Raw genomic sequence first — 271,064 nt, forward strand, 5'->3', positions numbered from 1 at the left:
AAAGGGATTACTCTTGACACAATACAGAATAATTTGCCCATTTTGAATAAAATTTCTGTACAACTCCATTTACAACAGACATATATTTTTCACAGATATAGTACCTCCTGAGATCTTTTTTAAAAGCTACAAAGGATGGACGTTTGTCACTCATTTTCATTTTGTAAATGTGGAATCGACAAATTAAAAATATAAGATTGAGACATTTGAATCTACTATCAGTAATACCAAACAAAAGAAGCTCATTGTCTACCACGAAACCAGTATTAGTCTTGTCCTCGATCCAATCTATAATTGAATTCCAGAAGGAAGTGACATGACGGCAATTACAAAAGAGGTGAATAAGGGTTTCTTCTTCGTCCTTACAGAAAGTACAAACATTGGAACCTAACTTGTTAACTTTAAATAAAAACGAATTAGTGCCCAATATTCTGTGGATTAAACGGTACTGAAACCATTTAAGCTTCGAATCAACCGTACAATTGAAAGGTACATTAAATACCCGAGACCATTTACCAAAATCGTAATTGATTTGTAGTTTCCCTTCCCATTTGTCCACAAACTTTCTCACGACTTTTTTAGATGAGATAAAGATATCATACAATCTGCGAGAACCCTTTTTATCACTTAAAAGAACGTGAAAATTGAAGGGAACAAATGGAAACGGAACGTTTATATTATTCACCAACAAATTATTAAAAACGACCTTAATTGCTCGGACTACAGCTCCATATTTAATAAAATTTGACCGAACATTGAACTTGGCCCTGAAGTCGGCCAATGATAGAAAACAACCATTGTCGTCTAAAAGATCACATATAAAGTGAATTCCAGCTGACGACCAGTGCTCATAATGGATGCACTTATTACCGACCTTAATCAGGTTATTGTACCACAGCGTGGTTTTTAAAACGTCACTATGAGTGGAGGGTTTGTGAATCAGAGTAAATTTCTGCCAAGAGTTCAGTACATCAACCCAAAATTGATTACTATGAAACAAAGCATTACGAGCAAAGAGTAAATCGATTGATCCTCCTTCTATATGCAATAAACGATCAATACCAAGTATTTTACGACACAGGTATGCCCAACCAGAATTATCTGAAACAATCAATCGACGCAGCCAAGTGATTTTAAGAGAGTCCATGTATGCTCTAACGTCAACCATTCGTAAACCACCCAGCTTATAATCTTGAGTCATCTGGTTTCTGGATACTCGATCATTACCTTTCCAAATAAAATTAAAGAACATAACATTAAGATCATTAACAATATTGCAAGGGGGGTTAGGTAAAGTAAGAATAAAATATGTAAGTTTTGACATTAGGAGTGATTTCACCACAGTCACTCTTCCCAAAACCGTGAGGTTCCTTTTAGACCACTGCGCAATAAGTTTTCTAAGTGATAAAATAACATTACTATAGTTAATCAAAGTCATGGACTCCAAATCAGTCGAAAAAGTAATACCTAACACTTTGAAGGTATCGCGAGGCGATATCCAATTAACATTGATATCATCACACAGTTTATCGGTGCAATCCTTCTTTGAACCTATCCAGACTGCGGTGGTCTTGTCAACATTAACTCGCAGCCCGGACATGTTGGCAAATCGGTTAAGAATAGCAAAAGCATTATACATGGACCTCTCTGTGCCATTTAAAAATAACACTGTGTCGTCAGCAAATTGGGATAATCGGAATTCAATATCGCCTACATGAATACCCTGAACATTCTGGTCATTACATAACATCATAGACAAAACCTCAACACATAAAAGAAACAAATACGGACTTAGGCCATCACCTTGCCTACAGCCTCGCTCAATGACAAAGGATTCTGAAGGAAATCCATTTACCATGACTGAGGAGGAGGCCTGGTTATAAAACAATTGAATCTATCTTGTGATTGAGTTATCACTTATCAGAACTCAATAATAAAGACCAAAAACGTAGGCTCATGAATATTCAAAAATATAATTCGCTGGCTTGACAGACTTCGAGGCCAGATCGGGCGCAGAGCCCTGCAAATCTGAAAGCCACCGCAAGCAGCGGTCTTTGTTGACAAGTATTCATGGTATTTGCCACCAGTACGGGCCGTTATCACGCGTCTAACCAGGAGTTGGGCCGAGTCGTTCATCCTTGAACTAGGATCCTTGGTTAGATGTGGCAGGCACACTTACATACACATATCTACACACGCCATTTCCTCAAAATCCAGTGCACATAACTAAAAGGCCCCGACTAATTGTTTAAATTCCAGTCTCATTGCATGTGTACTTACCCTCTGGAGTGATCTGAGATGCATGGTTCAAATTCTAGAGCCCTTCAGGCGTTACTTCAAATGCAAATCAATGACATCACAGCATAAAATGAATATTCAACACTTGCAAATCCAGCAAAACAAATCAAGTGCAACAAACGTTTGTGACAGCAAACAAAACTGGGGAAATAACTACACAATTTATTATAAATACAACTCTCGTTTAAGAGAAATTTCATGAAGAAAACTCCCTCCACCAATGTAACGATCAGAATTTTTACATACTACGATCGGGACATGGATTTTCCGGGGGTCGACATCAAACATCAGAAAATAAAGAACACTATAAACTTTATTCTCTAGCTTTTTATGATCACATATTATCAGATGTATGTTTATTAACATAAATCCACAAAAAAATACATATTGTAAAATTACGCATTTTCCGTCTAATCGGCGTCAAAGTATCGGGACACGAAAGTAGACGCTTAACAAAGAATGACCCTGACGCAACCACCAACAGTGATGTAGATAATATCGTTTACTTTACCGATATCACTGTACAGTCCAGTAGATCGAGAGCAATAATGATGTTATGCACAGTCCTCGTCACAGGATCAACGGTTTTTTTCAGATCAGACTCAACAAACGGTTTGATTAGAAGTATTGAAAAGTCTTGATCATACTAGGGGGGTGTTGCAATTTTGGCCCCCAAATGGCACTGCTTTCTAGACTGTTGAGTTGGCTGGTGCCGATCTTAGTGGTCCTGTATGCTGTATTTTACTGGCAGGTGATTACCAATCGGAAGTACTTCACCAACGACGTTAAGCTCAATGGAAAGACGACCATTGTAACCGGTAAGCAGAACCTGAAGTCCCTGTTAAACTTCAGCTTTAAACCTCGTAGTATAGTGATACTTTCGTAGTAGTTATACAGTTAATCAGTCAGTCGGTCGGCTGGGATGGGCTGGGGCGGGCCCTGCCCGGCCCGGGCCGGGCCGGGCCGGGCCGGCCGGGGGCCGGGGGCCGGGGGCTGGGCTGGGGGCCGGGCTGGGCTGGGCTGGCCTGGCGGGCTTGGCTGGGGGGCTTGGCTGGGCTGGGCTGGGCTATTCCTACAGTTCCAGCAAAATACATGCATTAACAGGGTCCCAATGGAAACAGTTTTAAACTGAAGTTGATTTGGGTGTACCCTGGGTAAAGAAAATTAAATAAACTTGTTACTTGATGAACCTTTAACGATACTTTCGGTTTGGTCCCAGTGGGGCAGATTGTCCTCTCTGTACATCTATCTCACTGACTAGAACGAGTGACTGACCGACTGACTGACTGATGGCATGACTTGTGAATTACACCGGCTATTGGCTGATGATGAGAGCCGCAGGCAGCGCTAATGTGTAAACCCCATGCCTTAAATAGGCTAAATCAAGCTGACTGTGTAAACCAGATGCACGAAAAGACTTCCAATGCTCTGGAATCAGATTGTAATACTTAGCTTGCCTTTTCCTGTTGTTGAAAACAAGGAGGGAACTCTGGCATTGGCTGGTGGACAGCTCTCGACTTTGCCCAGCGAGGCGCCCGGGTCGTCCTCGCCTGTCGCAATCTCAAGAAGGCCGAAGATGCTGCCAAAGAGATCAAGATGCGTACGGGCAACTCGGAGGTTGTGGTGCGCCACCTGGATCTAGCCAGCCTTCAGTCTGTCAGGGAGTTTTCAAACAAGATCATAGAAAGCGAGGAGAGACTTGACATACTTGTAAACAATGCAGGTATGGACTCTGTACACTGGTTCCCGTTCGATTTTGAGAATAAATAGATGTAGAGAGACAGACAGTATCCATTTAGCCTCACCCAGGCCAAGATCTTTTGACCAATCACAACTGTGAGGTTTTTTGTCTTGATTTGGTCTTTATCATTCAAGCATACTTGTTTTAATACATGTGTTGCTAACAAAAGAGTTGCTCTATTATGTCGGAGCGTTATGTGTTACATTCACCTAATAGACCATTATCACGTTGCGGCCATCTTGATTTTTCCCATTCAAATCAACGTAACCAAAGCGAGGCTGGAAGGAAAAATAATCTGGTTCCTTTTTGCACAAAAACTTTATCATTCAGTACTGTTATTGGATACATGGAACATGATTGAAATGGTGGCAGCATATTAGGTAAAAATGCACCTGTTTGCAGGTCTTGCCCGTTTGCAGCATCGAGCCAAGGCCACGGAGGACAACTTTGACCTTGTCTTCGGCGTCAACCACTTCGGCCACTTCCTGCTGACCAACCTCCTCCTGGACCTGCTGAAAAAGAGCTCCCCCAGCCGTGTAGTCACCGTCTCCTCCTCGGGCCATCGTTATGCCAAGGAGCCCATGAATCTGACTCGCGAGGATCCGGCCGTGGCCAGTTTGCTGTATCCTCACTTGGAGGGTTACAAGATCAGCAAGCTGGCCAACATTCAGTTCGGCCGGGAGCTGGCCAGGCGGGAAGCATCTAGCGGTGTAGTTTCTGTTTCCCTGCATCCAGGGACCATCTATACTCCAATATGGAAAAACGCCATGACCGATGACACCGTTTGGTGGAAAGTTCTTTACTACATACTCTCACCGTTAATGTGGTAGGTATAAACATTCGTTAATAATTGTTACCATCCAAATGAAGCTTTCACTCTCCTCCTTAATGAAACTGTATGCACCTAACTTATATTTTTGAGCAATTCTGTTGTTTCAAATGAAAAAAAGTACACAAACAGCTAATGATCCTAAACTGCATTCTGTAGTAACATGTTTTGCAAGGAAAGTTTTCATTCATTTTACTCAATTCAATTCAATGCAATTTCAATTCATAGAAAAATATCCTGGAATTTAAAGGTATCGTGGAAAGTCATTGAATTGTGTTATTTTACACAAAAAATTGACATTCCAAGAACAAAATCGTGGAAAAATAATGGAATCTTGCACAAGCCACACGTGATGATACGTAATATGTGGCCATGGCAGTCGTCCGGTGTACATTACATTGACTATACTCTTTATGCATACATGTACATGCGCAATACGTGTTGCTCCTTCAATGCACCATTGTAATGCTTCTGTGGTGAGCAGTGGAATGTCAAACTTTAAGGCTGAGAGGGAGTGGTGTCGAGTCCCGTGCCTCCAGAGCAACTGTCTCCTAAAACAGCGGGGGAAGTTAGTCAAGAAAAGCCCTTAGTTTGTCCTGGGGAAAGTCATGAAAGTTCATCAGAAGATTCCATGGGATCCCTGATGATGTTATTGTTTGTCACCAGGCTGTCTATGATAGACGAGGAAGCAGGTACCCAGACGACCCTCCACTGCGCCCTGGATGACTCGATACCTCAGCTCTCTGGCAGCTACTTTGACAACTGCCAGGTGATGGCGCCCTCAGCGCTCGCTGAGGATGACGAGATGGCCCGGAGATTGTGGCAAGTCAGCTGCGAAGCCACCGGCTTGAAATGCACCTCAACAAATTGATGTAATTTCTGCCTTTTAGAAGACCCATTACAGAAATAAACATTCTATAGGACCAGGCAATCAAAGAGTGCGCGCGCACTGACCAATAATGTCGCAACTTTTGTTCCGGGGGACCACCATATACCTCGTTGCACACTCTCCGTCAATTTTCACCGTATTTTTTTTCCCTTAAAATACCAATTACGTATTCACTTTAGAATTAGACATTGAGCAAAAATGTGCCCTTATGCAGTTTATGGAATAATTACATTACAAATTGGTAATTATTTGCAGCTATTAGGTTCATGGAGGGTAGACTGGTTTCCAGCCTATTATTGGATTGTTTCGTAAAATACAACTCACTGTGGATCCGGGGGGGGGGGGAGGCAAAGGCAAAAAAAAAGATACACCAATTTTCGACGTCGCAAAAAAGGCAGCAACTGCGTACACCACCCACAAAACTCAACAAAAGCAGTGCATTTGCTCCCCCCCCCCCGCCCCTTAATTGAAACCGAAATTGAACCTATTCTGGGCGAAGCCGGAGCCACAAGATCGATCTGCGGCAAATTGAACACGACGTCACATCTTTGGGGTCATCGCCTCTTTTACATTCAAAATGAGTGCCAGCCTGCCATCATCAGACGGACGGTTTACCTTACGTTCACTTGTGGTCTACAATATGTGTGTATGGTGTAATAGACCATAATGAATGCGGTAACTGCGGCCCAACCTGTTCAGTTGTAGCCTTATTATATAAGTCATGTACATGATGTAAAAGTCTGATTTAATTACTGCAAAGTGAAATAAAGGATTCGTACTTTGTTGAATATCACTTGGTGCATGGAGCGTTTTATAGCTGTATTATTAATTATAGCAAATCTGTGTGCAGTACAGTGACAGTGCCATGCAGTGTTTTAGTATAACCATTTGGTATGACTCCAGTGATCCATTTTCCATAACTGCAATAAATTAATAGCTGGTCAGTGGAGACCAATCATTTGTCACAATATATGGTCATGAACCAGAGGCACGTATATTTTGTAAAGACTGTCCTTTTGCATTCAAATGCCCTTTTTCAACAGCGCTTACCCTCCCCCAACAATTTGTAAAGACTGTTTTATTTTTAAGAAGTGCCCTTTTTGCTGAACAAGTGTCCTTTCATAAAAAGAAGTGGTTCACTCTGTTTGTGCTATCGGGCGTTGTCGGAGCTTTTTTTTTTATTGCAAGCATGTATCGCCCTGAAAAGCACCATTTATTGTCCGTTAGTGTGCATAATCGTCGGTTTTGAACAGCGCTCCCATCGACAGTCATCGGCAAACATTCATGACGATGATAATGTACATGCCGCTAGACTTGTTACCCGTTCACCATCACGACGACACATAACCCCAAAACTGCGAAATCTCCACTGGTTGTACCTGTCAGTAAGCGCATCAGCTTCAAAACTCTACTCTTTACTTATAAATGCATCGACGGTTCGTCACCATCATACCTTCGCGACCTCATTGAACCCTATCAACCACCGCGCACCCTGCGCGTATGGACATCGGTCCTTCACACACTCATCCGCTACTCTCTGGAACTCTCTCCCACAAAACATCACGACTGCAAGAACTGAAACTGAGTTCAAAATTACACTTAAGACATGCCTATTTAACATTTAATCATTTTGTGTTGTAAAGCGCATTGAGACATTGTATAATGCGCTATATAAGAACCGTTTTATTGTGTAATGCGCTATATAAGAACCGTTTTATTTTTATTATTATTATTATGCATGCATGCCCAATATTATTGTGACATTCCAGATCACTGTACAGTCCAGAGGATAACAATACGATAATGCCCAGTCATCCTTGCAGTTAACGTATAGTTGAGGGTGGCAACGCAGTTTTCAAATCACGTATACACAGACTGTAAGTGTTGAGCTCATAAATGTACGCTGTGTGTTCTGCAAAAAGAAATGGCACTGCTGTCTAGAGTATGCAAGTGGCTGGTGCCGATCCTAGTGGTACTGTATGCTGTGTTTTACTGGCAGGTGATTACCAATCGGAAGTACTTCACCAACGACGTTAAGCTCAATGGAAAGACGACCATTGTAACAGGTGGGCAGAACGTTAAAGTTTGGGCATCATTAATGTCAGTTTGCAGTGCCATGACTACCTCAAGTCATGTACTCTCTCAGTTTACAATGTTGCTATTGCAATGATGTTCTTGTGTCACTTTTAATCATGTTTAATTGCCTTTCTGGTAACGTAATGCATTTCCAAAGGATCCTAAGAAATACAACATAAGGCCTGCCGAGATTATAACTAGTAAATCAGTCAATTAGTCAGTCCATGGAGGAAGGAATAGACGGTCAGTCTGTCAGTGACTCGGCAATCAAGAGGCTATAGCCCACCAACCCTGCTGAACCGAACAGTGTGGAGCATGTGGGATTGGGCATGCAGTAAACCCCTTGTGAACATTCCTGATGCATTAATGTTGGATTCAGCAGGCAACTGCATGTTATGCATAAACATAACGCTTAGGATCATCCTCGAGCTAGCAACTGCAGGAATCGCAATATAACGCCAAGTTGGACTATTATACAAATAACGAATGTTTGTGAGTGCGATGGTAAGAATAATTTCATGAGGTGACAGATTGAATGTTCTATTCCACGAGGCGAAGCCGAGTGGAATAGAACATTCAATCTGTCACCGAATGAAATTATTCTTTCCATTGCACGAACGTAAAACATTCGTTATTTGTTTTATACAACACCAGAATAAATTCTCGTCATTTGATTGGTAAATTATAAACTACAATTTATTTTGATTTTAAAGATGTTGAACTACCCCTTCACGAAAATGTTTGAACCCAACGCTGTAGCGCTGGCTCTTTGGAACAATACGCGCTACGCTGAACGCGCACACCATCATGCATTTTGCACGCAAATACCGCGTCATGGAACAAGCGCAAAGTGAAACGGTATAACGCATGGGTATAATGCATTGTCGCACCGTGCATTATACCGAATAATAATATGTCATGTGATCTACAATTCACCAATCAGATAACGGGGATTTATGCAGGTGTTGTATAAAGTCAGCTGACAACTGAAATAATTGGACAGTGGACTGAGCAGGAAACTCCGGTTGGACTCTGTTGGATCAAAGCAGGGTAGTCCTGAGGAACTAGGTTAGGGTTAGATTCCGTATTAGCCGATACCAGAGCCGTATATTAGAGAAGTTGCGACATGAGGGTCGCACTGTTTGGAACCAAAATGGTGGATTATGCATTAGTGCACATATATAATGGTACACAATAGTCGCACACTGCACTTTATGTATACACAATAATGAACGACCATTTGAACAGTCTGAAGTTGTCGCAACTCTCTCTATACGGCTCAGGCTGGTACCAGCTATAGGGCCAGCCTAGCGTCCTTGTGAATTAGACTGGTTGTTGGCTGATGATGAGAGCCGGGCAGTGCTATTGTATATGATAACCCTGTAACCTCAGTAAACGGGCTAAATCCGGCTTACTAAGTAAACCAGATGCATGAACAAAATAACGCATTAAGTTGGCTTGCCTTGTCCTGTTTTGTTTTAAACAGGAGGAAACTCTGGCATTGGCTGGTGGACAGCTCTTGACTTTGCCCAGCGAGGCGCCCGGGTCATCCTCGCCTGTCGCAATCTCCAGAAGGCCGAAGACGCCGCCAAAGAGATCAAGACGCGTACGGGCAACTCGGAGGTTGTGGTGCGCAAGCTGGAGCTATCGAGCCTGAAGTCGGTCAGGGACTTTGCTCAACAAATTAATGAAGAAGAGAAAAGACTTGACATTCTAGTTAACAATGCAGGTATGAACTCCATGCATAGTTTTTCCCTTCAACTTCCATAAATAGAGGTAGAGAGACAGATAGTACGATCCATTTCGTCACCGACACCACCAAGTAATACTCCATGTGTTAAACCATATTTTTTTTTCGATTTTAAGTCTTTTTTTTTTACATTTTTAAACATTATTCATCAAGGCCTACATTGCACGAGTTTTTAAAGCTTCAAGAGCTTTACTTTAATAATAACGCTAATTATCCATGACAACTTTTGCGCAAAAGTGACAATTATCGTTTTCACGAAGTACCACTCAAGTTCCATTTACCATTGTAATGCATGGCGCACTCTTCTGAAATGTGAGCAAAAACGTTTTCACAAAGAAACACTCTCTTCAAATCTTATAACACTCTCCTTGTTTAAGCGCGCACACTGACCCGAAGTAACACTCAACTATGCTGTAATACATTGAAACGAACTACTTCGTGAAAACAAAGATTTACAGTTTCGCAGCTTTTTCGGTTTCACGAACGGACACTCACCTTTTTTTCTCTTATTTCTTGTTGATTTAATACACAAACGGGTAAAACAGCAGATTTAATAAATTTAATACATCAAGTGCCCACAACGACAAACCCAACTGAAAATACCCTGCAGTTTCGGCGCAAAGTGTTGTTTTAGAAGCTAAGGCGTTCACCTTTAGATGCCGTTTTCTCCGATTGCTAGTTTTTACTGGTATGTACATGAGTGTAACTTGGTGGCGTCGCTGACGATTTATCCACACCCCTTGACCAATCACTGACAGCAGTTATTGTCTTTTTGTCTTGATTTAGTCTTTATCATTCAATCTAATACAATAATGTTAAATTTGAAACACCAAGTAAAATCGTGTTGCTTCCAGAATTCTCCTTTCTATCAAAGCATTGTAATGGCATTTAGGTTTTAATTTCATGCAATATGCACCCGTTTGCAGGTCTTTCCCGTTTGAAGCAGCGATCCTCGGCAACGGAGGACAACTTTGATCTGGTCTTCGGCGTCAACCACTTCGGCCACTTCCTGCTGACCAATCTCCTCCTGGACCTGCTGAAGAAGAGCGCCCCCAGCCGGGTGGTCACCGTCTCCTCTGCCACCCATTATTTCGCCCCTGAGCCCATGAATCTGACTCGCGAGGACCCAGCCGTGGCCAGTTTGCTGTATCCTCACTTGGAGGGCTACAACATCAGCAAGGTGGCCAACATTCAGTTTGGCCGGGAGCTGGCCAGGAGGGAAGCATCCAGCGGTGTAGTCTCCGTCTCCCTGCATCCAGGGACCATCTATACTCCAATATGGAAAAGCCTCATGACCGCTGAAACAGACTCAGTGTGGATGAAAACCCTTTACTACACACTGTCTCCGTTAATGTGGTAAGTTAAACATGCATGGTTGAGACATCATCCAAATATTAATTGCTTCCATTCTCCTCAGAAATGTTGAAACAGTTTTGGAATAATGTATACAGCTTTTAATGCCATGTAGTATCGTTTGAAATTCTCCGGGAAACCTACCTACACTGCAAAAACTGTAGTGTTAATTTAACACCATTCGGTATTTATATAGGACAACATCAGTAAAATTTAACACCAGATGGTCCTATATAGATACAAATTGTGTACATTTAACACCGCAGTTTATGCAGTGTAACAGGTCTAGAAACCCTGCTCAAAGTGCATATACCTATCTTTGGTGCGTCCGCACCTGGAGTATGCTGTGACAGCGTGGGACCAACACTTCGTGTGTAACGCCAAAACACTGGACAGAGTCCAAAGACAGCTAGGCAGCAAGATTCTGCACAAAAAATACAGTAGGGAAGAGGGAACAGTCACTGGAATCCTGGAGCACCTCAAGGGAGACCTGAAAGAGCGTAGGAAGATACAAAGACTATCAATGCTCTACAAAACCAAACACGAACTGGTTGCCATCTCACGAGCAGAGCACCTCACCTTAAACACAAGAAATACCAGGGGGCACCAACACAAATATTACAAACGACATGCAACCAAGGAAGCCTACAAGAACTCTTTCTTCCCGAGAACCATTACATAATATGGAGCAAGTTGCCAGCCAACGTCGTCAACTGTAAGACACTATTGCATGCAAGGATAGTACATCCAAGCACTTCATGGACAACTAAGGCAATGTACTAAGTCATCTCCACATCCACTCCATGCGAGTCATAAGGACAAAAGTTGGTGTGATATTCTTGAGTGAATTTTATCGACTCAACAAGAACCAGAACCAGAGGTGAAGATAGGACTGGTACCAAATACCATGTGAAGTTATTCGGTCTGAAATGTTATCGTTTGCAAGAAAATTAACATTGAATTTAGGCAGGCACACTTTTTTTGAGTGCGTCGGCAACAAAATCCAGTTGCTAGATCCAAAAATGTTGTGCATACATTTTCTATGTTTTCATAAAATGTATTGTATCGCTGAGCTTAAACTGCAGCATATAGTTATATGCACCCTACTTCAGTTTTAGGACAAGTTTAATGTTTCAAATAAACAACAAAATTGTACAGAAACCTCATTCTAGAGTAACAGGTTTTCCAAGAAAAGTGCGCATCCCGCCATTTACTACAGTAGTGTAAACCTCAATTTTCTCCCACTGCAATCTTTTCCATGATTATTCCAAACACAGTCCGCCTCTATCTCTCCCGGAGAATTGTTTTTCCTTCCTTAAATTTTGATCAATATTAGATTTAATTTCATCTTACATGTCAACGTTTTTTCAGTAATGCAGGGTTCCCTAAGTCAGAGACAAAATCATGGAATTTAAAGATATCATGGAAAATCATGGAATCTTGCACAACCCGTACGTGATTATGTATAATGTGGCTATGGCAGCCTTCTGGTTTGCATTCTGTTTACTACACTTCCTCTTTATGGTCTACATTTGTTGGTCCTTCAATGCACCATTGTGATGATTCTGTGGTGCGCAGTGGTCTTATTGTCAAACTTTAAGGCTGAAAGGGAGTGGTGTCCCTTGCCTTTAGAGCAACTGTCTCCCCGAAACAGCGGGGAGATTAGTTACGGAAACCCTTATTTTGTCCTTGAAAAGTCATGGTATTTCATCACAAGATTCCATGGGATCCCTGATCATTTGTCACCAATCACGTAAATACCAAGTATTAGATACTAAGTCCGGTAAATCTGGTTCCGAGACCCAAAGATTCTGACTTTCCCAATGAATCTCAGGCCAGATAGGTACCAGCTTCGAGTTACCGAAACTGGCAGTATTTCTATTGGTTCCAGAAATGTAAGCATTTTTTGGAACCTGCTGTCCTTGACTTTGATATGCTCGTGAAAGCTTTGATGTTAGGTGTAAAATGGTCTTACTAACAAAATTGCTTGCCATGCTTGTTTTCAGTTCTGAAAATTCAGTTCTGAAATTTCAAACCCAGGAATCGTCAGAGAGGTTATGACCTTTGATTTATATGACCGTCCGTCCGGTGAAGTTCTTTATGCCTAATTGTGAGAATATAGTCAGTTCCCCTATATGTAATTTGTTTTATTTTTTGTTATACTTTCAAAACAGGCTGTTCTTCCTTGATGAAGAAGCAGGTACCCAGACGACCCTTCACTGCGCCCTGGATGACTCGATACCTCAGCTCTCTGGAAGTTACTTTGACAACAGCCAGGTGATGGCGCCCTCAGCGCTCGCTGAGGATGACGAGCTGGCCCGGAGATTGTGGCAAGTCAGCTGCGAAGCCACCGGCTTGGAATGCACCTCAACAAATTAATGTTATTTCTGCTTTGTAGAAGACACATTCTAGGAAAAACTATCGGACCGGGCAATGAAGAGTGCGCGCGCACTGACCAATAATGTCGTGACATTTGGTCGGGTGGGGATTGTGGAATATACTGATGGAAGTAATCATTCTTCCTATTTGACATACGTACGTATCTTAATTCATCAAAAAAAATCAATTCACATTGATTTCATACAAATGTTAGTCTAAAATTTAATATGAGTTACAAGAAGCTTGCCCGAAAATAATAAATAAATGCATGCGAAATTATTTCAATTCGACGACATATAGCCATATGAATTCAACCATTGAGCACCGTTGACTTTAGGATTGGTGCCATTAAGCACAAATTTGTTTCAATACACCACCATACGAGTACCATTTGATGTTGCAACCATTGAGCATCATTGATTTTACCATTTAACATCAATAGTTTCCATACAAAACCATACAAGTACTACTTGGTATTGTTTTTTTTTATACCATTGATCACCATTGTTTTACCATTGATATCAAGCACCAATGGTTTCCACACAAAACCATACGAGTACCATTTGATATTGATTGTAACCATTGAGCACCATTGATTTTTACCATTAGTACCACTTAGCACATTGTTGCCATACACAAACCAAATGAGTACCATATAATACTGATATATTATAAACCACTGATGAGCACCATTGATTCACCATTGGTACCATTCAGCACCTATTGGTTTCTATACAATACCATACGAGTACCATTTGATATTGTTTTAACCATTGAGCATCATGGATTTTACCATTGGTGACCATTGGTTACGTTTGGTTACCATATAGCACCAAGGCAATAGGTTACCATTGAAACCATACAGGTACCATTTGTTAGCCATTAGTACCATAGGTTACCATTGGTTACCATTTACCATTGTAATTTTTTGTAAGGTAAAACTTGACCGAGAGTGCATATTTTAAAGGATGCACTCTCGGTCAAGTTTTACCCCCAAAAAATGTTTTCTTGTAATACAAATGTATTCACTTTTGAATTAATCATCGAGCAAAAGTGGTATGGAATAACTACTTTAAACTTCAAAAAAATGGATATAAGATAACCTAATCAGCCCTAGGGCAAAAGTTGAGACATGATAGAATACAACCGTATGTATACTAGTGGTATGCAAAAATTGGGGTTTTGTTTTCGGACAAATTCCTCAGTACGCACATGTGGTTGCGAAAGCCGATTTATAAAGGCTACGTAATACTTTATTTCGAATGAAACAACGTGCACACAAATTGATGTTCGTGGGCGAAGTTTGAAAATCAATTTCTCCCGTTTTGAAGACCGCATCTTCATGCAACTTTCAGGGATTGTTTCCCTTGTTATGATGCAACTGTGTGATAAAAATCGTTTTGATGTATTCAGTGTTTCAGCTGTAACACTGGTGTTTGCAATATCTGTCAATCTTTTCAAGCCTCACGAATATATATAAGGTTCATATCCATTATGGTATGTAGTAGAAATTTGCACTATCGCCTCCTCCACGAGTTATTAATTAATAAATATCACCCATAAATATCACCGCTCTGTTTTAGCTTCACTGTACGTAATCGGATTAAGTTTGCCTAACAACGCTAGACGCAAAGCCTTCGCAACCACAAGGCTGAGTAGATTGGAAAACCACACGTGTGGCCGAACGTACAGCGCAGCACGTCCACGCAAGTGGAGCTATGTTTAAACATGATCATGATGATGATGTACATGCCCAAATAGATAACATCATATTGTTGACTTTCCAGGTATCACTGTGTACAGTCCAGAAGAGAACAATGATAATGTGCACAGTCATGCATTTGCAGTTAATATAGTTTTAGGGTCAACGGTTTTCAAATCACACACACCACCCTGTACATACATGTACACTGCTTGGTGTTGATGTACGTTGTGTTCTGCAAAAAGAAATGGCACTGCTGTCTAGAGTATGCAAGTGGCTGGTGCCGATCCTAGTGGTACTGTATGCTGTGTTTTACTGGCATGTGTTTGTCAATCGGAAGTATTTCACCGACGACGTTAAGCTCAATGGAAAGACGGCCATTGTAACAGGTGGGCAGAACGATACAGTTTGGGCTTAAATGTCATTTGGCAGCATTAACTGCATTTGGCCGTTAATGATTCTGTTTTAGCTGTTACTAAAGGGCCAGCCTATATGTAATTAGACTAGTTGTTAGCTGATGATGAGAGCCGGGCAGTGTTATTGTATATGATTACCCTGTAACTCCAGTAAACGGGCTAAATCCGGCTGACTAGACCAGTTGCATGAAAAGAACTAGACTAACTCGGCTTGCCTTGTCCTGTTTTGTTTTAAATAGGAGCAAACTCCGGCATTGGCTGGTGGACAGCTCTCGACTTTGCCCAGCGAGGCGCCCGGGTCATCCTCGCCTGTCGCAATCTCCAGAAGGCTGAAGACGCCGCCAAGGAGATAAAAATGCGTACGGGCAACTCGGAGGTTGTGGTGCGCAAGCTGGAGCTATCGAGCCTGAAGTCGGTCAGGGACTTTGCTCAACAAATCAACGAAGAAGAGAAAAGGCTTGACATTCTAGTTAACAATGCAGGTATGAACTCCATACACAGGTTTTCCCTTCAACTTCGATCGAGGTAGAGAGATTGATCGATTCCCAACCCCAAATTTAAGTCTTGGCATTCTTAAAGTATGTTTGTTTAAAGTCTTTTTGTTTTGATTTGTCTTTAACAAGCGTACTTGTTGGAATAACAAGTGAAACTGTGTTGCTTAATCGAGAATTTCTTCTTTCTATCGAAGCATTATAATACATGTATTATAAGAAATTTATGTTTTTAATTCACATAATATGCACCCGTTTGCAGGTCTTACCCGCTTGCAGCAGCGAGCCGCGGCGACGGAGGATAATTTCGATCTTGTCTTCGGCGTCAACCACTTCGGCCACTTCCTGCTGACCAACCTCCTCCTGGACCTGCTGAAGAAGAGCGCCCCAAGCCGGGTGGTCACCGTCTCCTCCGCCGCCCATTATTTCGCCCCTGAGCCCATGAATCTGACCCGCGAGGACCCAGCCGTGGCCAGTTTGCTGTATCCTCACTTGGAGGGCTACCACATCAGCAAGGTGGCCAACATTCAGTTTGGCCGGGAGCTGGCCAGGCGGGAAGCATCCAGCGGTGTAGTTTCCGTCTCTCTGCATCCCGGGACCATCTATACTCCGATATGGAAAAACTTCATGACTGTTGACAAAGACTCAGTGTTGATGAAAACTCTTTACTACACACTGTCTCCTTTAATGTGGTAAGTTAAACATGCATGGTTGAGACATCCAACTAATGTTTTTATTCTCCTCAGAAACGTGTAACAGTTTTGGAATATACAGCTTTTAAAGCCATGTAGGATCGTTTGAAATTATCCGGAAAAGTACCTACATATTTAACAACAGATCTAGACCTTAGTCAACGGTGGAGATAGGACTGGTACCAAATATTCTGTAAAGCTCTTCGGTCTGAAATGGTATCGTCCGGAAGAAAACTAACATTGTAAAAGGTGGGCACACTTTTTTGAGTGCGTTAGGAGCCAAATCCAGTTGTTAGGTCCAAAAATGTTGTGCATATACAACTTCTCTGCAGTTCATAAAAAGTTGATATTCCGAGAACAAAATCATGGAATCTTGCACAACCCATACGTGATGATGCAAAATACATGTATGTGGCTATGGCAGTCTTCCGATTTGCATTTCATTTGCTGTACTTCCTCTTTATGGTCTACATTTGTTGCTCCTTCAATGCACCATTGCGATGCTTCTGTGGTGCGCAGTGGTATATGTCCGAACTTTAAGGCTGAAAGGGAGTGGTGTCCCGTGCCTCCAGGACAACTGTCTACAAACAGCGGGGAAATAAGTCACGGAAAGCCCTTATTTTGTCCTAGGGAAAGTCATGGTATTTCATTTCTGTGGGAAATCTGATGATGTTATTGTTCGTCACCAGGCTCTTTATGATAGACGAGGAAGCAGGCGCCCAGACGACCCTTCACTGCGCCCTGGATGACTCGATACCTCAGCTCTCTGGCAGCTACTTTGACAACAGCCAGGTGATGGCGCCCTCAGCGCTCGCTGAGGATGACGAGCTGGCCCGGCGATTGTGGCAAGTCAGCTGCGAAGCCACCGGCTTGAAATGCACCTCAACAAATTGATGTTTATTTCTGCCATGCACAATGTAAAAGACCCATTCCAAGACTAACCGTTTAACACTAACCGGACCGGGCAACCAAAGGTTGCACCCTGACCAATTTATACAAGTACCAGTCAGGTGACCACCATATACCTCGTTAAAAGATGTACTCTCTGTCAGGTTTTATTTTGAACAAAATTAAAGATTTTGTTCTCGATTGTTTATTTTTTTGGCAATACAAATGCATTCACTTTCGAATTAGATATAGAGCGAAAGTTGGCTGAATTCAAACTGACGTCATTAGAAATGGCCGCCATTTTTTATACAAACCCTCCAACTCCCAATTATTGTTTGAGGGACCATTCCTTTTCCCCTGCGGTTCCTTATCTTTGGAACAAACTCACAGTCAACATTCACAATGTTATTATCAAAATTACACGAAATTCAAAGAAGAAAAAAAGTGTTAAAGATTTTACTCAATTTATTCATAATTTTTAGTACACTATATCAAATAAGAGATTAAAATGAAGTTTATAAAAATGTCGCAATTAAACTCAAAATATTATCAAAGAAATTCTTGCTCTTTGTCTTAATTGTACGATATTTCTCCCAATTTTTAGGTCGGTTAATGGTGTGGTCTTAAGCAGTAGGCCTTTGTTGCCAGTGTAGGTCACTAAGGGACACCGAATGTGCACGAATCGGGAAACACCTAATTTAGTTGACCAGGCGCGGTTCTACGGGGGGGGGGGGGGGGGGGGCTATGGGGGGGCTGTAGCCCCCCAAAATTTTTGTCTAGCCCCCCCCAAAAAAAAAAAAATGCCGTAAATAAGTTCCGATTGTGATGTACATGCGAACGGTCTCCCCCTAAAGAAGAAATAGCCGTGACAAGGGTGCATTACCATTAGTTAATATAGTGTGAATGATTTTAGGATTTTATTGGCGCTCCCCATTGAAAATATGGCAAGAGCCCCCCCCCCCCCCCCCCCCTATTGATTTTCGGAGGCCTAAGTGTCTGGACAAAATAACCGGTCAACATTTCAGCACGCCTCCCTGAAAAAATTCTGGATCCACCGTGCTAGCCCCCCCCCCCCCCCCCCCAAATATTGGTTCTAGAACCGCGCCTGAGACTTATTGCTTTGGTGTTGCTTAAGCTTGTCTCGGAAAAATGCGACTTACAGGTGCCCCTGTTAATGAATCAACGAGCAATGGTTTAAGCGGCAGCACCGAACAGAATTCTTTTGGTTTTGAATAGTGGCCAACCAGTAAAATCGACGTTTCGAAGAGTGTGCTCTGTTCGTCTTCAGGAGAATGGCAGGCTAGGGGAGATGCATCTTAAAGGTAGGTAGACTTGGTTCACGACTGGACTTGTCTTTTGTTCCCGAAGAGGAATCGAATCAAGTCTTGGGAATTATGACACTTGTACCCGGAAACAACTCTGAGCATATAACGTCCCGAGTTATAGCCCTAAATGCGCTTGCCAGGGATTGGGACCGGTTTCAGACCAAGACTTGAACAAGTAATCTCTTGTCTAGGCAGGGGCGTATCTTGGGGGGGGGGGGCGGGACAGGGGGCACCTTGCCCCCTTGGCGTATTTTTTTGACAAGAATTTTTTGTTGGCAATTATTTCAATAAATGGTAAGAGTGTTCTGTCATCAATCCCCCCCCCCCCTCCAAAAAAAACCAACTCAAAAACCATTACAATGCGCCGTCTAAGGCAAAGTAAAGGGTGGTCTGGGCACCCGCCTCCTCATCAATAAAGAACAGCCTGTGTTTTGAAATGATATAAAAATCAAACAAATTACATAGGGGAACTGACTATGTTTTCTTTTAATCAGTACATGGCATAAAGAACTTGATTGGACTGATGATCATACATTGTATGTAATCAAAGGTCATAACTTCTCTGATGATTTCCGAGTTTGAAATTCAACATTTTTAGTACTGAATTTTCAGAACTGAAAAACAAGCATGGCAAGTATTTTGTTAGTAAAACTATTTTACACCTACATGTAATAACAAAGCTTTTGCGAGCATATCCGAGTCAAGGAAAACATATTTTAAAAAACTCCTTTTCTGGAACCAAGAGAAATACTGCCCCTTTTTGTAACTCGAAGCTGGCACCTACCTGATCTTAGATTCATTGGGAAAGTCAGAATCTTTGGGTCTAGGAACCAGATTTACTAGACCTAGTACCTAATATCTAGCACCTAGTACCTGGTACCCGGTACATAGTACCTAGATCCTGGTACATGTACCTTGCACAAGTGTACAATGTACCATGGTGCCATCTACACCTGTTTTCACAGGGCCACACTTACCAAAAGAATGGAAGACTAAAGAAGTGATAGACACTAGTGATCCAGTCCCTGGACATGTGACTCCAGATAGGGGTGTAAATCATGCCGGGGTGGAGCGACACAGAGGTGACATCGGTGGATTCCAGACGCCTGGCCAGCTCCCGGCTGAAGAGGACATTGGCCAGCTTGCTCAGAAAGTAATCCTTCAGGTACGGGTACAGAACGGGACTCTGTCCACTGGGGTCCTCGCGGGTGAAGTCCAAGGGAACGGACACCCATCTGTGCCCTATGGAGGAGACGGTGACCACCCGACTTGGGGCGCTCTTCTTCAACAGGTCCAGGAGGAGATTGGTCAGCAGGAAGTGGGCGAAGTGGTTGGTGCCGAAGATGGCGTGGAAGCTGTCCTTGGTGACGTCACCCTCTTTGGCAAATGCAATACCTTGCAATTAAAGGGTAGGTTTATGTAAATCAGACGGGACACAAAGGGGCTTAGAAATATATTAGGGGCAGAAGGCCCATGGTGTGGGCCTCTGAATGATGACGCCTAGCAGCGATGTCCAGTCAACTTTCCGAGAGAACTTTCTGAGATTCTGAGAAGGAAAGTGTGGACTGAATGTCTGTGATCCCAAGTGCAGCCAAATATAAACAGGATCAGGTCATGAACTGTACTCAGACTTTGCCCAACAAAATTCTTTAACAGGCTAAAGGAATAATCCACAATATTTCGCTGCACAGAAATGAGAGCTCCAAATTATTGGATTGCCATTTGTTCAGTAGCAGTACTAGACAGGGAAAGGTGGGGGGGGGGGGCAAGAAAGGAATTTGACCCAGGATACCTTTATTTTAAACTTCTTTTGTTCATGACAAAATGGTCTTTATAATGTCATCAAGTGACGACTGTAGTTTAACACAGGTAGCACCTGTGCTCAACGTTTGGAAACAAGACTTTCGATTGCACCCCAAAACCAATAGCCCGAATTTTGTAGAGTCTGATGCCACCACTACTTTACATGGTGCAACAAGGCTACACAGTCCACACAGAATCCATAAAATTTAGACTCACCCGCATTGTTGATCAGAATATCCAATCTGTCTTCACTTTCAACGATCTTGCTCGCAAACTCTCTGACAGACTGCAGGCTGGCTAGATCCAGGTGGCGCACCACGACCTCCGAGTTGCCCGTACGCGTTTTGATCTCCTTGGTGGCGTCTTCGGCCTTCTGGAGATTGCGACAGGCGAGGATGACTCTAGCGCCTCGCCGGGCCAAGTCCAGGGCCGTCACTTTGCCGATACCTGAATTGGCCCTTAATGTACAAGAAAACTTGTACATTTTTCCCAATTTTGCACAACAGGAATAGTATCTGCGCCTGAATTGCATCAAAAACAATATATAAATTGCCTTCAGTTCCCCTTCCCTGGAAAATTGGTGCACCCTCAGCTCAGGTGCCCCCCAGAACTTAAATGTTACCAGTCTGATATCCATACTAACAAAAGTTAGGGTATGTGCACAGGGCGTCATGCATCCTGACTATGGCACGCCAAAGCGGAATTTATTCAACCCTGCACGGCAACTGCCAACATTATAAAATACATCACAACTTTTTTGAAAAGTATGTCAACATTGTAAAATATATGTCAACATTTTAAAAAAGTATGTCAACATTTTAAAAAAGTATGTCAACATTTTAAAAAATATGTCAACATTAAAAAAAAAACATGTCAACATTGTAAACAATATTTCAAACGTATGTCAACATTTAAAAAATATATGTCAACGTTTCAAAAACGTATGTCAACATTTACAAAATATATGTCAACTTTTTAAAAAATATATTTCAACATTTCAAAAACTTATTTCAACATTAAAAAATATATGTCAACATTTAAAAAAAATATGTCAACATTGTAAACAATATGTCAATATTTCAAAAACGTATGTCAACATTTCAAAAATATATGTCAACATTTTAAAAAAATATGTCAACATTTAAAAACAAATTATGTCAATATTTAAAAAATATATGTCAACATTTAAAAAAAAATATATGTCAACATTTAAAAAAAAATGTCAACATTAAAAAAAAATATTTGTTCTGATTAATCAACTAGAAATTACATGTCAACATTGCCAAAACTACCTACTACTTGTTGACAAGTATATGTGTCAACCCATCCTGCGACAAAGTTCACCTAAAATACGTGTCAACATTTCGTCCAAAAATATGTGTCAACACAACCCGATGAAAAATATATGCCAACATTCACGTGACCGCCACGACGGAGTACATGCGCGAAGTATGCTGCGCTAGCACCCGGTGTAACGGTCTCACTTCTCCGGCGTGCTGGATTCTCCGGGTGAATGCGGCGGATAATTGAGCACGTTACAGTGCACGTTACATGAGCACGATACATGCTCATGTGTCCGCTGTGCTTACTTTTCCTCGGGCAGTGCTATGGAGTCTACCAAGTCCACCCAACAGGGTGCAGTGAACTAATTCAAGTGAGAATTTCTACGCGAGCTGATTAGCATAAAAAAGTGACCCCACAGTTTCTTTCGGGAGACAGTTTGGCTAAAAAAAACCCGGTGGAACTGTGTAAATATAGCCAAGGATCAACTCCCTGGTTTTGGGGCTTCCATCTGAGGGCAGGCTTGATAAAATTACGGTTGAAAAACGGGTCCTATTTGCCTGAGAAAGTGGAAGGATGCCACTTGTAAAACGGCTACATGCAGGCTTGGGAACTATCACTTTTCGGGAGGTGATTTTGTTTTGGTGTGAATATTTAAAAATGTAATCGGCTAATCTACCCAAAATTGAAAAGAAATGAAAAGATGAAGTACAAGATAATAATTGAATTTTTGTTTGAGAAACCCCAGTGATGTCGGCGTGCATGTTATTTGGCCCTGAACTTTGTTGATTTTACACTGTTTTCAATGGGGCTTGAATTGGTTCAGTGCACCCTAAGGGAATTTTTGGAACCAGACTAAAGCTGCTGCAAACTCATTCCGCCGAGAGCTAGAGGTAATCGAACTCGTTGGTCCGTGAATCTTGATATAGCTTGTATTCATAGATTTTTTAAAATGTTGACATATTTTTTTTATAAAAGTTGACATATTTTTTTAAAATGTTGACATATATTTTTTTGATGTTGACATAAGTTTTTGAAATGTTGACATATTGTTTACAATGTTGACATATTTTGTTTTTAAAAGTTGACACATTTTTTTTAAATGTTGAAATATATTTTTTAAATGTTGACATATATTTTTTAAATGTTGACATACGTTTTTGAAATGTTGACATATTGTTTACAATGTTGACATATTTTTTTTAAATGTTGACATAAGTTTTTGAAATGTTGACATATATATTTTAAAATGTTGACATTTATTTTTTAAATGTTGACATACGTTTTTGAAATGTTGACATATTGTTTACAATGTTGACATATTTTTTAAAATGTTGACATACTTTTTTAAAATGTTGACATATATTTTACAATGTTGACATACTTTTCAAAAAAGTTGTGATGTATTTCATAATGTTGGTAGTTGCCGTGCAGGATTGAATAAATTCCGCTTTGGCGTGCCATACCTGACCATGGCGGACGAAGGACCTATCATCATGACGGACAAGGTAAGAACAAATGTTGGATCTTTGCCACAAGAACAAATGAGAAAGCTACCGAGGACATGAGAAAGGAAGGAAAACGTGTGTGGTAGCATGGTGGTAGTATCAGCAAAATTGCACAGGCAGTCCTCATCAATAGGGTCAAATATTCAGACACTGTAAAAATGTCAACTGCTTTCGAAATTTGAGTTTCGTTTCTCATATGCAGTACAGTCACATTCAGGGTGACCGTAAGGTCACAGCCAAATTCTGCTAAATGCACCTCAAAAATCTGTCAGATTTATCAAAAATCTGCCAAATTCTCCAGAATTACTCAAATACACTTAAAATCACATGCAGATTGGTAGTATTGCCTTAATTAAGGTTCAAATTAAGAAACAATCTAGTCACATACAGATATTTTGGTAAATTTTGGGCAAAATGCGGATCCGGCCACGTGAAGACGAAGTCCGTTTCCCAGTGAACCTCGGCACCTAGACAAGCCAACCTGTCCCATTATGCAAGGGTTTGTTTGAAATGATTGAAGCTTTTTTAAACAAAATGTACACTTTTTTTGTTCAAATTTGCTGTTTTTCTGTCAAATAACCATTTTGCAGAATTCTGCCAGAAATCTGCCAAAAAAATTCCATTCTGTCAAATTTTCTGTCAAACTCGTTTTTTTAACAAAAATTCTGTCAAAGTTAGCCGAAAATCAGCTAAAACGGTCACCCTGGCCACATTATGACATGACATAAATGGGCGGGTTGGTGGGACACTGCGTCCAGCTAGGTAAAAAAGGGGCGTTGGTGAAAATAATTGTATTTGTATCAAATAACTAATATGCCTACATGCAGATGCAACATTGTACTAGTATTTAGACACCGACCACGTCAGTTTGTGAGTTTGTTGGGAAACCCCGGCCGCCCATTTTGTTGGATCTGGGAATTCCCGTTTTTGTTATCATGATTTGATTATTTATTTAGCCTATCTAAGTTGGGTTTTTACATGTTTGCTATTTAAGCTAATTGTATTCAAAGTCTATGTGAGGCAAAAATATTTTAATAATCATCAGCCCTAAATTTAATATTTGTTTTGGGTCGTCTTATCAAATTTTGTGTAGTATCGGACACCTCTATTTTTTACTTGTTCTGTTCAAAAGCGAAGGAGTGTCAATTCCAAAATTACTTTTGCAGCCTCCAGAAGTCTTTGTTATTTAGATAATTAAACTCTTTAAGGTTCTATAAATTTGATGAATACTTTGGATGAAAATGTGACTTTTTACCTGTTTTTGTAGTAGTGACGTGCGAGTCACTGAAGTTCAGAGACCATTTCCTGTCTGCGGAAGTTTTACCCCCATAATTTCCCACATATAACAGAACCCTGCATTCTTTCTACAAAATTAAGCCTGCTTATATTGAACATGGTATCTTAGCAAACTGTTCAGGTGAGTCCAAACAAATAAGCGACTTTTCATGCTTTTATCATCGCCAAAATATTAAGTGAAGTCCCGAAACACAGGACTGTTTTTTTTTGTTCTCTTATATGGAACAGGGTCCTAAACTGCATGATTACCCCAAATTTAATTATTCTCCTAATTCCCCAATTTAATTTTGGGACTTCAAGTTCTTACAGACCCCTGGAGATGTGGATCCAGAACTGAGTCTTACAAATAGCGAACTTCCATCCCCAGCTTACGATGAAATTGCACAAGGTATGTGTGTTAAAAGTCATGTCTCATGTACTGTATTCCCATGTTTGAGCATAACTTTAAAGCTAGCTTAACCAAGAATAGAAGTGCTTGGTTCTAGATTGACAAGTCAGGGTTTCCTTTGGAGAGTATTATGAGTTCATTGCAACTGAATGTCAGAAAAAAGAGATCCAGGGAGGGGTAATTTTCATGTGAATTTGTAACTGAGATCAAATTTGGTCATCTCGGTTTCAAAGGGAAACTCAACGGTGCGGACAGTATACTCTGCCCGCTGTCAGGGAAGGGGTTCCACCAGAGAAGGAGTGTTATGTAGTGTGACTAGAAGCAGTGAAGGGCGTGATGAAGGACCCAGTATCTCCTGCTCTGGTTCCACAGCTGCATCATTCACACGCTTCACCGCTGGAATCCCTTCAGTCTCCTGACGACAAGCAGAGCGTACTGTCCCAAACGTTGAGTTTCCCCAAGTTTCTTTCAAGAACCTCACAAACTCACAAAAGAGATTTGTCACATGATACTACTCTAACCTTCACCTTATTAGTAAGGTAAGACTAATATAAATCACTTGAACACATTCTTGGCCTATACCTACACATTCAAAAAGCTGCCAAAAGTGTTTGGTAGTGCTAACTACCTTCACTACGTATCTGACAAAACTCTTCCAGATATTTAACACAGTATTAGGCTGTGTTCCTGATGAATGTTGTTTTGTAATGATGTCTTAATTGTGTTCTTGACAGATGCCCCACCTTCTTACCAGGCCATTTTTGGCAAGATGCAAGATGCCAAGAATACATCCTCCACTCCGGTGCACTTTCTAGTCAAAGTCATCAGCATCTTACTCAACACAAGTATGCATTAGCAGTTTTAGATTTTTAGATACAATACCATCCCAGAAACGAAGGAGATGTGAAAAAACCCGTAAATGTATCAAATGAATGTATCAATGTCTCATATTGCTGTGTCCTTTTGTTGTGTTTCTTGAACTTCGATTTGACCTACAAAGTTGAACAGATTGTAATGTATGGTAGTAGGAAAATGTCTTGTAATTATTGTTTCTTAATTCCTGTTCTGTTTTACAGTTGTTGTCACAGTTGTTCTGTGTGTAATGCTGGCTGTTCCTATCGCTATGATTGTAGTTGGTAAGAGTTTACAACACATGTCTTTTTTTGGTTTTCAAAATTGGTTGGTATTCCAATTAATTCAGATCTTTAACCCTGGTTTTTTGTAAAGTAACATTTTAGACAAAATTCCAAACATTTTTGGATGAATTGAATGATGAACTGATAAATCCAATTAACAAATAAAGTGAATGTATCGGAGCCCAAAAGTGCAACATATGAAAGATAAACAAATACATTCCACTTGTGTAATTTCGAACAATTTCAGCAAACCTCAACTACGGATATTTTTGAAGACGATGGCACTTAGCGTTAATAATCAAATTAGATGTGCGTATGCCACTTTATAAGTTTTGAAATATTTTGTTTGACCCGCAGGTGCCATATACATAGATGATTGTCCCGTTGAGCCTAAGATCCCCATCTATTTGGTAGTGACTGGATCCTTCTACATCCTGAAATCAGCCATTGATCTGATCGTCAGGTGCAAGAGGAGACAAGACCAAGACGCTGAAGGCTATAATGAGGAAGAACCGGAGAACAGAAAAGAAAACATTTTCAGTCGTCTCATAGGATGCTTCCTCTTTGCATTCTTTATTGCTGGTAGGTTTTCCTGTTTTCCTTTGAAACCTTTGCCAAACTTCACTGTTTGGGTAAGTGAAGAGATTAAATGAAACAGGATTTACATATGTACTACCTATGATACTGCCATAACAAGTAAGTTTTGAAGAGAAACAAAGGCATTCATTATTGGGTTTTGAAAATTGCATGTGACTATCCTGGCAAATTAAAGAAGACCTTACTTAAAGAGGACAAATTGGGTGGGATTATATTTGGTTTGTTTGATTTTATAATTGTTATTTTCCATTTGATTGCTAGGTAACGTGTGGGTGTACAGGAACTATCCACCGAGTGACGACATCGGCGACGCTAATTACTGCTTTGGTCCGTTGTACTACTTTGCCTTTTGGATTATAACAAGTTGCTACATCCTGGTTGCATTAGTATGCTGCTGTATCTGCTGTGCTGCAGGTGCAACTGCTTACTTTAGTGAGTGAAAAACTGAAGCAAGTTTAGAGAAATCACTCTTCAAACTGTAGCCTTGGTCAAGGCGCTAGTTGGTTTTTATCCGGCCGTAGCGCGGTATAATGCATGCAGTCATAATGTCTATGCGCTATGCATGCAGTACAGTGCATTAAAAATACAGCGCGAACAGCGACCACACGCGGCCACTATTTTTATGCAAATCAGTTGGACCCAATATATTGGGTCTAACTAATTTGCATAGAAATGGTGGCCGCATGAGGTCGCTGTTCGCACTGTATTTTAATGCACTGCATAATGCATGGCCTTAGCGAGGATATCGTTTACGCGCCACGGCCGGGATGAATAACATTTAGCGCCTTGACCGAGGCTATTCAAACTATTGTTTCCAATCTGATAAAGCTACTAAGCAGACAAAGATGCTTACTGGTTACCAACTGATTATCTATCAAGTATCAACATGTCATGGGATATCATAGAGTTATATTTAAAACCTAGAGAGTGCACACCCTGTGCGCGCATGTGCCGACATGGACGCGCAACCGCCATATTGTAGATGGAACAATGGAAGACATTTGAATTGTTTTCTAAATAAAGCGCTTGTGTGCGTACGTATGACGTACGTACACCTTGCATTCAGAGACTGAGTGCACTTGCGCAGTTTGTTTACTTTGACTGAGCTGATGACGTTTTCCAAGCCGTTGCTAAGCCTGGCAGGGCTTATGACCAATCCTGATTGGTCCATCTAAGGTATGGTGGCTGCGGGTCCATGTCGGCATGTCCGCTTGTGCACGTAGTATACGGAGTATGCTCTCTAGTTTTTAAAATACTAGTGCAGGGCCAGTCTAAAATGTGCGTGTTCGGAAGAGGCAGTTGAGAACTGCAGCTCGTGCAAACAACGCACATTATTCAATGGTGTGAACGCACACTCGCAAGTTAAACGCACAAAATGTCGTCACCCCATTGGCACTGATATTTACCCCTACTGGACAATATGGTATCGCCCTACAACTGTAGGGCGTAGTTGTGACAGGCACCCTGCTCATTTTTATGTAGCAGAATAAGCTACTATGTATGATTTTTCTGTTAAGTAGCTCCAATATCTAGGTTGACGTCTGACTTTCAAATTAAATTTTCTTCAATTGTTTTTTTGTTTTTATATGAATGGTATGAATCAGGAGATTGGTTTTCACTCAAATACATGACATTTATTGTCATCAATGGTAGACTACTTGTGGAAAGTAGATTGGCTATCACCGTTACCTATTTTAAGGCTAAATAACACTAATGGTTTGTTCTTTTTCACAGTATGCAGAGTACCCAATAATGTACAGGTTAACAGATAGGAAGAAAGTTCAGTTAAATTTTCATTAGTGCAATGTCGCCTTGAATTATGTGATTCAGCTTTCATATTATTGTTAAGTGGTCTTTAGTCTTTAAGAAAAAAAAAAGGTTTTGGAGCAAATTATGTTTAAAGCTTGCCTGCTAATTTCTCATCAACACCCTTATTCACTTCACCAGATTTGCTCTTTGTATACTGCAAAAGTACATGTGTAAATATTTTTGTTTACAACTCTCTGCATGATTGAAGTCATGCATTCACAGTACTTGATCCCCTGTAAAATTGCTAGAAAAATGTGATTTTAGTAAACCCTGCTAAAGACTGCATGGCTAAAAAAGGTTGCAAAAGAGTGTACCTATTTACTCTGTCATATCTCGTGCACTGTAAATTTGGTACTATATAGCCTTTAGTCAAGTCCCACGCGCTTATCTGGACACGCGACACACCCCGGATGCTGGCACGTAAAAAGACTAGCACGAGCAGCGAAGCCGCGAGGGCCTTTACCATCTCGTGGAGAGCGCTTATGTTTTTCTTTACATTTGTCTACCGATTTGGTAGACAAATTTTCATGCATAATGCATGACATGTTGTGAATGCGTGTGCGTCTTGTTTTTTTTAGAACGCGTGTGTCATCGCCTCAAAAATGGCTTGTTGGTGGTGATTGGTTCATATATATCGGCATGCATGCATAATTCATTGTACTTGAAAACATGAGTAATGATTATTCCACAAGATGGTTAAGGCGCTCCTGGCTTCGCCACTCAACTGGTCTTTTTTTCGTACCAGAATCTGGGGCACCACGCGTTCAGGTAGACACGTGGGCCTTGACTAAAGGCTAAGTACTATAGGGATTCTTTTACCAAAAAATAAGTTCTTCTATGAAGAAAAAAATATTAAATCTTCTGTGAAAAATCCAGTGAATACAGCATCCCAATTTCAAAAATGAAAATTACGTTTTAGTTGTGGTGACCATAGTGTTAAAGACTGAATATTAAGTTTTAAGCCTACAAATTCAATTGTTTTGAACTTTTCACAGAATATTCACAAATAATTTATGTAATTCAATAAAATTTGACATCCTCTCTTTTAGGAAATCTAACTTGTAGCAGAGAGACACAATGTTTTCTGCAGTTTCAGTTAAAATCAGTCATGTGTCATGAATATTTCAGTACTACAATGTATGTATGTTTGGTGTAATTACGGAATTCTAGATAGAATTATTTCAACTGATAGTTCTCTTGCTGTTTTTCCGCATTATCATTACAATTTCTAGATGACTTTCTAATGAAATATGTAAAACAGGTACACGTACCAGTTTAACCCGTAGCTTAAACGGCTTAAAAGAATAATTTCATTTTATCTCATTTGCTCAATCTTTATGTATGTGACCTTATTTTTGTTTTGCTCACATGGGTAATACACAATCTCTAAGTTGCTTCCTTTACGCCATTAACCCTAAAGGGGCCGGGTTATTTTGACCATCTCTCAGCCGGGGGGGGGGGGCGGATTCCGCCCCCCCTAAGATCTCGGCCATCGAGTGACGAAAATTTTTGAAACTCACTACATACATAGAACAACTCTTCCTCAACATGCCCAAGAAATTTCATGACTATAGGTCAAAGGGTTTTGGAATTATGGCTAATTAATTATTCATATGTATGAATGCCAATTCTGCTCGGTGTACACGACCTATATGCGAAAATTCAGTTTTCACGGCGGGTAGCGCCGGAAATTTTTTCGCTACGTGCAAACCCGTGGTCCGATTTTTATGTTTTTGGTATCAAAAGATGCGCAAAGCTCGAGGCTAAAAAGTCATAATAGCTCGGGTCGCGAAAAAATTTTTTTTAGAAGCTATCGCGGAAAATGTTGAGGGGGGCGGATTCCGCCCCCCCCCGGCCCTTTTAGGGTTAATTTGCAGCCGCATTACTGTTTGCTTTCTATGTTTTGTGCTTGAAAAATTGGAATTGTTGTAATTTGGTGAAGGAATGAATGCAAGAAAACGGTAAAGGTGAGTCCCTGTTTAAGTCATAATTGAATGTACATGGTTATAAATCACACTAGTGGGTGATAGTAATTACTTTCCTGTTGTTGCTTGTATATTAAGTACATGTGTAATATGTAGATATTTGGATAGAAGAAGTGTCTCAGATCTTCGAAGAAAGGGAGTTGGTTTGAGGTTGAGGAAAGTTATAGAAGAAGAAAAACCCAGGAAATATAGTACTTTAGTATGTTTAGTTTGCATTGAACATCACCGGTCAAATTTAAACTCGGTTTCTGAACTTGCCGAATCAAAACAATTGTCAAGTGTACAGTTTATAATTGGAAATCTTACTTTCTTAGTTGTTAGGCTGGTCTGTCTTCTTCTAAGTAAAAGCGACAAATTAATATCAACAAAGGCCCTACCTGTAATTATAACTGTCTTTCCTTTGAGCACAGCATCGCTACTGTAGTAATGGCAACTACTGATTAACTGCCAATAATACACACTGTAAAATGCCACTAAAATAGGCAAAAAACACCTCCAAACTGTGGACAATCCTACCATGGTCGTTAACATATGTTGCAGCGAAACTCACGTGCACATTTTGGATTAAGTTCACAGCGCCCTCACGAGTTTACGCCTTTTCTGGGGGCCGTTATAGCTGGGTGCGTTCGAGTAGTTCACCTCGATCGAATCGGGTAAAGCTGAAAGTCAGACTAGCTTACGGAAGTGTATTTAGGACATGACCAAAAAAAAAATCCGGCCCTCTATTTCGCCCGGGCGGATTACTTTTTCGCCCGGGCGGATTACTAATTCGCCCGGGCGAATTATTATTTCGCCCGGGCGGATTACTAATTCGCCCGGGCGAATTACTATTTCGCCCGGTCCGTGACAAGCGAGGTCACTATAAGATTAATCGAATCCAGTCTTTGCAATATTGGCAGCGCTACCCAGGAAATTCCGAGCATACCTCACGCCCGCTTTATTCACGCGCGTGAGGTAGGCCTATGCTCGGAATTTCTGGGTAGCGCTGCCAATAGACTGGAAACGGCCAGCGATCGCCAGACACCGAAAAGCTTGGCGATACAGTGGTAAAATGTATGAACCATTCACGGAAAGAATGCAGTGTCCGAAGCCAACTCTTTGGTTGTGTACAATGTCTATATAGAGTCCAGTGAATTTTCTAACAAAATTGGAAATGTTTCCAAGTCCCAGATTCATGTCTTTTCAACATTTCTGCAATAAGCAACCTTCATTGAGATAATGTATGATAAAAGAAAGGGCGACAGGATGCAGCATTCTTTCCCCATTGACTATTGGAGACACTTAAATTGTGTTTAACTTCATTTCATTTTTGATTGTGCCAGTTGGAAAAAAACTTTATTGGGAGTGAAATACTGACACATTTAAATGCTATAATGAAAACACACAATTGCACATATTGATAATTCTGTAAAAAATGCGCTTTTTATTTTTTAATTCATTTAATCAGCTGCTAAAATATCATGTACATGTAAAAGTATTTTTGGAAACATTTTCATCAAAAACGGGACAATTGAAACAAATGTGACAATTGTTTTTTTTTTTTAATAAGTATGTAATACTGACAATCATTCACTTTAGATATTAATATAGAGTTTACAATTTTAATGAAATACCTAAATAACATTGCATAAAAAGGTGCAAATTTAAGAAATAAAATCTACTATTAGATGTTTGTGTTCATATAATATATTTTACATTTAACTTGCCAAACATTCAATACGTGGGTGTAAGATGGCTTCATATAGAAGCCACAATGGTGACAGGGAGGTGTGTGCTTTTATTCAATAGGGATGCGCATGAGTAGACCTCTTGTGCATTCATTGTTAATGAATTAACATAACAAAACACACCTCCAAGACGTCTGCCGAATGCAATCGATCTATACTGTAAAGGGTAAGTAAAAAAAAAAAAAAAGGAAACCAAATGGGCCCCTATTTTTTTAAAGAATTTCTGCATGTAGCGCTTTCTAAATGTAGGCTATGAAAGACCAAGTAATAAGCTTTCTTTTTTTTAATGAAAGAATCATTCAAAGCACTTATGTTCTTTTAAACACATGCACACACCGTTTTTTAACCTTGTCCACGGATCACATTTAAGGTACGTGATATTTAGTAATAATGAAACCATGTCATATCCTGAAAGTGATATCAGAATAATCCCATAAGTGTCCCGGGTAGCCAAGTAGAAGGCAGGGCAAGACTATAAACTCTTGACATTGTAAAGCATGTTATTTTAACCTTGGAAGCAGCAGGCTTTCAAATAAATGCTATGATAAGTGCCAGATATCATGGTTCATATGAGAGTTTTCTGATGTGTTTTTGGTGAATAGTTTTTGTTTCACTGAAATATCACTTACCTTTATTGTGATCCGTGGACGAGGTTTAAAAAAAATGGTGTTTGTGTTCAAAATCCCATAACTGGAAAAGTACATGAGCAATTTGGATGATTCTTTCACTAAAAGAAACTTTATTAATTGGGCTTTCATATCCTATATATCTGGAAAACGCTACCTGCAGAACTTATCTAAAAAAAATATATTGTTTACACACACTGTATTGTCAAGTTATTGATGTAATTACCAAATAAGGCAATTAGCCGCGTAGTTAAATAAAACAGCATGAATATCAAGTTCCCTTACAAATGAAGCCTCTGACTTTTTAAATATGTTCATGATAATAATCTTAACATAAAATGCACATTTTATCCTCTTTAAATGTACACTTTACCAAGTAGAAGATTGATGTTCTTTCAAAGGTGCACTGAATAGTACATCCTTTGTAACGTGTTTGAATACCAATTGCTTTTTCCTTCATAGATAAAACATTTGCAAACATCAAAAACGAAATGACCACATTATCACGAAATCCCTACTGGATTGTTAGGAGTGATAGTCTAAAGCATCCTGTAGAATCGTGGCTACTGATGTGCTAACATTTTTAAGAAAACTTCGATTTTTCCAACGCTGGTCGGCCAACCAGCGTTGGAGAAAACTGGCTGTTTTCAAAAACTGCTTCTAAATGTTCATATTTAGTTATTTCTCATTTTCTTTGCAATTGATTACACACCTGTAAAGGAGAACAAGCCTGCTAAACCGATTCTCTGACCTTACATTTCCCCAAAGTCTAAAATTGCTCCGTTTCATCTAAAGTGGAGTCAGGGAACAAGACTACAAGAACATGATTGGTTTTCTTGGTTTTTCCAGCATCTTCAAGTCCAAAACGTGAAACAAGTCAGTTTAACAATATTTTCTATAACATACCTGTACTTATCCTTCCAATCCATTTATGTCGGAAAATTGCAGCACAAGCAAATGTTGTACCTTCCCTTTAATCATATCATGTTTGTCAAAATCTTGGGGGAAAAACGTTGTCAGTGGGGCACTAACTCCAAGAATCACTTCACCCTTTACAAAACAATACTGCTGAAAAGATGCAGCCGGAGATGAGTAATTGTTTCATGGTGGCTTGCTCAAGGACACTAGGCACCATTGCTTAAAGCCAGCCAACACACGGGCTCAGAAATCGTACCCAGAGATGATAAGATGATGAGAAGGCAGGGCATGAGTGAGAAGGAGATGATGAGTAATTGTTGTCAAGTGGCTTGCTCAAGGACACTAGCCACCATTGCTTAAAGCCAGCCAACACACGGGCTCAGAAATCGTACCAGAGATGATAAGATGATGAGAAGGCAGGACATGAGTGAGCAGGAGATGATGAGTAATTGTTGTCAAGTGGCTTGCTCGTTAGACGAGGCTTTGCCTGCTATCAGATGCCATTTGGTGGTATACACCTTATGCATAGCGGTCATCTTAGAGAATGTTTTGGTCATTTAAATTCAGTAACAATGAACACACAAAATGTCTAGTTGTACATGTATCCCAGTGAAACAAAGGACTTGTCCTCTAAGATGGCCGCTACGCATAAGGTCTAAAGACATGAATCCTAGGCTAGGATCCTAAGTAACTCCAATTTGAAAATTACCTTTTTAACGTCATCTATTTTTTGGCGTTCTATAAGTACTGTTTGTGCGCAGAAATTGGTGCCATTTTGTCGCCCTCTATCACCAAAAAAATATGGCCTATTACAAAAGTTGGAAGGATTTCTCTAACATTCCAAGCCAGTTGCTTCGCAGCTGACTTCCCACAATCTCCGGGCCAGCTCGTCATCCTGAGCGGCTGCTGATGGCGGTGCTACCTGGCAGTTGTCGAAATAGCTCCCGGAAAATTTAGCGACCGACTCGTCTAAGGCACAGTAAAGGGTGGTCTGGGCACCCGCCTCCTCATCAATAAAGAACAGCCTGTTTTGAAATAATAAAAAAAAATCCAAACAAATTAAATTCATATTTTCTTTTAATCAATCAAAGGCATAAAGAACTTGATTGGACTGATGATCATATGTTATCAAAGGTCATAACTTCTCTGATGATTTCTCTGAGTTTGAAATTCAACATTTTTAGTACTGAATTTTCAGAACTGAAAAACAAGCATGGCAAGCATTTTGTTGGTAAAACCATTTTACACCTACATGTAATGAAGCTTTTGCGAGCACATCCAAGTCAAGAAAAACATGTTCCAAAAAACCTCCTTTTCTGGAACCAAGAGAAATACTGCCCGTTTTGGTAACATGAAGTTGGCACCTAACTGACCTTAGATTCATTGGGAAAGTCAGAATCTTTGGGTCTAGGAACCAGTTTTACTGGACCTACATGTAGTACCTAAGACCTAGCACTTAGTACCTGGTAGCTAGTATCTGGTACCCGGGACGTAGTACCTGGTACCTTGCATGAGTGTGATGCCATGCACAGTTTTTTTTTCACAGGTCTACACTTACCAAAATACTGGAAGACTAAAGAAGTGATAGACGCTAGTGATCCAATCCCTGGACATGTGACTCCAGATAGGGGTGTAAATCACGCCGGGGTGGAGCGACACAGAGGTGACATCGATGGATTCCAGACGCCTGGCCAGCTCCCGGCTGAAGAGGACATTGGCAAGCTTGCTCTGAAAGTAATCCTTCAGGTACGGGTACAGAACGGGACTCTGTCCACTGGGGTCCTCGCGGGTGAAGTCCAAGGGAACGGACACCCATCTGTGCCCTATGGAGGAGACGGTGACCACCCGGCTGGGGGCGCTCTTCTTCAGCAGGTCCAGGAGGAGATTGGTCAGCAGGAAGTGGGCGAAGTGGTTAGTGCCGAAGATGGCGTGGAAGTTGTCCTCGGTGACATCACCCTCTTTGGCAAATGCAATACCTTGCAATTAAAGGGTAGGTTTATGTAAATCAGACGGGACACAAAGGGGCTTAGAAATAAATCAGGGCAGTAGGCCCATGGTGTGGGCCTCTGAATGATGATGCCTAGCAGCGATGTCCAGTCAACTTTCCGAGAGAACTTTCTGAGATTCTGAGAAGGAAAGTGTGGACTGAATGTCTGTGATCCCAAGTGCAGCCAAATATAAACAGGATCAGGTCATGAACTGTACTCAGACTTTGCCCAACAAAATTCTCCTACAGGCAAAAGGAATAATCCACAATATTTTGTTGCACAGAAATGAGAGCTCCAAATGATTGGATTTCCATTTCTTCAGTAGCAGTACTAGACAGGGAAAGGTAGGGGGGGGGGGGGGGGGGGGGGGGGGGACAAGGAAGGAATTTGACCCAGGATACCTTTATTTTAAACTTTCTTTATTCGCTGAGATTTTGAGTTTCTCAAAAAATTATCATTGATCTACAAGACCCCCCCCCTCCATGAAATGTTCCAGCCCCCCCCCACTGAAAAATACCTGGCTACGCCACTGCTACACAGTCCACACAGAATCCCAGTACAAAGTTTAGACTCACCCGCATTGTTGATCAGAATATCCAATCTGTCTTCACTTTCAACGATCTTGCTCGCAAACTCTCTGACAGACTGCAGGCTGGCTAGATCCAGGTGGCGCACCACGACCTCCGAGTTGCCCGTACGCGTTTTGATCTCCTTGGTGGCGTCTTCGGCCTTCTGGAGATTGCGACAGGCGAGGATGACTCTAGCGCCTCGCCGGCCAAGTCCAGGGCCGCCACTTTGCCGATACCTGAATTGGCCCTTAATGTACAAGAAAACTTTGCACAACAGGAATAGTATCTGCGCCTGAATTGCATCAAAAACAATATATAAATTGCCTTCAGTTCCCCTTCCCTGGAAAATTGGTGCACCCTCAGGTAGGTACCCCCCCCCCCCCCCCCCCCCACAGAACTTAAAGCTTCAGGTGAGAAAAGGAAAAAAAATCGAAAACTGAGATATGAACCGCAACCTCGCGGTGCAAAATCCTACCCTCTATCGACTGAGCTGTCGCACTGCTCGCTAAAACGAGGGGAAACAAATAATTATATAACTGCGTGCGTATCAAAAAAGTATCGTAGAGGGCGCTAAACAACGGCTGCCGTAACGATAGCCACTTCGTAATATCAACATAGGCCCTACCTGTAATTATAACTGTCTTTCCTTTGAGCACAGCATCGCTACTGTAGTACTGGCGACTACTGATAAACTGCCAATAATACACACTGTAAAATGCCACTAAAATAGGCAAAAACCACCTCAAAGCTGTGGACAATCCTACCATGGTCGTTAACATATGTTGCAGCGAAACTCACGTGCACATTTTGGATTAAGTTCACAGCGCCCTCACGAGTTTACGCCTTTTCTGGGGGCGTTATAGCTGGGTGCGTTCGAGTAGTTCACCTCGATCGAATCGGGTAAAGGCTGAAAGACGGTCAGACTAGTTAGCCACAAACGTTGCCGGGCTGTAAATCGAACGCTCAACCGCGGGCCATTACGATCGTGAAGTGATATCCGTAGCCACTGCCGTAGCCACTGACAAAACGCCCATTTCGTACTTGGTCTTCGTAGGATTTACCCGGTGGCCGTATTGAGGATAGGGGCAACCCCATTTAACTAGCACTCGAACAATTGCGCCGATTTGTGGACGTGTTTTTTTTGTTCCGTGGCCTCCATAAAAATCAAAAATCAAATAGGGGCCTTCTTCAAAACTGACCTTTATTATTAATGTATACTGGCTAATATGTCGATTTTCAAGGCGCATTGTCATGCATTTTAATTGGAGCTTGGTTTTCTTTGTTTTTTTTTTCCAAGTCAGAAGTTTATGACCATTTGTGGAAATAGTTACTGAAAAAAATCTTTCAACAAGGTGCCCCCCCCCCGCCCCGGCCCCCTAAGGCATGATTTACCGCCTTTCAGTTCAGTGCATAACTACAAAAAAAAAAGTTGGGCTGAAATGATCACCAAAAGTCGCAATGAACTCAATAATAATAATTACCTTTAATATTCAAAAACAGTTTTATTTTGATGTCCAATGAAATATTGGCTCACTGGTATTGCGCACGCTTAAGACCAGCCAGCCGGATTTAATCAAATATTTCTGTTGGTTGTGACAAGTTTAATCGAAGAGAAAAAACACAACGAGGCCCAAAGTGTCTTCCATCCACAGAGCGTGATAAATACTCATGCAAGGGTGCGTGATGTGTAAATTTAATACAATGTATGCTGCAGAAAAATCATACGCGAGCCGGAGCATGCAGCATGCAGGGTGAGCTGGCAGTACAAAGAGATCAATGATGCATGACGAAATCATACAAGTTCTTTTCAGGGGTAGGCTGTAATAAAAACCGATGTTGCGTACTGAAAGTGTGCAATTGCCTATTTCATACTCGACGTTTAAAATAAACCACAAATTTGCAGAAATAATGGAGGCAACAACAGCATTTATTATCATCATAGCTACATTGGCTGTACTGTACTTTCGTCACTACAAGAAGCACATTGCTTGTCGGCGGTACTGCAGGAGTAACGCTAGCTTGGAAGGAAAAACGGTCGTTGTTACAGGTATTTATCAACCTGCAAAAATGCAGTGATTCACACGAGTGGAATGAATTGGTTGTATACTTGACATACAGTAAACTTTGCGTAGACCTGCTGCTAAATCACATGTTTGTATACTGTTTGTACCTTTTGTATGGTCCATAAGACTCCATATAGTGACTATTTGTTTGCCGGCTTTGCCTTATCTTGTTTAAAAAACAAAAAAAATCATGAATTTATTAGTACTGTACAGCAAACGGTGTGCTTGCTGCGAGCCACAGTATTATAATAATTATGCACATCATTCTAGCCTCATGGCGGATTTGGCTTTCAAAAGACGGGGGACGGGACCACGGGGGGTTGTGAAGCGTGCAGGCCTGGCTACGTGCATTTTAAAAAGTTGCAACTCTGGTGTTTGCAATCTGTCAATCTTTTCAAGCCTCACGAATATTAATATGGTCCCTATCCATTATGGTGTTCAGTAACAATTTGCACAATAGCCTCTTTCGAGTTATTAATTACTAATAATATGATTGTTTATTTTTTTAAACGTGTAAAGCGCCTCGAGCGTCTTTTGTAGGCGGATTTTGGCGCTTTATAAATTTTCATTATTATTATTACTACACATCACCCTTTTACAGGCTTCCATTGGTCAATACCGAGACCCACGCGTAGTCACGCCGGGTGACGCTAATAAATATGCTAATATGTGCTTCGCCATTGTTGCCAAGCCGAAATCGGTGAAGCATAATAGTGTCTTACGGCGCTATAGGATTTGTGCTGAAAACCATGCACGTGGCTTTGGTCGGAAAAAAAATCCTCGTTGAGATTTTCCTTGGATATAGTTCAAGGTGTAACACAAGCGTTTGCAACAACAGATTAAGCTGAAATTCGGATGATATAAGTGTCCAACTACTCGTGGAATAACAACTTTCTGAGATTCCTAGAAATTGAGATAGATACATGGATTTGGGGACGTTTTCGAACGATTTCTTTCCGACTTAAAGGTCAGCTTTACAATAAACCAGCATTGACGTCTTGGCATCGATGACGGCGATTTTTTTCACTGACATAAAGTTAAGAACTTCTTCTTCCGTTATAATTTAATGTTTCAATCATACTGAGCATTCTTTCTGACCATTCTTTGAACACAACTTTCAAAAGGCCATGTCTTTGGGGCGCATGAATTTTACTGCTCTAGAGTACACAATCGGATTAACTTTACTCAACAACGGCCACGCTTTGCCTTCGCAATTACCACATCACGGCTGAGCTGGCTCGCTGAGGCAGCAACCGACGGTTCCGCAATCGCTGCCTTTGTTCACGTAATGTCCAACGGGTGAGATGTTTATCCAGAGCTCGTTATTCCTCCAGGGGGCAATTCGGGTATCGGCAAAGTGACGGCCTTGGACTTGGCCCGGCGAGGCGCCCGCGTCATCCTCGCCTGTCGCAATCTGCAGAAGGCCGAGGACGCCGCCAAGGAGATCAAGACGCGGACGGGCAACTCGGAGGTTGTGGTGCGCCACCTGGATCTAGCTAGCCTGCAGTCTGTCAGGGAGTTTGCAAACAAAATCATCGAAAGCGAGGACAGACTGGATATTTTGATCAACAATGCAGGTCTGCATTTAATCTCATCCTTTACATGTAATGTGAAATCAAAAGTTCGACTAAATGAATCGTGTTAATAGTTAAACACTGCTGGCTGGGCTTTATGGGAGACTCAAGTTTCGATATCGGATTTCGAGATATAAAATTAGGAGTCCCATGAAATCTGGTCTCTGACCTTAACCCTCACACGTGACTGTCCTCATGCGCTATACAATCAATGAGTCCGTATTTCATGGCGTGATATCCATTATGCACAATAGGTACGCGGAGACTTCTGAGAATAGCTATTTGCAGAGGCAAATAGCTTAAAAATACCAACCTGAAGCAGGTTACATTGTGTACTGCGAATTATATCTGTTTAATATTATTTATGGTCATCACCAAGTTTTTGCAATAAACATGTACATGTACATGTACATGTACATGTACTTGACACCCACGTTTGTTTATGGTGTAAATCGAGAATGTTCTTTTGTTCCTCTTTCCTTTGTTTGTACTCTAATTAACTTTTTCACAACAGCCCTCATTGTTTTGTACACGTTTTCCCACCGAGGAGTCCTCGATTCGGTTTCTGTCCTCGATTCACCGATAGATGATGTTGCACGTGTGTGTCCTCGGTAAACAAACTTTAAATGCACCATAAACAAACGCACAACTTTCTGTGCAACACATCCGCTGGCGAACATCTATTGGGGCCAGACCAGTGAAGGCTTGTTTAATTAAGCGTGCTGGCTGATTTTTTTTTAAGAGTATACCTTTACTCTTCTGTCTTATACATGTACCTATAACTTGCTCACACAGGTGTTCCAGATGTCGGACACGCGGATCTTGTTACCAAGGACAACTTTCACTCCGTCTTCGGCATCAACCACTTCGGCCACTTTCTCTTGACCAATCTTCTCCTGGACTTGCTGAAGAAGAGCGCCCCCAGCCGAGTGATTAACATCGCGTCGATAGCGCACAAATATGTGAATTCTCCTATCGACTTGACAAAAGAACATCCCAGCGGGAAAAGTCCAGTTTTGTACCCGCACCTCAAGAACTACTTTCAGAGCAAACTGGCCAACATCCTGTTCGGTCGTGAGCTGGCGAGGCGTCTGGAGTCCACGGGCGTCACCTCCGTCTCCATCCACCCTGGTGTTGTCTTCAGTTCGTGGTGGTTAAACATGAAGGTCAACTGGGTCAGGGCTCTGACCTATTACATTCAGTGGCCATTTATGTGGTGGGTATAAAATAACGAGTTTAATCAAAGACAACTTTGTCCCCCTTCACTTATGTACATTCTCAACTACAATATTGATGCGCGGTTGGGGGAGGTAGAGACCACGGCGGGACACGTTAGCCTTTTAGATGATACGATTCAACTCGTTTTGAGCAGGAGGCTACTTCTCCAGGGGCGGATCTAGCTTTCATGAAACGGGGGTAGGGGTGGCGGTGGCAGTTATATGAAGTGGGAGGGGTGGGGTAAAGCATCCCGAAGGTTCGTCCTGCTAGGGGGGTCCTGGGGCATGGCCCCAGTAAAAATTTGAAATAGACGATGCTTTTATCCTGCATTCTAAAGGCAAGTGGGCACATGTGGTCTAACGATTCTCCATTTTGTTTTGTTTTCTGGACTTACGAGCAGGTTGCTGTTCATAGACGAGGAGGCAGGAGCCCAGACCACACTCCATTGCGCACTGGACGAGTCGGTGTCCCAGCTTCCGGGGCGATACTTTGCCAACTGCGCCGCCGTGCAACCGTCTGAGCTGGCCCGGGATGATGAGATGGCGCGAAGACTGTGGGATGTCAGCTGTCAGGCCACGGGACTTCACTAGAAAATTAACATGAATGGAATAAATTGCTTTGAAATATAACACAATGACTCATATACATGTGATTATTATAGTCAAGGCGATACTTAAAAATAATTGTTACAAGAAGAGGCATTTTGAGTAGAAGTTGGTAACCTAGCTATTCTACCTACTTTTGGGGTGCTGAATATCCAAAAATGATGGATACCAAGCTGGATTTTAGTGGAAATATGCCTTATTTGCACAGATCTTTACTACCTGTCGTGTAATATATTTGTGTCCATATTTAGGAAATTTTTTATTATTTTTTTTGGAAAAAAAATATTTTGGTCATTTTACTTACACTTACTCCAATTACACTTTCTAAAGTATGTAAATGATTGAATAATTATTAAGACGTAGTAACAATACAAAATTACTACTATACCCTAAGGTTGCGAGCATTTACCTTGTCTCCAGGTATCATCAAGTAGTCTCGCCAAGCGTCAGTATTGATGAGCCTCAAATTCACAAAGTTACTTCCTGGCACTGTTACCCTAACAAAAATAAATAGAAAATCATGAGGAAAAAATGATAATATCTTGATGTTAAGGTCAAAAAAGAAAACACTGAGAAAAACCGAGGTGTCCGTAAATTGGGCTGAAAATTAGGCGAAGTGCTGCCTATAGTGGGGGATTTGAACAACTTCAAGGAAATCCCCCAAAATAAACAATTTGTGTTGCTTACAATAATTAATGTCAACGTCAAGACGTTTTCTTACCAATAATTTTTGGAATTGGTTGCCCTGAATGAGCACTTTTTGTTTTAAATATCGCCTAGACTATAATACAGAGATTTGTAGCGGTGTGATATTTCAAATCGATGAAAGAATGATACATGGAAGTCCAAAATCCCTAATGTTGCATAAGGAAACAAGCGCAAAATAACATATTAATCTGTTTCTTAACTCACATCATTTAAAAAACGAACAAACCCAACACATCTTCCAGGAATGTTTGAAAATCAACTCAAAAACTGATGCCAATCCGAACAATTCAAGGATGCATGGAGGAATATCAATACACATGCATCCCAGATTGAAATCAAATCTTTCAGATTTTACAGACAAAATTAATGGGAACGAGGTTTTAGACAAACTTAAGCCCTTTTATATTGCGACAAATTTGTAGTCATCTGCAGTAATTCATTTATTGCACCGATTCATGTAGGATGATATCACATTTTTCATTGTGAATTATATTTCTGTATGTAAATTCATCAAGTTTGGTTTCAATGTTACTTTTCAAATAGTTGTTATTATTTTAGTCAGGCCTATTTGTTTTGCTATAACAATAATGAGACTGATCAGGGTGATAAACTATGCTACCCACAATACCTTGCGAAGTGTAAGTTTCCTTCAAAAAAATATTAAGGTGAATATCGTCCTGACAATATGTAACGTTTAAGACTTGTTTACTCATCTATTGTAAAGGTCTGGTTGAAAGGAAACTAATGTAATGTCTCACTAGCTGCTAAGAAAAGATGACAAAACCCCCGGTTGCATACTTCTGACGCGGCGGACATTTTGTGGCATACGTATATCCGTATTTCCAGTCGTGAATTAGCCAATATATTTACTACATGTACATGTATTATACGGATAAACACACACGTGTTTTAATACGAATTTTCAAAGAAACATGTGCGAATGGTCGACTAGCACTCAAACAACTCGATTTTTGAGAGTCCTAATGTTGACCATCGTAATGTTTTTCTCGCACTAACACACTGTGCGGCCACTATATATGCCTTTCGTCTATGTTCATTCAGATTCGTTCACAAGACTTCGTTTTCGCTTTTAGTAGAGGGCTAGGCCTATTTCAAACATTCACCATTCTATTTCCCTTTTCATCGGCACCAGATACAATTAGGGGTTTCTTTTTTCATTAACCGTCAATCAAATTATAGCTGTACCTAAAATCAATTTAGAAAATGTTTTTAGGTAGCTTGCGTAAATGAAATGACGCGTCTGTTTCTCAAAACCGAATGCACGGACAGTGAAAACAATTGAACTTTTGTTAAGTTGAAATGGGATTAATTAAAATACCTGCGAATTCAGACGAAAACGAATGACCGATTTTTAGAAGTGAATGAACATTTCAGGAAATTGGCCGGGAAAACCTATATTATAACACGGGGTGGGGGTGGTCGCATTAGCTCGTTTGATATTTTTTATCGTCCTTTGGTGAACGGGGAGGAGATTTCCCCGCACGCCAGCAGGGTACTTCGAGTTAGCTGTTCACCATAACAGTGCCTGAATGTGTGAACCTTGAACTTTGTACACCAGGGTCTGGTATAAAGGTAGAGATCAGAAGTAGGTCACGGGTGAAAATCGCTGACGCAAACTGTATTCCGTCTTCAGCAGTACAATGGAGGCAACAACAGCGTTTATAATCATAATAGCTACCTTGGCTGTACTGTACTTTCGTCATTACAAGAAGCACATTGCTTGTCGGCGGTACTGCAGGAGTAACGCTAGCTTGGAAGGAAAAACGGTCGTTATTACAGGTATTTATCAACCTAAAAATGATACATGTACATGTACATTGATTCTAGAACTGCATGGAACGAATTGCTTGCACTTGAAATGCGATGCTAAATCACTATACATGCACCTACAGATGGTCTTAGAAAATTTTCGTCATCATGACATCATCAGGCGTCAAGTTACGTCACACTAAAGGTGCATTATTTTCTCCATATAGGGGTTTTACACATTTTTGTTCCTCCAGTTCATTTTGGCACTTTTGTAAATCTGATCCACTTCGGACTAGCATGTACACACATAGACCACTACCCGCGGATGGTCCACGAGGATTTTCGTCATCATGACGTCCTCTGGTGTCAAGTTACGTCACATTAAAGGTGCTTTTACCTAATATATCTTCTGAAGTACAAGTCCGATTGGGTTGACTCTTTGAAGGTACTAGGCAAAATCTGATCATGTCTTGGGAGTATGGCATTATAACTCGCATAACATCCTGAGGAAAAAGACTGCCGCACTCAATTCGAACCGCCGATGTTTGTAATATCAAATTTCTTTTTTAGATGCTGGGTAGTCTCTCATTCCAATAATTAGTCTTTGGACGTCCGTGGTGTTAGTATAGTACCGTGGCATGTTTGCAAAGTAAATTTGCACATTCTAAAAGTCCCGGGTCACAATTGAAAAGGGACACCTTTGCCAAAGATTCTGGATCAAAATGACCCGAAAACGATCCAGAAAGTGTCATTTTAGAAAGAAAGGTGTCATTCGATCTTGAAACTTGGCAAATAGTACCAGGTTCCAGGATAAAATACGACTCGAACTTTGTAAAGTGTGATATCCGGTTTTGCCGATTATTGTAAGAGTGCTGCGCTTTAGGTTATGCAGAAGGGTCAAGTATTTTCTAATCGTCCTTGATTCAGGTGGCAATTCAGGCATCGGAAAAGTGACGGCGCTGGACTTGGCCCGGCGAGGCGCCCGGGTCATCCTCGCCTGTGTCGTGATGAATGCCGAAGACGCCGCCAAAGAGATCAAGACGCGTACGGGCAACTCGGAGGTTGTGGTGCACCACCTGGATCTAGCCAGCCTGCAGTCCGTCAGGGACTTCGCGAGGAAGATCATTGAAAGCGAGGACAGACTGGATATTCTAATCAACAATGCAGGTCTGAATAAATGCGTTCTTATCGCGTGGTGCGGAATCTATGCTAAAATGTCGTACATGACTTGCCGTTAAACTCCTGTCATACATCAATTCAACGCACAAAGAGAAAAGCACAAAAGACCGCTTTAAGCACTGTTTCAAACAGAAGCATGATTCGTTCTCGATCTTCAGCTCCCCGTCTCCAGTCAATTTCTTCTTTCAACTATGAAAAAATTACTATAATGCACGAAGCAAGTCAGTTGCCCTTTGTGGTTATTTATGCTTGCTAAAAATCAGTATATAGACCTTTGTTGATCTTTCTTTCATATTTCTCACCCACAGGTGTTCCAGACGTCGGACACGCGGATCTTGTTACCAAAGACAACTTTCATGCCGTCTTCGGCATCAACTACTTCGGCCACTTCCTCTTGACCAATCTTCTCCTGGACTTGCTGAAGAAGAGCGCCCCAGCCGGGTGGTCACCATCGCCTCGATAGCGCATAAATATGTGTCCTCCCCTCTGAACTTGACCCGACAGGATCCCAGCGGGAAAAGTCCAGTTTTGTACCCGTACCTCAAGAACTACCTTCAGGGCAAACTGGCCAGCATCCTGTTCGGTCGTGAGCTGGCGAGGCGTCTGGAGTCCACGGGCGTCACCTCCGTCTCCCTTCACCCTGGTGTTGTCTTCAGCTCGTGGTGGTTAAACATGAAGGTCGACTCGGTCAGGACTCTGGCCTATTACATAATGCGGCCATTTATGTGGTGGGTATAGAACGAGTGAATTGTGGTTGTTGTCTCCCTCAATTTTGACTTAGATCAATTCTCAACTGAAATTCACGGTGCGCGGTTCAGTTAGTGGCGTAACTACGGCCGGGGTGGGGGAGGTGGGGGCCACGGGGGGGGGGGGGGCACGTACCCGATAAAATGATACGTCTTCTAAGCGGGAGGCTACTCCTCCAAGTCAGGGGCCTGAAATCTCATTTCAATTTGAAGACAAGACCGGAACGAAGTAGAAGGTTCGAAAACCCCGTGAAAATAATTATCCATGGTTTTGTGTTTGTCTAACGCACAGGTTGCTGTTAATAGACGAGGAGGCTGGAGCTCAGACCACGCTCCATTGCGCATTGGACGAGTCGGTGTCCCAGCTTCCTGGGCGATACTTTGCCAACTGCGCCGCCGTGCAACCGTCTGAGCTGGCCCGGGATGATGAGATGGCGCGAAGACTGTGGGATGTCAGCTGTCAGGCCACGGGGATTGAAAACAACTACTAACAGCATGAATTGAAATAATTTGAAAATGTAGTCTTGAACCAAATCGTATATGCATTCGCGGCATTCTGCTATAAACAGAGTCAAATTCAAACAGAAAATCATCATATGAAGAGAATGTTTCACAATTAGGCTTATACAAATTATATTAACGACAGTGACATTTAAGACTTGAAGAAATACAATTATTTAAGTCAACAAGTGTTTGAAAATTACTTCAGGAAACACGAATGAATAATTGATTTAGGCCTACTTCTATTGTTTTCATTGATTATTGTTTCGTTTAGTACCTGTTCATGTCTGTTTTTATTTAATAATATTATGTTCGGTTATGATCTCACTTTTAAACCCATTTTATATCTTTAAATCTCCTATTTGTTTGAATTATTTGTACATTCTCTTAATCCTTTTAAATAGCTTGTTTTTGTTTTATTTGTTTTCTTCTTTGTAATGTTATGCTCAGGGCCCCGTGGAAGACCACATTATAATGTGAACGGGTCACCATCATTAAAGAACAGAAATTAATAAATAAATAAAACAAATAATATGATATGATTGCACTTTGTAAAACATTTAATTTTGACTTTGATTTAAAATATACCAACTGCACTGGACATCACATCATAGGCCCGACCTCCTGGGACACCCCCCCCCCCCCCCACCCCCGGAATGTCCGTAGTTTTGTCATCAAATTAATTGTTCTGTATATTGTTCAGTCGTAACAAGCGCCGAGAGCAGAGTATGAAAGGAGCAATTTGATGTTTTTAAATACATTTTTTAAAGGGTTGGGGGCGCAGCGCACGTCACGGTGTTCACCGTAGCAAGTTCACAAAATTGAACTTTCAACAGCACGACGATTCATGTACAGGTCACGGGTCAAAGTCGCTGTTGCAAAATTATATCGTTTAGCAGTTGCTTATTTCAACGGGACACGTACTTTACAAGAATACAATTAAAATGGAGTTAATAACAGCAATAATAATCATCATAGCTACATTGGCTGTACTGTACTTTCGTCACTACAAGAAGCACATTGCTAGTCGGCGGTACTGCAGGAGTAATGCTAGCTTGGAAGGAAAAACGGTCGTTATTACAGGTATTTTATTATCAACCTGCAACAATACAAACTCTAGAAGTGGAATGAAATGAGCTTGATTTGTACACTGCTATATCAGTTATTTATCAGTTTTCTTTAACGCTTGAGTCATTCGGATTCCCCGAAACGACCCTTGAATTTCGTCCCACAACATCGTTAGATCAATTAATATTGTTGATTTCATCTTCAAATTTGCACCACTAGATTTTATTGTGAGTCAAATTGTGTGCAGGGTGTTTAATGAAGGTGCTCTTAAATACTCGTGCTAGTTTCGACAAAATTCGTCTCATATGGAGATTGGTGTTGTGTTGAAAAAGCAAATAGTTTTTACTCAGTCAGTTTAATGTTTTTGTCATTCTATTTTATTTCGACACGCCGAAACGTTACGATAAGTAATGTTTCCAATTTTTTGGCTTCCTTTGGATATTCAAACTTACATTTTGCACAGAATCCTTCAAGCACCATCAATGTACTAAATGTATTTTCTGAGCATGAAAAAAAAAACGATTCTGCTTTTTCAATACAGCGCAAATCTCCACACGAGATGAATTTGCCGAAAACTGGGGCAAATCACAATGCCACATTCATGACTTAAACTGCACTTAACCCTAAAAGGGCCGGGTTATTTTGGACATCTCTCAGCTGGGGGGGGGGGGATTCCCCCCCCCCCCAAGATTTCGGCCATCGAGAGACGAAACATTTTGAAACAACTTATCATGAACATACCCAAGAAATTTCATGACTATAGGTCAAAGGGTTTAGGAATTATGGCTAATTGATTATTCACATGCACGAATGGTAATTCTGCTCTGTGTATACGACGTATGTGGAAATTCAGTTTTCACGGCGCGTAGGGCCGGAACATTTTATGTTTTTGGTATCAATGCGCAAGGCTCGAGGCTAAAAAGTCATAACAGCTCGGGTCGCGAAAAAAAAAATCAAGGCTATCGCGGAAAAAGCCACGGCCCTTTTAGGGTTAAGATGAAATCCGTTGGTGCCAATATGAAATTGAAATTTACATTGGAATATACAAACGATGCTGATGAACGAAATTTAGTTAATGATCGTTCCAGTAAATGTGTGTATGATTAAAGTGCAGCGGCGTAGCCAGGGTTCTCATCCTAGGGGGCGTGTGAATAACACGTACATCCGGTTACAATGGAGGGGCGCCCAAACATTTCATCTGTGCTGAAAGGTAGCCAGGTTTTTTTTCACTGGACCCCCGACCTCCGTAATATAGGGGTGGGGGAGGGGGTGGGGCTGGACATCATTTTCACATGGGTGCGCTGTTCGAAACATATATCATGGTAAATGTTCAACAAAAACTACTGCTATTCGCTTTCCACGGACGTTAAAATAAACAGCGACTCGCGGAAAAAAAGGAGTTTTGGTGAAAAATACGCACAAAATCGCGGGAAAAGGACTCATGTTCTTCCAGCTAATCATGGTAACTCAAACGGTTGTGTCTTTCTCCGGATGTCAAATATCCAGTTTGGGGAAGGGGCGACAGGGGAGGGGGGGGGGCGCCAACTTTTTACCGGGGGGGGGGCGTGTGCTACGCCGCTGTTCGGTTGGATCGCAAAGTACACCGAATCCGTCATTTCGTTCATAACTTTTGCCCGTGAACGTAATCATAGTGATCAAGTGTTTATTTGTGGAATTTAATTTGCATAATTTCGGGTGATGACTCAAAATTCAGCGTTTATTACTCGACAACCGAGCTTGCATTTGGGTCGGTTTACTGATTCCAATCTAACACATTAAATCTATAACTACGGAATCATTTTTCTCCTAGGGGCCAACTCTGGCATCGGCAAAGTGACGGCCCTGGACTTGGCCCGGCGAGGCGCCCGGGTCATCCTCGCCTGTCGCAATCTCCAGAAGGCTGAAGACGCTGCCAAGGAGATCAAGACGCGAACGGGCAACTCGGAGGTCGTGGTGCGCCACCTGGATCTAGCCAGGCTGCAGTCCGTCAGGGAGTTCGCGAGGAAGATCAACGAAGAGGAGAAAAAGCTCGACATTCTGATTAACAATGCAGGTCGGTGTATGTAAAAGTAGCAGGTCTTAACAATCAAGCTTCCCTTCTGTTTTCGTATGTATAATTCCGCCTCGGGTCATTGTTTTATTTTTGTTTTATTTGCAAATTTTCTGAAAGAAGCTGAAGAAGTCTACAAAATTCAGGCGTACACCTCCAATCTTTCTCTCGTTTGAATTACCGCACAAAATGGTACACAGGTATTCCAGAGTTCGGACACGAGGGTGACGTCACCAAAGACAACTTCCACGCCGTCTTCGGCACCAACCACTTCGGCCACTTCCTGCTGACCAATCTCCTTCTAGACCTGCTGAAGAAGAGCGCCCCCAGCCGAGTGGTCACGGTGTCATCCAACGCCCACGAGCGCGTGCGGAGCTCACTAGACCTCAGCCGAGCTGTGGACGCCAGGAGGCCGGGGCGAACCGACGGGGCCGCACCGGTCCTTTACCCACACCTGAGGGACTACGCTCAGAGCAAACTGGCCAACATCCTGTTCAGCCGTGAGCTGGCGAGGCGTCTGGAGTCCACGGGTGTCACCTCCGTCTCCCTTCACCCTGGTGTTGTCTTCAGCTCTTGGTGGTTAAACATGAAGGTCAACTCAGTCAGGACTCTGGTTTATTACATCAATTGTCCTATTATGTGGTGGGTATCATGACTGTGTAGTGAATCAAAGACAATTTTTTTGTGTTTGTTGTCTCACTCCGTTTTGATTTCATTGGCACATCTCCACTGAAATAGCACACGGTTCAGTGTCACCTCTCGTCTTTTTTGTGTGTAGGGAAGGATTCTTATTTATAAAAGAATTCACGCCCCCGCTATCCCAGACTATGGGTTATTCCCCTTATACGGCCGGTGTAGCGTGAACTTAGGTTTCTATGAAATACAGACTCATTGGTAGTATTGCGCATGCCTAAGCGAAGATAATTTGGAGGTGACCGATCACGTGAGGGGGTTTTACCAATAAAAAGATAAAGGAGTCCAATTTTCATAGGAGTCTGATTTTCATATGACACCGATACGCCGCAACGGCGGTGATGGTCGCTATCAACAACGTGAATCAAGTCCTGTCTTTGGAACTTAAGCAGCAGCGCCACCCTTGAAAATATTCCTCACGTGCACTCATTCAATACACGTGTATGAGGTCATTGAGGTATACAGGGTGGTGCAAAAAGAAGGAACCCCACTTTTGACGGCAATTTTCACCTAGTTGTTGAGCATATTTCAAAAACTCAATTAAATGATATTAAAATATTGATCTTTAAACATAAGTGACGAAAAAAATGATTGCAAATGCATATTTTGTCTTCGAGATATGGTAGTTAAAAAAATTTCATGTGCCAAACCTATTTGTCCACGGACGGCTTTATTCCATCCGCTTGACTGAGCTCCGGAGCTTGATTTGAAGACAAAAAGACACAACAGATTTTTTTTCACCATTTATGTTTGAAGAGCTATGCTTCACTATATTATTCAAATAAGTTAAGTAAGTAGATTAAACTTCCTGTCAAACGTGAAGCGGTAGCGCTGTCGAAATTTCAAAGACTAGATTTAAAAACCGATGAAAATATTAATAACGCGTGCGTCCGAATTACTGGTGGTTAAACACGCGTCCATGGGAAGTGTAGCCGCTTCTGTTAAAGTCATAATTATAGGCGCATGTGTAATTGGTTTTGTGTTTTGTTGACTCACGCGCAGGTTGACGTTTATAGACGAGGAGGCAGGAGCCCAGACCACGCTCCATTGCGCATTGGACGAGTCGGTGTCCCAGCTTCCGGGGCGATACTTTGCCAACTGCGCCGCCGAACAACCGTCTGAGCTGGCCCGGGATGATGAGATGGCGCGAAGACTGTGGGATGTCAGCTGTCAGGCCACGGCACTTGAAGAAACTACAAATATGAATTGAATTAATGTCAAATGTATACTTTTAGTCTGAAAAATAATGTGATATAAATATCTGAGTTAATTTAATTGTTCCCTTTGCATAATCTCTGTATAAAATTGTCTCATTTCATACATGGCGTTTTATTTCAAAACAACATTTTACATTAATTCAATTCATATTTCGATTCGATGTGGAGAAATCCGAAAAATAACAAAATAAATAAGAAAATACCACGGAAAATAAAACTAAAAAAACGGAACAATATCAAGCTTCAAAGAATGGTGGAGAATCACCTGAAATAAAAAAAACTAATCATTATCCCAACAATAAGTCGAAGGAATATCAGTAAGCCCACATGTACATCACAGATTAAACATGACATAAAATCTTTGGGATTCGAAGACAATCTGATGACAACGAGGTTCCAGACAGCCGAGTTTATCTTAGTTTCCCGAGCTTAGCTATTATTGTGTACATATTTTCAATAATTCTTTTATTACACCGATTCATGTATTACATCAGACTCTTATCTGTTTCTATATAAATTTATTCAGTTGGTTCCACAGTTGGTTTTAAAGTGCCCATGAATTGTAATTGTGTTTAATGTAATCCTTGAAATTGCACATTTTGTGTCCCATTTTACCTTACTTTAAATTTTCATTTCGCCATCTTTAAGGGCATTTTGTTGCCTTTTTGGTTGTTATGCTAATGAACATTTGTATATTCATGAGCAAAGTGTGATATGAATTCAGGCAGAAACCTCAATATTACAGCTATTTCAGCTCCAAAATTTGCCAGATTTTTTGATATTTTGCCGTCGAAAATTGTCTTTTCTTTGGTGATTTATTCTTCTTTCAGTTCATGACAGTGGGTCAATGAGCAAAGTTCTCTCACAAATGTTTTCGAAGAGCAAATTTTGGGTTCACACTCCGAATGAGTTTTCATACATTAAACAGGAGTACAAAGTTGCACAAAATATGTTCCAAGTAAAATTCACGTCATGAGCCCTTTAAATAATATTTGTGATTAGATTTTGCAAAAATTAGTATTGCAAAAATGAGACTGCTCGTGGTGGTAATCTGAGCTACCCACAATGCCTTGCAAAGTTCCTGTTTCCTTCAAAAATATTATGAAATCAATGAGCGGGCACCGTAGCTTTATAAAACAAAAGAGAGACATTGGTTTTGATGACGCGACAGTGTTTTCCTGCAGAATGATGCATCTGATCATGTTTTGTCTTAAAAAAAATGCTAAATTACTCGCGACTGTTTTTCAAATTGAGGGTTATACTAGCGTGAGGAATAAAGTATACCACGGGCCGTTTTCGCATAAGCTGGGGAGCAATTAGCCTTTCACCAAGGCCATCGTTTTTTAACTTGCCCGCATTAGACAACGCGTGCTTGCACAAAATTTAAAAACAAAAAATGCGAGTCTACTTTTCCACGCGATCGTGACCGCGTAATTGTTCTTACATTATCTTATTTTAATTTTACTTATAAAGGTATTTCAAGAAATTATTTGAGTGTATGAACTTATTTTTCATCTGAACTTACAGTTATTTGCTCTTACGTTTTCCTTACTCACCCTTCTTTTAAAAATGGAAGCGACTAGGCAAAATCCGCGTTGTGATTGGTTAACCTTCAGCACTCTATTTATTTGCATAAAAACTATGAATAATTCAACAAAATCAAGTTGGGAAAGGCCTCGTGGCTTTGCCACTTGTGCGTGCTGACTTAATCTTTGCTCCAGTCGCTTCGGGTCTTCGCAACTCCACCGCTCTAAGCCACGATGGCCTGGGCGAAAGGCTAGGGAGCAATTTGATATTAATATTTTCCATCGACGGGACGGGATTGCGAGCCGGCAGGGTATTCTTTACGGTGGTCACCATAATATAGGTTCTCCCGGCTATTTTAAAATTCATCAACTCCAACATTCAATTTCGTCAACGAAAAATTTCACACGCAGTTGGGTCACCCTCATTACTCACCGGGTCGAGAATATTCGTCAGTACGATTATATGCGTCTCAGCTGTTTCCAAATGGCAGCATTGAGAGATCGAATTCTTCTTAAATCGATTAGACAAATTTGATTTCTGAATACATTTGTAGCAAGGTCTAGCTAGACGAGACGAAATCGAATACTCCGGGACGAAAACGCGTGCTTATTGTTTGAATTTGCTTGGTCTAAATTTGAAATTGTCTGACAAAAGACGAAATGAAACATTGGAAGTGCACTAAATTGATGTTGTTGGACGAATTTAAATGTAAGAAACGGCGAATTCGAATGATAAACGTTTTAAAGTGGCCGGGAAAACCTATATATAGTAAGGCCCCCCCAAAAAAGTCTCCGGTTTCTGGTATGCGCGCGCGTCGCCGTAGCCATGCGCGTCGGCAAAATGAACAAGTTTTTTTTTTCAATGAAAGATGATGTCTCAAAACCGCCTAACTCACTGGTTTGACTGGAATCCTGCTGCTGCACAATTTTAACGTGTTTTTAGATGGGGTTATGATCGAGAATAAGCTTTATGTGGCCTCTCTGGACTCCCATATATTTGCACTAAGTTTAGTCGGGCACCATTTGCAGCCATCAGCCGACATTTGAAGCAAAAAAATCAGGTAAAAAAAAAAAAAGCCGCGTCGCCGCACCACTTTTTGGGCAAGTCCATACCAGAAACCGGAGACCATGGGCGTCGCGAGGGGGGGGGGAGGCAAGGGGGGCACTTGCCCCCCCCCCCGGAAAAGCCAAAAAAAAAAAAAAAGGAAGAAAAAAAAAAGAGAAAAAAGAAAAGAAAAAGAGGTGCGAAGACATAGTGGTGTAAATTTAATGGGTTGGGGGGGGGCAAAAATGTCCCTGCCCCCTCTAAAACTGATAAATCGAGAATGTGTTGAGAAATACAGGCATTTTTTGGCCAACATTTTTTTTTGCCCCCCTCTAGAAAAAATCCTGGCGACGCCCATGCCGGAGACTTTTTTTGGTTGACCTAACAGTGCATGAATGTTCACCATAAATAACATTGAACTTTGTACAACAAGAACAGGGTATAAAAGGAACGGATCAGAGGTAGGCCACGCGGGTCAAAAACACTGATGCGAATTGTATGCTTTATCAGTTGCCTATTTTAACAAGACACGGACCTAAAAAAAATAGTAAAATGGATGCAACTTTCATTACAACAGCGATTGCTATCATCATAGCTACCTTGGCTGTGCTGTACTTTCGTCACTACAAGAAGCACATTGCTTGTCGGCGGTCCGTCAGGGAGTTCGCTAACAAGATCATCGAAAGCGAGAACAGACTGGATATTCTAATCAACAATGCAGGTCTGAAGCTCGTGATGCAAAATCTTGTAATCTGTTGCTGTTTATAAGTGGTTGTTTTAGCTCGGCAACCATAGTTTTCCCGCCCTGCAGTTTTGAAACTTGTTCATTCAATCAGAAAGAATGTCCTTTCCATTTTGTTCCTTGTTATATAAAATACAAGATCTGACAGTAAAAATAATGTTATAGTCTTGACTCAAAATGTTAAAAATCTCGTTCGTCTTTGAATACCCGTGTGCAATCTTTAATTCTCACTCAGCTTAATAGCTTCCAATGGCATTCCATGGACAGCTATAAAAATAGGTTCCTTTAGTTAAACATGCATAACATCTGATACATAGCTTGGATCAATTTCAATAATTCGTGTTTTTTTGTTCAGATGAGTGGAAGAACATGTTAATTTAAGACATACTTCGTTGATGTATTAAATTTAATTGCTTTTTAAGGAAAAAAATGATTAATCCAGGTCACTTTCTTTTTGGCTCATCGTTTATATTAATTTACTCATTTTTCTTACACATTCTTATCTGCATTGTGGTTTACAGGTGTTCCAGATTTCGGACACGAGGGTGGTGTCACCAAAGACAACTTCCACGCCGTCTTCGGCATCAACTACTTCGGCCACTTCCTGCTGACCAATCTTCTCCTGGACCTGCTGAAGAAGAGCTCCCCCAGCCGGGTGGTTATCGTCTCGTCTACAGGCCACAGATGGGTGTCAAGTCCCTTGGACTTGACCCGCCATGATTCCAGAGGGAAAATTCCAGTTTTGTACCCGCACCTCAAGAACTACCTTTAAAGCAAACTGGCCAGCATCCTGTTCAGTCGTGAGCTGGCGAGGCGTCTGGAGTCCACGGGTGTCACCTCCGTCTCCCTTCACCCTGGTGCCGTCTTGACACCGATCTGGCGATCCTTGAAGGTCAACAGGGCCATGAACCTAGTCTTTTACATGATTTGGCCAATTATGTGGTGGGTGTTACGAGTAAAATCGTCGATTCATTCTGAAAATATCATGAAAACAGATATATTCTGAAAACATTGGTCCTATCATGGTTATGGACGAAATGCGTGTTGTTTTATTTAAACGGAATATTTTTGACAGGGGCACCAGTATCGTGTCAACTAGGGGTGGTTGGGGCCGGGGAGGGACACCAGCAGTTCCAGATAATTCGGAGGAGATGGCTGGACAACATCTGACTGTATAGGTGGCACTGCGAATCATCCACAGTATACGGCACTTTGCATGAACGTTTAATAGGTGGTGGGTGAGCAATATCTTAGAGCTTTTACAGCGTGGGGAAAAAGTGCATATTTAGGTCAAGTGAGTTAATGTTAATGTGCATTCGGATAACCGATCGAGGATGGCAATCAGAGGCACTCCCGACCCCCACCCCCCCCCCCGCCCCTCCCACTCCTTAGTGCCTTCCTAACTTAGAAATTTGGGAAGTCAAACATGAGCTTTTATAGGCCTAAAACGCATTGAGTGGCCCCCTCAAAACTGACTCAGGGGTACGCTGATGTAGGTGTGTGTGTCTGGGGTGGGGGGGGGGTTCGTTTTGGACGGCCAGTCAGCCACCGGCAAAACAATTGGGGGTCGAGGACATGTCCCCTCGCCCGAAACCCCACCCCACCAGGCCCCCTTCTTGGGATAGCCATTTTCTTTCGTTCCATGTGAGCTGTAGTAAGATGAGCGGAGTCCATTGTCTTTCGAATCAGGGGCCTGACATTTCCAACAATGAAATACAAGAAATGTGTCCACACGTCTGGTATGCAAGCATTTTAAAGAGCTGTTGTCTAGAGGTCTTGCATTATTATAACCTTGTTGGGAAATACCGACAACAGATGAAGCCCTGGTAGATATTGGGGGAGGGGTGGAACGGCCTAATTCTCACTGGTTTTTTGTTTTGTTGACTGACGCACAGGTTGACGTTGATAGACGAGGAGGCGGGGCCCAGACCACGCTCCATTGCGCATTGGACGAGTCGGTGTCTCAGCTTCCTGGGCGATTCTTTGCCAACTGCGCCGTCGAACAACCGTCTGAGCTGGCCCGGGATGATGAGATGGCGCGAAGACTGTGGGATGTCAACTGTCAGGCCACGGGGATTGAAAACAACTACTAACAGCATGAATTGAAATAATTTGAACTTTTTGTTTTCAAAAAACGTCGACGTCATCGTGGCATTCTGCTGAAATGAGACAATTTTATACCGATATAATTATTATATCATGCAAAGGGAACAAAAGGCCTCATTAAATCTAAACAGACATTTATATCAACCATAATAATATTGTTTTTAGACTAAAAGTATAATTGTTTAAGTCATACAAAAATATACCCGACACAGAAAATTATATAGTCACTAAAAGTAGTTTCAGACTCAATGTATATCATATTTCGATTGAAAAAAAAGTCAAAAAAGTAGGAAACATGGAAAAATAAAAACCGGAAACAATAAAAAGCTTCAAAGAATGGTGGAAAATCGACTAAAAGGACTAATCCTTATTCAGAGGAATATCAGTACATGTATGCAGTTTAAAGTGAAATCGATTCGAAGACAACTTAAGAACAAGGATCCAGTCGACCAGTGGCTTTTCTACGGGGGGCTGGGGGGGGGGGGCTTTAGCCCCCAAAATTTGGTCTAGCCCCCTCCCCCCAAAAAATCTATTCAAAAATGCACTAGCAAAATGTAAGAATGTGTCGTACGTGCAAACGGTCTCCCCCTAAATACATAGTCGTGAGAAGGGTGCATTTATTTTGTACACTTTTAGTTAATATAGTGTGCCTGATTGTAGGATTTTATCAGCGCTCCCCATTGAAAATATGGCACCCCCCCTCCCCCACCTATTTATTTTCGGAGGCCCAAGTGTCCGGAGAAAACCGGTCTACATTTCAGCACGCCCACCTGAAAACAAATTCTGGATCCACCCTGCTAGCCCCCCAAATATATTGGCTCTAGAACCGCGCCTGCAGTCGACCGAGCTTATCCTTTAAATTACAGTTAATAATTGTGCGATTATTTGCAAGAATTAATCCGTAAAAAAGAACTTTAAAACTTGTGTTTGTGTTCAAAATTCCGAAATATTGAAAGATACATAAGTGATTTGAATGATTCTTGTACTAAACGAAAGCTCATTGATTGGGCTTTCATATCCTAGATTTTGAAAGAACTTCATTCAAAAATTGGTCCTGCCATTTGGGCTTCTGTTTTTTTGGACTCACCTTGTCTACGCATTTAAATAACTGTAATTATAGTAGTATATAATTATTAGGATTGATAAACTGCATGAGTCTGATCATGGTGGTATGCTGAGCTACCCAAAATGTCTTTTAAAGTCTCTGTTTCCTTCCATCACAGACATTAATGAGCGCAAAGTGCGGGCTATAACGTAGCTATATCCTCTGCATGCTGATTTTAGATTTTTTTGGGGGGGGGGGCCTAAAACAATTTTGGTCCTCCGAAAAGTGGGTCCAAAACATTACGGCGTGGGGTTCGGGGCCCACTTAAGGGTCCCGCATTTTTGTTTGTATTCTAGATGCTATGTGGTGCGATCTGAGGCAATTTCTGACCACTTTTACCAAATTTTGAGGAAAAGTTGGTAGTGTACGCAGTGCCTGCCTTTATTGCGACGTCACTTTAAAAAAAAAAGAATTCTTTTTGGGGGGGGGCATGGCCCCCGTTGCCCCCCCCCCCCCCCCCCTCCCCCCCCCCCCCCTAGATCCGCCCTTGAGGCCAACGTGGATTAGTAACAAAGAGTGAATTGAACCAATTAGAAGAAGGTTTTGCACAAGCACCATACAAAGGGTCCGGGTCCGGAGTACATAAGCTGCATGGGAGCAATTTCACATTTAGTTTTCCGTCGGGAACGTGCGACGACGGAAGGGTAATTTTCGGTGTTCACATGGAACTGCATGAATTAATGTTTATCCTTTAAATTGTATATCAGCATTGAACTTTGCACAGGGTTAGAAGGTTCCTATTATAGGTCACGGGTCAAAGTCGCTGTTGCAAACTATAACGTTTACCAGTTACCTTTTTCATCGGAGTGCAAGCAAAATGGAGGCAACAACAGCATTTATAATCATCGTAGCTACATTGGCTGTACTGTACTTTCGTCACTACAAGAAGCACATTGCTTGTCGGCGGTACTGCAGGAGTAATTCTAGACTGGAAGGGAAAACGGTCGTTGTTACAGGTATTGATTAACCTGCAAAAAATGCAACGTTGTGTGCATACAGTCTGATACAGAATCAGACCCGTGAACGTGGCTTGTATACAACGCCAAGTTCACGGGTCTAATACAGAATATGCTCACTGCAAAATCAATCTTGTCGTTATTTCATGCTAATTTAATGTTAAATTCCAAGCTCACTGACGTTCACTTGGTTCACGAAGGTTGTGAATATCAGGCGCGGATCGGGGGGGGGGGCAACCCCCCCCCCCCAGCTCTTTAAAAAAAACCATACAAAATTACATACAAATTCCAAAAAAATAAGTCGAAACCCGCCCCTGCTGTGACACCCCCCCCCTCCAAAATAATACTGGTTTAATGTCCGCCCGTTCAAAATACGGTACACCATTCTGTAATCTAGTGCTAATAATCGTCGAATTTGAACAGCGCCCCCTATGTACTAAACCCGTGTACATTTTCAGATTTTTGGGCTGAGGAACCCCCCCCCCCTTGCGAAAATTCCTGGATCCGCCCCTGAATGTGGTGACCATGCATGCAAGGTCTAAACCAAATCATTTTTTGTTAAATTGCTAAATGTCTTGTCGTGTAAAGGTATACGAAACCTACGTCCTGTCGTTTTTTAGCTGCGGACAGAAACTCAATAAATCGTCGTGTGGTTAGTTAGTTAAAGTTAATTAATAGTTAGTTATAGTGAGTTCGTTCGTTACTTAGTAACAAACGCTTGTAAAAGTCTTGCATGGATATAAATCACGTTGTCCCTCAGGCCCTGGCAATGGGTATAGTATGAACTCGTGTCTGAGGCACTGGCCCTCTTTTGCGTCTAATTAATGGGTCTCCACTGACAGTCGGGACCCACGACAGTTGCAGCACCTGTGTTTGAACCAATGTTTTCAAAAAGTATTGTTAGGCCAAAAAAGAAATAGTCGGTCTCTGGTCAGAGCGAAGTTCCGGAATTGATGCGGCGACGCGTGTTTTTTTTTTTTTTTTTTTTTAAGCTTGAATTGTACAGTCAAGGTGGGTACTATTTTGCTTTTTTGTGTCCTCATTATACATTGGTGTCCTCCATAATTTGCCTTGGTGCCCTTTATCATTTGCCTTGGTGCAATTTCCCCATTCCTTGGTGCTCCTTGGTTCAAAAATTTGAGGAGGTGCAGCAATAGAGGGCACTGTTGTAGCTTCCGTGTTAATTTGAAGGGGGGAAAAAAAGGTTGACGCGCATGATTAAAATCGACGCACGCGCTGACCAGAGACCGAGTATTTTTTTTTTTGGCCTTATCCAAACGGATCACGTGTGAAATCTAACTACAGATCATCATTCCTCCAGGGGGCAACTCGGGTATCGGCAAAGTGACGGCCCTGGACTTGGCCCGGCGAGGCGCCCGTGTCATCCTCGCCTGTCGCAATCTCCAGAAGGCTGAAGACGCTGCCAAGGAGATCAAGACGCGTACGGGCAACTCGGAGGTTGTGGTGCGCCACCTGGATCTAGCCAGTCTGCAGTCCGTCAGGGAGTTTGCGAGCAAGATCAACGAAGAGGAGAAAAGGCTCGACATTCTGATTAACAATGCAGGTATGTGGCAAAAGCAGATCTTACAATGAGCTTTTCCTCCTGCTGTCGTATGTGTAATGCTATCTTGCGTCAACATGCTGTTATTCCAGCGATTTGTAAAAGCCATGATCGGTCCATAAGCAACATAGCCCCTTGATACTTCCTAAGCTTGCCAACTTGTACTTTTTCTTCTTCATTTTTGGGAAGACTCATATGAAATATATCTTCAAAATTGTGTACACTTCTGTATTGCATTTAATAACTTACTGCATAAATGGTATACACAGGGGTTCCATATGTAGGCACCGCGAGTGTTGTCACTGAAGATAACTTCCACGCCGTTTTCGGCGTCAACCACTTCGGCCACTTTCTGCTGACCAATCTCCTTCTTGACCTGCTGATGAAGAGCGCCCCCAGCCGGGTGGTCACAGTGTCATCCAACGCCCACAAGCGCATGTGGGGCTCACTAGAACTCTCCCGCAGTGCTGTGGATGCCGGGAAACCGGGGCGAACTGACGGCGCAGCCCCGGTCCTTTACCCTCACCTCAAGAACTACCCTCACAGCAAACTGGCCAACATCCTGTTCGCTCGTGAGCTAGCGAGGCGTCTGGAGTCCACGGGTGTCACCCTCCGTCTCCGTTCAACCTGGTGTTGTCTTCACACCGATCTGGCGATACATGCAAATCAACAGGGTCATGACCCTGGTCTATTACGTGATCTGGCCAATTATGCGGTGGGTATTACACGAGTAAAACCAGAGATACATTATGAAAAACATGGATGGTGGATGAGCATTTCAACTTTCAGGAAACGGAGGGGAAGTATAAAGGGGGGGGGGGGGGGGGGGGCATGTTGAGTGCAGGCGTCCAGAAGGCGCTCTGTTGGGGGGGGGGGGGGGGGGGGGGGGGGAGGGGGAGGGGGAGGGGACATCCCCCTCGTAAAATGTACCATGATTTCTTCTGCATTCTAAGGCAATGCGAGAATAAATTTAAGAACTTAAGCATTCTATTCTATCTGACTGGCCCCATTTTACCGTAGTAAAACATTAGTCACTGCGGCTGAACAGGCGGGGGTTGCACCGCCACTCCCCCCCCCCCCCCTCCCCCGGAGCTAGCTGCCACTGATAATGTTAGAACTTTTACTCCGTGATGGGGAAAAGTATTGTGTAGATTGAGTTCATTTGAGTTAAAAAATTATACGCATTATAAATCCCCCAGCAACACAAGTGGGGTTGACCGTGAAAAGCTTCCTTCGCCAGTCTCCCCCCCCCCCCCGGATCGCAACCCACCATACATTTTTTCCGCCTCATATACATGTAGTAAGATTCATGTTCCTAAAGAATGCATAACGTCGACCCACTGTGGAGCGGAGCGGAGCCTAGTCCTCCAAGTTTTAGTGGCCTGAATTCTCCTACAAAGAAAAAGAATTAAAAGCCCCATTTGAACCTTTTGTGGGCTTAGAGCTATTTGTCTGCCTTAGATCTTCCATTATTATAACTTTGTTGGGAAGCGCCGACAATAGACGTAAATAGCCCTAGTACTAGTAGTAGCTCTGAGGGTAAATTTCGAAACCACGGCCTAACTCTCTCTGGTTTCTGTTTTGTTGACTGACGCGCAGGTTGTTGTTTATAGACGAGGAGGCGGGAGCCCAGACCACACTCCATTGCGCATTGGACGAGTCGGTGCCCCGGCTTCCGGGGCGATACTTTGCTAACTGCGCCGTGGTGCAACCGTCTGAGCTGGCCCGGGATGATGAGATGGCGCGAAGACTGTGGGATGTCAGCTGTCAGGCCACGGCACTTGAAGAAAAGTCGACATGAATGGAGTAAATTTATGTTGTTTTGAAATAAAACGCCATCGTGGCATTCGACTGAAATGAGACAATTTCAAAATTATAAATAATAATGCATATATATTATTCGCATGTAACTCAATTAAATTAACACAGATATTTATATCAAACATACAATAATACTTTTAAGACAAAGTTTATCATTGTTTAAGTCACAAATAAATAATTACAAAGACTCAGAAAAGTATTTATACGATAGAGCAGTTTCAGAATAAAATTTATATAACATCTCGAGTGAAAAAAAAAATCTGAAAAAGTCGGGAAACATGGGGGGTGCCAGGGACATTTAAATACATTTGGGTATAAAATAGGATTTATTTACCAGCCATTCATATTAAAGAAATGAAAATGAATATTTAATTAATATTAATTGCTTGCATTAAAAAAACTTTGAAATTCAGTGACTATTAATGAATCATTCAAGCATGCACTCGGATCGTACGAGGTGCCCTATACAATTTTGCTGTCGCATCACGACGGTTATAGGGGTCCAGGTATTCCAAAAAATGGCGCCGTCTCCGAACAATTTGTTTTTATTTGATTAGAAGTTAAGAACATTAAAATCTTAGTTTTAATGATAAAGCCGTATAGCTAAAACTAAACCCAGCTTTGAGAAACGGGCATCGTGTTTTCACTTTTAGCCGTAGTGGTTGCCTGACCTAATAAGATTGTCAGAAATAATAGTCAGAATATTTTGGTCTGGGAAACCAGTCTAGCTCTGGCTCTCCTCTGTTGATTTTAGATTTTTATCTTGTTTTAATAAGAAGGCTAACGTGGATGAGTAAATACTAGAGCGAACTACCACGATAGGTGGTTTCAAAGAAGCATAACACAAAGGGTCTGGATCGAGTACAGCTGATTGGGACCTATTCATATTTTCCGTCGGTGCAATAATGGGAAACGCTGCAAAACACCGCCCGATCCCCCACCCCACCCAGCCCCCTTCTTGGGATAGCCATATTCTTTCGTTCCATAATATGAGCTGTAGTAAGATGAGCGGAGTCCATTGTCTTTCGAATCAGGGGCCTGACATTTCCAACAATGAAATACAAGAAATGTGTCCACACGTCTTGTATGCAAGCATTTTAAAGAGCTGTTGTCTAGAGGTCTTGCATTATTATAACCTTGTTGGGAAATACCGACAACAGATGAAGCCCTGGTAGATATTGGGGAGGGGTGGAACGGCCCAATTCTCACTGGTTTTGTGTTTTGTTGACTGAAGCACAGGTTGTTGTTTATAGACGAGGAGGCGGGGGCCCAGACCACGCTCCATTATGCATTGGACGAGTCGGTGTCTCAGCTTCCGGGCGATTCTTTGCCAACTGCGCCGCCGTGCAACCGTCTGAGCTGGCCCGGGATGATGAGATGGCGCGAAGACTGTGGATGTCAGCTGTCAGGCCACGGGGATTGAAAACAACTACTAACAGCATGAATTGAAATAATTTGAACTTTTTGTTTTCAAAAAACGTCGACGTCACCGTGGCATTCTGCTGAAATGAGACAATTTATACCGATATAATTATTATATCATGCGAAGGGAACAAAACGCCTAATTAAATCTAAACAGACATTTATATCCACCATAATAATATTGTTTTAGACTAAAAGTATAATTGTTAAGTCATACAAAAATATACCCGACACAGAAAATTATATAGTCACTAAAAGTAGTTTCAGACTCAATGTATATCATATTTCGATTGAAAAAAAAGTCAAAAAAGTAGGAAACATGGAAAAATAAAAACCGGAAACAATAAAAAGCTTCAAAGAATGGTGGAAAATCAACTCAAAAGACTAATCCTTTCTATCAGAGGAATATCAGTACATGTATGCAGTTTAAAGTGAAATCGATTCGAAGACAACTTAAGAACAAGGTTCCAGTTGACCAGTGGCGGTTCTACGGGGGGCTTGGGGGGCTTTAGCCCCCAAAATTTGTCTAGCCCCCTCCCCCAAAAAAATATATTAAAAAAATGCACTAGCAAAATGTAAGAATGTGTCGTACGTGCAAACGGTCTCCCCTAAATAAATAGTCGTGAGAAGGGTGCATTTATTTTGTACACTTTTAGTTAATATAGTGTGCCTGATTGTAGGATTTTATCAGCGCTCCCCATTGAAAATATGGCACCAGCCCCCCCCCCCCCCCCCCCCCCCACCTATTCATTTTCGGAGGCCCAAGTGTCCGGAGAAAACCGGTCTACATTTCAGCACGCCCACCTGAAAACAAATTCTGGATCCACCCTGCTAGCCCCCCAATATATTAGCTCTAGAACCGCGCCTGCAGTCGACCGAGCTTATCCTTTAAATTACAGTTAATAATTGTGCGATTATTTGCAAGAATTAATCCGTAAAAAAGAACTTTAAAACTTGTGTTTGTGTTCAAAATTCCGAAATATTGAAAGATACATAAGTGATTTGAATGATTCTTGTACTAAACGAAAGCTCATTGATTGGGCTTTCATATCCTAGATTTTGAAAGAACTTCATTCAAAAATTGGTCCTGCCATTTGGGCTTCTGTTTTTTTGGACTCACCCTGTCTACGCATTTAAATAACTGTAATTATAGTAGTATATAATTATTAGGATTGATAAACTGCATGAGTCTGATCATGGTGGTATGCTGAGCTACCCAAAATGTCTTTTAAAGTCTCTGTTTCCTTCCATCACAGACATTAATGAGCGCAAAGTGCGGGCTATAACGTAGCTATATCCTCTGCATGCTGATTTTAGATATATTTTTTTTGGGGGGGGGGGGGGCCTAAAGCAATTTTGGTCCTCCGAAAGTGGGTCCAAAACATTACGGCGTGAGATTCGGGGCCCACTTAAGGGTCCCGCATTTTTGTTTGTATTCTAGATGCTATGTGGTGCGATCTGAGGCAATTTCTGACCACTTTTACCAAATTTTGAGGAAAAGTTGGTAGTGTACGCAGTGCCTGCCTTTATTGCGACGTCACTTAAAAAAAAAAAAGAATTCTTTTTTGGGGGGGCATGGCCCCCGTTGCCCCCCCCCCCCCCCAGATCCGCCCTTGAGGCCAACGTGGATTAGTAGCAAGAGTGAATTGAACCAAGAAGAAGGTTTGAACAAGCACCATACAAAGGGTCCGGGTCCAGAGTACATAAGCTGCATGGGAGCAATTTCACATTTAGTTTTCCGGCGGGAACGTGCGACGACTGAAGGGTAATTTTCGGTGTTCACATGGAACCGCATGAATGTTTATCCTTTAATTTGTATATCAGCATTGAACTTTGTACAGGGTTAGAAGGTTCCTACTTCCTATTATAGGTCACGGGTCAAAGTCGCTGTTGCAAACTATAACGTTTAGCAGTTACCTTTGTCATCGGTGTGCAAGCAAAATGGAGGCAACAACAGCATTTATAATCATCGTAGCTACATTGGCTGTGCTGTACTTTCGTCACTACAAGAAGCACATTGCTTGTCGGCGGTACTGCAGGAGTAATTCTAGACTGGAAGGGAAAACGGTCATTGTTACAGGTATTTATCAACCTGCAAAAAATGCAACGTTGTGTGCATACAGTCTGATACAGAATCAGACCCGTGAACGTGCTCACTGCAAAATCAATCTTGTCGTTATTTCATGCTAATTTAATGTTAAATTCCAAGCTCACTGACGTTCAGTTGGTTCACGAAGGTTGTGAATATCAGCTGGGGACCCCCCCCCCCAGCTCTGTAAAAAGAAACCATACAAAATAACATACAAATTCCTAAAAAATAAGTCGAACCCCCCCTGCTGTGACACCCCCCCCCAAAAAAATATATTATACTGGTTTATAAATCGTCGTGTGGTTAGTTAGTTATAGTTAATTAGTTAGTTATAGTTAGTTCGTTCGTTAGTTAGTAACAAACGCCAGTGAAAGTCTTGCATGGATATAAATCACGTTGTCCCTCAGGCCCTGGCAATGGGTATAGTATCAACTAGTGTCTGAGGCACTGACCCTCTTTTGCGTCTAATTAATGGATCTCCACTGACAGTCGGGACCCACGACAGTTGCAGCACCTGTGTTTGAACCAATGTTTTCAAAAAGTATTGTTAGGCCAAAAAAAAATAGTCGGTCTCTGGTCAGACCGAAGTTCCGGAATTGATGCGGCGACGCATTTGTTTTTTTTTTTTTTTTTTTTTTAAGCTTGAATTGTACAGTCAAGGTGGGTACTATTTTGCTTTTTTGTGTCCTCATTATACATTGGTGTCCTCCATAATTTGCCTTGGTGCCCTTTATCATTTGCCTTGGTGCAATTTCCCCATATCTTGGTGCTCCTTGGTTCAAAAATTTGAGGAGGTGCAGCAATAGAGGGCACTGTTGTAGCTTCCGTGTTAATTTGAAGGGGGAAAAAAAGGTTGACGCGCATGATTAAAATCGACGCACGCGCTGACCAGAGACCGAGTATTTTTTTTTTGGCCTTATCCAAACGGATCACGTGTGAAATCTAACTACAGATCATTATTCCCCCAGGGGGCAACTCTGGCATCGGCAAAGTGACGGCCCTGGACTTGGCCCGGCGAGGCGCCCGTGTCATCCTCGCCTGTCGCAATCTCCAGAAGGCTGAAGACGCTGCCAAGGAGATCAAGACGCGTACGGGCAACTCGGAGGTTGTGGTGCGCCACCTGGATCTAGCCAGTCTGCAGTCCGTCAGGGAGTTCGCAAACAAGATCAACGAAGAGGAGAAAAGGCTCGACATTCTGATTAACAATGCAGGTATGTGACAAAAGCAGATCTTACAATGAGCTTTTCCTCCTGCTGTCGTATGTGTAATGCTATCTTGCGTCAACATGCTGTTATTCCAGCAATTTGTAAAAGCCATGATCGGTCCATAAGCAACATAGCCCCTTGATACTTCCTAAGCTTGCCAACTCGTACTTTTTCTTCTTCATTTTTGGGAAGACGCATATGAAATATATCTTCAAAATTGTGTACACTTCTGTATTGCATTTAATAACTTACTGCATAAATGGTATACACAGGGGTTCCTTATGTAGGCACCGCGAGTGTTGTCACTGAAGATAACTTCCACGCCGTTTTCGGCGTCAACCACTTCGGCCACTTTCTGCTGACCAATCTCCTTCTTGACCTGCTGATGAAGAGCGCCCCCAGCCGGGTGGTCACAGTGTCATCCAACGCCCACAAGCGCATGTGGGGCTCACTAGACCTCTCCCGCAGTGCTGTGGATGCCGGGAAACCGGGGCGAACCGACGGCGCAGCCCCGGTCCTTTACCCTAACCTCAAGAACTACCCTCAGAGCAAACTGGCCAACATTCTGTTCGCTCGCGAGCTGGCGAGGCGTCTGGAGTCCACGGGTGTCACCTCCGTCTCCCTTCATCCTGGTGTTGTCTTCACACCGGTCATGCAAAGAATAAAGATCAACTGGTTCATGACCTTGGTCTATTACATGATCTGGCCAATTATGTGGTGGGTATTACGAGTAAAACCAGAAATAAACCTTTTGGTGTATGGAGGGGGGAGTATGAAGGGGGTGGGGCGTGTTTAGTGCAGGCGTGCCAAAGCCGCTCTGCTGAGGAGGGGGGTCCGAGGACAAAAAAAACCTGGAAAATGTACCATGCTTTCTCCTAATGCGTTCTTAGGCAATCCGAAAATAAATTTAGGAACTTAAGCATTCCATATATTATTTCTGGCCCCATTTTATATAGTATAACATTAGTCACTGCGGCCGAACGGGCTGCTGGGGTTGCACCCCCCCCCCCCCCCCCCCCCATTGCAAGCTGCCACTGGTAATGTTAGAACTTTTACTCCGTGATGTTGAAAAGGACTGTGCAGATTTAGGTCATTTGAGTTAAAATTATGTATTAGGATAAATCCCCCCTGTCCCCCCCCCCCCCCTGCAACGCAAGTGGGGGTAGCCGGGGACATGTCCCTTCGCCCGCCCCCCCCCCCCTCCTTTGGGATTATATTCTTTCGCCACATATAGTAAGATTTCATGTTCCTGAAGCATGCAGTACATTGACCCACTTTGGGGCGGAGCGGAGCTTATAGTCCTCAAAGTTTTGGTGGACTGAATTCTCCTAGCTAATTTGAGAAAAAGAAGCCGAGGGTCCGAAAGGCAAATCAAATCAAGTCAAAGCCCTATTCGAACCTCTTGTAGGCATATTATAGATATTCTGTCTATATCTTTGATTATTATAACTTTGTTGGGAAATACCGACAGAAGACGTAGCCCTAGTATATGGCTCTGAGAGTTGATCTCGAAACCATGGCCTAATTCTCCTGGGTTTTGTGTTTTGTTGACTGACGCGCAGGTTGACGTTTTTAGACGGGGAGGCGGGGCCCAGACCACACTCCATTGCGCATTGGATGAGTCGGTGTCCCAGCTTCCTGGGCGATTCTTTGCCAACTGTGCCGCCGTGCAACCGTCTGAGCTGGCCCGGGATGATGAGATGGCGCGAAGACTGTGGGATGTCAGCTGTCAGGCCACGGGGATTGAATAAAAGTCGAAATGAATGGGATAAAATGTGATTCTTTGGGTTTTTTTTACGAAAAGGTCATCGAAGTTGTAACAACGTACGTGTTCTTTGACTTCTGTTCAAACCAGGCACTTCTTGGTAGAGGTCGATGACCGGGCTGATTTGTTTTTATATATTCATATTTATTTTGGAAAGTTTGTGGTCTCATATGAATCTGAAATATACTGTAAATTTCTCAGACCGTAATTTTGGATGATGTATGGAGGCATAACATTTTGATTCTCACCTTTGTGGCAATGTAGCGAGCTTTAAATCTTGCGGAGGGAACTTCCCTTCCCCCCCCCAAAAAAAAATACCTGTCATTGTGTATAATTATAGGGAGGAAAATGTTTTAATTAAGGGTAGATCAACATTATAACAACAACATCATCATCATCGTTCGACTGCACTGCAGACAACCACAATTTCTTCCAACGACTACGGTCACTGGCAAGGTGGACAAGTTGCCTTGGTTGGAGCAGGTTGTCTTCATTCCCTTGGAGTCATTGAATATTGTTGTTGTTCCCCCTGCTCTTTTTTGTCTTGCGATGGAACATATAGAACATAATCTTTTCATATAGGCTCTTCATTCTGGCATCCGTAGGATGCGACTGAGTGATTGTGACGAGATCTTTTAACGACATGAGAAAAAAACTTGTTTTTGACCAGCTTCCCAGAAGTGTCTGTTTTTAGCCGGACGTGTCGCATTATAACACTGATTATACGAACGATTTATTATTGTAGAAGAACACAGATGTTAGATGGCTATAGAGATCTAATCCTTGAATGCCAATTATAATAGCTTTTTGGTTGTAAAGGCCTACAGTACACAATAGTCACACAAATCCTGCACTCATGGCTTGATCAATTTATAATCTGTCTTTAATAAGTGCCCGGTACTTTTCAATGCTGGGTTCTTTGTTTTACATTGTAATGTATCTTGTAACTTCACAAATGTATTGCTAGGGTCGTGACATGGGTACGTACATGCAGCTGACGTCACTACATTTTGTGCGCAGTGTTTGAGACCCAATGTATACTGCGTGCCAGTGTGCCTAATTTGTTTTGCGGTCCAAATCATTTCAAAATGAAATAGGCAGTCACGTGACTGCATGTCCTCTCAGGTTCCTTCGGCCACAGTCAAAATGAGAGTTATTGAAAGATGTAATCGGAAACAATGAAATAATTAAGATCTTGTATTGTGACCAAAAAAATAGTTAAAATTTAATGATGAAGGGAGTTTGTTCTGTATAAAACGTGTCAGAAAATGCCGATTTCGTGATTTCAACTCAGCATGACCTTAGTGAATTTCAGGGAGAACAAAAGTTTATCGGATTTGAATTGAAAAAAGTCAAATGTGATTCTTGGCTGGCCCTAATTTCAGCCAAAACACCCCCTCCCCCACCAGTAATCTTAACTGTATTATAGGGTGGTTTTGTTTAGGGGGGGGGGCAAAACCCCTATATAATCCCAGTTAAGATTAAGTAAACGTAGATTTCCCAGTACTGAAAAATCTATGTTGAATGTAAATTTACTCGAAAGGATATATCAGCTACATGGTACCTCAAGGTGCCGACAATAAGCTGTCGTTGATATATACATCTACGTCTACGTCCGGGTTGCACCTTCCGTATGTTATTGCCAAGTCTTTCAGTTCGCGAAATGTAATATTCCCCCATTGGCATGTAGTAGACTTGGCTCATGTCGGCCCCTTGCCCCGCTTTGTCTGTTTAGTTTGCATTATCTTTTGCGTGGCAATGTCATTTTTATTGAGGGGGGATATACAAAAGGGCACTTGCACGTCCGTGCTGAAATGTAGACACGCTTTTTTTCTCGGGACACTTGGCCTCCGTAAAATCAAAGGGGGGGGGGGCTGGTACAATCTGTCGACGTGGGTCACGGTTGTTCAAAACCGACGATCATGCACACTAACAGACAATATGGATGCTTTTCAGGGCGATGCATGCGTGAAATTAAAAAAGGAACCCGAAAAGGCTGATGTGGCAGAAAAAGGGCACGACTTATTTTTAAAAAGGGCACTTGTTCAGAAAAAAAGGCACTTGTTAAAGGGAATATACATCATTTGCTTTTGCTGTAATTTTCAGAAATGGATGGAATTGGGGGGTTGGAAATATATAGCAAATATAGTTACACTGACTTTTTTGAGGTTTTGGGTTCGAAAATGCTATAAAAACCAAGAAAACAATCCTTTTCCTGTAGTCTGGTTCCCTGACTCCATATAAGAAGAAACAGAGCAGTTTACATACATTGGGGAATTGTAAGGTCAGGGAACCAGTCTAGCTGGCTTGTACCCGTTCATAGGTGTGTAATCGATTGCAAACAAGTGCGATGGTCAATTGGGGCCAGTATTTGAAAAAAAGCCAGTTTTTTTCCAACGCTGATCGGCCGATCAGCGTTGGAAATTGATACAAAAATAGCACTTTTCTTGAAAATGACAGTATACCAGGTGCCATGATTTTGAAGGATGCTTTACACTGTCATTCACTAACAGTCCAGCAAGGTATTTCAAAATGATTTGGTAGTTTTATTTTTTGATGTTTGCAAATGTTGTATTTTCCCTTTAAAAAAGGGCACTCTTTACAAAATATTTGGGGGTACTTGGTAAGCGCTTGTGAAAATTGGCATTTGAATGGAAATGGGCAGTCTTTACAAAATATTGAGGGGGGGGGAGTCCCCCCCCCCCCCCGCCGTCCCGCTGGCTGTGCTTATGATGATTATTACACATGAATATAGTTATAGTATATAAGGCCAAAAATATATATATTCGGTCTCTGGTCAGACCAAAGTTCCGGAATTGACGCGGGGACGCGGCTTTTTTTTTTTTTTTTTTTGCTTTTTTTTTTTCTTCAAGCTTGGATTGTACAGACAAGGTGGGGTACTATTTTTGTTTTTTTGGTGTCCTCATGTACATTGGTGTCCTCCATAATTTGCCTTGGTGCTCTCGATCATTTGCCTTGGTGCAATTTCCCATTCCTTGGTGCTCTTTGGTAAAAAAAAATTGAGCAGGTGCGGCAATAGAGGGCGCTGTTGGAGCTACCGCGGAACATTTTGGAAAAAAAGATTGACGCGCATGATTAAAATCGACGCGCGCGCTGACCAGAGACCGACTTATTTTTTTTGGGCCTAATACCAGCGCTTTAAAATTCACGCTTTCACAAATCAATTCCGGTCCAAATTGACCATAGTGCTATATTTTAATGACAGGGTTAATATGAACTTAAATATTGTTTACGCTAATTCGTCATTACAATTCATTCGTAATTTTAAATGTAACGGTCAGTACCAGTTTAAGGGGATCTCCGGTTTACAAGCTCTGCTTTTTGGAGACCTCCTCCACTTATTGTTCAATCAAAGTTTCATCATTACATGTACATGTATTGTTATTTCCTATGAAGTGAGTTAGTGGAAATAAAATGAACTAAATTGAACTGACGGAACTGTATAAGAAATCGCATGTACCGTTGTCTTTTCGTACAGCAAATTCCCTCGGCATGCATGATGATCATAATATAGCACAGTACGTACCTCTGCTTGGCTCCCAGGCTGAATATACGGCCTAGCCCGCGTATTATCTGTTTTGACTGCGCGGAGAAAGACTTCAGTCAAGCTAAACAAAGTCTTTCTCGGAATATTAACGGAAACTAGACATTATAATAGAGACGTTCATGTCCCCATGAGACTTGCTCTCTTTCCGTTGTCGGGTCACTTTCTGCTTTACCCCCGAGCACTGTCCCGGCAGATTAACACACTCAAATGCTGTGGAAGTTCCGCTCGAATTCCTTTCAATTTTCTCCGAAATGTTCCACAATAATTACAACCACATGTGCTCTCTCCTTCTGGTACACCGAATATAATATGAAAGGAAGTCATCACAAGAAAGTGATTGATGAGATATGTTATGATAGCAGTTAAACACAGAAAGGGAGCACTGGAGCAGAGAGAAGGAGCATAAAATAATATTTTTTTGCCACAGTCCCTTCAGATTGATGATCGTGCTGGATAAATTCACAGAAATTCTGATTACTTTACCACCCGGGTGGCACTATCCGTACCATTTCCCGACAAAGCGCCTGGCTTTGGGTCCCCATTGGATCGGATTCCCGGAGTTTGGATCAGTGACTTGTAAACGTAGCGGTCATGTAACAAGCAATAAACAGGCAAACGGTTTTGTCACATACCTACAACTTCAAGTACACGAATCTAAAACTCGTTGCACGATCACACAGCACCGTGAACTTGAATGAGCGAATTGTTCAGCCACACGCCGCCATCGTTTTACAGTCAACGCTTCATTTTGCGCTTCTTAACACTTCATTGATTTCGATCAGACCTGTGCATTTTTTAGTTCAATATGGAGTTTCTGATGTCCTATTCAGCTGCCGTATGTATCGTCATATTGATACTGTACGCCTTGCACTACGGGAAAAATATAGCCTGTCGCCGTGGATGCAAGAGTAATGCCAAGCTCACAGGAAAAACGGTCATCATCACAGGTAACAACAATTAGTTCTTACTTTCTTGTGATTATTTTTTTCCTCCTCGACTTTAATTCTCACTGACTTGCTATAGCCCTCCTAAAGCAAGAGACCAAAGTTATATTTTACCAAAAGTTTAAGTTAACTCTCTGGTTGGCCCATGCTGAATACAGAGCCGCAGCCAACCTGGTGGAAAGGGGGGGGGGGCCTCGTTTTTACCATAAAGTTGGCGGATCGTCTTTTCGTGTGTATCAAACTGTTGATTTACGTATGGAAAATACACGGTCTTGTGGAAGGGGAGGATCGTTTTTACCAAATAGTGCCAAAGTAGACCATTTCATGTCTAATAAACTGTTGAACTGATATACGCATGGATATATTTGAGTCAATCGTTTGTGAGGAAAAAGTAGACCTAGCCGATTTGCCCCCACCCCTTCTGCCACCGAGTATCACCCGTTATCCACGGAGCCCAGTCTTCTGTCTAACGGCTTCGCCAGGGCCAGGGTCTATAACATATAGACTACCCTTCTGCCTACGAGCCTGGAATATTACTTATTGAGTTAATTAAAGGTCGTGCCCCGAATATTAGTTGACCTGGGCTAGCAGTAACACACACGTCTCATATAATTATGATAAGTGGGTCCAGGCGCTTCCCGGCATCAGCACATTGTCGGCTGTATACATAACACTGCAAAAAAAATGTTGGGTAAAACACTGTTTGGCAATATGTGTTTACCTAACATTGGTATGAAATTACTCATTTGGGTAAAACATGTCCAAGCATTGGGAATAATTTGCACAAGAGTTTAACCTGTTGATATGTTGACCAACGTTGGTCTAGCCTACATAATTATCAACCCATTTTGCCCAACGTTTTTACAGAGTTGCCATTTTCTTAGACGCAGCCAATAGTTGATGGTCTCTGAGACCAGCCTCCTCTGATGTCATTTGGCGGGTCCCCTCCCCCTCCCCCTCCCCCTCCCTCCGTCCAAGATTACTTGGCGACCAGCTTTAGCTCAAGGGGGGTATATAGCTGTGTTTAGCAGGCTTGCTATATTATGCATTTCCTATTTTTTTCTTTTGCGGCCCAGGGGCAAAAAGGGGGTTGGCATACCCCACCCCAGATTACTCCTACCATATTACTTTGATATAGTGTTTGCAAGCCCATGTGCAAATTTACTTGCCAAGTTTTCGTTTTACTTGCCTTAATTTGGTTGTCCTAAGTTGGTTGAATGAGAGGCTTATCCGACAGCCTTCAGCTTAACCTCGAAAAACATATTCACGTGCAACTTGACAACTTTATACCTTGCAATCCCACCATGTTCCAATTCCGCACAAAAAAGTGATTATAGTCCCATAAATTATTTACATGACACACTGGGAATCAGGGATGGTATGCATAGGGGATGGAGTGAAGCCGTCCGTTTCTATCCGAGACAATAAGTATTACTAAGTGCATATGACTATGTTTGAAAATTGTAAAACTGTAATCCCTTGTATTTTGTGCGACAATAAACGCAAGTCGGAGCAAGGAAATTGGCATGCTTGCATCGCACAACTTTGTAGATGATGTGCAACATTTATATCTTGACTACAGTCTTAACCATGTGTCTATAAACATAAAAGGGAGGCTTGTAAAAGTCGGTGCAACGTCATTAGGGCCTATGTCTCACGTCGACCTCTCTGTCTGCCTTTTAGTCATTCTTAAAGCCATCATTGTTCCTCAAACTTTGCTTACTTCCTGTCAAAGGCATTAGTCATGTATTTTTTAACACATCTATATCCCAGGGGGCAATTCAGGCATCGGCAAAAGGACGGCCCTGGACTTGGCCCGGCGAGGAGCCCGTGTCATCCTCGCCTGTCGCAATCTGCAGAAGGCTGAAGACGCCGCCAAAGAGATCAAGACGCGTACGGGCAACTCGGAGGTTGTGGTGCACCACCTGGATCTAGCCAGCCTGCAGTCCGTCAGGGAGTTCGCTAACAAGATCATCGAAAGCGAGGACAGACTGGATATTCTAATAAACAATGCAGGTGGGTTTATGCGAGTGTGTTGTGCCGATTACCGTGCCAAACTACGTTTCCGCTTTGAAGGCATACTTCAAACGGATTTTGAGAGCGAAGTGAATTTGTCAGGGAAGTAATAAAAACACAAAGTGTTGACCTTGACATCATTAAATTTACGTCCATTCAAACTCTAGCCTGTAACAACCACTAAACCACCCCGCCACACTATGTATATCATAATATTGAGACCTTACTTTTTTTCTTTTTTTTTAATTGATGCAACAGCCAATCAAAATGGAAGACAGTTGTAAACGAAATACCAATATCCAACTTTATTTTGCACTTTTGACTTCACGGCATCTGGTTCGACACAAAACATTCCAGACAATGTGGAGTACTTTTTGGTATGCGATGAGTTTTAGTGGTACGTACGTGTTCGTGTGCGCCAATGCGATCGATGAAAAATGCTATGTATTTTATAGCTCCACGGTCAAAGCGCCTTGTAAAGTTTCAATCCTTGTAATTTGGCACCTTCCCTCGACACCAGGCTCACCTACGTCATTCATCAATCTTGTAATGGGTTTTGCAATGGACCGTGCCTGATTTGACAAAAAACGTCCACCTCCTGTCTTTGTACATTTCACCATGATAGAGCAAGGAACAGATGATTTCACAAAGTCCCTGTGACCCAGTTTGACAGAGCTATCGAGGTCATGGAGTGTCATGGCCTAGCGGTTAAGAGCACCGGACTCATATTCTGGTGTTTCAGAGGCAACAGAGACGTGGGTTCGAGCCCGGGCGCGGACACTTGTGACCCTAAGCAAGGCTTGCTTCGTCCTTGGGACGTGTGTTGTATAGGCCTAACGCACGTAAAAGAACCCAGTAACGCTTCGCTACGAGAAGGGGTTCGCCCCGGTGTTTCTGGCAGGAAGGATGTGTATAAATCAAGTTGGTGTGATGTTTCCCCGGGATGCTTTGCCGACTATATGATACAGATACAGATCCATCTGGCTAAAACTCATGCAAGGGCGGATCCAGGGGGGGGGGGGGGCCAAAGGGGGCCATGGCCCCCCCCCCCCCCAAAAAAAACGAAATCAATTTTTTTTTTTTATGTGACATCGCAATAACGGCAGGCAATGAGTACACCACCATCTTTTCCTCAAACAAAAAAACATTGGTTAAAGTGGTCAGAAATTGCCTCAGATCGCACCACAGAGCATCTAGAATCCAAAAAATTTTCGGGGCCCTTAAGCGGGCCCCGAACCCCACGCCGTAATTTTTTTGACCCACTTTTTGGGGGGGCCCAAATTTTTTTTTGGCCCCCACCAAAATTGTGTTCTGGATCCGCCCTTGAACTCATGATGCAATATAGATTTAGTCGTTTGAGCGGTGCCTGTACTCATTATTGATTTTTGCTTTACTGTAAACATTAAAGGGTCATATTTGGCCACCCATTAAAGCGTTCATGTTTGCTCCGATATTGGCTCAAACAAAATAATAGAAGGGATAATTAAACAGGTGTATATCCAGGGAAACATTGGCGGCAAATTCCCCAGACTTGATGGGTGACTGCACGAAAGGATCTGTACTAAGACTTTTTTTGCCGAAAGAAAAACAACTTGACACGACATCTTACATTATGATGTCCTCTTGTCAACATGACCAAGGGGTTTTGAAAAATTTAACAAGGGAAATGTGTGAACATTGCTAGTCATCATTGACATAAACTGTGATTCAGTTGCCGAATATTTTAAACAATGAACTTGTAAGCTGTTATCTAGATGATGCCATTTTTTTTTACTAAAAAGGTGAAGTCGAGTCCATTGCAAGTCCCTGCAAGTCCTTGGAAGTCCACCACAAGTCATCTCATCCCCATTATTCAATTCATAAGCTATTCAAATGAGCTTTGATTTAGGAATTCCTTTGTCATTGTTCATCCACTGTTACTTGTGAGTGGACTTGTGACTGGACTTGTGATTTACTTGTGATTGGACTTATGATGGACTGGACTACATCCCTGTTGTCTTGCCCTTGATCTTTAGGTATCGCCGTTGTCTCTGGCGAAGCTCTTACTGAGGACGGGTTTCCATCGTTGTTCGGCGTCAACCACTTCGGCCACTTCCTGCTCACCAATCTCCTCCTAGACCTACTGAAGAAGAGCGGCCCGAGCCGGGTGATCACCATCTCCTCGAACATTCACCGATGCATATTGAGTCCGATGGACTTGACTCGGGTCGAAAGCGACGATAACGGGAACATTCGCCGGGGGCTGTATCCACGCCTGAAGACGTACCACCACAGCAAGCTAGCCAACATCCTGTTTGCTGGGGAGCTTGCCAGGCGTCTGGCCTCTACAGACGTTACCTCCGTCTCTCTCCACCCCGGGGTCATCTTCACCCCGATCTGGAAGAACGTGTGGAGCCGTATCTGGATCTTGACACCGCTGTACTACATCTTAGGCCCGCTGATGTGGTATGTATGTTTGCAGTGTTGTTGTGGAGTTCATCGCAAGCCCTCAACAGTTTAATTCAGTCCGATTCAAGGCACTAGCTATAGACTATTATCATGTTGCAGCCATTTGATTTTTTCCCATTCAAATGAATGTAACCAAAGCGAGGCTGGAAGGGAAAATAGTCTGGTTCCGTTTTGCACAAAAATCTTTATCATTTAGTACTGTTATTTGATACAGGGAACATGACTGAAATGGTGGCAGCATGATAAAGGTCTATTCAAATGAAGTGTGACAAAACAGTCCTTTGTAAATGTAACTGTCCATCCCCTGGTGCTCATGACCGGACTTGTGGTTTGCTTGGGACCGGACTTGTGAAAGGACTTGTGATTTACAATGTACTTGTGAGTGGACTTGTCATGAACTTGTGCTAGACTGGACTACACAGCACTTTTAGTTTGCCTGAGGAATCGAATCTGAAATTCCGAAGGGGATTATATTACCTTTTCTCTTCCATTAAATCTCAAGTGATTTTATCTTCATTTTCTCCATGCACTCCCAAAAATCTAAGCTCAATTCCAGAGAGCTGTCGAGCAGAAAACCTCGCTTATCAGCTGAAACCAGTCATATGCAGTGGTGTAGCCGTTGGGGTGGTGGTGGTGGGGGGGGGGGGGGTTAAGCGGGGTAATTAACCCCCCCCCCCAATATATTTTGTAAAGCACCCTGTTGTAAGCAAGTGCCCTGGCCAACTTTTACCCCCGCAATATTTGTAAAGCGCCACCACAATTGTGTCCATGATCGTCTGATTTGAACAGGAAGATAGGACAACCGCCCCCCCCCCCCAACTTTTTAATACTATGAAGGCCAAGGACCGGAGAAAAAAAACCTCTACATTTCAGCACGGATGTTGCACGAGCTTTTTACCCCTGCCCCCGCCCCTCCCCCAATAAAAATGACCTTGCTATGCCACTGGTCAAAAGCAATTGCATGAAATTTTAGCAGGTGACCTGTTTTTGCTCAGCAAATAATTCATGTGCTCCAGAAACCTCAGTGATTAGCAGCTCCACGACATTCATTGCCCAGGACCTCATTTCAAATCAGCCAAGCGCTAAAAATAATGTGCTTAGCGAAAACAGGCCACCATCCAAAATGAAGTGCTATTGAAATAGCATATGACTGGTGCTCAACCGATGTCTGCTTAGTGCGAAAAACTTGCTCAGCAATAGGCCATGTCCGAATTACTTGGCTACCAACCTCGTCCCCAGGGTGTCGAGCAGTACTCGCCCACCACTCTGGGGCCTGCCTGTGTGTTACATTCGCATTTGTTTTTGTATGCGGTGTCTGGGGTAATAATGTTGTCTTAACGAGACAACATGCAGTATCACATTTAATATTAATAGGAACATATTGGAAACTGAAATGAATATTTTAATGAAGGCGTGGACGAATGATCGCGAAAACACGTACTGCACGTTGTGAATAACAACACCAAGTACACGATATAAAGCCAATTGCGGTATCGAATCAGGATACAGGAAGAAGGTTTCCTATCCAGGGCTTACTATTGGAAACGAGGTTGGAAATAAAGTAAGCACTGGGGACGAGGTTGCTTGGCTACGGCTTGAAATTACACACAAGTCTATGGGAAGTGGCTGCAGCCACTACAGTAGAGTCGTGTGTAATTTCAAGCCGTAGCCAAGTAATTTGGATACGGCTATATTTTCTGCTTAGTAGCTCAAGCCTGGTATTTTTTTTCTCCAATTTCTTCCTCAGGTTGCTTCTTATAGACGAGGAGGCTGGAACCCAGACCACGCTCCACTGCGCCTTGGACGAGTCAGTCAGTCATCTATCGGGCCGGTATTTCACCAACTGTGAGGTCAGCGAACCCTCTGCCATGGCTCAAGACGAGGAATTGGCTAAACGACTGTGGGAGGTCAGCTGTCTAGCCACGGGGATCAAGGAAAAATGAATGTTGGGTTGAAAAATCCTTCAAAGCACTTAACAGAATTTAAATTTTGAGGTGGTGGGTCAGAAATTATTTTAGTTCACAATGTTTTTATTTCTCAATGAATAATCACTTCATACTTAAAATGCAGAGTAATGTATGTAGAATAGAATACATTTTATATACAACTTGATGTGGATGGAAAACACTCACAGAACTTGCTACCCCTGATGATGGTCACGATTTTCATCAACCCTCTATCAATATATTACTGCACGGTGCACCATTTCAAAGAAAAACTGAAGTCGCAAAAGTGTAAAAGCTTGACTGTATTGCAATGTACATGTGCAGGCATTATTTCAACTCTTTGCTCAAGGAACACCTGGTTTTTAGGCTTCAAGTCTGGGCCTAGTGACAGGATGATTGATGGTCTTGTGGTCAACAGCAGCTACAAAACAATACAATTACAATACTGTACATGACAGTACAAATCCTATGGGAGTTGGCCTGGGTCTGATCTTTGCCTCAGAAGTTCTGGGTCAAACGTTCAACCACGGTTAAAGGGGCACCCACGATGCTTTGTTTAGCTATGTCTCAATAGGGAACTTGTGGAATATGACATTTTTGACAAAAAACCTGGACTAAGGCCAAAAAAAAAAAGTCTCCGGTTTCTGGTATGCGCGCGCGTCGCCGTAGCCATGCGCGTCTGCAAAATAAAAAAGGTTTTTTTTCAATGAAAGATGATGTCTCAAAACCACCAAACTCACTGGTTTGACTGGAATTCTGCTGCTGCACAATTTTAACGTGTTTTTAGATTGGGTTATGGTCGAGAATAAGCTTAATGTGGCCTCTCTGGACTCCCATATATTTGCACTAAGTTTAGTCGGGCACCATTTGCAGTCATCAGCACACATTTGAAGCAAAAAAATCAGGTAAAAAAAAAAAAAAAGCCGCGTCGCCGCACCACTTTTTGGGCAAGCTCCATACCAGAAACCGAAGACTTTTTTTTTGGCCTAATCAAACATTATTTAAAAATGGACTGTGGCACACCACAGAGTTAATACCACGATACATTGTTTTAATAAAAAAATTCCATTCTTGAAATTAACAGAAATTATTAACTTTTTTGTGTGATCCTTATTTTCAAGAAAAGTAAACCTTGATGTGCACGTACGTATGTCTCTTTCTTTCACAAACACACAAGCTGATGGATGCTGTTTGTATTATAAGAAACCTTTTTTTTTTTAAAACAAATTTTGAGAATCCGTGGTGCATGAATAACAATGACAAAATAAAACCTTACATGTTGTTTGAGAATATTAAGATGGTCAAACAGGAATAACATTTCATTTTAAAATTAAAACAAGGAAAGAACATTTCACACATTAAAACCTACATGTAGTATCAATAATGTACCAAACAGGTACTAGAATCGCTATAACAGAGGCGCTGTAGACAATATCCAGCCTCATCTGTATAGAACACGGCTGTTCCATTCACATTGCACAATGATATCCCCTTCTCTTTCTGCATTTTGGAAAAACATTTTTTGCATCCTACCCCACCCAAGGCCAAGTTTGCCAAGGACTATAGTTCACCAATGGTTAACTAACGTTTGCCCGAACTCTGTCTAGTCAACTATGGTTGACTACGCTAGTCGACTATTTGGAACCAGCCTACTGGGGTTGGTTGCTTCGCTGGTAACCAATAGCCACGCGCATTCATAACGCTAGCAGAGAGTCAGGATCCAGAAGTTTTGCGATGACATTTTGACCAGCGTTTGACTAGAGACGTTCGCACGTTGCTATCAGTGCGCAGGCGTAAGGCACGTCACAAATCAACCACTAGTCGACTAATGGTCCTTGCCCGAACTTGGCCCAAGTTGTAGAGTCTAGTGCTTCAACTAGCTAGGTGACACAGCGCCCTCTGTTGAACAATAAATGGGAAGTTTGCAGTAACACCCATGTGAATGATATCTCTGAGTGAGTTGTGTGGTTCTGAGAAGAACCAGTTGGTTTAACTCCACGTTTCGCACAGTATGCTCTGCTCGTCAACAGGAAACAGTCTCCTGATGACGAGCAGAGCATACTGTTTGAAACGACGAGCTAAACCAACTGGTACTTTTCAGAACCACACAACTCACTTAGAGATATCATGCACATGGGTGTTTACTGTAAACCTCCCATTTATTGATCATGTCCACCATGCAAACCCTGAAGTCTTATCTCTGTTGAACAGTTGTTCAAATCAGGATGATGTCAGTCTAATTTTACAATACACTTCTTTGAACTAAAGCACTTTTTGCCAAAGTTGCTTTTCCTGTTCTCTACAACTTCCTGTTTTCTTCTTCAATTTGTATACTTATTTTGGTGGGAAAAACTATTCTAATTCTGGCAACTGAAACCCTCTGATTTTGGGGTAGTTTTGGACCTGTAAATCCTGAAAAGATCCGCCTAAATTATTGCTGGGCAGCATGTAATTCGAAATTTGAAAAAATACATCATTCTATAACTAAATGTGGACTGATTATTTTTTTTTTTTGGTAAGTGTCTTATTTGAAAGTGAATCATTTTGGAAAAGATGAATATTTTGCAATTCAAAAAATAAAATAACACATGGACAGCCACTTTAAAGGCTGTGTGTTGACATGGGAAAAACAAACAAAAATACTGTGAAACCATCCTGACCGGATACATATCTATGATGGTTTGCTCTTTACATTCCTTCAAGCCTGTTGCCTGTTGCAGGTAATGCAGTGTGCTGGTCAGGGTGACACCGATGGATGGCCAAACACAGAACCTTACAATGTGGGAGTCAGACATTCCATTTATTCCAGGCAGTCAGATGGCATAGCTTGCATCCTGGTTAGCACTGAAGAAAATGAAGAAAAACATTTTCCTGAATACCAAAAACTGACCTGTCTTTTTCGTCTTCAAATTAACCTTACTAAGGGCCATAACGGTGTTGTAGTCGGGTCCATCACAAGTACATAAGTCAGCTGGTACCATCTGATGGTGGGGGCGCTGTTCAAAACCGAGCTACTCACACAATATATGGGGCTATTCAGGGCGATACATGCGTCAAATTAAAACAAAAACGCCCAAACGGCCGCTGGCACAAAAAGGGCAGCAATTCTTTTTTAAAAAAGGGCACTTGTTCTGAAAAAACGGAACTTCTTAATAAAAAAAGGGCACTCCTACCAAAAATATTTGGGGGGGCAGTGCCGGGGAAATAGGGCATTTCAATGGAAAAGGGCAGTCTTTAGAAAACATTAGGGGGGGGGGGGGTAAATACCCCCTTCCCCGAATACCCATGTTTTCCTTCAATAGAGTACTTGGTTCCTGTAGTACCCGTAAATGCACACCACTAACCACAAGTCCATCATAAGTCAGCTTACAAGTAACAGGGGATGAAGGATGCCAAATGAAAATCTTCGTGACATTTCATTTGAATCGCTTGTCCAATGACTTGAAACTGTACGACTTGCAATTCATTTGGGCTTTAACTCTGAGAATTTGTGGGATCTTTACCACAACGCCCTTGACAACCCTCTGCATAAACAAGCGTGTGTTACGGTGGTCTTAAATTTACCTTTTTTCCCCCGAGTTTGAGCGAAGTCCTTCACGTATGTTTCTCTTCTGGAGCCACGGCAGCTAAGCATGCATCAGCAAACTCCACAAACAGTGGTTCCTGCATAAACCTCTCTACCATCGCAGCCTTGTCCTTCACACGGTCCACCTCTAAGAGCAACCGCTGAAGATGCTTGTTATGGAGTAAGGTTTTAAGATCACTGGACTCGGCTGTGAGGAAAAAGAAGTCAGAAATTAAACAAACTCAATGAGGTCCTTTATTTTGGTAGGGAAGATTGTTGCTCCTGGAAGATTGTTTTTAACTTTTTTATGTCAACAAATATTTTTTGTTCACACTGTATACTGAGTGTTGTCCGAGGGCTTGTGAGAAAAATCACAAACTACTCGGGTGGACTCGAACCCATGACCTCCTGCTTACTAGTGCAGATGTCCTACCACTCTGCCACCGAGCTTGCCAGAGTCGGCTGGCTGGTTCAAATCTGATATAGCAGCTGGTACCGCAACCAATGTATTCATAAGTCCACTGCTTGAAATTCCCAGCACAGCCTACGTCAACGTTCACCAGTAGTCTCTACAGATTTCAAATTGGAATTGTTTCTTGTGGCCAAATATTCTACATGCACTCCCATGTTTAATTTTTAAACCAAAAAAATGTTGACTTACCAAGTTTGTCCAAACACTCTTGTGGTATTCTGTCATCGTGCTCCTCCTCGGACTGGAATCCATTGTGCTTGTCCATCAGAGTCTTGGCTGGCTCTAGCTTCTTCTCTTCTGCAGATGAAAACCAAGACAAGAGAATTATAACAAAACACTGCTATGTGTTTCCATTTTGTGTTAGCTAGGGGCCCCTCTATTTTTTTAGCCGTAGCAATTTCTTTTACTTGTCTCAAATCGTGGCCCAGAGGGCCAAATTCCATGTAGGATGGAGGATTCGATTTAAAACAGTAACAGAATGCAATTCTTACTCTTAGGGACACAAAAAAATAAAGTTTCAAAAACAACGTCAAGGCTGGGACACGAACTCACGTGGCATACTTGCAAGGCGGGCACGCTTTCTACTCACATGGTGTAGGACTACTTTGTATAGCATAGGGCCTACACGTAATATTAATGTTAACATTCGGGACCCGATCACGGCTACATGTTTGTAGGCCCTACCTTTTCACAAATTCAGATGAATGCACACAAATCTATGGGAGGGGAACGTGGTTTATTACATCCGCATTCTTATGAATCATAATGATTCTACAATTTTTCATCTAAGGAAGATGGCAACTGTTGTTTGCACACAAGTTTGAAGCATAAAAAAAAAGAAAAAAATGAAAGTTGCATCCCGACGCCACTCTCTAGCTAGTATTAAAAATCGTCATTTCAAAAATGATGAAAAGACATGAATGGGACCGTGGGACTGAGAAGAGATGGAAGAGAAGCATTTCCAAATATGTAAATATAGGCCACACTTCCATCATGTACAACAAAAACATGTCAAACTTTGTCAAATGTTGATTTTCACATTTAGGCTTAGTTTGTAGGGTTTTTCGCTTTAGAAGCATATACTCACCCTCTTTATAGGCTAATCAGAAAGGGCTGCCTTTTTCAGATGTCTATTTTTCGTGAAATATCCTGATTCGTTTTAGCTGGAGTTACCCAGCCCTGAGTTTTATCATTGGGTTGTCATCTAGGGCTGGAGCGAGTTTTTCTCGTAACTTGTAGTATAGGCAAACAATTTTGGAAAATGTTCAATTTTGTCCCCGTTACACACTAATTGCAACTGCAACTCACCCCAAACTTGCCTGGAATAACCATTACACAGGTCCTTGAAGTAAAAAACGATCCACGATGAAGATTCAGCCTACAATTGCAGTGAAAACAGGAGGAATAACCGCTAACCTGACAACCTTTCAGGCATGGCCAGGACTGCAATTGGTTTGTGCACAAACAAAATTGTGTACAATGAATGGCGGTCGAATAACAGGCACAGAGAGCGATCGCTGTCAACTACTCGTTTTTGCCGGCTGCGCTGGCTGTTGGCGCATGACGTCACGCGGAAGCGTAACACCCGATGACTGTTTCATGCACTAATATAAGGTTTACCACTCGCATCACAGCTTTGGTACTGGAACCGCAACCAATAGTGCATGAAACAGTCATCGAGTGTTACGCTTCCGCGTGACGTCATGCGCCAACAGCCAGCGCAGCCGGCAAAAACGAGTAGTTGACAGCGATCGCTCTCTGTGCCTGTTATTCGACCGCCATTCATTGTACACAATTTTGTTTGTGCACAAACCAATTGCAGTCCTGGCCATGCCTGAAAGGTTGTCAGGTTAGCGGTTATTCCTCCTGTTTTCACTGCAATTGTAGGCTGAATCTTCATCGTGGATCGTATTTTACTTCAAGGACCTGTGTAATGGTTATTCCAGGCAAGTTTGGGGTGAGTTGCAGTTGCAATTAGTGTGTAACGGGGACAAAATTGAACATTTTCCAAAATGTTTTGCCTATACTACAAGTTACGAGAAAAACTCGCTCCAGCCCTAGATGACAACCCAATGATAAAACTCAGGGCTGGGTAACTCCAGCTAGATTCGTTTGCACACATTTGCGTATCAAAATTTCAACATGAAATTTCACGAAAATTAGACATCTGAAAAAGGCAGCACTTTCTGATTAGCCTACAAAGAGGGTGAGTATGCTTCTAAAAAGCAAACATTTGATTTTCACATTTTAGGCTTAGTTTGAAAAAACCTACAAACTAAGCCTAAATGTGAAAATCAAAATTTGACAAAGTTCGACATGTTTTTGTACATGGTGGAAGTGTGTCCTTTATTTACGGAGGTAGGTAGCCCAGTAAATTGGCCACATTTATGGGGCTAGTGCGTGACATGTGCACGTACATGTACGGCCCCCTACCATGGAGGAATAAAGAACATGGGGTAATCCTTACTTTTAGGACCCCGTTCCTATATAGGAAGGGAAAGACTCGCCAAAACAGTTGACTAAATGACACTCAAAATTGACATTCTGATACTTCGTGGCACATCTGAACAATTGGCAATGACACCTTCTTGACTTCTAAAGACTGCTTTAGCCTGCAAAAGTCACTTTGGTACTGGACAGACATCTGCAAAAGACAGTTTTGAACAGAACTCGTAAAAATAGAGGTGTCCTAAAAGTAAGGATTACCGAACATGGTACACGTCATGTATATGTACATGTACAATGTACGTTCGGCATGCACACGCGCCACGCGTGTTGAAATTAGCTCAACAAATTCATCCTTAAAGCTTATTTCATGTCGTCCACACTGAACTCTGAAAACCATTAATAGTAGTAGTACACTTGTTATAACTTTAATTTATTACTACCGTAAAATAGCTGTGATTTCGTAGAGTAGTTTTCAACTGCACGGCGACTTCCGCGATGATGGATATGCACACGCGTACACGTGCCGCAAAATGTTGCAAAGTGCGCCCTCCAGTGGTACGATCGATCGCTATCTATTGCTTCGCTCGTACCCCCCGCCCTGCAAACAGGACGCTGGGATACTCTGATGAATTCACGCTCTGATTGGTTGGATTTTGCGTGACCAGTGACCTGCGCGTCATCAAGGTCATGATTCTGCATGGTTTGGAACCATTGATCTCCATATACACAGACTGGATAGGACATCGCGTACGAACGTGCGTCCGCGCGCGCGTATTTTGAAAAGGGTAAAGAACACAAATTCGCATTTCGAATTGTGTACACTTTCGAATGGAGGATTAAGAAATGAAGTTGGGTTTTCTTCGCTTTCTTTGTCATTTTTGAAAGAATAAAAGAAACAGAGATCTAAATTGATCAAAATCGACGAGGAGTATAGTCAAGGTGTGCGCAGCATTAGATTGTTGGAGTCGGGAAGTAAGGAGCGTTGAAGAATAGGACAATTATTCGCAAGTAAGTTGTTTTTTAACGAGGCCTTTACATCATGGCATGGAGAAATATGAAAATGGGAATGACAAAGCAAATTATGTCGCTCTGAGTTTGAGGGGACGGGCCTGTGTGGTAGCTAGCGAGATATTCTGTTCAAATTCCATGCGATCTAGGCCTGTCATACTCAGTGGTCGGCATCATTTTTCTTTAAAAGACATACCTAGGCCTAAACGTGCATGATTGACCCGGCAATGGCAATGAACAAAAGTTGACTTGTTTAAGATAGTTTATTCGAATAACTTTTATATGCAAAATCTGATTGAATTATGTCTGCCTTGGCTTAACGCCTACCGAAATGTTTCTATTCTTTTCTTTATAAAGAGAAACCGAGGAGATGGTTTATGCTAACTTACTGCACAACTGGCCGATTGACCTTCATATCAAACAAAGAACTTCAGCAAAGCCATATAGCAAAAACCACCAGCTGCAGGACCGAGCCGGACGAAAATGGAGAACTTCACGGAGGGATGGAATCGACTGTATCATCCACTGAATGGAACATGCGATGTGATAGGCATCTGAGCGTTTACCTTAATCAATTTTTACGATGTGGAACTGTTAACATTGATTGATTTTGGTTTTGGAAAGAAGTTGTGGAGTTCAACGCAAGTATTTTTATAAGCTCCCAAGATGACTGTCACATTATTGACAGTTTGTATGGTGAAGAAAGCAATGAGCACTTTAACGGTTTGAAATTATGTTGTGTACGCCGTTATATAAGATTACTAGCTATAGCCATAAACACCGTCATATTCGCTCGCAAAAACGATTCCCATTACACTTACAAGTAATTATATTTATTTTCAGAAGTATAGCTAAACATTTAATTGTAAACAAGACCGTGCGTAGCTTGAATTATTCTTTGACAAAATTAGTATAGTACTATTTTGGTTTGTGATTCATCTCCTTTCACACAATATCACAAGAGGTGAACGATGTCATTCCCTGATCAATCTAGGGACGGGAAGAAGATTTACTGATTACTTTGTAAAATTAAGGTTTTTTACCTTTTAGATTGTAATTGGTTTATGTTCAGGTTTTCAATAAATATATCAATCATTTGAATGAATCTCCATACAATTTATCGTGTGAGTGTTCAGTTTAAAAAAATATAATGTCATTTCAGCCTATTATTAATACAATTATTCATTTCATTGATGGAGTAACTCAGTGTGCTCTAATGACCAATGTGCCAAAAATAAAATGGCAATTTACTTACAATCATTTTTGGGAGGAGGAGGGATTTAAAAAAAAAAAAGGGAAAAGGAAATGGGGGGTTCTTGAATTTCGAAAATGCATAATAAGAAAGTGTATATCAAGAAAGTGTGGAAAAGCTGTTTGGAGGGATTGAGGGTAACTCTTCATCGTTCAGTTATTTTTTTTTAAAGATTGTTTTGGAGGAGCTTTTGAACTCCCTCCTGTAAGAAAAATTTCACTCAACAATCCATTTTCCAAAGTAAACAGAGTGAAAGCATAATGCGCGTTTACCCGTCTGACAGTAAACGCGCCACCATTGTTCGGCCGCGCATTCGTGCACAAACACGGCGCGATGTCCTATCCAGTCTGTGTATATGGAGATCAATGTTTGGAACGGCCGTTAAGACTGATTCATTACTCTTTTATTCCAGTTTAGAGATGTTTTTTTCTTGTTGAAAAAGCGTAATAATGTAGGAAATTCTGTAAAACTTATCTGTGTTGTAAATTTAAAATTCCGGTCACTCGCTCAGGCTCCGTTTCGAGTCACGAACGGTTGGAATGCATTATGCGACGCTCAAAATTTTGTCCACATGGTCCGCAATGAAACAGAAATCACATCTGGTATGGAATGTGCGTAATTCTATGGGAAGTTTCGGATAGCATTTGAGCGCATTGTCTAAATGCGGTCTTGAACAGCTGCAGTCAGATGCTTTATACATATAGGTCATAGGCCATTTCCTTCACAAGATTCTGTGAAGCTGATCAGAGTATCCCAGCGTCCTGTTCGCAGGGCGGGGGGTACGAGCGAATCTATTGCTTCGCTCGTACCCCCCGCCCTGCAAACAGGACGCTGGGTATGGGATACTCTGATGAGCTTCACAGAATCTTGTGAAGGAAGTGGCCTATGACCTATGTATAAATAATCCAAAACATAAAATTTTCAGGGATTTCAGGACCTAGTGCCCCTTTAACTATAGTGCATGGTTGGCATGCGCACTAAAGTTGAAGTCAGTGCGAACGACTCTATAGTCAAACTATTGTCATGTCAACGACCGTCAAAAAATGGCGGTCGTACAATTATTCAACTCTTGTTGTTTCTCTTTATTTACACAAATAATAGTGATTGTGTAGGCCCTACAGTTTAGGACATCTTACATAATTGCCAATATTGTTGTACAATGGTGATAAAAATGATGACATAATCGTAAACTAACATGGAAAAACTGTGCAATGAAAATGAAATTTTGCGGTCACAGTTTCGTTTTCCACCATTTTTGTTCCGCCATCCAGCTGTAAATCGATGGTATAAAGTGTTCAACTACTCGTGAAATAACAATTTTGAGAAATTCCTAGAAATTGATATAAATACAGAGATTTGGGGAGGTTTTCGAACGATTTCGTCCAGACTTGAAGGTCAGCTATACCAGTAACCAGTATTGACGTTTCGGCATCGATGACGGTCCGGCGATTTTTTTCACTGACATGAAGCTAAGAATTTCTTCTTCCGTTATAATTGGTTTTGTTAAAATCGTGTGACATTTTTCTCGGGCGAAATTTAATTTAAACCTCTCTCGTGACTGGTCACGCTCCTAATTACCTTAGGCATGCGCAATACTACCAATGAGTCCGTATGTCATACACCGTGACGTAGGGTGTGAATAAAATGCAAGTTCTAGCGCCTTCATAATCATCATTTGATGCCTAAGTTAAAATTACATCCTCTTGAAGAAAGGCATGCCGCGCGGCGGGCAATGACTGTCATAATTATTTGCACAATTATAGTGGGTAACAAAAGTTTGATCACCTGTTTATTATACCTGTTTCGAGCTAAAAGAAGCGCATTTACCATTTCGACCCGAAGGGTGTGGCTTATGAGAAAATGGTAAAGCGCGTCAAAAACATCAACGGAAGCAAAAGCTTTGGAGGCAGTACGGGGCCGTGTGTGGGCAACTCGAATCGAAGATCTTGGCTGGTTTTAGCGATGCTGGTAGATGGACTGGTTTTGTATCTGCTTTTGTATTTTGGCAGCAACAACGTGCAGGTGAGTACAGGTCCTTGAATGTCATTCTGCTGTAGGTTCGTGCCTACAAGCTCATCAGCAACGAATAGATTAATCGGTGATTTCAGAAGTGAGTATCTCCATAAGGCCAAGGTTAGTTTGTACCATAGTCTTAGGCGTCTGCCCCTTTACACTGGAATACAATTTAAGGAATTTACGAATTAAACAAATCATAATAATCTAGGCCTTTTCTGATTTATAGCTGTGAGGATGGACATGATGTACCTTGAGATATCCTCACAGCTGTAAATCAAAATAGCGAGGAAAGTTGCCAATGGACTGTCGGTACTAATTATTATGACGGTCATTAAGTATACTTACTTCTGTTAATTCCCAGTGGAATCAGCCAAAACCAGCACTAAGAAGATACTACAGTGATTCAGCTTCACGCGTTGTACCCTCACGTCCTACTCAACAAGGTATAAGTGCTACCTCGAAAGTACTTCTAAATACAGTAACACCTCAAGTAAATCCAACCATCGCTGATAACTCCTTCTTCTACATCCAAAACCCAAAGACAATTTACAATATATGCGACCAGCTTGAGTTGTACATAGAAGCCAGGGACGGTCAGGGCAAGAGGAAGATCAGGGGAGGCGATCACATGTGGCCGGTCCTTTGGACAGCGTCACTGAACGCCAGTGCCCCAGCAGACGAGTTGATCGACCACAGTAACGGTACGTACACCGCCCACTTCACGCTACACTGGACCGGGGAAATCGAGCCGCTGGTACCATTCATCTACAGCGCCGAGCACGCTGATTTCCTGCGGAGCTTCAGGGAGCGATTCCCTCACAGGCACGCGTACGACGGCAAGTTCACGGACCACAATGGTACCGTGGAAATAACTCCGTGTCACGTCGACAGAGACATATTCGTGGACAACGGAGCCGAAGGGTTGTCGCTGGCGTCGAAATATGAAGTTTGTGACTTCTCCAATGGGAAGGCAGGCACGTCTTGGTATTGTCTCAAACCGAAGACTCTCTCTTGCTCCGATTTTACTCAACATCGTGGTAACACGAGGAGAGGCGGAGAGTATAGAAAATCAGTGATACGACCAGATGAAAGCAGTTTAGTGAAACGGTAAGCAATATTCTCGTAAATGCTTAAAACATTTCAGCCAAGATGCTTCAGCCAAATCAGACACATCGAGCTCTAATTATATTTCAACGACATTAAAAGCTGTTTCCGAGCTATTAAAAAAAGCTCCACGATCGAATTAGCTCGCTCGACAGTCGAAGTTTTCGAGTAGGTTGGTAAAGGCGACTGTAGTGAAGATTTGCCTTTAAATATTCGAGACACTGCAATGTTTCCCTTCAGAAAAGAATTGAAAGACAAAAGTAATGCGATATTATTTATTTTTCAACATATCAGTTACGCTATACGATTACCATTGGTATAAAAATGATTTTATCATCGTTTCTCATTTGTTTTCCAAGAACACAAAATACATATATTTCTCAATAAACATGCCTTCAAGTTCTTTTATGTTGTATTTTTCTCCTTTTTTTTTTACAGTCCCAAGGAATTAAAGAATATTGGAAAACTGAAGAAAATCACAGTGATTTCTAATGGTAAGCCCAAGTATGATCATTATTAGGCCTGCATTATTTTGCATACATTAAAGTATGCATTAAACCGTCACGTCTGTTTCAGACCCAAACCCTCTATATAATTCGGAATAGAGTCATACCGAGAATAATTTTTAATAACGTATCCAATGCTCATTGTACTAAATACCAATTCAAAAGATGTTACAAATATTTCTTTGTATGGTTCAAAATGTTACAAGTTGTTTGGATGGTTCAAAATGTTACAAATTGTTTGGATGGTCTCAACGTGGGAGATTGTAGGCTTAAACGTAAGTCGGAAAACCTTTAAATTTGCAACAGAGAACTTCTTTGATTTTTTTTTCAGTGAGTGATGCTGCATGTTTTGATCTACCGCCTTGTAAATCTGGCCTTCCACCCAAGCAACCAAACCGGGCCGCTGGATACTACTTTGAAGATTCCTGGAAATCTAAACTCTGCCGTGAGAGGGAACTCAACCTGAGCGACACTCTGAAATGTCTGAGAAATAAACGCCTTTACTTCTACGGCGATTCCACGCTGCGGCAGTGGTTTCTGTATCTTATCTCAAACCTCGGTGAAACTATGAAGGAGGATCAAATAAACACAACGGCGCTTGCCAAAATGGGCCCGAGGCGCGCCCGGGATCCCACACATAACATCACACTGTTGTTCCGCCACCACGAGTATCCGATTCGGAACATTTGGGCCAACGTGCGAGACATCAAGTTCACGGTGAATGAAATTGACGGGTTACCGGGCGGTGCCGACACGGTGGTGGCCCTGACCATGTGGGCGCACTTCACCACCAACAATCTGACGTATTACCAGTCCCGGCTGGAACGCGTCAGAGACGCCATTGCGCGGCTGCACAAGCGGGGGACGGGCACCAGTCCCGTGTTCTTCAAGTCAGCGAACACCAGGGGCTACTACACGATGGACCTCAGCGATCTGTACGCTTACGATCTGGACCAGACGTTGAGGGCGGTGTTTAAGGGTGTTCCTGACGTCACCATCATCGATGTCTGGGATATGACTTTGAGCCATCGGACTGGGTATCACATCCATCCTGTGCAAGAAGTCATCAAAGAGGAAATCAAGATGTTTCTAAATTTCATTTGCAATGCTCCGAGTGTCTCGTAATTAGCCTATTTGAGGTATGGCAGACACTAAAGGGCGCTGTTTGTGATTTGGGTAAACTCTTTTGTATTTACCCAAAACCTAACCGCGCCCTCCTTTTGTTTCCGCCATATCTCAATAGGCTAACGAAGAGTTCTGCGAGAAATTACCGAGGAAGACAGATTTGTATTTTGGTCACGTTGAAAGAAAATTTGGACTTACAGAACTTTTAGGCCTAATTGCACGTGATTTTGTCCTTTGAAGCAATAACATTCTTGATCTATAGTGTTAGTCTGAAGTAAGGGTAAATTTGCGTTTGTGTTTGAAGTAGTCCGCGTAGTTAGAGAAAGACATTATATAGTTATAATCCATAAGTTACAAACGAGGCTTGGCTAAATTCGCGAGCGAGTCGCCCGCATCAAAAATACCGTATTTAATAGTGCAGCGTCCCCTGAAAATGTGCATGTTCGAAGGGGCAAACTGCTTGGCCGCTGGTATTGGTTGCTTGCCCCGTTTGTGAGAACTGCTCGTGCAAACAACGCACGATTCAATGGCGTTGTTTTCACAGGTTGAACGCACACTCACAGGTTCAACGCACGTTTATTTGTACTTGTGGGACGTGGACAGACACACGGAGATTTCTCGAATTATATATATATGTAGTAAAAAAAAAAACATGAGGAAGAAAAGTGTGCAATTGTTTATTTACCCATTGTTGATAATGGAATAGCCCCCCAGTGAAGTACCCATTGTTGATAATGGAATGAGCCCCCAGTGAAGGCCAGCTAGCTATATGCCAACCTCGTCCCCAGGGTGTCGAGCAGTACGCGCCCACCACTACCTGCTCTCTCACCCTGGTATTAGATCATTTGCATGTGCAAGACTTTTAAACACGTATGCACATGAGGAATAGACTGGTGCCTGCATGTGCGTTACATTAGCATTTGTTTTTGTATGCGGTGTCTGGGGTATCGCGCCGTGAGTTATCAAAACGCGATATTTTTTTTGGAAGTTAAAATGTTACAATCTGGCCCGCCAATATGCAGTTTCACAATGTGTATTTATATGAGAAAACCGGAAAGAAAAGGAGTATTATTGAGAAGGCGTGGACGTTATAATTACAATAATCGCGTGAAAAAAAGCGTAATACACGTTGGAAAATAACAACACCAACTACACGATATTAATCCATTATTAGCAAATTGCTATATCGAATCAGGATACAGGAAGAAAGTTTCCTATCCAGGGCTTACTATTGGAAACGAGGTTGGAAATGAAGTAAGTACTGGGGACACACACACTCAGGCCAAATCTTTTATGAGACAAAATAAATGAGACAAGTTTGCAGCTTTTTTGCAGCTTTTTTGAGAACCGTTCATCAAACAAACTTCAAATACTTTACACTGCACATTCTGGGGTCCCGAGCAATACATCTACACCTACCGATTTTCAAATTCATTATCATGCAGTGCCCGGTGCTGGATATAATCGAAATACAGACAGACTTGACACACAGACACACAGAGCTTCCTGGAATTGTAGTTAGATAATACCGTATTACTAAGCAAACGTAAAAGGGACGAGGAGAATTGGACATAATGATTCACCGTCCCGTTAATTACCTATTACCTGTTACCTATCCCGTAGTCTTCTGACCGTGGGGGCATCCCTTGAAGACCTGTCAACCAGCTTCCTCCATCCCTCTCGATCCTCAGACTTTCTCAGGGAGTCACTCAGCGTCAGGCCTGTCCACTCCGAGATGTTGTCCTCCCACCTCTTTCTCTGCCTGCCTCTCTTTCTTCCTCCTTGTACAGTGCCTTGCAGGATCGTCTTAGCAAGTCCTAATGATCGTGAAATGTGCCCATAGTTTTAACTATGTTATGTGCAAGGCTGTTACATGGTGATACAGGGTGGACCCAATAAAACCCGGAATACCAAAATATCCCGATTCAGTCCAGTACTTTTTGCTGCAGAGCCTATTTTTGTGAAGGATACTTATTTCATGTGGGCATTTATAATGAGATAACAATCCCTCTGTCAATTACAATGTAAGTCAAATTCCTGGGCGCGGTTTAGTAATTCATCGGGACAAAAATGACCCTATCGTGAGGCTAGCTTCACAAAAAAAAAATGCTGGACCGAATCGGGCGATTTTGGTTTCATTTTTCTTCTAAAAAGATTCTCCATGCATTGGTATAATGGTATGAGTATCAGGGAAGTGGAAGTATGAGGTTCCGGGGTTTTTGTTGTTGTCTACCCTGAACATTTTATGCTACAGTGAGTAGAATATGCAACTCTCCATGGAATCAATTAAATGTCATTAACGCAATGTCCGTTTCACAGAGGCCACCATCACAATCGCTGACATTGTCATTAATTATGATCGATTTAAATCGTCTGGGTCAATATTTTGTTCACAACAGGTGTTAGGTCTACCCTGAAAACAGCAGGTTTTGACTGCATGGGACATAAAAGCTCACCGGCGGAAGAAGGCGTAACGCTTAAGTGGAGCACCTCTTTGAAGGGCTCCACAAATCGATGCCTGTACAAACAGTTGTTTGCACAGATGTTGCCTCAGCTCAATATTTTGAGAAGGAAAAAACCCAGATTCATTGGTATTATAATGAAACTATACGACCAAACCTATACGGAGTTCTCCCCCGAGAATATGAACCTTCCGCCAAGAGCCCCCTGCAGGTTTTATAATTGATGTCATACTTACAGTATAATCAAATCGTCACCGACACCACGAAGTAACACCTATGTACATACCAGTAAAAACTAGCGATCGGGAAAAAACGGCATCTAAGGCCAAAAAAAAAAAGTCTCCGGTTTCTGGTATGGAGCTTGCCCCAAAAGTGGTGCGGCGACGCGGCTTTTTTTTTTCTTTTACCTGTTTTTTTTTTTTTTTCGCTTCAAATGTCGGCTGATGACTGCAAATAGTGCCCGTTTAAACTTAGTGCAAATATATGGGAGTCCAGAGAGGCCACATAAAGCTTATTCTTGATCATAACCCCATCTAAAAACACGTTAAAATTGTGCAGCAGCAGAATTCCAGTCAAACCAGTAAGTTTGGCGGTTTTGAGACATCATTTTTTATTGAAAAAAAACCTTTTTCATTTTGCCGACGCGCATGGCTACGGCGACGCGCGCGCATACCAGAAACCGGAGACTTTTTTTTTTGGCCTAAAGTTGAACGCCTTCTAAAACGACACTTTGCGTCAAAACGGCGGAGTATTTTCAGTTGGGTTTCTCGTTGTGGACACTTGATGAATTGAATTCATTAAATCTGCTGTTTTCACCTGTTTGTGTATTAAATCAACAAGAAATAAGAGAAAAGGGTGAGTGTTAGTTCGTAAAACCGAAAAAGTTGCGAAACTGTAAATATTCGTTTTCACGAAGTAACGCTTTTTAATGTATAAAACACGAGGAAAGTTCAACTTCAGGTCAGCGCGCGCGCGCTCATACAACAAGAGCTGGTGTCGGTGACGAAATGTGTTAATTTGATACTTATATAGGTTTTCCCGGCTATTTGAAAACGTTTATCATTCGAATTCACCGTTTCAATATCCATGAATAATATTCAAATTCGTCCATGAAGATCGATTTTGTGCACTTCCAATGTTCAATTTCGTCTTTTGTCAGACAATTTCCAATTCAGTTCAAGCAAATTCAAACAATGAGCACACGTTTTCGTCCCAGAGTATTTAATTTCTTCTTGTGTAGCTAGACCTTGTTATTCAGAAATCAAATTCGTCTTATTGATTTCTGTAAGACGAATTTGATCTCTGAATGCTGCCATTCGGCAACAGCCTAGACGAATCTGATCTGTACTGACGAATATTTTCGACCCGGTGACTAAAGAGGGCGACCAAACTTTAAAATTGAATGGTAAATGACTAAATTGGTTTTGGTAAAAGCTTGTAAAATTTTCGTGGACGAAATTGTATGTTAGAGTTGGTGAATTTGAATTAAAAATCTTTAACTAAAATAGCCGGGGAAACCTATATTATTGAACAATTAAATTTGAGTAATTAGCCATTATATAGTCCTATATTGTCATACCTTGATACAAAACGTTATGACCGGGGTAATCTTTTGATATACCCTGATGTTGTCGCGTTCCCGTTAAGTATGCGATTTTGCTCGGCTATACAAAAAATAATAAACTGACATGAGTTTCACTTTTTAAAATTCCTTTGATGAGCAAGGCTCGCACCAATAAAATGATGAATGCTGATGGGGAGATGGGTGCTGCCGCGAGGACGCAGATATGCAATAGGAGCGGGACAAATAAAGGACACATGCACCTAAGTCGGAGGAGATTCAACTTGATTTCGCTTTCCTATTATCATCCAAGCGGGCCAATTATCCAAATCAAACGAGTGTACGAACCGTGGAGGTGAAAGAGCAATCGCAACGGGATGAAAGAGGGCGCTTTGGTTGCACGCACGGGGGCGCTATATAACCCTCTGCATTTGCAACCTGTAGTATCTCGCCTCTAGCTCTGCGCCTAGTTTTATCTCGACACATTTTCAAATAAAACTTACCATCCAGACGGCTCAATGTTCACTCGCGAGACTGTTTCGAAGACCGTCTTTCGCAGTGATAAAATGTTCTTCCATGCACGCTAGCAGTCATTCGCTCGAACCCTCCACCCAATCAGAGCGCGCCGGTAACAGCTAAATACCTTCCACAAACTTTGAGGAGTAAGTACAGCTGTAATAGCAAGTGCGCACGTATCATCCATGCGAGGAAATGTTGAACTCGGGTAAATTGATTAAGCAAAATATATACACAAAGTGAGCTCAACTTGAATAAATGCGAGGTCACCTTCGCTCTTCGGACGGTGTGAACGTGCACTGTGCAAAAGTGAGGGCGCCCCTTCTGATAGCACTCCATCAAGGCGTAGTGACCGTTTTAGCCGAGTTTCGGCTACCTTTGACAGATTTTCTGTTAAAAACAAACGAGTTTGACAGAAAATTTGACAGAATGGATTTTTTTTTAAGCAGATTTCTGGCAGAATTCTGCAAAAATGGTTATTTGACAGAAAAACGTTTGTTTTAAAAAGCTTCAATCTTTTCAAACAAACCCATGAGACAAGTTGGCTCACTGGGAACCGGACTACGTCGTGACGCAAATTAATCGCATTTTGCCTGAAATTCAAGCAATTTCATTACATCTTTATGTGACTATAGATTAATCACAATGTAATTTGAACCTTAATTAATGCAACACTACAACATCTGCGTGTGTTTACAGTGTATTATGAGTAATTCTGGGGAATTTGGCAGATTTTTGATAAATCTGACAGATTTTTGAAGTGCATTTAGCAGAATTTAGCCATGACCTTACGGTCACCCTGCATCAAGATCAATTCCCCATTTACCCAACAAAGAGGAAAGCTGAGAGTCTCACATTTTGAATGCCATTCAGTGATCATAAACATTTTGTTACGGGCATCTTAAAAAAAAGTGGTGAAGCTGCAGGCTCTTGCATTTTCCCTGAAGTTGCCAGATGGTGCCAGCAGTGCTGTAGGTCTCGAGACCGGTCTCGGTCTCGGTCTCGGTCTCGAGACCACTTTTTGCTGGTCTCGGTCTCGGTCTCAGACCATATCGGTCTCGGTCCGCCTTGAAGGGGCTGGTCTAGGTCCCAGTCTCGAAACTTCAGGTCTCGGTCTTGGTCTCGGTCTCGGACTATCAGGTCTCGACTACAACACTGGTTGCCAGTCATATCTTCCATGACTTCGGGCTGGACCCGTACGCAGTTTGAACCGAGGTGACACTTGTTTTTCTTTAAAGATTGGCTGTATTAACGATAGGACTATCTAAATGCAGATAGAGTAGGCATCTGCTGAATTCCCACAAATTAATGCTGGCTAGATATAAGCCGAGATAAAATGCGGTTTTCGATTGCAACTCAGTAATAGACACAATTTGTTTTCTTCAATACCTCAAGCCTTAATTCTCATTTGGAAGTCATTAAATGTGTATTCATAAGATGGAATTTGCGTCGGGGTGATATATATTGGGTTTTTGCCCTTCACTGGTGTATACTCAAGTTGTCCCAAGTGATTGTGAGCAAATGTAGTTTGTGAATTTCATTTCATTTCATTTATTTCATTCTTGTTACCACACACACGAACATTTTAGTCAAAACATACACAATACAATATTTAACCAGCTCCCGCTGGATCACCCGAAAGAAACATAGTTTCTGTCGAGGGGCTCTCCAACTGATTGAATAGGAAACACTAAAAAGAATGTTAATAAATTATAACTATGTAAAACTTTAAAGAAATAAACAATCACAGTCACTCTTGACAACAATGAGTTTATACAGTGTTTACAAAAATACGTCGGTGAAGGGCAAAACCCATTATTGAAAGTGCGTACAGTGGTTCATGTTAAAGGCATCAAGACTCTTTAGTGGGAGTTTAGACGTCAATTCCACGGTATGCCCACACTGCCGGCAGGTTTAGTCATTTCAATTCATTAACAAAGTACACTTCGTCTACTCATGCGTCCAGAGGAACGAAAAGTTGTCATCAGAATATCGGCAGCTGCTATATATAGCTATGTTACTAATGATTGGTTCGAAATTACTGATTTAGAAAGACGGCGCACAAGGTGTCCCTTACGGAGTTTCAGAGGCACATAATGGTTAAACAAGTGTGATGAGTTCAAAATTTCCGTGACAGGTATATAAATGAGAACCATATCTATACATTTTCAATGATACGTAGAAAGTAAACGCTTTCTTCACAACATCTTTTGCTTCATGAGTCTAGTTTCGCTGGAGTTTTGCACAATTAAGCCTTGCCCGGTATATTATAGTAGAGTTTAACTGCAAATGCATATTCTCACTCGGACAAGCAATTAATTTTAATAAATTATCAAAGAAGGTCCAGATGTTCAATATCACTTGAATCTTTGGGTGTTTAATTTCAGCGTTAATTGTTATCACTTAATCAGGCCTATATACTGAGCGCGGGACTTGTTATAGTTTGATCCAATCACAGGACGAGGATTTCTACAGTGACGTCATGATGTGCGTGATCAGTGGCGAAAACCACCCGAACCAAGCTAAACTGGTTCAAGATACCAATGCCCAATAACAACTGTAAAAGAAGCAACCCCAGAAAATTGTTTTCAGTTGGTAAGCGAAACCTTGAGGACTAGTCGGGGAATTCCGCTACTCGCCGAGGTACGATGAGGGTCATTCTTCTTCTAGCGATTGTCATCGCCGTTGTGTCGGCAGTGAAGCGATACGATGGGTAGGATCAGTGTTTTATTATTGACATATTGACGAACCAATTTTGCAAATACAAGTCCGGAAAATAACCGTGAATATAATGCTGAAAGTCAACTCGACCTTTTCTCGAATTGGACAAGATTTCGATGTTGTAGGTTCTACTTTATAATATCATTAGACAAATGCGACAGCTTACACATTTTAACATGTACTTTTGCGATCTGACTAAAGCAGTCAACATTGACTACAAATGTAAGGTTCAGCTTGATGCTATGGAATCCTTTCCATTTAGGATTATTGACAAAAAAAACCGATAGACCTAGGTGTAGTCGCTAACAGTAGCGACAATATTGGGCATAATTTCACAACACAACCTTTCTTACTAAGGAAATTACCGACCCCCCATGTAGATTCCAAGTACCCAATTCCTTGCCCATAAGTTGCAATCAGAACAGTGTTGTAGTCGAGTACATTTCAATGAGTACGAGTATGGGTACGAATACTTTGTCATGAGTGCGAGTATGAGTATACGAGTACTTTGCCAAGAAAACGAGCATGCATGAGTACGAGTACCTTGTCACGTGAGTACGACGAGTTTAACTTGCTTTTCATATGAAGGAATACAAGTACAAGCTTTCAAGGGCTTTTTGTTAACAAAGTAGGCATTAAACAAATACAGAGGCATCCCAAACAGTAGAAACTGGTTCTTTTTCTGCTCTTTAAAAAAAAGAATTCTTGCGTGAGAACATTTGCAAGAGTACGAGTATAGGCTACTTATAATGAGTACAACTATACGGGTATTTTGTACGAGTATACATTTTCATGAGTATACCCCAAAAAATGTGCTCGGAAGAACATTTTTACTACGACACTGCATCAAAATAACCAAGCACCATTCTAACTAGTCGCTTTAACGACAGGGTAGCTAAAATGTTGGGTCTCAAATGCTATTGAAATTCCATCAACTGGAAACATCAAAAGCTGTGTTGACTTTGGGCCTATAATTATTTTTGAAACACTTGACGATGTTCGTGCATGTTCATTGGTAAATGGTATATGCGACAGAGTGCAGGTTTCCCGTTCCCTGTTATTGTTTTAAAAATCTAAGAAATTCAATGGATGTTTTAAGTTGGGTGAAATGGTGTGCCTAGTCACGATACTTTTTTTAGTAGACACATTATGAGGGAAGGAGTTGTTCTGAATCGGACTTCTTGTATCTGTGCATAATAGGCAAAGGCTAACTATACCAAGCCCAGTATATTTTTTATTTTAGCCCGCGAGGAAGGCACTTAACTTGCCCTTAATGAGTTCTTCCATCTAGAAAGACATTGTTTGAGAACTACTAACATTAATAATAATCACATTTGAATATGCATAAGCTGTGCCCATAGGTACTTACCAACTTTGAATCTTTTTTTTAGCTCAAAAGAGTTAATGAATCGCAAGTTTTTAGTAAGACAAATTATAGTTTTATAGATATTTTCTAGCAATGCATGAGTTATTCCCTTTTGAATGAGACATCCATTGAAAACAAAAATACGCCAAAGTTTTGGTCAATAGGCATACGTCTTGTTCAATAATCTATGATTAGCAGGTTATTTTTGTCTAGAATACTACATTTTATATTACTGCATCATCTAAGGCCTATAATTCACATTATACCATTGCGAATAACCGTGCTTCATCCATCCTTATTCCTAGTAATTGAAAGTTAACTCTGCACCTGTTGTTATGTATGACGTTCACACAGTGTATAGGCCTATATTTGTAAAGATTACATAGGTCTATACGATTCAGCGAATTAAGTTTCTGCACTATCGCTTTGTTGATAAACTGTGCGCTTATCGAGAAAATGCATGTTTGCCCTACAACCGCGATAAGTCGCACGGAAAGGCGGAAACTGCTGTAAGGTGGTTCTAAAGGGACATGCATTTTCGTGAATTAATTTTACGACATGTTAGTTGTTCAACCTGTAAAACAAATGGTATCGTCATCAATAGCGTTTTATTTATCTCTTTCCTACCAGGTACAAGGTTCTGAGGGTCACTCCGAACGATGAGTCGGATCTGGCATGGCTAAAAAATCTGGAGTTTCAATCGCGGGTAAGAAAACAATTAATAGGCCTAACTTGGGAACCAAAATTCAGAAAATATACACTTTCGCACATCTTTATCAGCTGTGACAAATCTGGATGGACAAAAACACGGTATCGAAGCATCAGACCAAAATATTTTTGAAACATCACCAGAAGTATTTTTAATCTTTCCTTTATTTCTTGAGGGGACTAAAATTTTCAATGAGGCAAATTGTACAAATCCTCAACTCGATCATCTGAGAAAAAAAAGGAATTCGATATAGGTCTCAATCCAAAGGAGAGGTACTGTACATTCCCACAGGTAGAGACATGTAGCCCTAAAAGGGTCGGGCTATTTTGACCATCTCTCAGGGGGGATGCCGCACCCCCCCCCCCCCAAGATCTCGGCAATCGAGTGACGAAAAATTTTGAAACTCGGTACATACATAGAACAACTTATCCATGAAGGAATTTTATGACTACATGTATAGGTCGAAGGGTTTTGGAATTATAACTAATTAATTATTCATATGCATGAATGCCTTTTGTGTGTACACTCGTATATTAATCCAGTTTTCACGAAAAACAAATCGCTGCACGGCAACCCATGGTCCGATTTTTATGTTTTTGGTATCGAAAGATGCGCAAGGCTCGAGGCTAAAAAGTCAGAACAGCTCGGGTCGCGATTTTTTTTTTTAAAGCTATCGCGGAAAAAGTTGAGGGGGCGGATTCCGCCCCCGGCCCCTTTAGGGTTAAGTCCACTCTCAGAACATGGAGAAGAAAAGTGATTTCAGTATCGTCAGTATTGTCCCTCAAGAAAATGAAGACCCCAACTTTTCCTCGTATATAGTAACGCTAGGCTCACCCAATCAATAGTTATCAAGCGAGGAATGGCACCTTAGGAGGGGTATGCACCTCACCCCATTGAGTCGCAACTCTGGATTGACCTTCATTTCCATCATCATTCTCAGGTAGAGATCTGGAACTCCCTGCGCAGGTTCAACCACCCCGTGGACATCATGGTGTCGCCGGAGACCGAGGGCCTAGTCACTGGTTTCCTAGCGGGGAGAGGGATGGACTACACCGTCATGATCGACGATGTGCAGGCCAAGCTGGACGGACAGACGCTGGCCAAGCCACCCTCGGGCGGACAGATTGCCGCTCTGGGGGATTTCCAGTACGATGTATACCATACTTATGACGAGGTACGATGCAGGCCTGTCCCCTGATTTGGGGATGTTTTGGTTCGTCAAATAAAAACTAGAGCAAACTCACCCCTTCAACAAAAACCACACCCTCTCCTTAGGCTGTACATTTTAGGTCCGCTGTGTTGCTCCGTAAGATAGCTGTGTAATGTACACTGAGAGCATTTTAATGTGAGATGAACCCTCACTCTTTCCCGTGTGTGAAAAAAAAAACATATGAAACTATAAACAAACGCAGTTGGAATGTTGAAAATAATTCAACACAATTTCGCATACGCTATAGTAGTATGCAACTGCATCAATGTTTCTCCTATACAGTTTCCTCTTTTCACTTTCCTTCCTCTTGCCCCTTTTATTATATACTGCCAAAAAATCACCCCGTCCATCTTTTAAATGATTTCAGATAAAGCAGTGGATAGATGACATGGCGGCCGAGCACAGCACTGTCGTGACCAAGTTTCCTTTGACAACTTCCTACGAGAGCCGCGAGATCAACGGTATCATCGTAAGACACGTGTTTCTTATTCATATACATGTACTCCAGGGAAGCAGTGGCGTAAAGCATGAGCTACCTATAACCCTGAGTGCACGACCCTATATTAAAGTCAAACGTTCACCCAGTGGGCCACAGTCAGTTGGCCAGTTGAAGTTTAGCTGCAAATGCAACGACATTAGCTGTCGGAGTGTGTACGTGTTCATCTTTTCAAACCGTGGACGAAAAATACCAGAGAACAAAAGAGAACAATATTGTCCACGATTCCCAGCATACGTCCGCGATTGGGGTCGTGTACAAAACCAATGGGAGCCTTCCTAAAAAAGTTAAGAGTAAAAGACGTCCACGATCGATGATGAACACACGTTTGTGTGCGTATGCTTGTGTAATAGCCATACCATATCATTGCTCTTCGTTCGTACCGGTATAGTTGTCATTAAATTGAATTGACAAAAAAACTCAATATGAAATTGAATATTAAAGGTACAGTCCATCATTTGCAGCTATCCCGAAAAGTAACTGACATAATTATTGTTGAAAAGCATACTCGGTTTAAAGATAATAATGGGACTGAAGTCCCTGTGAAATTTTCTTTCTGGCAAGCTGTCATTTATGCCCAATTCAAAGCATGACTCAGCAACTTTTGATTTGTAATCGAGATCCTAGAATATACAGCATTCACTGAGCTGAAACTTCATCAGGTTAGTTATTCAGCACTCTTCTTTAGATTTTGAGCACTTTTGTTGTTTCAAACGAACATAATGCACAAATTACGAATGATGGACTGTACCTTTAACTACAAAATACATGTACAACAACCAGTACCTTTGATTGAGGGCGCAGGGTAAAGTAGGCCTACAGAAGTCACGTTGCATGTCCCAATCGGGTACCGATGTGTGGCAAGGGAGGAACGGCATCCTTTGGAATTGTACACTTTTCTTTTTTCTTTACCTTTTTTTGGTTGGAGGATGCCCCTTCCCCCATCCTGTTACTGGGCTTTGACACTGAATGAGGGATACAAATTCTTAAATGAAAATGTAAACTCTTGGAATGTTTAAACCCATATAGGTACGATATAATGAAGCCATCCTACATAACACATATGGACTCTCTGATTTCTAAAGAGTGAAACCAGATAACTAAGAGTTGAATTAACTCCAATTTCTGATACAAATACTTTGAAAAAGAGTCACTCCAGTGAAAACTCGAGTGAAACCTTCGCTTTCACCCTTCTTTGCAGCTTTCTACCGGAGCTGACCCAAAAAAGCCTATCGTGTGGTTCGAAGGTGGCATTCACGCACGGGAGTGGATATCGCCCGCTACGGTCATGTTCATTTCCAAATCGGTAAGGCAGTCCTGAACATGCCCATAGAAGTTAGAATATTATTATACATAAATCCATTCTGGAACTCAGTCGTCAGCTCAGTCGTCCTGTCTAAACATTCTATTACAGTTAAATCTTTTTGATCTCCGGAATGGTATACACCTCAGGGAGACCGTTCTGACCATATACCCCACTTGTGGGGTGACGTTCCTTTCAGGACACATCACCCCACTATTTTAACAACAGAAAAACATCACCCCGGGAGAGAATCTTTAGAAAAAGGGATAAAGGGAATATTCCATCACCCCACAATTCCGTGTGGCCGACATGTCACGTCCGTTTATGTAGACTTGTGCACACGTAAAATACAACATAATCCCGCCCATAAACCCATTTCCCCTCCCAAACTTCTATCGGTTACACTATTCTTGACCTAAGGAATAGTTTTAAGCAACTTTCGACGGTGAAATTCCTTCAGGGATGGTTAAAGCATAAAGGAGACACTCAAATGTCTCCCATTTGTCTCCCTATTCAAATACTTTACTTTGAAGTGTCCGCCATGACAGGTGCTGTTGTCTTCCTGAGTCTCTCTCTGCAAACGCGAACACTTCAAAATTGGTATTAAAAGCAAAGCACCACACATAACAGTAATGGTGGAATATCCGAGTAGTGGCAATACTTAATATTGCCAACATGTTCTTGCTTCCTTCCGGGAAGGAAGCAAGAACATGTTGGCAATATTAAGTCAGTAGGCGTACATGTATATTTTCCTGTACGGGCAACTCTTCTACTATGCATTTTCGTGGTCAAACCTTACGAGGGTGCTTGATGACCAACATCGCAAACTGCATCCCGAAGAAAAACATTAATTTGGTTCTATCCTTAACACCTTTGCTTTCTCTTCTCAGCTTGTGGAGGACTACAAGAGCGGCGTCCAACCCGTAGTCGACATTCTAAACGGGTTTGATATTCACATTGTACCTTCCCTCAACGTCGACGGGTTTGTGTACACTCATACGGACGTGAGTAACCACCCAACGAATTGCTATGATTGAATGTCTCTTTGCCTACTGGGAGACGATGATCTGCAGACGATGATTCCCAAGCACAAAACAGTCGTTGAGTTAAATTGCTCTATACCAAGCCTGAAAGCCAACAATGTTTTGTTCGATGAAAATTGAATATCCTGGTGAACCCGAAATAGACTTTATCATGCTGCCACTATTTCAGCCAATGTTCCCTGTGTCCAATAACAGTTCTCACTGATACTTTTTGTGCAAAAAGGAACCAGACTATTTTTCCTTCCAGTCTAGCTTTGGTTTACGTTGATTTGAACGGGGAAAAAATCGAGATGGCCGCAACATGAACATGGTCTATAGGTTCTGGTCTGGTCTGGATCTATCGCAAGATGTATCGAAACATGGTGGAAATTCATATGGCTGTCAAGCACTGAGCCCAAATCATATTACCGCACATTATACACCACATAAACAAACAAACAAAACGATTAAATTGGTGGAATGAAATAAAGCAACCATTATCATTACCATTATCAAAGGATCGTTTGTGGAGAAAGACGCGGAGTGATCTAATGCCAAACTTTGGGTGCATTGGTGCAGACCCTAACAGAAACTGGCCCTACGAGTGGGGAGGTGAGTTACTCGTTTCAAATGGAAGAGCTGTCGATTCTTCGTCGAATTTACAGCAATAGCAATTTACTAGCAAATGTGTTAGTGTATATATATAGTTGATGAACGAGCTAATTTGCCAAAGAGTATTTTCTATTTTGCTCCCGTGAAATTAGTCCATGGCAAAAGAACGTTCTTAGCACAACGTATTTTAGAGTCCAAAGAACGTTCATCTTTTTTTCGAAATCTGTTGGCTCACAATTTTTTCTCGGTCATCAGACGGGAAACCCATTTGAGAACCCGATTTTTGCACGACAGTGTCAGTGTTATGCTTGAAGTTTCTTTTCCCATTAATATCTCATTAACAATGTGGGAGATTACAAGATTTTGAAACTGTGGCCTTGTTTTCATCTGTCCAGGGAGTGGTGCGAGCCCGTGGCCCTGTACCAATACGTTCCGTGGTCCTAACCCACTGTCTGAGGTTGAGATCAAAGGCGTTGTGGATTACCTGACTGGACTGAAGAATTCTGGGCGTCAAATCAAAATGTTCATCGATTGGCACAGCTACTCGCAGCTATGGCTTGCTCCCTGGTCGTTTTCCTCGACCGAACCTTACCCGCCAGACTACTTTGATCAGGTACGGGCCCCAGACTATACTAACTAGATAGCGCTTCGTGATCAGAAGTTGAAGTCACAATGGCGCCATCTTGGGGGCCAAATCATATACAAATCTACGCAGCAAATATTGATCCTTGTCATCGATCTGCTGTAAGCACAGAAGTTTGAGTGACACAGAAAAATATTATTAACTGAATCTTAACGTAAATTTGCTAGACAGCATTTTTTTGCTTAGGCCTACACTGTAAACAACACCCGTAAAAACACTGTCCATTTCCCGTATTTTTTACGGTGTATTACCGTTATTGCTCGAACCGTCACAAGAAAGAACGTGCTACGTGCATTTCCCGTAAAACTTGGTGCCCTGACGCAGGCTGGGATTCACAATGCTTTGTATTCGTAACTTTTCAAAACGCCTACCCTTTCAAACCCTCACAACCGCCTAGTTTTTAAAGCTGTGATTCGTGTGCACTCATGCAACGTTCGCTACGTGCTGATCATTGGAGCGTTAAAGCCGTAATGCTTTAATATTGCGAAATTGGCAGAGCCAAGCAGCTAATCCTGCGGTGTTGACCAGCAATAAGTTGACCCCATTCTGTGGGATCGGTAAAAAGTTGTAAATGAAAATTACAACTTACAGATGCAAGTTATGTTACAACTTACAGATAATTTCACATTAAGTGATTTGAAAACCACTATGCCTGTAAAAGACAAGCTGTAAAACGTATGCATACCCCACTCCCAGCTGCAGTATCTGGAACCTACCCCCCTCCCTATACCCCTACACTCAGCTCTGACGCCACCCACTTTGTATTCCATTACCTTACGGCAAATTGCCGTCAAATTTACGGGAAATTCGCGTTAAAATTACGGTCACCGTCATTTTTGGAAACCCGTAACTGACCGTAATTTTACGGTCTTTTGTTGGCAACCCGTTTGACAGTTCTTTTACCGTAAAATTACGGGCAAATTGTTTACAGTGTAGGCTAAAGCAGCTTCACGGAATACGCCCTGCTCTGACTTGAGTTTCACGTAGGCCTACGTGTAGTGTCAGCTATAGCAGCAGCTTCAATTTCCATCCCCATCATGTATAGCGCGTGCGCTATCCAAATCAGTAGCATGGGCAAGCATAGACAAGCACACAGCCTTCCTTTTGTTCCATTCTGGCGACTCCGTGGAAAATAAAACTTGTCTCGAACTCTGCCCGGGTGGACGGAGGTCGCTTGTGTCCTTAAGTAAGATATTTTAACTTTCTACATGTTCCACCCTTGAGTGAATGTTATTTGCTGTTCAAATCGTCACCTCAACATGTTCAGTGGACGCGTAATAATAACCTCTAGGAGATTCGAGGAGGTTCAGGGGAAAATAAATTTGTCTGCCGATCGGGGGCACAATAATGAAATACGGTTCTAAAGGTGTTACAGAAAATAGCGTGAGACACGATATACCTCCAAATCTTTGACAAACATCTACACAACTGCTTCGGTTTATATCTACGACTTTATAAAAATGTTGGCTTCAGAACAATGTCATCAAACAAGTCTCTAAACTTCTTTGCAGGACAACCTTGCTGGTGCTGCCATTACTGCCTTAGAGAGTAAGCATGGAACCAAATATCGCAAAGGAGCATCGGCGCGTCTCCTCTGTAAGTACTGACTAGGAGGTGCAAGTTAATTTTCCCTTCAATCCCAACTACGCGGCATTCATCATCAGGGAAGCTTAACTATGATTAAACGGAGACATAAGAAGAAACATACAACCAAGCCGACACAGATGTCCTTAAATGATATTTCCCAATTTCATCCTTGAAATAATGGTCTACCTCTGCTTCAGTTTCGACCAATAAAATTAGTTCACGTAAATAAGACTCATTGAGGCCAGTTCATCATAATTATTTGTAGTGCAGGATGATGATTTGATCATTCGCCACTCACTGTGAATAAGCAAAAGTTGAATTCCACGCCGAATTTCGCCTTGAGAGATTCGCCTGTGCCTCAAGTATGAGTATAAATTTGTCTCAATTCATTCATTAACGTTCACTTAACGTCTAACACGCACCTGTTGAACATTGAACCCCGTCTTCCAAGACTTGACTAGGTTGTGATTGACTTGATTTAATCCACAACGATTCAATTTCGACATGCAGATGAAGCCGCCGGCGCGAGCTGCGACTGGGCCTACGGCACACTGGGAGCCAAATACTCGTACGTGGTGGAGCTGAGAGACACCGGGAACTACGGCTTCGTCTTGCCCGCCGAGCAGATCATACCTACCGGGGAGGAATCTTACGAGGGGATCGTGGCCGGGTTGGAATACGCCTTGAATAATTAATGGCGGAGTTATTATCAGAAGGAGAGGGTACTATGACGACGACATAACGACGATGATTTAAGGTTGTTTAAAAGCTGGGCTACCCAATGCTCTTCAAAATATTCGGTTTTTTTTCTATAATGAAATTTAAGATATACCATTTTGAAAAACATTTTGCGCCACAATAACAAAGACGTCGATGCACGCGCATCGACAACATTGACGATGACAGAGTGGACGTTTTAGGATCAGTGAATGCTGAGGAGGAAACGTACAGATGAAACCAAAGGGAAGATTGACTACAAGGACGTGGAAAAAACTTGAAGGGTCCTTAGTTTACGGTGAAGACTTTGTAATTTTCATGATAAAGCAAAATATTGGTGTTGGTTTTGGTATTGGTACTAAACATGGTGATTGAGGTGATGACAGATGATCACCATGGTAACAGAAATGTGTAGGGATGGGTGAAGATGGGCTTTAGAGACTCCGTGCACGGCTAATAGAGATATCAAAGGACTATTCCGAAGACATGCAGGTGACCGACATTCAACGATATTCGCCGCGTCACGGCAACCAGCGGCCACGTAAGGTTTTACGCCAGTAAAGCCAGGCCCTAAATTTCATACCTAGATTTGAATGCCCTCTATTTCTTTTGCTATTAGAGTAGTTTGTGGGCCTTGAACTTGAGGGTTTGTAAAAAAAAAAAAGAAGGAAAACCATGCACAGGACTGATAGCTTGTATTTCTGTGAAATTCGGATGAAATTGGGCCCTAGCCTTGCCGTATTGTGCAATGGAGCGCAGGCGTCCTTTGTCAAAATGGCGATGGGTTTCAGGACTCGACTACTTTTAGGGACAATCAGTTATGGATGGAATTTTCTCCCAAAAGTCATTGGTGAACCCCCCCCCCCCCCAAAAAAAAATTGAACAGAAAATGAAAGATGACGAGAAAAAACATTAATTTGATGTGTCTCAAACACCCGGAGTTGTGAGTATTTTTCCTGAATTTCGGAAGTGGGCATGCTTGGGTCTATTAAGGCAGTTTATGTATGGTCAGCAAACTGGAAAGGTTATTGTGTAGTGCATACATTCCAATTAGTTGTGCATAATTAATTCCAGACAGACCAGACGCGTCATCTACTGCAAGGAGTCCATAGGGCAATAGTGTAGACATTATTATCTTATTTATAGTGTGCTTGTAGATTAGTTATGGGTCTATAGAACTGCTCTCTAAAAACTGTGTTTAGCAATTAAACACAATTTTGCTATCACTTTGTAAACATGTTTAGGAGCTAAACATTATGTGTTCAATTCCTAAACATTAATGTTCAATTGCTAAACACTGTCCATCCTTACTCTAAACATGTTTAGTATTTAAACATGTTTACAAACTGATAGCAAGAAAGTGTTTAGAAAAGTGTTTAATTGCTAAACACAGTTTTTGCAGTGTGGGGACGTGAAATCGCAACTCCTTTGATCTTTCTGTGTATTTTTGTTTCAAATCGGGCGGGGCTATAATTAAATTATGCATGTTCTTTTCCCTTTTCTCTGTCTTCTGCGCCGTATTCACCTTTTGGCACTGACTTGGGTAATATTATTTCATATAATTATGGTAGTCGTAGAGGTTTTCAATCCGTCTTTTATTGTTTTGCCATTTTCACGAGGTCATCATCCACTTTCCAACTATTGCAAGAAAATTATTTTTCAATATTTTGGGGTTTTAGCTAAAATGTTGCACCTTTTCTTTCCTTTTTGTTTAAAGCATGCACGGAGTGGTTCATCAGCACTGTAAACGATTTTTAACCCTTTTGAATGCTCCTTGTTAAAATATTGAAATAAAACAACAGAGACTGAAGCAATATACTTTTTGGCTCTGTTTCTTGTTTAAATATCGTTCACATTGATGATGCACTGAGCTATATAGGAACCTGCAAGGGGATGGGGCAATTGGGCAGTTGCGTAGCCAGGGTTCGCACCACAGGGGGCTAGTGGGGGTGCATGTTCAGTAGGGGCGCCCAATTTCTGTCACTTAGGCCCCCGGTCTCCGGTTTCTGGTATGCACACGCGTCGCCGTATAGCCAGGCACATCGGAAAAATTAAAAATTTGTTTTTTCAATGTTAGGATGATGTTTCAAAACCTCCAAACTCTCTTGGCTCCCATTATTTTGCACTAAATTTAGTCGGGCACCATTATGCAGTCATCAGCCGACTTTTGAAGAAAAACAAAGTTAAAAAAGAAGAAGAAGAAGCCGCGTCGCTGCACCACTTTTGGGGCAAGCTCCATACCAGAAACCTAAGCCCTTTTTTTGGCCTCATACGACCAACAAATATTTTGGATATAAAATAATACATTTTAAATATAGTTTCCATTTTTATAACAGTGGGAGGATCACTTAGTAAGTTATTATGGTCCAAAATTAAGTAATTTTTTTGGGCCTATTGACCAAGGCTATGCATAACCGCGTGGTGAGGTCGCTGTTCGCGCATCGCAAAGTGCATAGCACGCGCCGCGGCTCCGTTGAACAATGGATGATGCTCAGACTACACCCCGGCCCCACGTCCCACCCACATCAAATTGTGGTGACGCCTGTGAGTGGACGTGGAGGATGAAGTTTTTGTTCCGCTTAATCATCGAATAGAAGCCAAGTCGCTCTCATTGTATGACGTTGGAGTCCGAACTTAACGCTCTATATGGGCCGGGGCCATCTTCAAAAATAGATTGTCCGTAGTCGTAGCGGTAGTAGTTCCCGTATACCCATTCCAACTCCGACCGGATTCGGCCTGAGAGACCCACCCAGCCAACCTTTCCCTACACATCAGGTTTGCCAGATCGGGATACTCACCCGTCATGACAGGGCTACACGCCCATTAATGTATAAACAATGACACAATGCACTTAGGGGGGCTGGGGAAGATATTTTTATCATAAACGAATTTCAATTTTGTATGTTATTTTAAAAGAAAAAAATTCTTCTTTTCACCCGATTTGGGGCGTCTGCAACCATCTGAAAGAGTCTCATTCTGCGCACACAGTCATCATGTACCCGTAGTACGTACCCGCCCAGCGGCCCGGCGCGGGCAGAATAGTGACCGCAACTTGCGGATGATTAGTTCGAATTTTAGTTTGTAAAGAAATAATTCAATAACTAGTCTACACGTCGTGGATTTTATAGTTCGATATTGCATTCACTAAGTCAGTGAATAACTTGTATCGTACTATGAATAAAGTCGGTGTATAGCCGATAGGCCTACGTGCTTTTTGGGTGTGGCCTTGAACAATGGATGTTCACATTGAATTGATAATTTTCTGGAATTATATTAGTTATGAGCTTTCCAATGAGACATCGCACGAAAAAAATCGGCCCACGACAAGTAATCAATTAATAAATTTTAACTTTTGAATTAAGAGCGGGAGGCTTCCGTCGTTCTGAACTGAACTGGAGAGCGCCGTTTAAAACCACTCTTTAAAAGGCCTGCAAAAATAAACAAGCAAATAGATTTGTTGCAGGACATTATGTTCCTTTAAATTTCGGTCGGAGAAGAAAATCGAAATTTTACAATAGTACGTACAACCTCCTAACTTATACAATGCTTCCCCCCCCCCCCCCCCCCCGGCCTTCCCGCCTCTTGCACTCATTACTTTTATTACGGGAAACCCGCCTCGCGCGTGCGCATTCAGCTTTATTTAGTCTGGTTTCAGTCTCCAAAAAGCGAACTGACAAGCGCTCCCCTAGTACACGAGAGTAGCTACGCAAACCAGTCTAAACTTAAGCTTGGCATTTTCGACAAGATGTCGTCCAACGTAGATTCACGTGAGTATTATTGACCGCCTAAATTTATCGTTTTAAGATTTATATTGGTGCATTTAAAGAAGCTCAAAGTCATCTGTTAGTTATAAAGCATTTAAAATGTAAAGTTATTTGTAAAATTAAGACTATTTGTCAGTTTTTGAGGCGTAAAAAGAATGATCGTTTCAGCGTCCTGAACATTTTTTCGAAGTCGTCACTGGTAACCTGCAGACATAGGCTAGCAAGATTTATTGCGCAGAATCCGTGAGCGGGACCAGCCAAAAAGGTGGCGTGCTTTGTTTCGTGTGCGTGCGGCTCCAGTCAATTTGTAAATTATAAATTAATTGACTTCTTTGCTAAGTTTATTAGAGTCTAGATTTAGCGTATATTTCTAATATAACATAAATAAAGAGTGTGAATGTGATCATGGTCAGTACGGGCGCACGCACTAACTCGCGGATTGTCCTCAATAACGCGGAAATCCCCCGATCGGGGGACAAAATGTGTCCCTGTAAACACGGAATGTCTGTGTTTATAGGGACAGTTTTCGAAGATAAGATCTTGCGCCCTCAGGGGATGTCTGGCGCATGTCAAGGATGCTAAAATCGGATTCCTTGTCGAAAGACACCCCTTTCCAGTGTTTCACTTACGTAATCCAATGTATAAATCTCGAATTACAGGCCGGAGAATATTTCGGCCTCCAGCGCTGCAAACCGCATGGTTCCAGTATCGATACCGAATATATCAATAGTATCGATACTGGCAGTACCATTGGTACAGCATTGTTGAAGTCGAATATTACAATGCAAAGAATCGATTTTTGGTATCGAAAACGGTAAAGTTTGTTTTGTTTTGCACGTGCGACATTCGACCAACCTACCTGTACATAAAATGAATTGTCATGACGAACTAAACAATATTTTTCCCCAACTTTAATTTGGGCTAGTCACATAATTCTATATTACTAAATTAACTGTTTATATCCATATTGTCAGGTGAGGATGACCAATGAGGAAAAGCAAGCACAGTCAGTGGTGATTGCAGAGGGAAGTTGATGGACAAAATCACCAAGTGGGAAATTATTAAATACCGCTGTTTAATGGATGGGCATTTTGTAATTTGGCAGTTCTCTGTCATGTCTGTGATTAAACAAAATTCAAATTGGCGTGAAAAGTTATTTTATTTAACCACTTTAGTGTAGATGGCTCTTAATGAACTTACCTGAATACTTCAGATGCCTGACGACTGCTTGCCTTTTTATGACTTTTTTTTTTATTATATCCGAATCTAATTCATTATGATGCGCAATCTCTACATTTTAATGCATGAAAGTTGAATAAACATAAATCAACATGTGAAGATGCCAAGTGAAGATACTTATTCCTGTCTTATCTGATGGTAAATAAAACTACATTGTATTTAAAATTAAAGACCAGTATTCACAAATTTTAAAAGTATTTCCCTGTTGGCTCCATTTGTATTTATTCTTTCAATTCAAAAATCAAACTAACAGTTAAAATAATACAAGAGAAATGACTAAATATTCCTTCTTTTTTGGCACTCAAAAATTAATCACAAGGGATTACATCTAATTACATTCAATGTATTTGTCAATCTACCAACTATATATATTGGTTATGGAATATGTAATGTGTTTTGTTTTCTCCGATGCTGCTTTTGTATAGTTTTTCTGCCTACAACATTGCTTTGTTGTTTGTATTTAATTCCATTCAGTACATCTTATTTCAGTTTTTTGTAGGTTTCATTCTAACCAGTAGAGTTGAAACTTGTAACACATATTAACTCCTCCTTTTAAAGCAATAAGATTCATATCACGATCATGAATTTGTCCGACAACGATGTCAACAATATTGTCCTGTGGTATAATATTCTTTCACCTACAGAAATTACTTGGTTGAATGAGTCCTTACAAATAAAGCATTTTGAAGCATTTTAGGGACCTTTTCTGTGCCAAAAATTCTCCTGACATGCCTGAACATGATTAAAGCAGGTTTCATATTTCTTCAATAATTTCAAAGTAATATTGAATTAGCATTCTTCTGAACAAAAGCCAAAACAATATCTAGCAGCTTGTTCACTCTTTGATGCATTGAATTTAGCACTGCCATCACAGAAGCACCGTTGGAAGGTTGGTAATCCTAGAATGAAAAAAAAACACATAAAGGTAAGTTGGAACAAATGACAACTGATTAATTGTTACAATGAACCACTTTATCAATGAACGAATGATTAAAATTTTGCCAACTTTGATCTTATCAAACATTTTTTTTTTAATTTAATGGTTAAGCAAAAGGAGTTCATTTCTAAAAAGCAGCTGATCTTTTCAACTATTGCCTGTCCCTAATTTGTTTAGTCACATTTATTTATAACAATGAAAAAAGCAGTAAAAAATTATACAGCTCATTTTCAACAATCTAGCCTGAATAATATTGGTTTATAAATTACATGTATCGTATAATTGGGGGTGAGTTGGGTAGCATTCTCGGTCATCATGAGCATGCAAAATTATTTTAAAACTTAAAAAGTTCTGAAATTGAAACCAATCCTGTACTCACCCAACATCAAATTCAAACACAATCAACAAGGTCATCTGTAAAGACTAGCCCAAAACCCTGTCATCACTCAAAAGATTTCACAAAAGGTGCTAAATATGAAGAAAACAATTTTAAGAACGGAACATTCACATTGTGCAAAACAAAACACGAATCTGCCGTGCCCAAGGCTATTCTCCAGCCTAACTAAACCTACTATGACATACAGGTCAATTAAGTCAGGACACCAGGCTCAAAACGTTTGTCCCCCGATCGGGGGACAGTATCCAAATCGGGAGACAGCGCTGCTCCAAAATAAATTCGGGGGTCGACTGTCCCTGTTTTGGGGGACATTCTCTACAGACTGAGACAATCCTCGAGTTGGTGCGTGCGCCCGTACTGATGGTGATTTTGTGTGTACCGCTTATAAAGAAAAACATGAAAAATATTATACATCTAGTTCTAGAAAATTGAAACTTGTCTTTGAATTGAATTATCAATATCATTGTCATGCTTGACTGTGAAAAAAAGTCGAAACTCCTAAAATTGCGTGTGACGTCATGTACGTGATACATTGCAATATGCATGAAACGACATCGTTGCACGGAGCGTATTCGGGCGAGATACGACCTTGTTGCAGAATCAAGTTACGACCATGACAACCTTCAGTTCCAGACTTTGTCGTTTGTGTGGGAGAATATTTTTATTTTTGGGCAGTTATCTTTTTACAAAAAACAAAAAGAATTCCATATATTGCCATCACAAATTTTTCCTTGCAATGACCTATCAACCATCAGAAAGCGATAACATTTCCTTAAAAGTCAAATTTAGCAGGGAAAATATTGAAGCATTTACTGAGAAAACACTTAGAATTTTTCAGACCACTTTCATGTGGTTTGTGCACAGGGTGTCAAAGTGATGTCCAGGTATGGAATTCTTTCCCAAATTACATTCTCATGATTGTTGTTGTTCATAGGCCTAGATTGATAACATGTAGTTTTTTTATTTCACAGAATATGGTGCTTACGGCGCACAGCAGACCCAAGGGTGAGCTCTTCACTTCGATGATCATCAGCCATGTCAGCAAGATTCAAACGACAAGCACAACTTGAAAATGACCCAAAATCGTACAAATTTCAAACAGCATTGACAACATTTTGAAAATACCTGAATTCCAAAAGCAATTGGACAACTTCGTTTTCATGCAAAAAAAACTTGAATCTTGCTGCACATCGTTGTTTCCTGTTGATATTTTATTTGCTATACACCCCCCCCCCCTTTGCTCCCCACGAGAAGATACAGAAGCCTGTATCAACTCAACTGACGATGCATTCAATTTGTAAGAGAGAAATCCAAGGCCAGTCAGCAACATACACTTGGTGATCTGTAAAAGACAGGCTAGTCATGTGTCCATCTGTATTAGGCCAAAAACAAAAAAATACTCGATCTCTGGTCAGCGCGCGCGTCGATTTTAATCATGCGCGTCAACCTTTTTTTTTTTCAAATTAACACGGGAGCTACAACAACGCCCTCTATTGCCGCGCCTCCTCAAATGTTTGTACCAAGGAGCACCAAGGAATGGGGAAATTGCACCAAGGCAAATGATAAAGGGCACCAAGGCATTATGGAGGACACCAATGTATAATGAGGACACAAAAAACAAAATAGTACCCACCTTGTCTGTACAATACAAGCTTGAAAAAAAAAAAACACACACACAAAAAAAAAAGCGTCTCCGCATCAATTTCGGAAGTTCGGTCTTACCAGAGACCGACTATTTTTTTTTGGCCTTAAGTCAACTTCTACAAATACAAGCTCGACTTGGCAAACAGTCGAGTTGTCAAAATTGTCAGGTTTTCAGAGTGCTCAGTTTTCTCAACAGCCGAGTTGAATCTAGTTGAGTTGGTCGACAATCCAGTTGTCTGACATCCGAGTAACCCATAGTTGCATGTCAGAATATTACCTCCCATCTGACCATTTCAGACATAAACTGTACATAGGGTCAAGCCCTTCTCTTGCAAGTACCCAAGAATTTCTTTGACAGAAATCATGATGAACATGTCCCTTGAATAACCCAATTGCCCCACATATATTTCTTTCTAAGGTACAGCTATGGCAGTAGTCAAGGTTACCAGCAGCCAGCGGCTGGTGCAGCGCCGCCAGCCCAACAGGCCACGGCAAGCTACGGTCAGACTCAGCCGGCAGCATATGGCCAGGTAATAGTCGGGTCTTTAACCCTAACGTACCTGAATCCATCAAAATCCACACCCCTGTTTCGGGGGATTTTGGTGGATTCAGGATACCTCCATATTGAAAACGTTGGGGGATTTTGATGGATTCAGGGCATGAAGCCTAGCAGTACTGCAGGATTTTGATGGATTCAGGATACCTCCATATTGAGCAGTTGGGGGACTTTGATGGATTCAGGATCTCAACAGATTTACTACCGGCTAATTGGTGGATTCTGATGGACTCACTGGCCACCAAAATGTTTTTGCATGGCAAAATTGATGGATTTTGGCGGATTCAGGATACTTTCTAGTAAATGTACCCAAGGGGTTAGGGTTAATTCATTTCGCTGCAAAAAGACAACTTTTGATTGCAAAGTTACTGGCCAAGTGTTTTGCTGTGTGTATTGCCTATGAGTGATCCCCATCTGATTATTGCAAAGCCAACAAATTTTCTTAGTAGAATTTTCTGTTAAGCAGGTCCACAAAAAAGGGCCCAGATAGTGGAACTTGCATGTAACTAAGAATTGGCTTAGCTGGGAAAAAATTAATCTGTGCTGAGCCAGATAAAGTCCTGTCCAAACCGATGTGCTAAATGTAAGTTGGTTTGGTTTTCTTTTTCTAAAATCATATCTCTATGAATGGTTAAGATCCTTGCCTAAGTATTTATAAGTGTAGAACCAAACACAGTCTCTTTAGTATGGACAGAATATGCAGTGATCTATTTCTAAAGCATGTTTGCAAATAATTTCTAATTTTTTGGGATACCCTAATAGATCTTGTTAATCCTAAACCCCCATCAAATACCCCACTAAGTGCAACAGAGTTCAACACAGTTTGAAATGAATACCCCGCTGAATGCAACCAAGTGTAAAAATTGATTCTTCTGTAGTGTGTAGTGGCCCAGCACTTACCAGCCTTGACACTATGCTGAATGCAACAAATTGCAAGAGTTTAAACTGTTGTATCAGAATAAGCACTGTGAGCAGTTATCCTACTAAATCATAAATGCAACAAGAAGCAACGAAATGGGACTTGATTGACTGCTAAATATGACAGCATGCAGCAACTTTTTACCACTTGTTGTTTTCTGTTGCATGTAGCAGGGTTAGAGTTAAACTTTGCCATGTAGCTTCATTATGAAAAGTGTGTCTCACAGGAGATATTGATCAAACGCTGTTTCATACTCACAGACGCAGGCGGCCTATGGTGCTCAGCCAGCAGCTACCGGCTACGACTACAGTCAGCAGTCACAGCAAACCGGGTATGCCCAGCCCGCAGCCGGAGCCACAGCGACAGGCTACCAACAGAGTGCTGGATCCTACACCGCACCGGTATCCACATACGGACAGGCACAACCCAGCTACGGCCAGTCTGGTAGGTTCACGATGCTGTTTTAGGTCACTATGTCCTTGGCGTGAATAACTTCTGTTTGAGTCAACAACTTGTATATATATAGCCACTGTACCTGGAAATATTAGAAAGCTACCAATATGTTATATTCATTTGTTTTCAGTTAAAGGGTGGATGAAATTCAAAATTGCAGATTTCAGGCAAAGGTTTTGGGAGGGTCAGGGTAGAGGGAGTTAAACTGATTCCCTTTGTACTGTACAGCATGCAGCCTTGCTTAATTTAAGCAAATGATAATTTTCGAGTGTCGTGAAACACCCAACCCAATAGGCATCGCCTGTGTTACAAATACAGACATTAGTTGAAATGTTCATGTGGCACTACCAAAATTAATAAACTGTCGAGTCTACACATTATTACGAACATCAATTGTATGTCATTGTCCTCTTAGTTATATTTTTTATGCTGTCTTTAAAAACAAAACCTGTTAAATGAGTTTTTTTCCATGTTTTATCTCTCACAAGCATGTTTTAAAATCTGACTTGCTCTGACCTTTTGTTATAAACTCTTTATTTTTGATAGGCCAGACAGGTTACCCCAGCCAGAGCACAGCAGGCACCACCCCTCCTGTGACGGGCTACAGTCAGACTTCAGCCCAGGGTGGTTACGCCCAGTCCACCCCACAGGGCTACAGTCAGCCCAGCACGGGATCCAGTTACTCCGGTAACTCCAGCAGTAGTGGTGGTGGTGGTGGTGGCAGCGGCGGTGGCAGCAGCCAGTCTTACCAGCAGAGCGCCCCTCCCTCACAGAGCAGTGGGTATGGAGGACACCCGGGCAGCCAGGGGTCCTACAGCGCACCGGAACCTCCCAAGCCAAGTAAGACACGATTTCAGGAGGATATATACATGAGAATGAGGTGCATGTTTAAACTGTTTGCCCCCAGATAGTTTGCCCTCAGGTTTGTTAATACTACAGAGTCTACTGAAGACTCTCTAGGAATTGTATGGCACTTTATGTGTTAACTACATAATAGGAGAGCCATTGATGGACATGTTGCACGCATGCGCTGGTTCCTATGTGCAATTGACCTATCGCCGTTTGAGAGGTAGCCACGCCCCTTAGACAACCCTTTGGAGTTTTTGTACACAAATTTTTGTTTGTCTCAGATTTTGCGCGTTCCGCGTCCATTTGTATATCATGTAATTGGACAATATTTCAAAGCTGCGTTGACGCGATTCTACCGCAATAGGTCAATTGGCAAGGAGTCCAAATGACCAATTTGAATGCCCACAAATCTAGGATTTCTGCAAGAGAGCAATGCACTTGCGCATTGGCGCATGGCATTCATGTGTTTTTAAAATCAATACGTGTTCTACATGGGATAGAACAGGACCCCTCTGATATAAAATATCTACATCGGCCAGAACAGAGTGGTAGGTAAAACATCACAGGTGATCTCAAATAGTTGGGTACTAAACATTGCTTCGGTACCCCTTAGTCATTCTGTCTTGGCTAATAAGCCAGCTGACTGTAACTTTATTGTTTGTGTGTTGTAGGTGGTGGATATGGCCAGCAAGCAGGTGGTTCATCAGGTGGCTATGGTGGAGGAAGCCAAGGTAAGTTAGCTGGCTCTGCATTTGTGATTTGGGTTTTAACATCTAAGAGACATGAGCAGCTCTTAATCATCCCCACCGGTTAATCTTTCTTTTATTATGGAGACCAGTACGATGTCTCCTTACCACAATGTACAGATCTTGGAAATGCAGTTTGCTTAAGTGTTATTGGCAAATGTTTTCCTAAGGAATGCTTAACACATAAGAGAGAACACAAACAAAAGGTTTGCTGTCCTAGCTCCAAATCTCCACCCATAATTCCAAAGCTGCCTGCTGAATCCAGCAATATCCAAAAGCAGTTATGGAGCTTGCTCAATCTAACGTTAAAAGCTAGAAATGTGGATCCGTTGTCCTGTGCTTGGCATTGTATTCAGTATCGCGACAGCAAGTGTTGTGAGGTGATACTTTTGCCACAAACTCCTGTGTCCGTTTCTCCTCAACATAGTTCAATGTTTTCTCAACAGGTGGTCCTCCGAGTGGTGGAGGAGGTAGCTACGGTGGTGACTCTGGTGGTGCATATCGCGGTAGCCGCGGAGGCAGTGGTGGTGGTGGTGGATATGGGTAAGTTTCAATTCAATGTACTCCTTGTTTTGAAAGACGACTCTTATATTTGCTCTTGTCCTAAGTGTAAAAATTGACCCCAGTGGATTTTGATGCAAGGTTAATTGTGATGTAAGTCTTGATTCTGAGAAAATGCAAAAACCTGTTTGGGAATTTATAGGTGTGCTTGAGTTGCTGATGCGAGCGCTGTTGCGCATGCTTGTTGTTCTTGTTTATGCACTTTAGGTAGTTGGGTTCTCGGTAAGTGCGGTACAAATGCACATGCTGTCTTAAGTACAAATTCTACATAAAGTAAACTGGACGAACCTGTGTTAACAGGAATGGAGTACCCATCTCTCTTTCTTTAACGATTGGGCCAGACTCTTATGCTGCTGTGGGGGGATCGCCACACCACATTGAGTCTGTTAACTTCCCAGCATTGAATAATGCCGGAACCCATTTTTAACACCTGGGTTGAGAGGAGTAATTGAGGTAAAGCGCCTTACTCAAGGGCACAACACGCATGGCCACGGCTGGGCTCGAACCCACAACCTCATTATCATGAATCCTGGCCTACACTGCATGAATGATATTGGCCAGGGTTGTGCGTAAACATTTGTGCCACTAAGTGCCAGGTGAATAGGTGATAGCTTTTGCCCTGTCACTATAAGGTTTATTTTAAACACGGGGACAAAATCAATGGGCATGTTTGTTAAATGAAAATGGTAAATTCAGGCATGCAACTTTTCCTCGGATCAGCTGATTTCCTCTTTTTTTACTTCCCATTACATGTGTGCCATTGAAAATAGAGAAACACTGTACAAAGTCTCGGAAAAAAATTGAATTTCCTCTGTTTTTGTGATTTCCAGTTGCATGCCTGTAAATTAGAATATTCATTGCCATTTTAAAATGCTATTGTGTTGTGTGTTCAACTGACAACCTTTACCTACTCTCTTCACAGATATTAAACTGCTCCGAGTTTAATTATCATTGAAATAACATACAAGTATAGATTATTATGCTCGCTATTATGGTTGCTGGTTTAATACTTAATTTTTGTACTTTGGTATCTTGAACAATTGGTGCATTTTAAAGCTCAAGGTTAAATGTGTCAAATATGTTGGTAAACAAGGTTGTAGTTGTGTACATGCAATTGAAATTTCTAAGTGTCATTTTATTGGTTTCATTTGAAAAATAGTTTTGTTAAAAAGAAGGGATCCTAAACGACAAATTGTATATAACATCAATAACTACATGCATTACCGTAATGGTGTCATTGGTTCTTAAGATGATTACTTGTGGATTTTGTACCTTCAATGTACAAAATCCCCATTTAAATGCATTGGGTTTGGTATAAGAAACACTCCACTGTTTCATTCTGCCCTTGCTTTTTCTGTAGTGTAAGATGGTAATATTTTTACATTAACTTATATTGGGTCCTTAAAAAAATATTTCTTAATACATTTTTGTAAGTTTATCAAAGGGAAGACTATAACTTGCTCCATTATTGGTTTGTGTCGTGTAAATTGAGACTTTCTCTGGCTTTTTTTCTCTTTTGCAGTTTAAAAAGGTGTATTGTTTACTTGCCAAAAATTCTTGTTTACGTTTTTGTATTCATCCACTCTTTGCCTGCTACTAGTTCCAGCTCCTGATGGGTTAAAAAAAAAACATCAATGCGGTCTTAGTAATACGTTATCATGGTGTTGTTGATTTCGTACTAGTACATGTATCATTTTTTTCCAACTTTCACTCGGGAGGTAACACACTGAGTATACAGTGTTTATACGTCGGTGAAGGGCAAAAACCTAATTTGATTTACATCACCCCGATGCCAAATTCCATCTTATGAATAGTTAATGCAGTACCCGCTGCTGTGTACATCAGATTCGAACCGGCCAACCGATCCCGTTAGCTCAGTGGTCGAGTGGTAAGACGTCTGCACTAGAAAGCAGGAGGTTGTGGGTTCGAGTCCCACTCAAGTAATTTTTTTCCAACTTTCACTCGGAATTTAACACACTGAGTACACAGTGTTTATACGTCGGTGAAGGGCAAAAACCTCATTTGATTTGCATGTATCATGTTTTCATTTACATGAACATTGTATCTGTTTTAGGGTCTGTTACGTGAAGCTATAAAACGATTCTCCCCGAACAGTTTGCGCAGAGAGTGGTTATAAGTGTACGAGAAGAATCAACTTTTAAGTGTCAACACCTTTGCATGTCAAAACATGCATCTACAATAGTATCATTTTGTATTTATATTGCATGCAAATTACTTGATTTTATCTGATCTCCTGTAAAATTTGAGCGAACAATGCCAGTGCTGTGGAGTGGTCAACAGGAATCGTTTATGCACCGTAGCAACCAGATCTACAATGAGCAGTTCAGCACTGTATTTTACCTTCAGAGCAATTGATACTTGCGCTTGTTCGTTTGACTCCTGTGACTCCAATCTCAAGCTTGGTGGGATATTTATACATGATGACAGAATCCTTCATTGCTCGGCATTCGGTCACCTGTGTCCCTTAAAAAAAAGCCGTCATCTATTTGTGTGATATTAGAAGCCTGAAAGTCTGTGCTGCTGTAGTGTACATACATTTGTGGAAAATGTGAATGTATGTTATATCCAAGCCCAGAATTAGAATGTCGGCATGTTTATGTTGGCTGCCAAGATGTCTCAAGATGCACCTTTTTCCCATTGACTGCAACTTTGGTTCATGCTGAAAAACCGCTCTCCGTCTTGATCCACTTTGCAGAAATGAAACTGCCAACAATGTGCATTTCTCCCAAATTAACTCCAAAAAGCCATTCGCAAATGGAAACTTTTATTCATACATCTTGTTTGTTTGAGGAGTTCCAAGCATAGCAGTGAGTGACGCAATTATGGATGAAGGATGTGTTTGACCTGCAAGAGTCTTGCAATGGAAAGTTTCACATGGAATTTGTCCTTATCCTGGGAAGCCATTAACGTCGACGACTGCTTGCCATATTGTTGAAAAGAGACTCGACAAGTACTTTTCTCCATAATGACAAAGGCTTTTCTTAGAGAAGAACAATGGATTCAATATTGATGAGCTATGAAGCGTGGAATGCCAAGATTTGATACAGCTATGGCATTTGGTGTGCTCACACATAGGTCTGAAGCACACATTATTGGCAGATTTACGTAGCCGTATGGCAGAATTTTAGAGAAAATATCCAGGGCTTGAGATTCTAACACTTGCCTGCAAACACATTGAAGTTCTTCCTTGTGATGTCGATGAATGTTGATTGCAAATAATTCTGACCATTATCATACATTGAAGTGTTTCACCAGAACTTCAAATGAACGTGCTGCACCTAACATATTCCGTCAAGGATAAGCCCAAGGAACTGCATGCAGAAATTGGATAAGGTTTTTACCCTCGGTGTTGGAATGCTATATCTGCTCAACTTTCTTACTATGGATTTCCGAGAGTTTCAAATGTACATTTCTAAATGAAACTTTTCCTCAAAATTATTTATGTTTGATAAATGGGTAAGTATTTTTTGTGGAAACATCTTTCTGTTTTGTTTTTTCTAGCATTAAAAATTTATGAGCTTTGCTGATGAGGTTATCAGTTCACAGATATCACTTCTTGTATTTGTACGTACCAATTTTCTGCAGAAGCATATAGGTTAAAAATAACTGGAATATTACAGCAGTTATTAGTTCAGACTTGTGTGTGTTTCGTGTCTTACCATTTATCAATTTCCCCCTTGATTTTAAAGGTGAACATTAAATGTGTTACTGATATTGATTTTTTTGGTATTACTGGTAACATATTGCCAAGTATGAACAGTATCATGGTAATGATAGTTACGTATTCAAATGGTAAACCAGTGAATTATTGTATGGATTCTTTGTTTAAGTATGTTGCTACGTATACAATAATATACCAGTATGTTTTTCTATTTTAAAAGTTTGTAGGTTTTTGTATTTTGCATGAAAGATAGACTGATCTTGGGCAAAACGCTGTTTTAAAATTATGGTTCAGGATTTGAAAAGCGTTTTCTGGTTGTCTTTTTTTTCTTTTTCTTTTTTCTTACTTATATGTACATGTAGTCCCTTTTGAGAAATATTATTAAGGTTTTGCATTTCACGATATGTAGTCACATGACTCGGGAAGGTCATGTGATCGGTCACGTGTCTTAGTCGGGGATCAGTCTATTTGAATGTGTACTTTTAAGTTGGTAATCTTGCTCAATATAATGGTTACAATCATGTGACACAGAGATCTCATGTGATTGGTCATCAGTAGTCTTACATTGGGAATGGGTAAATTTAAATTTTTCGTAGAATTGTATCGTAAGTGGAGTATTTTCGTCATGCAAATGCAAATATTTTTGTTTTGGAAAAAAAATGCCAATCTTCCTTGATCAGCTCACCGGTGGGTGCTTACAGTGATCCAGGGGGCAGTCAGACGCGAGTGTCGTGGTACGACCCCCGTCTGGTCCCCTGACTCCTAAGCATTACAAACCCTACAATGTATCTCCTGCTAATTCCTCCTAGTGGTGACCGAAGCGGCGGTGGCAGCAGCAGAGGGGGATACAATAAGTTCGGTGGTAAGTTGGGTGTTGATTTTGTGCCTCTTTGTATTTTTTTTGTTGGTGTTTCATCGATTGGTGGGTAATGCAAGAATAATGAGGCACTCAAAAAAACCAAAAAAAATACTGCACGTATGAAGCGTGGGGATTTTTTTGAATGCAGATTAAAAAGGTATGGATAGTGTAGTAGTTAGACAACAAGGCTATTTTTTCCTTCATTTCCTTCAAAGGAAGGCATTAGACATTTTTTTTTTTAGAATGGTTAAATCTACTTTGTACTTGGTACTGCATACACATACTTTGAATACATGTATTTTTCCTCCCGAAAGACAATTGTGGGTTTTCTTTTTTGGGGGGGGGGGGGTTAAAACTGCATGGAATTTCATAGCCTACATGTACCTAAGCAATTAAGAGAATAGGAATTCAAATATGTCCTCATCCATGTGTCTAAATCACTTTGGGTTTATTAAGTGGGAGTGCAGATTAAGAGCTTTTACCATCGACCGACGGAACAAGGATGATTCACTTGAAATCTGGGAGTTGAAAATTTAGAACCTGGCAATTAACATGTGATTCACATGAACATTTTTTGGTGCTATTTGACCTTTTTGTTTAATGTTACTCTTCCAGTAAACACTAGATAATTTGAAATGTTATATGTCAGTGGAGGACAATTACTGAAAAAGCGTAGTTCCATTTGTCCTTTTTATTTTGAAAGAGGCGCTTCCTTAAATGGGGAGAATTATGCTCAAGTGAGAGCATGAACGAATTCCAAGTTGAGCGGGCTGTCAGTGTGTTTGGTCTTGGATTCATACTGTACTTTTTAGAAGACAGTTTGACCGAGTATGAGCAACAAAATATTTAGTGGCATTTAATCCCATAAAGTATGCATCATTGAGTTCGTACAAAAGTATGTTTGGGGTATTACACATTAAGTCAAAGTCGTTATAAAAGTAGACTATTGTACTTAGCTATTCAAATATTGAGCACATTGTGTTTAAACATTGAGATAATCAAATGTGTGGGTTTTGGGTGTGTATTCTTTTTTCTTCCTTTTTTTTTTTGCCCTGACAATTGAGACGGTTCTTGAAAATTGACCGCACAGATGAACTGGTTGGTTGGTGTGGTCTTGACCAAAATAACTGGGTCACTGCGGATAGTCTCTTTAAACTCGGGCGGGAAAAAATCATGTTTTGTCTTCATTATGGAAGGAAATCAAGAAGTATAAAACTAATTCCTTGTGCACCATGTATGTGTACATGGAAAAATAGCAAGAATTACAAAAGTAATTCCCTTACATAGTGTAGGTTGAGAGGAGTCTTGTAACGCACGTTATCCCCATGCTATTATTTTTACTAGGATTACCAGTCGGCAGTTTTTTTATTTTATGCACGTCTTTGGTTGTGTTGGATTGGAGGAGGTCACATTGTTATGCCTAGAAAGGTACATTTGAAGGTTTGGCATCAGAACAGTAAATTAACTGGTAGTTCTGAAGATGTATGACAAGAGTGTCCATTTCACAGGAAATCAAGCATGTCAATAAGGAACTGATACTCAACATAGGTGGCGCGTCATGGGAAGTGTCTGTTTCAGTGTTCATTGGTTACAACCAGTGTGGTTCTCGTAATTCAGGTTGGCGTGGTATGCAAAAGGTTTTTCACAAAATTGTTTGCTGAAGCATAAACTACAGGGACTGTAACAGTTTGAAAGAGTCTTGCATTTTTCAGTTTAATCCTCAATTGTACATTGCAATGGAGGATTGTGGTTTAAAATTTTGTGTGGGTAGTGTGAATAATGAATTTCAATAAGTAAGAGTAAAGTGGATTGAAAAAAATATTTTATCCTGAGACAGAAGATTTATGTTCACGTGATGTCTCAACCCTGTTTTGTCCCTCGTTTCACTCCAGGAACTCGATCAGATACCCCCAGACAAGTTACATTTGGGAAAAAAAGACCACAATGGACACTGATTTTTTTTCTCTCCATTAGAAATTTAGTGGAAGGACTTAATTTTAGCCAATTGTAACTTGACAGTGCAAGACACAGGACCCATCCTATATCTGCAGGTTGCGATACACCTGTTGAGCTTAGATTTTCCCACACAAAGCAGTTATTTGTAGAACCTTTTTCTCCTACAGACTACAGAAGTAAGACATGTACATGTATTGGTAATGGTGATCGTAGATAGTGGCATGGGAGTGCAAAATTGTTGACCCAATTTTTGTTGTCGTGCTGGTAGTAAAAAAAATCATAGTGTTTTTCCCCCTATTCTTGGTGAGTTTTGATAACAGAGTGAGACTATGTACCATTTACATCTAAAAAAAAAATTTGTTTGCTAAGAGAAGGGTGCTATTTGCAAATCATGAAATCTATACATTAGCTACATGTTCATGAAAGAAATACTTTAAAAATCTTTTTACACGTACAAGTAGACATGGTAGATAAAACATTGTCAGAATGGTTGAGGTGAATTTGAAGTAGAAGTTACAAACTATTCTTTCAAACACTAAGATCTGCGTCTGAAAGAGGCTCGATGTTGGTCTTAACCACTTCGCGCCGGGAATATTTTGACATTGACTGGACCCAGGCACGGGATTGTTTTTCACCAACCTCGATGCCAGATGGGTTCAGGCCGTCATCTGCTGGTTCAGGCTGTCATCTGCAGGTAGCACACCCTGATGTTTCCGGCCTTGCTCGCTGCGAGCGGGTCGCAGACAGATATTTCCGGCCTTGCTCGTTGCGTGTTTTTCCGTCATCCGTTCCGAATACCTCAAAAACCTTTGCGTGTATACACTTCATCGGACGTGAACTGGTTAACATACATTTAACTTCACTGAACTGCTCATTACTATTTTTTTTAAATGGTACAGCAATCACAGTGCGCTACTAGTACACGGTAATTAAGAATGCATAGGAAAATGATAATGTAAATGCCCAATGTAATCTGTAACTATGTCAATTGTACTTTTGATTTGCTTATCGAGTGCTACATGTATATATTGCTGTTCCGGCATTTTTAACTTGGAGTACTTCTACATTTAACAGTAAGCTATGCATGGATGTAAAAATTAGCATAAGGAGAATTTCGCGGGAAACTAGACATGGCTGAAAAGTGCAAAATTTATGAAATCTTTAGAACTATTAGCATCACAACCTCAAATATGGTATCAAATGAAAGGGGACAACAAAGGCGTTTTATTGAGTGGTATGCCAGTGAGATAAAATGAGGTTACATGTATTCTTTGTCCCCCCCCCCCCAAAATGGGATTTCTGGGGCTAAAATTATAAGTTTTAGGTAGTCGTTTCGGCATCTTGTTTTCACATGCAAAATGCAAGTGTTTTTGTTTTTGAGGCTGAGAGAAGGGTTTAAAATTATAAAAATAACACCGAACATAAAATACCATGATTCAGTATGGTATTCTGTGTTAGGAGTTGATTTCAGACACGTTGCCTCCGAAATGTTATAATCAGGGGTGTGAAATCTCAGCTTTAAAGCTGATTTCAGCTTTTTTTGTTTTGGATTTCAGCTTTTTTCCCTCTCTTGCTGTGTACAAAAGTATAGGAGATTTCCAAAGTTCAGCTTTTTTACACCTTTTTCAGCTGTTTTCAGCTTTTTTTTATCAGTGGTCACTCACACCCCTGTATAATGCAACGTCCGTAACAACAAAAGCATGGTGTTTCAATAACTAGATTTCCTTTTTGTAAAATGCCATCGTGTTGTTATAGAGTGAACTTATATCTACCACAAACTGGTTATTTTTTTAAATTCTTGCGAGAAACTTAACAGACTTTTATCAATGCGAACTGAAGATCTGTGTCTTAAGCAAAACATCCCTAACAGTCGTTTTACAACGCTTATTGTTTTATACCAAATGCAGACTAGACCAGCGGTCCACTGCGCCGATTATCACAGTCCCATTGAATTTATTTATAAAGATCAGCGAGATGAAATAACGTTCAGTGGAAGTCATTACAAAGGTACATTGATGGGTGAAGCTTAAGTGTGTTGCTTGAATTGGAAGACGGGAGCATGATACCCGTTTCGGGACAAAAGGTCTGTCGTTGACAAGCTGCAATGCCCGTAGTTTTGAAAAGACGTCGTCGTAAATGGGTTGAGAACAATGCTTTTCATCGCATTGGGTCGGCCAAAATCGTCGTAATAGCCGAAGTCTCGTTATGTCCGTGCACGTAATAACCAAATATTTCCCCATAGTAATGTACACAAATTGATCGGGACTGGGAGAATGTGCTCGTTACATCCGAGATATCGTTATGACCGAGCTCGTTATAACGGGAGTCGACTGTACAAACAATTCTTTCACTGCCAGTATTTTACTTAGTTTTCACAAATTGGTTTTTAGGGGACTCTGAATGTAATGTCCGTAACAATGTAATTGCTCACAGCTACATTTTTGGTCCTTCCTGGGAATCATTGCTCTAGTCAGCTCTACAGACATGGGTGGCACGGGTGGCTTGTGCGTAAAGCGCTCGCCTCTCACCAAGGTGACCACGGTTCAAATCCTGGCCGCGGATCGCATGTGAGTAGAGTTGTGCGTTGGTTCTCTCCTGTGCCACGAGGGTTTTTTCTCCGGGCCCTCCGGTTTTCCTCCCTCCGGAAAAATCAAACACTTTCGATCTCAGGCTGTGCTCCGTGGTCTTAAATGGGTCGATGTGGCCGGCAGCCAGAGGCGCCTTTACGTGCCAGCGGCCCGACCACGTTGTAGCTGCGTCCTTCGCAATTCAGCATCCCAGCTGCGAGTAAGGATGATTAGCCTCCCAAATTATTATTATTATTATTACATGAACGGGTTAAAAATGAAAGCTTATTCACATGTTGGACACGTCCTTCATGGATGCTAGCAATTAAAATTCGGTACAACTCTGTGCATAAATAACACAAGGAGTATTAATTTGAAGCGATGCCGGTCAGTCACAGAGCAAATCATAACTTTAAAAATATTATTATTTTGTTTGTTGATCGTTTGAATACATTTAATGACTTAGATTGAACTAATCTTATCCTGAGACAATAGGACTGATATTATGTAGATGTAAGAAAGTAGCACAACTACATACATCTAAGTTGACCAAAATACGCTGGCTTCACAATGTAAAAGGGTTGAAATAAAATTCCAAGTTTTTAGCAAACCTGAATCTGCAGTGGTCAGTCAGGTTTGATGGTAATGTGCTGATTTTCCAAGTACATGTAGCCTTTTTTTTTCTTTCAAAGTATTAGATTTTCACATCTTGTGATTAAAAATATCAAGTAGGATTGTTTGTTTTGGCGTTTCACTGTGGTACTGAGGGGGAAAATGAGTGGTATAACATCCCACAGATGGGTAGAATTACAGAAAATTGGGGTTAAATGATGTTGAAAGCAGGGTGTTTTTTTTTATTTGTCTTTTTATTGTTATTATTTTATTACTATTTGATAAGTTTTGGAAATTGTGTGGAGGTGCACTTTGACATCCAGGGTACAGATAAAATATACACATTTTTTTATTACTTTTGAAAAGGTGCATTGATTTTTAAAAAATTACTGCAGAAGGGAAATTTTAGATAAATATAAACCAGGCGGTTCTTATTATTATTATTTTTTTTTTAATGTTTGGTTATTACTGACACTTAAGTGTGCATTTTGCACTTGATACCTTGGTTACGGAGAGAAAAAAACAGTTATTGCCTTTGAAAGGGTTCATTGATCGTTAAAAAATTCTAGATAAAACGCGTACAAGGAAAGTATTAAATTAACATAATGGGTTTTTTTTTCAATAGGTTGACTTTCATGGATATATTGTCATCAGTCAGATGGGCCTGGTCATTGATTAACTTTACCATTCAGCCAACTTTTTTTTTTTTTTTACCCCTTAGTGCCAAAGTTTCAGTTGCTTGTGGCACAACAAAGTTGTCCCTAAATTATTATGTATACATGTAAACATTCAAATGCTCATCTTTTACATGTAAAAAAAAAATGCTTCGGTTTTGTGTGGTTTACTTTGGAAAAAAGTTGTTGCATAGAAAAAGTTATTGAACATCAAATGGTTGATAATCCTCTCTGGTCTTGTGTTCTGAAAGTAAAACCATGTGTGTCAGCCCCCGTAGGGTGCATACTGACAAGGTGTGGTGTAAGGTGAATACTGAATATCCTAGGAAATCAAGTTTTATCTAAAAAGTCGGGTCAATAATTGTCAGTCCAACACGTAAGCCTATAGCACTTGTCTTGAATCCTGGTGGTATTACTTTTTGCTACGGCATTGTTCCTGTAGCTGCAACTCCAAAGCTGGATGTGTCCATTGTGCGCTCAGATCTTGAAGAGTACAGGCTGGACACTTACAAAGTATCACGTGTTTTCTGTAATTTTTTACGAAATAGTTCAGCCTGTGCATCGGTAGTGATTTGCATCGGATCTTGTTGTGGAGCTTAACTTTCCAGTGGATCTGTACATTTATTTACACTTCAGTGGGAAATGGTCTTCAGTTTTCACGCAGCAATCTTTAAGGCTTGTACAATTTCCATAAGAGAGTAAACATGTCTTGCCTTCAATTCGGGTTGTAATCTAAGGTCTGTGAGAAAAGTTTTTAGACTAAGCTGAAATATTAAGGGTGTCTGTGCATTTGAACTAGAATTGCAAGTATAACTTCATTTCGTGTTGTACTGTTGTCGCTCCACGTCTTGTAATAACTTGTATTGACAGGTGTATCCATTGTTTCTATTTTGACAGATTCTGGCCGTGGCGGTGGCGGTGGTGGCAGTGTCGGAGGTGGAGGCATGGGTGGGGGCAGTTCCTATGGTGGGGGTAAGTTCAAGTCGAGTCATTCAGCAAGGTTGCACGCAATTTTAGGGACGACAATTCCCCTGGAAAATTTGGGCAAGTGGTTATCTTAGAATACCATGGTCCAGTGGTTACGGTGTTTGACTTATGTACGAAGGTGCGTGGGTTCGAACCGTACCAGGAACATGGTGTTTATGCCCTTGGGCAAGACACTTAACTACAATTGCCTCTCTCCACCCAGGAGTATAAAAAGGGTACCTGTGAGGGTCAAGGACCGATTGAGCGCTGATATCGGCTGCCGCGTGGTCTCATGGCCTGATGAACGGGGTAATAATTGTAAAGCGCTTTGAGATTGTTGATACGATGGAAAGGGCTATATAAGCGCAACTATTATTATTATTATTATTATTATTATTATAGTCCGAGTATCATCCATTGTTTAACAGTCCGCAAGCTCCGCAACAACGTGTGATATCTATTTATGCATGCAAATTTTATGCGAGCCTATGCCCCAGCCAAACAGAAGTTCGTCCGAAGCTGTTGATTGGTGAATTGGCTGACGTGATGCAATTCGAAAGTAAATGGTGATTATGGACAGTCTGTCACTTGCAGTGTCAGAGGAAGTTGTTAAAATCTCAAGTGCATGCTATAAACAAGTTGATATGAAGTTGATTATGTTGTAAATGACCCAGATGAGCCTAGGAAGGACCTATCTGCAGATACCGTCTTCATCAGTGGACTCGGGGAAACCTCGGAGGAACAGTTAGCGGACTACTTCGGCAAGATTGGTCTCATCAAGGTATTTGAATTCACAGATCTATTGCCCAGCTTGAGACAAATGAATTAGTACAAGGAGTGCATGTATCGTCAAATCTCATGCGAAGAACCATAAAAAGTCTTCTCACGCATTGCAAAGTTGTCGTCATTATTTTACAATTGATCGTGGAGAAGCTGCAGTTGATCGCTTTGAAAAATTGTTGAACGGTTGTGAAGATGGTGACAAAAAGCAGGGCTACTAGGGGTTGCAAAGAGGAGGTTTGAAGGTTTGCATGGTGAAAGGGTAATAATAAGATAAATAGTTGCGGTAGCACCATGTGGTAAATCTCTTTTGTGAGATTGTGTGGTTCTGAAAAGAACCGGAGGGACTCAACATTTCGGACAGTATGCTCTGCCCGTCGTCAGGAGACTGAGGGATTCCAACGAGGAGGTTGGCAAGTGATATTAAAAAAAAAGATAGTCCGGTGGAAACCGATAGCTCCAATGGCTCATAGAGTCCCAGCATTTCTTAAAAACTTTTTTTTTTTTTTTTTTTTTTTTACTAGATCGACAAGAAGCTTGGCAAGCCCAAGGTGTGGATCTACAAGAACAAGCAGACGTACCAGCAGACCGGAGAGGCCACTGTGACCTACGATGACCCTCCCTCAGCCAAGGCAGCCATTGACTGGTTCAACGGTGAGTCACGGTCACTCGTTGAGAATGACCTGTGCTGTGGGCCGGTCTGAATTCTGCCATTAGTCTTGTCCATGTTTTTGGTTTGGGTACATGCCTCACAGTGCTTGTGACCGAGTTTGACAAAGATACCGGGTCCCCTTGCCAAATGTTGTTATCTAATCTGTCAAGAGGCGCTGTTTTTCTAGAAATACAGGAAGAGATCATTGTGAGGATAACCTTAAAAAGGTTGTCCAAGTTTGCTGCTTGTATTGTTTCCTACAGTAAAAACAATGCATTTAACATTCAGAGCTGCTTGGAGCACGCTAAGTTTACTTCGAAAATTGCCTGGAAAAAGTAAAATTATAAAAAAAGATAATTAATTGACATATCTCTATACATGTATCTGTATTTACAGTGGCGATAAGCACAACCTTACTGTAGTGTGAAAAAAAAATTCAGAAGCTTCAAAATCTTAGCAAAGTAGAGCAGCATTTCTGAAGTTGCTCTCTTCGCACCTTCCGGCATAGGTTGCTAAGAAGCCTAAAAGGCATAGGAATTGGTTTTCGAAAAGCACAAATTTTGTCCCTGAAAAGTCATGTGAGAACCGTGGTCATAGTTCAAGCCAGGTGTAGTCGACCTTTTCACCTCCTAAAAAAAGCAGGCAATCCTGGCTCATATTTCTATGCTTCAACAGATTTGCTGTTGGTAGCAGGTGATGTAACCAACATGTTGAGGTTCGTCCTGGGCCTAATAAAGAGACTTTGGTATTGAGTCGAGAATTCTCATGTTCTTTCTCTAGGCAAGGACTTCTATGGTAACGTAATCAAGGTGGAGTTTGCCACCTCTCGTGCCAACTTCGGGAGCAACTTCAGAGGTCGTGGCGGTGGAGGCTTTGGTAAGAGACATGTTACCTTGTCACGAGACATTGTAGTTAGCATTCCATTGATTGCCTGCACAGTAAAACTGTACAACCAAGATTAGTTGTTACTTTTTGTTGTTCGAAATGCCTGACGCTGTGAGTTTCAGGCATCATGAATGGTTGAGAGTAGATGAAGACATAAAAGTGTACACTTCAATGCCTTGTGAAGCAGATCTTTCGATGTGACAATTTCAATTTTACAATTTCACATTTAACATTTGTTGTTGGGCGCATAGCACCCTTGGGTGTTCAAAACGTGATATCCCATATCACAGCAGTCGACAATTGTTTTGTTATACATGTACCTCTGTCTTGGATTCTTTGTATTTTGATCTAAAAATCACGAAAACAAACAGCAGTAAACACAACAATCATGACAATCAAACGTCAATTGACGTGCATGTCGGGTGCTCAAAACAGCTGATCGTACATACAAATTCATAGCACACTCCCTGTGGGATATCACGTATGTGATATCCCCCCACGTGATCGTTCTAGACCAATGAAAATACAGTATTCAAGAAAGAGGTAAAACAATTTATGTTGCTGTTGCTGTTTTGAAGGTCGTAGGAAAACAACAAAACAAGTACAACCTAGAAAACCCTGGATTGGCAATTCTTGGTAGGATTCAAAACTGAAGGGCCCAATTTAATAACAGTGGCTATATGCAGGCATGCAACTTTTTCTCGGATCAGCTGATTTCCTCGTTTTTCACTTCACACTTATGCCATTAAAAATTGAAAAACACTGTACAAAGTCTTGTAAAGATTGGAGTTTACTTTTTTTATGTTACTTGCAAGTTCCATGCCTGTACGTGCTACTGCAAAATTTGAAACAAGCCATATACATTACATTACCTTCTGATTTTTGCTGAGTTGATACTTAAAATGTTAAGCAAGTATTTTTTTTGTTTAATAGCAGCTTCACGGCATTAGTTCCAGACCTCACAGAAGTACAAACATATCAGTTTCACTGGAGTAATCACCTGTGAATAGTATACAAATATTGAGTGGCTCAGAGTGAAATGGGAGGAATATTATCGCAAGGTTAAATTTTTAGCCGAGTGAACTGGAAAAGTCCAGATTTTACCGAGCGATAATAATATTCCTCCCATTTCACAATTTAAAGCCACTCAATATTTGTTTTATATAACTGACATATAGATCCTTGTCATGTGATATATTTGAACTTTTATTTCAATAAAAACTGGAGGAAAATGTTTTTCTCTCTTCCAAACCACCCCTTCACGAAAATGTTTGAACCCATCGTTGTAGCGCTGGCTCTTTGGAACAATACGCGCTACGTGCAATGCTGAACGCGCACACCAGCATGCATTTGCACATAAATACCGCGTCATGGAACAAGAATGATCCTAACTGTTCAATAGTATTTCCAATTCCCCATGGGCAGATAGTACTTTTTGAGCCGCGGCGTGAATAGGAGCAATAACGAATGTCACGTGATGTGAGTTCCACCAATCAAATGACAAGGATTTGCATGTCGGTTATATAACTTAAAACGAAGACTTGTTTACCATTTCCTATGATTTGATTCCATGAAGGTGGTGGTGGTGGTGGTGGTGGTGGTGGATTCCGTGGTCGTGGCGGCGGTCGTGATGGTGACAGCGGGGGTGGTTTCCGGGGAGGTCGCGGTGGTGACAGGAGTGACAGGGGCGGTGGCGGCGGTGGTATGGGCGGTGGAGCACGGCAGGGCGATTGGATATGTACAGAGAAGTAAGTCCGCCGTTTTCTATTAGTACTCGTATTCTTACACCAGGAGACACTGCAGAGGCTCTGATGCTCCAGAAAAATCTAAGCAGAATCAATGAATACATCAAGTCCTCTGTACCAAATTTAATAGTGATAAGCTGGTTTTCCATTTTCAACTTTTCTCTTTTGACTACAAATTTGTTTTTCAATTACATGGAATTAAATTATGGCCCAGTGAATGTGGAGTTAAATGTCAATAACCATTTCAGAGCATTGGAATTTTGGGTGAAAATGAAATGCGCTTTATAAGCACAGCATATTATGCAAAGATCTAAGCCTAAAAAGACAGCTAAATGTCCATCATGGTTGCTAGACATGGCACCATTTTGGCATTTAGCAGCATTATGAATTTTTTTTTAATGTCAAACACCGTTTGTTCAAACAGTGCTCAAGCACACAATGGATTTACAGCACCAATTGTAAGGAATTTGTTGAATATTGCAAACGGCTACAAGGGATTTATGACTCAGTAAATCATTGCCAGATGGATTACTATCAAATCAAAACTTTGCATAAACTACTTGAAACGTTCAGATAATTTTTATCGCAAAACCTAGGCCTGAAGCATATGCAGTGTATGTCAGTTTGGGTGATGTAAGAAGTCATTCTTTTCCAAAGGTTGTGAGTTAATAAATAATTCTGTATTCTACTTTTCTTCATTTTCAGTGGTTGCAGCAATCACAATTTTGCCCGTCGTGACAAGTGCAACATGTGTGGAGCTCCCCGACCAGCTGATGGTAAGCATACAGCAGTGCAGTCTAGACATTTCAATTCGGCGATTCACAATGCAGTGCTCCACCAAGCGTTTGCCACGGAGAGTTCATTTTTACCAGTGCATTGTGGGAGATGGTGGACAAATTCGCAGCGAGGGACATTTGAAATTGTTCGTTTTTCCAGTCAGTAGTTTTGTAAGCGTATGATTCGAGGATCTGTTTGCTCTTTCTTTTTTTTTGATAATATGCTATGCCCCAATTTATAACAAATTAGCTCAAATTGTCTACTGACACTCATTCAAATTGGTCATGTTTTGTCGACTGTAAACTTGAAAATGGACTCTCCATTGCAAACTCTTGGTGGCGCACTGCATTGTGAATCACCCAAATTCAAGGGACAGTTTGTAGCTTACGTCAATTTTTTGAGATCCTGTTAATGGTCTTGCAAAAATGTCTTGGTGCAGCTTTTGGAACTTGCCATTTTTACCCACAATTTTATTGAATTTCCATGTGTCCTAATTCACATGGGAACTGTTGAGTCAATTTTATTCAGTCTTCAGTGTGTATAGTCGTAGCAAAACATTTCAGACTTCAGTACAGTTGCTTTAATAGATGTATTTCATCCTTGAGTAAATACTATGTTCAAAGTTTTTTCATAAGGATGCAAAAACAACAACCTTTGACCCTTTGCGACTCGCACACTGAAATAGTCGTTCCCCACACTCCAGGCTTGCGTCACAATACAGCATGACAAGTTGATAGTTGATGCCACAAAATGTGCATCTCTTGAGCGTTCACACATGATTGCCAAAAACCTGTCATATACTCAAGTTCATTTCATAGTTAAAGCTCTGCAAGATTAACCAATGGATTGAACAACTGGAACAGTCCACAGAACTTGTGTTAACAGTGTCACAATTGACGGACTTTGGACAATAAGCAAAACGAGAAGTTTATAAGAAAGCCGCTTTCAGTTCTCGCTAACACATTTGTTTCTTCATTGGACAGGTGGCATGCCAGCCCCAAGCGGTGGCCCAGGCTTTGGTGACCGTGGTGGTCGCGGCGGCGGTGGTGGTGGTGGTTTCCGTGGCCGAGGCGGCATGGATCGCGGCGGTGGCCGCGGGGGCTCTTTCGGTGACCGTGGTGGTCGCGGAGGAGGGTTCTCACCCCGCGGGAGGGGCGGAGACAGAGGAGGGCGTGGAGGGGGCTTCCCACCCCGCGGTAGGGGCGGTCCCATGGACAATCGCAGAGGAGGGGACAGATTCCGTCCGTACTAAACTTGACCAGGACAACTTTGTGAAATTTCTTGTTAAGCACCGGTCTTGTTTCTCATTATTGTAATTAAGCATTTAAAAAAAAGCAGGCAGATTGTCGTCATGGATAGTTGTGAGAAATGCCTCATTTGACTTCAATCAAAGTTACATCGAGAGGTGTTAACTTGATATTTGGTTTGCCCTTCCCCAGTGTAATTTATATCAGCACTGCTTAACTCTGTGCCGTCAAAGAGCTTGGGAGGTCATGGGTTCGAATTCTACCCGAGCACAAAAGTAAGCACTGCCCATATAATTATGCAGGTGAAAGACAAAACTGAATGTTGAAATACCTTCCTCGTTAAGTGAGGATATGTAAATATTGAACTGGGGTTGTCAAATGTGCTAGACACATGTACTCCACTACTTTTGTGTTCACCAGTAAAATGGGATGATCTGTTGGTACCTATTAACAAAAATTAATTCCTTAGTTAAACAAAATGAGCTTTTAATAGAACCTAAATGATCAAATTGTATTCAAAATGTTGGACTCATCATTTTGTCTTGCCAAGTTCTTTGAGTTTGTCGTCACCTATAAACTACAAATTGAGGTTGGACCGTAAGCCAATTCCTATGTCATTTTTTCGGGTTTGAGTGGTTACACCCTAGACCTTTTGTTGGTTCCTGTCTTTAAAAGTTATTTTATGAAATTATGGGGATTAATATTTTACCTGCAAAAGGCCTGATCACAGTACAAATGAGATTAAATTCAGGAGCTGATTTTAAATGTTACTCACATAGGAACTGAGTTTCAGCTTCCATTTTTCCAAGGTATCAGGTTTTTGTTTTTTTTCATTTTATTCAAAAAATGTCGGTCACCTGATTTCTAAATTGCGCATGTCATTTTGAAGGGTTTAATATTTGTTTAGTATCATTTGTCTTTTTGTGTCCACATTTTCCACACAGATTTTAAGGCTTACAAATTTTTAGGAAAAGTCGAACGCATTTGCTTTAATTTGAACTACAAGATTTCATTTGCCTTTTTGATTTTGTTTATTTTTTTTAATAAAAAACTTTGTTCTTTGCATCAAACCACCAATATATTCTTACATCACGCATGTCATTTTGCATTTGGATTCAAAAATTTGTAGCAAGTCACTATAATTTCCTGGGAAAATCAACATTTTGCATGAGGATTGGAGGTTTTGTATATTCTTTTCATGTGGAAGTCATTTCAGGCAAGATGCCATATAATTAGTTCTGCTATATTATGAAATCTCAGAAATTTGTCGGCTGTGTATTTTGTTGGAGATTCAAGGCATGTTTCCCACTTCCAACTTGAGCTTTACCATTCATGTTTACTGTACACTAGTGGAACGCAAAACTGTTTTTAAAGTTTTAGATGTAAACGTCTCACTGTATTAATAAAACGTCTTGTGCTTGTAGAACCGAAATGTTTTGATAATTTTCTTGTGTTTGTATTATTTCATGCTCAAGTACAACTGGTATAGATCTACAAAACTCACATTCTGAAATTTGAACATTTTAAAATTTGAAGACATTAACACACAAAACAAAAGCTTTTCCAGACAGTAGTATCACAAAGCTGAAAATTGTTTAAACTACCAGGAGATGTTTATTATGCATACAGCCTAATAATGGAAAATGCAAAGAAAAAAAAAATATGCCATATAATTTGCTAAGAAAATAATTTTAGGCTTACTCTTTCCCTCTCGAGGAGTGAGACTTGTCAAGATGTTTTTATCAGGATTTTTTCTAATTTCAGGATTTTTTTTAAAATCCCTTTGCCCTTGGGATGCACGACTGATGCTAGCATTTTCTAGCTACAAATCTTAAAGTGTTCGTCAGAAACATCATGGACAATCTCTTGACTAAAATTAATTGCTGTAATTTTACAGAATTAAAACTACAGAAATGACATTGAGCTGATATATGAGCTCTTCTCCAACGGGAAGCTTTCAAAGCCAATATTTTTGGGGCATTGTCTGCAAAGAATCCCTGCATTCCTAAGAAGATTCTTTCGACAAGGTAAATACATGTACATGTAGTTCAATCCCCACTCTTCTGGCAAGCTGCATGAAGCTAACTTCCACGACGTGAAAAAAAGGTTCGTCTCGGCCCCGTAAATTCATAAACGGTTCTGGTGGTCGAGAGTAGCACCCACGAAAACATGTCCCAAGTTTTAAAAAAAAGTTTAGTTTGATAGGGTCAAATCTGTGATTACTAAAACCCAGTGCAAATCCTGCACTCAAGCATGTCAAGTGTCTTTAATTTACCAGGAGCAAGTATATACATGTACAATGTACAATGTATATACTTCAGATGCCATCAGCAGGCTACAGCAGTGCCAAACAGATTGATCTATTTGCCTGCAGGCTTTTTGCAGCTATCCAACACCTGCCAACTTGGACTAGTTGATGGCTTTGCCTTTTGAAATTGAAGAATGGACGAAACATCCATACTCACAAAAGCATTCCTGCACTTCCAAGCATATTGGCCTGTGCATGTGTCAAACCATAGGATAATGTACTTGTTCAAGCCATTCTTCCTTGTTAAAACTGAACTGTTGGTGGATGATTTTCTCCTGCAGTTTTTGCACAAAAGTCTTCGCTTTAACAGTAAGCAAAGTAAAGCAAAGCCATGAAATGTTTAGTCCCAGTATTGACTATCTGCGCATGATGCGTAGGGACAGGTAGACGTCGCATTGGAAGGCACTCATCAACTCCTGCTCTGCTTCCCGAGCTATCTTACCGATGTTCTTCTTGAGCAGTTTCTGTAGGAGGAAATTGAAGAACACAGTTTGATGAACTTACTTACAAAATATAATTATAGGCTTACGACTCCTACCCAGTCGACTTTTTAAAATAAAAATTTTCCTGTTCGAAATAGAGTGGTGAGCCAGGGAGAAAGTCGTTCTAGTCATTAGGGTATTATTAAAAAGGTATCTTGTGTATTGTACGTTTGAAATTTAATCAGAGAAATTTTATAGGTTAAATTTCATTATACGCAAGTGCGCGGGCAAATTGGTTTTGTGCATTTCTTTTCAGCGACCTTTTCGTCAAGCGGTAAAAACAAACATGATACAGTCATCAAATTGGTTATTTTGATGCATCTTGCATATGATGTGTTTAGTGAAATCAGTCTAAACTGAGATGCACCTTAGCTAGGATTGATCTTAGCGCGGAGACTCGTCTCAATTCCTAAGATGAGTCGCAAGATAAGACAAGTCTTGTGAAATCGGCCCCTGGTTTCACGTCATCAACATGTTTAAACCTCGGTTTTTGCTGAATGATATATTGACGTGTACTCACAACATGTGACCTCTTTTGGCAGATTATCAGCTGAACAATCCTCAATCTTCCACTGGTCTCAGTGGCCCACAGCTCATTTTTCTATCCAGAAAAACACAAGGGAAAGACTGCAGTAAATTGCCATCTGTCTCGTCAACAACCAACACATGTGCCTTTTTCAAACCTAACTATCCCAGTCAGCAATTTCCCTAAATTCCAATTTCCAAATGTGAGGCAATTTTTAACTTTTTGCTTTACAAATCTCTCAGATTACTACGCACAAATGTGTTTGCTATACAAAATAAATAACGCATTGCAGTTTGCAACAATTTTTTTTTTTTAACAAAACTGCTCACTGCATCGGGCCCAAGTTCACCAAACTCCAACACCTAGTTTTCCATAATTTGATTGCCTCTGTGCTCATGGGCTTAAACTAACATTGGTTTCCATGGGGCCCGATGTTCCACTTATTCTTTATAAACAAATAATTTAATTGTAAATCGAATTTACAAATAAACCACAAAGGCAAACTGACTACATGTAGGTGCATTATACATGTAATAAGAAATTGACTGGAGCTGGGTTTGAATCTGCAACCTCCAGATCATCATTCCTGTGCCTTACCAACTGAGCTATCCGGCCCTACATGTATATTGGTGGCTCCCCATTTAATCAATGTCTTTGTTCAAAGGACACTTATCGGAAGCCATAAACCAGTATATGCCATGTAGCCAGGGATCATGATAAAAGTCACAATGCTACCAACATTAGCAATACTCCAAAACTGGAAAAGGGGAGATAACAGGCTCAAAGCCTGCTCTAGCCAATTTCTTTTCTTTTTTTCAACTCATGTATTTTTTTAAAGGAATATGAAAGGTAGGAGAGTCTTCACAAATGAATAGAGGCATCAATACAGGACAATAGGAAATCTCAAAATCAATTAAGTGAAAATTTAGCAATAAGGAACTTTCTATTTATTTTTTTACAAACCTGTGAGATGTTATAAGGCACTTCTTGCGGGAGATACTCCAGGAGTTTCTCCCTGATGGCTTCCCTGACAACCTCATCAGGAGACAGGTTTGTAACGACGCTCCTGTGGTACTCCCAGTCGCCTGGTACCGCCTTGCTTACTAAGTGTTCCTGAAAGGTTACAGAAGATAATACAATGTTTGAATAAGTCTCCATGCCATAGTTGTCATTGGCGGATCAAGGGGGGTGCGGAGGGGGCACCCGCCCACTCAGCTTTGACCAAATTTTTCTCGAATAAAGCCACTTTTCACCAGTCTCAAGTCAAGTCACTAGCTATTCAACTGACCTGTGACAAAGGTATTCCGTTGTTGACACTAACCCTGCTGAATCCAACAGGATCCAACTATGTCATATACCCGATGGAGCCTGTTGGATTGAGCAGTTAACCCCTTGTGCCCATTCCTGATGCAAAGTGTTGGATTCAGCAGGCAACGGAACCGCATCATAACGCCAAGTTGGACTCCGTTGGATTCAGCAGACAACTGAAAATAAGGCACAGTGGATTAAGCAGGAAACGCTGGTTGGACTCTGTTGGATTTAGCAGGGTAGTCCTGAGGAACTAGGGAGTTAGGGTTAAATGTGCATCCATAGTCACACACACACTTGTGACTGGACTTATGAATACTTGTGATTGATGCTTGCAATTGTGATTGGAATATACTCATAATGGGCTCTACTATAACACCAGTTTACTGGAGAACTATTTTTATCCACCTGTTGAATTGGCGCTCACCTCAGGCCAGCACCGCGGGGCAGAGCCTGGGGGGGTAAGCCTTGCATGGACAGGAATGACACTAAACCCATTCGGTTGTAGATCACACGCAAGACTGACGCATCACGAGCGGCAGCTTGGTAACCGCACCAACGATGGACATGCTCGACTGATTTATTCCAGACAGTAATAATGCATGGATATGAATATATTCAATAAAGTACGATCACTACACACCTACAAACACTATTGAGTAATGGACTGACCTTTACATCCTCTAGTCCTTCCCCGTCTAGAGCAGAAACCATAAACACGGCTCCAAATCCGTCCCAGCCGCTCCTTTTACCAACTTCTTGCAAGAGCTTCCTGTATTTTGCTCTCTCGATGTTCTTGGCATCATCAGTCTCTGCAGGCTCAAGCTGAGGATGTGGCACGTCATCAAAGTCCAAACTCTTGGATGAAAAACCCTCTAATGTATCGATGTATTCCTTCAGTGTTGGAGGCAGTTCTGGCTGACCGCCGACACTAGAACTGTTAGGCGTTTCAAGGGTTGATTCTGACTTTTTTTCACTAACGTTTGTGAGTCTAGAATCCAATGCTCCAGTTTCAGAGATCTCTTCAGATGACAAGTTGTTGCCTTCCCTGTGGTCATTTATGGAAGTTCTATCATCATCAAATTTCTCAACTGGGTCTACTATACCACTGTCCACTGTCCTGTCTGTTTCGTCTAACGAGGCATCATCAGTTTCATTATCACTCGGTTTAATCCTGGGTTTGTATTTGTGGGACAGCATGGGGCGAGTGTCCACTTTTCCCAGGTACCGAGCCGTCCGGTCATCCAGGGTGAATCGCTGCCCTTCTACACAGCCTTCCGTCAACTTGGCCGTCAGCTCAAACAGCTCACTCTTGGCATTGATCAGATCAACCTGGGAATTTTAAAAGTTATCAAGAACCAGCGTTGAGGTCGAGATCTTTGGAAACCTTTCAAGACCTCGTATAAATTAAAGACAATTTTCGGAGACAAAATAAAATTAATTAATTTAGAGAGTTCATCAATTGATGATGGGATACTGATGTCTGAGTCAACATTTACTATCAGGTAAGAATGTGTTGAGGTTTTTTTTTCAGGGCCAAAAGCTCACTGATACTATGTCTTCTCGAGATAATTCTATATCCTACATTAACATTGTTTACAACCTAGCAAATGCACCAATGGAACAAAGGCCTAAACATACAGGAGGTTTGCAAGACTGAAAACATTTACATGCTATGTATTTTCAACCCGGGTCGAAACTCTCGCCAGGGTTCAAAGCGGTACTTACCCAGCAAAATGAGTTTGGTTTGCACGAAACAAGTGTGAAACGATGCGGGGTTGAAGGCAGGGTTGAAAACAATCAAAAACTCAACCCAGGGCAGCACTGGGTTCACCCAGGGTTGAGTTCAACCCGGGTTGAGTTCAACCCGGGTTGAGAGGCTGTAGTGTGAAAAGGCCTTATGTGAGCGAATAAGCATATTTCCAGTTTCATGCACTGGCTCTCATGAGTAATCCACACCCTACATTTACTGCTCCTACCTTATTCAGCACAAGAATGGAGGAGAGTCTCGGATGAAGCTTCAGACTCATCAGAATCTCGTTGGAGATCTTCTCGCGAGTCCACGTATTGGAAGCATCCACTAATACTAATGCTGTAAACAAAAGAGAACAATATGTTGGTGTTTGTTTTTCATGAAAATTAAGATCTACACATCTGTGACCTCTGCAAAAGTGGCACAATTGTCCTCAAAATTCTTACCCTAAGATCTTATCTTTGCATTTTGTGTGACCCGAACTTTTAATTTACTTTTTTATTTACCTGTGTCTGGAAAAGGAAATATTTTGTATAAATTTAGAAGATCTTAACACAGCTACTGGTAAAAATGTTTTCATTTTTTTAGTACTAATAATTACATGTTTAACAAAATAAATTCCTTGTATGATTTAGGAGAGAATGTAAACGGGCAGAACCGCAAGGTTTTACAAAGTTTTGCAGAGTTTTATGGGGTAACTTTAGGTTCAATCTGGCGTAACAACTTGTTTAATTTTGCATTCTAGCCTTAATTAGGTCAAATTTTAACTAGTTAAGGGTTTATGTACTTTTCTATCCAATCCAAAATGATTACTTACTGAAGTAAAAAAAAATTGCTAGAAAAACAAAATAAATCCACAGAATAAAGTCAGTTTGAAATTGCAATTAACATCTTTGTTCAAATTACAGGAGGAAAAAGGTCACCTCTCAGAATTATAAAGAAAAGAAGATATCTTTTTAAAATGTACAAGTGAAAAAAGTACAAATACCCAAGCAACAGGATACAGTGTACTTTTGCACCATGTCATCAGGTCATGTTTCTTGACATGTCGGGATGGATGAGCGTAGCAAGACTGCATCAAATGCTGCAGGCATTTTAAGCACATGGTCAATCTCCTCAACATATTGATTGATAATATTTTACACGTGTACAGAATGTAATGTATATTTGTGATGAAGTTAACACATGCAGTGACATTTTTATCAGAGGACTTTGTCACTGAAGTTGATGAAGAAAAAATTGGGAATATGACATTTTATAAATTAGGTTACAATCACTCAAACAGCTTTTAAATATTTAGTCAGCATAGAGGGGTGGTTGGTTTTTTTGGGGGGGGGGGGGCTGATTTCAGCAGTGTATTACAGACAGGGTTGTTTGATTTAAATCATTTGATTCAAATCATTGATTTAAAATCACGATTTAAATCACTTGAAAAAACTAATAAAAATGTCATATCCTGATGTTATCTTGTAGATCATTCCATCCAGCATGATCTCTTGGCAGTTTGTGTGTTCTGGCTTTACTATTATCAACTTCCCAATGAGTGTTGTATGCAAATTGTTTGATTACAGACCTTTTTGATGGGAAAAAAAAAAAAACCTAAAAAAATTAACAATATTCCACTGATTTTGTTAATCAATTTTACCTCATGTTTTGTGAAAGAAACACCCTTCTTGCCATGTCTATGATATGTGCCTCGCACATGTAGTGCGAAAAATCTCTTTTTATGGAGATTGGCGCACGCGCGGCGCATACTGTCCAATGTGGTGCAGAACACAGCGGTGCAGGAATAAAGCATTGAAACCACCCACTTGACGAAGAAATAGCAATGGGTAAACTGTTTTAGGCAAGATTAAAATATGTGATCTGCTCTGCAAAATTACATGTAGTCTGTTGTGGCAAAACTCACGTTTTGAGTTAACTACATCAATGAAATTGGAATGAAATAAGCTTTCATTTGGTGTATCATGGACCTCTCTAGGACATTTGGTTGCATCGTTGTGCTTGTTTCATTCTGTCCATTTATTACAAAGCTAGAAACTTTTCAATGGAGAAAAAAGGGTTGAAAACTGACAAATATACTGTAAACAACCAAGGAAAGCACCAAAAATCCTAATTTTGTGAGTCTTTTTCGTACAATATTTCAATGTCTTTGTAAGACATTTCAACTACTAAAAACATCAAACAATCAAAATATAACAAAAACAAAAAAATCCAAATTTTGATCAAATTTTCACTGTTACCATTTCAAAATGGCGATAGCTTGAATTCAAATTTTGCGACATCAGACTCATTTCTGCTGAGCTGGTCACATATACGAGTCGTATAGGATCTGTGGGGGTGAAGGTGGGTCAGTAAAATAATGTCTGAAATGGGCTAAGGAAAAGCCCGATATCATGATTTAGATGAACAGTTTATACAATCATTCAACTTACCAACATCTGCTTCATGTAGGCTGTTCTGTGGATCGACCAACAAGGACCGGGCTAATTGATGCCTGCCAAAATAACAGTGAAAAACAACATTAAATGACGCAGGCCGATAATGGAAACATCTATTGAGTTTATTCAATTCACTTCTGTCTAAGAATGCTAAAAACAGAGGTGTACCATACCTTGAACATTACTGACAGAATAAATGAACAGGGACCACTGCTAAGAGCAACACTCTTTGAGAGACATCCAAGTTCTATAGGTCTCTCTCAAATGACGTCATTTCCTTCAGACCAGCCACGTGCACCAGCATTTTGAGCGTCAACTTGCATAACGCACATCGGCTGCGTCGTATTCGAACACATTTCGAGCAACAAGTGCTCGTGTGTGGAACATTTTCAACACTGCGCAATGCGTGCTTGATTGCGTAAAATGCGCAGTTGCAGTTCTCCTACAGAGATGGCCGTCTTTGAGAGAGACCTATTGACCACTAGTACTTAAAGTTTTTGTTCTGCATTAAAATTAAACCAGAGTTATAATCAAGTAATCACAAGTCACTGCAAGTCATCGCAAGACATCAATCCCAGCGTGATGCAAAGAAGTGTATTGTCCATGACAGAGCCAACTAACCATAATACCTAATTACTGATTCAGAGAAATGATCCCAAACTCCTATAAAACTCTCCTTGACCATCACTAGATGATGAATGTATAAGATTTGAAAAATACATTTTCAGGTTTATTCACCTAGCTCTTAAAAGTGCTTTCACGTACTTTACCAAAGGCTGAGATTGCCCATAAGGTCAAAAAATGCCCTTTTCGGTCAAAAAAGTCAACTTACTTTCTTCCTTGTTTGTGGTTGACCATGCCCGGTGTGTCCAACAAGACCTGCACATAGCAACACCAAGACAACAAGACATAATTATGAAGCTCAAAAACCTGATGAGCCACTGTATTAATGCATATGGCCTGAAAAACATATTGTACCCCTAATGCCTTGGACTCAAACCGAACCAATTGGGCCAGTTCCAAAGAGCTTCTAAACACACAAGGTTGCTAGGTTACCAGCGAAAAAAAGTCTTACAATTCTTACCAGGGCTGTCCATTTTTCCAATTAAATTAGTATTCGATTATTGGAAAATTCCAAACTCGCTGATCAAGTTTTACATTTGCCAGCTGCAGCAACGTGCCGCGCTGGTCAAAAGTTGTACACAAAGCGCGTCAGTTAAAAAATGTGTGTGCTGCGTCGATATTATGGGCCGCTGGAGTGTTCTGCTGTAGGCCTAAGTATGTTATAAATGTCAAGGGCTTTAACCTGCTAAAAGGACGGCAACAACAAACTGTCGTTGACAAAAAAGTTACAGTAGACAAAATAAAGTGGCACCTGACAAAAAAAGCGCAGCAATTTCACGATTAAAATTACATCACAGTCGTGTGTTGATATTTTTTAAAAGGGAAAATGGCGCTCTCGTTGGGCCCTCCCCGTCTCACCCCCACTCCGTATCAACGTATCTGTGTAGCCACTCCGCGGGAACTACATTAAATTTAAGACTTTTTTCTAGCGCCTTTGACTGTGTAACTATTGATTTTTAGGGGGTGATTTTCGAGTGGCGGGGTATTATGCAATAAGCCATTTGCAAATTAAATTCAAGTAACATCTGGGACCCTGACTTGCTTGAATGCTTGGCACATTTGCATTCTCCAGACCAAAGAGACTGTTGCTATATCACATGATTCGGGGCAAGCCTTATGCTAGCAACCCCCAGCTCTGGCATGGTCTGGTGTCTTTGTGCCATTCTCACCAATTGTGAACAATGTATTGGTGCTGAGCGTCCCTTACGTAACTATGCAAGAGCTTGCCCCGAATCATGTGATATAGCAACGGTGTCTTCGGTCTGGAGAATTCAAAGTTAAAATGTGCCAAGCATTCTGAGCAAGTCAGTGTACCAGATGTTATTCAAATTTTAGGGTATAGGTTATTCGCAATTGGCTTATTACTCCCAGGGCTACCCAAAGGTCAAGAGTGACTTTTGGTTCAATATGTAAAAAAGGGGACCAGCATTTGTCTGACCTTAACTATTACAGTTTACAGGAGATTTTCAATGTGTACTCACAATCTGCGTGCTGTCCATAGTAAGCACCGCCAGAGCATTAGTCTGCGTGGTGTGGACCTTGCTTGAAACAGAACAGACCTACGAGGAAGAAATAAAACAGCAACAGAAACTTATTTAGCAGAAGTAATGAACTGCTCGGCTATTAACAGTCAACTATCTTTGAGTACATTAATAACAAACTTCTGGTTTGCGTAAGTGCTTCTCAGTGGTTAGTGCTTCTTGATTCATACATTCAAATGTAAACTCAAATCCTTCCTAACGTACTCCCAGAGTGCATAATTCATTATTACTTGTTAAACTATGCTTAGCTTTTATTAATCTGCGACACGTGCTGTTCATTGTCGAGTCTACTTTATGTTTACCCGATATATATTTAATTACTGTGGTTGCTACTAAATCAGTGTTGTTTTGTCTTGTTTTGTCGGGCACATCCACATCAAGCTTTGGCTTTTTAGTATGATGTTTGTCCACACCAGGCTTAATGTACTATTCAATGTGACTAATACTGTGGAAATAAATGTTTTCTTGAACTGAAAATTGAACAGTGATTAAAAAAATACTGTAAGTGAGCTCCTTCCGACACATATCAAAGAATCAATAACCAGTAGTGTAGCGAGAAGTTTTTCGGGGGGGGGGGGGGTACCAAAATTCCCCCCTCGAAATTTCAATATGCCGGACTGTCAACCAGGTGACTGCTCTATGTTCCGACACCCCTATGTTCCGACAACCTAGATTGTGTTACTTCCGGTTAGGGTTAGGGTTAGGGTTAGGGTTAGGAATAGGAATATGTGCAGTCGGAACATAGGGGTGTCGGAACATAGAGGTGTAACCGTCAACCACATCTGCATACAGTGTGCCACGCAAACAAGCATGTACAGTGAGCACATTCAGCATGTTTATTAGTCCCTTCCTTCTTCCCAATCCCACCCCCGTTTTTTTTAAAAATCATCTGTGAGATTCTGGTAACACAGTTTTCAAAATACCAGTAAATGTATAGGCCTGCGCTCTGACCCTTACCCTTTGACCCATGAGCCTGTTGATGAGCGTTGATTTGCCTGCGTTGGGGGATCCTATGATGGCGACCTTCAGGATGCGAGCATCAGGCGGCTGGTCAGGCTGCTGAAGTAACAGCGTCGTTTGGTGAGCTGTCAGATTCAATAAATAAAAATGTTCATCTTGAAACAGCCAATCCTATCAGATAAACTTTTTTTGACAGGTATTAGGCTCGGGGCCTGGTCGCCAATAATGTCCTTCGTCTCGACTTAGGCCATTATCAGCATCCAAGCCCAAAGCTGGTTTTAAACATACTGTTTTAAAACCAGCCAAGCGCCAATTTATACGTGTAAAGGTACCATTAAGAAGACACGTTATCGTAATTTCGCACGATGGGAGACATCGTTAGGGACACATTTTCATGTCTCCCTAATGTCACAGCCCCCCTTTAGAGGAAAAATTTTGCTGTTGCAATTACATTATATTTGTTGCTCGTGGTCTAATTAGTAAACATACCGAAAATCGTGGAAAAAGGACAAGGGAATATTGGGTTAGGGCACATTGAAGTTTGAACATTTTTGTGCACAAGTCTATGGGAATGTCTCCCAAATGACCCATTTCCCGTAATTATTATTCCCTTAATTATTGATCACTTCGTTGCTATCTTATCAATCGCTAAACTTTCCTTACTATTAAAATGTAAATCAATATTAGGTTTTGTCCTTCACCGATGTATAAACACTGTATACTCAGTGTGTTACCTCCCGAGTGAAAGTTGGAAAAAAATCACTCGGGTGGGACTCGAACCCATGACCTACTGCTTTCTAGTGCAGACGTCTTACCACTGGACCACCGAACTTGCGAGATCGGTTTCCACCTTTCACTCGGGAGGTAACACACTGAGTATACAGTGTTTATACGTCGGTGAAAGGCAAAACCTAATATTGATTTACATCACCCCGACGCAAATTCATCTTATGAATATTTAAATGTCATTCAATTCAGTAAACACACATTGTCATTGCAACTTAAAACACAATTAAGTATTTTTTTTTAAATTTATTGAGGTCCTAAATATTATTCAGTCCTGCAAATTGTAAACCAACCTCTCTCATGGCTGATAGGTATGGTCTTGGGTGCCTCCGCGTCCGTTGCTTCTTGTGGTGATGTTGCTGATGTTTCTGATGTTTCTGATGTTGCTTTTGTTGTTGGGTTGTCCTCTTGCTCAACGATACCATCTAGAGGTGCACTCAGTGTTGATTGGGTGGTAACCCTTGATGAAATCAGTCTGACCTGTGGCTTATACACTGACAAATGACAACAAAATCTGTCAAATATTCTAAATATAAATCTCAAAAATACTGAAACTCACTCATTTATTTGGAGGGTTGTTCACTAACCGAGCTGAGTATAATAAGCTCAAGGAATATCAACTCAGGCAGGCAGTCATTGATGTTTAAGACGCTGAGGTCTTCAGATTTTCAATTCAACATGCGTAGATCTAATTGGCGAATTCCCAATGTCATGAACATTAGAAGCTGAGGTTTCTCATTTTATTGTTTACCAGGTTTCGAGGCAATGTTGTGATAAGGTTTTAGTACTAACATTAAACTGAAGTGGCTTGAAGCTTGTAAACAAATACATGTAGGTCTGGGAAAGAATGTCGTATACTGCCGCCTTTTTTTTTCAATAAATTTTGAACCCCAAACGGGTATTATTTCGATGGATACTTTATATACGTCCAAAGATTGATCATTGGAACAAGCGATCGTGCGCAGTCTAGCGGTAAAAGTGTCGTGTTTCAAACAAGAGTCAGAGGTTCGAATCTCGATGAAGTAAGTGACTGATTAAGAAAAAGGAATAAAGGAAAGGAGAGGGTTGAGGTGAGAGTGTAGAGAAGGGAAAATGGAAAAAATATCATAAACATATTAGGCCTAAACATGATAAAGGATGCAACATTTTGGCTCTTGAAAAAAGTGGTGGCGTAGCCCAGTCAGTACTGAAATCTTTCCTAAAGCATGTAATTAAAAAGTGCCAAGTCCAACATTATCATTAAGATGTACATCTGAATCATTAAACAGCGTCCCCAACCTAGTTTAATATTGTGTCTCAGCCCCGAGGAGAATGGGGGGGGGGGGGGCACAGGCACAGGCATGACAGGGAGTACGACTCCAGTGCGCCACCATGGCCACACATGCACACCACGCCACATTTCACATTCATTTCATTAATTTCAGTAAAATTAAATTTAAAGTAGGCCTAAAAGAACAGAAAATCAGTATCATGCTGAAGAAAATAGTCCAGAGTTAAAGTACGTCTCTTACCATTTGATCGCCTAAGATGTGCAGCAAAAGATACCCGTGAAACCTGCCGAAAAATACGAAGTGTTCTAATTGTCATGGGCGCCGCCATCTTGCACGTGAAGTAGAGTTGCACCAGTCGATCGGGGTTAAAACGCACAGAAGTCCAATGTAGAGGGCGCTAGATCATTTTCCACAGGTGTGCTCAATTTGAACATTGCGGTTGTTGTTCAAGTATTTTGTAATTTCTTTGTTAATTTTATTTTCATGTAATTTTAACGTGACGGCTCCTTTGAAAATCAGTTGTTTTTTAAAACCGAAATGGACTACCCTCGTTAAAGATTACAATAAAATAAAATTAAGTAAAATACCGGTATGCGTAGTAATGCAAAACAATTAAGACTTTTTTTCTGACATGCCATCTTAATATTATATAAAGAGCCTGTAAAATAATTGTCCCACCATTAATAGAACTGTAGAGGGCGCTATACACAAAGTCCAATATCGATCCAACTCAACGATAGCGTTGATGTTCACCTTGTTTGTTTATGTTAGTTTTAAAGTTTTGACACTTCAAATCCTACAAGTAAGGATTTCCACATTCGGCACATTTTTAAATTCTGTTAAGTGGAGACTGCATGCCATGCCCTTTTTCATGTATTATATCTGGCCTTATTTACCAACCAACCCCCCCCCCCCAAAAAAAAAAAACACAAAAATACAACAAATTAAAAATTGCTGGAAAATCACGAATGAGGCGACATCCAACCTCAGCGCCGCGGCTGCACATCTCACACATGATATGCAGTGCCCTGTCAGGGTTTTCATTTAAGGCTGGACACTTGTTAGTTTTTTTTTAATGTTCTAAAAACAATAATAATTGAACATGAACAAATGGAAGTTTTCACTTAACCATCCGTTCCCAGCACTGCACTTGGGTTTACTACTTTGTGCAAAAGGTGACAAAGTATTCACAGTGGCTTTTTCGGGTTGTTGGTTGTTGAAACCCGTTCGCCCCGTTTCTTCCCCCGCCTGATGATGGGGAAATGCGCCAGGAACAGTCCTTTTACCAATCGTTACCACACAAATTATGCAAAAAGTAAAACAATTTGGACACTTTTTTCAGATACTACAAACAACGATTCAATGTCGGGTTTATATCTACAATCTTCACGTTTTTAATAGATTCGTCATCACTAGATAAAGCGTATGTACATGCAGTAGGTGATAAAGAAATCTTCTTTGTCATTACAATCATAATTACCATCAAATAATTTACGACAGAATAGTTATATATTTTAAACAAAAAAACTGACATTCTATTATTAGTGTCCAAAAACAATGAAAACCATTGAATAAGCAAACAAGTTAAAGAGAGATGGAAATATCTTAATAAAAATTGCACAAGGTTTGTTTCATCCTCTTTAAGAAAGTCAAATAAAACCACGCCCTTCGCACCACTGAACTTGTGAGGGGCGAGTCACAACGTAAGCTATAGCTAGCCTTTTTGTACATCGAGTATTATAGCTTTTACTATGAATCTCACGTTATTAAATCCAACTTAGCCGCGCACTTACATTCAATGTGATACCTAAAATGAACATCTCAACAATGAACGTTTCAACCAGTGTCGTATCGTTCTCGTAAAAATGTACTCGTAAGTTGTACTCATGAAAATGTACTCGTACTCGTAAGAAAAAAATACCTGTTTCGTACTCGTAATTCACGACAAAGTACTTGTACTCGTCGTACTCTTGCAAAATGTTCTACTGCAAAAAGTGTGATAATTTAAAACAAATTATGGGCTATATATGTAGGGAAAACAGTTTACTACTGTTTGGGGGCTTCAATACAGGTTTTATGCCCCGCATTAGGGTACAAAGCCCTTGAAAACGTGACATATTGAAATTTGCTCCTACTTGTGGAAACCTCGTACGTGTACTCGTACTCGCGATCGTAATCGAGCACATTTTTGGTACTCGTACTCATTGAAACAAATTGCCTTGTAATCGTACTCGTACTCATGACAAAGTACTCGTACTCATACTCGTACTCATGACAAAGTACTCGCACCCATACTCTAGGCTCATGACAAAGTAATCTTACCCGTACTCGTACTCTGTCAAAGTACTCATACTCATACTTGTACTCATGACAAAGTACTCGTACCCATACTCGCACTCATGACAAAGTACTCGTACCCATCATGACAAAGTACTCGTACCCGTACTCGTATACTCATGAAAATGTACTCGACTACCACACTGTTTTCAACAAAATATACCTCCAAAAAACAATTTCTTTTAATGAGTTGTTTATATTGTATAGACTATTAAAACATTTTATAGAATCTTTTTTATAGTCTTTTGGTGTTTTACTCTGAGACTATAATACACAAAAACAGTCATATCTGAATACCTATTCCAAGTTGTGTTGCTTTAGCCTACACCCCGTTTGGTCTGTTGAAAAGAGTTTTATGCAAGTTGAAAACTTTAAACTTGTTTGTCATAAGTTCTAGTACATACAGGATGGATTGTGTGTTATTTAAATGAATATAATCGACAAGTCAGATTAGGCAGTTAGGAATTTTGAGTTTATGTGGTCACGTGATCAACTGTCATTAAACCACAATTTGCAAAGGGGCTTACATAATACGAGTGATTACTTCCGAAATTACTCCCAAAGCTTTAAAAGTTGGTTTGGAAGAAACAATTGTTAGGCCATTTGCCCTATAGGTCACAGGTATATATGGCATATAAATTATACACTATGGATCATCGCCTAACACTTCCACGTCCAAGGTTTGTAATAGTAAGATATAAACTAAAAAAGAACAATGGTAACTACACAATTACAATTTACATGCAGCAGTCGGGCGTTCCATTGGTCAAAATCACAGTAAGACTGTCACAATAATCATAATTATCTCTTCTTTTTTAAAAACTCTATTGAGGTTACAGTAAACTTCTCTCAAATAATCACAGAATATTCAGCCAAAATATACAAATATCAAATGCACAAATATGTACTAAGCCAGGAACAATATCAACAAGAAAGAACTTTTAAAATTAGAGAAAAATGTCCGCTATACCTTTAATTTCTTACAATTAAAAAAAAGAAGTCATTTCTATAACTGCACCAATTAATGTTGTTGGGTAAAATGGGTCGAGGATGTTATCATAATCAATAGGAATTAATCCGCCAAGACGTGGTTTTGGGTAAAAATGTCAGCTATCGCAATTAGTGTTTGAAGTCGTAGAATTCAAGGTAATGAATGACAAGATTTCGAAAAACGTTATCTTTACTCGCCGCCATTTTGGTTTGGTACCCTGAACCAACGCTGGACAAAAAATCCAGTGAGACATCAAAGCACCAGTCTACCTCGTTGAACGACGTTAATGCCTCAATCTTCTGGAGGGTTTAACACAAGACTGGCCTTGTTTGACTAAAATCCTATAGTTTTAATTAAATCCTAATTTCGCGGCATTTCAAGAAAAATATCGGCAAAGTTAAGGTGGGCTTTTATACATAACTATTTTAGCGGGGATTCGATTCGTTGTTACATTGGCTTTGTCATCGAATGAAGGGATTCATTGTTCCGTGTGATGGACAGTTTTGTTCCAGCAAAACTTGTTCTTTCTACGAATTTTTGAAAAAAAATGATTTTTTTTAAATCAACGAAGCAAGCATCCCAAACCTCCTAATGCGCAACGTTGTTTCTATATAGGAAAGTGAAGTGTTTAAAAATGAATTTCATGTTGTAGGCTTTACGGAAGATTTAAAAAGCGCGAAAATGTGCTGTGCTAAATCAGAATAAATTGTGATAAATAAGATGAGGATAATCCGCGTGAAACCAACACTTCAATGGTTTTTATACTGATGAGAACAAAAAGTGGTAAATTTACAGTCTTTAAAGTTCCACATTGTGATGTTATTGTGAGAAGTGCAAACTACTTCGTTATGGTGCCGGCCGGGTACCAGGGCGAACACTGTGGTATAAGCGTTGACTGGCTTTGGGACACCACTGTAATCTGGTGTACTGAACATAAAGGTGTTTAGTATCAGCAATGTCACATAGGGAACTTGACCGAGTGGTTGGAGAAGTGGTTGTACGAGTTTAGCCCCATTGCGTCTGTTGAGGTGCTAGTGTGACCCCCATGCAGGAACTGTGAGGGCCCATGGAGTGACGTCATCCCATTACAAGCAGAGATGTTCTGTTGGGCAGCAAGGTGCCTGACCGCGTGAGCCTGGGCCTGATGGGCGTGGAGATGCGCCATGCTCGACGACATGGTGGTTGGGTGATGATACCCACTCGAGTTATACATGTGCGGTTCACAGCTCTGCATGTACATGTTAGACGTGCTCTGCAGAGGATGCACACTCTGTCCCATGCACTGGTTTTGGTTCGACACGGAGAACATGGACAGCGACCGATAGTCCTGACCATGCATGCTGTCTTTAGCGAGCTGGGCTACGGCTAGGGCCGTGGCAGGCTGGGCTGAGGTCATGCCCTGATCGTCGGTCATCACGCCGTGATCCTGGGAGTAACACGGCGAGAGTTGATCCACCACGCCGCTAGCTGCCGTGCCCGTATAGTCCGACAGACGAGCCTCGTTGCAGCCTGCGTCGGCGTCCACGTTGAGGGCGCCCGTCCCCCCACCACCGCCTCCCATTCCCGTTCTGGACTTGTGCAAGGTGTGGCCCATGGGGGCGCCCGATTTGCCCAGTCCTCCCTTGTGGCAGTGCGAGGTTCCCGGTTCGTCCACGCGCGTCAAATCGCCGTCAGTGGAACTGAGCGGGTCGCAGCCGAACAGCCCGTCGTCCATGCCGCCCCGACCTGTCGTGTCACGCGACTGGTGATTGGACGAGGTGCCTCCGGTGTCCAGGTCACAGCCAATGGGAGAAGAGTTGCTTTCGTGCTTTTCCTTCTTCGGAACAGCGTGATCAGAGGACTTCGAGTTGTCGGAGTCTGTCAAGAATACAAAAGTTTGAGCAATAAAGAAGAATGCAATTTTGTAATCAAACAAGTTCGGTTTGTCGAATCGGCATGACAGTATTGCTCGAGCTGTCCGCCTTAAAATGTTCCTGTGAGGGCGCTATATTGGTATCACTTTTCAAAGCTCGGTTCGTGGCTCAATCTAATTGAAACGTAAAAGCAAGTTTTCGACATTTATAGTAAAAAATCGAAGAAACATACAACAAACTCAACATCGAAGAAATTAAATTTTGGAAACTTCACACTGAATATTTTCTTTGATAATTACCAATCGTGTCTCTAAGATGAACGGGCTTTAAACAATCAGTGGATGGGCTATAGACCATTATCATGTTGCGGCAATCGTTATTTTCCCCCGTTCAAATCAACGTAAACAAAGCGAGGCTGGAAGGAAAAATAGTCTGGTTCTTTTTTGCACAAAAAGCATTCTCATTCAGTACTGTTTATAGGATACAGGGAACGTGACTGAAATGGTGGCAGCATGATAAAGGTCTATTAGTTTACCTCTTGATTTTAAGACAAACGCTCGTACAACAACTTCAAACTGATAGCCTTCGTTGGAAGGCTTCATAAGCTCTGAGCATGCTAGGTGTTGAATGTTATGTAATGAGAGTTGGGCAGATTTATACCGAGACAAAATTACAAATTTTGCAACGAGAATTGAAAGCAAGGCTATACGTCTCTTAAATTCCCGGAGATACATGTTCTTCGTAATGATTTCTTCCTGTCATTTGGCTTCGTGCCGAATAATAAACTTCAGATTGGATTTTTTTCGTTCAGTCTTGAAACAAGCCGGCTTAAATGAGCTAAAGCGGAAATGAACGAATAAGCCGTTTTCGGTCACAATTGCCTCATTGGTGGATGAAGGCTGTAGATAGACGTAAAGCCTAATCAACGATGCAGGCTTTACTTGGCCATGTTACGGTGGATTGAAAGTCAAGACCCTTAAGCCTATTGCAGACTAGAGAGATGAGACTCGTCCAATCGTTTCCTCGTTAGCAATTATCGTGGCTGATGAGCAAAGACAGAAAACTGTGAAAATGACTCCTCCAGACCAGGGCCTGGGTGTCAGATCTGGCACCCGTCAGTGCTAGGGGGGCTTGCGTTGCGTAACCCCCCGTAGCCTCCCCCGTCCATACGCTTCAACGCTGATCGGCCCAACGCCGCGTTGTTGCCCGGCGCTCGCGCACCCGTAGCGCAACACAACATGCGAAATGGCAACTCGGCCCGCGTCAGAATTGGAGCCTGTCGTTTGGCGAAACATGTTTTTCTTCGCCCGCCGGTTAATAGAGGGGCTTCGCTTGTTCTTTGCACCCAAGCGCTCCGTATTTCTCGCCGCCGTCCCGGCAAGAAAAAAAAAGAAAGAAAGAAGAAAGTGGTTAACTGATGAAATTACGACGGCGACGAATGGGCACACCTGACGCTGATAAAATTTTGATATCTCATTTAATATTCTATGAAATTTAGATGCGGGCGAGCACCGAGCGAGGCGAATCGGCAAAAGCTGAAGAGGCAAGACAAGACAAGGGGAAAAACTCCGTTCCGGGCCACAAACACGTGAAATATCGCTCAGCCTGCAAACTCTCAACATGCTCGTAGATTACATTTTTGCCGCCTGGGTGACTTTCATGCACGGCTCGGCTGCGCTTGCGGCTCCAAAAAAACTCTTCTGTTTTTAAGAGTATAACAGTGGATTCCTATAAGCACGCGACATTAATTCCATCTTTCATCGTCGAAGAAGATGCTGAATATCTGATGCCCTCATTAAGGCAGAACCTATCGGGTAACGGGCGGTTCTCTTTTTTTCCCCTTTCGAATTCCCCATCCGGCCAACATTTGTGATCCATTACACATAGAATACACTCCTGATGATCTCCGCAACTTGATTTATGTTCATAAATTCATGATGCATAAACATGCATGCATGTATAATGTTTAGGTTTATTTTAGCAATGTGAAAAGACGCAGATAGTTTTGAATATACTGTTGGCAAGAACTGAAGGAAAAGACAGGAAAACTCATAAGGAAGCCGAAATAAAGCCAATGTTGTCATCACTTTCGAATAGCGAGTTATCGTCAAGGCCTATACAACATTTACTTTTGCTGTAATGTTCAGAAATGGATGGATTTGTGGTTTATATATTGTATTTTATAGCAAATATTGTTACTCTGATCTGTTTAAAGTTTTGTGTTCATAGATGCTGGAAAAACCAAGAAAAAATGCTGTTCTTATAGTATGGTTCCCTGACCCTTCTTCAGACGAAATGGAGCAACTTATAGACGTTGGGGCATTGTCAGGTCAGGGAACCAGACTAGCTGGCTTGCGCCTGTTCACAGATGTGTAACCGATTGCAAACAAAATGTGGACTAACTAAATTTGGTAAATTGGGGCAGTATTTGAGGGGGGAAAAAAATCAGTTTTTTGTCCAACGATGGTCGGCCGAACGTCAATTATTGATACAAAAAAAAAACCTCTTTTCTTGAAAATGACCGCAGCCCACCAGGTGCCATGCTTTCCCAGGATGCTTGAGACAATTATTCACTTGTAATCAAGTAAGGTATTTCATAATAATTTGGTAGTTGTTTATGTTTGCAAAATGTTGTATGTTACTTTTAAGTTAAAACAAGGTAAACGTCGTTTTGGTTTGGGTATTGATCAAGAAATGCACCAGAAATTCAACAAACCCATTCCATTTAAAATTGCGTATTCTCAGTGATCATCTCTTTATTAATGGGTAGGCCTATAGTCTGGAAACAATTCACAACCATTGAGAGTTTTTTCAATGTTTTTTTTTTAAGTGGGTAATTTTGATGAATAAAAAAGTTTTTAATTCCTACCTCTTTTGTCGTCCAGGTCTTCTATTTTCGTGGATGTGGTTCGCTTAAGCGCTAACCTCGAGCCCCTGTGATAACGGGAATCAAAGAAAAGACTTGAGGTACAAACAGAGCTACAGGATTATCGTTCGGAATTATAAACATCCATGGTTTGCCTTTAAAAACGCAATCCCTGCACATTTTGGTTGTTGTACGTACATTAATTGGGCGATTTATCTTTATTTCTACCATGAAAACAACGCAACACTGAGCTATTCCACTCGTGACTTATGATCTGCTGGGCGAAATGTCATTTTTTAAATGCCATTTTCAATCGTGTTCCCTGAATCTATTTTATAAATTGTAAACTGTTGAATGGGATGGTGCCAGACCATATTTTGATTGGAGTGCGTGCCAAGCCCCACTTTCATTTTTCTTTTAAATTGGGCTTAAAACATAAGGTTATGTTTAATCTCAAATTTTAAATTATTCATCAGGGCAGACTGGTACGGTATTAATTTTAATGAAGTTTTATTGGATTTCTGCTCGCAAGTTCCAAAAATGAACAGTTTACCTCGCTTTCAATTTCAAATATGGCCGACTCGTGAAAAAGATCTATCATTCGGTATTTGAGTTAGCCCTGTCTGGGATTTCCCAGACTTTGAAAAATATACGGACAGAATAACAATTGCTGAGCGTTCCATCAAAATGTACTTGATGTATCAGGTGATATGGGTATATGGATTGTTCATGGCCAGACAATTGCATGTAGTGTTTTGGTTCTGTGTTCCTATCACACATTTAAATAATACACCAGCAGGATACACCAATAACAGTGGACTTGAACCCTGGTCACGGTAAAATGCAAACGAAGTTGCCAAGTAGTGGCCACAAACTCATTAACAGCCAGCCGTGCATAAAATGATGAGCATCTACACACTTACTTGCGTGCCATGCCGTTGTCTCGAAAACCCTTGGCGAATGGGTTGTGATCAATCTTCAGCTGAGTGATCTGTAAATTAGCAGAAGAGAAAAATAGAGAGGAGAGGGGGATTATAGGAGAGCCCATTACGGTGCGCAGTGATCCAGAAATAACTGCAGGCGGGGGGACATGTTTGCTCAACTCCCTTCTGACATTTTGGACAAAGCATCCTGGCTGCCCCCGTACTCCGGAGTAACATCATACTTTGCCCCGTTTCATGGAATGTTCTCCTCTTTTTGGCACTTGAAAAACAAAGACTCGTTTGCCCATTTTATCTTAAAGAAAAATGTATTACGCACGAACCGATAAAGTGAGATACCGAAGTCTTTCTTTCAACTGATCCTGCAAAAGTACACAGTATTTCACTAAAAAAAAAAACTGCTCTTCAAATAGTTCGACTACTGTCCCAAAATAAGAAGTTTTGTCGCAAATCATTTTAGATTTTTATTTTAGACCATGACGTCGCAACAACTAAATCGGATTCTCCACAATGTTCTTGTTTTGTCGCCAGTGTATTTTCGACACAAGAGGGCGTGTCATAATAATATACGATGAAGGGGATGAATCTCCATCCGGGACCTTATAAATTTGCATGTCCCCATGGAATGATGTACCGTGTGAAATAAAGGTCAATAGACGAATTTTATTAGCAAATGAGAGTCTCAGAGTTTGTATCTATTTTGAAATTCGCCATCATCAGCTTCTATGACTGCATCAAGTTCAATCTCTATAAGACTTTTAGGCCTGTGTTATGCAACATTTGCTTTTGCTGTAATTTTCAGAAATGGATGGATTTGGGGGTTAGTATTTATTGCAAATATTGTTATGAATTTATAGACGTCGGGGAATTGTCAGGTCAGGGAACCAGACTAGCTGGCTTGCACCCGTTCAAGGATGTGTAACCGACTGCAAACAAAATGGCGACTAACTAAATTTAAAATCAAAAGGTGGGGGCAGTATTTGAAAAGGTCAGTTTTATCCAACGATGGTCGGCCGACCATCGTTGGAAATTGATACAAAAATGTCCTTAGTACACCAGGTGCCATGATTTCATAGGATGCATGAGGCACTTACAGTCAAGTAAGGTATTTCATAATAATTTGGTAGTTTTGTTTTTGGATGTTTGCAAATGTTGCATATTACATTTAAATTCTGTCATCGCTGGGTTGTTTTTCTGTGTTTACACAAAATTGAAATAGTATTTTCAAATTTCAAAATTGGAAGCTGACCTCACTGCGGTAGACCAGATCACATGTTCATGTCATTATTACAAATCTATATCCCAAGCACATAAAAAAAATCAGCCAAATGAAAATCCCACAATCAATTGTTAGAAATTGAAAATAAAATAGGCTGGATTTAGGGCTTGACTCATAATTCCGCTCAATTAAAATATCAAGACTGATTTAATATTTAATCGCTTGACTATTAGCCGCAGGAATTCTATGCCGAGCGGATCCATAATAGCAACTGTGTTTCGACTTGCCCAAGATCCACGCATGCGGAACGCATCGAAACGAATCCCGCTCGTACTGATTGCGCACCCCCTGAAAAAAGTATTATACACTAACTTAATTGTTTGAACAAACCCACAGTTACAGAGAGGGATAGAAAAGGAAGGGGAAAAAGATAGCGAGCAAATATTATTCCCGAACAACGATACTCTCAGAGCAGCGGGGCAAATTATTCCGAGCCGGCCGTTCGGGACCTCTGGCGGACGGGCAGTCGAGCCGGGGACTGCTCTGGAGGGATTATCAGATCTCAATTAACGTTTATCAATATTCATAACTTGGCCAAGACGCGAGCGGTCGGGCATGACGAGACAGGAGGCAACGGAGAGAGAAAGAGAGAGTGGGGGATGGATGACGGAGTCGCGGAGGAGAAGCTATATGTGGGAGGGAATAATGTAGGAGAAATAGAGACGGATGGAGGTCGAGGGATGCTAAGATGAAGTAGAGGGGTGAGAGGCAAAAAGGATGTCGGGTCAAGGGTTCATGAAGGAAAAGGCGAGATGGAGAACATAACAAGGGTTTGCGAGGTTGGAATCAGATACGTTGTTGCAGCAAAATAAAAATTAAGAAGAATTTGAGTTTCGTCCTTTTTTCATCCATAAAAAAGGTCAACAAGAAAGCGCGAACGAAAGTTCAGATGGAAGAACGAAGACATGATGAATTAAAAAGTAGACGAATGAGAAGCAAGAATATTTCAAGCAATCGAAATGCCTTATACGTTTCCACGAGAAAGCTTTTATTTAATTTTGGAGGGTTTTCGTCTTTTTGGCATCTTCATCGATGCTTTTATTTATGCCACGAGGTCATCCGGCTGAGGCGAATAGTTGTTTTAAAGCAAAATAAAAATAATCATACTGGCGAACAGTGATCAAAACGAAGATGCAGACTTCAACCTAATGATCTCACTCTCGGAGAAAACGAACCCGTTGGCTTCATTAAACAATCGCGAAATGAATTTCCGGAATTATTATCTCTCCCATATCAATTTCAGAGATTCACGGCAAAGTGAGCATCAGATTTCTCGACGGTAACTTGTCCGTGAAGGTTACATAGCGTGACCGGCGCGAGATCGCCGAGCGACGGTACAAGGCTCTGGTCGGGTGTAGTCCCATCAGCGCACGGCCGCCGAAGTTTGTTCATTTCCACGAGCGCTGACCGCGAACCAAAGAGCCAACGTGCCGTGAACTTGAGACATGTCGCGACCACCGTGCACGGCCCAGCCCCCCTCCGGGCTAGTAACCAATGCCATTTCCCCCGACACGGACCGGGGCCTGTAAAGTAGCCAGCCGTACCCAGGGGGATAACCCAAAAGGGGGGAGGGTGCATTACAAAACAAAGATCTGGGGGAAACTGCCAGTATATATACAACAACTTGAGGGAATCCAATTTGGCCGGGAATGGTTTGGGTATCATTGAAGGATTGGGTTAGTTAGGCAGTGGACGGCCTGATTCCCTTGGCTGTTTAAACGGCGCTCGTCACGCTGCCTGCCCCACGTGTCTTATGTGTAATCTATGAGGTAATGGGGATGTGGCTTGCGGGTAGAAAACATGATGAGTCGTACTATGGTCCGGATCCAACTCACTTGGGACCCGAGTCAAATTCCCGTCTTTCTGGGAGTATTTACCCGATGCAAATTAAGGTGACATTTTTAGGATTATATGTATATGTAAGTTTAGGACAAACGAAAAACATAACGAAATGATTTGAAATGATAACCCGTAAGGACATTCAATTAAAAACAAAGACTCATTTCAATACTCTCTAAGCAAACATAAAACCCTTCTTTGTGTTTATGATGTATGAAATACAACTGACCAAAGATAGAATGATAAATAGAGACAAATGAAGACATCTTGCGACTTCTGCTTTTAACTTTCAAATTATACTGGACAACCTATTTTGGGGTGGGATAATTCATGAACTTGCTACATGTCAGAATGGATTTTTCTGGTTCTTTTGATTTTCCCAAAATGCAAAAAGAATTGTGGACCCCGCTTTTAAGCTATCACCGTCAAAACAGGTGGATAAGTACAAAACTATGCCCTATCTGATTGGGAAGATAATACGACGATGATGCTGTCAACATTTTGACCGTATAGGCTACCGCAGCCGTTGCTAACTGTCGTCCGGGCCGAACCGTCCACGGCGCCCGGCTCGATGACAGCTTGTGAACGCGGTCCACTGGCGGGAGGGGACCGCCGAAGTCACTGAGGGGAGGGCCCCCCACATGATTCAGAAAACGCAACAGAAGCATTTGCCTCGCATGGCTGCACTCCCGTGACTCCTGGACCGAGACAAGCAATCACGAGACCCTGATAGTCATCGAATGGGGCTCAAATTCGATGACTCCGGGTATAAAAATATAAAAATATAACAGAGAGAGGAGGAAATTGAGAGGGGAACAGGAGCTGCAAAGCTGCACAAATAAGGCCTGGCCCTCCCCCGATTGTCCCGATCAGTTGTTACAACATCGCGTGTAAAGTGTGAGTGAGAGTGAAAGACAGAAAAGGTTGGGGGACTACCGGACAGAACAAAGCCCGGAGTAATGAAGGCTCAAGGACTGCTGTGCCTCGTATCAAAAACAGAAATCACTGCAACCAGCCCACACGGACGGGACTCCCCGCGTAAAAACAAGAAAGAAATCCGCTGCCGTGATAATAGTCCCCGCACAACACCATATCCAGCTGGAGTCGAAACACAATGGTATCCCACGTAGATCGCGCACTGACACAGATTTAGGGGAAGAATGGGGGAATGAAATTACTCCGACGGTGGAAGACAAACTCCGCATTTCCCCTTTGAAGGGATCTAACAGGGTGTGAAGGTTTTCCTGGTCTGAACTAATAAAAATGCCCTTTGGAACCAGTTCAGATGGACTCATTCGTTTTTAAAGAATGTGTGTCTGGCCGAGCGATAGTTGGGAAAGTCCTAAAACTTAATATCACAACATGAGAAAATCGAATATGCAGAACGAAATAAGCAAGCAACCATTGGGTAAAGACTAGATAGAGCAGATACCTAGAGACACAAAATCGAGTCACCTAAATTAACAGTTGTTATCACATACGAATTAAGGGGTATCAACGAGAGACCAGTTAGCAATTTCGAGAAAAAAACAAGAGAAGATTGGTAAGATTTGAGGCTTTGCATGGTGGAGATACTAAATAATGAAAGGTTTGCGGAAACACCATGTGCGAACAATTTCTCAACTAAGATAGTGGTTCTAAAAAAGAACCAGAGGTATAAACACAGCCACCACTGATCCGTTCAAGAGAAGATTGAACGGATCAGACAAAACGACATGAAAGATTACTATTAAACCATGTACAAATCCTGGTGACACGGAAGTTTCATGTGCACCGTCCACAGTTGTTTATGTATTATAACAAACTAAGCTGAGATTTTAATACTCCAATACTTATTGGTAATGTGACCAATGAATTCCCATATTGGTTTAGGGAATGAATCTTCTGTAAATATTTTGCCTTCTAATTTGTATATTGTCTAATCCTGTTTAACTCATCTTCTGTCCATTTTCATCCTTATTGCCTTAATTTCACATTATATATTCCATTACTGTATTTATAATTTATAATTTGTACATACACTGTATAACTTATGTTTCTAAATGTTTACTTGTTTTCGTTTTTGTAGTTTATTATGTGTTTTGTTATGCATGGCATGCCTTTCACAAACTTTTGCTTTTTAGGTTTTGCCTCCTCTTCTTGACTTGATTTTCTTATCTGTATTCTTTTATATCTTTTGCGATTTACCACGAAGAAGAAATAAGTGTTACCAAATGAAATCTTACCTTTTCATTTTGGTAAGCGGTGACGGCGATGAACGTCGTTTCCGGGAAAGCGAAGGTGACGAAGGAGTTCCAGCGGAGGCTGAAGACGTCATTGGCCTGCACGATGTGGAACCGAGGCTGGTACTTATGCATGGAGTTCAGAATAATCTGCTGGGTAAAACACAGTAGAACGGGAGGGCCGTTAGGATGTATATTAACATGATTCTATTCCCCGGGGAGATGGTCAGTGCTTAATTGCTTGAAACGTCGACACTTCCAGATACATGTTCTTCAAAATATTTAAGCTTCACGGTTCTTTTGTGCTCTGGTTTGTTTTGTGTTTTGTCACTTTACATAAATGGAAAGATTGTATGTTTACATAACAAAGATGTTCATTTTGTTTTCGCATGAACGACTAATGCTGGCTTAGAAATCATGCTTCTATTTCACAATGATTAGCATTAGTGTGCAACAAAAAAAAATCATGGAAGTTGGTTAACAAGAAAAGATTACGTCAAATAAGCAGAACACATCAAATAAGCTACATGATGTTGAATTTTGCAAAACTTTAAAAATATTGTAAAGTACTTATAAATGACACATGAACAAAATAATATAAAAAGGCAATCAATGTTTTTAATACCAAGCCAGGTTCATGAATATACAGTGCAACACAAATTATCAACGTACTGATACCAAAACAATGATTTTTCTCTAACAATGCCAATGCCACACAAAGAAATTTTTCCAGGGATCGATAAGGAAATAGTAAGCAGATGTCCAAAAACAATAAAGCAAAGATCAAAATCCATACGGATTAGGAATCTCAGTTCGATAATCACAGTCGGGCAATAAACTGTACACACAGCCACCACAACCTATATCGTGTCAGCAGCGCACTGGGCATGTAGCACGCACGCACGTCCATATTGGCGTTGCATCTGATAGCGCGACAGTTGATGAACGACGTGGCGGTTTTGGCGGGGTCGGGGGCTCTTTTTCGCGCCATCCGTGATACCGTAGCGTTTGGCTAGCGACCAGTAGCTGGCGAAATTCTCTCGCTACCCGCGAAGCGGGCCCTGACATAGTACTTCTGGAAACTAAGTCGACAGTGTGGCCGACTTTTCATCCTTTTATACCTGGCGTTTTGTAATCTTCACTTGTTTGAATTTGGAATGTCTTGTCAATTTTATATGACAATGAATAAATAAGAAGACGTCTGAGTAATCTTATACATGTAGTTCCATTATCCATTTACACTCAGAAAATAAAAAAAAATCTGCAGAAACTGACATGAATACATTACTTTCGTATATATATAAATGCAATGTTATTTAAATTAATTTCGATATATAAAAACAGTAAATTAAACAAATAATTTGCCTTACAGAAGTGACGTTAAAAAGCGATCGGACCAAAGCATTGACGATTCGCTTAAATGTGTTGTATAAACTGTGCCCAGAGATGTGTTGACGGAATAACATACCATAAGGAGACACGGTATCGTAATTTCTTCGAACGGTGGGAGACATCGGTCATTAGGGAGACATTTCCATGTTCATTAGAGGCACAATTTTACCGTTGCAATTAGGTTTTATTTGTTGCTCGTGGTCTAATTAGTAAACATACCGCAATTCGTGGAAAACGGAAAAGGGAATACATGGGTTAGGGCACATTAGTTTGAAAAATTGTGTGCACAAGTCTATGGGGATGTCTCCCAAATGTCCAATCCAGGGTAATTATAATATTCTTTACTATAATTATTATATTTGCTGATGCACATAAAAATTAATGAACGCTTTACGTTCATTGGAATTTCACATTTAAGAAATACATTTCTTGAAATTGTCCCACAAGGAATGAACCGATACAAAGACGAACTGCATGCCAAGACTGATTCCCATTTTAGAATTTTCGTGTCGTCAGAATTAAGTTAGGGTGAAAAGTGTTCACTTGAAAATGTAACCAAACAATCTGTTCGATGTTGCTTCCCATAAGCAGGCTCTGTAAGCAGGACGACACAGTCAGCCAAGTCCGACTATACATGGTTTCATTTCCCATGCTATTCAAATACAATTCTCAAGCATTCCCCTCAATTTACGTCAATGTAATTATCACGGTGGTTTCTCTGCGCACTCATATTTCGTGCCGAATCGGGAGTTTGGGGCTCCGCGGGTCCCACGAGTTGTTGGTTTCGCAACATGTGTGCCGGCGCGTGCGGCCATTGTTGGCAAGAGATAGCCCGTCTCTTCTGCTTTTAATGTTCGTCCATCAGACAAGGTCCAGTTTGTTTTCTTTTCCTCTTGGTTTGGTCGTCATTGTCTTTGATTCAGAACTTGAGTATGTTGTCTAATTGCTATTGTATATTTCTGTTGCAGGGATGGGTCGAGTGTTGTCTAGACTAGGCGCGCGTTTAGCTGACGTCGTGATGTGGGACCATTCAAATGTGCACTCGTGTGGAATGGATGACACAAAAGGCTTCTGGAAATAGGTACCAGCGAAGATATTCAATTGTACTTGTGTTTGCGACGATGATATTATTGAAAAGTTGGATTTTCAATTATCGAAAATATGGGGGCTTTCTAAGGGCGGTGTCAGGCAAGAATGAATGGAAGCCAAACTTTGCGCAGACCAGAGGTATGAGGGGTTAAAATGTGAGTTTCACGTGCTATTTTGAGTTTCACCTCGAAAACAAAATGCTATTTTCTTAGAAAAAAAAACATTCACTTTTGAATGAGACTTCGAACGAAAAGAATCCACCTACGTTTATTTCTTGAATTGTTCCTTTACAAAAATCGAAATATTAGCTGCCAGACAATAATTCGGCTCTCGCAGGGCGGTTCATATTTTGTGAGCAAAATACAATTCCTAGTTTCGTTGAAACAAAAAATGAAAATTGACAAGTCTTTAGTAGATTTGTTCTGAGCAGGGGCTATGCATCGTTAAGATATCTGCCCACGAAACTTTGGAGACATGGGTTCAAGTCCCGCCCGAGCAAGCTTGCGAAGTTCCACTCAAGAACCTTAGAAAGAAAAAGAGAAAACTGTGGTTTTTTTCTTCGATAATCACCGCTAATGTTGCAAATGTTATCAAAATGTATGCGTGATTTTCGCACTGCTTTGAATCTGTTGTTTCATAATATATAGACTGAAAAGTCTTTAGTAGATTTTTTTGAGCAGGGGCTATGCATCTTTAAGATATCTGCACAAGAAACCAGGGAGACATGGGTTCGAGTCCCGCCCTATATTATGATATAAAGTTACATAATGTTAAGATTATACCATGTCGTGTTCGTGTCCTCGTGATTTGTCTCATCATTGGACAAGAAATGGGATTTCTTGTACCTGGGTTGATGCAATCATTACCGATACTCGAAGGAGGACGACCTCCGGTTGAAATAAATCGACTTGCGGAGTCAAACTCTCCGGAAATGACGGTTCCCGTATCGGCTAATCACGGTTTACAACGACCGGTAGTCCCCCTTCTTTTACTTATTCTCCTCCCACGAACAAGCCGAACTCGGCCATTGTTGGCTCGAATTTTGTATAAATAAAGACAGATGCGGCTCAAGGATAAGAAAATTGACGGGGGGAAAAGAGCAAAAACGACGGAAATTCGAACGGAACGGGTGGGGAAAACCGCGCACAATGGAAAACAAAATACGAACGCATCTGCCTCTTGTTATTGCACTGAAATCGCATTGATGTGATAACCATGTCGATCATTAGCGTATGGGTAAATACAATTACTGTCTTTTTTGCCGTGATTCGAAAGGAGGGATGGTCTGGGCGGGTTGTAATGGTGATCGAGAGGCGACCGAGGGGCTACGGACGTCAGTCAATTCACGGTCAATGCCGGGGGCTTTTGTTCTTGGCGGAATCGAGAGGCGATTCTGTCGAGAGATGTTTTTTTATTATTTCGAGGAGATGGATGCGGTTTTTGTGGTCGCTGGCGCCATCAGAAGGTCCTTTTCCCGTCGATTCTGGTTTTTCGGTTTGGAAGTCAAAACGTCAATGAAAATATGTGGTTTTAAGCTATTAATGGAATTCCTGAACGGGCGGATGAATGTTCGCCAAATAGAAACAGTGTCAGCAGTCGATGTAGCATGGAAAGATTCACAGTTTCTTTTTGAACAGTTTTGTTCACTAAATTTAGCTAAAATACGGCGAGCAATTGTCATTCTCGAAACCTCGGCATCGGGTTCTCCTCATTCGTTTGATTTGAATTGTCAGGCTCGATAAGCATATGACAAGTCCAGATCAAGCCTGAGCCTACCATACCTCGTGGTTAAAATCATGAGACCGAAGCCACAAGCAAGCCAGGGTTTTCAGAAATGGTCCACAGAATACGCGTAAGCAATGCTCAAGTGTAACATTCGTTTGCTCGACGCTCTCTCCTCCAGTTAGGTCGCACCCACGGCGACATCTTTGGGACACTTCGTGTGCAACGACTTCCGTGCAAGGGCAAAACAGCATGACAGGTTTGTTTTTCAGTTATTCCCGGCCGAGTTTATTGGGCTAAACAATGGTTGAACCTGGTGACCGACAAAGAACGAAAGCGCATCGGTATACGTAGTTTACAGTTCTATAGTTCTGTTTACAATTTCTAACATTCTTAGAAATATTATTTGCAAAATTGGACAGTATCACCGCAAAACTTCACCAAGGGAAAAATTGCCATTTAGAAGCCATCCGAACTAAGGTCGTAAATATTCAAGCTTCAATGGGGAATAGAATGCATTAAAGTGAATGTATATTAGGGATGATGAATTTGGTGAAAAACTGACCAAATAATTCTCGAACTTCTCCGATATGAGTGATCTCCGAGGAATATGCAGCGAGTCGCCGATCCATCACTGCCGTGGCGCACGGGGGAAAGAGAGAGAGCGCGGGGAGACGGTGCCAGTGTGCATGCTAAAATAGAATGATGACAAAATAGCCTCGGGTGTCGTAAGATAAGGAATATTTCTTAAATATCAAGGAGCAAAGAGGCAAATGGATGGCGGATGTCATCCCGCTCGGAAGTGGCAAGGGCACGATAATTTTAAAGTCATGGGACAGGAGTCTGCAAAAGGTTAAATGCCGAAAGGAGTTTAACTAAAAGACGAGAAAGCACTGCACGTCTATGGGATTTTAAGGGAAAAAATGATATAAAAGCCAAATTGCGAATGGGTTTCAGCGATGTACATTTTCAACGTGTGAGGTCGCCTAAAGATACAAAGCACTCACAAGCCCTAGACGCGTGATTTCAACCCGTGCAAAGTAGGACTCAACATTAGGCAAACGTAGTTACAATCAAAAATCAAATTCAAAATGGCGGCCAGTTCATTCGGTGGTGTTAACCATTGGGTGGCCGTCAACCATGTATAAATCTCCGTCACGCATCGCCTGTCCATGTTCTCGACTGTTACTTTCGGCAATTTCTAACTCATCCATGTTAATTTTCTCTTTTCAGCATCTGGGCAGGGAAAGTTTGTGCAGCGAGCCATCAAGGATTACTATTCGCGCAGTAACCAGTTGCGTCTGATAAAGTCGTCGTCATATTAAAGCTCCGATAATAGACGCACTCGCATCGTCAAACTTCCGTCAGACGTCGAATCGATATATTCATATCTTCCACTGATCATTGCAAATCCGCCTGACTCCCCACACCGCATCTAAATATCAATTAACTTGTGTCCGAGTAAAATTGCCTATAGGGATGTTCCCCGTGACTATGTGCGTTGTAGTACCGGCTTGTAGGGCCAGGAGCTATAATATAGAACTCTCTGGGCCGGCCTCACGGAATCCATCGCTCCCGACCTTGGTTCATCCCACGGTGTCAAAATCTCGACGTGTCGGCGTGAAAGCTTATTAAGTTGGCGGGCGGACTAGCTCGGAAACTTTCATCAAGACGGCGCGGCTGGAGAAACCAGCTGCCCGTCTGCGACACCCTCGGACCCCCTCGGTTCGATCCTGACTCCGGCCCGCCCGTGTGCCCCAGGAAGGGGCTTCCACCAACTTGGGAGGTTTGACACCCCCGATCGGCCGGGCTCCTAAAAAGAACCTCGCGAGACGGAGGGGGAAAAACTCGCCAAATCAATGGCACCTGCCAGCTGGAATTGGAGGATATGAAAGAAGGAGGTGTTGGCGATTGGCAAACGACCGGCTAACGCAAAATAAAAAGACGAGGAGCTGGATTTTATTAGATAGAAGATCAAGAGATATATATTTAATATGAATGAGGGGGCTGAAGAAAATACTAAAGTTCATTGGCCGCTATTCACATGATGGCCATTTCATGATTATTTGCGTAATCAAACGGATATGTAGCTATTCTACAGACATAGGGATGTTTGCGAGACGAGTTTTTTAGTGATGCTTACTGGTCGTTCGTTCACCTGCTTACTAACGGTCCGCAAAGTTTCTTGCCTGCAAGTGTCGCATCACACCGGTCAGTGGCTCTCACTAAGTCTCCGTTACTCGCGCCAGGCCGTGCAAAGCACATTATGCAACGGGAGGGTGGATTTAAGGGGCGTGTCAAACAATACAATTACAGAGGAGGCTCAACAGCACTCGATGCCTTCATGACAAGTCTTTTCTATGGTAGACTGGCATGTGTATTTTCCTTAAGATGATGCAGTTTCCCGACTTCTTCTCTGAATAAAAAAATGCCGTACTTTTGTTTACTTTACAAATAATATTTTCTGAAAAGTAATAAACGAGAAAAAACATCCCGCGTTCTCTGTTGTGGTCCTACATCTATCCATTTTTAAAGACGTTTCCGGAGGCAGCCGCGCGTATTGCTAATGAATGAAAACTTGAATGAAAACGTGTGAAAAAGACGAATTTATCTATGTGTCTGAAAATTGAAAAGAGTGCTTTTTAATCCCCACCATTTTTGTTGAATAAAAAAGTACAGGACTCTGCAGCAGAGTTCCTGTACAAATCCAAGTTCCTGAGACACGACTGAAACTGGCGAACATGACGGCACCCCTCACCGTGGGTTATTCCGCCCCTGCCCGCTGCTACACTGTGCGGTGTTTACGCCTATTAGCGTTCCCATACACGAGCGGACCGCCGGGCCGTCGCACCACCTTGTACCGTCAAGGTGGGCCCGGAGGCCCGGCACACTCCGCGCCATTCTTACGCTCACCGCTACGCCGTCCGGACAGGTGCTTCAACAACCGTCAGTCTCCTCGATGCATGTGAATTTTGTTCCATTTCGCACGGTGTATAATACGCGGTCTTACCCGTTCGTCTTATTCTTCTTATAAACACTCGAGATGTGGACTTACCACATTTTATAGGGGGAAAGAAATGACAGAATGAAGGAGATGAACGAAGAAAAAAGATAATTTATTGTATAATGGTTGTCACTTTTGCTGTATTAATGTCACGTGTCTAAAAGTACCCCTTATTCTTTTTTAGACTCACCCTGTAAGCCTCTATTTCTTATTTAAACCAACTGCTCATTATTATTCATTCCTATTGACCAATCGCTTTCGCCGTTGCCACAATAGAGATTTCGAATACGGGGCTCGCGTAAGCGCCATTCCAATGCTAACCGGAGCCGAGGAAACACCTTGTCTTCAGTTTTCCTTTCCCATATTTCCATCTCTAAGAAAAACATCATATCAGAACTGAGTCGCCGAGTCCTCTTCCCATTTTTAACGACTCGAACTAAACCAAGGGTCACAATACTGCCTAAGAATATTATGGTCAAGCTTTGACTTCAGGGTTTGTTTGTGTTGTTTCCTGAGATGTACCAACAACTTGTAAGCTTTAAAACAGAATTGGGTATCTTTTGGCCTTTCAAATGGAAAATTTCAATCTGGGCACAAAGCTGTAAACGGAAGCCCCTCCAAAGAACTAATATTCTTTGTAAAACTATATACAAATTTGTCTTTTTTAGAAGCCCTAGCGCCAGTAGCAACACAATCCAACGCTTAAACGAAATTGCCTCTCAAGAATATTAAACCAAACCGACACGTCTTTTGTTTTATTGCTTTTGCGGAAGAAAGCAGACGTTCTATAATCATCTTAGGTTTAAGAACTTTCACGCTCGAATGAGCTTCATATCTCCGTGGCCGCGGTAAATTTTCTCCCAGAGCTCTTCGGTAGTACAGTAAAATCCTCCCGAAACACGGGGACTAATGAAGGAGGCAAAATTGGGATCTTGCTTGTAATCTGTTTAAATCCAAGCAAGGCTTGGGGATAGCACGACTCAATCGTGGTTATATACAGTTTGATTCGTCTGAATCCTGTTTACGAGTAAAGCAGGGTATCATGCGGTCGGGCCTGTTGAATAGTCGACTCCTGCGCTATCCCCGGGGCGAACGCGAGATACCGGTCTCCGTTATAGGATTGCGATGTGGCATAGCTGCCAGCAATTTCTTTTAGCTGAATCACACCATCAAAAGAGCAGAATTGGATGTTTTTCCTCCTGGTATTGCTTCGCTTTTTAAGTGGTTGGTTTTTAAAAATTATCAGTGCTGGTCAATGGTACTGTTTGGATCTCAAAAATCCAAAAAGGGAGAAAACTGGAGAAGATGAGATGGCTAAGTACATGTACTCGAATGCTGTCTGTTTGTGATGTGTATGTATCAGGACCTGATTAAGGTTTTTGGAGGCCCATGGGCTCAAGAAATGTGGGAGGTTCACGTACAACAAATACTCTACCCCTAACTTTCCTCACGTAGTGTCGCTCGCACCTCGTTGTTCAGGAACTAATTTTTCAGGAAAAAATACCCATTTCCGCCCCACCCAAAATCGGGATACGCTACGAAAGGATACCAGGACTTCATGTTTTACCCAGCTGATCCAAATTGTAGAAGCCTTTTTCCATACACAATGTGAGATGCGGTAAGCGTTTGATGAGAGGCCTACAAAATGTGGGAGACAAACAGCTCGACAGACAGACGGACGGACGGACAGACATAACTTACGTGGCCGTGCTGGTCCAAGTTGTTGTTGGTCAGCTTAAGTTTGTTGAAGGTGACCACTTGTTTCATCCAGACGGCTCCCGTGGCAGGTGAATCCGGGTGGATGTAGAGCCGACTGGGCATGTGAGGCTCAGCCTTGCCGGACACGACCCACTCCGAGTTGTGGTACTTGTAGCGGGTGTCGTCCACAGGCACGATGTCCATGAGCAGGATGTACTTGGCGTTGGAGTCCAGGCCCGTCATGGTCGTGCGGAAAGTGGGGAACATGCGCCTGCGAGACACAGATCGAGAAACAAAAATACAGTTTAGATTTTGACCTAATTAATTATATAGGCACTTTAAGTTTAATCGCTCTTAGTTTTTGAAAGGAGAAAAGAAGAGGGGCCTTACTTGTAAAATTTTAAGGTTATAAGTGTGATCTTGCAAATTTTTATCCCGAAGGACTTGGGCAGTTGATGCTCAATTTCGTGCCCGACGTTATTCTAAATCTTTTGGACTTTAATTTTGACGCAATTTCATTATTTTTTATATTTTTTTTCGGTGTATTCGCTCCCTTAGCTTCGTTGTGTCGGATATGCATATCGCATTAAATATTAAACACCGCGGGGTTGCGGTATTGATAGTGGGAAAAGACGACAAAGACCCCTTTCCCTTCCACAAAGAGACTCCACGCATTCCCATGAGTTTCCGTCCTTTTCTAAATAGTTTTCTGACACAGAAATGACTTGAAATGCATGCTGATAATCGTTTGCATAATTCATGGTGGCATGGATAGCAACTTTGTTGGTTCACAAAAAATAGTGGACGTTTTCGGCATTTCGAGTTCACGCGAGTGGCCAGGTCTCCTACATCCCCCACTTTCCGGTATTTTGTCGACAAGCCTCCGGGACCCAAGTTTTGGGTCCAGCGGAAGGGGAGTACATCGGTCCTGCCGGTTCTCTGTCGAGTTAACCAGCCCGTGCTCTGTGCTCGCTCAACCGGTCCCCATTCCACGAACACTCGGTATCAGAGCCGTCCCGCTCGGCGTAATATTTTGCGTGCGTCGGTGTAGCAGTTGTAAGGTCTAGGGGGATTGTTGCTTAGTTCACAGTGTGTGAGGATATGTGATTTTGAAGGTAATATTGCTGGGCATATGGCCCTACCACGGCAACAGATGGCAAGCCAAACTCTACACCGAATCACACTTTGTTTTACAATCTCTTTAGTTCATGTCATGGGTAGTGTTTTACACAACAAGCCACGTACATAATTGCACTTGGGCAGTTTTCTTCTGTAGGGGGCCGGGGAGGGACCCTCGACGGTATGTGGAGAAGGTTAACATGCTGCATTCGAATGGAGGCAGAGGTGCGTAAAATGACATCGCGCGGCCTCTTCTTTCATCTGCCAAGCTTGAACAAGATCTCAACAGATCGAGTCACGATGTGATATGCACTTGAAAGTTAAAGTAATTCTTAAGCAGAGTTTAAGATCCCTTCCCAGGTCGAAAAGCTCTCCTTGTGTCGTATGTAGAGCAGAAGTTTGGATTTTATACTTCAAGTATGCACAAAATGATGTCAAACTTCGCACCTTTTATTGTGTACTTTGCGAAGCAATCTCTAGTTGAATAAAATTTGTTCAAGTATTTTCTATTGCGTTTTAATGGGAATTCGGTCTTATCTTTTTTTCCTAGTACTAGAAGTAAATGGCTTTTTTTTTCTTTCTTTTTTCAGCCATGTAGGCCTACTGAGGGCATGACCTTGAGTCTCACTGTATGAATTTTGAGCATGCATTATAAATGTAAATGATTCATTAATCTAGGGGGAGTTGAAAAGTACAGATAACCGGTAGCTATTATTGGCTGATTGCGGTTTAATTACTCGGAGTTTGTAGGACCAGTTTCCGGAGTGGAATCTAATTGTGACCGTGATTTTTGAGAGGATATCCCGTTAATCGGTTTTTTTATGGGGCGTGATGTGTCAAAGAAGTGCATTCTGGTGATGCAACAATGTAATGAAAACGTGGGGTTTTGGGGGAGAACAGGTTTGCCGTGAGATGGCGTGGTTCTCTTGGGGTTAGCGTGGCGCGTGGACGCATCTTTGGGACGTGTTACCGACCTTACAACTGCGTCATGCCGCTGATGTACGCTGGTAAAGTCTGGCCTTAACCACCCCAGCTGTACCCATATACAGAGCTGGCATTGGGTTCCTTTTCCCTCCAAATGAATTGGTTATTTTAAGTTGGACGGGGACGTGTAAAATTGTCCCCCGACGCAATCATATCCCATGCTGATTAGTCAGGGATTTATCGGGACACGCACACTCCTTGGAGGATTGCTTTTGGGAGGCAAAGTGAGACTGGAAATCAGGTGTGTTTTCAAGCAGCCTGTCCTGTGGTCGACTCGCTCTACGGAGCTCCCCGGCCCTGGCATGGGGGTGCGAAGGGCCAATTTCCTTCACTCCATCGATTTCGGTGACTGATTTTTTTCTCTTTTTCTTTTGCTTTGTGAGTTTTGGCAGGGAGGGTGCTAGCCGCAATCACGGCGCGAGATGCGTGGCGTAGATCGCATGACCACCTTGAGTGGCGAAACGGGCGGGCGAGGGTGCCGGATGGCCCCCCTCGTAATAATACACGGAATCAGGGTCAGTGGTTTTCACGATGAAGAGTCCGAGGGCCGTGATTGAGAGAAGAAGGGAGGGGGTTGAATCTCACACCGAGCCCTGGGAGCATCAGCTGGCGTCCACGACTCAGATGCACCTCAGCCCGGTGCGGCCTTCTCCTCGCATATGGCATCGCACCAACTGTGGCGGAATGAAAATACCGCTGTGTGGAAATCAAAGACTTCCCGATGACGATAGGGGAGAGTAAAATAAAGAAGTGAAGCTCATTTTAGTTGCTTGGTGTCAGGCCGGTGATTGGGTGTTTTTAAACCGAGAAAACTTTCGGTTCCGGCCGCCGTGCGCCTTCTGGTCGACCCGGACGGGGAAAACGGCGAGGCGTCAAGCCGACGAAATATTAAGTGGACTTAACACATAAATAAATTGAGAAAATTAATAGCCTATTAGAGAGGAAATATTGCCACTGATATTGGCTTATAATTGGAGTTTGGCTTATCGTGAGATGCTTTGATACTTCGAGATGGAGTCGACATGAAAGAAAAGAAGGCACGCAATTTGAGGCAGCAACACGCGCAAACAAAACAGAATAGACGCGGCACATCAGAACCTCCAGAAACACATGCACACTCTTAATGCTCTTGAAATATTCAGTCAAAATGTGACTCCCATTCGACCCAATAAGCCATGTCTCATTGTTGACAAACAAAATTGGATGTTTTGATCACGTGATGCAAACCTCCAATAAACCGTTTTCTTCTGCACTGCGGGTGTATCTCTTAATTGAGTGGTTCCAAAAGTGTTGAAATAATATTAGTGGGGAAAATAATATTCAAAAGATGCCCTAATGTTTGCGTTGTCTGTCGGTATGACGTTACAGGTAGCATGGTCTATTAAATTCAAATGGGTGCAACTAAAAGTCAGTCGAATAACTGCATTCACAGTTGGGCATTACTGACTGAAACTCTACGATGAATGAAGATCAATTCGGCAGTCAGAACGATCGGCTAAATGTCCAGTTATTTCTTAAAAACTCAAGAAACCATGTATTGACTTTAAACTTTTTATTTTCTTTACTAAAAAAAACAATTTGAATTTTGTAATTTCGTATCCACCTGTTTTTAAGGTTATTTTGAGACATTCATGGCTTTGAAACTTTAACATAGTCTTTAGAGGAATTTGAGATTGGCACTGAAGCCGAGGGCCTCAGAGCTCTCTTTTGTAGAGAGGATATAAAAAAAAAGGTCCTCAATTCATACAATGGCTTAGCTCTGAGAGCTTCGGTTTCATTGCTGGTTTGGGGTTCGTCTGTACCTTTACTCTTCTTGAAACAGATACATTCTGAGCTATAGAGTAACACGAATCGGATCAAATACAACGAAAGATGAGAACAAACTCATATCATCAAATACCTTGACAGATTGTGTCATCATAACCACAGGCATTGTTTGCTCTGGTTTTTCTCTCTCTCTTTTTTGTCTCCTTTAGAATTCTAATACAACAGGCCTTAATTATATAGACGCATGATTGAATCTGAGTGCTGTACGATATAAAGCACCGGCCGTGGTATAGTGCGCGCACACGTGTGGAGATCTGACCGTAACGATCGGCCCACTATCCCCTGCACCTGCCGCCCCGTGCCTGGTCCCTTAACCATCGCAATCTCGGTCTTTTATCTACCGATTCAAAAAAAGACTCATCAATGATTTTTGTCAGTTTTTTCGCTTTTTTATTCCAGGTTTTCTACATCAGAGAGGGAGGCACTAGGGGAACAGCTGGGTGGGTCCTTTGCCCTCCCGGTTTGCTCGCCGTGGTCAGGTGTGAAAATACCGATCCATGACCCCACGGATTGCATGCACGTACTGGGTTCCATCGATGAACATGCGGACTTTTGTTGAAACCTCAAACAAACTATACGGTTTTTCTATTCACTTCATTACTATAGTCACAGTGTACTCACATGAAGCATGTGGTAAAGGTACGTTTTCTGACATGAAATTTTATGATAAACATGGAAATTTGTAAAGAGAGACGAGTAAAATACAGAATATGGGAATTCATGATAAAATCACAATTCTGTCAAATTTTGTCGGAAGTTAATATATTACTTTTTCATTTAGAGTAGGCCTAACAAGTCATTTGCCCTTTTTATTACTCGAAAAATGACTTCAAAGACCAATGTTTAATTACTAAAGGTCGTACTTATGAATTTAAATGACACTGATGCTGAAACTCCAAGGGGCGTGTTGTATAGGCCTATCAGAGGAGGAGGGGGCATAGAACATAATGACAATTGAGAAAACAGTTTCTTCATTTTATTGCTCTGATATCTCAGGGATACAAAGTGGAGCAAGGACTGTGGTATTAGGGATGAAAGTGGGCGTTCATCACATTTATTAAATTACAAGAGAAATAATCATTGTTTTAAAAAAAGACAATGGATTTCACTTATTCGGCTCTATCCATCCCAGAGCCGGGTCGGGCCGGGCCGTTCACAGACGGGCCCCGAACGGGTATCCATCCCACTCCAAGGCCCTCACCGATCCAGCACCCTCTCAATCGAGTCAAGTCCCATAACACACTCGACCTTGCCATACACTTACGAGTGTTCCGTTTGACTCAATTATGAGCGCAATTACCTTGTTAATACACGGGCCCAGAGGCCGGGCCGCATCGGTGTCCATTGCTAGCGCATTCGGTCTTTTGCCGGAGAAAATCAACTTAGCTCCCACAACACGCCTAGGTCTCCATATGGGGCTGAACATTGTATCATGAACAGACACTCCGCCAGCGCTCCGGACCAAGCGACACTGACGTCTAGACTTTATTGGCAAACATATAATAGTATAATTTTCTTGTTTTTCAATTTTCTATGCGGCGTATTGGTTAATTGGTAAAAATTGGCTGCGTGGATCAATGTACAAAATGGCTGGATGTATAATATCTTCGATCCGTCCAACTTTGGTCATCTTTCATTTAGGAAAAAAATATATGTGAAATTCATGAACTTATTCGGTTTGGAGTTTGCCCATCCAAGGGTTTGTTTCCATATACTATCTTTATATACGTTGGATTTGCGGCCTTCACCGCGTGTCGCCTGCTACGCATCGGTTCTCATGAGCATGCCGGGGACGCTGATAAATAAATAAATCTCAGCTGAATAGAGAATTTATTGAGGGCAATAAAACACATGGTTGATTCTAGTTCAGAGACGACAGTGCCTAAAAGGCAACAAGACAATCACAAAGTATAGCCATTCATAACTGCAGGGACAAAAACTAAAGAAATTTATACCCAGAGAAACTCGAGCAAAACGTGGGGCAGTTTCAGTCTCAGCTGTACGTAAACAGGCCCGGTCCACATGCACATTGGACTCGAACCACGGACCACCTGTTTTTAAGCCTGTATTTCGATAAAGAAAATTGCCTTATAGCGTGGCTGACATCACATCGACGTCAGACTCAATGTTTTGTCCAAACAAACTTTGTTTTTATCGACACGAATGACAGATTTCTTTGGGAATGGCAAACTCCGAACACAAAATGCGATTGATGTTTTTCAACGACAGCTTCTGTCTATAAAGGAACCCCACTCGGTGGGAAGACCAGCGACACGCCCACCAATCAATTGTATAGCACTCATACACATCCCGGGTCAGAGTCAACCCAAATCCGGGTCAGAGTTGACCTGACACTTCCCCGGGTCAAAATGACATTTCTCCAGTAGGTCACCTTTCTCAGCCATTTGACCTGGGAAAAAAGTGTCATTTTTGACTAAACTAAATTGTTGAACAAAAAAAGTTATTTTTAACACAAAAAAATGTTCTTTTAAACCCAGAGGAGTGTCAGATCAAAGTTGACCCGGATTCCGGCTCGAATCTGACCCTAAGACTTTAAGAGCTTGAAATGGCTTAATTCTGCGAGTAAGTCCGCCGCAGGATGCATGGAATGGTTCGGTCTAGATCCTTCTTTTTCTCACGCATGCAGATTCGCTCAAATCGTTGGGACCACAACCGGCAGCACACGTCAAAGAATAATGGCACGACCTATAGGGGCCTCCCATCTCAACGGACCGGCAGTAATGTAATTTTATCAAGTACATTTAAGAGGAGGGAGACGGGAAAGAGGATGGTTGCAGACGGTATTAACCATATCCTTCTCCTCTTCCTAACAAGCTTGGTCAACTTGTTGGAAGGGCATACGGATATCCGGCTAATGGGATCAGGCTTGTTGGACCGGTGCTTGTAAAAAAAAAAGAACTTGCTTGAGTACTCCGGGAAAAAAAACAAGCGATGAGTACCGGTGATAAGACGGCTCAGCCACGGGGCAAACTCACGGGCCCCCGGGAGAGAAAGACACAAGAGAAGAGAACAAATTTGAAGGTACCGCCCATTAAAAATAAGTGCTTGATTTGCGAAGAACATGCAACGGGATGGGATTAATATTGGATGGAACCTGTTATACCGTCTGGTGGTACGATGCATGCTTGCGTGCTTTGTGTTTGGCCAATCTCTTTGGGCCGTCTCTGTTCTCCCAAAATGTTGGTGTTTCAAACTTCAGGGTGGAATCAAGGATGTAAGCTCTGGCGTTTTTATTAAAATTTGGTAACACATGAGGCATTGTCAGATATTTTCATCTATTTTCAGGTATTTTCATTGAAACTAATACAAGGTAATACAAAAACATTGTAAATTATACATGGTCCAAATTCACAATATATAACAGGCCTTCCGGGAAGAAATTATGACGTAACCGGTAAAGTATTGGTATCAATTTTCTATATCAGCCATCTCGAAAAATAGTACCAAAATAATTTTAAGAAAACAAGACATATAGACGGGTTTGTACATCAAATTTTTATAAGAATAAAGTATCGGTTGGCCTACTTCTAAAGGAAAGATTCACTAATTCCAATTATTGATATTGCAGAATGTAATTGTGCTCATTAAAAGCGTAATTCAATTTCTTCATAGGCTTCTCCAACTGTTTGCATCGATGATGAACGGAGCTTTGGCAAGATGGAAGATTGAATGGACACCGACACCCCCCCCCCCCCGCCCACCACCATGCTTAAAGACACAACGGACCAATAAATACTTAATGCACAAACGGTGCACGTACATAACACAGCGCGGTACCCGAGCAGCGAGAGCCGCGCCGATGCCAAATTGCGCCAAACTCAATTAGCCGCATCCCTTTCAAAAAATTTTGCGGGTGCCGTAACTTGGTTAGGGCCCGCGCGTGCATTGTGGTGACGGGCAAGCAATGCCGGTTTGATTGGGTTAAGACCGGAGCAATTGCTTTTCCCGGCATCCTTCATCGAGGTAATGGAAACCCTTCTGTACCCTTAACCACCCCTATCATCCCCTCGACCCCCCCCCCCCTCGCGAGTCCGAATCCATACAGTCATAAATTATTATACATAATACGCCGCCTGATAATAAATAATCGTCAAAATGATAGAACAACAAAAGCCGAGCGGAGAGAAAGTCCTTGTGTGCAACGACAGTTGGTAATTGGGTTACGCTCAAAAGACGGTTAGGGCAAGGAATGCTACTCAAAAGACAGTTGTGGCATACTTTTTTTGTCGGTGTTCTGAAAAGAAGACCTTTTCTTTCGAAGTTTTCTCCCGAAAGATATGCCCTTGATTGTACATTTGTTGGTTTGAGATCTCTTTGGGAGATGGCGGCATGTATAGTCAGAAATAATTGCATCTGGATTAAAATGCCTCGGGAAACTGCTGCCGAGACGTTTACTTTGATAGCTACTGCTCCGGGGAACACAATTAATCTTGTGCCAAAATAACATGTATGCGAATTACGAGCCTTTATCAGTAGGAACGAAATGCATGCACCTGTTAAACCTATCAATTAATATATATTCAGGAAAAACTGCAGCACTATACCAGGAAGATTTTTCCATTTAAGAGAGAAAGGGGTAACCATTTTATAGGTCCTTTTTCGGCACAAAGCTTTTCCATCGGCCGACAACAGTTCTAAAACTTGACTTGAAGTCCTAACTATATGCACGCATTCAAGCACGGTTGAGATTCGTGTTCGGTTCGAAGTAGGATCTGTCGATTTTTTTCTTGCGTATCAAATCAACTGGTCTGTCAACTTGTTACCAATTTGGCAATCCCGCTGCTTTTTATGCCTTCTATTAATAAAAATACCCTTCCGCCGACACGAATTACGCACGCTAGGACGGTTTATATGACTTGCACATTTAGCGTGCCGGCACGACAAGCTTTGCAGTTATTATATTTGGGCAATTTTTGAGATTTGCGCAGACCATTGCCAACAGGACACGCCGCGCAATGGAGCGCTGCCAACCCCGTGATTCAATCAAGTGATTTCATCATATTAGGCGCGTTTGAATTCCAAGGTGAGAACGGCGGGGGACCAAGACTTGCACATAATACACACCCGGGTCGAAGTAATAGCCTGTCCGCTGGAACAGTTTCAGGACAAATTCGGGGCCCTTTTAGCCGGGCCTAGTTGGGATATTAACAGATTAATTTGGGACGGGTCCTCTTTTCTTATTCTACGCGCAAGGTGACTCAAGCTTGGGCGGCAGGGGGTCGAGGGTAACGGCAGACACAAAACCAAGTGCCAATCCATTTACACCCGCGATGCGTGCTCCATGTTTGTTGCTCACTTTGATGTAGTCGAAGTCCCAATAATGAAATCTTTTCATCGCCATGGCATTTTACATACATAAACAGGAAAATCTGTCAGAAAACAACAACAAAGACGATGAAGACAAGAGCGACAAAGATAACAACGACAACAACAGGGCAACGACAATAGTGACGTCATCAATAATGACAACAAAGACAACATAAACAACAATAACACCAACAACGACGACAACGACAACAGCAACAAAGACAACAACAGCATCAACAGCAGCAATACGACAATGATGACAACAACGACGACAACAGCGAAAACAACAACAATAACAAGGCAACAACGACAACAACGACAACAACAACGGCAACCTTAATACACTCAGGTTAACATTCAACTGCGACATTATGACGGTGACAGAGCCTCTATCTGAACAGGTGGGCTTTAGTAACATAATTCAGACATTTTGAAGACTTGTTCTTTCAACATCGTGAAAAAAATCATTGCATAATTTCCGTTTATTTGTCATACTTTATGAACCTCAGACTGCTTATTTGCAAAGTCTGGTCTGGTCCACCAATCTGCGATTACTAGTCGTAACCACTCCAACATATGGCTAGCCTAGTCCATCTCACAAACACCATCGATTGCTGGTGCTCTGAACACGGGGCGGGTATAGGTGGAGGCGCGAAGAGCAAGTATGCCTTTGCGCCAGGTTTGAAATTCCATTATGTGAACCACTCCACGCCAAGGCATACATCCACGCGTGGTATCTATGTCAAGTAGTTTGTCCGTGCATTCGAAATTTTGGGAAACTTGGTCCGTTTGTTTGTTTGTCTATTTTTTCCCCGTTCCTTTAGCGGGCAGTCGTTTCCGTTTGCTGTTTGTGTTTGCTATTGATGGTTCTTGAACATTGCATATGATTGCATGATTGACAGAAGACTGATTTTGGTTGGTGTTTGATTGCCAGTTACCGTACTTGCTTACCAGCTCTCTGGTTTCCATGTTGCTAAGTTTGTTCGTCGTTCATTAACGTGTATTCTCTTCATAACGAAAACCACACGTGCATTTTTCCTTTTGAAGACATTTATATCACAACAGTAAACGTCCGAAATAGCTGTCACCTTTGCTGTGCGTAATAAGTGGAGTCAATGTGCAATTTCCGAATTGTTGCACAGCAACGATAGTTCCATGTGACCAGTTTAAAGTTTTCCGTGTGGAGGGGGCGCGGTTTATGACTGAAATGACGTCATTAAACGGAGGGGGTAGCTTTTTTTGACGTGAAGCCCCTGTTTGTGGTTCTGAAAACATTCGAAGTTCAATTTGAACAGTTGTGGCTCTCATTTCAGTCCATTTTGATGCCTCCTTTCATGCGCGCACGTTGTACGTCTACATGTTGACTATTATTATTAAAAGGCAAGTCACGACTGGTATTTAAAGAAACGAAAAATAGGGAAGAGAATAAAAGGGCGTGCGTTTACCGTGTAACGCGAGCCGGGCTTCCAAGACAACATATGGCAAAGTCAATGAGGAGAACAACGGGGACATGAAAAGGGAACTTCTGGATGGAATTTATTGGCTCAACATATAGTAGAGTTTCGCCCATATTTGTTGACTAACGGGTATCAGATGGACACGGATGATGAACTGTCATTCGCGTCTGTTAATCTGACAGACTGCAGTTTTCCTTTGAAGTATAGACTTTTAACACCACAGTTATGGCTTGATGTATGCGCGCGTGTGTGTACCGTCGGCTCTGGGTGTGGAGTCCCGTGTCCAAATGTTCCAAGGTACACATGGAAATTGTTAAAATCAACACGTCGCGGTGGCGTATTGTCACGGCATCTCAATCTGCTGTGGTGGTATTTTCGCCTGGGTTAAGACTTGCTTGCGGTCTTAAACAGGTACATAAATGATTAACAAGGGGTGGACGTAGGGCTGGCGAAGACATTGACAAAAACCCAGACTGATGGCGTATAGGATTATTTGCATTGATCGCAAAAGTAACTTGCCAAATTTATCATCTTACTTGGATTAAGGATTGTGCTGGTACTAAACAACCGATGAATTACTCCGTCTGGCTTGCTGTCATTTAGAACAAAAAATAAGAATTGTAGGTGATTTTCAACGATCACTTAATTGACTTATTTTTTTTATGAAATACAAAGTTCTGTTGACGAAATCGTGTTTCGTGATCAAAAAGTTGTGCATGTTTCTTCACTGTTTTCTCCCAAAAAATGTAATATCCATCAACTGAGCTGAAATCTCAGCTTTTATACAACATTTTGTCTTTAGATTTTGAGTGTTTTTTGGGGGGGAAATGAACAAAACGCATGAAAAGCAAATGATCCTATTTAGAGCTTTAATATGCCAAAGGTTATTGATAAGGGCATTGTGCACTTTTTTCTCTATCCAGAAAAAAATGAAAGTTTGGAGAATATGCCGCCATTTTCTAGGAGCTACAGTAAACTTCTGACAACTCGAACCTGGGGGAATGGATGAAAAAATCGGGCTATCCGGAGTTCGAGCTATATGTAAGCAAGATTCCCAAATTATTATACAATCAAGTGCGATGTACACGAACACATACTTAATTGGAAATGTGAAATTAGCATTTCGAATAAAAGAAATGAAATTCAAGATCTCTTGGTTTTCAGAGTTGTGTGGACTTTTACAAAATATTTCTGAAGGACATGCACTGTTGCAGAACTGTTGAAAGAAATGGGTAAAACATACACTGCGCCAAATGTCTCACAAACTTAGAAATTCCCTGCGTGAGAAACTCCACATCAACTCGGCCGATCGATGCCTGCCAAGGACTCGCCATTCAGGACCCGGCAAATCAGTTTTGTTTTCTTTTTCTTTCTTTCTTTTTTTGCCCAGATTCATTTTATTTATATAATTTGTAGAGAGGGCAGTAACTAGGCCAAGCAGACTGGTATGTCTAGCCCTAGTCTGCTGGAGTTTCAGGGCCCGAGCCACCGCCGTGTGTGCTGAGCAATACCAACCCGGGCCCGCGCCGGGACACCGTGGCCTCCAACTCCCTCCAAGTGAAAAATTCCCCAACAATTGCCTGGCGTCGACCGGGTAGAAGGGGCGGATTTGCGCCCGGACTTACAATGGGTGGCCTGCGCCGGGTGCCCCCCATTCAAACCCAACAAATCGAGTAAAATGTACGATACTGTTATAACATACCCTTGGTTCTCATCAGCGGGGAGCGTACCGGTATGTTATTGTTGCCATTCGGTATTTGTGTACACTCCCCCACCAGAGAAAATAATTCAAATTTGTTTCTTCTGCCTGGCCCGTAAAAAAAGGAGACTTGGTCTTCTATTGTTTGACGTCTGCGCTACGGGAACCCACCGACCAGAAAACCTTGATTTTCCTCCCTTGGTATTGTTATTGTTTCCTTTTGATCCTACCCCATAGGGGCCACCTCTGTTTAGCGACTGTGATTTTTTTTGCAAAGGCTTTTGCGGTTTGCATGATTATAATAGAATAATAAAATATCAATAAACATAGCGGTTAATGAAGCGTGGTTCTTTGCTTAAGTGTTTTGCCGGATCGGAGCGCGGTCTAGTTTCTGTATCAAACTCGACCCCACCTTATAGAACTAGGGCACTCATTCATCTCTCTGGTATCTTTGTTTTGATGCTGCATGATTCTTCTGGTTTCATGGTGACGATATGATTCTACCTGATACCGAAACCTCTTTTTTTTTCGAGGGGGGGGGCCTTTATTTTAATAAAAGCAAAATTGGTTCATGATTGTTGAATGTAACAAACGAGTCACTAATTCATGATCTGGAAACGAGACTAATGCCACAATGCAATAGTGTTATATCATTTCGGAACTCGTAACACAGTGTGACCTTGTTCTAGCCTCACCCCAGCCGGTGCGTGATGAAGATGAATGGTCATTTTACCAGAAATCCGTGTCATACAACAATGCAGTTTTGAAAGGATGACCATTACTCAGATATTATAATAACTGAAAATTGTGTCACTAAAATTTGTACAAAAACCGGCCTTCAGAAATATTCTATTGATGAATCTACAATATGAACATATGAAAAATAATTCAGTGGTCTTTTGCACAAACTACAATATTGTTAAGTAAATAAATACCATATTGTTATTATGTGACTCAGTTTTAGCCACTGATTCCGGTTTCTGATTTCGGGTGATTTCAACGAATTAAACTTAAAGGAATATTCCCGGATTTTACAAACACAATAATTATTTTAGAATTGGTAAATATTGTATAATGCCAATATGAATTCAATCCAATCAAACTTGACGGTGGTTACCCGTAAATTTCCAATTCAATTGGCGACGATTGTGATCGTCTCGACACACGATAAATATTTTAGTAAAATTAGAGTTACAAAAAATAGAAAAAGTAAAATTAAAATTAAGACAAAGATATACATCTAGAGACATGGAAACACGGACCAGAATATTCGATTTATAAAAGTTACAAAAACAAGTGTAAGATGTTTGAAGAAGTCTGTCCCTTCCTGATTATATTAGTGAAACGGATATAGATGATGGTGGTCTAGGTTTATAGAAAAGTTAAGTCTATTAAATACAGCAGTTAAGCAAAGAATAGTGCTTAGCAGTTTGTTTTTTTATTATTTCTTGTGACTGGTTTGCAGCAGGTTGCTTCTAAGCACATTAATTCACTAAGTAATATTTTCTCTTCAGCAGGACTTTTCCCCAGCTCAGCTTCAAGAGACCGACTTTCAACTTCTTCTCTCATCCTTTGCTGTCAACAACTTAACCCTCTTTCAGACGGTAATTTCGTGGGATAATAGGCCTCTTCCCCGCCCGTGTAAATAGCCATTATTCGCCCGCTGTCCGACCATGAAGAAATTTACGAGATCTCCAACCAGCCCCCTCAATGTAAATACGTGTCCGGCGGTCGACAAGGGGGCCGGCACGGGTGACGCCTACCGAACAAAGGTGGCTGGAGACGGTACAGTGTCCACCCCGTCAATACGCTGGTGGTGGGTTTATAGCACCGTCGGCGTTACTTTTGGGCACGAAACAACACGGTTAATTTCCCTTAACCCCTCTCGACTTCGGGCCACCCTCCTTTCAAAATTACACAGGCTTGCAAAAGATCCGAACGGGCCCGTGGGGAGTCCTGCATTGTCCGCTGATTATTTTCGTCCGGTTCACTTTTGGGGCATCTATTAAAACGAGAAGGGTGGTTTGGCTAATACCGCAACTGAGCCGCTATACAGATTGACGCAACTGTAATGTGGCGTGTATTTTGTGTGTTTCCGTCACGACCTCCCGTTATTTGCTTTGAGATGAATGGGAGAAAACACATAACAGTGCACTGCACGGATGCCTCCATGTGCCCCGTTGAAGTTTGTTGCATGGAGTCAAACAGACCAAAAGAAGTAGAATGTCGAATGTGGCAGTCTTCAAATCAAAGATGTACCCTCATCCCTAGGCCCTTTTGCAAGGAACCATTCTCAATCCTCCAGAATCCTCCAACATCTTGCACTTATGTTCAAATGAAGGATACCCAGCGCCTCAATCCTTCAAAATCTTCAGACAGTCCTGCCTCTCAAAATCCATTAATCCTCAATCCTCCAAAATCATCCTCTTCTTCAAACACCATTCATCCTCGATCCTCCAAAATCCTCATGTGCAAATACACCATTCATCCTCAATCCTCTAAAATTCTCATCAAACACCATTCCTCCTCAATCCTCCAAAATTATCCTCTTCTTCAAACACCATTCATTCTCAATCCTCCAAAATTCTTCTCTTCTTACACCATTCATCATCAATCCTCCAAAAGCCTCATGTTTCTCAAACACCATTCATCCTCAATCCTCCAAAACCGCCATTTTGGAGGATTGAGGAGGGTTAGTTAATGACTGACGCATCAAGCGTGGGTACGGCGCCACTTTCGTTATTTTCCTGGTCTATACGTATCCCGTTACTAGATCGAAAGATCGACTTGAAATCAGCCTATATGTTCAGGTCTACGATTTGACACTGTTAAGATGTTCCTTATAAATAGTTAAATTGAACCTTTAATATTCATTGATTATTTCGTCACAAGGCCGACTAGAAACGTAGGCTATAAGGTTTGCAATCCTCAAAAAGATTGAAAGAAAATCATGATAGCATTTATATTGTATTGTTCACGTTTCCTATTTTGAGAAGTTTGTTTCCTAGATTTATCATGACATTTCTTCCCCAGTTATTTCTATCATTTTCATTACATCAAATACTTGACGATTTCTGTAACAGCGTTAATATAATCCCTTGACATTCATACACTCTGATTATGACTTTACTAAAAACAAATTGCACATAATCTTGCAATGTGAAGGAGGGTCGTACGTACAGTTTCAATAATTTATCTCATTTTGTTTTTACATTTTTCCTTCTCGAAAGTAAATAAACAAGTAAATTGCAATATCAAAGCGAATTCGTCAGGACATAAAAATTGTCATTTTCATCTCCAATCATGATGTTTTGCAGTCATAAATTCCTACGCCATCTGAATTTAACCCGATCGCTTCTCCAATTTTTTCTTATTTATTCCGATGTGTAATTTATGCACATCAATGCTCAGTTATCTCCTTCTGGGTGGTTTTAATTTGATATGGGAATCCCACTTAAAGCGAATATTTCCCTTTTTTGTTGGGACCTTCGTTACTATACATGTATTCCCGAGTCGTTATAAAACCCATTACACCGTGACCTGGCTCCCACCATTTATCACAGTTAATGGGAGCTGGCAAAATCGTATAAATCGCCGTCTTCAAAAACATCTTTTCTTTTTTTGGAGGGGGGTTCTTGGTTCCGCCGCGTGACCCTGGCAAGACACGCTGTCGACCGATCCCCTTTGTCACTTTGAAGATTCCATGGGATGAATAATAATCAAAGACGATAAAGGGAAGAAGAAAAAAATGTATATATAAATGCCGTTCAATGGACCTGTTCGCATCAAAGCATGCACCGCGAGAGGAACACAGCCTCGTGTATAAGCCGTTGGATAGGGGACGGGCCTCCCATGAGACTTGCCCGCACAAAGAAGATGGCTCTCGAATATGTGGTTGTGGCCCCGTCGTACAATGAATGATGAGCAGGAAGACACCGACTGTGGGAATTATAGATGACTTCATGATGCCTGTATGGACCCATAATGGCCGTTATACAAAGACTTCTATGGAGACAGTGATGTCCCGAGACGCCGGCTATAACCCTTGCTACGCGCTCCCCCCCCCCCAAAAAAAAACCCCACATTGAGACGTAATTGTCCCAGAAGAACTTTGCTGAATATATTTCATTGAAACCCATAAGGAAAATGATATTCCTTAAACTTAATATTCATTCCCTTGCCGTCATTTGAGTTTTATGACTGCAGAAAGAATCATGTAACATATTCTGTGATGGATATAGTCTTTCAAATGGTCGAGCCTTGAGAAATACTACTTGAGAAATATTTTGATATACTCGGTCATTATAACCTAACGCATGGCATGCAGATAGAACAGTTAGAACATGTAATGCAAATTGGACTTAAGGTTCACTCAAATATACCCTAACAGTTGATGCATTAGTGTGTGTAGGCTCTATATACTGTAATTGAACATTATCGATCAATGAAATGAGTTACTTATCTCGATAGGGGAATATCTGACAAGTCAATCGAAATATTTCGTGCTGCTATTGACCTGCGTTATAATCATAACGTGAATGTCCGCCTCCAGCACTGCATGTGAATTCCCGATGACTAATTCCGACTCATTTTTGTCTACTCTCCAATTCCTCTTAAGCAAAAAAATAATATTTAATTGTGCCCCACAACTGCAATGAATAATTGAATAGTTCAATTTCATCGGGGCACATTGCGCAAAGTCCATGCACTCGACGCAACAACCCACTGGGGACCGGCGCTATCGCCGAGTGCCAGTGGAGCATTTACGACGATACAGCGCTATGTCTATACACGGTTCACTTACTAAACACATTTCCTTTTGCATGTTCGGTCCAACTCCAAGTTTGTGTTTGGTTTGTGTGTGTGTGATGGTTGAACATGTCATCGTAACTATAGTACAGTTGAACAGTTCGATATTTCAAGTCATTCCAAGAACCAAAAACTCACTAGAGTACAGCACGATGTGATTGCAGGTTTGTTTTGTCTTTCTGAGAGATGTATTGGCATTGACGACTTCATAAAAACAAATGTACTAGTTAACAAGAAAACTAGGGTACCAAACGAACGTCCAGACTGAAATCTTGTTTCGATAAAAAGCAGCGCAACCGTTATTCATGTCAAGAATCTCCTTTTGTGGTAAGTTGGTTAGGAATGCGAGATCGGTAAAAAATGTATTTTCAAAATTTCTGAAATTTTTTTTTTTTTCGGATATATCACTATGATAATTGACATAAGAAGCACAGTCAGTTATTCAGATATTTATCGTCCCCAGTAATCTGAAATGGGTTTTGGTTCGTTTGGCTAATTAGTCTTGTAGCCTTTTTGAAGGGAAACACAAAGAAAATTATACCAGACTGCAAAAAATATATTCTAATTATTATCAAGAGAGTACGCAGAGACTAAAAAGCTGTTAAGCAAAATTCCAGTTAGAGATTCTGAGTTAATCTCCGCGAGTAATGCCAGTTTGTCTATTAAAGCGTGTTGTAATTACAAATAATCTTAAATTGCCTTAGCCTTAAGAGACACACCAGAAATCGTCTATGTCATTTCCCGCCGGACCCGCTATTCGGCACTCAGACAATAACCCCTCAAATCCCTCTCGACAAAAGAAAACAATTTTCAGATCATCAGAAAGGGCTTAAATAACAACCCGGTTCGGCTATCAGCCAGCTGATACCCTACGGGGGCCTAGCGCGCCGCGGGCCGGCCACGCCGCGCGCGCTGTGCCCGCTAAAACGGATACCGTGCGTCCGGACATAATCGCCCACCAAAGGTGACTTCCTAATTACCATGCAAATACAATGATAGTTGTAATTAGTCCGGTATATAGATGTAACTATTATTGCCTGACACCTTTTCGTCAGGCAGAGAAAATGGCCTATTCGGATTTTTGCCGCACGCCCGATTACTTCGTGGCTGATTTTTTTTTTGTCGAAATTAATCTGGTAATACGTTTACTGGATATCGGAAATGAGGTTTTGTTAATAATGAAAGCAGACTGGACCACGAGTGCTTATTGTTGTCGAGTGCATTACACAAGGATCATTGACCCATTTTTTTTGAAGAGTCAACTTTTTGACAGCTAAGTTTTCTTTGGTTAAGTCACGTCTGTTATGCGAGTAAGCAAATACATCAAGAACCGTCGTTCTACATTATGACGATATTACGAGGAATTCATGTTTTATGGGGGAAAACATCTGAAATTCATTATCTACGAGATTTTTGTTTTCGGTTTTGAAGACTTTTGATATTTCAGGAACGTCGGTGGAAGGTATTTTTGGATTTGCATTCGAATGAACATGAGCCACATGCACATGGATTATCATTTTGTATGCAAGTTTTGTGACAAAGACTTTGGACATATCCGTCTGGCTGATTTGGGACAAAAGAATGAACGAGGATTCAAAGCATGATCATGTCTCTTTTAGCTGAAACTTTTTTTTTTCAATGTAACGAAAAACAAAGAAATTGACTGACGCGGGATTTGAAACAGCAGACACTGGAAAACGTGCTCGCAATCTACCAATAAAGTTGTCCAGCCCCACGTTGGTATACTGTCAATTTGACAATGCCTTTGTTCAAAGTGCTCCTAAGTATTCCTTTTAACAGAGCTTAGATATTTCATTGATGAATTACACTCAAGAAAGTATACTGATCGAACATTTTGGAAAACTCGTCTGAATTATACATGATGCGTTTAGGAAAAACACGGTTCTGGAGCAAAGTTTTTCAGAGGGATGAAACACAAATTAATTACCATACCGAGAAAGGAATAATTTTGGGAAAATAACCACCCCTGCTCTCTAAAATTTTCGGGTCAGATTTGATCCGGAATCCTAGTCTTATTTGACCCTGATACTTTTCGAGGTCAAAAAAGACACTTTGGAGTCAGGGTCAAACAGACATTTCTCTAAATCATACTTCAGGTCACTTTGATCCGGAAAACTAGTAAAAGTGTCATTTTGACTCAGAAAGGTGTCATTTTGACTCAGAAAGGTGTCATTGTGACACAGAAAAAGGTGTCATTTTGAACCTCAAAAATACCGGGTCAAGTAGAACCCGGATTCTGGGTCACACAGGACCCAGGTTCCAGGTCGAGTCTGACCCGAGACTTCTCTAGAATGTTGACCCGTTAAACACGGAACCTCCTTCCCCATCAGACTCACCTGCCGGCCTTGGTGATGATCATCTCCGTGCCGATCTCGTAGAACTTCTGCCAGAGCTCCCTGCCTTCCAGCGTGACCTTGATATCCTTGGCCGGGGAGTTGGACACGGAGAGGTCCGGCTGCTGGCGCATGACGGCGGCCGCCATCATCTGCTGGGTGGCGGCGGCCGCGGCGGCCGACTTGTGGTCGTTGGCCCCCGGGAGCGGGGTGAAGTCCCCAAAATGGGAGCTCCTATCTGTTGGAGAAAATGTGAATATCAGCTTTTTAAAAAAATGGTCCATGGGACTATAGATATTTTAATCATAGGTAGAGCTGCAGACGAGTCAATCATAAGTCTTCACAAGTCCATGACAAGTCCTCCATATCACAAGCTATTGAAAATAATAAGCGGTGATAAACGCATTCTCTTGCTATTCTTTAACCCCTGTTATTAAATTTTGTGGAGTTTAACCGGATTTGTCATGGATTCGACTACTACACAGCTCAAAGGCGAGCTTATTTCCATTTTTCCCCCTGATTTTTTTCCCCTCTGAATTCAGGTTTGGATTTCAATTCCACGGGGTTTCATTGTTCTGTAACCTTTTCTTTTGTTGGCAAACCTTTTATCCAGTTTGCGAAATATAACATACATCACATTATTATGAAAACAATCACTAAGTTAGAATCAAATTAAATCAAATCAAATCAAATCACATACACATTTATTTCCTCTTAATGGCAAAAAATAATGCAAGTATTAGTTGAGATATAAAAATCAGAGGTGGCAAAACCTACAAAGCACAGCTTGTATCAGGCATGCCATTACACAAAACAGACGAATTATTGAAGAAAATTAATTATATTCTAAGCATTAAAAACCAAAGTTTATAAGGGCATGAATGATAATGTCAACCTTTAATGAGGTACTAAATTTGAATTAACCAATCTATAGTCCTATAAATACATAGAACTTCTGAATATTGTAGAGGGCGTGCAGAAACAAACAAACAAACAACAAAGATAGATAAAACGGTTATAACAGGGAAATCTAAACTGCTTGACTACAAATCAGCTTATATTCGTTGAGTACATCGAGTTTCCGAGTATAAATTGGCAATTGACTCAAGCGACACGGAGTGTTCATCATTTTGCCGTCAGATGTATGTCGATGAAAATACCCGTAGCGTGACAAAACAAATGACTACGGAAGTCGGAACGAGTGGCTCACTCTGTGGTTTGAGGAGCACCAGTAATCACTCATGGGACTGGCTCAGCCATTGAGCGATGTGGCTATGGCCAGGGCTTTGTGTGCCTGTTTGGCTCGTCCGGCCGATACACACTTCATTAGTCCAATCACGGTACAATAACAATAGGAAGCAGAGTTCTTGCTTCTAGCAGAAGATAATTGCTCAGTGAATCCAAGTGCTTAATCTCAACCGGAATATAGCCACAAAAATCAAGACTATTATTATGCAAAACCGGTAGCCGTATTTGATGGGAAAATGTGTTTAATGCTTTAATAGCAATGTGCTTATAAGCCCATCACAGACGCTGGTTATTACACGTAACATGCATGTAAACTCGGTCACAGATTGCATGGTCGTAATTTTATTTCTGTAGACAAACTTTAAAAGCTTGACTTTTCAAGAAATGATTTGGAGGAAGAAATGAATTTAATTAGCCAGATACAAACTGAGGTTAATATCAAAAGTGGGTTTTCAAAAAACCTCCGGTAGGCTAACTACAGCGACTATCATGAGTCATCATGAGTGTTGTTTTCATAAAGACGTTACCTTTTATTCGTTACAAAAATCTAATCTCTGCCACAGATTAAAAAAAAACCTCTTAGGTTAACTGTTCATTAAAATTATGTTTTAAGTATTTAATTTTGAAACGGAAATTAAAACTGTATAATTCAGCTTCAAACGGTCATTTTGAAATAAACTTATGATCATGTTAATGAAACAGGTGAGCATATGTTCCAATTTCAAATGTTACTGGGCAGAAATTACTTTAGGTAATTATGTGGACTACAAAACAAACACACATTTTTTTACATGGAAAATGGGCCATAACAGTAATTGGTCTGATGTTTCTGGGTCCGGTTTACAAGACCATAACATTAACATGATTATTGAAACCGCAGACTGGTGATCGACCCAGATAAGTTTCAAGCTTCTAGCCATTGCTCTTTTTTTTCGTCTTTTCTTTTTCTTTTCTGTTCTTCGGACATCCCGCCCCGTCAAAGAACCATGAAATTAATTTCATAGCACGTGCCCCACGTCTAAGCCAATTACACCATGTCGCGATTGGTTAATGCCGCGGCGAGTTAAGGGGGGAACAACTTCCGCGGGACGGTACCGCCCCGGGCACGGTGCAGCGCGCACCGCGGCCGAATCCGTACGGGGAAGACGGCACGATCGACGGCAGGGGGAGTTTACACTTGTCCGGTCAGCCATGAGTAATGGAAACAGGTCAGAAAGAAAAGTATAATGGACTTCTGAGAAGGATTTTTTTGTGTGTGACGCCAAAATCGAAGAATACTCGGAGAGCATGGTGATTTTTTTTGTATTCCTAGAAAGTTCATGGATTTTAGGTTGCAACTACCAGGCAATGTTAATTTTCGCGGCATTTTCTATTTTTAAAGAAGACCTCTCCTGACATATACCGTTTAGAAAAAGGAAATGCAGATGTCATGTTAAGCTATAATGTAAACAAGGCCCAAGCAGTGCGCTATACGAAAATAGGGAGGCCTCTACCGATTGACAGCCAATCTATGTGGAAAATCCACCTTTTGTTACATTTATATTTTCAATTTATTCAGCACAAAATTTGCGCATAAAATTAAATCGAGTCAGAATATAAACAATGAGCAATTAGATGACAAATAAAATATAACAAATTTGGTCTTGTTTACGAAATACGACTTTTGAAACAGTTAAGGGAAAATGTTTTACAAATTAAGCAAATATATTAATAGAAAAACATCACCTTCCTTTTTTTAAGTGAAATTATTGTCTGATTTTAAAATTTATTTATTTTAAATCTTCAGACACAAAATAAAAGTGATAAGGTTTAGTGGACTATAACTCTTTAAATCCACTGAAATGATGCATCAACATCCTAAGACGTAGGAAGATCGTAATGGTTTTGTGTGCTATTCATTTTTGATAGGGAAACATTCACAGACGTAATGAAGCATCCCAAATGCAAGTTAGAAAAAAAAGATAAAAGAATTGAACATTTTAATTACTTTTTTTGTGACACTTCCCTGAAATCTCACTCGACACTGCAAAACCTTTTTAATCGAAACAACTGTGAAACTCACGACTGTTTTTTTTAGTCAAAAGTGTTGGGAATCCGTTACAATCCCAAGGGCGTGAAACTTTGCCGATTGAGAAAAAACACTAAGGGTGAGTGGACTTGGGAACTGAGACCAAACAAAACGGAGAAAGGGAGAAATAAGACACGTAAACAGAAAAGGCCTACCTGACATGCCAGAGAAAGGTAGCGCGTTGTGATTAGGTGGCTGCATGGACAGTCCAGGGTACGGGAAACTCCTAGGTGGTGGCGGCACAATGCTGTTAAGGGCAAAGGCGTGTGCCCTAGCCCGCTGGCTGATGTAGTCCTCACTTCCCTCATACATCATACCTGCGTACGACCCCCAAGTCAGGCGACAAAATCGAAAGACGCGGGCGACGAAACTCGCGACTGGTCTGAAAAGCCGGGCCTCTGCGTAACGGTACCAAAAAACACGCCTATTCAGGTCCCGACCAGCACCGAGCTGTTGTATGGTCCGCGACTGCAGATGCGCCGGAGATATAAAGTCCGTGCCAAAAAAACGTTGATGGGTCTGGTGGACACCAATTAAAGACTTATTATTTGGCGAGTATATTTTCCCGGGATCTGTGCTCGCACACACACGCGCGCGATAGAGGCAGTCCTTACTCTCTGCCAGTCCGCGTCATCAACTGAACGCCCGCTGATTGGCCGGCCGGCCTGCCAATCAGCTTGCTGTGCGCGGCCCCGTCGTCCAGGGCACACACGCGGGGCGCCGCCCACCGTATTTACTCAAGGTGTTCGGCGGGTGTCGGGAGCAGAAACTGCTCGCACAAAAGCGACAATTTTCGCGAGGGGGGCTCTTTGTTGGCCGCGCTCACCTCTTTCTTGTTTGTTGGAGGCGGATTTTCCGGTGTAACACGTGCGTTTAGAAGCTGAGTAAACCCCTGTCTAGGTTTTACTGGGGACCAAAGCTGACGTGCCTCTGATCGGACCCTGTGATAACATTCTCCGGAGAGGCAAAAAATGTTGTCAGGAGTTTGATATCCCATGTCGTGTAATCGTCACGCGTATCAGCGCACGCGCACTTTGTTTGTTCAACATTTAGCTGACAGACAACAGAAACTAGGCTAAGAATCTTGTAGTAACCAATCGGATCGCTGGAGTGCGGTCTGAAGATGATAGACTCCAAAGCAAAGCACGATCAACTTTTAAAACACTGAGAAAAGGGTTTTCATGTGAACACAATGGCACGCACGCTTTTTAAAACCTCATGTATAGTCGAGTGTAAACATATACGATTGGGCCTTTTGCTTTTATACGCATTCATTATTAGAGCTTTTTTTGGTAAAAAATATCAACAAACATTGTCTAGTAAGTATCAATTCACAGATGCGAATTGGAAACCTAAAGAGCTTAAAATTCGTGTCTACTTTTCAATCAAGAATGTCATTGTTGTCTATTAAATCCAATGCCATTTTTCTCCTCTGATAGTACTCACGCTTTATCATCCTAAAGCCTCTATTTACTTTTTTTTCAAACGACAAGAAAGGTAATTCCGGTTCAAGGTTCATCACCATTGTGAAAGGTATGCACGGACTATTTAACCCCAATACTTGTCCGACAAATCAGTGTATCAGTGTATTTACCAAAAATACCAACATCAACAACATATTTGATGTAGATTTTGTTTTTCACAATCACTAAAGATGAAGCCTGAATGTTGAGATAATGTTCACATGAGGTTTCGATAAATCTCATGCTAGGCCAATCGCCTGCACCTGAATAATGTATCAAAAAGGGAGACTCATAGAGTTCCCTATTGCCAATCAATTTGTTGTGCCGGCCTGCATGTACGACGACAAGTGCTTGCTGTAGTTGAGGTTGTTTTTTAAAGAGCAGATTTCGGGGCCGCTCCGTCGTGCATCATTTGCTAGTCATGGAGAGACGACCGGGGTTAATCATCACCACGCTCCAGTGGCCAGGGCTGATCGGCTTGACCGTAAAACGCGCCGCGTTGCCGGCGCGGACTCTCTGGGTACCACGCTGTAACTTGGTGCACGGCTCGCGGGCCGCGGTTATTCGAGTACTGCTCACGAATAATACATGTAGCTATGATTTTTCGTTTACTGTTTCAAATACGCTGGAAATTGGAAAATGAGTCATAGTGGTTACCAGTGGGCGATTTGATCAAGAAGTAAGAATCGGAAAGTATTGACGCAAAGACTTTTTTGTTATTATACAAACCACTACATCGACGCGACGATCATTCGAAAGGCCTAGGGTGATAACGTGCATTAATCTGAATTAATCTGGCGGTTTTTCGCAACATTTCGACGGAGAAAGTGAGCGACACACAGATGAATGTATTGACGGACGAACGGATTATTTATTTTGAAGCGAGCAGTATGACTGAAATGTGGAAAGTCAAATTACGTCAAGAGATGGCGCTGTTTCATTTCAAATTTGAGTCAGGAATTCACACTTCCATGGTTCTAATGGACCTAAGACATAATGACGTCACGCTTTGTTTACATGTGCACTTTCCTATGGGGGCCAGGGGGACGCCAGCCAATCGTCCCCACCTGGCTCCCATAGGAAAGCGCACGTGCAAACAAAGCATGACGTCATTATGTCTTAAGGTCAAATGATTAAAGGAACGGTTTTAACCGTTCTGAAACCTCGGCAATGTTAGGGTATAGTACCACAATAAAGTGCCTTAGCTGTTACAAAAAAATGGATGCGTGGTCTGTGGCTCTGCTTCCACTGATATTACGCTTGATAACTCGAATACATGTCGAGGAATCCAGACTTAGCCATAGTCTCTTAAACAGCCGAGGACTAACTAGAAAGCTGAAGTCTGCTGCTATACGCTAGGTTATGCGAAATAACATATCGTTAGTGTGACAGGACACATTTAAATGAAATTTGCAAAGGCATGTCTTAACATTTGAAATGTCACTGCTCTTTCTTAATATGTCCGTCTGGACTACTGATACTATTTCGTTTTCCATGGCCCCAGTCATACGTGGATGTATAGTTCTTTTTGCCAAGATCTTGATTTCTGGGGTTTGTGAACCGAGACATGCACTTCGCATCTGCTGACAGCTTCTCCATCATTAAGAAGTACAATGCGCGTGTTGGAGACATGCTACATCTTGCCAGAGGCCACACAGTAATGATAACCCAGAGCCCTTCACGCCTTGTCTTGTTCGGTTGTGTGCTGGCCCCACTTCAACAGATTGCTCGGCCTGTAAGAGGGAGATTTTTTTTCTGTCTTAACTCGCTGTCTATTCCCCTGGTCGTCCCGGCCGGGATAAGGCTATTAAATCACGGCTACACCAGGATAATTCTATTTCAAGTTGAGTGATAGAGTCGCCCTTGCGTGCGAGATGGCTGCTGTTTCAGTATCCATGTGCAAACAGGAGGGAGTTTAGAATAATACGACTGCGTCTTAGATGGGTTGGGAAAGGGGGACAATCCGGGCTCCTTCGAGAGCAGCGAGGAAATTTGGCCGGGGTTTATTGCCGCTCACGCCCGCTGCTCTCCGCTATTCTCCCGGTACTTCTCATCATGAGAGACGCTGATGGCAGCGTTTGGCGAGTCTATCCACTGAGAGAGTTGGGTACCCAACCTTATTGTAGCTGCGCAGTGTATGGTTTCCCCATGGGAAACCAGGCCTGGCTATCAAGCATGCAGTGCGTAGCGCGCACACGCCGCCAGTCTGCGTCTACGAGCCGCGCACGGGCCGTGGTAGGACTTACGATCGACTGGTCTGACTTAAAACGAATTCCCGTTCGCCTGACTCAGAACTGTGAGAATGAAAGACAGAGAGAAAAAAGGAAAACCCTGGCTCATTGATGCGTACTGAATGCTATAGATTACATTATGCAGGCCCCATTGGTTTCCCACAGTGGAAAAAAAAGCTTTCGTTCTTCCGTTTATATAGACTCTGACAGTGGGATCAAGCTAGATCTAAAATAAACCGACATGGCTCACTGTCAGTGGGTGAACCGGGCTGACAATGCTGTTACGCAAAGCGTAGGCCCAAGCAATGTGAGTTGGCTAACTTGAAAGAGGGAGTGGAATCCAAAAGAAAAGTTGAACTACCCGATTTCTCTCACAATACCTGGGTAAATAAACATTTATTGAGAATCAGAGTATTAACCGAGAAGGCCCTAGGACACGCCCCCTGCATTATTGTTGTTGGAGGACGCGCGGCCCCAGTTGCGTGTTCAGTCGCAGGTCCAGCCAGCTCGGCGCCTGCCTCCCGTAGTCAGGCCAAACAACTGTACCTACTCTCGCAAGGTGAGGATCATTTCTAAAGCTCCGAAAACGGTAGTTTCTGCTCGTCCTTGCGCTGTTGGTTCTGACTCTCGGTTCAACACAATAGAAGGGAAAATGGTTTATTTTTAACAGAAGGATGGTTGCTGGTTTTGTACTTAACAATATAGGCTTCCTTAAGTACACAAGAAAAGAACTTAAAATGGTTTCAAAGAAGTATTGCAAAGAGTTTTATGCATCTAGTTAAAGTGATTTCAAACGAGTGGTAAACCAAAAGCCATTATTGGCGAAGAAGCTTGCCAGTGTGGGTAAGTCTACTGCACCAGTAAGCAGAAAGCGTGGGTTCGAATCCCAATCAAAAATAGATTTCTACACATTCCCGACAAAGCTTTGCATGGAATCGCATATTGAAACCAAAATGAGACTGCATTTGCACAACAGACTTTTAAGTCGTTACTTTGTAGTTGGCTAACTTTTTACATAAGCACACATTCAGGTGGTTGGGGACCGCTAGTATATCTTTCATATTGTCCAAGGGCTCATGGCACATGGTCTGGTAGACTGGTTTCAAGTCCGAAAGGTCCTACCAATCTGGCAAATCTAAGGCCAGGTAGGCTAGGCGTTCATCTCACGTGACCAAAACGGACCAGGGTCCATACCATTTCCGAAAATGCGCGAAGGTTTTCGAATATGTTTTCGATGACACTCGGATGCGTTCGAGATGGTTCGGGTGTTACTGCGTGTACAGAATGGTTGGAAATCGCCAACACAATAATGCCTGCCATGTTTTGTTATCCGAGTTTGTATCTGAAACTCACATTTACGGAGTTTGATGCCTGGCACAATAAGCAGCGTCTTGCGTTGTGTCTCGTGTGTGCACTCAGATGAGGGCGGGAATTCAAGCGTCATGTTCTGATTCTGAATGTTACGGCTATCCGACCGATAATCTAAGTCAGACCTGATCGTCAATTTTGGAACCACACTACACGACCCTAGGCCCTTGGCTTCTGTGTTCCATTGCACGACTGGTGTTTGTACTATGCAGTGTAGACAATATAAATACTGTTCCTTATTTTTCTGAAGGTAGTATACATTACACGAAGGAGATAAATATACAAATTTCAGCTTTAATGTTCACATAAATCTTGTCGCTCCGTAAACATATTTTGATGAGTGTCAATATAGGCCCCAAGATGAATACATTGCTAGATGTGATGATTTGCCGACTTCCTTGCATGTCTGTTATCTCGGCGTCTTTATAGTTGGTGATTTCGCTTTGAAGCTGAGATCCTTTTAAGGAATAATGAAAGAGTGAATGAGAAGTAAGTTCGGCCCTCGTCGTGTATACCTGACTAACAATAGGGGACAGCGAGACTGTGTCGCCGGCCGAAGGTTACGGCGCTCGTTGCGGTGGTTGCTGCGCTATTCACGAGAACGGTCAACTGGTCTTGTCCAAACGCTGCTCTTTCTTTGCCCAGAAGAAATCGGCCGCTATTGGGGGCTTCTTTGTCGTTTGGTCTTAAAAGCGGCTCAGTATCGATTTAATTGGGCTCTGGAATTAGTGGGAGGGAGGGAGGAAGGGGCTATTTAGGGGCCGGGACTGGAAAAGGTAGGGGAGAAGACACGATCGGAGAAGGGTGACGATGTAAGAGTTGCAAGACGGTAAAGATCAAGTGGAGTGAACAACTAACGGGCAATAGAAATCCGCGCAAGGTTTGTCGCCCCAGCCGCGCCCAGGTCTCTAAACCCGCCACCCTCTTAGTGCCTGACCCTCCAAATTTGCCACACGGACCCGTGGCCGGGACTCGCTCACACCGTAGGCTGGGCTTTTGACACCACTTGCTCTGTGTCGCGTCTTGTTATGGGTTGTGCATCGTTGGCGATGCGCCTCGTTTGGGTTTTGCCCCTCGCTCTCTTCCCTGATGCAAACATGAAAGTTTAATGGGCAAGCTATACCCGGTCCCAAACCGGGAGAAGACGTGGCTTTGACACCTCGGAATGCAGCTTCTTGCTCTGTCGGGCATTCCTAACCGTCCTCCATCTCCCCCCCCCCTTTCCATCTTCTCTTCATTCCCATGACTGATATACTCAATATTTCGGTCTTGTATCTGATGTTTTATACATTAGTGGACTGCTCCTCTCTGAGACGAAAAGGTCTTGGAGAGGAGGATACTGTATCTATACTGCTCGGGCTTGAGGTCATATGTCATCCGATATGTGGAGGTGCCACGTTTGTTAATGATTGAATGGATGAATAAGTGAATGAACGCAGGCACGGAGGAGGGAATTCAAAAAGAAAATAATGGATAAAATTCACCATCGAATGAATAAATCAAATCTTGAGGGAGAAAAAAGGAGGGGAATAGCAAAACTGCGTGCCAGTTTCAAGTAAATATCACGAACGGTTCATTTTCAAGTATTTTGAGAAAGTTTTATTAACGTTCAGGTCCAAGTTCGCTTTTAACGGTGCCAGTGACAATGAAGAAGGATTTAGATGTAATAGAATTGACGTAATGATGCATGTGACATTGAAAAATATTTTTCTTTATCACAGATTTTTTTTTAGATCAACGATCAAGGGAATATAGAAAACAAAAATGCGGAGTATTCTCTCAGAACTTGTTCAAGTTGTTTTATAGGTAAAGTGTCTTCATAAAGCAATGAGACGGTCCATTGTTGTCCCTTATCATATTAAAAAATTAAACATTTTTCCGATTTCCTCCAAATAATTTTATAAGTTTTTTTTATTGTTGCAATGTGTGCATCTTACCAAGAGCTAAGTCCTTGGAGTGTTGTCTCAGACAGGGATTAGAAAAAGATGCAAATGTGTTCTTTGCAACTCGGGAGTCAGGTTTGATTTTGTAGCACTGTGTATTTTCTTAATTGATTTTTAAGTGCAGACGGCCTCTTTCAACAAAAGCAGTCCGCATGTAGTTTTTTTTTCTAAAGTGAAGAAGACAGGAGTTTACATAAAGAAGGTTTTTGCGGCTTGCTTGCGAGAAACTCTTTTATTCTCCGTTTTGTGTGTGCCTGATGGCACCGCCTTCTAAGCCTAATCATTCCATCAATACATCCATTAGGGGCCTTTATGCAACCTCTTTGGAACACCTCTTACATTCCTCCTTTGATCCCGTCTCATCCCATCATCTTTGCTCTTTTTAAGCCTGATCAATTGTAATCCCTCCCTCCCCTCTCTCCCCCTCTGTCTCTTTTCCAAGTCGCCGTACGGAGCACCAAAACCAGCTTTTGACAAACATCCATCGATTGGGAAGACCGGCACACAACGGACAAAAAAACAGTTAAGTACCGCGTTAATCCAGTTAAAATAACACCGTGGAGCATATAAACGCAATGGGACGGGACATACATGTACACACCTTGCCAATAACATGATGATGTTAGGCAGTCTTGACAGGCTGCACCCTATAGTGTGTGGACCCTTGTTTCGTTAGAAAAGAGGCGTTCAGTTTTTGGTGGCTTATTTTACACGTTTGTTTCAAGAATCTATAGTTTCGACCCCGAGTCACAATTAGGACACGGAGGACCAGGGGCCGGGGAGGAGGAAAGTTGTACACGTCTTCGAACGGTTGACGTTTTTTAGCTGTGAACATGACAAACGTAGTAAAACATTTGTGTGCTTCTTGTGTAAACATGTATTTAAAACTCGTGTACTTCGGACGGTTATGTTTTAAGCAACATTGTCCATTCTTCCTTTTTGTTCCCCAAGACATTCTGCATCCTCATAATCCGACATCATTTACAACTGATAAGCAATGATGAACCGGGTTCTTTTCTCAGAGACAAGACTGTGATGGGAAACTTTTGCTGTCCAAATGGAAAAAATCGCAGATGGATCGCAGTGAAAAGCAGAAGATGAGTGTTTTCTCTTTTTTTTCAATGAAACGGAATGCTTTGGTTCGTTGGCAGTATTTCATATTACGAGTTACATCACCCACATGGTTTACATCAGACTATGACCAGAAAGTAGTATGCCATGACTAAGTATTAAAGGTAGAGTATATCATTTGTCGTGTGTCCTTTTTTTTTCGTTTGAAGCAAAAAAAGTGCTCAAAATGTAAAGAAGGGTACATGCTTAACAACTAATCTGATGAACTTTTGGCTCAGTGAATGCTAGATATTCCGAGAAAACAATAAAAATGCGTCTTTAGACGCATCTTTGGAAATGACCTTCTGTTATTGTTTCTTCAAAATGAAAGCATGCCAGAAAGAATAATTAAACAGGGAGTTTAGTCCCATTACAATCTTTAAACCAAGGCTTTTCAACAATAAATTAATCAGTTACTTTTTGGATAGCTACAAATGATATATATACTCTTACCTTTAAGGGCCAGATGGTGGGTGCATGCACAACTGAAAATCAGTTGAAAAGGTGCACTTTATTTCTAGTAGAGGATCATCGAATGGTAATCTTCGGTGAGTGAGCACCTACAATAATGTCAAGCTGCGACTAAATTTCCAATAACTAGAGAAACCAGTCAATATGTGTCTGTGTATGCAAGTCCCGAACTTCGATACTCTTTTACCGTTATAATTGCGAATAACAATGACTAATCAATTGCTATCCGAAATCAGACAATTCCCTGCCCACGCTTCATTGTGCCTTTGTTGGAATAATACATTATTTTTTGCCGATCATTTGCATTCTGAAGAGCGCCCGAAAGTAATAGAACAATAGAGGGCGCCCCGCGAATAACTTAATAGTCAGAATAAAGTATTGAGTCACACAAATTCTAGGAAAGGCACTTGTTTTATTTCGAGTTTCAAATCGTGTTATGTTGAACTAGTTTTGCAAACTTTTGTGAAAAAGTGCAAGCCTTTGCAGCATACAATATCACAGTATTAGAGTGTGTGGAATAGAATGCGGTCAGGCCCAGGCCTATATACCTCAAGAAAACAAATATTAAAGGTAGGCCTGTAAGATGTTGGCGAGACCTTACGTCTTACAGAGGTGGGGGATTTGTAGGCCAATCAGTTTATGGACAGCATGTAAACTCTTCTTATTCTTGTCCCCTTTTACATATCTGATTGTTATCTCCCTACAAAACAGTCCTGACTACCGGCAAAGTTGAGTAGCTATAACGGGTCCTCCCCCATCCGTTCGCAAGATTTTTCACCCACCAGCCCTGGAGCTATCCACTCCGCCGGGCCGCATGGCCGTTGGCCGGTACTCTTAACCCTTGTAATTCTCGGTCTGTTTTTTTTTCCGTCCAGCGGGGACTCCCTGATCTGATTATGCAGCCGCGGGTTAGTGGTGTCCCACTTATTTTTGGCGTGGTTCTTAATAAGAAGCAGCCATTTATTCCCTCCTTGCTCGGTGATATTAATTGTTGCCAAGGGCAACAGTTGTTAAGTGAAACGCCATTTTGATTATTGACGGGGACGGCGGCCTGGTGTCTAATGAAATTAAAGGCGCGATCATAATCCGCCTATGTCGTGTTTGTTGTCTTAAGGGCGGAAAGATTTTACGATTTTACGATTGCGCAAAATGGTGTGGCATATGTTGGGCCTGTCTCCACTCTCTCCAACTTTGCATTTTTTAAGGAAATTGTGCTCCTCGCAGTTACCTTTCGATGAGATGGAAAATTCTGAAAGATCATATAAAAGTCCTGGGTCATATTTGATCCGGAATCTGGGTCAGGTTTGACTTGACACACTTTGTGGTCAGAATGACATTTTGTTTTGTGTGTCAAAATGACACTTTTCCTTGTCAAATAGCACGCGAAAAGGTGACCTGGAGAAGTGTCATTTTGACCCGATAAGCACGGTCTGGTCAAATCTGACACGAATCCGAGTCAAACCTGACACGGGATTTTTGAGGGTGCATACTGATAGAGGTTCGAATTATTGATCGGACTAAAAAAAAAAATAATAATAACCTCTATGAATATCGAAACAAGTCACAATTTTCCACGTAGAAAGGTTGAATTCGGCAGTGCTTTTAATTTGAGGTAATTTGAATAAAGACCAAAACAGGTCATCTATCGTTTGCAGTGACATTAGATAACTGTTTTAATTAACATTAGAAGTCCCTTTCTACTTCTTTTGAAACCTTTTCACGGCCTTTTCAATGATACATCTTGTTCAGAATCTATTTACTGACATTTTGTTTTCTTTATTTAGCATAGGGCCTACCTAGAGCGACCCTGGCCGTTTCTCAACTCATTCTGAGTTGTCCGATCAACTCATTCTGAGTTGTCCAGATGCTTAATTCTCATATCTCTTGAAGAAACTGTGCCAGCTTTTAGGAAGTTAAAATTCATATTTAAGGGCAATGAAAAAAACTGACCTCTTTTGTCTCATTTTGCATCTGAAAAGCAGTTTGGCTATAAGGTAGAACACTGACGTACGTGCGTTCAAAGCAGCTTTAAATGCAATCGAGATTTCTATAGCAACTGGAGCCTCATTTGGTTCTTGAATGTTGATTTTTGATAAACCAACTTTTGTCACCGTTTTAATCAAATTTGGCTTGAGTCGAGACTTGCTTCATCGGTACTCCCTCAATGCTTCCAAGTAATAAGAGCGACACATCAGCTATCGAGACTAATTCATTATCCACCAAACGTATAGGCATAATTTCTGTCCAACAAAACCAGGTCTCGGGTGTTGTTTTTTTTGGTGTGATATCCCGATCCCCGGGTTATTGTATGGGACCCCTCGCCATTAACCAAGCCAGAGATTATGATGTAAGCATGTAATAACCATACGGGATTGATGTTCCGAGGATCCAGGCCGGGAGCGTGTCATAGCACCAGCGCTGGGCCGGGGCTGCCGGGGGGCAACTGTTCATACATCGCACCGGTTGCACTTTGTTTTCGTTGTTTGAATCCGGCGGACCCGCACGTGCACATGATTGCTTGGAACTCAGACGTGCATCTTGCAGAGCGTGCCGTGAGCGTTGCTGATATTTCCTCCCAGGAAGGAACCATTCATGAAACTTGAAGACTATTATTTACATTTTAAGGAAACGAGTTCAATGTAAACTACGCACATTGATCGCTTTTGAATCATTTATCTTTTCCGGTTCGCTGTACCAGTGGATCAGTGTCTGCTAAAATTATGATTAAAATAAGAAAGTTCGAGACAGATTCTTGAATTCACTACCACCATTATCACTGCAAACACCATCTTTGCCAATGTCATCAGTATTTGTCGTCTTTGTCATATTTGTCAGTGTCATTGTCATCGCCACCGTTACCATCGTCCTTGTCATTTTTATTGCCATTTACAGTCATCATCGTCATATTTGTTTGTCAGTATCATTATTTTTGGCCGTCATCGTCTTGAAAGTCATTACATCGTCCCATCGTCATTGTTTTTATCATCGCCGCATTCGGTATATTGTCACAAAGATAATAGTCTTTATCATTTATCTTAGTAATAATTGCAATCGTGAATTGTTTTACATCTCTATATTACTCCGCATCCACAAGACAGCTAATTTGTTAGCTAGCACTAACATCATTCCCACCATTCTAATCTTCTTTCGTATTCTCATCACCAATGTCTCATTCATTTCGTCATCATTACCACCACTATAACCTTCAGCATGGCCACCACCACCAACAGCACCAAAATCACCACTTCTATCACCACTATCGACGTCATTATTATTACTATAACACCACAACTCAACACCAGGACGAACATCATCAGCCCATCTTAATATCACCCTATCACCACCAAACCCACCACTACCCTTTCCCTTCTCTGTCTTGAGGAAACGAAGATGATATATGATGACTTAAGTCATCGTCACTACATCCTCCTCCTCTCGGAGATCTTCAATATAAACTCCAAGATGCGTTGGCAAGCCAACAGAAGGGGCTGATTTCTGCCCGAATCAGGATGGGGGCAGTTTGTATCATGCACATCACGCTCAGGTATAAAACAGCAGCAATCCGATATACGACCACCCCGCGGACTCACTGACACCCAATAGGTCATTGCACTACCCTCGACTTCTAAAGAAACAGTGGCTATTTCATGAAACAAAAATGAACTTAAAGGCCCACTTCAAATTATAATGTAATTATTTGGTTTATTGAAATAAAAGGTACAACTTGCGTTAAAAGAGGTATGATTAAGAACTAATAAAAAAAACATTGAAAATGAGAAAGATCAAGTATATAGGCCTACCAAACAACTACTGAAATTATTCTATTGTAAAATCTCTCATTTATCAGAAATCCTAAATTAAGGTTAAGAAAACGTTGCGACAATGTCACATCTTTTAAAAATGGCGATTGGCTCACACGGTGCCGTTTCGTTCATAAGCGACACTGGGTGGTTTACGCTATTCACACTCTGAAATAATATCCCGTATAAAAGCATTGTCTTGTCACCAGGAACCAGACCAAAATATCAGTAGCGTTAAAGTTTATCCTGGATGCACTCCATGATAAAATGAAGTACGTCATGAAATAGCAGCAGGATAACGCAGGCAGAAATGATATTGCTGAGGCACCAAAACACCCCAGGCCTTACGGAGGTGGCGAACGGTAATGCTATCTCATGGTCCCTTGTTGCATTCTGCATCTCCACAAACATTGCTTCTCCCTATACTTCGTATCATCTTCAGGCCGCAAATGCATCTTTTACCATTTTTTTTATAAAGGAAGAAGAAAAATGAGGTCTCAGTTGGTGGAGGGGAAATATTTGGCCAGAACAGGCGGTCCATCATAATGAAATGAAGACTGGAGTATCTAGTGGTTCCTAATGAGATTATGATGGTTGGATCTTGAGTGGCGATATAGCTGGTGTTCTTGTGGACGCACGCCAGTTTTGTTCTCGGGTTCCAAGACGCTGCTTAGCACTCGAATCTCCGCTAACCGAGAATTGGAAGGGTCCGATTTTGTGGAGCTGCCAATGAATAAATATAATTGCTGAGCAAAACAGGGTACCAACCAACGTGTCTTGGATGTAAATGCATCGCCTGTGACTACTTCCCGGCTGATCTTCTTACCAAAAGAATGGCTAATTGTTTTTTCTTAAAAGCTCATTGAGCACACATGCAGCTAACAGCTTTGCTTAGCATAGCATTAAGAAAGATCCCCATATACGATGGAGACTCAACTCAAGCAATCGTAGCGCAAAGTTCATGCCGGCTGTACTATAGCAGCTTCGTGATATTGGGCCCGTACGCGCTTGGCACAGTTGGGGTTGCAAGTAAAGAAGCATGGTCGTTAGCCACTTGACTTGGTTCTTATAAACGTAAAATAGCAAGTAAGCAACGTAATTTGCAAGTATGAAATAGGTTTCATTCAAGTATGGCGATTCCGAGCGGAAAGCTTATGGGAAAGCCTTGTTGCTATGGGAGACTTTTGAGACGCTTGGTGGCAGCAAACACACCCGTCCTTTTCTATTGTTTGCGTCATTTTGAACATGCGCACATTAGCTTAAGCCGTAGACGTCTTAAACGGTACGTTGCTGGCGGAAATGTTAAGCAAAATAACCGGTCTAGGTGTATAAGATGTCTATGGCTTAAACATGACGCAAACAATTTAAAAGGATCGGTGTGTCTGCTTCCACCATTCGTCTTAAAATCCTCCCATCGGTAGAGCGCTTGGACGCTGTTGCACCTGTCAATAAAGAGGCTCTGGTTCAAATCTAAGTATCACGTCAGTTTGCTTGAAGGTCGTTACTATTTGTGGCTATATTATATGGAATATCCCTTCGCACAGCAATGGTCTACGATATGCCAGCAGATTCGGCGATTAATTGTGCAAAACAAGACTGCTTCTTGACCTGCTTTCGGGTCTTCGGTAACCCGTTGTTGTATTACCAAGAAAAAATGGTAGCCAAATTGACCAATCAACAGCTTAGTCCAAATGACGTCACAGTTTCTCAAGTCGACTCTGATTGGCTGGTGCGCGGAGTCGCGCGAAATTTGCATTGCTCACATTCAGACGTTGGTAACGGAAAGGGCTCCGTTGGACGACGGGTGATACTCGGACTAGTTGGTAGCCAGGTTTTTGTTTAAATTGTACAGGATATTTAAAATGCAGGAGTAAAGTTGTCACTTTGGTAAGCTAGTTTGTCAGACTAAATATAGGCTTCAACTTGTCTTTTTATAGTATCTAGTCAGGATGGACGAATTATCATTTTAATCTTGTGGATATGGCAGATGCCAAAGGTTTTTTTTCTTCAACAAACACGAGTAGTCTCGTGCTTTTTTTTTATCTAAAAGTAAAACTCGTATTGTTGTGACCGGGCATACAAGTCTAATGTCTGAGTAAGTTTCTTTCCGCCATGTCACAGATAGAAGGCGGGGTATATGTTTAATGGGGAGGGGGGTACTCTACTCTATATGTATCAGCGAGAAACCTCGCCTATTGATACGCCTAAGATTGCCTATTGCTCACTGCCAACACGGACGATACAGCTGGGGTGGATGAGGAGGCTAGGATAGGAGGGATGTAGGCCCGCCTACTCCATGATCATCTCTTTCCCTATCAGTATATAGTCTCTGCCAAACAAAGAAGACATTGAAATGAGAATGTCTTGTATATAACGTAAAACAAAGTTGAACGGGTGATGTTTTCAGGTATAAGACCCCGTTTTTCATCTAATGTATCTTGGGGCAAAATTGGCAACTTGGACTTTCAGCCACCAGAATTCTTCATCACTTGTGTGGTCACTAAGGTTGCAGGACGCCTCAAGATTTCACTTCTCCCTCTCTGATCTTTCGTCTCCTCCCAAGTGTCCAAAACAAGAAACCGATCACTATTTCCCGTATTGCCCAAAGCAGACAAATACTGCATCTGAATACCGGACCTGACAAATAAGTATCCCATATAAATGCATTGATATGCATGCCACAGCCGAGCACGGGGAGTTTAGAGCATCCGGTGTTTTAGCATTCAGTCGGCGAGAAGTCTCCATGGGCATAGCAATTGCATGAATTTGATCGGGAATGCAAAATATCCTCCCGACTTTCAGGAATCGCGTGTATAAGAGTATAAACTGGGCCCCCAAGTAAACTGCAATGGGAGATGATGGCGATAATGATGATGATGATCTTGCAGTCTGGCCCCGTATACACCGGAGCCGGGGCAGGAGTAGTAATACGGGGGTTTTATTCGCAAGGGGACAGCAGCGCGGGCTAGCGAGGTGACACGCGGGTGTGAAACGCAGCGGACCGGGCTTAGTCCAGTCGCCGGGGCGCTTGTCAAAAGGTGATGTATGCCGCGGCTTTAGGGGCCACAACTGCCTGCGTATTAGACATCCCCAATTATACAAAAATGTTCAGACGTCCGGCACTAAACAATGGACTCAAAATAGTTCACAAATGAGCCGAAGAAGAGTAATTACAGACAACAGGAAGTCATGGAGGGACGCACAGAGGAAAGTATTTCCAATCAATGTCCCCAGGAGCCACGTTTCCAATATCTTTGCTTAATTTGAATTACGATTATTAATTATCAAATAAGCCAAAAACAGAAACTGACTCTCAAGGGCTTGATTCCCGGCGGTCGAATCCTGCTAAAGTCAATTTCTTTGTTGAACTTTTCATTAATTAAGATTTCGAATTAAAACTTGCCGATCTAGGTCCAACCAGCTAATTAATCAAAGGTGTATGTTTTCCGTGTTCATGGACAATGTAGTGGTTCGATCCTCTGCACTCGCTAAAAGAAGATCCTGGGTTTGATTGTCGCCACATTACCGAATCCGCATTCAGGTTTGAAAGAACCGTCAGCAAAATATAAACTAAGATGTAGATTTTATTAATTTTCTTTCTTACATTTTAAGAGCCTTTCCCTCCTTCCCCAAGTCTGCACTCCTTACAGAATCTAGAAGATGACTGGTTCCATTAGTGCTTACCAGACTCTCATTCCCTGTGACACCTATCGGTCATGCGTACACTAATCTTACACGCGATGCGCCCAGGATCTCAATACACACAGCACACAAACACACGGTACATTATACTTCATCACACCATGCACTGTCTGCATTATAAGACGCTAGGCTGGGCTCATATTTTTTCCAGGACACGTTTCTGTTTTATGGCTCGCACTGAGGAGCACCGATGCGGGGGTGACTTGCCTCTTGGGGTCCCCAGAGTCTAGAATTCAATTTCCATCAAATTAAAGATGGCATATTACCGAATGATATATTGGACCGGTAAAAAGAAAAGAACAATCCAAACGACCTTGAACGTATGGGTTAGGGACTATTTACAGTTTTTTTGCAACAAGCCGTCCAGATACTTGTGATATAATTGAAACTATTCTCCCGAAACCACAAGCTCAAATGCCTTCTTGAGGCTAGAAGGTCGCGCGTTCGATTCTTTCTTCAATCAATAAATCACTAAGTTTCCAAAACGTAGCAACCGCGTTCCCAGTGCTTATTTATTTCCAACATCGTTTCCAATAGTAAGCCCTGGATAGAAAACTTTCTTCCTGTATCCTGATTTGATGCTGCAATTGGCCAGAAATGGATTTATATCGTGTACTTGGTGTTGTTATTCACAACGTGCAGTACGTGTTTTCGCAATCATTCGTCCATGCCTTCTCGAAAATATTAATTTTCTTTCCAATTTGTTCATATTAATATGAACTGTGATACTGCATGTTGTCTCGATAAGATCGTAACAGCTTAATTAAAATAAAATCGTGTTTTCGTGACGCACGCCATGCTCGCGCGCTGCGACGAATTGATTCTGTGTTGATCCCCAACACCGCATTCAAAAACAAACGCAAATGTAACGCACAGGCAGGCACCAGACTGGTCCTCATTTGCATACGTGTTCAAAAATCTTGCACATGTATAATAATAATAATAAAGGACATTTATATTGCGCAAAACCTATATGGATATACTCTTCTGCGCATATATGTATGCAAATGATCCAATACCAGGGTGAGAGAGCAGGTAGTGGTGGGCGCGTACTGCTCAACACCCTGGGGACGAGGTTGCTTGTTTTCCTCCTGACATGCTGACACGAACGTCTGATATATCTAGGAATGCAAATTTATGCGACGCCGCACGCCAGCCAATCGGAGTCGACTTTACTAGTTCGTGACGTCATTTCATTCTCAAATCAGGACTCAAACTGTGATTGGTCGATTCGGATGCGCTGTTTTTGAAATACAACAACGGCCGAGCGCGCATAGATCTGCAAAACCCTATGGACACGACCGTGATTGGCCGGCTCTGTTATTGCCGGCATATCGCGTAATCGTTGCAGAGCGCGTAACGGCAGACTTTTTTTTGCTCAATTCACAGCGTGTCTAGATTTTATTTATAGATATCCATGACGAGACCAGATATAGAAAGCGCCGCTGATTGGTCAAAATCTAGAGGTCAATATTGCGGTTGTCTTGCATAATTAATCAGCAAATCGGCTCACATTATGATAGACCGATGCTTTCGCAAGGGTCTGTTACATAGACTAGCTGACACCAGGAAGAAAACAATTGTTTGTCGGGCAAAGAGACTTAGCAACGGGGTCCCGGGGTTCAATAGACTTGGTGCCAAGTCGGTAATTGTTTGCGTACGGTCGGTACCGGTTACTGGCTCCACGCACGCGAAATATCGCTCAGTGTTCTCTCAGCAACACGAAAACAAATCACATCAGGATGTGGGTGAATTGTTTTCGTTTTGCTGAAAGAACACACACCTTTTTGTGCGATCCGTGGACAGAACTTTAAAACGGTGGTTGCGTTTAAAACTCCATAACTTGAAAAGTACATAGGCCTAAGTGATTTAAATGATTCCTGTACTAAAAGAAAACTTATGAATTAGGCTTTCATCTAAATTTTGAAAGTGCTACATGCAGAACTTCACTAAAACAATTGTCCCGATATTTAGGTTTCGGGGTTTTTTACTCACCCTGTACACTCTAAAGATTCCCTGTCCTTGCTTGCCTGTTGGAGGCAAAAGTGACACTTTCCGGGTCAAAATGACACTTCAAAGACTATTTCGGCAGGGTCATTTACCCAGAAACTTTGGCAAAATTGTCATTTTGACCCAGGAAAGTGTCATTTCTGACCCCGAAAAGTGTCAGGCCAAATAGAACCCAGATTCCGAGTCAATCTGACCCGGGCCTTTTTAAATTGCATGGTTTATTATAGATCACCTTTTTATCATCTTTTTGGCATCTTTTCATTCCTCAAATTTTTACTGCCGCTACTTTGTAAATTTCGAATCGAAAGTAAAAGTGAATTTTGTGACTCACTTCAAATTGACCTAATAACGAGGTGTCTTTCCATAGAGTATGGGTATCCTGTCATCTCGTCTTTTTCTTTCGTCTGCAGACATTGGGAGCCATTTTTGTATTCGCACAATATGTAAACCCTGAGCTGGTTGGTCACAATTTTTCGATATTCGAGAGGGGCTTGCCATTATGTAGTGCCGGCCTGTGGTGCTTTTAAATAGTTAATATTATTTTCAAAACTATTGTGCGAATTCTCTATGTAATTTTGTAATCTCTTAGTTTTTACAATGATAACTGCGATGTTTCAAAAGAAGGATCACAAATAATCGTATGCGACGTCTTATCTCGGCCTTTTTTTTACTGGCAGGGACACAGGCAGCTGATGAACTGCAATGAAGTGAATGCATGAAAGACAAGGAAGCATAGTCTATAAAATTATTTAAAACGTAACACCCCCCACCCCCCCCCCAAAAAAAAACACGACTGACGGTCAATCGGTCAGTCATATTGTTATTGGGTCAACACATACAAAAGTGTCTGAGGCTACTGGTGAACAAAGACGCCGGCAAGACAAGTGAACTTGAACTTGGAGGCATAAACAGACCCCCCCCCCAATCTTGAGTGTCGTATTACAAACCGTACTGAAGAGCCAAGCCAACTGAAGTGCCACCCACGGAGCTCAAAGACTTACACATGAAGTCAACCATAGAGCAAGGGAAATGCGTGCCAGAGTGTACAATTCTTTTCAAGCGCGGTGGTTGGGCGTCTTAATTTGCAGACCTGGAATGAACTTAGCCGTGTTAACGTGCCAATCCACCAACTGTGACAAACATATCAAAATATCGGCTGGCATGTAGGCCTACACCACGCATAACGGCAAAGGACATACGACCCCGACGGCCACGTGCCATCAATCTTTACCCGGGGGTCAGAGTGGTACCCCCCTTTCTCTCTACACCCACCTCCCTGAAAAGCCGGCGTACGCCTCCACCCCCTTTGGGACACGCCAAGAACAAAGAGAAGGCGTGAGGGCATTATGAGATTACAAACAAACCAAAACAAAGTTGTGTGCCTGTTAAAAAGAAAATAACACCCCAAATTTGTAAAGAAAAGAGAGTGGGGGTGTTAAGGATACGGCGAAGTCGACAATACCGACGTGTTGCCAACAAGGGGCCCCCGAAGTGGCTCTAAGAGGGTGTCTTTAGCGTGTGATGTAAGCCGCCCCATGTCGGCCGGACTCCCCCAAAATGACCGGTCAACGGTTGACTTGTCCGCGGAAGAGAGCCGGGCAAATGAGCCGTGTTGCGGGGCCGACCAGCCCGCCGTGCCTTGCAAGGCTTGGCTCGGTGATACGGACCGACTCATCGCAGCTGCAATCGGACGCCGGGCTGCTACATACACCGCGCACCGACCGCGTACCGCCCGTCTATCGCAGTCCCGGTCCCCACACGATCAATATCGCAAAACACGCCACACCGTTTGATTTCGGTCTTTTCCATTCTCTCGCGCCTTTCAGCGGTGCCGACTTTGGGCTTTTACAAGACAGTTCCAGACTAATTTTCCTGTCGGTTATTTGTTGACGATTTCATACGCTAGACTGGAGCCCTTAATTATCCGGAAGGAATTTATGAAAAATCGTAAAGTCTGCGGTTTGTGTGCGATATTTTCTTGTGGTCGTGGAGGAGGGGGAAATATCTCGTGTACAGTATGAGGCACACGATTATCACTTGATGCACAGTTTTTTCTCCCTCCAAAAAGTCAAGACTATATCTTTGATATTAGGTCCATCTTAAACAATGACCAATTTGTTTACCTTTTATATACAAGGTCTTCAATAGCCACATTGCCTTTGGTCAAACGGCATACGCTGTGGTTTTATTTTGTTTTGTTCAGCCAATAGATGGCGCCAAACACGATGCGTATTCCCATTGTTTTAGCCCTCTATAAAACCAACAACACAAAAGGAATGCCAAAAATGGATGTAATAAATATGTTGACACATACCGCATAATAATCTATAGCATGTATGATTTGTCCCAGGTCAAGCAATTTTGCTTCGAATCGCCACAACAAGATTCGCTCTTACAATGGTTTATGCGTCATGCAAATTTTAAAAAGCCCATAAAAAAACATTAATTAGAAATTTGAAATTCAGACAAGTTCTCAAGCAAGCAATGTGAATACAGTTGCTCACAGTGGAAGTGCATTTGCAACGGAATCTACAATTATTGTTGTGGACGCCACAAACAGACGAAGAAGCCACTTAAAGTGACCCCAAAAAAAACAAGAAAAAAAACAATTACTCAGATTTCAAATTTCCTGAGATTTCACAATTTGTTCCTGATTACAAAAATTCAGGCTTACCCCACCCCTATCTTAGTCCCCTAAAAGAATCTGTCTGGTGCATTGTCTGAAAGTTATAATCCGTGAAGACTATAGAAAACCATTTTGCCTTATACCAGTTTATTATAATATTGGGGGGGGGGGGGTAGCCCGCAAAATATTTGCAGTGCGGTTTCCTTTTCAGTGCATTCATCGGGTATTGACTGTGTATTCATTGAGGCATTTGATGTCTCCTTATTGTCTGAAGTTATTTGCTAAAAAATGCAGCTATATTGGGTTTCTTCAAAACTCCGTTAAATACGGAAGAATGAAGTAAGGAAAAAAACCATCGCATCCCTGAGGGAACAAAAGGTCTTGCACCTGTCCTTCTAGGGATGAGAATGTGGAATTATAATGTATAAGTGTTCGGTACAGCTGCCGGAATATCTACAATGTGTTGCGTGTATAGAGAATAGCAATGAAATTGGTTCGGCTGAACGCCTTGTCGTTTGACCTACGTGGGCAACTACTTCCGGTCGGGGCTCTTAATACCGGAAGCGATCGTTCACGGTGCACTTGTGCCGCTGGGTGGATATAGCAACGCAGCTAAGCACCCGTAGGCCATTCAACTCGCTAGCGGTAACTGATACTATTGATTCCAGACTCGGTCATTTTTTTTCCTCTGTGATCAAAAAAAATCCTTCCTGGTGGGCATCATCGAGGAAAGGAGATCCGGAGTCTCATGAGTGAACGTCGAAAGAGATAGAATATCGGAGGGTGGTGGAAGATGAAGAGGGGGGAGGGCCAGTGGCGTAACTGGGGAAACCTAGAGGCTCTACCAGCCCCCTCACTCTCCAGAACCGTGTCCTGCTCAGCATTTTGAGACTACAATCCCGGCCAAAATGGTTGGGACACTTCTTGAGCCTGCCACGGTCACCCACTCCCCCGCTCCCCCGGTCAATGTTGCTCTCCCTAGCTGATGGAGCACACACCGCGCAATAAGAGACAACATTGAAAGGGGGCCGGGGGAGGGTGGGGGCCCAGCGAGATTTGGCCAGTATTGTAGCTTCGTATTGCTTGAAACTACGACCAAACCCGATAATTCCCCTCTCCAGAAAATAAGGTACCCTTAAAGTGCCACCCCCCTACAAATTGGACGATAGTTATGGCACCGGGTAAGACAGAGGTTTTGAAACAGACAAGTAGAAATCAAAGTCGAGGGAAGAGAGTATAAGATACAGGTGAGACTGCCGGCCGTAAGAGTTGAATGGGCATGAGGTTAAGTCAGACGGGGTAGCACACCGGAGGCAGACTAGGGAGAAACTAGTATTCTATTTCATTATGACACTGAGAGAAACCAAAGTTTCTTCAGACGTGCCAGTAAAGACGCCGCCAGGTTATGTAAACATGTGGAGAGAAGACAATGAAGAAAATACATTATTTAGCAAGGACGGATTTTAGGGGATGGTTGATGTGGCTACATCCCCGCCTCCACTCCGTGTGTTAATTAGAGAGGAAAATCCAAACTTTCCGTAAGTTTCCTGTAATATCATACAATGAAGCCAAATCTGGCTCATTACATTATTCTTAGGACCCCTGGCATCTGATTTTGACTTTAGCACATCAGAAACATCCCTCGAAAAACCCTAGATCCGGCATTCTTCAGAGACAGGAGGGACAAAAAAAACATCATGCATGCTCGAGAGTAAAGCCCATGCACGGATATTATAATAATAGGGACCGAACGCCACGGTCTATGGTGGGACTCGAACCCCGGCCGCAATGGAAGCAACCACCTTGTATAACTCCCAGAATGAGATACAAGCAGCGACAATGCGAGCGTGGGGAAAGGTGGGGAAATAAATACTACTTTCATTTAGCTTGCAATATGTATAGTGCTCATGAATTAGCCCTTACAGACTTTGTAATAATACAAGGAACGCTGAACCCTAACTCCCTAGGGGGTGTGCAAAATCGTATTGAAATTGGAGGATTCAGGACTGTTAGGGTTTGTTGTTCCCCCTAAACTTAACATTGAATGTTTTATAAGCAATCTTTTAGTTATTCTGGTGCGGTTATATAAAACCGCTTTCCTGCTGAGGTCCAGAATGCATCTTCTATATACCTAAGATGTAATGACGTCACACTTTGTTTACATGTGCGCTTTCTTATGTAGTAGGCGGACCCCACTTTATCTGGAGTCCCGACTTATCACCCATAGGAAAGCGCATATGTAAACAAAGCCATTACGTCATTACGTCTCAGGTCTATTGATGGTTTTAAATACATGTATAAGACACTTTTGTATCTTTTTAAAGTACTTTTTGACGCTTTTTTAATACCATTTCACCAGTGCTTTTTTACAGGGCAACTTACCTGCTTAGGTCAACTAATCCTTGACGGTGTTTTAAACGTAAAGGGTGGGGGAACGGGGATTGAAGAAGAAAAAAAAATTAATGTACATTTTTACTATCATAATAGTTATTCTTTTTTGTTATTATCTTAATTGTTCATTTTATTATTTTATTATTCTCTCACTATTTTTATTGCTTATCACAGGACCATAATGTAAAACAGCCTTTGAGCTGATATTTTGTATCCTGTATGAAGATTTTGAAATAAATGAGTAAAATGGTATTCTTTGCCTGTATTTTGCCTGGCTTATCTGTATTATTTTGCAGAGTATGGAAGGTTGTGTAGTCTTATAACATCACAGTCAAATACTGCTGGGTTAGTTCTTAAAACTAACTGGAAATGTTGTCGCAATGGAAAATAAGCCTAAAAATCAAATTTACGTTGATTGCAGAATTTCATTTAACAATTAATCCTTGTTTAATTTATCATTAGTTATTTTGAATGATTTCCAATGGCGGGTGCATGCACCCAGTTGACCCTATAATACAACGTCAAGTTTGAATGTTTCCAAGTCAATCTACCCACAATTTTTGATGGGTAATTACTAGTCACTGTTTTGTTTCCCTCGCTTGTTTTGTTTTTTTTAAACACGAAGCTTCCGTAATACATTCACAATCCTGAGCAAGGCAATGAAGTATGAAGAACTTAAAATGTTGCAATGTTTGATCGTTATCAAAGAACATAGCTTCTCTGTATGTGCACTGATTGCCCATCAGATGATTCCGAAATATGTTCAGTTCCCATATGCTCCAATGCAACCATTTGGCTTACATCCGAGCTGGCCCTAGGAGTTGGTATAAGTATAACCCCGTCGTATAAATCCTCAAGGGTGATTGTCAAGGGCTCTTGGGTCGTGCTCGTTACATGTATACCAAGCACTCGTGAGAAAACATCCCAATCCGTTGTGTATTCATCACCTAAATAAATAACATGTTTCGTTTTGTCAAAAGAATGTTTCCGTGTTGTAGGCCTTATGTACATTGTATGTCTTTACTTTCTCAAGCCAATAAGTCAAACTCGTTTTCGAGGGCTCCAGGGACCATTCGCCAATTTGTCCACAATGCAAAATTCGTTTTATGTTTGCAAACGTCTACTTACCTCCTGTAACTTCTCACGATCGACTGCCATTCCTTTGCCAGAGGGGAGATATCAAATTTATTGTAATCAGTTTAAGCACTCCAACGACTAACGTCTAAAAGCAAACAAACGAACACACACAAAAATGTGACGATATAGACGTCAACAAAAGCGAAAACACGCACACATGCCGTGTGGAAATAATTGAAAATGTTTCGAGATGAAATTGGATAGGTTAAAAGCTCCACTGGAAAACAAAGAGCGATCACTAAAAAAAAAAAAGGGAAGGATTTGTGTTTTCTAGGGTTGCGAGGTACGTGTTGATACTTGAGATTCGCTCTTTGCATGAGAGGGTGTCATAGCCTGCGCCTGTTTAACACCCTAGTGCTGGGTCAGGGTATACGCATCGGCAACGCCGACCCAAACGATATGGGCTCGTGCCCGGTACATGGCCCCGCCCGAGATGAAAGGGCGCGGACGCAAGGCCCGCTTATGTTTCCCAGACTAAAATAGGGCTTGCTATGACACTGTTTTTGAAGTGTCTGCCCCACTTCCTTCGTTTTCTATTGTTAACGTCTAGTACGATCGTGGAGGAATAAGAAAGGATAATGTTATTGAAGGAGAAAAGACAAACACCCAACTGGAAAGAATCACATTTGAAGCAAGCACCAAAAAATGAAACTTCCATAATTTTATTCATTTCTCACACACGAGAAAACTCTTTTCGTTTAGCCTATAAAGGTTTCTGAAGTTAATTTATTAACACTGGTATCGTTTGAATTCCTTGGAGAGATACTTTAATTTCGTTCCAGAACTTCGTTGGGGTCCATTGTTAATTCAGATTTCATCTGGGAAAACCTATATACTATAAGATAACAAAAAGAATGCATTCCTTTCAACCAGTTCTTTAAAAAAGTTAACTTGTCCGGCCGGGCCGGACATGGGCAATGGAGGTCATACAAAGCACAGTCTCTTCAATTTCATAAAAATGGACATGACATATATCTAAGTAGGCTAGATACTAAACAGCACGAAAACAGGCACGCAGTGAATTTCCCGGTTTTCAGGTTGGATCAGATGAAAAATTCTGCTAGATGCATTTCTGCTAGATTTAACAAACATCTGCTAAATCACCTACAAATCACACCAAAAAACATTATAATAAACACTAAGTTACAGGATGCAGAATGTCTATAGCCTATACTATTGTGACGACAGTTGTGCCTTGCACAATAATGCTTGTCACTTAGTACAGGGTGGCGCTGTTCTGCGCGCTGTACATACCCTCGTCTGATCACATTTTTGTGAATCGTTAGTGAATTTCGACTCCAAACAATTGAGGTTCTCCCCCAAAACTTGACCTAGGGACAGAGGTAATTTGATAACTATATATTTTATAGTTCATAGAATTATTGTGAGGTAATTTTGAGTCATTGAATAATGTTATTTGTAATGTTTTGAGGATCAATAATCACACGATAAAACCAGTTTGTATAAATGTGTTTGTGCAGCGATATATCATCAACGAAACATGTACACTGCACCCTATGTGCCCCTCGTGAACAATGGATTTAGATCTGGGTATAATTCTGGGTTTTATAATATGGTAAATCCTCTTCTTGTTTATTATAAACCTGTGAATTATTTGGGGTCATATCATAACATGCTTTATGTCTAATTCCACATGTTAACTACACGTACTCCACATGTCCACTTTACATGTACATGAAGATGCACTTTATGCATGTGCTTATTATGTCCCTTTGTGTTTTTTATTTTCCACTTTTTACGTGAATGATGTGAATCAAGTGATATGTGAATCAACTGAATCAAGTGAAAGTGACAACTATTGAAGTGAACATCAAACTCCAGAATAAATTAAACGAATAAATCAAACTTTGAACTGTTAATTAAACCTCAAGAAAATTTTGTAATTAACCGATTACCGCCACAACAGCGTCAGGGGACCTCAACGAACAGACTGACCTGCCCGTCCCCGCTGTATTCAAGGCTTTGTTTGAAATAATTGAAGCTCGTTCAAAACAAATCTACATGTTTCTGTTAGGATCACCAGTATTGTGTTGAAAATCTGCTAGAGCTTTTAGTCCGCTAGATTCTCTTCAATTTACTTTCTGTTTTCCCCCAGAACACTTTGGCATAAAATGAAATGGTCACCCTACGGATTTTCGTTCAATCCAAAGACATGCTTGCACAAAAATATATTACTAAAACGGAAAGCCTGTCTTGTTTTGTACTCAACATAGTTCAGGAAGCTGCCGGAGCACATGAACTGTGCAGTCAATTTCCGGATCCGGGTTCTGCACAGCCCATAAGATAGATCATCAAGATTCGACATCCATTACTGCTCAGCCTGCAGTGCAACCACACGAGCATCAAAATGGACTCCAAAACTCGTCGGAACGTTGCTATCTTTGTCTTTGTGTCTGTCTTTGTCTTTTTGTGCTTCGCAATTGCGGCTCTGCACGAAATGCCGTTGGCCAAGCTTAAACGTTTTGCCCGACAAGCGCGTGATGATGGTAAGCGTCTCTATTAATGCCACAAAACAGTTTTGGCGGAAAAAAAGGGGTAATTATAGGAGAGAAATACTCATTTATATGTTTTATCCAATAGGAAGTTGTGCGGGTCTGACTTTCGTTTCGAGGTCCGAGTGGGGCGCCAGACCTCCCCGTTGGACCACGGCGATGCCAGGGACCCCTGAGTACACATTGGTGCACCACACCGACACAGGGTCCTGCTCCACTCCACAGACCTGTTCTGCAAAGATGGTAGCCTTCCAACAATATCACATGGACACCAACGGTATGGAATAGTCAAGTACAACCTTGCTAGAAAGAGCAGAATAAAATGCTCTAAAAATTGGGCAAGTGTCAGTGGCGCAGGGACGGTGGGGATTGGGAGTTTTACTTCACCACCACCCCCCCCATTGTTATAGTATATTGAACAGTAAAAACGAGGGACTTAAAATGATGCACATAAACCACTATTTAAATATGTGTATTATGAACAACGCCTTGGGAGTCATAATGTCTATACCCCTCCCCCTCCCTCATGGAATTTCAACAGCTTATAGTAAAAAAAAAACCCGTGTTAGGTAGTGTCTAAACCCTCCTCCCCCAGTGACAATTTCAACTGTGGGTCCAGAGTTAGACAAAAAGTGCCCAAAATATGGTGAAACTCTCAACAATGTTGCAAACAGTTTAGGAGGTACAAGTGCCAATTTATTTTTAACGGTGCGCGGTACATATCGATACGATTGACAGGTTGATTCCCTGATTCGTTAATGAGCAGGGCCCAATTTCATAGAGCTGCTTAAGCAGAAAAATTGCTTAAGCACGAAAAAACATTGCTTAGTAAACTTAGGTTACCGGCCAAAACTCCATGTGATGTACATTGCTTGTGACTGGTATTTAGCTATTGTTTACTTAGCATAACAATCGCATGGAGTTTTGGCTGGTAGCCTGATTTTATTAAGCAAGACGTTTTTGTGCTAAAGCAAATTTTGTGCTTAAGCAGCTCTATGAAATTGGCCCCATGTTTCTTGAAGCAGTCTAGAGAGCATACAGTATTTTGTTGGCATGCCTCAGAATAAGAACATTTTAGTGACTTTCTGTGTTAGATTTTCTTGTGGTCACAAACGCACGTTCATTTCTGTACTGTCCAGGTTGGTCCGACGTTGGATACAACTTTGTGATCGGCGGCGATGAGAGGGTCTACGTGGGGCGTGGCTGGGGCAAAGTAGGGGCACATGCTAACTCTTCCTTCTACAACCGGCATTCAGTGGGCATTGCTATTACTGGAGAGTACACAGGCTCCTTGGTAACTTACCCAGCTTCTACCTTGCTTTAATAAACAACTCACTCAGGAGAAGCATCCAAGCGGCTTCCTGATGCATCGTTCCTTTCTCTACCACTTAAAAAAAAGAATTTCCGCAACTTTACTTCGATTGGTCATAAAAGATGGCAGCTATCCATGTAGCACTATGTTGGCGGTTTCCCATGCTTGGGGTCTTAACTAATTTTAACATTTTTCAGGTTTTTTTATTCTTATCTCTTTTTTTGTCCTCAGCCCAGTGATGGGGTACTTTCTGTTCTCAACCAATTGATGGAATGCGGTGTCGAGTCTGGCAACCTGTCTCCTGCGTACATCATCAAGGGGCACCGTGATGTGCGGACGACAGACTGCCCCGGTGATGCACTCTACAATGAGATTAAGACCTGGTCCCACTATGGAGATCTTGGAGCCACAACTGAAGAGCCACAGTCATGGACAGCCGATGTCACGCAGGAGATAAGTCAAGGTTTAGCTTGATTTTCCCAAAATAAAATTCACTTTTTGTTGTTTTGAATCCATATTTGACGAGATGACAAACTGAAATGGTCAACTAATGACACACTGATAAAGTCAACAGGTTTTTTTTTTTTTTTGCTGAAAGAGGTTGTTTGAGCAAATTTATGTCAACGAATAAGTTGTAAATTAATCACGTCCTACCTCTACTGTCACGTTCAAAATAACAAACATTTTTTTTATTTTAGCTTTTGAAAATAAAATGCATTCATATGGGGCCTAGGTTTCTTTGTAATCGCTTTACTCGAATGGTGTTGTCTAAGTCTTGGCTCCATTCCGGTTTGACCTGATTTTAGACCCTTATGTTGAATTGGATAGTGTTTTATCTTCTGCTTCAAGTAAGTGCATTTTGTTCGTATAACCATGGTTTCCAACAGATTTTGAAGACATTTATGAAGACTGAGCTGGGGAAGAAGTGCAGGTGCTCACTTGAATGTTCACTTGTGATGTCCACTTCATGCGTGAAGTTGGGGATAGTAACTTAGAAACAGCGACTAGACTTCTTCTGTGTTAAATAATTAGGCTTTTGGGCTTACAAATTAGAATAGATCAGAAAAACCTAAACGAATGAAACAGAGGTCTGTAAATCTAGAACGCGTGCATGCTGGCATTCAACCCACTACTGACTCTTCTTATCTGTATTTTATATGTGCAACTTAGGGCCTTGTTACACGAGATTTTTTTTTAAAGGAAATTTGTTCTAGGCATTCTCCAAGAAGAAAAAGACACAAAAGTGACAATTTTCTGTGATGTTCTGAGGAATTTCACTGCTGCCTTGCTCGTAGGGAACGCTGGCTTAGCTTGCAGCGCATTCAGGTTGCCTATTAAAATTGCCTCGCCTGGGTCATTCGCATATTCAAAAATATTAAAATTGGGTGCAGAATAGTTGGATGACCTTACAGTATTGCAAATTCAAATGTTTCTGATTGCGGAGTGAAGGGTATGGAATGAAGCAGTTTAAACAATCGGAAAACACAGTATCTGTTTTCATAGGTGTACATTAGTATTTTCACCCATCCAACATCCGGCAAAATGGAAAGGGGGAGTTTTGTGACGATGACTGGATATAACATTTTAAAATGAGCTTTAAAACATGCAACACTGGAAATGGCATCCCCAAGTAAACGATACAAATCCGTACTTGCTAATGCAGGATCGAATCATAATAAAAGAAGCAAGTAACCATCCAGAGTCTAATTTTGTATCGTGGTTGAAAAGTTCACCCTGCGAACGAGGTTGTGACGTGTGTGACCTAGCCGTTAATTCTATTTTCTTTTATCTTAGGAAGTTGCGAGGGTCTGACTTTCGTCTCGAGGTCCGAGTGGGAAGCCGTATCTCCCCGCAGTACCACGGCGATGTCAGGGACTCCAGACTACACAGTGGTGCACCACACCGTCTATGGGTCATGCGACTCTCTTCAAACCTGCTCGGCAAAGATGCTGGGTTTCCAGCGGTGGCACATGAACGCCAGAGGTATGTACCATTGGTGCAGGTCAAGCCATACCCAAACCAACTTGGAACAAGACCAACTGGGACTCAGACCAACTCGGACTTGAACCAATTACTCGGACCCGAACCAACTCGGGCCCAGGTTGGTCTGAGTTGCCTGGGCCTGAGTTGGGTTGGGTCCGAGTTGACTCGAAACCTGTATGGGTGTACGTGTTCTACATAACTCCCGAGAAGTGACACACACAAGGAGAACAACAGAATCCGTTCAGTCCTTGGGAGTTGGGTCTTATGTTGGAAACAGTCCTCTGTAGTAAGTTTGTGTGCTTAGTCTATGGGAGAGTGTTATTTTACAGGGACAAAGGGAAACCAAAGCATTGTCTTTATAGCATAGTAAAACAAGAGTGTGAGGAGGAAGAGAATAACTTGTAAAGCGCCAGTACTAGGCGCTCTGCATGCAATGGCGACCCCTCTATAAAGCGTTTCACTCTTATTAACATGAAATACTGTAAATCAGTACAATAGTGGGTGCAGTACTATAATTCAAGCGCTGTCAAAGTTGAATGTAGGCTTCGAAGAATCTTTCCTATACGCTGCCGAAGTCGTGACATCACTGAGAGGTCAACTCGGTGCAACCATGGCTACTGGGTCACAAAACACTGTAGGGGTGCACACCGGTAAATAGGCCTAAATCCATCCGCCGAGCTCATGAACAAAAGTTATACCCTCAAAATGTTCTACATTATAGAGTTCTGAGAGCCATAACATTAGGGAATTGGATACAAGTCCCCTGCAAGTCCTCCTGTCCCAATTCAACTCAGTTCCAATGAACTGTTACAAATGCAGTTCTTTGTAATTGCTCATCCACTGTTACTTGTGACTGGGCTTGTGATGGACTTGTGATGGACTCGACAACATCCATGGAAAGTAATAGGTTAAGGCTCCGAACAATAACAACTGTAATGAACACCTTTAAAATCTAAGTGTATAGGTTTTTATGTGGTCACTTTAACTCACTATCTTTTCAGGCTTTACCGACGTTGGATACAACTTTGTGATCGGCGGTGATGGGAGAGTCTACGTGGGGCGTGGCTGGGGCACCGTGGGGGCGCATGCTGGATCGGACTATAACCCGAATTCAGTGGGCATTGCGATCATGGGAGACTACACAAGCTCCCCGGTAATGTAACCAGCCTCAATCTTGCTTCAACACACTCCTAAAAGTCCCGGATTAGATTCGACTGAAATCCGGGTCAGATTTGACCTGACACCTTTCCGGGTCGAAATGACACTAACTCTGAGTCAGTTTTCCGTCCTGTTTGACACGGAAAGAGTCTTTCTGACAAGCACAGATGTCGTTTTTAAGCTATAGAAGAGTGTCAGGGCAAATCTGACCGGGATCAGACAATCAGGGTCAAATCCGTCCCCGTATAATTAACAGTGTGTTCATCACACGAGAGGCTAACTTCAAATCAAGTTTCGGTTGTACAAAAAGCAACATCGGCACTGGGTCCCCTTAAAGACATTACATTGCTGACGTTCATTAAACCCGGTTGTCTAGTCTTGTGCTGGCGGATTCCACAAAATAAAGTCGTAAGCTGGTAAAAAGAATTGTAGTCACCTCAATTTAATCAGCTGCTGAGCATAAAAGTGCAGATCAGATGAAACTTAACAAAAACAGGTTACAGCCAAAATGCCATGCAATGTATGTTGCTCCTGATGGTCCTCCACTGATTTTTGCTCAGTTCATAAATTTGCTGAGCACTACTTTGCAGCAGTTATATGAATAAGTTGTTCGTTTATATTAAGTTTAAGTGTTTTTTTTTATACGTTTTTCCTCATTTTTTTCAACAGCCGAGTAGTGGGTTACTGTCTGTTCTCAACCAGTTGATGGGATGCGGTGTCGAGTCTGGTAACCTGTCTCCCTCGTACAAAATGAAGGGGCACCGTGACGTACGATCAACAGAGTGCCCCGGCGACGCCCTCTATAATGAGATTACGACCTGGTCCCAATATGAAGCTTAAAACGGGAGAGGGCGCATGTCGGTTTTCTAGCTCCAAGTGGGGAGCACTTTTACTGACGTAGTAGGCCTATATATTAAATGTAGCTTAAATAAGACTTGACACTTTGTATGGCGGTAGTGTAAACTGGTGAGAGTTTTCGTTAAAACCATCTGGAAGGAATCTCTTCTGAGAAGGGGTGTGGTAGGTGGTTCTGAAAACAACAAACCGGTTCTTGTAAACCCTTATAAGGTGCTTCATAATGGGTCTCATATTTCTCATAAACTGTATTTACCTTTCTGTAATAATAGACATATCTCCAGCGCCTTGAGTACCTCATAGTTGGTAGATACGTGCGCGATATAAGTCTCCGATAATATTTTTTTTTTAGAACAACACATCTTTTCAAAACAGATTCTTTCCACATCATGTGTTTAATACCGCAAACCAGGCTCACTGATCAAATTTAGCTTTATTGACCTTGAATATGCAAGGCATTTATTTTGACAAAGGTTAAAATGGCTTTTGCTCATATACTTTTTCACTTTCGGTTATGATTTAAATGGACTTTGGAGTTGGAAATATGCTACTGAAATCTACTACAACTGAAGCTGTATTGAGAAAAAGTCCTATGGCGACAACAAGTTCAAAATATTCTTTTATTATTAGAGAGTTCGGAGAGCCATAAAATTGGAAAAAAAATTTTTTTAAATAACATTGAATCCATGGCTCGGACTTGGGGCTTCTAAATATGAGCATTCAATGGGCTCGAAAGTGGCGCTATTTTGCCTTTTTGTGATGGGGGCGTTTTTTCAAGACGGCTACTTTTCCGCTTTGGGAAAACTAGGGGTCGTCTTGTTTCTTTGGGTAAGAATTTTTCAAAAAGTCAGTGGTCAACCCACCAAAAAAATGAAAAGCAAATGACAGATGACATGTTGATCAACAATTTTCTGTGCAGCTTAAATACTTGTGAGAGTTCTGGGTATTTTTAAAAGAATTTCGAAGTATGGGCATTTAGCACTGGTGTCTATGGGAATTTTAATACATGTACATGGGTGCATCCGGCAAGGTTACAGTGGCAATGAATAGCGCCCTCATAAGAGCAAAAGGGTACATGTAAACAAAGATGAAAGCAAGTTACAAACACAACAGAATGTAACCAAGGAACGTTTGAAATACTTCCTGGAGACTTTTCTACATCTGCATCCGTGAAGAGAAGTGCGAGTTCGTATTTCTGTGAAGTGTGGATGAAATTAGGCACTAAAGGTGTTCTTTTTTTGCAATGGAGCGCAGGCATTATTTTTCAAAATGGCGATGGGCCACAGGCCTCCAATTAGGGGTGACCATCTTTGGATAGAATTTTCTTCCACAAGTCATCGGATTACCACCCAAAATTGAAAAGAAATTAAAAGATGATGAAACGAGCTTTAATTTGATGAGTGTTTCAAACACTTTGGAGAGTTGCGAGTATTTTTAATTGATTTTGGAAGCACTGCGTAAAATCAATAAGGTCTATGGGAGTCGATTTACTGGTCTGCACCCATACATGTACACTAACTTTTGCACTTCAAAGATATTCCATCATGATCAACAGATGGCGCAATTTACAGGAAGAGAACGCTATCTGATGCTGGTGGTCGTGGAAGTGAAGAACCGAATACAAGTGTGAGGGTATCGATACCCATTCTAGGAACACAACCCACACAGAATCGAATAAATTATGGAATCGATTACGCTCCAGTAATATGGTACGAGCCCCCCCCCCCCCTATTGTTCCCGCCCCTATTGATTTCCAGAGGCCTAACTGTCCGTAGAAAAAAACGGTCTACAATTCAGCACGCCTCCTGCTAAAATTCCTAGATCCAACCCTGTTAGTCCCCCTAAAATATAGGCTCTAGAACAGCGCCTGGTCAAACCTATTGGAATATTTCATTCAAACACAAGCAAAATACGGTCGCGTGGTCGACTGAAATGCAGTCGACCAGATGTAAACACCCAGGGTCATTCAAGCGTTTCTGCTGTTTTTGTATCAGAAAAAAAATCAAAACAGAATTTCCTGTAAACCTAATTCGGTTAAATAATAAAATTGCTGGGATAACATAAAACAAAACAGTATCCAACAATATATTGATAGCGTTCCCTGGCGGCAACTTTGAATGGCTAATCTTGTCTTTTTTTTACAATCATGACTTGAAAAAAAAATATTTAATGGCTTAATTTGTACCAAGTTAGTAATGCATTTGAATGGAAATTGTAGAAATTATGCCACCGGTACTTTTGTTTTACCTAAGTGTGTGTGTTTAAATTATAAAGCACTCTCTTATAGTTGTTGCTGTATAGCGCCTATAATAAAGCTTAAATACTCGGAATGTATAAAAAAAAAAAAGTTTAAAACATAAAAAACACTCCTTTTTGTGTTTCAAATATAGCGTGGTTATCGGTCACTATTTTTTAGAAGTTTTGCACGGTTTTTTTTAATGGTGGTAGTATCTGTGTACAATATTCGACGAAGTTTTTAAGTAGATTGATTACGTTGTCACTTATAATCTGGTTGCCAAGACTCTCTTATTTTTGTACTGAAGTAAACTTCAAAATGTTGTCTGCAAATTCAAATGAGCCCTGAGTCATTTATTTCAAGCTCAAGACATTTTCATGTGAAAGTATTATTATATTGTGCACATTCAATAATTCAGGTGAGAGGCTTGCTGGAAAGATTCTTTCAAAGTGTCTTTCGCTCGAGAACCTTTTTCCCTATCACCTAAGTAAAAATGTATTAAGACTTTCTTGTTTGTTTTGTCCACAACAGACCTCTTGCATAGGGCGCCCTCACCGAGGACATGTTCCGCTGCGATACACAATACACAAGAGTCGTACTTCGTACTTTCATTGGTTTTTTTTAATTTAAAAACTGGACTTTGAGCGGAGCTTAAACACCAGTCCATGCATGTCCAGTCATTCAACATGGATCTCTTGTAAACCATGTCCAATTTTTTTGATCCTAACTGTTAAAAAATCTGTGAACAAAATGAAATATCATTTTGGGTATCGTATATTCTAACACAACCTCTTGAATTTGAATATTTCGTTTGTTAATTGACATTTGACAAGAGGTAAACATTTCTTTTTCATGTCCCAGTGGCGCCCCCAAGGAGGCCCCCCAACAGGTTGTCAACAAATATTTGTTTTGTATTGTAATTTATTTTAGTCCCACGATTTGACCTTATATAAACTAATTGTTTTCTGCGGCCATAAACGTTTTGAAAAAATGTAACTTCAAAAAATGTGAAAATCTTGTTGAGCCCCCCCCCCCCCCCCCCCCAAAGCCAAATCCCGGACGCGCCACTGAGTAGTCTCCGTGCCTAATTCGTCATAATTGACAAGCCCGAGGTAGAGACACACAAGCGTCATGGGCTCCGAATCTCGTCTGAATATTACTAATTTGCCCAAGGAATATGCTAATTTGCTTAAGGCCAAAACAAAAATTAAGTCGGTCTCTGGTCAGCGCGCGCGTCGATTTTAATCATGCGCGTCGATCTTTTTTTTTCAAAAATGTTCCGCGGTAGCTCCAACAGCGCCCTCTATTTCCGCACCTCCTCAATTTTTTTTAACCAAAGAGCACCAAGGAATGGGAAATTGCACCCATGCAAATGATCGAAAGCACCAAGGCAAATTATGGAGGACACCAATGTACATGAGGACACCAAAAAAGCAAAATAGTACCCTCCTTGTCTGTACAATCCAAGCTTGAAGAAAGAAAAAAAAAAAAAAAAAAAAAAAAAAGCCGCGTGGCCGCGTCAATTCCGGAACTTTGGTCTGACCAGAGACCGAATATTTTTTTTTTTTGGCCTAACACAAGTTTAACTTGATTGAAGCTGTTCCTTGCTCTATACAGGGTGGTGCCGGCAAAAAACAAACGCAACCTCATACTTCCACTATTCAGAGATCTACACTATATATGTATAGGAAAGTTTGTTGGAATGAAAATGATACCAAGAACTTCCGATTTGGTCCAACAGTTTTGATTGCAACCGTTGCCTAGTGGTTAGGCATGCTGGCTAATGATCGGAGGTCTCGAATTCGATTCCTTGCTCTGCCCCTTCAGCTTTTGCTCTCTTGTTTTCAATAAGTCAAAGTTTTATCTTAGAAACGTTATTTTCAATTGGATACTACTTGTATAGCAGCAATTTTCTTTTTCTTTTCTGATCCGAGGCTCTGGAGGATTTTCTTTAAAAGGGAAATAAAGTCCGAAATCCGTACCAAGTTGAAAAAATGGTAGTCTCCACTCAAGCCTGGTTATTATAACTATGCCTCATAGGAAAGCGCACAAAGTACCCCAGATAGTTGTGTAATAATAAATATCGCGGGGGCGACGGGACATTTCGCTGGTTCACCCCCCACCTGTACTTTCTTTGCCGGTGAGGGGTACTTGTGAACAGAGTGGGAGTGGGAGCCTACTGCTCGACACCATGGGGATGAAATTGGGTGACGGTTGATCGAACAGTTGAATAACTTCATACCCAGATATGAGATAATGCAACGGACAAAACCATTTCTTCTGTTCACCTATTGTGTACATGCTAGACGCCCAGGTTTTGCAAGGTCATGTGATATTGTGATGCTAAAATCGAATCTCCGAATGTCCGTTAAATTGTGGTAGACACTATTACAGTTATCAGTAAACACAGTGTACGTGTAGCCAATGGCGCACATACAGCTCACACGCATATGCCGTTGACAAAATTGTGTTGCTTACTTCCTTGTTTTGATCATGTCATGGGGAATTCCATTATGCATAATGCAGTGTTGCATTTCGCAACCCGGTATACACAAAAGCACTTCCTTCTAGCGACATTTTTAACGGTTTAGCTTGAGTTTTGTAGTGTCTGCGCTGAGTTGGCCACCTTGTAATGTCCACGATGGCTCTTCCTTGCTTGGCTGTTGTAGGCATAATTTGTCTCTCCGTAGGAAGTAATGGCGTGTTTGGGAAGACCTCGGCACATGAAATGCGAAGCTCCAAGAACAAAGGTGGGTTAACATTCATGTGTCCATTTTTATATGTCATCCATGTTCATGTACATGGTGCTATTTAAAATACATGGCACATTATTCGCTCTCGTGTCCCTATACGAATGGTGGTGCCCCAAAATTTGGACTCCCGTGTAATCCCATCGCTCCTAGTCTCACACGCACGTGACCTGTCACGACTGTTTTAAACAAAATGTATGTTCATTAAGGCATGCGCAACAAAAACTTAACAGTCCGAATATTTTAAAGAGTCCAAAATTCACACTGCACTGGGACGTATAGCCTACTGCTTAAAACTAAAAACGTAGGACTATGCGGTGAAACTGGATCTGTGTGTATTTTCTGAGTTGAATAACAATTAATAAGATCTGACGAAACCATAGTGTCCGGCAAATTTTAAAAGACAGTGATCATAATTATTGCAGATAAGACCCGGGGGAAACAGTTTTTCAACTTGTTGGTGGATCGCAGGCGCTAAGGCTTCAGCACATATCCAACCCCCCAACCCCCGATAAGTTAGGTTTTCCACTTAATATTTGCAGGCTGCTTGTTTGTGGTGACAATGATAGATCAGGATTCCATTATTAAAATCCATGCAACACCAGGATCCTATGACAAAGACACATGCTATTTTGGGAAGGTCGGGGATACGGCTATTGACTTATGCACTGCACTTGTGGCTCGGTGGCCGTGGGTTAATCATTAAAAAAAATAGTGTCGCAAGTTGGCAACTGTTCAACTATAACGGGCATGCAGATGACGTCACTGGACCAAGTGAACAATGTTTTATACGGTCTAACGCATGCGCAACACGTGCGCTAGCCCCATAAAATTGTGTCTCAAATACTGGACTTCTTCCTTATTTTGTAGCCACACACCAATGCATGTTAAATTTCCTGAAATGTTGTTTACTGAATTGGAAATTTAGACTGTTTTCCCCGGGTTTTTTTCGCAAAGCAAGCTAATTTGCATGGGTTTAATTAGCAATCAGGAAAAATCGAAAACCGATACTTTTGTACGTCTAGTTTTGGTGTTATTTTCGGGCAAATTTGGAGAGAGTTTGACGTCCAAAATGACTATAGGATTTGTCTCGGGGTGATGGGTCATGCACCTCTGACCTTTCGATTTTTCCGTTTATTACGGAGCTTATTCTAAATTTAACATTTAGGAAACACAACTTTTCAGGAAATTGAGCAAAATCGCTCTATGGCTCTAAATACGGAAGAAGTCCTTTTTAGACACACGGGGCTAGCAATACGTGTCTGCCCGTCAACATTTAATTCGAAATCTGCGCGACTGCCCGTCCTCTATACAGCTATGCTGGATTTTCAACGCGGCAAAACACTGCATTTATAGATCTATTGTTGGTATTTTCGGCTCATGATGTTGGCATAGTCAGTGGCGTAGAGATGACAAAGGGAACAAGAATTTACTTCAGTCCACCTCCAAATTACCAGTTAAGGAGAAACATGGAACAAGTAAATTCTTTTGAATTCCGATTAGGTCTACAACTCTTTAATCAGATTTCCACACATTTTGAACGGAGGGGAAATATCCTACAGGGGAGACGTTTCATGCATGCAGTGTCAGTGATGAAAATAAAAGATGTTTAATGAAATACAAGAATGGCAATTACATGTGTAAGAAACGAATGAAACAGAGGCAATTTTGGGAGGCATATTCCAACTTGGCGACAACGTCTAAGACAAGAAACTGGATACAATTTATAACAGATCCGTACAGGAAAAACTGAGAACGGAACAGGACACAGATAAAACAAAACCAAACAAAAACAAACCAACAGACTGGGATGAATTGAAACCTAGAAAACAGGAATACTTGAAAATCACAGGAGAGAAAGAGGATGAAAAAAAATAGAATGATAAAAGAGAAGGAGCGATACATCTCCAGTTCTCGTACCATCTGTGGTGAGTCTGTACCTGCAGATATATGATTGCTTACCCCACCATCACCCCATACCCATCCACCCTACCCCATCCCACACCCCACCCCATTCCCACACCCCACCCCATCCCCACACCACACCCCATATACACACTCACGAGCTAATCTCTTTCCTTTCCCCACAGACTCCCCGTGCGATACATTAGTCTTCGTCAATCGGACTCAGTGGCATGCCAAGCCCCCTAAGGCTGTGGCTCTGATGCCGGTGCCGGTGGGGTACACGATCATCCATCACACCGACACTCCGCAGTGCTACACTCTCGATGAATGCTCTGCAAATATGAGCATCTTCCAAGAGTGGCATTTCAAGAAAGGTGATTTTATTTTAATAACCCGTCAGGAGACTATTCCGAGGTCTGTTGCTGACAACTTTATCCATAATAGGCGCACTGTATCAGGTAATAGTGGCAGGATTGTTAAACTTCGCTAGAACCATCCCATAATGAAGTTATCCGATTGTGAACTTTGCTGATAATTTCTCGTGTGGGAAGATCCGGAGAAGTTGTTTAGAATCATGCATTATATACCCGATGCAATGAGACTGCGGATAAGACTCTCCGCAACTATAAGCTTTCATCAGAAGATTGCCAAATTTATATTTTTGATTTGCCATAATCCACTTGTCTGAGTCAAAGGAAATCCACATTTTGCAATAATTATGCTCAACATGTAGGTGAAACTTGCTGGCAAAAAGTGTTGTTTTTTTCTTTCTGCACCACCCTTTATATCACAGTTGCAGTTGTTACTTATGTCAAGTTGGCACTGGGTGTCTTGTGATCGACTGGTGAAAGCTTGTGACAAATATTGCTTATTAACTTCTCATAGCCTGAATGCTAAAAAGCCAAAAGAATCACCACCATTATCAGTCATTTACATACCCGGCGCCTTTTACCATTTTTTCTTCTTCAAGGCTGGAACGATATCGGATACAATTTTGTCATTGGTGGCGACGAGAGGGTCTACGAAGGGCGTGGCTGGGACACCGTGGGTGCGCAAGCCGGGTCTACATACTACAACCACCACTCGGAAGGCATTGCGATCATCGGAAACTACATGACTGAGCTGGTATGTTGGATTTCTTATAAGGCTGGCTTAGCAAAATTAACAATTGTTGTCAATCGTGACAATCGAAAGTCAAGTCACATGCATGTCGCGTGCTCGAAACAGCTGATCGTCTGCTATAGTTCGCTGCTCCCATTCATGTGTGAAAACGTGGTGAAATAGCATGGGTACCAACTTTTTTATAAACTGAACACGTGATCGTTCTATAGCCCAATGAAAATACAGTATTCAAGACAAAGGTATAACAATAAAAGTTATTTTCAATTGATTCATAATGACCGCACTGCACTGAAATGGACAATACATTTAGCACGTATAGGCCTATATTTGAACTCATTCAGTGGAGTTACGGTGTGATCCTATTTCAAATAAGTGAGACTAAAAGGCACATTATGGCCTGCAATCCGCGAAGATTTTATATTTGAATTGTTTACTTATCCTGTTTCAAAGGTCTGATTGAAAGGAAACTAACCTAATGTCTTACCGTCCCCGAAAAAGACGGGAAAAACCGATTGTTTACTTCTGACGCCGAGAGCATTTTGTGGCATACTTATACGTGTTTTCAGCCGTGTCCATTCAATGCACGGCACTCATTGTGTGTGCGACACATAATCCACACAGCACAAATGCACTGGTGGAACATGTGCGGCAGGATGCACGACTAGCACCAACAGCTTGATTTTTGAGAGCCAAAATTGTGACCTCAACGAAATTCGTTCTGGCAAGAATAACACAAACACGTCCAGTTTTTAAGTGGTGGTTGTGTGGATGTTTACATCCTACTTTTAAATGCTTTTTGCAATGGACATCGTGTTTTGTAGGGCCCAAATTGGATACATTCCACGACGGAATGTCCCTTTAAGCAAATCTTATTTACAAGTCAGTCAGTGATGTGCAATATAGCCTGACTCCTCTGAAAGCAGAAATAAGAGACAAGGCAGGTAAAGCTGGTCCCCTTCATTTGAAGTCCTCATGCATCTGGTCTACACAATCATCGGGGATCAGCGAATTTAACCCATTCACTGGCGTTACTTGGTTATCCTGTACAATAGCACTACCCGGGTAGGGTTAGGTAGGGTATACCCGGCTTTCTTTACCAGTTTACAACCACACAGTGAGCCCTCTCAGACCAGCGAAGATCGACCCCCTTTTTTGTTTACTCTTGATTCTAGTCTCTTAAAATTAGCCAAGGGCAGAAAAGTGGTTCAAGCGATTTCTGAAGAGAGGCTTTAGGAGTTGGTGAGGGAAAAGCCAGCATTCTTCAACATTCTTTTGGTTTTGTAGCTTGGGTTAATGCTGGATCCACATTTTCAATCTGATTTTAATCAATTTGAAAAATCGAAAATGACCATGAAGATCTATTTGGCTCATTTGTTACTGTGAGTCCCCTTCACCAATGACATTGGATTGCCAAGCCTCCAAGTTGAATCGATTAATTTTATCCAAAAGTTTACAATAGTTTCTTTCTTTTAAACTCACATTTTTTTCTCTTCAAATATCATATAACAGCCGACTCCGGGTGTACTGAAGGTTTTCCATCAGCTGACGGCTTGCGGTGTCCATCTGGGCTACCTGACCGACCGGTACGTGCTGCGAGGCCACCGGGACGTACGGCAGCTCGGCCCCACGGATTGCCCTGGAGACAAGCTGTATGCCGAGATACGCACCTGGCCTCACTACCTCGAACCGACGGATGACGACACGACTTAAGCTTGATAAGGGTGCAACCTTGTATTAAAATTCCCATAGACACTAGTGCTAAATGTCCATACTTCAAAATTATTTGAAAAATACTCAGAACTCTTACATGTATTTAAGCTGCACAGAAAAAAATGATGATCAACATGTCATCTTTCATTTTATTTTAATATTGTTAATGCAAGAGGGGCACTTGTGTTTATTAGGGGCAGGTTTCCCATTACAAGAGATGAGACAATTATTTGTAGCGCGATTATATGCTTACACGTGTGCGTTTGAGGGGCAGTTTTATTTTCACATCGAAGGGGCACATTTATAGCCACTAGAGGGGCACTTATAATAATACTTTCGGATAAAATGCAATACAGAGAAATCTTGATAAGACAAACCTCAAGGGAACAGGTTTAAAATTTGACTTAAGCAGAGTTCTGAGTCAAGTAGGGTTGTAGGCCTATATCATTGTTATACTACTGAAGGCAATGGATTTTCTGTTTGACTTAACATTTGTTTTGAGTTACCAGAGTTTGACTTATCGATATTTCACTGTACTTAAATGAATGCAGTATGTGAGCGAATAAGAACTAATTAACGAGAAACGTTTGCAGCTATTCAAAAGTAACTGACATGTTTTAAAGCATACTTGATTCAAAGATAGTAATTGCACTAGCCTCCCTGTGAAATTATTCTTTCTGGTGTGCTGTCATTTTGAAGAAAATACTTTAAAGACGCATCTTTGGAAATTTCCATTTGATAGTTCGTTTTTAATTCTGCGAAGCCGTGATTGGGCGCGCTAGCGTTGGCACGACGCATAACCCTACGCGCGGTTGCTATAAATGACAAATCATAAACTCTACCCTTAATTCATGCAACACCCCGAAATTTTGCAGCATTGACCGATTAACATGAAGTATCCTTCCCGTTTGTATCACCCTTAAATATTTTCAACGTTTTATTTTTAACGGAAAAGGGGCTGCTGTTACTTGACCTTCACTGAGTCAAACAAAGCATATTAGTGACAGATCCAGGATATTTCAAATGTGGGTATAGCTGGGGAATTAAATCTTGGATTGTCTGAAGGGGGAAGTTGCCGAGTCGTTAAACTACTGAACAACCATTTGCAATAAAAAAAAAATAATTGCGTAACGTTGTTTCATGAAAATTTTGAGTAGCTGGGCGGTCATCGGTCGGTCGGTTGGTCGTCTGCGAATCTTTCCTTCAAAAAAACCACAAGACCAAACTGCTACCAAACTTTGAGCTCAAACGGAGTTTCAAATGTTACTGTAGATTTTGATGGCGACAAGCTGTGAAGATGCGTATATGCACATGATGTGCCACCACTGTCGAAACTGTGCCCCCCCCCCCCCCCCCCCCCCCCCGCATTCTCAATTTTTCGGCCACAAAAATTGTGGGTTCCTTTTCTCACACACATTTTTTAATTTAGGTCCTCCGCTCCACCTCGCACCAACAAAATGTTATGGAAACTAAAACTGTTCACATTTTAGAAAAGAGCAATTATGCGCGATTAAATCATCTCTCTCTAGGCGGCCCTTGTGGGGTCATCAAGGGCCGTCTAAAGAGAGTTGATTTAATCGCGCATAATTGCTCTTTTCTAAAATATGAACAGTTTTAGTTTCCATAACATTTTGAATAGGTGCAAATGATACACTCTACCTTTAATTATCACGTTAATTTGCAAACGTTTCTCGTTAATTCGTTCTTATTCGCTCACATACTGCATTCATTTAAGTACAGTGAAATATCGATAAGTCAAACTCTGATAACTCAAAACAAATGTTAAGTCAAACAGAAAATCGATTGCCTTCAGTAGTATAACAATGATATAGGCCTACAACCCTACTTGACTCAAAACTCTGCTTAAGTCAAATTTTAAACCTGTCCCCTTGAGGTTTGTCTTATCAAGATTTCTCTGTATTGCATTTTATCCAAAAGTATTATTGCAGGTGCGGTGGATCCTGGGGGCAGGGGGCACTTCCCCCCCCCCCCCTATTTTTCCAGGCCAACAAAAGTGTCCCTCTCGTGGCTATAAATGTGCCCCTTCGATGTGAAAATAAAACTGCCCCTCAAACCCACACATGTAAGCATATAATCGCACTACAAATATAATTGTCTCCTCTCTTGTAATGCAAAACTGCCCCTCATAAACACAAGTGCCCCTCTCGCATTAACAAAATTGTGCACCTTTTCGAAATGTAAAACTGTCCCTCGAAAGTACAATTTTATTAGTGCCCCGCTCGCATCATTAAAATTGTGCACCTCTCATGAAAAAACTGGTCTTTAAAAATAACAGTGCTCCTCCTCATGCAAATAAAATGAAATAAAAATGGTCACTTAGCTAGCCATCAAAACAAAAGTGCCCCTCTTGCGATAAAAAAAATGGTATCTCTACACATAATTATATATAGTCAAATTTATGGGCGGATCCAGAGAGGTTACTGACAGGGGCGGAGGATGTGCATGTGCAGAATGCCAAGGGCGGATCCAAGGGGGTGGGCCAACGGGGCCATGCCCCCCCCCCCCCCCAAGAACCCAAATGGTTTGACGTCACAAAAAAGGCAGCCACTATTCTTCCAGACTTGAAGGTCAGCCTTGACAGCAACCGGTATTGACGTTTCGGCATCGATGGCGGCGTTTTTTTACACTGACGTTGACATGAAGTTTAGAATTTCTTCTTCAGTTAGAATGTAACATTTCAATCATACCGAGCATATTTTCTGAGAAACACAACGTTCAAAAGGCCATGGTTTTGGGGGCTCACGAATTTCAATCCTCTGTTACAGGTCTTGGTACGTAATCGGATTAGCTTTCCCTGACCACGTCCCCACGCTTTGCCTTTGCAACCATAATGGCTGTAAGGACCCGGATCTCGACCAGAAATTAACGTTTGTTGGCAGATTTCTCAAAGAATGTAAACATGACAGAGCATTCAGTGCCAAATCTGCCAATGAATGGTTACTTTTGGCTTGATGTTTTAAACCCTGGTATGGAGTCATGTGGCACAATTTACAATATCCGTCTCCAATATTGTAGTAAACGTGTCATTTTTGGCAAAAAAAAAACAAATCTAAACAGATTTGATATTGAAACCAGGAACTGGACCCTCTCCCCCCCCCCCCCAAAAAAAAATAGCCGCACGAACTGATAAGCCGAACCAAATAAACTTGGAAGAGGAAAAATGGCTTTAAAAAACACGACTCGTACTGCAGGAACACATCTTACAAACACGGAATAAGGAACCAACTGATTATTTATTGTAGAAAATCACAGTTTCAAGCGACAGACATGGTCTATGACAACATGCGGTTAGAAACATGAAATAACGAATAATTTGCAGTTCCATCACTTGGGAGTATCGTTAATGTTCTTCGATGCTCCTTTAGTTGAAAAGTCAAATACCCCCACATGCTCTATCCATTTAAATGACATGAAGTTCAAGCTGATTAAATCTGTCTTTTAAGAAAATAAGGTGCATGTGTGGAAAATTGATTTTTAATTTGGAGGAGTAACTCAGGCCAACCTGGAGTGAGGAGTGGAACATTTTAAAAAAGCTTTACTTTTTGTCAGATGTCAATTAACAAACAAATTATTCAAAGAGGTTCTGGTAGAACATACGATATCAAAGATGATGTTTTTTGTTTGCAGTTTTGTTTTAACTTAAAAAAATGACTTGTTAAAAAACAGACCCATGTCGAATGGCTGAACATGCATAGCTATATTAGTTGAACTGTTGTTGAAGCTTCGCTCAAAGTCTGCTTTTGATGCGCCCCCCCCCCCCCACAACAAAAACATGGGGAAAAAATTAATCGAAATTTAATCTCGATATTTCTCTAATTTTTCAAGCTTCCATGTCTACATCTACACTTTTTTGCAGCCTGTTTTTTTTTAAATCTTTACTTCAAAAAGGCAACCTACCTAGAAAGTCTGCTATTAAACACAATTAGAAAACAACCAAGACTGATTTCAGGATACATTGTGTGGCGATGGGAGTCTAAGTTTGGGTGTAGCTGCAGGGAAGGTTGACCCGGAACCAGGTCATACTTGACTCGATACTTTGCTGGGTAAGCATTACACTTTCCGGGTAAAAAAATACCCAGGAATATCTAGAGTGAGTGGACCATGCCTGACGACAGGATTGGTTACTTCAATTAAGTGACAATGAAAGTACGAAATATGTACTGATGTGAATCACAGCGAAACAAAGGCCTGTTCTCAGTGAGGGCGCCCTAAACAGAAGGCCTGTGGACGTAACAATATGGGATAGTGTCTATACAATCCATCACTTTCCAACGATCAGTCAACTGACTGATTTTTGGAATAAAAAGTGATCTTGACGTGTTTCATGCATGGTCAAGTGTTATATCCACTGAGCTGAAACTTCAACAGATTAAAAGGCTTTGGACATTCTCCTGTAGATTGTGAGTGGCGTTATTATTGGAAACGAACAAAATGCTAAAAAAAAAAAAATATTTAATATGCCTAAACAAAACAAATTTTCTCCAGACAGTTTAAGAGTTTAAGAGCGACAGCTTTAATGTAGGTTTTCCCGGCCAATTTCCCAATTTTTTTGATCATTTTCATTATTGGCCATTCAATTTCGCGTGTTTTTGACACCTCGGATCAAATTCGGATTTCTTTTTTATTGTTGGGGCATTCAATTTCAGTTTTTTGTCACTCAAGATTTTGCAGCATTCTTACATTAAATTTTTGACATCTTTTGACGGTTGACGAATTCAAATTAGCGAACGTCGCTGGAGATATGACGTATGACCACGTTTTTCCGTTCTTATATATTATTTTGTTTATGAGCAGTCTTTTTCATCGTTCGATCATTCAAAGATGTTTTAATTGATATTTTTCCTATTTTCTTCTGAGGTTCATTTTTTTTTCAAAATCTTTGAATATAGAGGACGTTGTAACGAAATAGTGAAATGAAGTGGTGTAATCAGGGGTTGGGGAGTGTGCCGGATTGCAACGGGCTCGACTTTTTAAAAGCGAAATCGGGACGATGTGGGAGCAAAATCGGTACGGCGAAATCGGTCTGTCGGAAAAATCGTACAGGTCTCCTTCGGGAAATTTGTAGGGATGAAGAGCGAACATGTCCATGGTTGTTTGCTTTTAACAGTGCCTCCTATCAGATGATGATGCGAACCACCCTCTCCCCCGGACTATTACAAGAATACGAACTTTCAGCAATTTCTTAACAGATGCTTGAACAAATGTGAATATGTTTGCCCATTAATGAAAATGAATGCCCGATCAACCCCTTACTGCTGGTTCAGACGAAATTGAATGAACGATACGACACTTTTAATTTGAATGCATCTTTTACGGGGACGATTGAATGTTCGGATAGTGAAATTGAATGATTCTTTTCGATTGTCGAATGCCGATCTGCGTCATCTTTCAATTTCAATCTAAACCGAATGAGCCAGGCGTTAAATTGAATAAAAGGGTGGTGAAATTGGCCGGGAAAAATTATAGTAGGGCCTGTACCTGTTCGACACCACCAAATTTTGCAAAAAAATATGGAGGTGAGATAGCAGTATCATTTACATATGCTTTTAAAAATCCAATTGTAAAAAGTTACAACCACTCGAACTTGTTTTCGCTGTTGTACTTGTTTTTCTAAATACAGCTTCAGTTGTTAGAAATCAGTAGCATCTTTTCAACTCCAATTTAATTTAATCCATTTAATTAACAGCCGAAAAGAAAAAAAGTCTGAGTAAAAGCCATTTTAACCTTTGTCAAAAAATACCTGGAATATTCAAGGTCAATCATTAAGCTAACTTTAATATAGGCCTACATCATTACGACAATTCTCTGCGTCATTAAAAATGCTCTCCGCTTGGGACTAGAAAACCGACACGCGCTCTCTCTCGCTTTAAGCTTCGTAGTGGGACCAGGTCTTAATCTCATTATAGAGGGCGTCGCCTGGGCACTCTGTTGTTCGTACGTCACGGTGTGCCTTCATTTTGTACGAGGAAGGTAGGTTACCAAGCTCGACACCGCATTCCATCAACTGTCTGAGAGCACACAGCACCCCACTACTCGGCTGTTGAAAAAAAAAATGAGAAAGGAAGTCGTCAGAAACTTATTCATATAACTGCTGCAAAGAAGAAAACTGCTAAGCAACTTTATAAACTCAGTAAAACTCAGTGGAGGACCATCAGGAGCAATATACATTGCATGGCATTTTGGCTGTAACCTGTTTTTGCTAAGCATTTTAATGTGCACTTAGCAGATTCATATGCTCAGCAGCTTAATACAAATTGAGGTTAAAACAGTTTACCAGCTTACGACCTTATTTTGTGGAATCCGCCAACACAGGGCTGACAACTTGGTTTGATGAGCGCCGGCAATGTACTACAGGGTGAGTCAGAATGATATGTACCCAAATTAAAGAAAGTATTATCAAAACAAGTGCAAATGAGATCTAGATATGTTATAGGCTGGTATTTTGGACATATTTGTCGAAGGTTTCATGTATATCCACTGTACCATATTGAAGAAAAGCGCTAGCAAAGAACACACGCTACAAAAACAGTGACCACGGTTCCATGGTTAGACAAACTTTTTGAAATGGCGTAATGGTGTGAAGCAGTGTAATAACAAATAGAGACTGGTGACTGACTCACAAAAGGCAAAACCAATCATTTCCTTGTGCAGACTGGAAAATGAGCCACTTCAATGAAAATGGCATCAAGGGCGGACCCAGAACACAATTTTGGTCCCCCCCAAAAAGTGGGTCAAACAATTACGGCGTGGGGTTCGGGGCCCGCTTAAGGGCCCCGAAAAAAATTTGGATTCTAGATGCTCTGTGGTGCGATCTGAGGCAATTTCTGACCACTTTAACCAATTTTTTTTAGGAAAAGATGGTGGTGTACTCATTGCCTGCCTTTATTGCGATGTCACATAAAAAAAAAATTGGTTTCGTTTTTTTTTGGGGGGGGGGGCATGGCCCCCTTTGCCCCCCCCCCCCCCCCTCGGATCCGCCCTTGAATGGCATAACTCCTCACCACAGCCACTAATTTGAAAACTTCAAAATTCCTGTGGCAGACCAGGTAATAACAATTCATAGGAAAGACGCGGTTTTTTCTCAATATACTCTATTTGCCACCAATAAAATTAGTTTACTTGGGTCCAGATCATTTTGACTCGCCCTCTATCTTTAATGGGGACCTAGTGCTGCTGTTGCTTTTTGTACAACCGAAACTCGATTTGAAGTTAGCCTCTCGTGTGATGAACACACTATAAATATTGTCCATGTTTTTTCCGGAAAGCTGAGGGCGCTGTTGCTGTGATGTCATTTCAGGAAGACACTTTCCAGTTTAGGAGTTTACTGTTTGCTCATTGAAAACATCTGTGAGAAATGTTGCTCACTGGCTTACTGCTATGTATACTGACACAACAACGAATCACCACAGAAAGAAAATTTAGGACAAGAAAATATCCAAACTTTTAGCATTTTTGTGTGTACTTAAATTGCTGTAACATAAAGGTTTCTGCCTTGAATGACATCACACTTTTGCTCATGAATATGAAAACCAAAAAGGCACCAAAACACCCTTGAAAAAGGAAAAACAAAAATTTAAAATAAGGTTGAATTCGATACAAAGGTGCATTTTCAACCTTATTGCATAACAAAATAACATTGCATGGGTCCATTAAGAGTGTATTGAAGCAAGATAGAAGCATTGATCTTACCAGAGAGCTTCCGTAGTTTCCTATGATGGCAATTCCCACTGAATTAAAGTTATACCCTGGAGCATGCGCCCCCACGGTGCCCCAGCCACGCCCCACATAGACCTTCCCATCACCGCCGATCACAAAGTTGTATCCAATGTCGTCCCAGTCTGGACAGATATAAACATGCGTTTGTGACCACAAGAAAATCTAACACAGAAATAATCTAAAAGTGTTCTTATTCTGAGGCATACTGTATGCTCTCTAGACTGCTTCAAGAAACATAGTCATTAAACGAATCAGGGAACCAACCTGTCAATCGTATCGATATGTATAGTGCACCGTTAAAAACAATTGGTACTTGTATCTTCTAAACTGTTTGCAACTTTGTTGAGAGTTTCCCCACATTTAAGCTTTCTGTGACCAACTCAACGTTGAGCAAGAATTGCCACTGTTGGGGGGGGGGGGGTTTAGGCACTACCCAAAACCTTTGGACTGGGGCTATAAGGCACCCCCCCCCCCCCCCAAGTATGTCTCCGGTTTCTGGTATGCGCGCGCATCACCGTAGCCATGCGCGTCGGCAAAATGAAAAAGATTTGTTTTCAAATATGATGTCTCAAATCCAACAAACTCACTGGTTTGACTGGAATCCTGCTGCTGCACAATTTTAATGTGTTTTTAGATGGGGTTACGATCGAGTATAAGCTTTATGTGGCCTCTTTGGACTCCCAAATATTTGCACTAACTTTTGTCGGGCACCATTTGCAGTCATCAGTCTACATTTGAAGAAAAAAAACGGTAAAAAGAGCCGCGTCGCCGCACCACTTTTTGGGCAAGCTCCATACCAGAAACCGGAGACTTTTTTGGGTCAAAGCTGTGCAAATTCCTTGAGGGATGGGGGGGGGAGTAGACATCATATGACTCTTAAGACGTGTCCATTATACACATATTTAAGTCGTGTTTACTGTGCATCATTTGAAGTCCCTCATTTTACTGTTCAGTATACTGTAAAACTAAGTTGCTAAGGGGGAGGGGGGTGAAGTCAAACTCCCAATCCCTAACGTCCTTTCGCCACTGACACTTGCCCAATTTTTAGAGTGTTTTATTTCGTTCTTTCTAGCAAAGTTGTAGGTTACTTGACTATTCCATACCGTTGGTGTCCATGTGATATCGTTGGAAGGTCACCATATTTGCAGAACAGGTCTGTGTAGTGGAGCAGGACCCTGTGGCGGTGTGGTGCACCACTGTGTAGTCTGGAGTCCCTGACATCGCCGTAGTGCTGCTGGGAGATCTGGCGCTCCAATCGGACCTCGAGACGAAAGTCAGACCCGCACATTCTGATATTAAAACAAAAAATCAGTATTTCTCCCCCTATAATCATGGGCGTCGCGAGGGGGGACAAGGCCCCCCCCCCCCTCTGGAAAAGCCAAAAAAAAAAAAAAAAGGAAGAAAAAAAAAAAAAAAAAAAAAAAAGAGGCGCGAAGACAAAGTGGTGTAAATTAAATGAGTTGGGGGGGGCAAAATGTCCCTGCCCCCCTCTAAAACTGATAAATCGAGAATGTGTTGAGAAATACAAGCATTTTTTGGCCAAAAAAAATGTTGCCCCCCTCTAGAAAAAAATCCTGGCGACGCCCATCCCTATAATTAACCCTGTCTTCCGCCAAAACTGTTTTGTGGTATTAATACAGACGCTCACCAGTATCGCGCGCTTGTCGGTCAAAACTTTTAAACCCAGAGTCCATCATTTGCAGCTATCCAAAAAGTAACTGGTGTAATTATTGTTGAGAAACATACTTGGTTGAAAGACAGTACGGGGACTAAACTCCCTGTGAAATTATTCTTTCTGGCAAGCTGTCGTTTTGAAGAAATCATCAAAAGAAGGCCTTTCCAACTTCATAAGAAGCACCGTAGGAAATTCAAATCAAGTAGTTCGTTTCGGCAAAGCGCGCGCAAGCATTGGCACGACGCACACGCGCGCGCAGTTGCTAGAATTAATTCGTCGGATTCATAGAGCTATATTAAATTACAGACATCGCGTAGCTGCAAACGGCTCAGTAAGAACGTGTCTTAGTCCATGGGCCAGATATTGGTACCACCAGTCAGATGCCGTGTTGGAGAGGATTTCGGTGCATTTTGGTCTTCTTTGTGTTCAGCTGTAGGCCAACGATCAAACACTCCTCAACTGATAACAAAAGGGCTCAAGCCTGTTTCACTGTATTTTGAGTGCGATGTCATCCGCAAAGTCCATGTCAGTGATCATCACAGGAGACACTCGCCGACTCTTGCGGGGCACTATGGTGAAACCCAGCTCCTCTTGTCAACCGTTGATGGCCTTCCTCAGGGCGTAGTCGAGTACAATGATGAAGAGAAAAGGGGCCAAGGTGTCACCCTGAACCACTCCTGTCAGGATTTCAAAGCTCTCTGTGACACCACCAATTGAAGTGACCCTTGCCCGTGTGTTAGCGTAGGTCGCCCCAATGATTTGCACTAACTTACTAGGCATCCCGTATGCGGTGAGGATGTTCATCATTTTGACCCAGTGGATAGTGTCAAACGCCTTGCGGAAGTCAATGAAGGTGATGACTGCAGGTTATGTTTGACACCTTCAATAATTCGTCTCAGCGCAATGATGTGCCCCACTGAGGACCTCTCTTGCCTCAACCCATTCTGTGCTGTTCTAAGAAATGTGTCCAACACTGGCCGAATCCGGTTGAGCACCATCCAGTTAAATGTTTTGGCGACAAAAGAGGTAAGACTTATCCCTCGATAGTTGTCCGTACATGTGTGGTCACCAGACTTCGGAACCGGGATGATATTAGTACTGCTTCACTGATCTGGTATCTCTCCCTTCTCATATTCCTTGTTGACAAAGTCGAGCACGAGGTCGTCGATAGAGACATACTTCGGGACCTCTGGGACGACACCGTCCTCCCCACAGCATTTTCCAGCCTTGAGCGCCCCACATACTCCTCTTCGTTGAAGGGACCATCTTCGATGTCCAGGTCCTCGAACACTTGTTCTTCCTCCGCCTGCTCATCCATCATCTCTGGTTCATCACCAAGAAGGTTTCTGAAGTGGTTGAACCATGCCTCAACCCGTTGCTCATCTGTATCTCACTTGATCGAGAGGGCTTGGAAGACTTTCTATCAGTAATCTCGTTGATCACCTTCCAGCTCATTGCATGCGTTTGGTTGACCCGAGCTGCTTCCACCTCACTGATTTTGTAAATAAGCACTTCCTCTTCGATGAGATTATAGGTTTCGACGAGGGCCTTCTTCTTGTTGAGTACACCACTCGATTGTTAAGTAAACCACTCGATTGGTAAGGCTGAAGTCTGCTACAAGAGATCTGTAGGCCACATCAAACTCCTCCCTGGCTCTGACGACACGAGGATCCGATGAGGCTTTCGTCCTCCTCTTCACCTTGGGGACCTTGTCCATGCAGACCTTCGCGGCCTCCTCGTTTGCTTTCACAAACTTGTCATATCGGTCAGTTGCAGATTCCCCCTCCTCAGTCAGTACCTGGAACCGATTATGAACTTCTATGGCGTACCTCTCCTGCAGATCGCTGTTCCCTTGATCTTCTTCCATTCGTACTTCACCCTTCTTGTGACTGCCTTTCTCGGTGCTCGGAGGCTGAGACGCACCTCCGTCACCACCACTGTATGATCTGATCCCACTGTAGAGAAAGTACTGTGGGCGCAAGAGTTACATGTGTTGTAATAAGGCTGTTACGCCATTTCCTCCTGGTCAGGATGAAGTCGATCTGGGATTTCGTTCCTGCTGGTGACAGCCACGTCCACAGCCCTCCCTTTCGCTTCTCAAACAGTGTGTTGTTGACTTGAAGAGAGTAGTCCTCAATTAGATCCAGCAGACGCACCCCGTTGTCATCTGTTACCTGATGAAAGGTGAAAGGAAAGTCTTCCTGTCCCAGGCGGGCATTGAAGTAGCCAAGAATGGCAAGGAAGTGATGCTTGGGAACAGCCTCTACCGCTCGTCTTAGACCATCATAGAACCTTCTCTTCTCCTCATCGGGTGCTAGGAGAGTTGGTGCGTAGGCCACTATGGTGGTGAGGACTGGATTGCTTTGGAAAGAGGCAGTGGTAACTCTTGCAGGAGACCGGTTAACACTGATTAACGACCCCCTTAAAATCTTAAATAATAGTAAAATAATATTTATAAAGTTACACATAGTTTGGGTCGAAAATGAAATGAAAAGGACGAAAAATTAGACCTTCAAAAAACGGCAAACGGTACAAAACCGCACGCCGGCAAAAACGATGTCACCATGCACAGAGACCACGTTGGGGCCGTCCACTCACCGGCCCGGCTGGCGCCGTGCAGCAAGACACGCTGCGATTTCTCTTTCAGCGGCAAAAAAAAAGCGCTCTCACTTTTGAGTATATCATCCGCTGACTTTTGGGGGTATTCTTCTAAGCTGTCAAGGGGATATGGGAAAAAAATATCTCTCCTTCAGCAAACTTATTCCGTAAGACTGATTTTAACTTGTATGAACAACTTATAAGTTACATGTCGTATGTACAACTAATATATCGACAGGGTACGACATATTTCGACAGGGTACGACATATTTCGACAGGGTACGACCAATATCATCGACAGGGTACGACATATATGTCAACAGGGTATGACGTATCAAACATATGACATAATGTCGACAGGTGCCGGTACGACATATATGTCGTGCATATGTCGAGTCGACAGGGTACAATATATGTCGCATACTACAGAGTCGTATATAAGTACGACTTAATATCTCGTGTGTACAAAATATGAATTGTAACTCGTATGTTCGACTTGTTTGTCGATTATGTCGTACACACAACATATCTTGTGAGAACGACTTGTATCTCGTACGATTTACATCTACGACTTACATGTCGTACGTATGTCGTAGGTACGACATACGATTCATACGTACGCGTTAAAATACATGTGTCATACGTATGAGATGTATGTTGCACATGGTACGAATTCGGGGAGATTTTTTTTTCACCATGTACCTGACAGTTTCGTATATTTCCATCCCAAAGTCAATAGCTCGTTTCTTGCAGTTAATTCATACGGGTGCTTATAGATACGAGTTAACCTGCATTCGATTAAATGGGTACGATTTGCGGCCTGGGTCCGAGTTGACCTGTTCCCTTCATTCGCTGTCTGCAGAATAGCACGGGCAGGTAGCGGCGTGAAAATGTATGCTGTTGCACCGACAATAAACGTCGGCGGACTGTCTTGAACTGTCCAATTCGCAATACATTGAAAATAGTATCATTTTGAACAATTGTTCACTCATATAGCGGCATATTTCATTTGTTTGTAATAAAACTGGAGAAATGGTTTAAAATGGGATTGAAATACCTGGACATACCATGGTTTGAGTGAACATGCATGTACGTGGTGTATACAGTAATTTGCGGGTCATGAATATGTATGTCGCGGGTCAAAGTTTACGGGCTTTGATTGGATATCGTGTAATATATGCGCATCAGAAATTCTCAGCCGATTTCGGTCGAAACTATAAAGAAACACAAAAGGAATTCGCCACGGTTGCGTCAAGGCTATCTTCCACCTCGACTTACTGTACGGCTGTTTGCGGAAGTGTGTGTGCGGCGTACGTACATGCACACAAAGCACACGCAAGGGTCGTTGGGGCTAACGGTATAGTACAACTATATGGCGCGCGCGGTGTGCGGTAGCGGGAACAAGCTCGTATGGGAACAAGCTGATAGCCTTGGTCAAGGCTAGATTGTGATGTACATGCGAACGGTCTCCCCCTAAAGAAGAAATAGTCGTGACAATGGTGCATTAGTTAATATAGTGTGAATGATTTTAGGATTTTATTGGCGCTCCCCATTGAAAATATGGCATGAGCCCCCCCCCCCCCCCCCCACCCCACCCCACCCTATTGATTTTCGGAGGCCTAAGTGTCTGGAAAAAATAACCGGTCTACATTTCAGCACGCCTCCCTGAAAAAAATCTGGATCCACCGTGCTAGCCCCCCCCCCCCAAAAAAATATTGGTTCTAGAACCGCGCCTGGATAGCACTTAAGTTTTCACTATTAAGACGTGCCTAAATCGGCCTCCGTACCAAAAGTTCGTAATTAGCGGTAAATTAAGCTGTTCTTTAGTATATTTTGCACGAGATATTTTTATTCTTAAGTTGAAATTCTGCAAACGCTGACCCATACACTATCGTTTGGTGCTGGAATAAACATTCTAATTAAACACATAAGAAAAATAATTCCTTAGCAGGCGGCTAATTATTGAACTTTAACTCGTTCTTAAGCACAAAATGCACGCGAATATCCATTTTTAAGTTGTGGATCTCATGTTACAGTCACGTTAATAAGCTTTTAGTGAAGGTTTTGCTCTAGTGCTCAAAATTCTAATTAACGGTCAATAATTAGCGCTAATTAGGCCATTTTAAGTATGAATGGAATGCACGGGATTTCTCATTCTTAAGTTATTGGTCATTGATATGTTAATCGAATACTATCTTTTCGAGTTGGAACCGTGCTTATGCGCGATATTCTAAATACAAATCAATTTTGGGGGGTCTTTAGGCGGTGCCCCCTCCCAAACGCACGGGGTGTCACACTTAAGAATGACGGTTTCGAAGGTTGGACACCCCCACCTACTCGCTGCTACCATCAAGCCTTTTGTGCGCGATATTCTAATTAAACCCCACTGAGCTCTCGGACTATTATATTTATTTTGAATTCACACAAGATTTACCTCACATTAACCCCGAAAGTAAGGCCAAGCGACTTCACGTACTTAACAGAAAATATTCACCAAGGCATGGACTATCAAATAACAAAATTTAAACATGATTCTTCGGTTTTTTTATGAGTTATAATTGAAACAGAATGTCACCTTTTGAATTTATGATATTAAATCTGATATTAAGTTCAAAGTTAAAGGTTTGTACCGTTAACTATATAAAAGAAAATTCATGGAGAATTATAATCAAAGTAAATAAAAGGAAGAAAGAGACGAAGAATTTGTTTTTACATTTACGAAATGGTGATTAGGTTGAGCCCAATCACCCAAAAGCTTACCGCAACATGCCTCGTCGTCTCTACCCGGGCAATCGTAGTCGTCGTCACACACCCAACTACTGCTGATGCAACTTCCATTGTCGCAGGTGTATTCAGTATCACGGCACGCTTAATTAAAAAGAAAGAACAGAGTAAATCCGCATATATATGTTCTCGTATTCAAGCCTATCATAAACTCAACGGTCACAAAATGAACAAAAAAATCCTGCACCAGTGCCAGTAGGCCTACACATTTCAAGTAAAGCTTAGCAAAGACGACAGAGCATAGGCTTGGTAGCTTTGAGTAATGGTAGCTTTGCCACGGGTATACAGACAAGAAAATGCATCATTTCTTTTTAAAAGAAATTGAATTTAATGCTTAAAGAGATACAGTTGAAAGTTTTTATTTAAATAAAATAAGAATTACATACAATGATAAGATGACGTTGTGTTTTGGGGAAAGAGGGCTGTTTAATTTTTTTTTTAACTGTTAAATGAAAGTCTGGCAATTTTACCAGTAAAACAGAGTAATCTGCATCTGTATATGTATATAATGTATGTTGCAAGAAGTCAATTTTGGCATAAGAGCAACGGGAGAGAGGGGGTGCTCGTTGTGCAAAGTAACTTCTTGAGAGAGAAGTCCGCGGCTGATGAGAGATTTGAAGGTGTCCATGATTGGAAGGATTTGAGGGCGCTCTTAGAGTGAGCTGCCATTTTATTTTCTTGGTATGCTCTGTGATTTAATATACATTTGTTCTCCGTCCGTGTTTGCTATCTCTGCTTTTCGGGGTGTGTATGTATCGTGTTGATTGAAGACTTGTGATCATCGTAGAACTCACTTTTACTGTATTTTGTGATTTGGTGACTGAGCTGTGCCGTCATGAATTTTTGTCTCCATTCGCACCACTGAATTGAATGGAACTGCTAGATGAACTCTATTGACTCATACTACTCGGCATAATAGGGTGACATTACGCCATCTTTTGCCGTAAACGACTACAAACATCAAGGTACGCGGTACGATTGTCAGCCCTGTACAATACTTTATACATAGCCCTCGTCTCCTTAAGGCTAGGTTTACACTATGTTCCCGGCGGCCACGGCAATCACGTTTCTAGCCACCGTGGACAAAACGGTATGGACATGAGACACGCGGGGGGACGGGATGGGCAAACGTGACAGTCCGTGATTGCCGTGGATGCCGGGCCAGATTTTTAAACTGTCAAAAAAATTGGCCACGGCAGTCACGGTGCGGATGAGAAACCTAGTAGGTCGTAGTAAAACGGGGTGAACGCAACAAAACGTGACAGTATACAAATATAACATGGTTAGAGGGTGGACAGTCGATATTCGCTCCCCGAGGTATTGGAAGTTGACAAACTAGTTCCCGAGGCGAAGCCGAGGGAACTAGTTTGTCAACTTCCAATACCGAGGGGAGCTAATATCGACTGTCCACCCGAAATAAACCATGTTATATTTGTTTTACTATACCTCATACATATTCAGTTGCCGAATTTTGTTTTATTATTATGCACCTAAAACAAAATTCGGGGAAACTTGTACAGCTCACCAAAAAATTCAACTTCAATTACTAGTTCGGTTCGTTTGCAATATAATACAGTTACTACAGTTGTAAATACAGTTGTTTGCAATGTGTACAACTTTCTTTTGTACAGGAGACATCTTTACACGGTCTATACATTTTCTCCAGTACGGTTTCATTGAGCTCTGGAAATTAACATTTACGCGAACCATGCAACCATGCATCACCTGGGCCATGTTCGCGCGTGCGTACTGCATCCGTGCGACATTGCTCTGTAAAGCGCATGCGTAGTAGACTGTCGCACGGGTAACCCATGCGACAGTCTATTACGCATGCGTATTTACAATGTGCGTGAATCCTCGCGCGCGCGTTTGGTAAACAGCAAGAATAACATCTGGCACGTGATGGTGAATTGACCAGTGAAGGTTTGGCTCTCGATCATGAATATGTATGAGGTAAAGTAATACGTGATAGGCCGTAACAAAACTTGGAGACGGTCCGTAGTGGGACGGGAAGCATTTCCCGGCATATCTCACGGTCCATTCAAGTTTTGTCACGTTCTGCCGCGTTTAGCGGGCGTTTTGTCACGGTTGCTGCGCATTTTGTCCAGTTTTGCTTGTTTCTCACGGCAAGCTGGGGTGTACGGAAGCCGTTTCGTCGCGTTCAAACTGAAAAAAACAAACCCCGTTTTTTCGAACTGTTGATCTTTTTTTTTAAAGAAAACATTACGCTCACATCCCACTGGAAGCTTATAGAAGGGTCTTACTCGGAAAAACGTTCCCTTTGGGGGATTTGTTAAGTATGATTTGTTTTATCTTGTGTCAATAAACTTTAGATACGAGCAGTTTAATCCTTTATTGATACATATTCTTATCTATTAGTTTGAACTCTGAAACATCTGCAAGAACTCTTCGTTTTGAAGAAAAATACCTGTGTTCGGGTTTCATATCCTGTGTAAGTACTTCGCAAACTTTTAATCATGAAAAAATTCCACTGGACAGCTGAGAACGATACTTACAGGTGTACACATCTGACGCGGTGTTCGTGCTATGCCAGCACGTGTGTGTGTGATTTCAGCGTCTATGTACATGTACACTGTACTATGTACTAGCTCGTGAATACGCGGATGGATATTCACATGATGTTTTCCTTGCTTTAATGGCACAAGAGTCCCGAACCGTTTTTTTAGTCGTCATTTCTGCTAATTGAAGTGTTGCTTCCATGGTCTGGTATCATGAAGAATGTTACCTATACGCATTAGCAGCAGAGTGGGATTACTTGCCCTATTTGCCGCGAACGTATACATTCAACTTTATGCGTGCAGCATGTGTACGTGTATATGTACATGTAGGCATCACTGAACCGCAGAGTCGACTTTCTGCGGCACATGTTGCATGCGGTATAGCCGAACAATATCGGTTTGAAAACGGGGTGCAACTCAAAGCAGTTGACTAGTTGCAAATTCTGAAACATGGTGTGAGGATGCTTGATGACGCGACGGGCCATCGATCATTATGTGAATAATCCTGATGTTCCAGCAAGCGCCTCGATCGACATTAACCATGGCCATTGGCCGCATGCCCGAGTTGGCCGCAATATGCCCCTTCAAAACAATTCCTGGTTCTCAGCCAACTTGGCCAACTTGCCCTTTTTATTCAAGTCACATGTACGTACCAATAATTATTCAACGTTTAACAGAACCCCAAAATCACGGTGAAAATGTTTGCAATTGCTAAATTCGGAAGGAAGCCGACGAGTTTTCCCAGATCGCACTCGCCGGCAGTGTTTTCCGCTGAACTATGTAAATCAACAGATTTACGTTTGTGTCAATCAAGTCGAGGCCCTTTGGCAGCTCAAGCCCTCCCAATGATCTCGGTCCACATGTCCCGGTCCAGCATGCAGGAGCGGAGCTCCTCAGCGGTGGTCAAGCCGGCGGTTTCCCGTTTCAGCATGTCCACAAAGGAGAGATTTCTTCTCCCATCACGTGAGGCAGTGCCTCACGTGGGCTCCCAGAGAATGATCAGGCTAGCGGCCAGCTCCAGGTGACGGACGCTATGCCCTGCAAGCTTGAGACGGCGTTCCCGGATCTTTTTCGCCACCTTCGGCAAGCCAGCGTAGAGGTCTACATTTCTTATGTGATCCTGCCACGGGATGTTCAGGGCCATGCGTCCACAGCCTTCCCTTTTGCTTCTCAAACAGTGTGTTGTTGACTAGAAGAGAGTAGTCCTCAGTAAGATCCAGCAGACGCACCCCGTTGTCATTTTGTTACCTGATGAAAGGTGAAAGGAACGTCTCCCTGTCCCAGGCGGGCATTGAAGTCGCCAAGAATGGCAAGGAAGTGATGCTGGGGAACAGCCTCTACCGCTCGTCTTAGATCATCATAGAACCTTCTCTTCTCCTCATCGAGTGCTAGAAGAGTTGGTGCGTAGGCCACTATGGTGGTAAGGGCTGGATTGCTTTGGGAAGAGGCAGTGATAACTCTATCAGAAGACCGGTTAACACTGATTAACGGCCTTTGTGCCACTCTGCTCAGCATGAGCCCGACCCCACAATTTGCCGCCTGAGCTTCATGCTGGGGGGGGGGGGGGGCTGGAACATTTCATGGGGGGGGCGTCATGTAGATCAATGATAATTTTATTAGAAACTCAAAATCTCAGTGGGGGAGGGGCGACTCGGGGGCGACAAGGTTTCATGGGGGGGGTGCTGTCGCCCCCCCCCCCCCCCCCCCACTGTAGCTAAGGCAGTGGTTGACATAGTGCCAGGGCGTGTCCACACGCCGGTGGGCCTGCGCACCATATTTCTGGGGCCCACTGCTGCTCCGAGTCATACAAGTTGCTTTTATTTAGTGTCAAATACGTGCACATTGACACATGGCAAACGAAATGACTTATTGATGTCTAAGTAATACTCATCCAAGTATAGCGCCATCTATTGACAGTTGTCATGACAATAAATTCGTCATCACGTAGAGTTCATCATCACATGGAGTATGATTATTTGATTTGCGAAATTCTATCTTTGTCTTAGAAAGCATATTTTTTTTAAATGTTACTATCTAAATGGTTAAAACAGACCTAAACCAACACTTTCAAAACATTAATTAAGTTTGGTTTGTTTCACAAGGGAGACAAACAAAAGATTAATGTTTAAAAAAATGATTAGCCATCTAAAAAGCTTGTGTAATATATTAGTACATTATATACATCTACGAACAGTGCCCTCTAGAGGCAATATATATTTGTACGTGACGTCATTTTAAAAACCTATAGCAAACCAATAATTTGACCTCATCATTATACAACAAAGCATAATGGTGTATTTGCGAATTGTACAACCATATCCTAACCCAAGTGCTAAGAATGTATGTAGTAAGCTCATTCTGACTAGGCTTAAAAAGTGGGCATTTAACTACCACTAAGCTACTACCCTGGGATTGCTATCACATCAATTTATCATCTTTATAGACGTAGACCTTTCAAAAAAAATACCGTGGACAGCACCCATCCTGTTTCTTCGTCATCCTTATATTTAATTATGTGAGTTTAGTTTAGTCAATAAATTATTTGGACCCAGATTCTGTTTCACAAGTTTCGTCATTTATTTGTCTATCCTCTGATGATCCCGGTAAAACATAATAATCTATTTTATGGCCTGAGCAAAACCCGGATCCGGATATTGACTTTACAGTTCATGTGCTCCGGCAGCTTCCTGAACTCATGCTTAGTACAAAAACATAACTTTGTGCATGTTCTTATGTCTTTGGATTGAACGAAAAACTGCAGGGTGACTGTAATATTCTTGCAATCGACATGTTGGCTACTCTACTAACTGTTATTGCGTACTGTCATGACCCCTGACCCGCATACAGAACTCTGTTACATTCACACACGCGGCAACCTCGTCCCCAGTGCTTACTTTATTTCCAACCGCGTTTCCAATAGTAAACCCTGGATAGAACACTTTCTTCAGTTATCCTGATTGGATACTGCAGTTGGCTAGTAATGGATTTTTATCGTGTACTTCAGTTGGTGCTATTATTCACAACGTGCAGTACGTGTTTTCGCGATCATTCGTCCACGCCTTCTCGAAAATACTAATTCTTTCCAATTTGCTCATATTAATATGAAATATGATACTGCATGTTGACTCGATAAGATCGTAACAGTTTGATTTCAAAAATTGTGTTTTCGTAACTCACGCCGTACGTGCTCGCGCTGCTACGAATTGACTCTGTTTTTACCCCAGACACGTACTGCATACAAAAAAAACCGCTAATGTGTAACGCATATCCAGGCACCAGACTGTTCCTCATTTGCATACGTGTTCAAAAATCTTGCACATGCAAATGATCCAATACCAGGGTGGGAGAGGACACTTGTGCTCTTAAGCAAGGCACTTAACCATTATTGCTTCGTCCTTCGGATGGGACGTTAAGCCGTAGGTCCCGTGTGTTGTATAAATGCACGTAAAAGAACCCAGTAAACACTTATCGCTAAGAGAAGGGGTTTGTCCCGGTGTTTCTGGCCTCCTGTATAAACTCCCACGTGGAGTATTTAGGAGAAGAACCAACCAAGAACCAAGAACCAAGAGAGCAGGTAGTGGTGGGCGCGTACTGCTCGACACCCTGGGGACGAGGTTGCACACGCGGTGTATACATTTTCTCACTGTACTGTACTGTATATGTACATGTACTGTACATGATTTGTTGTTATACGTGCATTGCTGTAGTTGTGTAGTGTGTACTCCAGTGTTGAATAAATAGTGCTCTCCAGTGCCGAGCCAAGAAATCGAGAATAAACCAGGTTATCACAGTTCATTACAAATTTGCGACGAGGATAGTTGATTACCATGGCTTTCTTGATCGGTAAAATCGAGGAATTTCGCGAAGGAAAGGAGGAATGGTTGCAGTACCGTACGTCGAGAGATTGGGACATTATTTTGTCGCCAACGATGTCACGACTGCAGCAAAGAAACAAGCCGTGCTTCTCACTGTGATTGGGCCTGACACCTACAAGTTGCTTCGCAATCCCGTGGCCCCCTCTAAACCCGGAGAAAAATCGTATGACGAACAGGTCAAATGTATGACTCAACACCACAACCCAGTACCGTCGGAAATCGTCCAATTAAATCGTCGGATTATCGTGAAGAGGGTGAGTCTGTAGCCCAATATATCGTTCTCTCGCAGAATTTTGTAACTATATGGAGGCACATTGGACGATATGGTGCGGGATCGATTAGTTTGCGGTGTTCGAAATGACCGCATTCAACGTAGCCTTCGTCTTGCTGAAAAAAACTCTGACACTTGAGAAAGCATTGGCAACGGCTTTGAGCATGGAGAGAGCGGCCAAAAATGTGAAAGATTTGCAGGCCACGCAAACCCACAGTGACCGAACATTGAACAAACTGTCGCAAAGCAAACCAACGGTTGCACGAAAACCTGTATTCAGTACAAGTAAGAAGCAACAGCATGTGCAGAAACCCTGTTATTTTTATAATATCTCACCCTGTAACTAAGGGAATAAAATAATGTGTGTTTGGGAGGTATTATAACACTCTGTTTAAGACCGGTTTGAGTCTGGATGGGTGATGCCGAGGGTAATTATTGCCCATCCAGACTCAAACCGGTCTTAAACAGAGTGTTTAATACCAACCAAACACATATTTATTCCCATTCATAAATACCTTTTCGGTCGTTGCCAACCATTAATTTTTGTTCAACAATTTTACATCATGTTTTACGAAACACCCCTCTGACTAGAATATGGAATGCCCCTCCACAACTCGTTACCTAAAAGGGACATTGGTGTACGCGTCGCGCGTACTACGCGATGTCGCGCAAAACGCAGCTGGGCTGGTGAAGTGTGAATTTCGGACCATGAAAATGATTAACTGGTAGTACATTGCGCATGCATACGGGAGGAATTTGAACGTTCAACCAATGAAACGTTAAAAGGCACCGGATTCCATAGGAGTCCAACTTTCATGTGACACTATGAATTAGTGTTAATAATACATTTCGTGTAATTGTAGGTGATTTAGCAGATGTTTGTTAAATCGAGCAGAATTTTGAAATGCATTCAGCAGAATCTTGTGATTTTCATCTGACCCACCGTGAAAAGCCGGAAAATTGCCTGTTTTCAGTCGACCACTTTCCTTGCTATCTAGTATCCACTTAGATCTGTATCATGCCAAATTTATGAAACTGAAGAGATTGTGCTTTGTATGACCTCAATTTCCCATGTCCGGCCCGGACAAGTTATCTTTTTAAAGAACAAGTTGAAAGGAATGGATTCATTTTGTTATTCAGGTTTTTTTTTTAATATATAGGTTTTCCCGGATGAAATATGAATTAACAATGGAGCTCAACGAAGTTCTGGAACGAAATTAAAGTATCTCTCCAAGGAGTTCAAACGATACAAGTGTTAATAAATTAACTGGCAAAACCTATATAGGCTACACGAATAGTGTTTTCTCGTGTTTGAGGAATGAATAAAACTATGCGTCTTTATTTTTTCTGCTTTCTTCAAATCGGGTTCTTTCCAGTTGTGTTCCAGGTGTTTGTCTTTTCTCCTTTAATAAAATTACCCTTTCTTATTCCTCCAAGATCGGTTTAGGCGTTAACAATAGAAAACGAAGAAAGTGGGGCAGACACTTCAAAACAGTGTCATAGGCACGCCCTATTTTAGTCTGGGAAACATGAGCCGGCCTTGCGTCCGCGCCCTTTCATCTCCGGCGGGGCCATGTACCGGGCACGAGCCCATATTGGTTGGGTCGGCGTTGCCGATACGTATACCCTGGGCCAGCTCTAGGGTGTTAAACAGGCGCAGGCTATGACACCCTCTCATGCAAAGAGCGAATCTCAGGTATCAACAAGTACCTCGCCACCCTAGAAAACCAAAATCCTTCCTTTTTTTTAGTGATCGCTCTTTGTTTTCCAGTGTGTAGGTCAGCTATCAAATTTCATCTCGAAACATGTTCAAACATTTCATACGGCCTATGTGCGTGACGACTTTTTGTTGACGTTTATAGCGTCACTTTTCCCCCGTGTTCGTTTGTTTACTTTAGACGTCAGTCGTTGGAGTCCCATGAGTGTTAAACTAATTACTAAATTTGATATCTCCCCTCTGGCAAAGAAATAGCAGTCGATCGTGAGAAGCTACGGGAGGTCATAGTAGACGTTTGCAAACATGAAACGAATTTTGCATTGTGGACAAATTGGCGAATGCTCACTGCAGCCCTCGAAAACGAGTTTGACTTATTGGCTTGAGAAAGTAAAGATATACAATGTACATACAACACAGAAATATTCTTTTGACAACACGAAACATGTTATTTATTTAGGTGATGAATACACAACGGATTGGGATGTTTTCTCACGAGTGCTTGGTATACATGTAACGAGCCAAGAGCCCTTGACAATCACCCTCGAGGATTGATACGATGGGGTTATACCAACTCCTAGGGCCGGCTCGGCTGTAAGCCAAATGGTTGCATTGGAGCATATGGGAACTTAACATATTTCGAAACCATCTGACGGGCAATCAGTGCACATACAGGGAAGCTATGTCCTCTGATAACGATCAAACATTGCAACATTTTATGTTCTTTATAATTTATTGCCTTGCTCAGGATTGTGAATGTATTACGGAAGCCTTGTGTTTAAGAAAAAAAGCGAGAGAAACAAATCAGTGACTACTAATTAGGCGTACTCCTAAACAATGTTTTGGTAGATTGACTTTGAAACATCCAAATTTAACGTTGTATTATAGGGTCAACTGGGTGCAACCGCCATTGGAAATCATTTAAAATAACTAAGAGGATAAAGGATTAAAAAATCAGCAATCAACGGAAATTTGATTTTCAGGCTTGTTTTCCATTGCTACAAGATTTCCAGTTAGGTGGTTTTTTTTAGACCTAGAGAATCCAGCAGTATTTGACTGTGTTGTTTATAAGACTACACAACCGTCCATAGTCTCTGCAAAATAATACAGATAGCCAGGTGAAATACAAGCAAAAGATTCTTTGGTGTTTGAAACATGCCCCAGTTTCCCTCCTTCCCCCCACATTGTCGCTGTCTGTATCTCATTCTGGGAGTGAATTTAGCAAGATGGTTGCTCCCATTCTGGCAGGGGTTCGAGTCCCGCCAGAGACCATGGCGTTCGATCCCTATATAATATCCGTGCATGGGCTTTACTGTCGAGTATATACATGATGTTTTTTGTCCCTCCTGTCTCTTAACAATGCCGGATCCTGCAAGGTTTTTTCGGGGGATGTTCCTGATGTGCTCAAGTCAAAATCGAATGCCAAAGGTCTTAAGCATTGTATGTAGTGAGCTAGATTTTGCAACATCGTATGGTGACATAACTACTACATGTAAATACTACTACTACACATCTGGACGCGCCGTGATTGAACGCGACGAAACGGCTTCCGTACACCCTAGCTTGCCGTGTTTCATAAAATAGTTGTCTACCCGACCACTCTGCGTTTGTAACAACAAACGCCAAGCTCTAGTTAACATTATAATTGCATCTCTCAGAGGGCAGGAAAACTAATACTGCAATGTTTCGCCTTGCGATTGCTACGACCGACTTTGAATGAAACAAGTTCAAATTACCGTTGCACAGACATTTTGATGTTCGCGGGCAAAAATCTTATGAAAAAAACCTATTATGAACAAAAATCTAATGCACAAAAATCCCCTGAATCGCTGTCGGACCGCAAATAATGCGACACTTTAGTGATGTTTTCTATAAGCAGGGCATAGAGACTGGCAGATCTTTTTAATTGCTCGATGTCTCTTTCCAAAAAGTGATTTTCTTTTTCAGCTGATGGCTGGTGAAAGCCACTAACTCAGAGAGACTGACCACTAACACAGAGGAGTCGATAGTCTTAGGGACTGTCGGGCGTGATTCAATGTCGATGAGGTGTTCCACTTTACCATAATTATGTCTCAGTCATCAGAGAAACATAAAAGTGTGAGCCTTAAACCTACCTGATGCTGGATGACAAACGAGTAGCAGACACAGAACGAACGGAGCGACGAGACTTGTCTTCGGTTCCATCCTGAAGCCTAATTGTGGAGTGGACTTGGCTTCACGGTGCGCTACTTTTATATCCACTCTGGGGATCGACTGCGCCCCTTGCGTGATATTTTCTAGGCTAATTAATTTATTTTGGCATGTAGTGTGGCATTGTTCAGTTCGGTGGACGTTGATTTTCACGCGCAATCTTTTGAAGAAAATTTATGCAGCATAATTCCACAAATAGCGTGACGTCATGGGAACCGTGACCAATCACAGAAGAGGAGGGGAACTGCGGTGCTCCGGGTTCCTTCTTCGCGGGCCGGGACGAGCAGCCGGCCACGGCTTGGACGTGTATATACCTTGCCGTAACTCACGGCCCTGGGACCTGTCCTACCCGCTCGTATAACGGCTCTTGTCAAGGGTCGCTCCAAGGGATATTCTGACCGAACGTTACCTTACCAACCACTTACGACCGGGCGGTGTGCGCATAAATCTGTTCTGTGCAAACATCTTTTATCAGAAATTGAGATTTAGAGTCACTAGAGCTTTGTTTTGGAATCCATTCGAGCTAACCCCAAGACTTTCACAATGAAGATTGCTAAGATCATTGCCGTCATCGATCATCTGGCTCATGGTATCCTTACTTAAGTCAGATACTGAGGATGCTCAATCCTCTCCAGTGACCTCTATCCCACCAGGTCATCTCAAGCCCCTGGCTTCCGAGGCTACCTATCTCCCCGTCTCAGTGACTTCCCTTCGTCTTACAAGCTCTTCCGTAGTTATAAAAGTTTTTTTGTACTTTTTTCTCCACTTTTCAGTGCTACTGAATACATTTTGGTTGTTGGGATGTTCGAAAAACACCTCAAAATCTGCATTTTTTTTTTCGCATCACGAAAAAGTGGAGGGGGGTATGATTTATTAGCCCCCTCCCCGTGATTTACGCTCCAGTACATGTATATAGCAGCCATTTGCTGTGTTTTGTTCTGTACGATTTTCGTATTATGTTGTGCGGCCCAAGAGGGAAGCTTAGATTCGTCACATGTCTGTTGACAATGACAACTTGAATCAACTATATTGGAGTCGTAAACAGATGCAGAATGTTATGTAGACTGTGACTCCGGTGTTTTTGGTGTTTTCAGGAAAGATGTGCTGATCCCGCCATCTTTGCACTGTACTAATGTCACTGAAAGTTTGTTGGAAACGGTAAGTATGAAGACTGGTACATAAAAAGAAGTTCCGGTGCTGTGCCAATTCAGGCGCGGATGGGGGGGGAGGAATTCAACCCCCAGTTGTGTCAACATTTTTTGTTCATAGAAATTCATGAAAAATAATGCAACACCCACCACCCGCTCGGACACCCCAAAAATTATACTAGTAATAATGTCCGCCTGTGCACAAAATACAGACAGAGCCAACTTGGTTAGGGGGTATTTTTCTACTACCGGTATTCTGTAATTAATAACCGTCGAATTTGAATAGCGCCCCCATTGAAAGTATGGTCTGAGCACCAAAATTATTGGACCCCGGTCTTGTCCCCATGTCATATTTCACAAAACAAAAATGCGGAGACTTTGTGAGCCTTCAACTGAATAAAATGAACATCCATTTTCTACAAGGAAACAGTCATTTTGCCGGATATTTGGCAGGGACCTCCAAACACCAACGAGATTTGGCAGGGACCTCCAAATACTAACGAGAGGGAAAGTCCCGAAGCCATCCCAAAAAGATCGGTCAATAAACTAACGGTTTGGACGCGTGTCAATAAATGCAGAAAAAGAAGGAAAGAAGAAAAGAAAAAAATGAACCTTGAAGACATTGACTTTCCGCAGGCCCGACTCGTTCCCATCCGATTGGCAATTGTATGCAAATTGAAGAATCACTCCGGGAGAAGAATCACATCCGCGTGAGTACGTGCCGGACATTCACATATGCTACTGTCTTTACCCAGTTCTACTTTCACTGTTTTGAGAAAACACTGGATACATTAATGTCTAATGTGAAACTACATCTGAGTGTATAAGTGTATATAGGGAACGTTCCTCAAAACCGGCCATTATGCAAACTACGCATTATGTGCCCATTTTCAGGGCGCATTGTGAAGCTTTTGGGGCATATTCATATTCCTCGTTCATATCAAAACTATCTTTACCATTTTGGGAAATGGTTACTCAAAACAAATTGTCAGAAACTTTTAGGTCATGTTTTTCTTTCATCTCGAGGGAGCAAACTTATGCTCGAGGGGGGCACATTTATGTCCACAAAAGGGGCACTAGGGTAAATCTGAGGGGGGGGGGTGCCCCCAGGCCGCCCCCTCCCCCGTTCCACCGCCCCTGCAACAAGGTACTCCGTTCTCTCTGAGTAAACCTACGCTAGCCTCACACTTTGTTAGCGGTCGGCTGACTAGAAGAATTCGCTGGGCCGGCTACCTCCAAGCACGGAGGGTTCGTCGGCAAATTTGTCAACCCTCCTCTCACGTCTTTCCTCCCTTGACCCTGGACAAGCGCAATTTTCAATTTTGTTTATATTGTTGTCATGTTCTGCTAAACGTGCGAGATTTGATGTGTGTTAATTTATACTATAAAATTGTCTGAGTTCTTATCATCCGCGGAAAGATTTTGATTTTATATATGCAACCCGGTGTATATGAGGCAATTTATATGCAACACAGTGCATATGAAGTAAAAAGCCATTTTTGTGGCCCTTTTTTATAATTATTTTGTTCATTTCGGTATTAACAAATATTTAACATGCACATTAGCTAACTCTACTAAAAAAAAACACACAAAAATAACTGAAGATTTGAGAACGGACGAGGCCATAGATCATTCCAGTAGCTCCGCAGAATCAAAAACAAAAACAAAGCACCAAAAAAGGAAAATTACTTTAAGAAAAGGGGACACATCACGCCAGGAGAAAAGGCTGATCTAGATCAGTGAAATTACAGTATCTAAGACACGTTATTAACCTTTAATATAGATCGATGTAGCAGACTGATCATTATGGAAACTAACACTGATCAATATAAATACCGTTGACCTTATGCAATATTTTAACGCCGGCCGGATTGACAACAAAATCACCGCATAATGATTTGACCCTATACCGAGGTCATCATTATTGCAAATGGCAGTGTCGCACCCGGGGGGGGGGCGTTCGGGGGGCTTTAGCCACCCCCAAGAGGTTGTCATTATTTTTTTAGTCCCTCGATTTGGCCTTGGTGATATGAATGTGGCCTGTTTTCGAGTAGTATAATAGGGGTGTAAGTGGCACCTCAAAAATTTTACTTCTAAAAAATGTGTAAAAAAAAAAAAAACCATTGCAAAATGGCTCATGCACTGTGTATCGTGAAATACCAACATTTAGCCAAACATGTACGTCTCTGAGCGAAAGAGGGCGCTATTTTCCTTTAAAATGTCTTGGCACGCTGCCGACGATTGTTTTCTCTGATGCTCTATTTGATTGGATGAAAGTTCGATGTCAATAGAGGGCGCTATTCATTGATAAGCGCCTACTTGAGAGTATCGCATGGATAGGAAATAAAGCTATGGAGAAAGGAGGCCTTATGGCAAGGTTAAGAAAGGGCAACTTGAAGAAAAAAAATAATAATCGGCGGGGAGCTGTATACCAGGGAGGATCATCAGGAACGTGGGTGATGGCTGGGTGAGCAGATAACGTGAGGAAAGGGCAATGGGTTGAGAAGAGAAGACGAATTATTTGAAATAGAATTGGGGGGCTGAGGCAAGGGATTAGGGGCAACGGGGTCGGGCGGGCAAAAAAGGGGGTTGGGTGGGATGATGAGGGGCGGGGCAAGAGAGGCTG

The 271,064-nt window shown here is 41.7% G+C and overlaps 15 protein-coding genes, 1 long non-coding RNA gene and 5 pseudogenes across 20 annotated transcripts; 14 read left to right on the forward strand and 7 right to left on the reverse strand.

Moving 5' to 3' along the window:
- The first annotated feature begins 2,697 nt into the window (after positions 1 to 2,697).
- LOC119730955 (retinol dehydrogenase 11-like) lies at positions 2,698 to 6,752 on the forward strand. Its single transcript, XM_038204026.1, has 4 exons — positions 2,698 to 3,116; positions 3,779 to 4,021; positions 4,442 to 4,865; positions 5,535 to 6,752. The coding sequence occupies exons 1-4, from the start codon at positions 2,975 to 2,977 to the stop codon at positions 5,737 to 5,739; spliced, it is 1,014 nt and encodes a 337-aa protein (XP_038059954.1). The 5' UTR covers positions 2,698 to 2,974; the 3' UTR covers positions 5,740 to 6,752.
- An 809-nt stretch (positions 6,753 to 7,561) lies between these two features.
- LOC119730957 (retinol dehydrogenase 11-like) lies at positions 7,562 to 14,742 on the forward strand. Its single transcript, XM_038204028.1, has 4 exons — positions 7,562 to 7,823; positions 9,320 to 9,562; positions 10,510 to 10,939; positions 13,111 to 14,742. The coding sequence occupies exons 1-4, from the start codon at positions 7,682 to 7,684 to the stop codon at positions 13,313 to 13,315; spliced, it is 1,020 nt and encodes a 339-aa protein (XP_038059956.1). The 5' UTR covers positions 7,562 to 7,681; the 3' UTR covers positions 13,316 to 14,742.
- Positions 14,743 to 14,955: 213 nt separating this feature from the next.
- Positions 14,956 to 17,789, forward strand: LOC119730956 (retinol dehydrogenase 11-like). Its single transcript, XM_038204027.1, has 4 exons — positions 14,956 to 15,406; positions 15,673 to 15,915; positions 16,187 to 16,616; positions 17,306 to 17,789. The coding sequence occupies exons 1-4, from the start codon at positions 15,265 to 15,267 to the stop codon at positions 17,508 to 17,510; spliced, it is 1,020 nt and encodes a 339-aa protein (XP_038059955.1). The 5' UTR covers positions 14,956 to 15,264; the 3' UTR covers positions 17,511 to 17,789.
- Positions 17,790 to 19,183: 1,394 nt separating this feature from the next.
- LOC119730959 (retinol dehydrogenase 13-like) lies at positions 19,184 to 31,220 on the reverse strand. The gene is made up of 4 exons (XM_038204029.1): positions 31,010 to 31,220; positions 20,849 to 21,091; positions 19,807 to 20,224; positions 19,184 to 19,253 (listed from the first exon to the last, which is right to left on the reverse strand). The coding sequence occupies exons 1-4, from the start codon at positions 31,161 to 31,163 to the stop codon at positions 19,184 to 19,186; spliced, it is 885 nt and encodes a 294-aa protein (XP_038059957.1). The 5' UTR covers positions 31,164 to 31,220.
- A 959-nt stretch (positions 31,221 to 32,179) lies between these two features.
- LOC119730958 lies at positions 32,180 to 37,292 on the reverse strand (annotated as a pseudogene).
- Positions 37,293 to 38,265: 973 nt separating this feature from the next.
- On the forward strand, positions 38,266 to 46,853 carry LOC119730960 (retinol dehydrogenase 12-like). 2 transcript variants are annotated; one of them, XM_038204030.1, is made up of 5 exons: positions 38,266 to 38,507; positions 39,858 to 40,100; positions 40,893 to 41,313; positions 41,716 to 41,887; positions 46,788 to 46,853. In XM_038204030.1, the coding sequence occupies exons 1-5, from the start codon at positions 38,294 to 38,296 to the stop codon at positions 46,812 to 46,814; spliced, it is 1,077 nt and encodes a 358-aa protein (XP_038059958.1). In that variant the 5' UTR covers positions 38,266 to 38,293; the 3' UTR covers positions 46,815 to 46,853. The 2 variants fall into 2 exon arrangements, with proteins under 2 accessions (XP_038059958.1, XP_038059959.1); XM_038204031.1 differs by lacking the exon at positions 46,788 to 46,853 and having other exon boundaries at positions 41,716 to 42,058.
- Positions 44,221 to 46,838, forward strand: LOC119730962 (annotated as a pseudogene).
- A 915-nt stretch (positions 46,854 to 47,768) lies between the features above and the next one.
- LOC119730106 (retinol dehydrogenase 12-like) lies at positions 47,769 to 51,845 on the forward strand. The gene is made up of 4 exons (XM_038202889.1): positions 47,769 to 47,907; positions 49,703 to 49,945; positions 50,143 to 50,584; positions 51,638 to 51,845. Exons 1-4 carry the CDS (start codon positions 47,769 to 47,771, stop codon positions 51,843 to 51,845), a joined length of 1,032 nt encoding a protein of 343 aa, XP_038058817.1.
- A 3,130-nt stretch (positions 51,846 to 54,975) lies between these two features.
- Positions 54,976 to 57,609, forward strand: LOC119730108 (annotated as a pseudogene).
- A 1,531-nt stretch (positions 57,610 to 59,140) lies between these two features.
- LOC119730964 lies at positions 59,141 to 62,854 on the forward strand (annotated as a pseudogene).
- A 3,185-nt stretch (positions 62,855 to 66,039) lies between these two features.
- LOC119730963 lies at positions 66,040 to 69,501 on the forward strand (annotated as a pseudogene).
- Positions 69,502 to 72,962: 3,461 nt separating this feature from the next.
- Positions 72,963 to 80,557, forward strand: LOC119730965 (retinol dehydrogenase 12-like). Its single transcript, XM_038204033.1, has 4 exons — positions 72,963 to 73,710; positions 75,481 to 75,723; positions 77,739 to 78,168; positions 79,919 to 80,557. The coding sequence occupies exons 1-4, from the start codon at positions 73,569 to 73,571 to the stop codon at positions 80,112 to 80,114; spliced, it is 1,011 nt and encodes a 336-aa protein (XP_038059961.1). The 5' UTR covers positions 72,963 to 73,568; the 3' UTR covers positions 80,115 to 80,557.
- Positions 80,558 to 83,711: 3,154 nt separating this feature from the next.
- Positions 83,712 to 84,713, reverse strand: LOC119730109 (zinc finger HIT domain-containing protein 3-like). The gene is made up of 3 exons (XM_038202890.1): positions 84,707 to 84,713; positions 84,344 to 84,451; positions 83,712 to 83,890 (listed from the first exon to the last, which is right to left on the reverse strand). The coding sequence occupies exons 1-3, from the start codon at positions 84,711 to 84,713 to the stop codon at positions 83,712 to 83,714; spliced, it is 294 nt and encodes a 97-aa protein (XP_038058818.1).
- Positions 84,714 to 90,722: 6,009 nt separating this feature from the next.
- Positions 90,723 to 94,721, forward strand: LOC119730110 (NXPE family member 3-like). Its single transcript, XM_038202891.1, has 4 exons — positions 90,723 to 90,884; positions 91,240 to 91,985; positions 92,421 to 92,476; positions 92,820 to 94,721. The coding sequence occupies exons 1-4, from the start codon at positions 90,723 to 90,725 to the stop codon at positions 93,611 to 93,613; spliced, it is 1,758 nt and encodes a 585-aa protein (XP_038058819.1). The 3' UTR covers positions 93,614 to 94,721.
- A 5,968-nt stretch (positions 94,722 to 100,689) lies between these two features.
- LOC119730902 (carboxypeptidase B-like) lies at positions 100,690 to 111,242 on the forward strand. The gene is made up of 10 exons (XM_038203966.1): positions 100,690 to 100,865; positions 102,870 to 102,945; positions 103,889 to 104,122; positions 104,526 to 104,627; positions 105,856 to 105,960; positions 106,848 to 106,961; positions 107,498 to 107,591; positions 107,987 to 108,204; positions 109,746 to 109,830; positions 110,332 to 111,242. Exons 1-10 carry the CDS (start codon positions 100,801 to 100,803, stop codon positions 110,514 to 110,516), a joined length of 1,278 nt encoding a protein of 425 aa, XP_038059894.1. The 5' UTR covers positions 100,690 to 100,800; the 3' UTR covers positions 110,517 to 111,242.
- Positions 111,243 to 114,180: 2,938 nt separating this feature from the next.
- On the forward strand, positions 114,181 to 141,437 carry LOC119730878 (RNA-binding protein cabeza-like). Of its 3 annotated transcripts, none has more exons than XM_038203942.1 (15): positions 114,181 to 114,305; positions 117,847 to 117,880; positions 118,938 to 119,049; positions 120,255 to 120,438; positions 120,994 to 121,287; positions 121,968 to 122,027; positions 122,489 to 122,585; positions 127,095 to 127,147; positions 133,851 to 133,925; positions 134,594 to 134,700; positions 135,224 to 135,353; positions 136,132 to 136,227; positions 137,813 to 137,984; positions 138,687 to 138,757; positions 139,742 to 141,437. In XM_038203942.1, exons 1-15 carry the CDS (start codon positions 114,284 to 114,286, stop codon positions 140,008 to 140,010), a joined length of 1,776 nt encoding a protein of 591 aa, XP_038059870.1. In that variant the 5' UTR covers positions 114,181 to 114,283; the 3' UTR covers positions 140,011 to 141,437. The 3 variants fall into 3 exon arrangements, with proteins under 3 accessions (XP_038059870.1, XP_038059871.1, XP_038059872.1); XM_038203943.1 differs by having other exon boundaries at positions 137,819 to 137,984; XM_038203944.1 differs by having other exon boundaries at positions 114,182 to 114,305; positions 118,944 to 119,049.
- On the reverse strand, positions 115,728 to 117,227 carry LOC119730880. Its single transcript, XR_005271402.1, has 2 exons — positions 116,858 to 117,227; positions 115,728 to 116,440 (listed from the first exon to the last, which is right to left on the reverse strand). It is a non-coding gene; the product is annotated as an uncharacterized LOC119730880 (long non-coding RNA).
- A 629-nt stretch (positions 141,438 to 142,066) lies between the features above and the next one.
- LOC119730879 (GTPase Era, mitochondrial-like) lies at positions 142,067 to 154,380 on the reverse strand. Its single transcript, XM_038203945.1, has 11 exons — positions 154,246 to 154,380; positions 153,028 to 153,228; positions 151,946 to 152,073; positions 150,929 to 151,006; positions 149,656 to 149,702; positions 148,818 to 148,879; positions 146,609 to 146,721; positions 145,302 to 145,961; positions 144,285 to 144,434; positions 143,316 to 143,396; positions 142,067 to 142,777 (listed from the first exon to the last, which is right to left on the reverse strand). Exons 1-11 carry the CDS (start codon positions 154,331 to 154,333, stop codon positions 142,670 to 142,672), a joined length of 1,716 nt encoding a protein of 571 aa, XP_038059873.1. The 5' UTR covers positions 154,334 to 154,380; the 3' UTR covers positions 142,067 to 142,669.
- A 990-nt stretch (positions 154,381 to 155,370) lies between these two features.
- Positions 155,371 to 200,737, reverse strand: LOC119730635 (T-box transcription factor TBX2-like). Of its 2 annotated transcripts, none has more exons than XM_038203622.1 (7): positions 200,287 to 200,737; positions 196,819 to 197,053; positions 177,242 to 177,509; positions 168,337 to 168,486; positions 162,976 to 163,043; positions 162,056 to 162,120; positions 155,371 to 159,190 (listed from the first exon to the last, which is right to left on the reverse strand). In XM_038203622.1, exons 1-7 carry the CDS (start codon positions 200,444 to 200,446, stop codon positions 158,292 to 158,294), a joined length of 1,845 nt encoding a protein of 614 aa, XP_038059550.1. In that variant the 5' UTR covers positions 200,447 to 200,737; the 3' UTR covers positions 155,371 to 158,291. The 2 variants fall into 2 exon arrangements, with proteins under 2 accessions (XP_038059550.1, XP_038059551.1); XM_038203623.1 differs by having other exon boundaries at positions 168,337 to 168,483; positions 200,287 to 200,736.
- Positions 200,738 to 227,055: 26,318 nt separating this feature from the next.
- LOC119730111 (peptidoglycan recognition protein 3-like) lies at positions 227,056 to 242,573 on the forward strand. Its single transcript, XM_038202894.1, has 10 exons — positions 227,056 to 227,173; positions 228,036 to 228,190; positions 228,440 to 228,671; positions 230,003 to 230,191; positions 231,193 to 231,344; positions 232,019 to 232,186; positions 237,058 to 237,190; positions 239,281 to 239,469; positions 240,066 to 240,220; positions 241,727 to 242,573. The coding sequence occupies exons 1-10, from the start codon at positions 227,056 to 227,058 to the stop codon at positions 241,925 to 241,927; spliced, it is 1,692 nt and encodes a 563-aa protein (XP_038058822.1). The 3' UTR covers positions 241,928 to 242,573.
- Positions 242,574 to 247,446: 4,873 nt separating this feature from the next.
- On the reverse strand, positions 247,447 to 267,359 carry LOC119730433 (peptidoglycan-recognition protein SC2-like). The gene is made up of 5 exons (XM_038203322.1): positions 267,215 to 267,359; positions 256,698 to 256,805; positions 250,768 to 250,953; positions 249,638 to 249,786; positions 247,447 to 247,985 (listed from the first exon to the last, which is right to left on the reverse strand). The coding sequence occupies exons 1-5, from the start codon at positions 267,282 to 267,284 to the stop codon at positions 247,815 to 247,817; spliced, it is 684 nt and encodes a 227-aa protein (XP_038059250.1). The 5' UTR covers positions 267,285 to 267,359; the 3' UTR covers positions 247,447 to 247,814.
- Positions 267,360 to 271,064: the final 3,705 nt, after the last annotated feature.

The sequence above is a fragment of the Patiria miniata genome, unplaced genomic scaffold (genome assembly GCF_015706575.1).
Source record: "Patiria miniata isolate m_02_andy unplaced genomic scaffold, ASM1570657v1 HiC_scaffold_22, whole genome shotgun sequence".
NCBI lineage: Eukaryota > Metazoa > Echinodermata > Asteroidea > Valvatida > Asterinidae > Patiria > Patiria miniata.

Bases quoted from the DNA above. Each gene is read 5' to 3' on its own strand.
- LOC119730878 (XM_038203942.1), top strand. From the start codon at position 114,284: ATGTCGTCCAACGTAGATTCAC. The intron at 120,439-120,993 runs GTAGGTTCACGA...TATTTTTGATAG, and splicing joins ACCCAGCTACGGCCAGTCTG to GCCAGACAGGTTACCCCAGC. The intron at 138,758-139,741 runs GTAAGCATACAG...TTCATTGGACAG, and splicing joins AGCTCCCCGACCAGCTGATG to GTGGCATGCCAGCCCCAAGC.
- LOC119730879 (XM_038203945.1), bottom strand. From the start codon at position 154,333: ATGGCGGCGCCCATGACAATTAGAACACTTCGTATTTTTCGGCAGGTT. The intron at 149,703-150,928 runs GTGAGTACACAT...TGCTATGTGCAG, and splicing joins CTATGGACAGCACGCAGATT to GTCTTGTTGGACACACCGGG. The intron at 144,435-145,301 runs GTCAGTCCATTA...GTAACCTTTCAG, and splicing joins AAGGACTAGAGGATGTAAAG to GAACACTTAGTAAGCAAGGC.
- LOC119730106 (XM_038202889.1), top strand. From the start codon at position 47,769: ATGGAGTTAATAACAGCAATAATAATCATCATAGCTACATTGGCTGTA. The intron at 47,908-49,702 runs GTATTTTATTAT...TTTTTCTCCTAG, and splicing joins AAAAACGGTCGTTATTACAG to GGGCCAACTCTGGCATCGGC. The intron at 49,946-50,142 runs GTCGGTGTATGT...AATGGTACACAG, and splicing joins CATTCTGATTAACAATGCAG to GTATTCCAGAGTTCGGACAC.
- LOC119730635 (XM_038203622.1), bottom strand. From the start codon at position 200,446: ATGATGTATGAGGGAAGTGAGGACTACATCAGCCAGCGGGCTAGGGCA. The intron at 162,121-162,975 runs GTAAGTGTGTAG...CCGTTATCACAG, and splicing joins GACAACGGCATGGCACGCAA to GGGCTCGAGGTTAGCGCTTA. The intron at 159,191-162,055 runs GTAGGAATTAAA...TATTCTTGACAG, and splicing joins AGACCTGGACGACAAAAGAG to ACTCCGACAACTCGAAGTCC.
- LOC119730110 (XM_038202891.1), top strand. From the start codon at position 90,723: ATGGTAAAGCGCGTCAAAAACATCAACGGAAGCAAAAGCTTTGGAGGC. The intron at 90,885-91,239 runs GTGAGTACAGGT...GTTAATTCCCAG, and splicing joins TTGGCAGCAACAACGTGCAG to TGGAATCAGCCAAAACCAGC. The intron at 92,477-92,819 runs GTAAGCCCAAGT...TTTTTTTTTCAG, and splicing joins AATCACAGTGATTTCTAATG to TGAGTGATGCTGCATGTTTT.
- LOC119730111 (XM_038202894.1), top strand. From the start codon at position 227,056: ATGCCAGGGACCCCTGAGTACACATTGGTGCACCACACCGACACAGGG. The intron at 228,672-230,002 runs GTTTAGCTTGAT...CTTTTATCTTAG, and splicing joins CACGCAGGAGATAAGTCAAG to GAAGTTGCGAGGGTCTGACT. The intron at 240,221-241,726 runs GTATGTTGGATT...ATCATATAACAG, and splicing joins GAAACTACATGACTGAGCTG to CCGACTCCGGGTGTACTGAA.
- LOC119730433 (XM_038203322.1), bottom strand. From the start codon at position 267,284: ATGGAACCGAAGACAAGTCTCGTCGCTCCGTTCGTTCTGTGTCTGCTA. The intron at 256,806-267,214 runs GTAGGTTTAAGG...TTTTTAATTAAG, and splicing joins CGTTTGTCATCCAGCATCAG to CGTGCCGTGATACTGAATAC. The intron at 250,954-256,697 runs GTAAGCTTTTGG...TTTTAATATCAG, and splicing joins AGACGACGAGGCATGTTGCG to AATGTGCGGGTCTGACTTTC.
- LOC119730965 (XM_038204033.1), top strand. From the start codon at position 73,569: ATGGAGTTTCTGATGTCCTATTCAGCTGCCGTATGTATCGTCATATTG. The intron at 73,711-75,480 runs GTAACAACAATT...TCTATATCCCAG, and splicing joins AAAAACGGTCATCATCACAG to GGGGCAATTCAGGCATCGGC. The intron at 78,169-79,918 runs GTATGTATGTTT...TTTCTTCCTCAG, and splicing joins ATCTTAGGCCCGCTGATGTG to GTTGCTTCTTATAGACGAGG.
- LOC119730109 (XM_038202890.1), bottom strand. The intron at 83,891-84,343 runs GTAAGTCAACAT...TTTTCCTCACAG, and splicing joins AGAGTGTTTGGACAAACTTG to CCGAGTCCAGTGATCTTAAA.
- LOC119730960 (XM_038204030.1), top strand. From the start codon at position 38,294: ATGTTGCGTACTGAAAGTGTGCAATTGCCTATTTCATACTCGACGTTT. The intron at 40,101-40,892 runs GTCTGCATTTAA...TTGCTCACACAG, and splicing joins TATTTTGATCAACAATGCAG to GTGTTCCAGATGTCGGACAC. The intron at 41,888-46,787 runs GCCACGGGACTT...GTCAGCTGTCAG, and splicing joins TGTGGGATGTCAGCTGTCAG to GCCACGGGGATTGAAAACAA.
- LOC119730957 (XM_038204028.1), top strand. From the start codon at position 7,682: ATGGCACTGCTGTCTAGAGTATGCAAGTGGCTGGTGCCGATCCTAGTG. The intron at 9,563-10,509 runs GTATGAACTCCA...ACCCGTTTGCAG, and splicing joins CATTCTAGTTAACAATGCAG to GTCTTTCCCGTTTGAAGCAG. The intron at 10,940-13,110 runs GTAAGTTAAACA...CTTTCAAAACAG, and splicing joins ACACTGTCTCCGTTAATGTG to GCTGTTCTTCCTTGATGAAG.
- LOC119730955 (XM_038204026.1), top strand. From the start codon at position 2,975: ATGGCACTGCTTTCTAGACTGTTGAGTTGGCTGGTGCCGATCTTAGTG. The intron at 3,117-3,778 runs GTAAGCAGAACC...GTTGAAAACAAG, and splicing joins AAAGACGACCATTGTAACCG to GAGGGAACTCTGGCATTGGC. The intron at 4,866-5,534 runs GTAGGTATAAAC...GTTTGTCACCAG, and splicing joins ATACTCTCACCGTTAATGTG to GCTGTCTATGATAGACGAGG.
- LOC119730959 (XM_038204029.1), bottom strand. From the start codon at position 31,163: ATGTTAACGACCATGGTAGGATTGTCCACAGTTTGGAGGTGTTTTTTG. The intron at 21,092-31,009 runs GTAGGGCCTTTG...CTTGTACATTAA, and splicing joins AAAGACAGTTATAATTACAG to GGGCCAATTCAGGTATCGGC. The intron at 19,254-19,806 runs GTAAGTGTGGCC...TTCAAAACACAG, and splicing joins TTTAGTCTTCCATTCTTTTG to GCTGTTCTTTATTGATGAGG.
- LOC119730956 (XM_038204027.1), top strand. From the start codon at position 15,265: ATGGCACTGCTGTCTAGAGTATGCAAGTGGCTGGTGCCGATCCTAGTG. The intron at 15,407-15,672 runs GTGGGCAGAACG...TGTTTTAAATAG, and splicing joins AAAGACGGCCATTGTAACAG to GAGCAAACTCCGGCATTGGC. The intron at 16,617-17,305 runs GTAAGTTAAACA...GTTCGTCACCAG, and splicing joins ACACTGTCTCCTTTAATGTG to GCTCTTTATGATAGACGAGG.
- LOC119730902 (XM_038203966.1), top strand. From the start codon at position 100,801: ATGAGGGTCATTCTTCTTCTAGCGATTGTCATCGCCGTTGTGTCGGCA. The intron at 100,866-102,869 runs GTAGGATCAGTG...CTTTCCTACCAG, and splicing joins GCAGTGAAGCGATACGATGG to GTACAAGGTTCTGAGGGTCA. The intron at 105,961-106,847 runs GTAAGGCAGTCC...TTCTCTTCTCAG, and splicing joins TCATGTTCATTTCCAAATCG to CTTGTGGAGGACTACAAGAG.